At 43.9% G+C, this 283108-nt stretch overlaps 14 protein-coding genes and 1 long non-coding RNA gene across 25 annotated transcripts; 6 read left to right on the top strand and 9 right to left on the bottom strand.

Annotated features, from left to right (window-relative positions):
- Positions 1-126466: 126466 nt before the first annotated feature.
- PTS (6-pyruvoyltetrahydropterin synthase) lies at positions 126467-130948 on the bottom strand. The gene is made up of 6 exons (XM_065697012.1): positions 130546-130948; positions 129585-129664; positions 128493-128515; positions 127760-127816; positions 127373-127443; positions 126467-126883 (listed from the first exon to the last, which is right to left on the bottom strand). The coding sequence occupies exons 1-6, from the start codon at positions 130896-130898 to the stop codon at positions 126742-126744; spliced, it is 726 nt and encodes a 241-aa protein (XP_065553084.1). The 5' UTR covers positions 130899-130948; the 3' UTR covers positions 126467-126741.
- Positions 130949-132046: 1098 nt separating this feature from the next.
- Positions 132047-169296, bottom strand: BCO2 (beta-carotene oxygenase 2). 3 transcript variants are annotated; one of them, XM_065697208.1, is made up of 13 exons: positions 149267-149468; positions 148103-148240; positions 143805-144009; positions 142517-142728; positions 140938-141053; positions 139160-139262; positions 138120-138248; positions 137836-137996; positions 137125-137292; positions 135110-135247; positions 133580-133762; positions 133049-133159; positions 132047-132724 (listed from the first exon to the last, which is right to left on the bottom strand). In XM_065697208.1, exons 1-13 carry the CDS (start codon positions 149466-149468, stop codon positions 132611-132613), a joined length of 1980 nt encoding a protein of 659 aa, XP_065553280.1. In that variant the 3' UTR covers positions 132047-132610. The 3 variants fall into 3 exon arrangements, with proteins under 3 accessions (XP_065553280.1, XP_065553282.1, XP_065553281.1); XM_065697210.1 differs by lacking the exons at positions 148103-148240; positions 149267-149468 and adding an exon at positions 169287-169296; XM_065697209.1 differs by lacking the exon at positions 148103-148240 and having other exon boundaries at positions 149267-149419.
- On the bottom strand, positions 153561-155073 carry TEX12 (testis expressed 12). The gene is made up of 5 exons (XM_065697218.1): positions 154890-155073; positions 154729-154794; positions 154138-154249; positions 153980-154031; positions 153561-153705 (listed from the first exon to the last, which is right to left on the bottom strand). Exons 2-5 carry the CDS (start codon positions 154786-154788, stop codon positions 153561-153563), a joined length of 369 nt encoding a protein of 122 aa, XP_065553290.1. The 5' UTR covers positions 154789-154794; positions 154890-155073.
- On the top strand, positions 158016-163230 carry IL18 (interleukin 18). Its single transcript, XM_065697219.1, has 6 exons — positions 158016-158395; positions 160569-160634; positions 161262-161270; positions 161779-161916; positions 162644-162789; positions 162916-163230. The coding sequence occupies exons 2-6, from the start codon at positions 160574-160576 to the stop codon at positions 163129-163131; spliced, it is 570 nt and encodes a 189-aa protein (XP_065553291.1). The 5' UTR covers positions 158016-158395; positions 160569-160573; the 3' UTR covers positions 163132-163230.
- SDHD (succinate dehydrogenase complex subunit D) lies at positions 164770-169745 on the bottom strand. Its single transcript, XM_065697216.1, has 4 exons — positions 169636-169745; positions 169454-169558; positions 167295-167439; positions 164770-165456 (listed from the first exon to the last, which is right to left on the bottom strand). Exons 1-4 carry the CDS (start codon positions 169691-169693, stop codon positions 165291-165293), a joined length of 474 nt encoding a protein of 157 aa, XP_065553288.1. The 5' UTR covers positions 169694-169745; the 3' UTR covers positions 164770-165290.
- A 1359-nt stretch (positions 169746-171104) lies between these two features.
- Positions 171105-176305, bottom strand: NKAPD1 (NKAP domain containing 1). 3 transcript variants are annotated; one of them, XM_065697215.1, is made up of 5 exons: positions 176037-176305; positions 174306-174406; positions 173175-173330; positions 172571-172624; positions 171105-171727 (listed from the first exon to the last, which is right to left on the bottom strand). In XM_065697215.1, exons 2-5 carry the CDS (start codon positions 174386-174388, stop codon positions 171205-171207), a joined length of 816 nt encoding a protein of 271 aa, XP_065553287.1. In that variant the 5' UTR covers positions 174389-174406; positions 176037-176305; the 3' UTR covers positions 171105-171204. The 3 variants fall into 3 exon arrangements, with proteins under 3 accessions (XP_065553287.1, XP_065553285.1, XP_065553286.1); XM_065697213.1 differs by lacking the exon at positions 176037-176305 and adding an exon at positions 175480-175831; XM_065697214.1 differs by lacking the exon at positions 176037-176305 and adding an exon at positions 175609-175831.
- On the top strand, positions 175864-178196 carry PIH1D2 (PIH1 domain containing 2). The gene is made up of 5 exons (XM_065697212.1): positions 175864-176060; positions 176143-176263; positions 176528-176773; positions 177307-177572; positions 177689-178196. Exons 1-5 carry the CDS (start codon positions 175893-175895, stop codon positions 177833-177835), a joined length of 948 nt encoding a protein of 315 aa, XP_065553284.1. The 5' UTR covers positions 175864-175892; the 3' UTR covers positions 177836-178196.
- DLAT (dihydrolipoamide S-acetyltransferase) lies at positions 176502-189069 on the bottom strand. 2 transcript variants are annotated; one of them, XR_010616466.1, is made up of 15 exons: positions 188567-189069; positions 187922-188023; positions 187456-187580; positions 187183-187339; positions 185905-186031; positions 185347-185534; positions 184665-184827; positions 184366-184433; positions 183173-183265; positions 182974-183081; positions 182303-182418; positions 181872-182034; positions 181574-181710; positions 180665-180857; positions 176502-177993 (listed from the first exon to the last, which is right to left on the bottom strand). XR_010616466.1 is itself a non-coding variant. In XM_065697211.1 (14 exons), exons 1-14 carry the CDS (start codon positions 188798-188800, stop codon positions 180728-180730), a joined length of 1911 nt encoding a protein of 636 aa, XP_065553283.1. In that variant the 5' UTR covers positions 188801-189069; the 3' UTR covers positions 177643-180727. The 2 variants fall into 2 exon arrangements, 1 of the variants encoding a protein (XP_065553283.1); XM_065697211.1 differs by having other exon boundaries at positions 177643-180857.
- Positions 189070-192831: 3762 nt separating this feature from the next.
- On the bottom strand, positions 192832-222253 carry DIXDC1 (DIX domain containing 1). 3 transcript variants are annotated; one of them, XM_065697058.1, is made up of 20 exons: positions 222162-222253; positions 210999-211128; positions 210231-210356; positions 209201-209450; positions 207861-207968; positions 203826-203938; positions 202475-202623; positions 199963-200052; positions 199803-199856; positions 199263-199313; positions 198144-198248; positions 197562-197615; positions 196719-196811; positions 196556-196627; positions 195790-195876; positions 195488-195649; positions 195298-195364; positions 194544-194652; positions 193901-194009; positions 192832-192984 (listed from the first exon to the last, which is right to left on the bottom strand). In XM_065697058.1, the coding sequence occupies exons 1-20, from the start codon at positions 222216-222218 to the stop codon at positions 192904-192906; spliced, it is 2067 nt and encodes a 688-aa protein (XP_065553130.1). In that variant the 5' UTR covers positions 222219-222253; the 3' UTR covers positions 192832-192903. The 3 variants fall into 3 exon arrangements, with proteins under 3 accessions (XP_065553130.1, XP_065553129.1, XP_065553131.1); XM_065697057.1 differs by lacking the exon at positions 222162-222253 and adding an exon at positions 218468-218700; XM_065697059.1 differs by lacking the exons at positions 207861-207968; positions 209201-209450; positions 210231-210356; positions 210999-211128; positions 222162-222253 and adding an exon at positions 205632-206290.
- Positions 222254-223581: 1328 nt separating this feature from the next.
- Positions 223582-231115, bottom strand: C17H11orf52 (chromosome 17 C11orf52 homolog). The gene is made up of 4 exons (XM_065697256.1): positions 230915-231115; positions 227493-227533; positions 226882-226928; positions 223582-226519 (listed from the first exon to the last, which is right to left on the bottom strand). The coding sequence occupies exons 1-4, from the start codon at positions 230944-230946 to the stop codon at positions 226283-226285; spliced, it is 357 nt and encodes a 118-aa protein (XP_065553328.1). The 5' UTR covers positions 230947-231115; the 3' UTR covers positions 223582-226282.
- CRYAB (crystallin alpha B) lies at positions 230578-241862 on the top strand. 2 transcript variants are annotated; one of them, XM_065697255.1, is made up of 3 exons: positions 230578-230646; positions 240261-240383; positions 241530-241862. In XM_065697255.1, exons 2-3 carry the CDS (start codon positions 240261-240263, stop codon positions 241731-241733), a joined length of 327 nt encoding a protein of 108 aa, XP_065553327.1. In that variant the 5' UTR covers positions 230578-230646; the 3' UTR covers positions 241734-241862. The 2 variants fall into 2 exon arrangements, with proteins under 2 accessions (XP_065553327.1, XP_065553325.1); XM_065697253.1 differs by lacking the exon at positions 230578-230646 and adding an exon at positions 238174-238705.
- On the bottom strand, positions 234264-236179 carry HSPB2 (heat shock protein family B (small) member 2). The gene is made up of 2 exons (XM_065697169.1): positions 236069-236179; positions 234264-235205 (listed from the first exon to the last, which is right to left on the bottom strand). Exons 1-2 carry the CDS (start codon positions 236160-236162, stop codon positions 234754-234756), a joined length of 546 nt encoding a protein of 181 aa, XP_065553241.1. The 5' UTR covers positions 236163-236179; the 3' UTR covers positions 234264-234753.
- Positions 241863-243859: 1997 nt separating the features above from the next.
- On the top strand, positions 243860-248170 carry FDXACB1 (ferredoxin-fold anticodon binding domain containing 1). The gene is made up of 5 exons (XM_065697052.1): positions 243860-244056; positions 244575-244731; positions 244873-245076; positions 245712-245870; positions 246979-248170. The coding sequence occupies exons 1-5, from the start codon at positions 243888-243890 to the stop codon at positions 248168-248170; spliced, it is 1881 nt and encodes a 626-aa protein (XP_065553124.1). The 5' UTR covers positions 243860-243887.
- A 4089-nt stretch (positions 248171-252259) lies between these two features.
- Positions 252260-252837, top strand: LOC136023019 (uncharacterized). The gene is made up of 2 exons (XR_010616440.1): positions 252260-252524; positions 252672-252837. It is a non-coding gene; the product is annotated as an uncharacterized LOC136023019 (long non-coding RNA).
- Positions 252838-253011: 174 nt separating this feature from the next.
- Positions 253012-282798, top strand: ALG9 (ALG9 alpha-1,2-mannosyltransferase). Of its 3 annotated transcripts, none has more exons than XM_065697049.1 (15): positions 253012-253275; positions 253880-254018; positions 254205-254339; positions 255123-255193; positions 256053-256141; positions 257048-257183; positions 257544-257631; positions 257774-257879; positions 262828-262950; positions 264816-264970; positions 267166-267295; positions 268070-268217; positions 268541-268670; positions 272293-272423; positions 280992-282798. In XM_065697049.1, exons 1-15 carry the CDS (start codon positions 253175-253177, stop codon positions 281113-281115), a joined length of 1806 nt encoding a protein of 601 aa, XP_065553121.1. In that variant the 5' UTR covers positions 253012-253174; the 3' UTR covers positions 281116-282798. The 3 variants fall into 3 exon arrangements, with proteins under 3 accessions (XP_065553121.1, XP_065553123.1, XP_065553122.1); XM_065697051.1 differs by lacking the exon at positions 280992-282798 and adding an exon at positions 279801-280985; XM_065697050.1 differs by lacking the exon at positions 253012-253275 and adding an exon at positions 253665-253767.
- Positions 282799-283108: the final 310 nt, after the last annotated feature.

Raw genomic sequence — 283108 nt, 5'->3', positions numbered from 1 at the left:
TTATGTTTTCTCTATTGAGGGGTAGCATAAGAGTGAAGGGGAGAGCACATCCTAAACAAAACATCAAGCAAAAGAACATTAAATGATCTGTGTAATTCCCAAATTACTTCCTACAAGAAAACATGTTATCTTCAGAAAACCAGGATAAGCATTGCCTGTATGTCCTTACACAGCCATATTTGAACGGCTGTAAAGACAAGACACATTTGTTTATCTCTGGTCTTTAGGAAGAGGACATCAGCATCCTTGAGTAGTCATATATTGGAGCACAGGATTTTGATATAGAAGAAATAGGAGCTAATGTTATCCTGACAGGTACAAAGCCAGCTGAAAAGACTGGAGTAATACTGAATAGAAATTGGATTAAAACAAGAAATATTCTTATCAGGATCTGAACCTGGCTAGGTGGGATAAAACATAATATCTGTTCCTGTTGATGATCTCTGAACCATCTGAAAGATAGACTCATTTGGGCATTGACAGTGGAATGCTGGCAGACAGCAGATAAATCTGCAGCGGACGTGTCCGTGCATAATGAACACTGTCTTTATGTACTGCCTCTGCTGTGTAATCATCTATTAGTGCTAATTGCTAGAGCCTAGGGCCTTTGACATTAACTAATATGATAATAAATAATATATATAAAAGATCTAAAAGGGCAGCTGTAAGAGAAAGCTTCTCCCTAGCTTAAAATATTGCTCTTCCTCCCAAGAGTACTCTGCTGTATCTTCAGTGCAAACAGACATTTGGTGTGAAGAGAAAGGTGGAGGTCAGGAAGGCCACCTGAAAGGTAGCGCAGCCTGACACTTCAGCATTTACCTATCTTCCCTCCCTCTGATGTCAGCTATGTGTCTAGTCCCTCAGCCCACCAAGCCTTCTTGACAGTTGTGCTTTTTTTTTCACTGTAATAAAAGAGTGCAGGAAACACCAACATAAATTGGTGCTGTACCACTTACAAGCAGTCAGTTTTCAGTCAAATTCATGTTCCCTACCATCAGAACAGCGGCCCCATTTTGGAAGGGTCTCATAATTTTAAACCTCTTATAGATATATGCATTCATTTTGTTTCTGAAGTTCCAGTGACTCTTTACCAGTCCTTCACTGGCACTATTTTTTCTTTCCTCCTTTCAAACACTCTGAAGCCCTTTCTCTCATGCACAGTGGGCTCACTTCTAATCACCACATTTCAGCAAAGGGATTTGTTTGCAGAGTTCTTTGGAGTGGTTTTTGATGACAGCGTCAAAAAAACCTGACCCTCCTCTCCCTTACTGGAAGTATTTAGCCTTCAGCTCCTGTCTGCACGACACCCTGCCACACGGTAAGAGGGACACACAAAAAGCAGCTCATCTGTTGCTGAGTCCATTTCCTCTCACAAAAGCCCTTTCACGAACAGGGCAAAAGAGGATGAGTCTTGTAAGCTGGTGTTCTATGAAAGCCTTGGGGATAGAAATGAAAGCTATGCTGAATTCTTGCCAGGCTAGACAAGGTAAGATGCTGCTCTCAGGTTTGACCTCATTCATTTCTCCTGGATAGACTTAGTACTTTCCTTTTTTGGTTTGGGTTTTTTTTTTTTGGTTGTTGTTTGTTTGTTTGTTTTTGTCTGTGTGGGTTTTTTTTAGGGTTTGTTCGTTTGTTTTCCCCCTCCACCCAGCTTTTTGGCAAGATGAACAGAGAAAGGGTTGCATGGCTGACAGAGGATTATGTTGCTCACCTCCAATTAAAAGCTCCAGAGCTAAAGATCTGGGAATATGCGTAGAGAGCAGCTTTTACAGCCACGACAGTGCAAGCCTGGCACAAACCACAAATTACTGACACCATCCTTGGACTCATTCCTGATATGGAAACAAGTGGTGATTGTAATTTAAGATGCTCACAAAAGCCAATAGGAGAAGGAAAAGGAAATGCCCTGTGTAGATTTGTCTGGGGTGTCAGAATTCATCTCAATTCCTCCAGCAAAAATCTTCTGCCATTGCAGAGACATCTGATCTTGTAAAGGATATTGTAGCTCTGCCAGCCCTCATGATTAAACCATGAGATACCTGATTTATGCTTTTAATTTGACTTTTTCATTATCTCAATACTCTGTATGCAGATTGCTGAGTTTCTGCCTACCCTTCACCACCTTGTTAAAATAACTTGTCAATTGTATGGTTTTTCTGTATGCCTGGTGGGAGCAGAGCAGGATGTTAACGGCAGCTGGTTCCCCACATCTGTTTACAGCTCTCTCTGAGTCACTCACAAAACTGGGACTGGATGCTGCCTTGCTTCTCAGCTTTCCCTAAGACACTTCAGCTAGACAGGGCAACTGCAGTCATTTTATTCTGATCTCTTAACCTGCGGTAGCTCAAGCCACAAAATTTTACCCAATGAATTTTCCAGATGGAATTCAGCTACATGCAGTTAAATGGAGATATGAAGTTACTTCTCAGCAGGGACTCTTTCTAATACAGAAGTGTGCAATATCTCCCTTGCCTTCTGCTGACTTTCTCTTGCAAAGATTTGCTTCGTCAGATTCCACACACACCCCCCTTCCCAAGTGCAAGAATTCACGAAGGTATCAAGGGCAACCTGCATCATAGAATAGCCTCAAGTAATGACAGCAAGGCTACGCCCAGGGCACTCTCCCTCTCTGGATGTTCTTAAAGCATTTACTACCAGAGTTCTGCCAACTCAACCCACTTTGACCTGCACAGCTTTGGGAGCACCCACACTGTTGGTAGCTAGACAGAGGGACAGGAGATAAGCAACAGGTCAGTGCTTTGGAGTACATTTAATTGCTGCAATTTTCTGCAGATTGCCTAGTTACCTATGTCCTGACTATAGCCATGTAAAGCATGAATGTACACTTTCAGTTTGCATCAATTTAGCTGTGTTGCTACAAAGCCCACACACAGACTCTAGCCGGGACCTGGAGATTGAGACAGAAAAGATCCTGATTCAGTGGCAGAGCTCTAAGGCACAGCTACTACTATAATAATTAAGAGCTACACTAATAGACATGACAAAAGTACTAGAGATATAAAAAATTACTCTGTTCCCTTTTGCTCTTGGCTGTTGTGCTTAAGAGCTACTCCTCTGCCTGTTCCTAGCTTCATATGTCATTAGAGATTAGAGTAAAGCTTTAGAGCCATGTTTGTGTCTTGTCCTTCCCTGTTAAGGACTAAATGGGGAAAGGGAATTTTATTTACCAGGCTGATTTTAGTTTTTCACCATTGCATGTGCACGTTTTCAGAGAAGTGGAAACCTTGTAAGTCGACCCAGAGTAAAAAGGTGTACACTGGAACTAAGAGGTCTCTTGTCCCCTGGGTCATCCAGTCTATCCACTGACAGAAGAAATTAAATGGCTTTGAAAGGGCTTTTCATTGAGACTCTGGGAAAGGCCAGTGTCTTGCTGCCCCACACTAATTCCTCTACACATTGTTTTCTTAACCCACTGAAGCCTCTCCGTAGCTTAGCCTTAGCGTTGTCCCATATACGAGCCAGCTCCCATTCATATTATCCCCCCCATAGTATCCCAGGAACAGAAGGGGAGGTGGCACTGTAACTAATAAGAGGTGACCTAAAAAAAAAAAGGAGGAAAAAGCAGGAGTGGACCAAGTGGCGGAAGTTAAGGGGATAAATAAACTGTCCAAAAGGCAGTGGGAGAGAGATGCTGGCCTTAGAGTGTGCTTTACGCAGCTGTGACTAGATCAAGCTATATGCTAATTATATTTGAATAAAGCCCTGTCACCAAAGGAAGCAACTCTTGTGTTAAACAACAAAGTGTAAGGACATGGGGTTAAGACAGTCTCCATTTGTTCTTGCGGAGAAGCAAAACAAGTTGTTGAGCCACATAAAAATGAGTTGTTACCAATGTTTTCCTTTAATTCTAGGGAGGAGTTGGGGGAGAGAGGAGCTGGACATCTACTGAAAGTGCCTAGAAGCAAGAACAGAGATGAGGGAGGACTGGAAATGGGAAAATGAGGATGTATATTCACATCAGAGCACAAGCAACCTTTATACTCAGTATCACCTGTAACCAAAAGGGTTAAAATCCAGGTTTGCTCTTCAAATGACAGTGCTTCATACCTCTGCTGTCAGACTCCTGGTTTTATGGGTTCTGGCTTATAGATGTTTATCACATTTATATATAGCTTTTCCTCTAAATTTAAAGACAAGGGTATTTTTCACAGCCGCCAGACTCCCATTTCTTGAATTTTTGCAGGAATAGCAAGGAAGGAGAATCTCTAAATCACTAGGAAGCTCTGACAATGCAGACCCTACTGCGCAAAACTGCTTTTAAAAAGCACTTACTTTTTATGGTCTAATTTAGGACGACATTGAATGTTCTCAAGAATGCCTTCCAGTTCCTTCAAGTGTTCTGCCCTGTTAAAATGTCTAAAAGTCCTTTCCTGCATTAATTCCAAGCCAAATGTACTGTGTGCCTCTTGGAACTATACCAAATGGCCAAACTTTAAGTCATCATTTCTCGGATAAATTACCTATCTGTCAGTCTGGGTATGAAATGCATTCTGTTGGGACATGGGGACCAGGACTGCTTTTATTTCACATACATTAATGCAGCACGTATTGTTTGACCTGTAACTGCTACAGGAAGAGTTGTTGGGGTGGGGCAATGACGAGGAACTAAATGCTTTTAAGATCCAAAGTTCAGACACAACAGACAGTGTCACTGGCTGACAATGTTTTCAGCAGCACATTTACACAGAAGACGCTTACACAAACAGATTATCATAGAATCATTTAGGTTGGAAAAATCCCTGAACTCCAACCATAACCCTAACACTGTCAAGTCTCTCACTATTTTCAAGCTACTCAGTTCACAGATCAGCTTGTTTGTCATAGGGACATGCAGATTTGCAAGGCTCTGGAAACAGAACTTCTCCTTTGTGCTTGGGCTCTCTCCTGAAATGTAGCGATATTACCGGTACCTGCAGTGGCTTCAGTGCAGCAGCTGGGAAGTCAACTTTTATGGAATTGAGGCCAGAATCTGCCCTGCACTCAATACTATTGGTGCTCAGGGCGTTGTCCTGTAAGCCTCTCAGTGGCCTTAGCATGGGTCTACAGAGTATACAGACTTCCTTGTAGGAAGTCTTTGGAGCAGCTTTCCTCTCTTTCCTCCCTCTCTCCCCTATAACAAATATATGCACTCTTAAAGTCTCAGCTTAGGTTGACACCTCATTCTTGTGTGTATAAGAAAGATTTCTCACCCACCAGCCTGGCAGAGCAACCTGCATATCACCTATAAAGCACTGCAACAATTGACAGCGTTTAAAGAGCAGAACTAGACTTTCCTCGCAGCACTGCTTGTGCACTATTCTCCTGCAATAGTTCAAGTACATTAAATCCTCCTTTTTCCTTTCTCAAATAAACTCCCTTCCTCCAATTTATTTCTCTGGCAATCCACTTAGCAGTGGAGACCGATATGGGATTTGGGAGCTGACAGCCTCTATTTACTGACTGGCCAAAGCACCACATCTTTGGCATCTCTCCAGCAACACTGTTCAGCTCCTGCCAGCAGAGCTGCCCTTGCAGGCCATCAGCTGGGAGATCCCAAGTCTGTTTGAGGGCAAGAAGCCTTACAGTCATATAAACCAGAATCCCTTTCCTTTTAGCAAGTCCTTTTTTATTTTCCAAGTTCTGTCCCATTCCTCAGCAATAATCATACATCAAATAAGAAACAGAGTCCTCCTCCCTTCTTGATAGCGTGCACACACACCTTTGATACTTAGAAGAAAAAAAAATTCCTGATAAATAAGAAGTTTCCAGACTGTGATCAGTTTTAATAGAAATTCATGGAGGCTTTCAAACAAGACTTCATGTTTGAGGTGCAAGGTTATTTCTGAGTCTGTTATTTTTAATTTTTTATTATTTTTTTTTCTGATGATAAAATAAGGACAATGTGTATTTGGGGGTAAAAGGTCTCTTCGTTCCCAGCTTGCTCCAGCCATCTTAGATGGAGCTTGAACTGGAACACTGAAGGCCTAGATTCATTATAAAGTATAGAGGGAAGGGAAATGAGGAGTTAATCACCTTGCTACTCTGTGCTTAATTTCACCATTGGGAAAGAACTACTCAACCCTTTCATAAAGTGCTTTGAAATGTGTGACACATAGAACAGACAACATTATCCTTCACCAGCTTTGCAAAAAGAAGAAAAGTTGCATCTGGGGGAAAGTGAAATTGAGATGTTGTGCAGTACCAAAACATATTGGCTGAGAAAGCAAACTCTCAAATTCCTTTGTGGAAAACTCTCATGATTTCCCTAGAACATAAAAACCAACACAGAGCGGAGCTGATAAAGAAGTCTCCTTAACATCTCAGAGACAAGGTATGGTTTAACTCCGTAATCATCATCAGAACAAGAGAAAACAGGTATTGCCCTGGAAAGAGCACAGAGGCAGCAGCACAGCCCTCCCCAGCAGCAACTTGCAGAGAATTCTCAGCTAACCAGAGCAAGCATTTACAGGGCAGGAAGATAGCGTGCTTGAGATACCATCAGTCACAAAAGATTAAATACATCAAATCTTCACCAGCAAAAAGCAGGTCCTAAAACTGTTGGAGTTTGAAAATTGAGGGCAAAATGTGCTATGCTTCCCTATCCTTCCTACCAAGAGAAAAAGGGAAAAACAAGTAATAATGCACATTTCCAAGTGATCTCAAGCACCTAAAAGCAAACGCTTCTTTTCCAAGGCCAAACCACTGCCACATCTAAACATCCCTGGTGATTTCCAGTCCCTTAAAAATAAAGGGAATTTCGAATATAAGACAGATTTTCTCCTTACCTGATGCATCTTGTGTTCCGGGGTCAAATTACTGCCATATCTGAGCATCAGTAGTGATTTACAGTACCTACAAAATAAAGGAAATCTCAAATGTAAGACAGATTTTCTCTTGGGAAAGAGAAGCCACTTATACTGATTCCAAGAACATGAGGAAAGAAAAAAATGAGAGCTAGCTACTGTTTCACACCTGGACTGTGATAACACCAGCATTACAGAACACTGTCTTGACTGCTGTATGAATGCAGAACAGGAAGTTTTAGAGCAAAAAGGAAACAAAATAGCAGAAAGAAAGTATTACAGCAAGCTACTTATGAAACAGAGCCACTAAGGCCCCTAAGGCCTCCTCTGTGGTCATTATCAGTGGTCAGCTGGGAGGAAAACCTTCATTGGTGAAAAACCTGATAATAAAACCTGCTAGAGGAACCTGGGTGGGGATATGGTAGGGTGATTGGGAGCCCTACTAACGCTGACCTTAGCTTACTTGTGTTGGAACTGTAATGACAAGTAATGAAAGCAGCAACAGCCCTTAATAGTATTTCTAATCAGTAGGACTGCTGCAAGGAAATTAGACATGGCAACAGGTAGTTTTCTGTAGGGCCTGTTCCCTCTGACTTGTGTTCCTGGCGGGTAGCCAGTATCTTATATGGTTTACTTGTAGGGAGTATAGCAAAGTACTAAGACATGTATGAACTCAATGTGAGTTGAGCTGTATGTGTGAGGTTTAAAAAATGGTCTGTATTAATAACCAAGGATGCTGTTTCAATTCAGAAAGCCCCAAAGACCTTTACCCTGCTAAAGCAACAGCACAAGCGACTGCCCACAACAGGCTCTGCACTCTGACAACAGAAGGAGGGCAGCCTGCATCCCAGCCTCTGTGCTGCATGCAAGTGATCCTGTCCAGACCACTTGGACAAATGTATTTTGCTTTACAAGTATGGGGTTGTGAAGGTGAGTGAATCAACATATTCAGAGATTTTGTATAAAAATTAAATCACCTTCCCCTTCCACAGCGTCTTGAACTGAGTTTTCTTACACTATTTTCCAACATAGAGTGGCACACTGTCTGCAACTTTCACCCTCTTAGCTCTGCTTTGGGAGCAGAGACAGAGAACACAATACTTGAACACAGCTGTGAATTGAAGGCAATATATAAGGCAGGCAGGGGCACCTTCAGAGGCTCACAGGCATGGTTGTGAGCCAATGCCCTCGATGAAGCCACTGACTGCTCATTTGGATGCCAGAGTTTCTAGCAGCAACTGGCAGAGGCTCTTAGTGCTCTGTGAGCTGTATTTAGCTATTTTTAGGCACCAGGCAAAGAGAAAGGGAGGTTCCTGGCATCTAAAAGACAGAAATGCAGGGGAAAAAAAAATCCCCTCTAGGAAAGCAGGCCAGCCTGCTGTTATCAGAGCATGCGGGTTAAACTCTCCCCAGGGGGATAAAGGTGGGAATTTCATATAAATGGAAAAGTAATGATATTACAGAAACACACCGATGTGGAAAGAAACGTGTTAACTATAAAATCTCCCAGTGAGTTGAAGGGAAGCAAGAGGTCTTTATCCATGTTAATTTGGAGAGGTTCTCCAGCTTCAGAGAAGTGCAATTTGTTTTTATTATTCATACTCCTTTTCTACCACTAACAAAATTTCTCAGTGCTTCGTTCTTGAGCACCATTTGTCCACCAAGAGACCTAAGTCCATGCTGGTTTCTCAGGATGGCCAGTGCAGTACATATTCATACTAAGAAGGTATCTCCATCTGAATTACCAGAAGCTGTAGCTGTAACAAGATGAGCTGGGGTGTATAGGGAGGCTGCACCACACAATGAGCCTGACAAAGGAGCTACTGCTACCTCTTGGTTGCAGCCCTGGATGAGAACTTGGGTGGCTTGGTCTGCCTGATCTCAGTTATGATATGTTACCCTTACATGACATGCAAGTTATTAGACTGTCCTGGGAGCTTCCTTACCTTGTAACAAGAATAAGAATATATCACCATTCCAGTTTTCCTTCTCCCACAGAGATGCAATCAATTCCAGTACCTCAGACTTTGTGTGCAACCCTACAATAGCAAACTAGCAATACCAGGACAAGCACTTGCATGGTGAAGAGTAAGAGGAAGTGAGGATAAACTAGATTTATTTTTTTTAGTTTTATAAACTGTAGTTAGGAATAAATAGTTTGAAGAGGCATTAAGAGTCCCTAGCTAGTGCCCCAGCAAACCTGGAGTAATGTTTTGCCTCCAAAGCACTCAGAAATGTAGGAAAAGTGTTTGTTATTCAAATGAATAAATAATAGCTCTCAGTTTTGCCTGAAGAACTGCATACACTTTGCATAAGCCCTTGAATTCACAGCCCAGTGTTCCAAGCCCCTCCTCAGCAAGCAAGAGACAGAAGAACAGGAGGGAAAGGACTCATTAGCAATGCTTCTAGCCAGAATTCCAGATGGGATCTGAAGCTAAGCAATGTGGGAGACATAGCTTAAGGTTCTGTCTGCACGAAGGGTGCATCTGTTTTTATCTTGAAAGTGTACCTTGACTTCACCTGCTGACTATATGCATCTCAAATTAAATGAGCATCCCCTTATTAAAGTGTAATGTATCCCAGTTTTCAATCCAAGTAAGGCTTCACGCAGGGAAGGAGACATCTGCTGAGCATTTGCACATGTGTTAAAAAGGGAAAACAACACTTTTCTGCCCCCCAAAAGCAAATTCAGTACTGTTGAAGGGTAAAGCACACAGTGAAACAGGAAGCAAGCAGCAACACTAGGCCATGCTAAACAGGGATATGCATGTTTGTCATTAATACTGTTGCAGCTAAGAAAGAAGCTGCACCTTTCTATCATTGATAGCAACAAAACAGCTTAAGAAGGGAGGCAGCAGAAGCTTTGTCCCTTTCAGCCCTGTAAATAAACCTGCTTTGGTTCAACCTGATGCAGAACTCTCCAAGGCACAAAATCCTTTTGTATTTACCCTAGGCTGGGTTGCCCTGAGACAAGGAAATCTCACTGAGATATACTTTGTGGGGGAGAAAGAGCTGAGTAGTCATGTGCATCAATGTAGCACGATTCACTACAATTAGTCTAAGGAGGAACCAGGAATACCAAATGCAGACCATAATATACAATAGTTTGCTGCCTCCCATCAAGCTTGGAAAAGTGTCTGGGATGTTATGGTGGACACTAGAATTGCTGTTTTCATTTTTCCATGATTAGCTATGAAATTATGTTTGCAACCTGTTAAAATGTCCACTTAGACTGGTGGGTAGCAAACATTTGCCCATCTGCCAAGAGGTTTTCCAGCTGACATTTATCTAAATAGAGATATCAGACTGCTATTCACATCTGATTAACAAACACAGACTCTAATTAGCCAATGTGATTAAGATCCATTTGAGAAGTCACTTAAACACACACATCAAACCATCACTCATTTACTCAGTGATGATGATGGTGAGAAAGAAGTTCTGTCTCATTTCAGCTCTGCAAAAGAAAAACATAAATGAGGGCATATTCAGAGCAAAGGGTCAAGCCACTGTTAGGGCAATTCCATTGATAAGCTGTGTGATTTTTCCCATGAAGGAATTTGTTGCAGAAGGGCCATAGTACAGACAGCCAGGGTTGGGTGAGAAAAGTCACCATTTCTTACCAGCCCACCAGAACTGTCTGGCTGTGAAATTCTCCATGATATAGGAAAAAGTTTCACACTCAAAGCTGCTTGAATTTCACTGTAATACTACCTACTTATAGCAGTACACTATGAACCACTTCAATCCTCCCAAGAGACTTGAGTGCCGGGGGAAGTCATTGCTTCAGTGTTGCTAAACGACACATTGCCTATTGTTCATGTAGTTTGATGCAACAATCACCAAGATCAATTTGATTTATAATGTGTCCCTTTTCATGAATTACAGAGTTATTAACTTTGACAAAGTCAATGAGCTGCTAGTGTAATGGAGTCTCAGCAAATTAAGGTTTGCACTAATCATTACGACCTGCTTTGTACACAGGAATATATTAATATGTTATTGATGCCAAGTGATAATACTTTTTCAATGTGAGAAGAATTCAGAGTGACTATAGCAAAAGTTATAAACCCAGTCTGAGCAGCCTCAAATGACAGTAGGTATATGTTGGCATATTGATTACCATTTCTTTCTATTTCCCTCGTCATATTTATATAGCACTGCACAATTTTCCATGGTGATGTAGAACTCCCATTTACTGGTCTGTTTTCCTCCCAGATAACAGGCTTTGACAACCGAAGTTTCTCTGTGAGGATAGCTTTCAATCCCAGTCTATCCCAAGGGCGTGAATGCCAGCTGAAAGGCAGCACTGAGGAAACAAAATGTGAAAACACCACATGCAACATATTTTAGTGTAAAGGCACAACCTGCAACCCGATGCACATTCTTTCTTTAGGTAAACCACCAGGGTAGATATTGCTATTGTTTGTATGAATACTGGTATGCCATTAACATTTTTATTATAATTAAAACCAAATTGAAGCTCAAAACAAAAATTTTGAAATGGCTAAAAACCATTAAAAAACCCAAAAAACCAAAACATTTGAAAGAAGAGAAGAACTGAAGCCCCAAAAATATGTAATATGAGTGACAAATTTCTTAACAGTTCCTTCAAGAAACACAATTATCCAGAAGGATTTCTGAACTATTCCTGTATCAACAGGACAATCTGCTCTTGAGTTGCACATAAAATAAAAGTACTAAAAAAGACTATAATTTCTTTTGTCTGCAAAGAATCACCTGCAATCATCTAAGTTGTTTTCAATGGATTCAAACTGAGTTAATGGAAAAGAAATATAGAGTGCAGCATATTCTGGGGAAAATTACATTATTAGAGTTTGTTGTGTTAGTTGCTTCTGCTTAGTATTAATCTGAATTTACTATGCTGTATTGCACTCCTCTTACATATGAGCTACCTGTCCTTCTAGGCCTGGTATTTAAGGCACTGTCATACTTTTCTGATGAGAGATTATTTTTCTGTACAAACCTACTCCCCCTGTTTAAGGATTGCGATAGTGAAACTGGCTATAGGAAAGTGAGAGGCTATTTTTCACCTGCCGAATATGATCTTGCTATCTCCATTTAGAGCAGAAAATCTCCCATTACCTTAGTTGTGCATAGCATGCAAAAAGGCTCTTTTCATTTCCCAGGCAGGGCTGGATTTAGAGAGATGTGATACCAGGCAGAAGTAAAATGTTTATGCAAATATTTCTTCCCAGGGCAATCTGTATTTTTAAAGCTCTCTCTTCTCCACAGATATAATGTCTGACTGTCAGCGCTTAATCTACTGCCAGTCTTCCTAGAGGAATCATCCTTTGCTAATGGTAAAGATTGTTAGTGTCATTTTCAGGTACTAAAGATTCTTTTATATCTGTTTGGTCTGTTGATGATGATTATTCCTTTCCGCAGTCTGGGTCCATAGGAACAGTAAAATTGGCTGTATTGTCCTGGGGGTCTATGGCACAAGCAGAAAAAGAAAAGACATAAAGGGAAGGGAAAGAAAACCAGGTATCTCAGTGACAGCTGTCTTTTGATAGCATAAACATTTTCCAGCTGCTTCTTTGCTCAGGTTCTCAGCAGCCTTTACTGATCCTGATAATCATTATTGTCTCTGTGGTCTCTGAGCAGCTAAGAACAGAGAGGAGCAAGAGGCTTGCAAGGACTCCTGCACATTCATGCCTTATGGCAATCATCCCAGCTCTCCACTTTTCTCCCTTGTCCTCAGACTACTGTCCTATTGCCGTTAGCAGAACTTCTGATTCTTTTCAAGTTAAAATTACAGTTAAAATTCCCTGTTAAAGTTGATGGGATAAGGGTGGCAAAGAATATCCTATCACAAGGCTGCCAAACAAGCACCTTGTCCCTAGTACTGAGAAAGACCTTCCCTAGACAGGTAGAGGCAGCACTTGCTCCCCATCCAGGCTCCCTCTCCTCCCACTACAAACCTTGCACAAATCCCTTCCTTCAAGCACACCTAAGGGTGACCAGCATGTCCAGTGTGCAAGTGTGGCCACAGCCAGCCCTACCATGCGCACTTTGCTCAAGGGATTAGGATGAGCAGTCAATTAGATTATTTTGTTTTCATCTGTCACAGAACCTGATTCCTGATTTCTGGCAAAAATATTTGCAAGTGAAGTAAGTGGTCCATGGGAACCATGAAAACCGGGATGAACAGAAAATTCTGAAAATGCCCCTTTCCCTCTCTTTTGACCCCAGTGGCATTCTTCATCAGCTCTATTATATGCCATCATTAGGATGCTCTGTAATAGTGTTAAACTGATTTTTAAGATCGATGGGCATTTGCAATGAAATTCAGCGGAAGGGACATTCACTTTACCTCCCTGTGCAACAGGAACTGTGGAAGAGTTACCTGGATGTTCAAGCACATAGCTGAGTTAAGACTGCTTACAGTCAGTTTGGATGACAGACGCTTTCCCTTTCAGAAATGATTACACATATTAACCTTCCTACAGGATCCCAGGGAACAATTTAAGTAAATAAAGTAACCAAACCTGCCAAAATAGACTTCTGTTCTGTGAGTAATCAGTGTTCCAAGCTGCCTATGGTACTAGTCAGGTGGAATGTTAGCATATTGTTATGGGAACGCTTCCTAGGCCTAATTGAGATGCGGACTTCAATGCGCTATTTGCCCCCCTGCTACCCTATCACCAAAGTTCTTCCTGTCTAATAGAGAAAAGAGATAGTTTGTGGCATCATTAGAAGTATGAGATAATGGAAGGGGATAGTGGTGGGTGCACTGGACCTGATCAACAGACAGATGGTGCCCACACAGTCACTCAAAGAGAGTAGCAGAGGCTGCAACTGAAGCTAGCTTACTCCTGCTGTGTCTCAAAAAGCAGGACTTTGGTAAGGGGCTTTGCAAGAGCCAGCAAGTATTTTTGAACAGAGCTAGAGAGATGTCTAGTTGAGCTGAGAGATGGTGATACTTTCTAATTAGGAAGAAAAGGAATTGTTTTCTATGAGTTCCCTCTGTGATCTCATCCCTTGTGAATCAGCCAAAAATATCAAGGCATCCTCACTTACAAAAGGAGCACATTGTTTCTTGTCTCTTGGCAAAGAAAGAGGTGAAAAACAGGTCAAGCATAAAACATACTGTAATAGCCCACATGCCCCAACAGACTCCCCTAGGTGCAGAGCATATCTGTCCAAACGTCCACTATCCAGCCGAGGGCCACCAGCTCCAGGTGAATCCCAGCTTCTCTGGTTGTTGGTTGGGACCTTCTCAGGCTCAGGCTCAGCCCTCTGGAGCAGTGAGGAAACATGCTGTCCCTAATAAGTGGTGACATGGCAATTTTCTCCATCATGTCAGTTGTCAAGGGGGCCAACAGATTCCCCTCACAACCTAGGGCTTCACTGTGAGCCTCCATGAGACGTGCTGAGGAGAAATAAATCAATTATGGAGCCCAGCATCTGTGGTCTGCTTCACAGCAGCTGCCCAAAATGGATGATGGGCTCTTATCTGTACACTGAGCTGTAGGTCAGGGCTGGGAGAGCTGCAAAGGGCAAGGGAAAGGTCTTGTGGAGCAATGTTGGTGATTACAAGGCCTTACTAATGCTCCTAGCTCAGTGTTGACAGCCTCCCTCAGAATAAAAAGCTCCACTGATGCATGGCTAAGCAATGTGGTGGTGTCATTCTGCTACAAATGGCATTTGGTCCCCCTGCTGCATTTCTCCCTGCTGAGGCTGGCAGCCAATGGAGGTTATTTGGGCTGGACTGCTGAACAAAGCCTGCAGCTTAGGGGGTTTTCACCGTCAAAATTCCTAGATTTTACCCAGGCCAAGTACCTGGTTTCTAGCATAACAGCATGGACATACAGCATATGTTACTGTTTAATGAAAGAAGAAAAGACAAAGCTGATAGAAAGTGTAAGAGAAAGAGTCTTCTGGGGTGTATGATCAGCTCAGGCATTGAGTGATGCTCTGTTCTGAGCACATGGATCAAGCAATCCCACTCAGAATTAATTCTCTGAGGCCTACTCATCAAAACATCTTCTCCCCCCACCATGTATTCTTCACTTGCATCTGTCATTTTCAGAAGAAAAAATACTTGTACAAAAATTTCACAGTTTAGAAATCCCTCCTGAAATTAACCATCTAAAGGATCTGAATCTCTGGTTTCTGGGGACATGTGTTTTGGCCACACGCAGGGGCGTCTGGTGTTAATGTCATAAGAATTAGTGGCTGTCACTGGAATTATGGGCTTTAATTTTCTCTATCCTTCTTAACATTCCTTTACTGACACCACTAGCTGCTTGCTACCTTTATTAGTGCAGTTAGTGGGCAACTCTCCGAATCAATTAATGTTATTGTTTCATTTCTTAGGGTTGTAAAAGCACAAAATTTAAAATAAATATGTCAGGTTGTAATTTATGCCATAGAAGATGGTAAAGAGACAGAGAATAACTAGGTCAACTACAGCCACTGAAACCCCATCTGCTGAGCATGTTCCATGAAAATACCTTTCTCTTCGCTTCAAGAAATATTATTAGCTTAAATATCATGGGAAGAGGGGAGGAAAACATATTGATTCCTCTCAGGTACATCTGACGGAGAAACTGCAAACAGCTTTTCTGTATAAGGATAGCTTTTCTCTGTTAGATCTTGTATCCTAAGTGGGGCTTGGTATTGAGGTGGGGAAAGCAAACCTGTGGCATGAAGTGCTCCTGACATTGGTTTGATGTTCTACCCCTTTAAAGAACAGCTCGAAGCACGCTTCGGAGGGCACCAGCCAAGCAAGGTCATAAGAGGTTTGAATGGGTCCATGGAAGTTGGATCTCTTATGACCTGACTGCAAAGAGAAATCTGCAGGGACCTGGAGGACCTCCTGCTTGTGGGAGGATGTAGGAGTTGAGCTTGTATCTGAGACCACAAGAATGGTATGGGCCTTATGCAGATATTAAAGGGAAGGCTTTCTCTGGCCTGGAGTTTCCGTAGGCTTGTGATCCCTAGGATCATAGAACAATTTTGGCTGGATGGGATCTCTGGAGGTCTTGAATCCAAGCCCCTGCTCAAAGCAGAACCAACTATAGCTTAAGATAAGTTTTTTAAGCTGACATGATGGATAAAGAGCAGGTAACATAAAAGGGCAGCAGCAAAACGGACCATGCCCATTCTCACATCAGTTGGACTACCCTGCACCCTGTCTTGGTACAGTCTCAAAAGCTAGAGCAGCCTTTAACTTTGTTATACAGCAGCAAGACAGTAGGGAGTGTTCACGAGCTGTTACAGCTCCAGCACATGTTGCTTCCATTCATCTTTTATCCTCAAAGGATAAATAGCCTGAAGGGCCTATAGTAATGGTTAAATTTTGCAATATAAATTAAAAGCAAAAAGAAAGAGCAAAAGCCACTGAGACAATAGAAAACATCTCTCTGCAGGCAGGATTGAAATCAGTTATCCCAGAATTCTCCAGCTGAGCCTGCCACTGCATTGGCTTTTATAGATCCTTTTGCATCAGAACACCTTATTTTCTCATTGGTAAATTGAGGAAATGAGAAACTCTTTCTCTGACATTTGGTCTTGCCTATCTAGATAATATCTTACAGTAAATGTCTGATAAATCACATTCCAAGTCTCATCTTGTGTTTGTATAACCATTTAATACTTTACCACTCAGTCAACCCAGGTACACTCTCTGTGTCCATGCAGCTCTGTGTATTAATTGAAGAGCCAACATGCTTTTCCTTACCAACAAATTTGATTTGCCTAGCACTTCCGTTAGATTAGAAGTTGCAAAAATCTGTTCTGCTCTTCTGAAACTCTCTTTAATGGTTCCATTCGAAAAATACTTTTCTGTACATGCCATGTACTTCACATCTGATATAGCTGCATGCTCTTGTACAGCAGCAACACCTTGTTTCTGGTGGTTGCTTGTGCTGATGTCCTCTCTTTGCAAGCTGTGTATCTGACTACTATTTTCTCAGTCCTGGATCTTTCTCCCCATGACCACAAAAAAGTGAACCACTCAGGATTTTTTCACTTGTCATCTTTAAAATCTAATTTTGACCTCAGAAGCAAATAGCATTCCAGGATTATCAGAAGAAACAAAAAGGAGGCGTGGTGGATTTAGTGGTTTATCTTTTGTCTTCCTTCAGTAACATTTTCTTTGCCTTTCTTTCCTGAATCAACTCCAGCAGTGGATAATTGGACCAAACACTAAAAACTCCAGTTGCGGAGTTCATGGCATCATTAAGCTTCAGGATAGGGGGATTATTACTAGGAGGCAATTCTGATTTTCCGCAGCAGTCAGCAAAGGTAAAAATGATATCAATATATTTGTAATCTTGTGTTGCTGTCTCAGTTATCTAATGTGTGGAAAGAATAAACTGTGGAACAGAGTCTTACAGTGTTAAAGGACGAAGATTAAGCAAAAGAAATGGCTGAGATTTTTAAGTATATTTGTATCTAGATTAATATTTATATTTAACAACAAAATGATGCTTGAAGGAGTTAACGTGCCAATTTGTGACAGGAACATTAGGTTTATCTGAGCTGAAGTGTTGGAACTTAGCAGTGATTCAAAGACATCTTTGTGCTGTATTGCTAAGCAACCCCATCCTCAGCTTTGTGGCTTGTTAATATCACTTAGCCCCATCTCAGAAGTAAGCTGCAAAAATGAACCTCCTGCTTTAGGGAAGAGGATCAAGGATGCATAAATTTCACTTTCGTAGCCTGTTGTCTGCTTTTAAAGGGTGGTTACAAGTGGCAGCTGGTGGGATGGATCAGAAGTAACAGCCTTTTGCAGTCAGCAAGTTTTCTTCCTCATGTTCAATGCTTGAAGCTTTTGAGATGATCAGATTCCAGTAAGAAAAGAAAAGATTGATTTTACTAAGCCTGCTCTTTCTGCTGGAGTTGAAACCCAGTCTCTGAGCAGAGAGGAATCTTCTCTGCAACAGCTCTGCTCAGGAACTTCAGTCTGTGTGGGCCTCTATCCCTGCATTGCTTCTCCTATGCTTCTTTCCATACCACTTGTGAGGTCTGATGAGGAGACTGAATTTCAGACTAACTCGGAGTCAGATGGTACCTTTGGGCTTTGCACCAGAAACAGAGCTAAGGGGGAGCTTATCACCGGAGGTGAGGCTCTGGCTTTTGGAAAATTTCAGACCATGAAGACAGAAGCAAGGGGGTGAGACAGTGCGGAAGAAGGAAACCAGGGCACACAAAGTAGGAGAAATGCTAAACACAGCAAGAAAGGAGATAAGTGGGATCTGAGGGTGAAGAACACACACATGGTGTCACTGGCTACACACAAACAACAGTATACTGAATTTCCTTTTAAGATATCCAGGCCCACCAGTTGTCTGTTGCTGGCAGGCACCACCACAACTTGGTACTATCAGGACAAAAGCAATCAGCCTACCATGCTCCAAAGACAGCAATAGTGGTACCAATGTCTCACGTAGCTGAGGAGGTTTGTACCAGTTTAGTTTGAATCAGTTTTCATGCTAATTCAAATAACATCAGTGACAAAGGCCAGGTGGACCCACAGGTTGGAAGAGTAACTAAAAAGATAGGATACTCTTTGTTTGGTCCATAAGAGGCATGACTAAGTGTTACATTATCAAGGTCAGAAAGGGTAAGCTCCATTTACTATGGTAATGCTTGTCTTCACAACAGAGCAACACAGCTTAACACTTTTCTTAAATTGATTCCCAGCTGACTTGGTTTGAATTGGAGAAATAAAATTAAATCAGAGCACCCACACTCCTTTGAGCATCAATGAGGCAACACTGATTCAAAATTTTACCTTTCAACAAATCATGTTGACTTTCTAGTACACAAAAAAACCACTCATTCACTTGGATAAACTTTCTTCCCCTACACCTCCCATGATTCTTACGGAATACACAGGAGCCAAAGCGTTAAGGAGAGAGGAGCAGTTCAGAATTGGGAATATAGGGTAAATCTTTGGACTGCCTAAGTCCAAAGAGATATAACACATCAGCGTATATGTGCATACCAGAAACCAAACTGCAGTTATACCAGGGATTCATTTAGTTCTCAGGTATTTTATTTCAGAAGAAAAACAAGTAGGGGGGCAGAGGGAAGTGATGTGAACATTTTCCTCCCAGTATTGTCAGACAACTACAGTAACCATGGCAACAGGAGGAGCAAAATGTCAGAGATTGTATGTCTGATAAACAGGTTCTCTAAACTTCCATTTATTATGGTATTAAGCAGCATGTTTGCGCTGAGTCCTAGCACAGTATATTATTACATTGTTATTATCACTGAGGGCCAAATCTACCAGTTGAGCATTCAGCAGTTAGTGGTCCTAAATGCAGAAATAATAGCTAATGGTCCAAAAACTCCTTATGGGAAAACAAACATAGATTCCATGAATATTCCTGTCTCCCTGGGAGGCTGGATTGGTGAGGTCTGTTCTTCCTCTAGTGTCCCGATGACTGGGGTAAGAGCCTACCATTGCTGTCAGCTGCCATTGCTGCTCCTCTAGGTCCAGCTAGAAAAGCCAAGGTCCCTTTACAGGCAAGATTTAGGTTCAGTCCTTGTCCACATATAGCTGTGATAGGTTTTGTTTAAGCTTTTCTCCAGAGGGCTGGACTGTATCTGACTTCTAAGGTAGAAAACCATTTTGACCCCTGCTATTCATCTGCACACAGACAGAATGTTCCTAACTGCTCCATGCCTGCTACCCAGACGTGCTGCAAACCATTAGCAGAAAAAAACAAGAGAGTTCACACTTCTGTGAAGTATTGGCTCCAGCTGTTATAACATAGTTCTTTGCATATTTTCTCAGTATAGATTCTGAAAACTACTCTCCACCTCTCCTCACCCTGGTCTTATTGCCAAAGATAAAACCAGAAATGTGGCAAATCTGATGCCTTGCGTAGAGTAGAAAAAAAGCTCGGCAGTTCAGGAGCACGAGGTTGAATGCTAGTAACTGTTGTTCAGTGCTGAAAGTACTTGAGTAGATGAAATGAAATCTCTTCGGTATGGCCCCAATATGTGTGTTTTCCTAAGGAACATGTAAGTCTATGCTGCTTCCATCCTACTGGACTTCATGTGAATGGACAGTCTCACCAGACAGCAGTCAGAAAGTCTGTCAAGTTTCATGGTGGGGTCAAGGGAGGAATGAAGAAGAAATTCAAGCAGCATGTAGTCTGCCTGAAAATCCAAATTGAACATGAAAGGTTCACATAGCAGGGAGATCTAACAATAATTTTTGTTTTCTGAGGTTTTTCTGAACCAATCCTCCTTTTCTCCCTCTTTCATTCTCTTCCCCACCTAGAAACAAAAGTTTGTTTCTCATTCCTTGGATTTTTCCCAAGTCTTTCCCATTCCCATCTGATTCTAAATTGGGACCACACCAAAATGCTTTACACGGTGAGCATTGACTCAGCTTTCAATAGCAAACATGTTCTGATTTTCTCCCCTTGATTAATTTTGTTAGGGAGGTGATGAACTCCACCTCTGACCTTCCCTCCCTGCCTGTCAGTTGGCTTTCACTGATGCAGGCAGCTTTTAAGCAACTCTAGTAGCTTAATCATCCCTGCAGAGCCTTTTTGTGGCTGGGAATTGCACATCTTTTATCCACAATGGGGAAGTGAGATTAATGACTCCGAGTAGCCCCAGTGATTTCAATATTCATGTTGTGGGTAGATCTGCTAATACTGATAGAAAGGCCTACTGTATCACACTGCAACACTGCTAATTAACTTCACCTATGGTCCTTGAGCCTATGCTGGGTAATCTTGATCACATGAGAAGGGTAAAATTGCTCTTTTTTTTGTCCCCTCCATTTCTCATATTAACACTCTACTGCTCCAGCATCCACAGCAATGCTTTTCAATACTGCTGCATTTTTGCAGTCTAGAGCCTGGAAGCATCACACTGCCAGCTTGCTTGAAACCCAGCCCTCCTTTTTGGCCCTCAAGCTTCACCTCCTTTTGAAGCTTAGTCCAATGAGCAAGAATGTCTCAGTCATGCCTCAAAGCTCAAGCTTTTAGTGCTCCAAGGACAACACATATGACTATATAATCTCTCAAGAAGCACTGCCTACTGCCCTGCAGGTCAGATGAGAGGGCCTTGCAGAGGGCAAACTATAGGGGAACACCTCTCAAGTAGCAGGCAGAGCACACTTTTCAAACCAGGCATATCCTCATGGATCAAAGTATAGGTGTCACCAAGGAATAGGGGCTGTGGCTGGCCCTGAAGCAGACACATGCAAAGCTCTGACCAGGTGGTGTAGGCACAGACCTCGTCTCCTAGTACTTAAGGGCCAGCTTTCTGAGATGCTGAGGGCCAGAGGTACCTGAGTGAGCAAAGCCACATGTAAGCTCAATAGGATTTTTCTCACATATTCTGAGGGCCTGTTGCTCACGTGTGGGGAGCAGCAGGCCTTCCCCACACACTCATTCCATCTATTCCCATCCATGTATGTCTATTATAGTCAGTGTGGGCAGAGCTGAGCATTTCTCTAGCTTTTAGTAATTTTGCTGCCAAGGCTGCAAACCCTCCAGGCACCAGTAACTGAATAGGGCTCCCCTCCCACATTATCTAATCCACATCCTTCCTACTCAGTCACCTGCCAGTACTTTTACCTTTCCTCTAGCTCCCTGTTGATGATTCTGTAATGCTTTCCCAAGCATATTAGCTCTTTGCTATATGAACACTGGAATTAATGTGTCCAGTGGCAGCACCTGGAAGCCCTCAATGGGCCTAGAACCTCCTCTGTCAAGCAATATGCAAATAAAAACTAAAAAGGGCAGGTTTTGTTCAAAGAGCTGGCAAAGAACTCAACTCTGTCCAGAGCTTGGTAAAATAAGTGGAAACTTCAAAGAGGCTACCAGGCAAAGTTTTGATTTAGCTTATAATTTGTAAAAGTCCTAGGGTTTAAATGACAGGAATAAACAAAATTGTGAAGAAATTTACCTTTTTTTTTTTTCTTCTATTAATAGTAGAGGGTATTTACGTAGAGAAACAGAAAGAGTCCTAGACAGATGCTGGGCAAGCTGGCAGTCATATAGTTTATTTGACCAGGGAAGCTATTCAACAGAAGGGACTGCTATTAAAGAGATCAGTGTTTGGAAGAGCAGACTTTACTCTGCAAACCCTTACTCCTGCAAGGAGGTCCACTGGCACTGGCATGTTAGCAGGTCAAGAGGAATGGAGCTAAAGGAAACCTCAGCCCCTGGTGTGTTCTGACAACCTGCCTGCCAGCAGGATGATCTCTTGCACCTTCCGGCTGAGTGCTGGAGCAGCTTGTCCTTCACATCACTTTGGCTCCTGGAGGTCTCATCTGAGACCATGTAATCCAGCCTTCCCAACCCAGTTTATGAGAGCTGCTTTACAAATTTAACAAATGAGATGCACTGGGGCCACCTGGCACCCTCTGTATGCTGCCTGCATCATGGCCCATTTACTTACACCTCCAAGCAGAGCTGACAACATTTGAACTCAAAGTAAATTACAAGACAACTCCTTGCTCAAGCAGACTTGGTAGTGTGTGTGTTTCATGATAAAGATTCATTCCCACTGGGCTGACTGCTTGAGTAGGCTTGGGCAGAACAGGTTTGCACATAAAGAGCATAGGGGCAAGCATTATTTTTTGTTCCACTAGATGCCCAAGTTACAGGCTATAAACCTTGTCTTTTCTTTCCGTCTCTGCTGTTCGAAATCACTGGCAGGCCCTTTAGCTCCTAAGTTATTAACTTTGCATAAACATATTCTAATAAAGAACAGCTCCATAAAATTAACTCCTTTTATGGGATCCAATGTCACTGAGTAATTACCCTCACTTAGCTCTCAGACATGCCAATAACAGATTTCTTCCCAATCTTGGAAGAGAAATACACAGTTTAACATGCCCTTTGGAGTTCCATAAGGCTAGCTGTATCCTTGGGAAGGGAGCCGCCCTGGCTGCATTCGGTTTTGTGCAGAAGGGAAAGAAGAACAAACTCACTACACTTTGTTGCTGAGATATTTTGCCTTTGTCCTCCTGGTTGCTGTGGAGAACTGAAAGCGAAACAAATCTCTGCTTTGCACATTCTCTATACTCTCCTCTTTATTCCCAGCAGTTATGCAGGAAAGTTGGGGAGCAGCTGAGCCAGAGCATAGCACATTGCAGTTCTAAGGGTTATCACTAACTGCCTGTAATACATTGCTGAAATATTTAGCAGCATGTTCAAGAGCAAGTGTGTATGGGGGATGCTCTGGGGAAGATGAGAGGTGGGGACAGGTAAAATGTAAATGCCCTATCAGACAAATAATGAGGGCATTGCTATCAGTGAGGACTGTCACTCTTGCAAGAAACTGATTCTGCTGAATCCATGTTGCTGAGAGGAGGAGGGAAAATAATAATAATAATAAAAAGCTATACCAGCTTTATAGACCTGTGTTCTTGTGTACTTGCACATACGCAAATCAAGCAAGGAGTTTACTCATGATACAAACTCCAAAGGGAGCACAGCATATCTGACCCGGACAGTGAAGAAGACAGAAGCTGAGGGCTATATGTGGGAAACGGAGAAGGATCTGAGCCTGTGAAGGGATGCATCAAAGTAAAACTGGAGAAAGTGAGAAAGATAGTTGAGTAGAAAGTAGGTCAAACTACCAAGCACAGAGAAGGATCCAGCAATCAGCAGATGTCACAGGGCAAAATCAAAGGTCCCTTGACATGACAGTCTTTTTCTGTAGGATAATCTTCCAGCAATCACCTATCGAAAGCCACCCAAAATCTTCACTGCTTTTCTCAATAATTAACACTTCCCCGGCTCATCTGCTGCATTAAAATTAAAATATTAAAATTAAAATGGACAATCTGTCAGCAGGAGCTAAAAAAGAAGTAAAATAAAAAATAAGGGCGTTACATCCAGAACAACCTGGCGAGATGGCAATGCAATCAATAGACAATCAGTTAACAGATGAAAGTGACAGTTCATTACAGCAAGTAGGTGTACTGAGCTAGAGTCCACTAACTGCAGGGTATATCACTGCTGTGCCCCATTGGTATGGGTACACCAGGGGCTACAGACATGGTCATATAACTGGGTTGAACTACATGGACAAAAGCAGAAAGCCTGTATCTTTGACTCCAAGGATTACTGCTTGGAACACAGATATAACAGGGAAGAAAAATCTGATGTTTACAGTATCAAAAACCTCAGTAGTGGTTATTAATAGGACCAGTCAGGGTACTCTGGGAGCAGCTCTTGCAGAGATTATGCCTCTGACTTTAGTTGATTTTTAGTACATCCTTAAGGCCTCAGATTTTCTCCTGACAAGTGCTTCCCAGTCGTTTGCCTCCCTGAGCAGCACAATTCCACTTCAGCCTTGTGTCCTCACTGGAGCACATGGGGGGACTTGGCAGAGTACTATCCGAAAGACACCATATAACTTCTGCAGAGAAAATTCCCCAAATATTGCAAAGTCCAATCCTTCCAGATGCCTGTGCCTCGGCTGCCTTCACTGCAGTTGTCTCATACCTACCAAGAGCATTAAATGGATCTGGGAACAAATGCCATTCTCCTAGGAAGGTCAAGGGGCACTAGGTGCTTCTGTTAGGAATCCCAGGCCTTACAGAGCTCTCCACTGGAGCAGCGTTTCACTCTGAAATAATGGACTCAGAAAAAGATATTGGTAAGGATGATGAACTGGGAATTCCCACCTAGTTTTACAAAATCTTGTAGTACTTATCCCTAAAGACAGTGTCCTCTCTGTGTTAATATTTGAAGAAGTCTTACAAATCAGACACAAGCCCTATCAATTTATCATCATTCTGATTTAATCAGGACAGCTCTAGAGAAACTACTGCCTGATCAAAGCAAAAGAAAGGCAGAGTGTACTGTCCTAATTTGAGTTTTTATACATACATATATGAGCAGAGAAAAACAACCTTGCAATAACAGCAGGAAAGCAAAGAAACAAGAAAAATAGCATAGTACCCAATGCTGACAACCTGCTAAAATCCACAGTTTCTCTCTGTGTGTACACTCCTCTTTTGTACTGGAAAGGGGTAACCAGAACTGGCGTGGTACTGGAGAGCATCCCCCTTCCAGGAAGCAGCAGCTGCCAGCATTAAGAGTTTTGCTCACCTCTGGCACCACAGCTTATTTCTCACTCAGCTGAAATAGTTTCATTCATCACAAGGGTTTGAACATTTCCTCAGATCTATTGAGGAGGCAGCAGAAAACTGACTTTGCATGGTTGTGGGACTTAGATGCAAATCCTTTCCAGGCAGAAATCAGGGCTTGATTTTATTTTCACAGTGGTCTTAGGTTTTAGATCTTTAGATCCATCAACAGTAATACTCTCTTCTTTACAAACCAGATCAAGCTGTTTCACAGCTGCATTAGCAGTCATTGCCTGTCTGGCACATGGGAACCAACAAAAGCAGCTAACCTCACATTTTGGAATCTGAATTTCAGAAAGCAAAGAATAAGCATCAAAGATTTTGCAGCAAGATTTTACGCAGTAGGAGCAGCCAACAGCAATAAAGGATTTCACCCAACCCAATTACCAGACTTTTCAAAGGAAAATAAAAAAATCTGTCCAAATACACCTCCTGCCTCTATGCACCTGAATTTGCTGTCACCACAGAAATCAGGAACTTCAGAATTTAAATTAGAAGTATTGCAACCAGCGAAAATAGCTGAGACTTACTAAAGTCAAATATATATAACCAGGAGATTGGTGTTCCTGAGCTACAGTGCTTACGCAAAGCAGGGGAAGTTTTAAACATTAACTTATTAACCTAAACATATTTTCAAAGTTCATGTTAATTTTACATATACCATTTAAATAACTGGCTTAATCTCCATCTGTCTTGAGGACTGATCACGGTCACCTTTTCTCTGAAAACTATTCTATCAGCTGAGACATTCTCAAAATCCTTCTCTTCTTACTCACGCTCCTAGGAGTTGTAACTGGATATGGGAAGATGTTTAGAGGGGCTAAGAGGCGGAAGGTATTGTTTCCACCAAGTTAATCTGAAGCATTTAAAAAAATCAGAATGTTTCACTTGATTTTGACTGGTTATAGAATGTGACTATATTTTGTCACTATCTAGACAGTTTAGCTTAAATTTGGCTTAGGATTGCACAGAATCAGAAAAAACTCAGAGTATTGGATGTAGAATTAAAGGATGGATGAGACTAGTTTTGTGAGTAAGGAACCCCCAGACTGAATAAGCATTCTCACTGCCTGGCTGCACAAACAGCTGGCACTAAATTTATCTCTGCCTGTACAGAACTCTGGCTGAAGATAGCCTCTGGAGATCAAGCACAAGATAAGCAGTTAGTTGCAAAGCAGAAGAAGACAGCTGAAACTGAGGTTTGAGGAGGCTTACATTAAGCAAACTGTGTGTAGGGATTACATCTACCACACCTGGGAAAAAATGATCTGCTCTCCAGCAGCTTGAATCCTACAGTATGCATAAAACACACGCATGGACAATCTCTGACTCCAGAAGCCAGTGGTGGATTTGTTCCCCAACAGCTCAGGCTGGTTATTCTGGTGGCTTTGCAATAGGTGTGGGCATGTTCACAGGGATGCATGGATCACCCTTGCCTCATCTAACCTGACAGACCCACTTAAGTTAATATCTGGCTAACAACAGACAAAGACACAATAACCTTTGGGTAGAAATTGTGGCTTTGGGCATGGTCATCATCTGATATTCAAAAAAAGGTAATTCCTAGTCTCAGCATAGAAGATGTCAACACAACTGCTTTAAAGTGGTCATAAAACACAGACATGATTTGAAGGCTCATAATTCTTTCATAGAGATATTGTTTAAATATTTAATTCCCACATTAATGATATTCTAATCCTTTTGGAATATGCAAATTTGCACTCATTTGCATTAATTCTGACGTGCTGGCAGTTTTGTTAAATCTCATTATAAAGATGCCATAGACAATGGCTTGTTGTCAGTGGGAGTGTTTGCTAATTCTCACCACAATGCCTATGCCAACAACACTGCCACTTGAAAAGCAGCCTTTAGTGCAGTGAGATAGAGTGAGATAGAGTGCTCCTTCTATTTCAAGAGCAGGGGCTGGACATTTGAACTCTGCGAGCTGTGCTCCAGGATGCCCGAGAGCGGGCACCAGAGAGGGGAGGCAGTACCAGAGGAGAACACTATTGTTACTGTGGCAGATCAGTGGTTTTCACACATTGGAATCATCCAGAAAGAAATGCCACTGAAGTCAGGATGTAGCTGGCTGAGCACTAATCTGTGGTATGAGACATCTAACATTGAACAAAGTTGGCCATAAAATGTAGCTGTTCAGTGAATCTCTTACAAAGGAAAGCTGTTCAGAGAATCTCTTACTGATTCACCAATAGACTCCCAAGCACTGCATACAAGCAAAGAAATCAAGTCCAGCTTTGATACCCGACTGCCACAAGGCAGCCAGGACAAAGACTTTCCCACAGCAGCAATCAAACATTTCTTGTTTCCAAACACAACAGAGTCTGTGCTACATTAGAGAGCTTTAAGTGTTTTTCTTTTAATAAATGCAATATACATAAAGCCGCCAAACTTTCTGCAAGTTCAGGAAAAAAGAATATGCACCTAAAGATGTTTCTGGTTATTAGAATTTTTTCTGTGACTTTTAGCTTAAATATTAATATTTCTTTTTGCATAAAGTGCTTTACATTTCCTGCTCTACTGGAAGGCACAAAGCCTGTGATAGAATGTACTGGCTTCAGCACAACTATTGTCTAATCAATGTCAGACAGCATGTCTGGGAGACAGCTTGTTTCACCACTGTAAAAATAAACCCCTTCAGCTAAGGTCCTTTAGCTAACCACCAAAAGCTGCAGTCCTAGGTTTCTGTAGCGCACTAAGAGACAAGATCTTCAGCTGACGGAAGTTAATAGGTCCTCTCCCAGCCTTGCATCAAACTACTAAGTTATATACTCACTTGGCTCTTATTTGAAAGGGTGGGACATTTTCCACTTCTGTTCGGTATCTAGAATGAGGCCATATCTGGAAGCCATAGGCTTAGATCGGGACAACTCAAAGCAATCTTTCCTCATGGGGGAAAAAAAAAAAAAAAGAGAGAGAGAGCTTTTAACTCTTTCTTGTGGAAGAGGATTTTGTTGGTTTGGGTGTTTTTTTTACTACTGGTTTTCCAAAGATGGCTGTTTATATACAAGTAATATGCCAAAGTCCTAACTAAAAGAGTAGGCTTGTTCAGAGATAAAATGACTTTCCTATGATAATACAGTGTTTCTGATACTGTCAAGAATTAGAACTTTTACTGCAATTCCAGCATCAGTGCCATGATTACAGATGGAAGGAAAACACCTGTTTTGGGCAGTAGGTTTCCATGTAATAATTTCACATAACTAAAAATCATTCTCATATGGGATGAGTTTAGAGTTTGTCTAGGTTACACTACAGCCTATTCACTCCATTTTCACTTTGCAAGCAGTGAAGCCCTCACTAATAACAAAAATCTCCTTCCATGAATATTTATGGACCACTTCTTCATAAGCCCATTACTCCCCAGAACAAGCTGACCTTCAGCCATAGTCACAGTGTGTTAGGGTCTGTCCAGATGTGCAGCCAGGCTATAAGGGTTTTCTCCTTTAAAAGATCTGCTTCAGAAATCATCTCTTAAAGGAGAGGCAAATGCAGCAGGAAACAGAAAATCAATTACTAGTACAGGATTGGGATTAATGCAATGAATGCTGAAATATGTGCAAATTCAGAACATCACATTGGCAACAGGACACATGACAGAAAAAAAAGCAGAAGCCTGAAGCAGTGTAGGTAGTTATGACTTTGGAGATCCAGCTCAAACTCCAGCTTGGCAAAAGCCACACAAATGTATTTCATGTACCAGAGATTGAACAGATGCCTAGTATCAAGGTCACAGCCAAAGATGGAGAGAGGAACGACATGACAGATGTAGGCCTATAAGGACTTCAGAGGGTGGGCAAATAAGGCTCACAGAGCCAAGGGAATAAAAATTTTTCATATTTTTTGAACTGTCTATGCCTTTTAATTGTTCAATCCATCACATTCGTTTGAAGGGCAAGAGAACAACTTAAAAAACGAAATAAAACCCACAAAAAAATCCCCAAACAAAGACCAAAAAATTCCCAAACAAAAAATATATAAAACTATCTAGAATCCTTCCTTTCTTCCAAGTTTTATCCTTTTTAGATTTCTACTACCACATTTTGTCTTGGTCACGAATTTATTGTAACAGTAACTAACCCATAGAGTAACATGAATTTTGGTCCTTTTTTCCAGACTATGCAATTATACAATCAGACACAATATTTATGTCATGCAGAACAGGGTCTTCAACCCAAGCATCTCATATTTCAGCTGAGTGTCCTACGTATACACCACTGGATACCTCAGGGTCTCCCCTATTTCTTCCACCTCATCACCTTTTCCCTCACAACTGGGACTTTTCATATGAAAAGACTGAAAGTGCTGAAAAACTGATGGCAACACCAAATCTTTGTGATTTTTGTCTTGTCTGGGAAATGTATTATGGAGTAAAGCATCATCTAGAGCTACCCTTGTGTTCAGCACACTACTGGAGTTTCAAAGCTGAGTGTTACTTAGTAAGTGTCAGCAATCAGTGAGTTAATGCAAATAGGAAGAGTTCTCTGTAGACTCACTCACAACTGCATTGGAGAAAAGCACTCCAGGAACTACAGACTGAGCTGCATGAATTATGTCTGATTACCAAAATAACTCAAGTATTCTTGGCAGGCAGAGAGCTAGGGTAAGGGTTCAAAACGATGCTCTAATACCATTAACTAGAAGCCAGCAGACTTCCCTTGAGGATCTTTGACTGCTGGATCTTTCTGCTTTTATCCTTTCTTTCCTGGCAATATTAACAATCCAGGCTGTGGAGGATGTCAATCAGGAGGTAAGGAGTTACACAGCCCAGGAAAACCTCTGAATTTATGCTGCAGGTCAAACACATTTCCTCAGGACAATGAGGGAGCTAAGCACATTTACACAGTTGGGTTTGTTTAATGCTTTTTAGAGGAATCATAACCAGTTAAATACCCAGAGTATTAATGCTTTAAAACTGATTGAATATAAATATAACAGAAGATAAAATCCAGTTGGCTTCCAGGACTATGAAGTTGGAGGCTATAGAAACTCATTTGAACAGAACAGGTCTATACAGATGTTCACTTTGACAGCACATTTGGGGGAGATTAAAAAGTGTCATATAATGGAATTTCATGGACCAGATCCTGAAGAGCTGTATAGTGACCCAGATACACTAAAGGCTTTAGTATTATATTCATTTACAGTCATTCAGACATTTGAATGTCTGATTAATTTTAAGTTCCTGGTTAGCTTCAGAGCTGGTACCCTTTTTACTAGGTCTCTTCAGGAGGTTTCTTCTTTTGCTCTGAATTATTGTATAATTTAAGGACACATGATGGCAATTCACACAGCCCTCAGGTCCTCCAATTGCAAAGGCAGCATTATTCAGCTATGCCCTCACAGTAGAAACACACTTGTTTAATCCACTGCTAGACCTACTTGAAAGATCAAAGGGGTTTTCTTGCTTTCTAGCTACTTTGTTGAACTGTAGCATTGCATGATTTCAGCTTCACCAAGTGCTTCAGGTCTCACTGCAACAGCAGTAGGGTAAAATCCCACTCAGATTTCAGTTCATTTACTTGATGTGATTCAAATTGTCTAAAAAGAAACATTCACCAGAACTCCACTCTGTTGCTGCTCCATGACATACACCAAGTTTAATTAATTTTCATTGTGACAGGGACATTCTGAATGTACTTACGCTTAACCAATAGATGCAGTGGTTACATCATGACTATGATGTAAGTCTTGAAAGAGAAGTGGCCTGTTCCCCTGGCATATGGTGCTTCTAAATGGACGCTGGTCCTCTGCTTACATGTCATATTTCACCACATCTTTACACATAATGTGATCTCCTTGATTCTTTGCTTACAATCAGTAGATGTCCATTATCTGCCTTCTCACTGGGAAGTAGCAGCACCGAATATCTGTGTGGGTTTCTGTGATGGGGACTATGTGACTGACAGTTTCCAAGATAGTTAACTGAAAGATGCCTTTCTGCTCAACAGTACACATGACTGTGTTTTGTTAAAACTGAAACAAGTCACTATGATAATGGAGAATGCATCCAGTTACCATAGGAACTACAGGATGTTACTAAGCCCGATTCAGAGAGTGTTTTCTGTTATGACAAGTGGTATTTCAAAAGAACTGTAGATCAAAGCCTTAGTAACATGAGCCAAGGCTAGCAGAAGCCTCAAACAAACTCACATGCATATTACAGTATGTCATGTTGCTGTGCTAGCACATCTTTCAAGGATCTCTTCCAGACGTTTCCAAGTGTTTTCTCCATTTTGCCTTTGAATAAGTCCAACACATCATCACAGTGTTCAGTGGATGCAGGGGGAGCCTGCTTGTATCCAGATATGTTTATATAACTGGATGATGAGAGTGCACTCCAGACCTCACTGGAGCCAGACTAGACTTAAAACGTTAGGAACAACAAAGTATAGCAAGCTAGCACATTTGCAGGTGGCCTAGCATTTTCCTGAGGGGTGAGAGCACATTTTGAAAACAGAATGGAGTTGATGAGAAAAGCACCACCCTGCAGAAGCAACTCTGTGCCCTTTATAACAACATGCCACTGCTTCCCACGGGGCTTTAAAATATGCATCAAAGCTAGCAGATGCTTAAATAGCAATGGGCAACTCAGCAAAACACGACAGCTTGGGCTTTGAAAGGGAGCGCAGGCATCATTTCTCCTTTCACAAATACCTACTGATGAAGTAACACGTTTAGAAATACACATAAGCTTGGGTTTAGTGTATCTATGTGACCTCATTTGAACCAGCTTGGGTCTAATATTTAGGGAAAAAAAATCTGGTTTCATTTGCAGGCAAAGCATCCTACCTGCTTTTGAAATTCAGTGTCTGGCTGTGATCTCCACAGAGGGTTCTCCTTGCTGAATAGGAAGAAAGCCAGGCCTTGGCATAATCACAAGTCCCACTTACAACAGCTATCAGCATACAAAGCCTTATTTAGTGCTGCAAATCCACCTAACGTGCTGAAGGAATGGTGGCATTTGGACTAATTAAATGGATCCTTAGCACTGCTTCATTGTGGATATTAAATATTTATGTGCAGGGACTGCACAAGAAGAAGCCACATGCTTAAATGCTGTATGGAGATAAGGTGACACCAGAGTTTAAATACATGTTTGTAACCTCTGCTATAGCAGTATGGTGGAATCCAGCACTGCTTAGACAAGACAAGAGAAATGCTGCTGCAGCGCATAGAGAAGTGTGCACGTAGCACAGTACTGCAGTAGCTCTACAGTAGCTTAACTGGAGACCAAAAGGAACAGCCAACAGAAAAGGGATTTTCTTCCTTGTCCCTAATTCACCCCGAAAAAAAAATTACTGAGTCAAGATAACAGACTCCGCATAGGAATATCCACGCCATCTGTTCAGTCTGGGGACAGAATTCACCCCACCTGCTGCTCACAAGCAGCACAGCAAGATAGACTGCGCGAGTGTGTGGGAGGGTGCTTTGGCCTAATTACCTCAGCCCCTGTACACTGCTGAAAAAGGATGACCAAATATGCTGAATAGCTGTGAACAAATCTCATATGATCAATTTTACATCCTGTTAGCTGTCACTGGAAAAGTGACAAAGCATCATTTACATAGCTGGAGACTACTTGACTGAGCTTATTGCTAAATCCTCAGCTGAGGATGTGTTTTGTTGCATAATTCTCACACCATTCAAAGGACAGGGTTTCTCTGCACTGGCCTTTGCACTATAATTATTATTAATACCAATATAGATTCGCAATTCTTTAAAGTGTTTATCACTCAAGCCAAAATAAATGCAAGAGGTCCTAATGAGCCGCTAAACTTGCTAAATGGAACAGAAGCTCAAAGAAGGTACCACATAGCAAGTTAATTTTTAAAATGCAGATTTTAGGTTAAGTCTTAAAGGAAAAAAAGAGGTCCACAGGTTTGGAAGCTCCTAGCTGCTGTGATTTCTTCCAAATATCTAAATTTCCAATTCCTATCTGATTAAAGCATTTATGTATATTTATATTTATTACTAAGCACTAATACTGTAGAAGCACAAACATCTATTTGGTCAGAGACCAAAGCAGAGGGTGTTTCGATGAGCAGAATATTCCACAGGTTTCAAGAGATGCCCAGCTCTATACTCTTACTCTGGATTCTTTCTTTGAGTCCTCCCTAATTCGCTTTGCCAGGGCAAATGTCTGCCAAACACTGATCTCTCCAAATGCCTTACATAGGAAAAGAAATCCCGCCCCCCCCCCCCCCCCCCCTTGAGTTTGGGAGGTATTCCCATCAATCTGCTTTTGTGCCTACAAAAAAAGACATCCCACCATCCAGCCACGTGGCAGTCTATTTCAGAAATGCCCCAGCTCTGGAGGAGCAGCTGGTACCTTGGGTGAGGAACCAGGCCATCCACACTGTGCTTAGCTCAGCAACCGCACAGCCCAGGGAGCCTGTAGCAGAACCAACACAGCCAGAGGCACAAGCAGGGGGACTGGCTCACTGATGAAATGCTCTGACAAGAAATGAAGGGCACCGCACACACAGTGTCACACGGTGGTTAGATCTAGCCAATCAGTCCTGCATGTATTCATACCGTGCTAACTCCTCTGACTAATTTAAGCATCCTGAACATTCAAAAGTTACAAACAACATCCACCTCTCTTCTCCTCATCTCCCGCACCACAATTATATTAGAAGGAATCTGCAAAACCAGAACACAACAATAGTAGGATTACTGAAACAACTCCCCATTTCCTTATAATTAACAGACAACACTGGGATTTATATTGTTTCTAGGTTAATACACCATTCCAAAACACAGCTAGAATATGGGAAGAGAAGACTGGATTGGCATGCCTAGAGCAAAGTTGAATTTAATATGCTAGGGTAAAGGGAAAGAATAGATATAATATGAAAAATATAATTTAGCTCCCTTTTATTTTCCTAGAAATTTCACACTAAGTGGTCGGCTGGCCCCCTGCCAAAGCTTTATGCATCAAGGGTCATGGTGGCTTCAGAATGGCCATAATTTCTTATGCTGAGCTTGCATAGTTTGATTATTAAAGTCTGTAGAAATACTTCACATCAGAGCAAGGAATTCTAAGCTAATGACTCTCAATTTATAGGACACAATGTTTCTATATGCAGAGAGAGACTTCGAAGTGCAGCCTTGGAAATACCAAAGGATTGCTTTTCCTTCTGAACCAACAGATCTTATGGATAGCAAGATACAGAGCAAACAAATAGAGACGCCTGTGTGAGATGTGACATTTTGGAAGGGGAGAAAATGAGGGATTGAGAGGTTAAGACTTCAGGGGGCTCTGGAAAGCCCCCATGTCTGGCAGCTACAGTGCAAACACAGTGCTTGCCTCAAAAAGGGAAGAAACAATTCCTCTCTGACCACCCTAATAGATTCTCAGACCTTTCACAGCTTGTCTCTTTCCTCTGAAGCAGCAGGGATTCTCCTTCTCAGAGCCACTCTTTCATAGTCTTTGTCATCCACACTTAAAATAGCATGTCTGCACATCCAAGTGTAGGTAGCCAGAGCAGCAGAGAGCCAGACGCACACCAGTTTCACAGGTGAAAGATGCTGCATCATCTCTCTGTTACAAACACCACTGATTAGGTTTACAGGAGGGTGCTAGGCTTTGCTATCCTTCTGCCCCCATTTTTCTGTGCGCAGACTGTTCATGCCACAAAACTAACCCTTTTCTGGTCTGAAATAGTGCAGAATTAAGAGGCCTTCTGCAGGCTGCAAGACACAGAGGCTTTGAAGGACGTGAATAAGGTGCTAGATATGTCAGCAGGAGGCCACCTCAGTACTTCCATGTTCAAATGGGTCTTCTGTAGAATCTGAGTCTTTGTGATGTTCCCAGTGAGAAACAATACCCCCATCTTGATATGGGTGTTATTTTTTCCTACCATTTAGATCAGAAATGCATCTTGCTTGCTTTCTTACAAATCTTCTTGGTAATTTTAACAAGCAACAAAAAGCAGCTGAACAAATAGGGATGTGTGCATATAAGAGAGTATGCCAGGTTATGAATGAGACCGGAGCAGGTCTGCACATACACTGACAGACAGCCATCATTATGGCCTCTTTTCCTCCCTCCCATGTGCTGTCCTGGTTCTGAATCTGCAAAAGGCCACTGCTGCTAATGACTCATATTCTGCATTCTGCACTATCCTTATCGTGATTTAATTTCCTCAATTACTGCTCCTAACAGGTAGCTAGAAAAGTTCGCGACTTACATGACTCTTTGGTTAAAATGGAAATGATACCATCACATGTGCTAATTGACATTTGGGCACCCTTCATGAGGGCTCCACATGAATTCCGAGTTTGGATCTCCAGAATCATTAGAAAGAGCATCAGCAACTCAGTGCTAGCTGCTTCCGTGCTGGTTTTGTCATTTGATGCAGGATATTTTCCTGTAGAGTAGTTGTTAGCATGTTGTGTTTAGCTATAAAAATTTCTCCTTTCCACCCCCCTTTATTTAACAATTGCACAGTCTTAGAAGCAATTGGCACTTTGTGCATATGGACATATGAAGGGTACATGTGATTCTGACTGAAGATACTCAAAATCAGATTTAGAAGCACCAGGAAGGTTGGGAAAGAGCTTGGGAAGTCAGCTAATTCCTTGCTTCTTTTTTTAACCAAATGGGCACAAAACTCTTGGGGGTAAGGGGGAAGGGTCAACTCATCTCATATGCATCTCATATGCAAGATGTACCTGTGACAAGAAGGTACGATCAAAAAGGCACTCACTTTCCACTAGCTAGCCAATTGGAATGTCACCACCAGTGCTGACACTCTTTGAATATAGATGTTAATTTCCCTAAGCTTTACTCCTATATTAAGTAGAAGTATTAATACTTTCTTATCTGGATACTTCTTATAGATGAGCTATTAATGAGCTATGAGGCTACACCCACAATGCCTGAAATAACAGCGGCTGAACATTACCCCATCCTGCTAGCCCTGGAATTCCCCTCAGTCTCATGACTTCACCCCTCAGAGAAGGGTCGGACAGGGCTAAATCAGATAAAAGGTAGTCTGAACTGAACTAGGCAGAATTAACATGGAAAATGAGGTGACCTGAAACAAGGGAGGAAGCCACAAAGAAAAAACTTGGCGGGGGGGGGGGAACCCCAACCCACCCTGCAGGTGTGCAGTCCTACCTACATCTGACCATTCTGCTGCTTTGGTCTATTGAGGGCTTCCTAAAGGTGGGAGTACTCCCTACTGAGACCTGACTTTCTACAACTTTAAGCTGAATTACATTAAAAACAGATAAAGCCTAAACTTTGTTTTCTTTCAATTTCAGTGTTCAGAGAAGTAGAAAGAATTGATACATCAGTTGTAGCAGAGCAGCAAGAGAAGAATTTATGACTGTAGAAATGCTGAGGCACTGCAATAGATAGAAACATTTAAGTTTTCCAAGTAAAGTTCCTCATATTAAAAAGTAATAGAAGTTCTAAGTTCTTCCGAGCTTTACTTATTTCATCAGAATAATACCAATAAGTAGCAATTTGTCAGAACTGGAGTGCTGAAACAATCATCCTTCATCTTCAATGAGCAACCCTCTGAAACAGCATGGAAATAAAGGTGGGGAGATCTGCATCTGCTTTATTCAGAAGGACACAGTGCTACCTTTTGGTAGTTTTTCTTTTCCCTCCATTTCTCAACTGGTACAAAAAGGTTGGGCTGAGCTCTTTTAAGATTGCATGAGTGGGATGAATCCAGGTGGAAGTCTGTGTGCTGGCATACTATGGCCACAAATACATGATGAGCTTTCTAGTTATCCTTTAAAAGTCACATTTATGCTTACAGAAGCACTTCAGAAAGGCTTCTGTAGATGTCAAATTAGGAATTACAGAGCCTGGACCTGGCCATGTCAGTGGGGTTGAAACTACACGATCTTTAAAGTTCCTTCCAGCCAAAGCCATTCTGTGATTGTATGACTTGGAAGGATTTCATAAATCTGGTTAGGGCAAGTCATGATCTGCTTTACACAAACCCTTCACTACAGGATGTCTGTCAAACCTCTGGTAAAACTAATGCAAACCCATTAGTAAAAAGGCCAATTCATACAAGAATTGCAGAGCTCATCAGTTAGGTACTGTGCTTCAAGACTGATGAGCTCTGGTGCAGGGCTTTTGTGGACTCAGTCCCTATAATATTCACCATACTCACTGGAAAATAGCTTATAAAATTCTGCTTTTAGTGTCTGTACAAGTAGGACAGCTCTCCAGAGAAAATGATGCTCTCAGGTAACCCCTGCAAACACCCATCAATGCCATGAAAACTGCGTATCCATTCTGTCTTGTCAAATGTTAATTGCTTTTGTAAAGCATTGCTTTTTTTCCACCCCCACGCATTTATACACTAAAAGCTCTTTTATGTAAAAATAAAATCCGGTTTTGCTTTTGGGTGGATTTTAATTGAGGGGTGTGGACTTGATATTACATGCTCAGCTCATCTTTCCCCACCCAGGTAAGAATAGGATGGAGTCTTCTGTGATCACACAGGAAGTACCACACAAGTGACTGATGAAAACAGGCCCAGCAGTTTTAAGATTACAATCTGCAGGATAGCAAGGGGAATGACACACATATAGAGAGGTCTGAAAATGCACCTCCCCTACTCAACATCAACCTTTTCTCCCATCACATAAAAATATCTCAGTCCTGTTTCCTTCTGCAAATACTCAGCTTTTCCTCATGTAACCCTACCACTACAGATCTAACTTGCAGCCTTCTCTTCCATCACATTGCTGTCCATAGCACTGTTGATCAGTTTATACTAGCTGAAATGGAGCTTACACCATTGTCGTGGTTGGTTCTTTGGAGGAGAGCTGTTGATAAGCTTTGCTTTACAAATACCCTGGTTTAAAGTGATAACATTCAATCTGGAAACATCTTTCTTGACTCACAGCTCTTAAACCTTAGAATATTTTATTTATAATTATTCTGGGCTGAGGGAACAATGCATTGTTGGTTTTTACAGTGAGTCAGCAACACTTCTTCAAGGCAACATACTTTAATCTTTCCTAATCAGACACATTAAATACTGCATTTATATCTGCCTCTGTTGCATTCAGGGAATTTGTTCCTTTGAATAAAGCCCTCTGTCTGGAACTGTTTGTTTGAAAGACCAGGGCTCAATAATGATGCAGGAGCAGTTTGCGTTCTTTTCATCAGTGCAGTTAATGACAAAGACTGTAAGAACAGTCAGAACTGGGACCCTTTGTTTTCAAACAGATTTTTTCCCTTGTGTGCGTGAGAAGATCTAAATTAATCTTTCCTCTTTAAGAATTGAAAATAGCTGTGATAGCCTTTCCCAGTTCTTGCCTCCTCCAAGTCTTCTAGTTACCCTTTTCTTACATGACCTGATTACAGCCTGCCTCCATCTGTTTCTTTGGCAGGGGACAGAAGGTGTTGGTTCTGCTGGTAGGGTAATCTTTACTCATTAGCTCTTCTCAGAGGCCAAAGAGGGTAGTTTACTTTGGGAAAATTATCCATGCAGCAGTGGTCCTAACTGAAGCAACTGATATTTGAAAAAGCGAGGAAAAGAAAATGAAGTTTCCTCATCAGATCTAGATTTGAAAAATCAAACTGAATTTGCTTTTGATAGCTTACTTGAAAAGAAGCACAAGAAAATAGTTTCACAGCTTTCAAACTGCCTTCTCCCTGCATCAGCCTTGTTGCCAGCTCACCTTATCTCTCGGGCTCTATGCTTTCTAGTCAGCTTATTGCCTGTGGAGCCCACTACACCTGTATTGGCACAAGACAGCAAGACACTGTTAGTAGGCACAAAAAGGAAGAATAGCCCTTGCTCAGGGAAATTTCTATTATCTGATGTCTCCTAATTGTTAGTGGGCAAGGTTGGAATGTCCAAAAAATAATGATTTCTGTTGCTATCTATGTCAGCCCATTTCTGAACAGAAAGTTACTCCCAGCAAGAGAAGTGGGTTCATATCTTTTTGCTGCTAACCATCAGTTCCCCTCTCTTCTGAGCACAAGAGCAAGAATAAGGCCCCTCTAAGTATTTCAACTACTGATTTCTTTTACCAAGAAATGAGAGACAGATCCTCAAAGTTCTGCCTCAGAGCTCAGCCACAGCAGAGGGCTGAGAGAGGAACATACTCTTCTACATTCTCAGGGTGGTCACACCGTGTCTAAGTCACACCTTTCATGAGACTGGAGAGAGATGAGCACATACTCAAGCCGGTATGACACTGCAGTCTTACATGCTACTGGTGGGGTCAGTCCCTCTGCTTTGCACTACAAATGTTTATATTGAACTTGAAGATTCAATGGAATTTTGAGCCTGGAAAGTTAGAACATTAATAAGGCTGCAAAAATCAATAAACAAACCAGAGAAACAGGATGCCAAAAATGGAACGAGTTTCAGGGACCAGGAGAAACAAACCCCACATTTAACATTTCACTCTAACAGCTGATGAACCTAATCTCTCTGCCTTTGAGGAATGTTTATATCCCTGAGTTACAGAATTGTTTGTTCTGGAAGCAGCACCAGAATGTTTTGAAGTGAGGAAATGAAAGGACAATAAATAAGTCCATTTGATTACAAAGCAAGACATGCCCGAGATGCTACAGAGACAAAAAAAATTTTTAAAGGCACAGGAATGGTTGCCTGCCAAGAGCTGAAGCCATCACTTAGTTAAGAGCACTGTAAGGAGCAGTATTTAAACCACACAAACATGCTTTGACACGTGGCCACAGTGTGTGGGAACATGTGAGCATGCAGTATAACCTACCCACCTGACAAACTGCTCTCCCCCAGAAAAATAGGGGCAAAGATAGACAACTGGATCTACCACAAATCTGCTCACATCATCCTTAGCACGGGGGCAGAGGTAGCACAGGAAGCATTTGCCTCAATTACAGTGCAAGAACAAGGAAGAAAGTCTAGAGCAAGCAGCGATGTTTGGAACAGCCATCTCCATGAACTGCTCCTACGCTGCATGACATGCACCATCCATGAGCTTTTGCCGAGGCACTGCAGCTTAGCCCTAAACGTCTCTAACTTCATTTAGGTTCATGAGGAAAGACAGGTCCCAGCTCAGTTTCTTTCTTTGGCAGCTTCTGCGCTATTTCAGAGATGCACAAAAATGAAAAATATGGTTTTGGTATTGCAAAAAATATTTGTCTCTTTTAGATGTGCTGTCTTTGTTATGTTAATTGCTTCCCTCTCTATGCTTTATTTTAAAGGTGAGCATTAATTGATTCCTAACTGTAGTCACAATTATAGTGTGCTATCCTGATTAATGGAGGGCTTGATTAACACTAAGAAGGTGTTACTGTTTTCATTTTGGGAAGAAGAGATGAAATATGTTTTTATGCCATGGCTGAAGTGATAATTTCACTGGAGAATGCAGTGCTAATGCAAGGCAATTAATCAGTTATTTTGGTAATTTACAGTAATAAATTAGTACCATAGCACAAAATGCACTTCTCTAGATTAAATTTAAGGCTGTAGGACATGCTTTGCTTGAATATAGTTTAGCGTTAGTGTACTTTACACTGCACTTCGAATCTCTGAGTTGCAAAACATCTCCATATTCCAGCAAAACAGAGGCAGCAAGAAGTATTACTCATCCAAGGCAACAAACTGAATGAGGAATACAGAAACAGACACCTCTGTTCCCTCTCTGAAGGCCCAGATACTGTGCTAAAGGAGATAAATTCTTAATAGAACCATATTACTTGGAGATTCACCATCAGTTTTATTTATATGTACTGCTGCCCTTAACTAAAGTCAAGGTAGGGCCTTTGAAAGAGCTTCAGGACCACAGTCATTTTAAACCCAGCATTTTCTAAGGATAAAAATTTAGAGACAATCTTGGGAGAGTTATTTATTTTCCTTGTGGTAAATAGGACCTCAGAGAAAGAAGGCAAAGAAAAAACAGCTTAAAGCCTTAATTATAAGGCAGCTGAATATCAGAAGGCTAAAATTAGCACAGCTCTACACACCATAAAGCCATGAAACAATGCCTGCTTTCCTCTGACACATGGTTATTTTGTCACCTAAAGTAGGGGTGAGAGAGAAAATAACAAAGAGCATGCTTAGAGCCTGGTGTCCACTGACATTAATGAGTAAACAAGTTCCATCAATCTGCTCTAATTGTTGGCATAGTCATGAAAGAGAGATAAAGCTTTGTCTTTTAGGCTAAATGTTACAAGATAAGCATAAAAATCCCAACCTGGAGTTCCTATGGATCCTGCTGTGCTCCAGCCATAGCGGTTACCACTGGAGTGGTCCAACTTACTATGATGAGTGGATGGCAGCATTACTGAAAGCGCCTTGCTTGCTCAGTACAGCTACCTGGGAGTCCACTGTCAGCACTGTGCACAGTGCAGGCTTTGTCCTAGCAGGCCTGAAAAACTACCCTTACTGTCAGCAGCCACATTCCTAAGCCAACAACAGAAGAGCCTTTTTGACAAACTGCCAGATGGAGAACAGAACAATAATGAGGATAAATTATCTTCTCCCTGCTGCTATCATTTCATAGACAGCTTCATTAGCTCAGCTCCCCCGTGCACCCTTAACAGAGGAACTTAATATCAACTAGTGATTTTTAGGTTTTCCACTACAATAGTATTTCACAGTCCAATTTGTTGTTCAGGCCTGCATGTTATGTATTGCTAGGTAACTCCTTTCCCTTTAACAAGTGGTACTTCTGCCAAATAACAGAGTTTTAGGAAGATCAAAAGTATTTGTGAATTTAGCTCTATTTCATAAATAAATTAGGAAAAGAGTGACATCATTTACCACCATGTCTGTCCCATAAATGGCAAAACTACTTTATTGTCCCTTATTTCACTTAGAGATTAAAACCACAGAGACACCAGAGTAAAAACAGGTAGCGTAAATCACCACAGCTTGTGAACTAAGTGGAACCATGTCAGTTTTTACCAAAGGAAAATACAGTCTTTTGTGTTTGAACTGGTTTTCTTATTTATACCTATCTGTGCAAAACTGTACAGAGACTAAGAAAAGGAATGCCTTCCACCCGGGATTTTTGTGATAACTAAATCATGACATTCTGAGCCAGGACAACAATTGCTGGAAAAGAGCTGATAAGGACGTGCACAATTGCCATATATAATCAGAGACTTTTTATTACTAGTGCTCCACGCAGAGGAATCGTATATATTTAGAGAAGAATGGCAGCTAAGCACAACACTGGGCAGCCACAGAGTACCAGAACAGCAGATAGAATTGTTCTGGCTCCATTCTCTACCATAAGAAATGCCTAATCAATTCTTCCTAGGTGTTTGTAGTATGTCTGCTGTGCCATGCGCATGTTTGCATTGTGGTGATGGGCAATGGATGTGCTTGAAAGAAAATGACAGGCACTGAATAAACAGGGGAGATCTAATTTTACAATGTGCACATCTGCTGAATAGCAGCTTTGAAGCCAGACTTTCTAATCACGCTCTTATGGATTGGTACTAGAGCAAAATAAAACTTTAGTTCTGCCTCAACAGAGGAGGTAGGACAGGGCCAAAGTAGTTTCTTTTCAGCTGTAATGCCTATTATTACATGTAATCCTGTCTTTTTTGAGCTAGCATCTTTCCTCAACCACACTCTTTCCAAAAACAAAATAGGGGATTGTTGAAATAGAAACATTTGGTCCATTGCAAATTTTGACAGAAAAATCTGGAAACCATTCAAATAAAAAGTTGGATTTGGCTTTGATACAGACCTGGTTTTCAATTTAGTTCCCCTCTTCCCACTTTGTTTAAAGATTTTTGATTTTAAAATACTTTAAAGTATATTAATAGCTATTAAATAATACCTCCATGTTTGCCCCTTAAGACATAAAGCTTCAGCATTTCAGTGAAGTTTGTCAGATGGGAAGCAAGCTCAGTACTGCAGAACAATTCGAACCGTTTTCTTTCTCTGTGGGCTTGGAATGCAATTTTTTCTATTCTATTTCTGTTTCCCTTGGGAAACATTCTTCAGCTTTGTGCATCAGTAGTACCTCAGTAGCCTCAGAGAAGCTGGGAAGTCAGTGCTGCAGGGGAATGTGAAATCAGAATGCTAGATATATTGCTTATTATCACATCAAGCTGGACACAACAGAGAGCCTCCAGCACAGCAGCAGGGTCATGAGTTTTATAATGTGTTGCTGAAGCTCCATAATAAGGGTGGGTTTTTTCACCCCTCTTTCTGAAGGGGTGAATTTGTGGATAGAGGGAAATCCCTGCGCAGAAAAATACAGAAGGGCAGTACTAAAACAGGTGGGCTGCAAAAGCAGCAATTAGGGCAGCTGAAGGTTATTATTTGTATTTTGGAGCTACCTAGACAGACAGCTGCAAAGCACAACCACATCCTTGACATGCTGTACAAACACCAGAGTTTCTCTGAGGCTTTTACAGTCTTATCTTTGATTTCTTCACCTGTAGCTATCTAGCTCCTGAAGGCCTGGGCTACGAAAACACCAAGCACTAAAACATTAGAAGAAATCCCTTGAAAAAAAAAGGAGATTTGACTTCATCAAGGTCTTTTTAAAAAACAGTAGCTAAGTGAATGGTTCTGGGTTTCTGTAGTTCCCAAATTACACTTTTGAGTCTTTTTCTTCAGCATCTTGTGTCTTTGAAATATCTTCCCTGAAATACTTAAAACGTAATTTGCTGCTTTTTAATGAAAACTAAGAATTTCAATTATTCAAAGGAGTCTGGAAGCCTGAGCTCAGGCACTGTTCACATCCCCCAGAAGTAAATCAAAATTAAAACCAGTCTGAAACAGAAGGTATTTTTAGTGCCACCTTGACATCTTCAATGGGTTGGGTAGGAACATCTGTTTGTCCCCAGTCACAACTACAGCCATTAAAAGTATATTGGGGTTTTTGTCTCCTCCTCCCCAGGAAATTATAATTGTTCAGCCTTTGTATCATGGCCAGCTGGGACTCTGTCGCTAGCAGACTCAGCCTCCAACTTGTATTAGTATCTTGGCACTGTTTGTTCGCTTAAACTTGTGCAAACGCTGAAGAACTGGCCTAAGATAGCACAGCAGATTTTAATCAGAGAGTTTGGAAAGTATCTGGAACACTGCCCAAAATTAGTAGTACTGATAATGAGAGATAGCTGTTATAAGAAACAGGCATGTTGCTTACTCAAGCAAGCAAAAGATATCTTATCACAACATTGCCCAGTAGAACATAAGAAGTTACAGCTTTAGACTTACAGGTTCACGGGACAATAAATACGATTATGAGAACCTCATCCTTTATCCTTTCTTACGGTTCTAAGTGAAATGGCATTTACTGTGTCCCTCAAAACACATTAAGAACGCTGTGTAGGCCCATAACCTGTCCAGATGAAACTCTTCCATCAGAGCTATAAACATGCCATTGGACTTTATTTATTTGATTATTGGAACCAAAGTGATAAACAGCTCTCAGGTCCCTCATTTCTGTGCTTTCTTGTTTAGTTGCATATATTTTCCCCTGCATTCCAATGTGAGTCATTTCTGAAAACCTACTAGGATATCCAAGAGAAGGACCACTGCTTTTGTTTAAACAATTTGCACTCTGCAGCCCCAGTTCTCTGTTGTTTTCCTCATGATAATCAAATCAGCAAGTTACAGAAGCCAGTGGTAGCGAAAGACATCTCTCAAGTGCATTGGAAGCTGCACTGTCAATGCCTGTGTCTGATGGGCACTGGTGGTTGGAATCGTAGGAAATTATTATCAGTCAGTCTTGAAGATAGCACCCTAGAATACACGGTATTGTGAATTCACTACCAATATCACAGCATAAGCATGTTTAACTGAATCCTGATTATGCAGCTGTAAAGAGAAAGAGAATTGCTCCAAAAAGAAAAGCTTCCAAGGCAATGCAGAAAGTTAACACCACACAGAAGTGCTTTCCCTTTCATCTTCTTCCTTTCAAATTAGTTTGCTTTCTCTGTAGCAACATGTAGCAGCTTCACATTTCTGGCCTCTTCTCAAAGACAACTGAGATGGAGGAAGAACAATACTACAGAGCTTGCTATTCTGATTCCTCAGTCTTTCAGGAAAATGTCACTGGTTGGATCTGCTTTTTCATTGCCAGTTGTTACACCTATGCTTCTCAGCCAGAATTAAAGCAGGCTATCTCATGGCATGCCATCAGGCTGGGAGACAGATGTCTGTTCAGACTAATTCAAAGTGGAATCCCTGCTCAGCTCTTTTTCATTGTCCTCCCAGCACTACACAAAGCAGAGTACACAATAAAGTGCTACGCTGCTGAGAGTACCATCACAGCGAGAAGTGTTCTATTGGTCATCTTGGTACCCTGAAACTAGAGAGAAAAGCACTTCACCTGCCAAGTATAGATCAACTGACTTCTTGTCTCTTGATAGGTTTTGAAGTAGAAACACCCCTTGTATGTTGTATACTTACATCACGAGCAATTTTCTGCTCTTGAGGCTGTCGAATTGAATTTACCCTTCAACTCTGCACTTGCACAGCTAGAAATTGTAACTGCATTAGGCAGCAAACAGACTTCTGTGTCACTACGTTAAATGTCAATCCAACTGGTGGACCAGCATACATAGCTTGTAGCTGTACTTGTAAGTGCATGCACTGGGAAGCCCAAGTTAGAATTTTACCACCTAGTAAGTGCCTTGATCAGTCTCTCTGTTATCTTGCCTTGCAATATAAACCATTGAGGCAGACCCTCAAACTGAGTTTTTGCTACAAGACTAGTGCTCCCTTCAGTGCACACTTCTCCTCTCTCCCATGTCTCCTAAGTTACAGCAGATTTGGTTACAGACTGCATAAGGTAGGAAGAAATGCATCTTGGGAATTGCCTCTATTGTAAAGATAGTATCTTGCAGAATAGAAAGTTCTATTCAAAATGCTGAATCTTTTCTCAAGGAAACAAAGCTTCCGTTCCTTCCGCTAGTTTTCAGAACTCAGAATCACAGAATAGTTGAGGCTGGAGGCACCTCTGGAGATCATCTTGTTCAACCCCTCTGCTCAAACAGGGCCACCTAGACACAGTTGGCCAGGAACATATCCAGACAGCTTTTGAATATTTTTGGGGATGAAGACTGCATGTCTCTAGGCAACCTGTTCCAGTGCTCACTCACCCTCACAGTAAAAAAGCACTTCCTTATGTTTAGACATAACCCCTCGTGTTTCAGTTTATGTCCACTGCCTCTTGTCCTGCCACTGGACACCACTGAAATGGTCCCTCTTTGCTTTTATTGCTCAGCAGGGAAGGAAACATATAGACGAAGGCACAGCTAAACTGAGCGGCAGATGAGATTGCCAGAGATTCCTCTCAGCCATTTGCCTGGCACTTTGATCTGCTATCCTACCTGGTTTTATCCAACCTGTCTGTTACTATACCTACTATGAAATACATATAATTATATACAATATATGCTGCTGTACCACGACACACACATAGATGACACACAACATCCAGCACAGTAGGAAGTTGGTCTCAGAATTTCTATACAGCACGGGAAATATCCTAATTATTACTAAAACTGTTTTCTGTCTTAAGTATGTAATACATGTGGAACACAAATAGATTTTCTTCTCATTTTAACTGGCAATTATGGAAATATTATAAGGCTGTCCTAAAAGACAAAGGAAATGGATTTTAAATTATATTGATCCTTAAAAGCATCTACCATCTGTGCTCTGAGAGTTGCTCCCTCTCTCTCTCATGTTTAGCAGGGCAGAGCTCAACTGGTCACATCCCAACAGCCTCTAAGGTGCCCATGCTAGCATATGAAAAATTGGTGTTATAAACCTGCCACTTCCCAGCACAACAGCCAAGTGTCCCAGTGAAAGAGGAAGCACAAGCCCAATGCTTAGGCCCACGACATTCCTACCCTTATCAAAAGATAAATATAAGCCCACCAAAGAAACCTGAAACGACTATACTCCCATCTTAAATACCTCATTCAAGTGTCTGAAATTAGGCAGGTTGAGTGAGTTCAGGCACAAGTGCCCGAAACAGATTCCTTAACCCTCTAAATTTTGCTAGTTCCTTTTCAAAACACATTCTAACGGGGCCTGTATCACACACACTCTGCTTTACTGATTCTCCTACCACACCCCCTAATGAAGAGAATTTTAATATGCTATTTGCTTATAAACACTATTGATTTGCCTGATGATATGTGTACAGCTGTTGCATACTGTTAATTTTCAAAGATGTATTCTTGAACCATCTGTCCATTCTGAGAGACTAAAGACTTCAAAGATCTGACTTTCATTACAGTTTATTATTGTCTTTCATTTCATATGTACAGTGCAAATTAGGAAACCTTCTAAGATTTCTCATCGCTAAAATAATTATTGCCTGGTAGCCTTGAAAGTAACAAGTGATTTGTGCTACTTGAAACTAAAATATCTGCTTCTCAGAATCAGCTTGTTTAATATCTTGAATGAAACACACAGCCCCTTCAATTCAGCTCCTGTGCTCTGGATTATAAATTCTCCTCCTTTTCTGTCTTTCATAGCACTTGAAAACTGAAAGCGCTGGTATTAATTATTTTAAGGTTATTCTTTCTTGACTGTCATTTCCTCTAATAAAATGATATTCCCTTTGGGAATTATGTATCAATCAATTCAACTTTTCTTGTGTCTTCCATGAAATATACATTTCAGCCTGTACTCAAGCCTCAAATTCCTTCTCTTCTTTTTAAGGTCACACAGCAGGCAACAATCTTTCTCCCAAACTCACTCATACAAACCTCTATGAAAAATGTTCCAGAAGAAGCCCCTTGCAAGTTTCTCACAGAAACACTGAGAGGATGTAGTCCAGACTAAGTGGTTCTCATTTGTAGATTCACAGAACTCTCGCAAAGCTTATTATAATTATAATCCAATATAATTTTATTCATTTAAAAAAAAAAAAAAAATCGGGTTTTGGGGCTGGAAGGGGCACCACAGATAATATTCTTGAGCATTGTGCCAACGGGGTTTTTCTTCTCTCTTTGCTGAGGAGACTCAAGCTACCTACCTAAATGCTTACCTCTCATTTTCCAATATGACAGAGCTGAGCTGCAACCTGGAAAATACCTAACTGATTTAAAGTGAAAGCAAGCAAATGGTGCTTGCTTGAAGAAAGAGCTTATTAGCTTGGTACACCACTTTCCAGTAATCACAAGAGCCAATACATTTCAAGTGCTTAAGAGAAGTAGAAAACACAGTCTGGATGTGTTCAAACAAAATACCATATCTGGGGGGTCTAGGCAAGTGGAAACTATCTTGTTTTCAGAAACTGAGGACCAGAACTTTCTTGCTGTGATGAAATCCATGTAGAGTCAGAAGGAAAAAGTGTAGCACAGCTGTCGCTAGAACAAGGGATTCAGACTCATGAACTCAAAACTCCCTCTTGCCACCTCCCTTCCTTAAGGCCTCAGTCAACTTACCCCTTCCTCTCACTACAGTACAAGGTGCTAATGGCTTTGGGAACAGCCTATTCCCATTTCTGTTCCTGCAGTGTCTTACATGACAGGTTGTAGCAGCTACTGTAATCCAGCTTCTCAGTAACATTTAAAAGCAGTGCCCCAAACTTGAACTTTTGGAGTCATCACCCAGGCATCCTCAGAGGGTTATGGAATTTGCCAGGACTGATGCCTAGAACCACATGAGCAACCACTTTGGCAGCTGGGTCTTTTTTTTTGTGAATGTTAGGAGACCTATACTAACCCTGAGCATATGCTGCAGAAAAGTCTCTCAATTGCCAATTTGAACTAAAACGCAAAATACTTGTTGCTGTACCAGTCTCATACAAAGGCAGCAAAGGAGGAAGCTCTGAGTTCTCATCCCAAATATTTACTTTTATATAAATATATCTTTAATTATAGTATCAACTTCAAAGTCCAAAGGCTTCTATCTCCTCAGAATGCTCTGAAACCATCTAGCTTTAAAAACAGACACATTCCATCTGAAAAGCCAAAGCCATAAAGCATCATTCACATCTCTGGGTGGCTTTTGTTTAAAAAAAAACTGTGTGGAGATGCTTGCATTGTTCTTCTGGAGATGGCAGGGCACGGTTTATTTACAGCATAAGGCTCTCCAACTTTTCCACAAATACTGTTCTTTTCATGGGATTGAAAGTATTTCCGGCTTCACAAAATTGTTTATATTTGGCTCAGTCTTGCCTTTACACTATCTAAAAGGAGGTACATAAACTACCAAGCAGTCTCTTGTTTGTTCTCAGTCTCAGCTACACAACTAATTTCACTTTTCACACATCCCTCAACTCTGCATCATGAGATGGTATCTTACATGTAGAGCTCCAAATCTTTGCATACAAAAGGCTTAGTCTAGAATCAGTGATGTTGGTGGTCTCCTTAAGCTCTGACAAGGTAATCGGTAAAGCACAAGTTGGGAAAGCAGACTCAGTTTTCATAGGTCCTGAGTTTAAATTAATAGAAACTGGATTCTCAATAGCTCAGGTTTCAGAAGGATGGGTATGCCTTAATATGGAATTAATTAGGCATTAAAATAGTCCCATCAGAATAGGAAAATATCATCCATAAATCTCTCTATTGCCTCATTAGTTTTAGGGCAGCAGCTCTGAATAAATCAGAGGAAGATTCCAGATCATTCAGAAAAATGTATTCATAGCTTTGATCACTAGAGAATGTTAGTTTATTTTTCTCTTTCTCAAAATCCCCATTCCAAAGAAACATACGTAACTAAGGGGCCAAGCATCTGTTTCGCCTTGTTCTATGAAGTCCAAGGCCTGGGCTCTGTTCTCTAAATCTGACGAGTTTCCAATATTCTTCCAGTCTGCTCAGAGATAACTCACACTTTACTTTGAGAGACTTCAAACTTCAGTCTAAATGGCTCACTAGAAGAGAACCATTAGAATCAGAGAAGAAAACAGAAGTGCAATGACTGAAGGTTCCTGCAGCTAAGAAAAGGTATCAAAGCATAACTTAATGGAAAAAAGATGATGCTCTATATAGAGTCAGATTGGAAAAACTAAAGCTGAAATGTGTAATTATGAAAAGCAGAAGAGAGAAAGTGCTAGAGAAAAGAATCTAAGTCATAGCTTTTGAACTAACTTCTAACCAGGTTGCATCAAGCATATTGTACACCCACAGGCCCTGCTTCAGCTTCTCCATACTGTCTTAGGGCAAGTCAGTGAATCTGTGCTAATCTTAATCAGCTGTGAATCTTCTTCACATGCAGTGAACCTATTGGTCTTATTTGCCTGGGTGTGCTGTTTTTCCTACCTTGTCTGAATAACCTGCTGTGTTAACATATGGCTTTCATTTGAGCATCGATAAAGTAGCGATTGGGTCAACACAGCTGCCTGAGTGGGCTGACAGACAGTGAATCATACACCCCAGCTTTCTCTTAAATGTATCTCTTCTGAAAGGAAACACAATAAACACCTCTTGGCCTTACTCACAGTGTTTCTTTCAATGTTGTATTTGCATTTTTATTTCTAATTTCCCATTAGCTGGTCCACAAGGCCATTACAGCCTTGAATATTGAAATAGAATTCTTTGACTCTAAGCCAGGGCAAAGAGATCCTCAATTAAAGTGCAGTTAAATGCATTAGGAATGTCTCCTCCCTGCATTAACAGCTTTTGCATGAAAAACATGGTGCTTTAAGCAAGACCAGTGACTGTCACAGCACAAGATCCCTTATTTACACCCTCATTACCAAGTAGGAAGTACTGCACTGCTCACATGCATATTTTGCCACTTTCAGTATTTAAAAGCAAGCTGGTAATGCTTTAAATAGTTAGAATGCTCATTCAGTCTCTCTTCAGGAGCTCTTGCTGAGTCCACTGGAGACCCAGATGCTCAGTGTTTGCAAATCAGATGCAGAGAACTCCTGTTCCTCAGTTTCCTGAGACAGGTGATTGCCCTGGCACAGCTGACCACTATACTGGCGATAAGAGGTGTTGCTTCACTTCCAAAGGATTCTACTGTTGCTTCACTTCCAAAGGATTCTACTGATACTGATGTGAAAGAATTTTTATTCCAGAATGAAGCACCATTTCCCTAACATTTAGTTCTGGAAGTCTTGAGACTCCAGCGAATAATGCTACAACAATGAGAACTGTTAACATGTCTGCATTGTTGAAAAGTGTGTTTCTCTCCCTCTCATGCAAACATATGTCCAAGTGTCTGGTTTTCTCCTTGCTTGCCTTGAACTCCCCAACCAAAGAGACCCGAATTAGAGACCACCTTAATTTTTCCATTTGTTAGACTGTCCTTTGTGCACTAGGTCAGTGAAGCAAGAATCCTGGTATGTCTGAATACATACAGCAAGTCTTCCCTTAAAGTTTAAGCTTTGGCTTAACTAATTTGGTCTTCCAATTTATGAATGCTTATTGGCATCAGCATCCCAGACAGGACTAAGACGTCCTTGGTTCACTAAAGAACAAAGGACACTAGTTTCACTATCATAAAAGTGTTTACAGATGTGAATGTATTGGATGGGAATTTTTCAATTAATTCCAATAAGCTCAAGTAGGTCCGCAAAATTTATGCATTCTCACTTATTTCAAGGCAGAAACAGCTCTTGAAGACATCTTATGTTATTCTTGTCCTGTGTTACCCTTCATCAGAACGGACCTACACCACACATCTGGGAAGCATTTGAGGCATGGTGATTTTAGAGGCTTGTTTCCTTTCCCCCTCTCCCTTCTCAAGGGTCATAGTGACATGGGGCTCTTTGGCCCAGTCATCACACAGGAGCCTGTGCAAACTCACAGCCCGATTCTCTCCCTTATCTCTGACTTGCACAAACAACTCCTCAGATGACCTTTCAGAAAGAATAAACCTATGACAAGCAAGAATGACATAACTAATGTAATCCTCTGGAAAGAGTATTTGCTTGGCTTCAGCTTGCCAGGCAGTTTTGATATGATGCAGGAGGAAGGGCGGAGATGCGGAGGGGAGGGAAGAATGCTGTCAAGCAAAGAACAGTGCAATCTCCTCCTAGGGGCAACCTTTTCATCAAGGCAGCAGAACAATGAACCCCAAGAAGGAAAAGTATTCAGCCCATTTCTGTTTCTTTTACTTCCTTTCTTAAAACCAAAATAAATAAATGGCAAGCCAAAAGCTACATTTCTGCAAAATTAAGACACACGCAGGGCAGAGAGGGTGTTGCATGCTCTCATAGGATAATTCTTAACACACTTTAAGCTTGATAGCTAGGAATAACTTCGAATTAGAAGCTCCTCTAGACAGCAATACAGAGCAGGAACCTAACACTGATGCTCTCCACACGACTCCTTAAAGAGTACCTCTTTCCCTACATCTCTTGCTTTATTTTCTCTACCAGTTAAGTGCAAGAACTTGGAAAGGTGCCAAACCTACTCTAGAAAGTATTTGTACCATTGAAGTCACTGAGAAATCTGGTATCTGTGGAACAGGATATCATCCGAGGAGTAATATGGACTCTGCCTTGGCTTGAACAACAATTTCTCAATCTCGTTCATAGAGAATAAACAGGCCTAGTTTTCTGGAGGGAAAGACCAGTCACAGCTATTTCTACTTCAAGTAAAAACAAACTGCAAAGGCAAGAGAGAAGAAAGAAGTGGGGAAAGGGGAGAAGGGAGCAGAGAAAACAATAAAACAACCCCCAAGCCACAGAAAAAGGAACTCAAACTTCTACCAGCAGCAAATACAGGTAGATAAATGTTGCAGCCAGACTGAATTTGTCAGCCCAGAGCACTCCATTTCAGGCACTGCAGAAGGGCAAATCGGCTGCCAAGAATTTAACTGTGCAGAGAACCAGCTCCCACAAATACTGTTTTTTTCCCCTGTGCTGGGCAGATGTCTTGTGGAAAATATATGTCTTACTGCTATGGCTGCTGTGTTGGGAGCCATAAACTCCAGTAGGTTGAGCTTTACATGGGTTCTTGGGAGTGGCCTGCAAACTTCTCTTGAAAGAAAGAAGAGACAATGTGCTTGAAAAGGAAAGGACTCCGCTTCTCCTCCGATAAGCGGTGCCCCCTTCCCTTAAAAGACTTAATTTTTTTAGCCATGAGACCGTGAAGGGCAACTTACTCCTGCTAAGGCACAAAGCAGGAATACTTAATACCAAAAGAAACACAACAGTTTTATCTGCAGAGATTGCCCCTAGAGGCTGACAGAGCCAGAGATGGCATCAAGCCAACCACAATAAAATTTTCTAATCAAATTTAACATTTGAAAAGTTCTAAGCTGGAGCCACAGTCACCTTCCTAGCAACAAAATCTTTGTTTGGGTTTCTTGCCTGGTTAATTGCATAAATAGTGTTGAAAAGCTGCATTTTCTTCAGTAAATACTGCAGCTCAGGGTCTGATTTGTATGGCCAGCACCATATGCGTTCCATCCTTCCTTCCAGGCACATTGGCACAAACCCATCAGCTATGCAAATGGCCTGACATACCCTAAAGCCCATGTCCACAGCAGACCACCATCCACTCTTGCAGACAAAGCTTGCCAGGACCTCTTCCTATTTGCATACTTTATCCCCTCAATGAGCTTTGTAAGAGTCACAGGGAAAACAAGATTCACTCCCCCGCACCGCCCTCACCCCCACCCCCCCAAATCTCATTTAACATCAATAAATATTTAATCAATACTAAATGCAAAGGCAAAATAAACAAAAAAATCCCTGGCCACTGCATAGTACCAGAATCAGGAAGAGTAAAGCTGAGGCAGTAGCACAGACTCAGAGACAAGGAGGACAGATGCTATTCACATTAAAGCTACTTCTTGCTTTTTTTGACTCAATGCAGGAAAGTTAAATACAAAAAACTTTTAAAGGACAAATAATGTTTAGGATGACCTGAACTGAGTATCTCAAAATAGCATTTAAATCCTCATTTCTAGCTTCTGACCAGAGTATAATGAGATAGGAAGATGAAATGGAAAGGGAAGATAGATCCTCTGGTTCAGATTGCTCTTAGCTCTTCCTGCACAAACTACAGTCTTTTTGTACAAAATCACGTTCACTGCCTTCTTTGCTATTCCTTTGCAGGTACATGTTGAATATGTAGCAAATGTTCTTTGTATGTGTTATCATTTTAAGTTACTAAGTACAAAAGGAATATATTTCATAGATAAGGAAGCTTTTTAGACTGAAATAGAACCTTTCTGAAGGGTCCCATTATCATGAATTCAGACAGCTTTTTATGGGAACACTGCTTACTAGCTGTTGAGCTACACAGAAAACACCCATATAGCATATGCCTTGAAAATCGAGGATATAAATTCTTTCTCCCTTTCTGGGATCAACTCCCACATGTCCCTTTCATGTCATAGCCAGGACAATGGGAAACATTGTACAGCATTGTCCATTTTTTTAACATGCTGGACTGGGGTGAGAATTTCTTCTTTTCTTCTTTCTTGTGAGGAATAATTAAAACTGAGTGACCTAGTTTGTGAATCATTCCATTACTCCAGCTGTATGAATTGTGTCCAGCTGGCTGACCTTGATTGGTAGATGATTTTTGAGGCTAAGCAAAGAAACCCAACTCTTTAATGTGCTTATGATAACAAGCATGTTAACAGTGATATGTAGACACATAAAACTCCATTCCTGGAGCTGGTTGGAGAAAGTTTAAAAGCACAATAGTCAATGCCAACATTTGTTGGAAAAGCATTTTATTTTTTCCCCATCATAATGCTTGACTCAGGGGTATCAAGTCTGAACCTTATTGCCTCATACAGGCTGCAAAAGAGATGCAAGCTTATCAAAAGAAGCTAGGTTAAAAGTGGTTTCTTCTCTCTCTTGATTACATGCAAAGCCCAAATAGTACCTCAGAAATAACCCCTGCATTATATGAAAGCCCACATGACAGTCAAACACTCATTCAGCTAAGCAAATTAGCATGCCTTAAGTAAACCTCAGTACTGTTTATGTGAAGCTTGCTAGTCCATGGCAAAGGAAAGATAATTGAGCATAATGAATCTTTCTTCTTACAAGCCTAATCCAGTCAGACTTGCATATATTTATTCAGGGTTACAACCCATAAAAATCACTGCATCTTGTCTGACACAGATACTCATGTAAGTGGCGATAACTTGATCATGCACCTACAGCCTTAACTCTCACACCTTTGTTACTGTTCAACCCAGCATAAACAATAAAACCTAACAAAGGAAAACATCTTTTGTTGCTAGTAGGCATGAGAAGAGAGAATCAAAACTTGGCAGTTTGCTAAACTGTAGAATTAAAAAGTAGGATTCCATGAACAGCTGCCTTTTTTCATCTCTCCCCTTGTTCCCCCAAGGAAAAAAAAAAAATCATTAATTCTGCAAGAGCCATGACTTAATTGCAGATAAATTGATAGAGTTTGCATAGGAACTGGAGTTCAAGATAAATTCAATTTGAATCATCTGGCTGAATAAACTAAAGCTGGTTTTGCATTTCTGCAGATGGGAGGGTGCAGAGCATTCCACATCCCCCTTCTACAGGAACCCCTAAAACATGCCATGCTATGCACAGCAGCCGCTGAATATGTGATCTGCTGAACACCTGGACTGCAGACACTCCAGGAAGAGAAGCTGCCACAGTACTGTTAGTAGCCAACACCTTTTTAGAGAGAAGTCTCCTGGACTCATATCCTGCCTGGCCTGTGGCAATCCCATCCCGAAGCATCTTCATCACCTGATCTGACTCCTCATCTCAATGGCTTTTCCACTGCAATTTAGAAGGTGCAGGGTAGGCCTGCCCTTTGGCCAAGAAAAACCATCTGGGGCCATTGCAGGTTCTGTTTGTGTTTTTATTTCACCAGCGGAGGTCAGAAGATGTTATGAGCAAAGATTTTATACAAACAAACCAGTGTTTTGAGTGGATGTGTGAAATCACGCTGAGTGTTTGCCCACAGCTCCAGCCAACTGCAGAACAGATCAGAAAGCGATCCTGGCAGGTGAACTTTATTGAAAGGAGCTGAGTGATGAGGAAAGACAACTAATGGATAGATGGAACAAACACCTATGTTGGGAGATACAGATGCAGCAACAGATCAAGCCTTGGAGAGCCATGCCTAGCAGCCAGGGCTTCTGGCCCAAGGGAAAATATTAAATAAATAAATAAAAATAGGATGTGAAAATCAGATACAGAAACAAAGGGGAAGTTTTCCTCTCTTCAACATCACACTCTAGCCAGCAGACAAAAGGGTTGGAAAAGGAGCAGTCAGCCATGCCTATCTCATTGATACATTTGTAAATATGGAATCACATTCCAGCTCAGTCTTCATTTTGCAATGATAAGCAAACCACACATTTTAGTCCCTGATTTTAAGACACAGCCTGTTCCCTCAGCCAAACTCACTTGCTTTCATTGTGCCTGCCAGGGAGGCAGAGCTGACTGGAGGAAGATGCTACTAGGAAGGCACAGCTTTTAGCCTGCTGCAATGGCTAGCAAACTGAAGCACTATGAATGCTTCCCCTTAAATTCAAAGCTTTCACATAATTTATGTAAGAGCTAAGTGCCTCTGTCAGCAATGCAGAGCTGAAGTGGCTCCTTACAAACTGTATTTCGTTATTTAATTATGGAGTGAACAAACATCTTATTATAACATAATAAGTTTATAACCTTTATTTAAAAAGCCTCTCTTCCCTGGGGATAATGTAAAAGCCTGTCTGTAAGGAAGCAAGTTTCCAAGATGTTTGTGATCTCATGTGTGTGTGTGTGTGTGTGTGTGTGTGTGTTTCTGCTCGTATTAGAGTTAGTTAACATCTCTGCCAAACACAAATCACCAAGCAGTATCAACAGGCAAAGGTCTGGCAAGTCCACTCTACAGTTCCCCTCTCTGATCTCATCTTCCTTTCCTCCTACCTCCCTTCTGAGCAGCATACTCCAAATAAAAGAGTAAATATACACATAAATAAGGTATCACAAGACAGAGACATTATACAGGTTCAACATGGGACAACAATTTGTAAAAATGCAATACTAGAGCTGCCAAACATACTTAATATTTCCAAATGATGTTCTGAACAAATGCTTTTAATCTTTAAACGTCATGTTGAAAAGTAATGTTCCCTACACCCCTTCACATTCCTTTTTCACCCCACCTCAGACCTCCTGGAGATGTTTGCTGTAACACAGTTGAGCTAGATACAGGTGTGGAACAGGGGAGGTGGCTTGTTTTGATTTTTCTTTAAATATTTGGACAACATTTATACATATATTTTTATACATATGATAATTTGCATCTAATTAACATGCTCATCAGTTTGTTACAAAAACACGCACTCAGAGCCTATAGTAGCTTTGTTAAAATAGCATATCCAAGACAATGCTGGTGTGCTGTGACAGCTTACCTCCTCTCACCTTAAAATTCGCAACAGTTCTGCTAAAAGCAGAATGTTTTTACCCAATATGCTGATAATCATCCCTGTCTCTCAGGAAGAAAGAAAAGATCCTCAGAAAATCCTCAAAGGGACAAAAATGCTGAGATGGAAATTCTAACATCTTAAGACCACACCAAAGAAGTGCTAGATGGCATAAGCACACTGATAAACATCGTTGACACAGATACATGGATTTAAAACATTTTGCCAGTGTTGCCTATAACATTTCCACATGTGAAATGGTCCATACACTTTTATCCTATTATAACTGTATGACACTAACATCATTGCCAGATGGAAGAGTCTTCAAACAGAAAAGCTCACCGATCAGTGCTTCTTGTCTAGGTACCCCAGCATATGAGCAGAGTTGTACAGCTAGAAGTTCTACACGATAACAATTGTAGAACATCATGGCAAATCTGGCCTGAAAAAATCCAATTAACTTCATCCTCTTGGGACCACTGTACCTGGACAAGAAAATAATCCTCTCTCACATACAGAAATAAAGGAATTCAGCATCTCTGGACTATCATTTTATGACTTACTCTTTCTTTTTCCCCTCACTTCTGCCCCCAAATACCCGTCAAACCACAGAGATGCAGATGAAGGAATATATTTCAGGTGAATTTAGCATCAAATCCAGAAGGGGGTGGGGAGAAGGGGGGGAGTGTCAATAAGAAGTATAAATAGCATAAAAAAGTGACTTCCTGTGTTGATAATACACTTTCTATGCCTCTGATTGCACCGTGTGAAGCCAGCATCAGTCTTTACAGCTCCACAGAATTAATTGCTCATACTACAAGGAGGGAAGAGCTGCAACTGAATTTTCTGGAAGGCTCACATCCTTTCTAGCTCATCTTTCTCTCTGGTGATCCATCATTCTCTCTCTGCAGCCATAGTCATCTGTCCAGTTGACTTCAGGTGCAAACTGGGCCAGCTAGCAAACTCTGACAATATCGATATATGCATTTCAAAAAGCAAGAGACAAATGAACTTATCTTCAAAGCTATCTTTAAGGCTTGAAAAGGAAGAAAACCAACATGTACAAAAGGCCTATGGACAGGAAAAAAAAAAAAAAAGGTTAAAAAGTGCCCATTGAAGTGTGTGCAAATCAGAGAACAATCTCTTAAGCATCAGGAAGAGAGTAGAGGCCATGGTTCATCCCAGATACAAAACATTCCTTCTTCCTGACTGTCACAAAGGGCCTGAGAAGTAATAAGGCATTTTCTCCGTTTGCAGAATGGTTTCCAAGACAATACACTTCTATAATAGATCGAAAACGTAAAGCTAATCAGATGGGACACATTCATAGAAATCAAACCTGAGGAAGTTGCCACCTTGACAGATTTTTCTATTGATAAGTTCTTGACCTCTGTTCTTGCAGAGGATTCTGCTCACTCACATTAACTTTCAACAGACCATGCTCTTGTTTCTAAGCATTTCACTTAGCTCCTGTATGGTTTCAGTGAGCTAAAAAAACCAAAAAGGAGTGGGGAATGCCTGCAGCCCAGGGAGAAGCTTTGTTATGAAGCTGAAATCATGAGTCTGGGGAACAGTAGAAGGTAAAACGTCTTCGGCAAGGTTTATGTAGTGAGCTATTTTTCTGAATTTCTGTAGAAAGCCTATTCCAATATAGTTATTCTAGCCCCTCAAACTAGAAAAGAACTGCTCCAGAGGAGTGGTTGGCCAAATCTGGTCTCACTTTGGCTTTCAGTGAGCTCCCCAGAAATCCTCCTCCGATTTGATAAGCAGCTGGAGAGGGAGTCACATCCTCTTGATGGAGGGGGGAGCAAGTCCAGAAAGCATAGATAGAGTCACATCCCAAAGCACAAGGACCTGCTAGACACACAGACAATGGACGCATTAGGAGGAGGCAGAGCAGGCTGAAGAACATGCTTTGCGCCATTGTTTTATTACAACTCCATGTAGAGCAAAACAAATCTAGGTTACCTGTGTCACACTGATGAAGACTGGATTAATTTTTGGCCTAACCACAGTGCAAAACTTCAAGGAATTAAGCTTGACATTGAAAGCTGCTCAAACACGTGTTATCCAGCATCTGGATTTTTAAATGTTTGGGTTTTCTCGTGTCCTTTGAATCAAGGACTCTTACACCAAGTGTTTGCCACAGAGTGAAGTGCAAGAAAACAGCAGATGTCTCAGCAGCTAAAGCTGCAGTGGTGTCAGTGCTGATATTGTTCCAAGAAGTTTGGAGAGAGCCAGCTCTTTGTCACATCACAAGTACCAGAGTGATAGACACTAGGAATATAAAGTCCATACTTCGCCTTGGGTTGCCTGTCTGCAATACCTAATTTCACTTTTTTGGTGCTCTTCAATTTGGTTCAATGAGCTTAACTCACTTTTAATGGCATAGCTAATTGCCCAATTGCGAAAATGACTGCATCTATCTATTAAGCAACATCCTTTATGGAAAAAAGGATCTGTCTGTCAGAATTAATGCCCCTACACTTCACACAGCAGGTGTTAATTTGGTTTGTGTGAATAGGTAGATACCTCCTTAAGTATCTGGGTATGCAGTAGTATCTCACACTTTAATATTACTGTTAGCTTTGGGTGTTGAAGATGACAGATGTTCATTAGTCAAGGCATATACAGCCCTCCCCTCCCTTGGAATATTAGTTTGCCTCATGTATATTAATTTGATTCTCCTTGCAACACTTCCACAGACTAAGGCAGAGTTTTACCCTCTGCAAGGAAGAGGCACTAGAACTTGAATAATTCACATGAGATCCCACAAAAGGCCTGTGGCAGAACACAAGACCTTCATAAACTCTGGGCACTGGTCTGACTGACTGGCATGCCCTTCCTCTGAGAATGACATCAGAAGGATGCTGTACTGAGAGTAGCAAACCCTGATCTCTGCAAGGGAAGGACACAAGCACTGAAGTTTGATCCCCTGCACCAACCCCTCCATCTCTAGCTACATCCCTTGATTGCTTCTGACCCTCTGCAGTGAAGCCCCTCTTTTCTCAGCTTTGCAGACTGTAGTTCAGTGTTATCATGCATGCCCAGTGTTATCGTCTCAGAAGGACTGGTGCTTTGGTCTTTACTAAAGGAACTGGAGTACTACCTCATCCTCTTTCTTAAGTCTTAAGCAGACTATTTGCCTGCAGACATCTTAGAGCACTTAGCAGTGCAGTAAGAAATCAGTACAGTCTCTCCCCCTGCTCCAGCAAGCAGCCCATTCCCTCCTTCCTTAAAGAGTTTTCACCAGAAGTACTGTAATGCCTCCCTAATTGGAAAGGAGAGAAAAGGTCTTGTCAGTCCTTGCTCTAAAGCTACTAATCCTGGAACCCATCCTAGCAGCCAAAGCTAATGTAAAGTAAATGCCTTATAAATAATCAAAGGGGAAGAATCATTAGCCAGCCATCTTGTAATAATAATTCTAAATGAATGTGTAATTTATGAAGACGATAATTATGAAACAAGGCCCTTTAACTATAATGAATGAGCTCATATAATAACTCCTGCAGGTTCAGTCCAGCCTTGGGGAAGCCTGTGTTTTTTCTCTTGCTATGACAAGCTTTCTGGTAAAGAACACAAATGCAATAGGACTGACTTCAAAGCCTTCAGGGCTGCATAGGTAGGAAATAGCTGCCTGTTCAGACCATAGGCTTGCTATGAATAGCTAGTTCTTGCCCTCATGTACTCTGGTGTCAGTTGTGACTGTCAAATGGGGAGCTGCAAGGACAAGGCCAGCCTTTTACAGAGGAAAGCTTCTGAGCTCTGAACACTGAAGCAAGGTGAGGGCCTTCATCTAACAGAGTGAACTGAGCAGAATCTGGCATTTAACCAAAGCCCCCAGAGGCCAGCCTCCAAGATAAGTGGGAATTTCACCTTGCAGGCCACTCAGCTAAGCACTATATATCAGTCCCAGCACCTACACTGCTGCTGCAATGCCACATGGCCCACACAGGCAATGCTGTGGGGCACATCCAGGATAAGAGAGAAGTCAAATCCCAACCACAGATGATGGTATTTGGAGAAGAGAAAGCAGCAAGGGTCCAGGAGCCTATAGCATACTTAAGCAGCTTTTACTAATGTAGTTCAGAGGCAGAAGATTAAAAACCTCCCCATGTGAAATTCCTTTGCCTGTCTGTGCTGTACTCCTGATAGCTTCTAGCTACAACCAGACTGATTTATCCAGGTACAGCAGCAGCTCTTGCATCAAACTCTATCCCAGAGGGAGACTACCTAATGCAATCTAATTGAGCAGGTAAAATAGAAGCAGACAACCTCTTCTTTCCATGCAGCAGCTGTTATGTTGCTGTTTATTGTGGCAACCAGTCTGTAAGGTTTGCCTTAATACTAGCAAGAAGGAAAAACTAGTCTTGACTTATTCTTCCATCTTTTAAGTGACTTCTGTAAAATCAGGCTAATAATTACCCAAGTCCCAGCTTTGCCAGGTTGGAGAAGGAGGCTGCTACTCTGTACCACAGCAAACCCAGAAGAAAGTGCCAGCCAGAACTGGATAACTTGGGCAGATCTTCAGCATCTAATCTGCCAGGAAGTTGGCCCTTCCCACCCCACATCCCATCTTCAGTTGCACATTTCTTCCCTTTTTCTCCCAATGGAGAACTAAAGATAGCAAGGCTGAGGCCAAACACAACACCAGGCTTTCCCAGATAATAAATAGGTCTGCTAAGTCTCAAAGCAGCAGGGATCAACTCATCCCACAGATCTTTGGGAAATGAATGTGTCGGATAGAATTCAGCAGAGTTGTAATAACAACACAAAGTGCTTTCAGACCTCGTGTAACAGGGATGCTATGAAATAAGAATTGATTCCTGCTTGTCTTACAGCTATAGGCAACATGGAAACAAAACTTCCCTTCTCCTGTCACCACTGTCCCAGCAGCCATAAGATAGGGGCTGGGAAGTTAGCTTGCCTGGAAAGAGATAGACTTTTTGAGGAAATGTAACTGTTCTTGAATTTAGGGCCACTGTGACCTGGCATTAAGTCATAGGATAGGCTCCAGCTCAATTAAGACAAACAGCCCATTGTAATGGAAATGGTTATGTGACCAACAGGACCAACCTGAGTTATAGCCTCAATTTTCTCCATGCCCAATGGATTTGAAATAAGTTCAAAGAAGGTCAAGTGGTTGACTTTTCATTTGCTGGTCTCACACGAAGTTTTTCCATCCATTTCTCTCTCCTTCTGAACTCTCCCTGGACTTGTCATCATTGTTCTGTCTTCCAGGGGCAAAGTGCCCCCCAGCTGTATATATGTTATGAAGAAAGTCTAAAACTGAATCCAAAGGAGGGTGACCTGCAAACTTCTCAAGTGCAGTCCAAGCAAGTGTCATTTCCCATTCTCCCTGCAGGTTATCTTCTGCCTAGTGCTTTTCAGACTTTCCTCTTTCACATTTATCAGCTCAGACTTGAAAAGGCGAACAAAAAGCAAAGTCCAGGCCTTGATGATAGTCTGCAACTGACTTCTTTCTACCCAGCAAAATGGACCACAAGCAGGGTCTGAAGCTATCTCAGTGCATCTAAGAACACCAAGGAGGTTTGGGAAGCATCTGCCTTCTGCTATTAAGCCTTCCTCTGTAACCTTGAGGGCTGCCTGATCACACTATTATCCAGTGAAGGAAAATGGGGCAGAAGGCTTCATGTGCTATTCCTTGCTGGAGAACAGTCACGGTTACATGCAACTCCTTTTCTCATTAATGACAAGAACCACAACGATAAGAGGAAGCCAGCACGAATGCCCTTTCCAAACCCCTGTCTCTGCAATCACTCGTTCCCTTTTTACCTCCCGGATCAGTGCCGCGCCTTCGGTATTTGTGCAGGGCAACAGCGCCACCCAGCGGCTGCCCTCCCCAGCCCGCCCCTCACCGCTGGGACAGGTCAGTTTCACGCCCCCCCTGCTCCGAGTCGGGAATTCGGCATCATATTGGCTGTCCATTCCTGCAGGGCCGAGAGCGAAACATTGGGTATGAGCACAGACAGCTCATAGTGCACTAACATTGCTTTCTCCATCAGCGCTTAATGTTGGTGCCTGAAATTGAATTTGGGGAAGCATTACAAGGCAGCAATGCAAGGGGATTTCTTGCCATACACAGTAGCATGGCAAGGCATAGTTTTGCAAATGCATGTTTCAGCCATCCAGACTGCACTTGCCAAGTGTCACAAGCAATTAATTTCAACTATCCAATTACAGCTTGTGATGTTTTGTGCAGTGACACTCTTAGGGACGCATTCAGGACTTGTCTTAGACTTGACAAACTCCTTTACCTTAGGATGATGCACATGTTCCTGGTTTGTGAAACCCTGAAGCTCAAGGAAAGATTCACCTCTTATATTCCCCTCACTACCTCCAGTTCACTCTTCTGACTTTAATCTCTTCCCAAGCATCTTGCAATAAAGAACTAGGGAGAGTCAGAGAAGCTGGCTTTCCCACAGCTTGCAATAATCTAGCCAACTCCAAGTGCCTAGCAAACAGCAAGAAAAGGAAAGGTTTTCCAACAATTGTGTAATGCCTGTTCTGGTACGTAACAGTAGCAGCTAGCAGCAGAGGCAGGTGTTCTTGGCTCCTCCACAGCTTCAATTTGTAGCTATTTCAAAAGACTTCCCTCCTTTCCTCTCCCCTATTTGGTCACCTCATGCAACCATCACAAAACCTTGTCTCACACCAAGCAGCAGAATCATAGGGTCTCCAGTTCTATAGTATATCCACAGCTGATGAGGCTGGACCAGGCAGAGGCTACCACAGACACAGGTGAGACCTTTCCTCACACTTACTGCTCTGCAGGGAGGCATCAAAGGAACACAGGGAAATACGTGTGGCATGGGCTTTGCCAAACACAGCATAGATGTGCTGCTGTGGGCATTTAGCTAAAAGCCAGCTGTCAACTGCTATCTCTGGCCTGGACTCACTTGTTATCCCCTAGTATGAATGCTGCATTTATTGGGGCAGAGCTGCCTCTTTGTCCTTAGCACAACAGGGTCTTTGTACACAAGTGCAGGCTCTTGGGTGCTGCTGCTCTAAAATAGCAATAGAGCATGCTGAAAACCAGTCCAGATTACCACAAACTCTTGATGTCTCCCTTCATCAAGGAAGTCTGCTCCTCACAGGTGCTGATACTCTCCTATGGAGGTTTCTCCCCTTCCTTTGTGCAGGGAGGATGTGCACTCAGTGGACTGCATGCTGCTCCTCCCATATACTCCATGCAAAGCATAAGACAACCATTTCACCTACCCTGGTTTCTTTAGTTGCAAAACATATTGTCCCATAAGGCTTTAAAAATAAAGGAAATAGTTAAGTGTCCTACCCCTGAGAGCTGTCTGCTGAACCTGAGCAGCAGCAGCCCCCCCAAGCAGGTAAAAAGCGATTCACTCTGACACACAAAGCATCTTCACTTACAGGTGGGAAGGGTTTGTGGATTGTTTTGATTTTCTGATCCAGACAGTTTTCCTGATGCTGTTGAATTACATTATAAAAATCAGGCACATTAGGCTAAAAGTCTCATAAGTCATTAATTCTTATGAAAAGGATAAGAAATACAATAAAGTTTTCCTACTCCCAGAAGGCCACTGTGACTTATAGACAAAGGATAGACCGCCATGGTCCTATTTAATTGTATCATGTAGTCCTGGGGATCATAGTGAGTAGCTTGTCCTGGGGTTTACATGTGGAAAATGTTTTATCTGCTCATACATTGTTTTTAACTAGCCTCAGAGCAAGCACTTGTAATGGTGAGGCAATCACAAAAAGTGCTTCACCTCATAGTCCCTCAGACTAAGACTTACCTTGAAATCAGAGTGAATTCAACCATTTACAGACTCTGCTTCAACTCATCTGTCTTCTCTCAAGGCATTTGGAAACTACATGGGCATGCCTAGTGCTGACAAGCATGTGAAAAACAACACAGGAAGACTCCCATGCTGCAGCCCTGCTCAGGGGTACAAGCAGTAACACTAGCATTGAGGACCAGGTAGTAGGCAGAGATAGAGAGACTTAAGCTCTCTCCAGAGCTGTGGGAGCTGAACCAACATCATGTCCTTCTTGACTGTTTATTGTCCTGCCTATCTTAGGGAACAAAACTGAGACAAGAGCCAGGAAGAAGGAATCTCCTGAGCCTCTTCCAGTTCCTGTCACTCTTGGCCTCAGATCAAAGTGAATTTCATTTGTCCCCACCTGCACGGACTGCAAAGGCCTGAAAGTCTGAGAAGTGCAATCTGAAAAGCGCACTGAATTCTGCAGCTGGGAGAGACAGGAGCACTGTCCAGATGTTTAATTCTTCACACATTGCTGTTTGTTCTGTCCTCAGCTCAGGCATCAAAGCTCCCTTTTCCTCTGCGGAGGAAGAGGAAAAGCCCTGCCTGAGAATTTCAATTCGGGAACTACTCTTCTAAGAGTTTCTTTCCAAAAACCTTCTACCTGATGGATTTCACAATGTCACAGGCAGTGCTGCTTACTGAGTTCCCAAGGCTTTATCTGTGAACCACTAAATATTTGTTTGAAAAATGAAAACAGTGATGTGCCCCACTTATAAAAATCAATTCAGTGGATGTCAGCATAGGATGCTGTCTTATCTCTCCTGGAGGAGATCTCCTCCTCTGCTGGACTTCCTCCAGTCTTCTGTAGCCCTAAGGGTCATTTCCTATTTATATTAGGGCACTTTCTTGATGGAAAGACAGGCTTCTATCAGCTATCTGCTCATCCACTGAGATTGGTAGGCTTGGATAGAAATGACCATGGATGACAGGAGGCAGGATGAACCTATTTCTGACCCCTGAGAAGCAACAGAAAATGAGTCATTCTAATCTTTCTGCCCATGGAATGGCTGCTGCCAAGGTGGAATCCTGTAGACTTTTACAGCCCAGACTATGTGCTGATCCTATGCAGACAATGGGATAAAATGTTTCCACTTTCCAAAGCTGTGGAAATCTGAGACTTAGTTGTAATTACAGTCTCCAAGACTGAGGTTCTGCTGATAACAATTTTAATACATTACATTAAAAAAAAAAAAAAAGAAAAGGAAGAAACCCTTCAAATAATTTCATTTTCCTCCAGAAGACAGTTTTGAACATATATTCATAAAATGCCTTTTACCATCCCAGGGAGAGAAAGCTTCTGCATCTTCCCCGCTTTGCAACTTGGCTCTTTAAACACTATCTAGTCCTAGACATTGTTTCCTATACGCTATAAACAAATGCTCTCCTGAAGGCTCAAGAAATCGTTCTGGGGACAGATTTTCCTTCAAGTAAGAGGACTGAGGTACCAGTTCCACTCCTGTTTACCTCCTTACACTACATAAAGCACACACAGCGGTGCCATGTGAATGTGCAGTCTGCAAGGTGTGCCCTCATGCTCTCCAGGCTCACCCATTGCTGATAGTCTGCAAAGTGGCTGACAAGGGTGCTGTTAATATCAAACGGAAACCCATCTGCTAAGCTGATTCACAGTGCTGTCAGAGGAAAGCTGAGTCAACAAGGACTGGTGCCAGAAGATTTTCCTCTTAGTAACAATATGAGTGACTAATTAACAATCAATAATACGAATAAAAATTGACATTAAAGTCCACACAGGGTACTGTGCCAATAGCTGATCATTTGTGCTAATGAAGGAAGTAAGTCTCGTTGGATGCCAACAGAAGCGTGTGCCAGTTCAGACTGAGAAGATGCATCTTGAACAGTGATCCAAAGACCAGATGGAAACTAACCTCCGGCTTCCTCTACTACTGTTTCTAAACATTTGGGGTTTCACACATAGGTTTGACTCTTTGCAGCCTTCACAAGTGAAAATACAGGTTGCAACCTGAAACTTCAGCCTACACTTAATATTTAGCCCAAGCTCACAGTCCCTTCTGGAGTTGAAAACAGAAGAGCAGTAAGCCATCTGTCCAACCATAAGAGGTTCAGAAGCCACAGAAACAATCATGTCCTGGGTTACCTCCACTGTCACTGATAACACAAGCAGCTCACAGAACTGTTCCAGCCTCAGCATGTTCACACAGCCTCTAAGAGACCACCCAAGTCCCCAGAAAGGCCTAGGTACAAAACTGAACAGATAGTGGCAAGGAACTACACCATTCCCTGCTACATCTCAAAACTAATTAAACTGTCTGTCCACTGCTAAATGAAGCTCCTTGAAGTTCAGTTACCAGCCCTCCTTTATGAGCCAGCCTGCTTGCATGTGAAGTAGAAGCCTAGGAAACACTTAATGAGCCTGCCTCAAAGATGCACATAGAGGAAGCAAAGGTATAACAGACAATAGTTAAAGGCACAGTCAGTGCCAGTTCCTTGCTCTCTATCCTGAGACAGGAACATGCAAGAGCCATGATGCAGCAAGCAGAGGGACCTGACAGAATACTGACCATAAGTTCCTGGAGACTGTTATTGTCTTTTGGCTCAGTGTAACATTTGGTGCATCAGACCCTAGGAATGCTCCTGCACTAAAAATAGTAGCCATTAGGTAAGCAGATCACTGTCTTACCGATCTCAGAAATGCAGCAGTTACAGCAATTACAACAACGGCTCCCTTGGCTCCATTTTAGCCTACCCACTAATCTCTTTTCATCAAAGTGATGGACAGCTCAGCTCCTCACAGCCAGAACAACCTGTTATTTCTCATAGCCTTTATTCAGAGGCAGACATCAGATATCACACAAACTGAACAGACACCTTTCAGCACTGCCTTCTCTGCAGCAAACTCAGAACCACATTCCTTCCTTAGCTGTATCAGGAGAGAGGGCATTTTTCCTGCCTGCCAACACAGCACTGTGAAGTTCATGTTGAGATACCATCCATTACAGACAACCCACAGCCAGGTATAAAGCAGGTGAGTTGGGGCTCTGGGTCAGGCTATTCAGATAAGAGCAAGGCACTCATTTGAAACCCTGCACTACTGAACTCTTCAGTATGGTCAGCTGTGTAAAATAGACTATTACATGTCTAGTGGAAGAAAATAGCAAAGGGAAAAACAATGCTCATGCCTCTGTAACCAAAGCCTCTAACACACCCAAGATAACTTTGCAGTTTGAAGCAACAATCAAGTTTGAAGTCTTTTTTCTCCCCTCAGAGGTCTGTTAATACCATACATGGCATCTATGTCAGGGAAACTAGTAGTTATGGGATAGTAACTTGTGCCAGAACAAAGTTGATCAGAATGAGAAAACCGATGGATATGGTGAACAGCTGGCTCCAGTTAGAGCCTTATTTTTAGAATGCATTTGACAAGGGACTCAAAATGGAATGGCAAGGTCCCTTGAGCACAGATGAGCCCAACTGCACACCATAGTTTGTATTATTTAGAGTTGTGGGATTTGCCATTAGGGAACTGTAAACACATGCAGGGTACAGCTTGCCCCTTACAGATGCTGCAGGCACAGAGAGCCTGTGGAACCTCTCCCTCATAGGGGAGAGGTACTGTGCTGGCGGGATCTCACATCCCCAGGAGACAGGACTGGGAGGGCTTACAGAGGTCAGTTAGACCACCATCATACCCCCAGACTGGAGAAAGAGCATCTGTGAATATTTTCACATCTGGTTTACCCATCTGCCCCTTTTCTCCCGCTTGAGGTGGAGGAGAAGGGCAAGAAGGACAAAGGCATCACAAAGGAAAGTGACTCAGTACGTACCAGGACTTATTTACCTCCAGCAGTGTAAAAACAGCACAGCACTAAGGACTGTATTTAACTTCACACCCCAGCTGGCCTCTATGGGACTCCTGAGGTTAATGCCTCCATTTAAATGGAAATTGAATACAAAATTATTAGCACCTGTTGGAAAAAAACACCTGCCCCAACAAATTACAAAGAATCTTTGTCAGTACAGCTCCCAGTAAGTGTTACAGTTACTGCATCTCCATAGGCTAGACACAAGGTCACTACCAGCCAGCAGAAGGACTGATGTCCAAGAAGCTGAACATCTCTGCATGAGCAGCATCCCCAGAAGATTTCTACTGGGCCTAGAGGATAAACTCTGGAGGAAGAAGCCAATTCAGAGAGATGAGGTCAAGCCCCTGAGCCAGGCAGACAGTAAGTCAGGAGAAATGGGTTATATGCAAGTAGGGACAAGCCTAACTGAAAAGGCTCAAACTGTCTCAGAGCCACTGACTATAGCCAGGCTGGATCCAACCAACACTGCTCATATTAATCCAGCTGGCAAGGTCTGACTGCAGCCTGTCAAACTCAGTGGGACTCTGGTACTTTTCCACGTTGCAGCAAACAGAATAACCACAGATAATATTGACCCAAAGCTTTTTCTCAAATTCCTTTCAAATAAGTCTGGTTAGGAAGTGGGAAGAATCGTAACCCCACATAGCACAAACTTTGTACCAAAATAATGCAGAAGAAATAGGCGGGTTTGCTGCTTTAACCCAGAATTCAGTAGCTAAATAAGATGAAAATTCAAAAGTCAACAATAGGACGCAAGTAATTCTCACACAACACAGCCAATGGAAAATCCTTCATTAAAAACTCCAACAAGAAATTTAATTTGGCAATCATTCTGTTTATAAAGGAGTTGTTTTTGCAGAGAGGAAACAAATAGCTCAATATGTATATAGCCATGTTTCATCTCCCATTTTAAAAACTCCCCACAGTCTTCAATAGGTAAATCCAGAGGGATTGTTATCCTATCTTAACCCATAATGAAGCAAAGAAAATTTTTTAGGGAATCGTGCAGAGGGTTGTAAGAATCATGTCTATAACACTAACTCACAGTCTTTTTATAATGAATGGTATAAGAACTTGAAAGTTTGCTCTTAACATTCATCTAAAAATGAGGCTTCTAAAGCCTTCTTTAAAAGAACACCCTAAGGACACATAATTAATAGCTAATAAGTTCAAAGAAAACATTTTTCTCAAGTACAAGCCAGAAATATTAAGAAAGGAGTGGGTCTAGTGTTCTTTCTTTTTGTTAGGCACTGCTAAAAACCACACTTCATCTGTTCCATTAGGCAAGAGCTTTAGCCACCAATAATTAAGTTCGTCATTGGAAGCAAATGTCATCCCAGAATTAGTCATTTGTCTTTGTCAAAATTGCTCTTAACACCTGTGAGATCCTGCAAATGTGGTTCCTAATTAATTTTGTTCCACATAATAAGACATCTTTGCATATTGCTTTGGACTTCTGTTGTTTCTCACTGTTCTGAAGGAGCATCCCTGCTACTCAGAGCCACAGTGGGCACTTCAGCCTTGTGGCCGGGTTACTCTTTAGACAACCTAAACTCTTATTGACTAGAGCTGACACTTGAGGCAATTACTGGCACGTTGGACCTTTCAGCAGGAGGGACAGAGCACAAAAGCAATTTTTTCCCAGCCGTCTCACGTTCATTCTTGTACATCGTATTTAACCACATACACAGACCCCAAATGTGCAATCAGCTGTGAGCCTTCCTAACGTGGAGTAGAAATAAAAACCAAACTTCTAAGCCCCTTAGCTGGCTAACATCCATCTTGCCTTACATTAACCCTCCCAGCAAATCACTAGTTTGTGGTACAAACTTATTCTCTAAGTTTAGAACTAGAGCAGTCTGAAATAGGGACAAAAGGAAAGCTTTAAACCACAGTTTACTGACAAGAAACTGAGGCACAGATCAATTTAAGCGATTTGCCTAAGCTTGATTAGGCATCCCTGGTGATTATACACACTATAACAAGGTCAGGGCTGGTACTCAGCCTCCTGCCATAGCATCTTCATCACGTCCTCTCCTGAGCACACCAGGGTAAGCCTGGAACCCAGGCAGCCTAAAGATATGCTACCTTCAAGGAACTGTGGCCTTGGGGCAGAACATCAGGGAACTTGATCCTCCACAACCTTAAATCCTGGCTGCAGCCCAGCCAGCAGAGAAACAAATAGAAAGCATGCAAAAAACAGCAACACTGTTCCTTGTCCAGAATATGCCTGCAGTGACTTTTTTATGTATGAGCAAAATTTCAGGCTGGATCAGCCAACATGTCCCTAAAGCCATCATGCAACTCCTTTCTCAGCTCTGGCCTCAAGCTTCCATCTTAACCTGTTTTTGTCAAAGTGCTGAGTGCAGGAGAAACACCCTGAGTTTTGCCAACAGAGAGAACCAAAACCACACCAATGACTGCAGGGAAGAGGTATTTGGGTGGAGAAAGAGCCTTAAAAGGGAAACACTTGGAAGTGCTACTGCCTGGAAAAAAGCATAAAAGAATTAGATCATTTGTGAAATATTTACAGCTTCACTGCATTGCTGCAGAAAAAGCCCATGCTGCCATGTTTAATTTATTTCAGACTTGGAAGAGTAAATCTCATTAAGGTCTAGTGCTTTCTTTTCACAAGGAGAAAGCATGTGTTCACACTTAAGATAATTGCAAACATCCGTCACTTTAAAAATAAACCCTTGCACATCAGCATGAGCTCTGAAGCCATGCCTGTAAGTGGCTCCAGTTCAAGCAACCCTACAAGGATGCTGTTAAAGGCAGCAAGAGGGGCCCAAACTGAGCACCAAGTTGGGCTGGGGGAAAGCAATCCTCTTAAAGGACGAAATTGCTCCCTATAAGCATGGGCACTACTCTGAAGTGTAAGCTACAGACCATACCAGCCCCCAGTTTGACACCAACTGATAAAAGCATTGTTCATTGCCTGGTTGTCACCCTCTCACGTTCAGCTCCCACTGCATCAAGCCCTTAGAGAGTATTAAACCCCTGGTATATATACATCCCCCACATCCTAGAAACACAAGCACTGCATAATCTTTTTAATGATACTGCTTTCCTGAAACTAGTGTTAATCCTCTATGGCTGGTATAAATAGAGCAGCAGATCAGGCCTGAAATTATTAGACTGTCAGCTCTAAAGAGAAGGAAATCAATACATGTTCAAAACCAGGGTGTCACACACTGTGTCAGCAGCCCAAGAATAACCTGTACAGGAATCCCACTTGCGCAGTTTTACTGCTCACTCGAGCCTAGCCCTGTGCTGTTGCATCTGCACTGCCAGTATTACCTGTGCCGGCTCCATTAAACCATATTGTTCTACAACTGCTTTCTTCTTCTGAACTAACCGATCCATAGCAATCCCATCTCTGCCCTAAATTATGCTGGTAAAGTGGAGGGCAATACTAAGCACAAAGCATTCTTAAATATGCTGACAACTTCAGAAGGAGAGAAAACACATTTAAGTGACCTCAGACTGCCTTTTTTTTTTTTACTGCACATTCACCTCTAAGTTATATATTTTACTTTTAAAATGTGCAGTTCAAGCCATGGAAATATTTTTCTATGGCTGGAGCCAAGAAGCCATGCCCATTTCATGGCTCTGTTCATGATTTTTACTGCAGAGAAAGTCCCTGTCTACTCATATAAAGGCCTCAGACCAAGAGTCTAAGGCACAGATGTCTTTACCAACAGAACTGAGGTGAGAGAGAACGAAGGGGAAGTTTATATGCAAGCACAGAAGATATCATCTGAGGAAACCTGACTCAGAAGCTGATATCTGCCTTCCTTTGAGGAAGGCTACCAAAATATTCACTGTGGCTTACAATGCCTACAAAATTACTGTGTAAACCACATCATAATGGAGAGCCTTGCTATGAGGAGAAATCACCCATGCAGTAATGGACTCTGCAACAAAGCTCTGGCAGCAGGAAAGTTCATTAGGAATGCAAATCTGCTGTGCTAGGAGCAGGAGGGGGATAGGTTTCTTTTAAATGCCTTCACTGCAAACCATTTCAAATGGAAAACAGTAACAGGAACCTGAATCATCCAGACACATCTGTCTTGGGCTATCCTCGCAAAATGAAGAGTTTAGAAATGCTTTTTTCCTGGTTTTATTTTGATTTTTGTGGTTATTTCCATTTGAGAGGAGCTGAAGGGACAAGAATTTCCTGCCTCGGCAAGAGGCTGAGGAGCCACTGCTTGAAACATCCTGTCCCAACGTGGCATAAGAGGGCACTGCATCAAGACAACACAACCCCAGACACTTAAATGTGGTTCATTATTGCTATCACTGACAGATAAACCAAGTCACTCATGTAAATTGCTCCATGCACGTGGCCTGTAAATGTTAGATGGGACAGAATACAAAGAGGAAACGTTTCTGTTACATGACTTGGAGCAGCCTCATCCCTCTCTCCAAATACCCCTGACAAACTTGTGACTGATAATTCTTCTGGCCATTTCTGTTTATTGCTGCTTTAACTGTGCCTGCATTTGAACACCAAAGACAAACCTATATTCTCTTTAACCTGACATTGAGAGTTAAGTTGGTTTTCTATTGCTATTCTAAACTTGATAGACACCAAAAAATACAGGAGCTTTGCTCATCTTGATTTTGAAGTCTATTCCCAACTTCATGAAGACAGTTGCAAGCTGGTTTTGTCCCCTTCCTACCTGGCAGCTAGTTCATCTCTGATGGAAACACCAAAAGCATGACTGAAAGCTGTTCTCTGTCTGTGTTAAGTGCTCCTCCAGCAATTCAAGTGCTTGCAAAAGAGAAATAATTACAAGCAAGGAGCATTACAGGGAGTAAAAAGTGAAGCGTTCAGGGTTTTGCTTTGTCTCCTTACCAGATCATCAAAACCAAGTAATTGCTAAGGAGAGAAATCTCCACATGATGCCACATTTCTGCTTCAGTGAGAGCTACTTGTATTTTGCTCCATTAAAGCAACCGAATATATTTGGTTTTTAATGCTGCAGAACTCGCATCTCCTGGAATCACAGCTAGCCATACTACAGACTCAATCTCCTGATCACTCCTGGTGCCTCAGTGTAGATTGGACATACTATTGCAACATCATTGGAGAGGGGAGAGCCACAGAAGCCTCAGTTTAAGGGGTGCAGCAAGAAGCTCAGCTGCACCACATCGGGTTAGAATTAAGCGATATACCCTGCAGTGGCAAGCTGATGCCTCATTGCCTACCAAACCAAAGGAACCTTTTACTTCAAGGCCACTGTTGTATCTACCTCTTGATTTCTGCACCCATGCATAAGCCATGAATAATTTCACAACAAGCAACACAGTTTCACCAGTGGGAAAGCCACTTGAACCATTAATTTGTTCCTTGGAAGTGGCAGCAGTGACTAAGTTATCTGCATTTCTCAAGGTGCAGAACAAGTCTGATGCATAGTCTGTACCACTGATCTCTGAAAAGTGCTTGTATACAGCTATTTCCTCATTCCAACAACTAGAAGCTCGGCTGCTTTGGCAAAGAAAGGTACCTCTACAGGCACAAATTTAAATACAAATGGAAAGCATGAGCAATTCCACATCATGGAAAAAACTCAGTGTGCTCAAACAGATGGAATTTACATCTTGAATTATTGCATTTCATTGTCTTGTGCTGGCAAAGTCCAAGCTTCATTATGATACAAAAACAACCATTGGCTGCTGACAGGCTGTTATTTTGCAAGAGAAAAGCAAGTGGGCAACCACAGTGTGGGGCATTTTGTTCAACCCAGAGGACAAGGTCAGCCTGGGGCCCAGACTAGTCAAAATACTGCATTTTGCCCATGAAATGCTTTCAGTGGAAAAACTTAACATTTCCCACAGGAAAAGAAAAGTGAGAAGAAACCAATCAAAATTCAAATAGAAGGCATTATGACACTTTCATTTCAACTTCAGGTATTAGCTCTTTCACATTTTAGCACCTTGCTTCCTTTTCAGTTCTTCCATGCAGGGTTTTGGAGGACCTAGAACCCATCTTCTGTATTTTACTCCCTCTCTCCACGTTAAAGTGGAAAACCAAATTCCAAACAGTTCAGACTATGCCTCCAGCCTTGCTCTTGTTTATTTACCCTTTGTTCTTCAGGGCAGAGGTTGCCTCATCTTTCTGCCACTTGCCCTGCACCGGAGAACCAAAGCGTGTGAGCCTGGAAGCAATGCAATAACCATTTTCTCTGCTGGACTACCCAAGAAACAGAGAACACTTGTCAAGGGTGACCTGGGGAAAAGCTGTCTAGACCAGCAGGAGGGTCTCAAAGATCTCACAATATCAGACCCATTCGTATCATACCGTCAGGCAAAAATCAACAAGAGACCCTCAAAATAGAAAAGGGCTGAGAGGGATATAAAAGCAACTAGCTTGTAATAGCTTTGGTACAAACTCTGGGTGGCCTATGTCCTGATCCTAGCTGATTTTCCAAAGTTTTGACAGCCAGGGTAGAGGCAGCCTGCAAGCAGCTTTTTCTGCCCTCTATTCTCTCTCCCTCCCACCTGGTCCCAAACAGACATATGAAATCTCCAGTATACAACCAAGTGCCAGTACTTGGGAGCTGCTGTTTGCCCCTTCTTCTTACCTTTTGGCCATGAGCAGGCTTCCTCCAGCAGACATGCTCCCAATCCATGAACTAACAGACATAAATATTGCTGCTCTGTGGCTGAGCAGCAGAGCCATGCTTTGGGACAGTGCCAGCACTTGACATACTCCTTTTATTTATAGCTTCTGCAACAATTCACCTTCCTAAGAACTGCCACTATATTATATCTACTATTTACTGTTTTGTCTCAATGATACTCTGTAATTTATACCAGGCCTTAATAATACATTAAAGCCTTATGCTGCTATTTTCTTTGCCATTGTGCTTTTCAAGAGCACAAGCAGAAAATTTAGCTACAGCTTCAGAGCATCTCCAGTAAATCTAGCTTGGAGTATTAACTCTGACAGTTAAAAGCACTGGTGCTCTGCAGTGGAAGAAATCCTACTCTCTCATGACTGGAGGAAGAGAAATAGATCCATTTCTCCTTCTTATAAATGAAGTTAATGGCACAGGCAGTGAGCAGGCCCTCAATGGCAGTGGGGTTAGGGGAGTAAGACTATGCAGGTAACATGAACATTTCAGTCTCAGTAGCAACAGAACCTATTACTATCCTTAAGTGTCAAGTCTTCCTACATCAACACTGGATACACCACTGACTTTAGGATTTAAAAGCATTCAGATTTCAGAGGCATTTAAAACTTAAAATTATTATTACTTTTCCATATTAGGAAAACTTACTGAGAAATAACAGCTTTTTTCATGAATGATGCCTCTTAGAAGCATTTGTTACTATTAATATAAAATAAAAATGACAGTATTCCTCTAAAACTTGAGAGCTTGAAAGCTTTTTAAACATGCATCAAGATTACATACACACACATAACACTTTGGATACACAATACCTCATGTTTAACCCCCACACTATCGCATTTTCAAGCATAGCTGTGCTTCAACCAACCTGCTCAAACAGCACAGATACAAAAGATACTACAGTAACAAAAACAAAAGCAGCACTCGAGCTCTACCTTGTGCAGATCTTCTGTTCTCATAGGAAAGAGATCAAGGCCCGGACAAATAGCCTATTTACACACCTTGGGAGTGGCTCTTTATAAAGGTCTCGGGAGGGCTAAAGTGAATTATTTATAGCTCTCCCACCTGCAGCTCCCACTAGCCTTCAGTTCTCCTGAAATGGTTAAAGTGCTTGACATAATTAGCACTTAATTGTTAGCAGCTGTATCCATTATCAGTTTAATTCCTAATTAATTGTTACAATTAATGCTACCTTGCCTACCCTGTCTTAAGAAATGTTTGTTAGGGAAGGAATGTTATGTGTTAATTAAATTGCTACCAAATTTAATTGTTTATTCTAGATGTGCTGCTATTTCCCCCTGTAAAAAATTAATGAGCCAGGGGTCAATTAAACCTGTGTTAACCTGTGTCCTAGTCTGCCCACATAACAAAGCAGAGACCTTTATTGTATCAGAAGGAAATATGGAATCACCTCTCATCCTCAAAAAGATGAGGGCAACAAAAATCTATAAATACATTTTTGACTAGTAGTAGCTGACCATCCTTTCCCTTATAGCATGGGACTATAAACAGGCTAGGGCTTATGCAGATCTGCTGCTGAGGGCTCTCATTGTGCCAACAGAAATACAACTCACTACAGCCATGAGGGTGGCATGTAGGACAGCATTAGGCAAACCAAGAATTAGAGCAACAAGAGAAAAAAGGTGGATCAGGTGGCCTGTGGGTTTGGTTTGGTTTATTAACATTCTCATGCCCCAGTTTTCTCGTGGAATTCTGATTTTTTAAAAAACATACCATTGTTTGCTCTAAACTTCTGTAGGAAAGTAAAATGCATTTCTTAGGATATCCATCTCCCTACAGAGCTGCCTGTGCATCTCAGAGCAGGATAAGAAATGAGCTATCACTGCAGCAGGCAAGAATTAACACATTGTCTCACAGAATCACCCAATTACACCCACTGTAAGGCAGGTATGTTCAAAGAAAAGAATTGCCTGAGCACATGTAAAATGCTGGGGACACTGCACCAGGCACTCACAGCCCTTCCTTCTCTGGCATTCATGCCCATGTCACATGCCAGACTTGGTGACCCACTTGCCTTCTCTCCACTAACTCCTGCTGCTTGCTGCAGTTGCAATCAGTTCATCCCTGGAAAGGATACCTGCTCACCATACAGATGACTTGACTTTATTTCTCTGAATATTACTGTCTTCATCAAGAACTTGTTTCTCTGCTGCCTCTCCATCCTCCCACCAGCTCAGCCCCCAGAAGCAATGAGCTGCTGCTGCTGTGCTTTTTCATTGTTGCCACCAGCCAAAGCACTCTGTTCCTCCCATCTATCCCTGGTTGTTAGTTCCCAAAAGACCATTTGCTGTCACAGCACGGGACAACTCAAATACCAGACCAGGTCACCAGCTCTGTGTGGTATCTTAAGCAAGCTTAAGAAATTTGTTCTCAGATCTTGGTTTGAACTGCGAAAGTAAATCAGTGGGTGATATGCTTGGCAGAATCACATGGAAGCACAAGATTTAACCCTCAGATGTGTCTGTTTTCTCGTGCACAGCAGCACCTCTCACCCGCTTGCTGTGCAAAAGAAAGCCCTTCTTTTCAGGGATGCAGCCCCCACATGTGCACATAGGCAAGTGTGTGAATGCTCTCACATTCAGACATGCCTCTTTATAGAGGCATGTGCACCCTCGTTTTCAGAATAGCATGATTTCATCTCTTCAAGTCTGCCCCTATACCAGGGATGCTTTTTCTGAGCAGGGGGCTTCTCTTCCAATGCAGGAAGACATTGGTGATGAATATTAATTGCTTTAACATCTTGTTGTGATAAGGCCAAGCACATTTCGGTGCTTTGGCTCGTTGCTAGGGAACTGAGAATGGCAAGTCATGGATTTCATTTGCTTCAGGGCCCACTTGGGTTGCAAAACAACATTAAGCCACAGAGCAGGATTTGCCTGTTAATTATTTAGAGTCTAATAAAAGAAAGGGGAGAGAAAATTCAGTGTTTTTTCACTCTCCTCCCAATTTGGCTTTCATACTACATGGGGTCATTAATCCCCAGGGCCAGACAGCTTTTTTGTCACACATGTTACCTTCCCCTGGAGCAAGACAAGAACGCCCCTACTTGTTTAACGGAGCTCTGCTGAACTGCACCTTGCAGAACACCACAGCAAATGACTATATTTAAATTTAATTGTCCGGAAATTGTAAGCATAATATTCTCTGATTTCACTTCTAATTTTAGATGTAAACAAGCTGGCAAAGTCAAGCTCTTCCTGTCGCCTCCACCTGCAAGCAGCACCGCTGGCAGAGCTGCTTCCCTGAGCAGGGATTGTGCCTGCTGCCATGTGCCTCCTCCTGCCACCAGTCTTGCTGGAGGTCAGCTGGAGATCACTTCAAAGGGATCCTACTGGGTCTGTGTTTACTGCTTTTCCTCTGCCACTGCAAATGGCATTTGGGCTACTATAGCTCTAAAGCTTTAGGATTGCTGTTCTGGCAGTAGGGATGTGCCAAGAGGAATCTGAGCATATTCACAGTGAGTGCAATGCTAAGAGGTATTGCCAGGTTTAGTCTCTATAAGAAAATTGGTCTGCATACGAGAAGGAACTGAAGAGGAATCGAGGTACGGGTACCTCTAGGTGTGCATGCATGCTACACTTCTGCAATGACAACAGAAGAGCAGAGCTTTGCACAGGACTGCTGTGTGCTCTGCATGGAGATGCTCACTCTCAGCCCAGCTGTCCCTTTCTCCTCTATCTTTGCACCCAGGGAAGATGTTTAGCAGATCACTGGTAATTGCATTATGTTTAGTTGGGCACACGCTAGTGACTGACTGCCCCTCAAGGAGTGCACGAAGTAGGAACTGCCCCAAGATGGCTGCCTTGCCTGGGGAGCACCAGCAAGAAATGGCAGGCAAGCAATTAAAAGAAACATCAGAGACAGGAATGATTCATTTATGAGCAGGAACCCAGGCAGCGTAGTTACCCATAGGGTGTGTTCCAAGGGATCATGCTGATGTATCTGTATACCTCCCAAACATAAAAGCTCTCCCAGCACCACACCATGTTGAAGTGTCTCCTTCCTGCCTTCTATTTGTCCTGCAGCATTCACAGATTTTATGTATTTGCTTCTTACTGGAGCTGAGCGAGTGATGAAGATAATTTATTCATTAGATTGTTTCTTTTAAACCTCCTGTGGAATCTATCTGATTAACTGTTTCCCAAATGCCATCCCATCAGAATCCACATCTTTTGGGGACATCAGAGTGATCCATTTGCCCCACAGCCACCCTCCTTCTTCAGAGTACTAGAATCCGTCTGTTTTACATGACTGTAAATCTATAGCAACTCCCATTGCTACAGCATTCTTGGAAATCAAGATATCAGAGGTTCATTGTCCTTGCAATTGATTCTCACCTATTTGATCAGTTTTATTTGGCTAAGGCTAGGTAGGGTCTGAAAATCTGAAACACACACCTCACCCTCAGCCAGGTTCATAGCTTGCCATTAAGGTCTCTCATTTTATCAGAGAGCATTTCTACTTATGCATTTGCATACTCCTTTTTTCTTACATCCAGACTGAAAACCCCCAACCAACTTCTTAACCAGGCTTCTCCAGAGACTAGTTTTTCCAGGGGTTGGTTAGTTACCAGGAGACAATCAGAGATAATGGATCAAGATTGCTGTGTCACAGCCCCTCTTGGAAACGAATGCATCTCTCCTTCACATGAGTTCCTATGCGGTGTGAAGGTGACTCTCGCAAAACCCAAAAGAAATAAAATGCAAAGCTCCCCAAAATGGGCTGCAAGTTCACAGTGAAACAGATTCTTACCTTCTCACACTGAAGGCAAAAAGATCTGCAGCATAGAAGAGATAATAGTTCATTTAGCTATGCAAGGAGCATAGTTTGAATAAGGACAATTATTTCTGAGAAGAAATGGTAATACATGGGAATGGGAGTCAAGGGAAGTGAATTCAGTTTCCTGCCTCCCACTAAGGGGTTAGCGTATGAGGCTGTTTGTCTTGTTCCCTCTGTCTAGGTAATGATAAAATGGCTCCACCTCTGCAAAACACGATGATCTCTGCAGCTGGAAATGTCTATGCAAATGCTAATTACTAATATGTTTTTTGTACTATTGGGTATTCCTTTTATAGCTAAGAATCTGGTTTATAGCTATGAAGCTGTTTTAAATGTGCTTTCCAAGCTTCCACAGGTGAGGGAGAATAATAATCAACCGCAGTAATTTATGTAGTGCTCTATGAGCTGTTGCACCAATGTGGGTCTAATCTGACAAATCACAGCATATGATGGTCATCTTTATATAAGTAGCAGCTGCTTGAGATGCAGTTACATACGCAGGAATTAAGTGCTGCTGCCTTTCTGGGAGAAAAGCAAGGAGAAACAGCAGACCTGATCTCTTGGGGGTTTTTGCCATATAGGCGTCTATAGTAACAATATCTGATCGTCACAACAAAGAAAGCCCAGACAAGTAAAGAAGACGAGTGAGCATAAATGCATTTGAAACTCACAAAGGCACTTACATAAAGCCTTTAAAGGTTAACTGTCTTCCACAGTGTGCCATAAATATCAGCCAGATATCAGAGGAATCCAGGATTGCTCTACATATTCCCACAGCTTCACCAACTGGAGTACTTCTGACACTACCTTTCCGTTTGCATGCCAGTCATCAATCAGTGTCTTAGCTGGAGCAGGAGGTAACAGCGCTTGCCTTTGGGAAAGCCTGCTGCAACTAGCTGCGCAACAGAGGGGAAGCACAGGGCTGCCCTTGGGAACAGATGGCTGCAAGAACAGTTTAATACTCAGTTTCATCTCTGGATCTTTGAAACAGAAGATCCATCCCAACCAAGATGGCAATGCATATTGTATTATGCATCTATGTACTTCTCAATGACAAAGGCATGGGGACGTTGGGCCTCACTTAAGCTTGCATCTTGGTCTGCTTCTCAGCCCTAGAAGATTCAGGTTACATCTGGGTCCTGCTCTAGGCTACACTACACCAAATCCATTCCCATGCTACAGAGGCACTCCAGCAATGTCTGTTGATGCCATGGTCCACACCTCAGGCTTTAAAGGAGGGCAAATGGGCAAGTGTGGGGCTCTTTCTCTCCCTCCCTCATCATGCTGAAAGGGCAAAGGAATGAGAGCAGGAATTCCTGCTAACAGCTGGTTGAATGTTGTGTTGACAGGCGCAGGTGGGTAAGCAGCACCATGGATCCCACGCACAGCCAGTGTCACCAACGAGAGCATTTTGTCAGTGAGGCGGCCAGCCGCTGCCAGCAGGAGACTCAGAAATGCCACTTGTAATTACAGCTTTTATTTTGAAATACAGTCCAGACCTCATTCCCAATGAGATGCATCATGCCACTAACCATGTGAGCCTTGCCTGGGCCAAGTGCAAACACGCTTGCCTCGGAGAATCACAGGGTAGCCTATACCTTCATCTCCAAGTGACCACTTGCATCCACCGCCACAGTACAGATTATACACATGCTATGCTGCAGACTCTGAATCAAGATTGGGAAGGGCTCAGAAATCTCACTAATATTCAAAGAGCACATGAAGAAATAGGCTATTTCCAAAGAATCAATTGCCTCTCTTCTGCTTCTATTAGTTCAGACACGGAATGAGTCTCAGCAGAAAATCACAACCCTAGCAAGAGTTCCAGCTGACTGAAGAAAATGAAGTACCAGCTCACTCCCAGCAATAAGTAAACTCTCAGTTTATGTACGCACTGGGTAGATGCATCTGTTCACCTATATCTTTTGGTTTTAGCTTCTGCAGGCACAAGTGCACCTGACATGAATGGTTAAGTCCACACCAGTAAAGCTCACCCAGCTAGGGGAATCCAGAAATCAAAGCAAAACCAGCACAAATGAAGCCTAAGAGCGATACTTTCAGAGCCACTTAGCCCCTGTTCCAGGGTTCAGGATGGAGTTTCATGAGACAGAGCCTAAGCCGGCATCACCTACCACTGGCTCACCAAGAAGCTGCTCTGCTGTTGTAAATCAGGACACTGGTGACTCCAAAAGAGGTGAGCTGATTTGCTTCAGCACAGACCTGCCTTCAAGTGACTTTCATAGCATGCATTGTGGGAGCTATGTCCAGTCAGCATATATAAATTCATCTATGGATCTACCTAAATATTCCAAGATTAGGGAATAGGCAAGATAAGTTGCGAACTGACCCATTACTGACAAAACAGAGAAATCTCTTGCGTTGTTTGTCTCAGTTTATTACACACTGGAGCTGAACTCTGCTTGCAGAATATGTTGTGGTGCCAGTTCAATGCGCTGCAAGAAGCAAGTGCCGAGGCATGCCAGGAAGCTTCCTGCCACCCAGCACCAAATGGAGAATCTGTGCAAAACAGCCTGGAGGGGAAAGTTTGCTTTGAACTTTTATGGGTTTCGGGAAATTGTTTTTACGACTGAAAATCTTATAAGATGTATTCTCAGCCCAGAATGTTCTCATTTCGCTTGGCTCTTAGCAGCCATGCATTACCCTGTGTAGTAAGAAACACAAAGTAATAAGCAAAGAGGAGCAGCAGACAGAAATAATGGCTTACATGACCCCAACCTCCTGTGCTACCTATTGCAAAACACACAACCAAACATTATTAACACAGCCAAATCTCACTGCAAGGTGATCTCATCACCTTGAAATCAAATTCTCTTGAAAATGGAATGGCTGACCCAAAATTGCCAGAACATTGGACAAGCCCGCATGATAAAGAACTTTCAATGGCTCTGCTGGCACCACTAGGTCTGTTAAATATCACTGATTTTCTAAATACCTTTTGGCAGAATTACTGTATTATCTGTATACTGCATTTTCCCCTTACTATCAGTGTCTGCAAAGCTGCCATCCTGGAAGCATTGTGTAGGGACTGCAGATTGCTTTACATTCATTTTCCTCTCTATTCACATCAGCTATTCCTCAGTATCCAAATAGAATTTTTGCTTGGGAAAATTTTAAAGCAAGCTGCCTGTTGCACTGCAGGCTGAGCTGGCACAGGCACTACATTCCTCCTCTGGAAGGACAAGGCACATCCTAGTGGAGATGCATCTGCTGACAAGCCTGATTAACATCAACCCTAATCCAGATTTTTTTTATAGTAAAATACAAGTCATCAGCACCAACAGCTTCTCCTTGCTTCCCTTTTAGGACTACTTCTTGCTTTCTTTTAAGTCAACAGAATATTTGCGCTACCATCATGTCTTTATTACACAGGTCTGTATTTGAGGTGGCGAAAATAACTTGCATTGTTAGTAAAAACAACAAAAATAATGCCAGTCTCATTGCTTTGATAAACCACATGAGCAGCATCAAGCAGATAACCCAGCCCAGCAGTATATTCACCATGACATAGCAAACCCTGCATTGTTCTCTCTGAATGTCGCTGAAGTATGTAGAAACAGGTCTAAATACAATTAGGGAGCATTGAAAGTTAAATGATTGGGGCATTTGCATCCAGCTATTAGCCTGAGATTTGGGGATGCACAGACAGCTGGTTCGCCAGGGTCTGGAGGCTTCCAACTACTCTCCTGAACCCTCACTACTCCTCATGAACACCCAATATTCCTTGCAAGTCTTTCACAGGAGCTGGTCAAACACTTGCCGGTGTTAAATCCCTTCCAGCACCTGCCTTTGCAGGGATGGACCATGTGCTGAACGGACTCCCTGCAGCCCCATAGCACACACACTGTTCTCGCTTATCGGTAGGTATTGCAGCTTAAATTCCCTCTGGGAATCCTCTGTTGTCACTTTGATGTTGCAAGTTTACATTGTGTCCTTGTCACAGATAATACGGTTTCTTCTGTTTCTTTCTCTGTCATCATCTTCCCCTGTGGCTCTTTGGTTTCTTCTTCACAGTTTTCCTTCTGCTCTCTATTGTGTGGATACAATAGCCCCTCTCAGTTCTCCACAGACTACATTGTCCTGTAATTGCTCTCCTATCTCTAAGGAAGGGAAAATTCATTCTGATTTGATCACCTTATTTTTCTTTATGTAAATGATAAATACTTCCATTAATCCACCTGTTTTCAGTGGTGTATCCTGGTGAAGCATGAATAAAACTTCTTACATAACAACATGTCAAATTACAAAATTCCCTGTAACCCAATCTCTTGGACACTGCCACTGTTAACACACCTACAGCCTTTAGCAACTTAAAATAATTCTGATATTAAGCCTTTAGAACCACTTCAAGAGCAGGTCCATCAGCTGGAAATAGGAGCAGAAAACACAGAAGCAGCTGCCTAGAGGGCTGTTCTTTCCTCAGAGAAAAACTCCTTTGAAGTCAGGAGTTAAAAGTTTCCTAAAGCTTTCTGAGAATGTGAGTTTTCAGTCCAAGTGAAGACAACATGATGGCAGCCAAAGAACGCTATTCCTGAGTACCATAGAAGCATCTGTCAGGTGCTCCTGCAGCTGAACACCTGCCTCTTGTAGAAAGGGTATCAGACTAGAGCCAAAACCGAGTGAGACTTGGCCCAGGGCCCAGCAGCTGACCTCCTTTACTCGCTCCCTTTCAGGCAGTATCTTTGTCTTGTACAGGTGAAGGGATTAACAAGTCCAAAAATGATTAGACCTTGATGGGTTTTCCTCCCATTAGTTAGTCTAAGCACTCTTTACACTCACAGAAGCAGCCTTCAAGGACGACAACAAGGATGGTTTAGACATCAGAAAAGTACATGCCAAGGGATGGTTTGGGATCCTGGAGAGAGACTGAACAGCAGGCACCTGTAAGCAACGCAGACTTACTGGGCCATGCTGGCCCTTCAGGCTGGTGCCTGCCTCTACCAGTTCCCATATAAAGCTAAAAGAGAAGGACAATTTCCGTATCACAGATAAAACACTCTCAAGTTTTACAAGCAGAGAAAGTATTTTATTGGCACAGACTCTTTTTTTACTAACCTGACATAAAAGCTATCAAACTGTATAAATAAACCTGGGGAATTATCTCTTCCCTCAGCCAAGACCCTCACTGTGCCCTGAATTGATTCATTTAAAATAGGTTATAAATTTCTGATAAAGGATATTTCAACTCCAAATTGCATCTTGAATAACGCTTTCACTGCAGTGCTCCTCCACCTCTACAGAGCAAGTCTTAGCAAAGTTAAACCAGTTGCGCTTTGGCCTGGGCCATGCCATGTTAACCACCCTGCACCTCTACTATCCCTTTCTGCACTACAGTAAGGTGCTGGGGAGCCTCAGCACTCTGCTAGAGCTGTACAGGACTTGCACTTACCTGGCACAGATGCTTACGTCTTGGCTCTGCTGTGGTGCTGCTCTGTGAGCTTCCAGGGACCCTTTCCTTGCCCTCCTCAGCTTTTTGCATTGCTCACCTGCCTCCACCAGATACAGAACTGATTTGCAAGGACATACACAAGCCACAGGATGGGTTCTGCTTTTATTCTCCTATCCTTGGGATTGCCCCAACCTAGGTGCAGGAACTTGCACTTGGCCTCATTAAACTTCATGACTGTGGGAATCAGAGCTTGTAGTCAAGCTTCTAATACCAATAGATGAAAATAAAATAACCCTAAGCAATCACTACTTATATGCTAAGATATTGCAACAGTGAGGAACAAAGACAAGTCTATAAACAAATCAATCCAGAGGTTTTCATCTTCAGAGTTCCGCAAGTGCCTCGATACAAATGCTTTTAACTTCAGGATTAGTAGCACGTGGTTTGGATTCAGATCCATGCTTCTTGTACTTTATACTGATTTTTAATTAGTCCATGCTTCATGGGGAAGCACAGCAGCCTCCCTGTGAAAACAAAGTTGCCACATTTCCCTGTCATCGTCATTCAGGATTTTGTTTGCATATAAACAACCACGGTCCAGGATGAAGCCTGGAGTGAGTTTAGTAAATGATGCCTTGCTGTTGACTGTCTGTGTCTTGAAGAGCAAATTTCTCAGACACCAGAAGAGCTGTACCAGAGACTACAAGACCCCCAAACAAAAAACACAGGGAAAGAAAAACAAACGAAACAAACAAAAACCCCAAAACCAAACCAAACACACGGGTAAACTGCTTTTCTTTCAAATTCCAGGTGAAGTCTATTGCCCAGTATATCCCTCAGTTCAGACATGAAATGCCTGGGAATGTGAAGTCTTTTAATGGGCAGCATTCATTATCACACCAGTTCATTAATTCCCCAATTCCTGGGAGCTCCCACCCCTTATTAAAAGGTCTTCAAATGCTCCCTTACTCCCATTCAACAGTCCTTTCCCCAGAGGCTGGAGCTAAAACACCCCTGGGCCTCCCTAACCACCAAAAGCAGCTCTGCCTTGCCTGAGAAATCAAAACCACAAAAGCTGGTGGTTGGACAGAGAACTTGCTTGAAATCAAACCAGGTTTTGCAGCTAGGAATTAATGTTTTGGAACACAATATTATTGGATTGATTTTAAATAGATGTTTCCCTTCTCATTGGTAACAAAGTGAATGGTGCTAAGGAAGCCAGAGAAAATTATATAAACCCAGCCTGCCTATTGCTTTGAAAATGTCTTCAAATATTTCCCTCCCACAGTCACTGCTAGAATGCCAGTAGCAAATGACAGACAGAATAGAGTAGATTAATATCTGTTTATGCAGGAAAATGAAATGTATGAATAGTTATTTTGAGGACAAGTGTATTTTGACAGGTATCTAATTTCATGTTGATAAAATGCACTTTCTTGCATTCTGGAGATGAAGGCTGGTTTGTTGGGTTGGTTTTTTTTCTTGAGTTTTTTTGTAGTTTGTAATCTTTGTGGGTAAAAAGAAGAAAAATGAAAAATTAAGTGTCAAACATCACAATTTAATTTAGGAATTTTTGTCATCACAAATGTTTTTAAAACAAAAAATATATCGAATTCCCAGGCCCTGTTTATTCAGCACAAACCCCAAAATTAACAGGGAGTTATGATAAGGCACAAACATATAGGGAAGAACCCAACTGTAACCTGGTAATGAACAAAAGCCCACACTAATCTCTTCACAGCTTTGCATTCAAAACAAGGGAGAGAAAAAATAACCTTCAGCAAGAGCAGAAAGAGCAGCTTCTGACCTCACTAACAGCGAATAGAACAGTGGAGCAACCATGCTGCAGTCTTCTCCCCTGTGAGAATTGGAGATGGAAGGAAGGCGAAATTCTTCTGTTGTTCAATGCAGTGCTGGTGGGCACTTAGATAAGCTGCTAACATGTCTCAAGTAGAGCCCTAGATGTGGCAGACCCTGCTGGTCTATATGATACTATGCAACATTCACCAGATTAGGCCACAAGCACAGTGTCTGGGTGCTGCTATCCTCCACAGCTAAGTCTGGAGCACTGGTGAATAAGAGATTATTTCCTGCCACTCTCCCTGAACTTTGAAGACACTTGGGAATGTTACAGTTAGAGGCCAAACACCAAAGGAAAAAAATCCCTTCTTTACTACCTTGTTCTTTGTAAGATTTAAGCTAGTAACTGTTTGTTTACCAAGTGTTGCAAACTTCTTACTCCTCCGGTATCAATAACTATCTCCATCTAAGCAGCACAAATACCTCAGACTGAATTTCTATCTCTGTTTAATACATCTCTTTACTGTGGTCATTTCACTGACAATGCATGGGAATTCCGTAGCTTTTTGAAAGCAGGACAAGGTAGCGTAGATAAATTTACTGCCAGAGAACTACTGGTGTAAGGAAGTTTAATTTACTGAGCGAGGCTGTGGGCTACTGGTCTGGAGCTCTGTGGAAGAATGATCACTTGGGAAACAGTTTTCCCTCAAAAGGAAAGAAGAGTAAAACAGAATTTGCTTGCAGGCAGGTAAGCAGAACCAGCAGGAGCAGCAATCCTCTGACTTGGTCCTGCCACATAACCTCACATCTGTCCGAAGCTGGCTTTTGTCTTTAGAACTCTATTCTTATGACATAAAAAGAGTCGGATATTTTGCTGAAGTTCATCCTTCACAACTTTGGGGCATTGTGGGCAGAGGATAATGCCTTTGATCATAGAATCATAGAGTAGTTAGGGCTGCTTTGTGGGAACTGCATGAGTGTCCACAACAGCAATGCAACTCACTGGCTTCTTCCTGCTCAGGAGCTGGGAAGCTTCATTCGCACAGCTGCCAGGACCATGGATTTCACTGAACAGAAAAAGCAACAAAATGCAAGTAATATGCTGCTAGCTCAACCCTTTCAGGTGACAAAGTGAAGGATGCCATAGGAAGACAATACCTGGGTGATGCTGCAGAGCAATGCATTTGGGGCACAGGCCTTACTTTCCCTCCCTGTCCCCAGAAGCCCCTAGAGAGAGACGGCTTCTCAGCTGCCGCTGCTCTCTAATGCTTGGTGACGAACTGCAAGTGTCCTACTAACAGGTTTTACGGATTAGATGGTATTTAAAGAACTATGAGTGCAGATCACAGAGAAAGACAAAGGGGAGCGTTTCCCAGATGCTGTCTGAGCTCATTCTAGCTTTCACACAAGAAAGTCAATGTGCGTATTTCCGAGGCTTACCTCTACCCAGCATCTTGCACCCAAGCTCGTGTTTATCGTGACTCCCCCTTGCACCTCAGCTGCTTTTGCTTACCTCCCAGCCCCACACTGTGCTTGCCTGTTTACTTCTTAAGCACTTACAAACTACCCCAGCCTCAGAGCAGCTTTCCTGCTTGAGGTTTCTCAAGGAGGCAGATGCTAACAGGGCTCAGCCCCCTTACAGCAGCAGCAGCTCCTGCTTCAAACCTGACCCTGCACATTTCAAACAGGTGACAACCAAGTGGATGGGGAGAACTTTGCCCAGGGAGAGAGGGAAGATAGCTCCAGCAGGTGAGAGCATGGGATGCCTGCTGCATGATAATGGCGTTGCTTAGCAACCTCTGCACCTGCAGTTCATGTAATTAGGATGTTTCTGAGCCTCTGACTTTGCTGCTGGCAGCAGGGTGTGACCACACAGTAGTCCTACACAGGCACCAGCTCTACCGCATCAGCTTCAGGCTCCACAGTCAGAGGTGAAACAGCACAGGGACCAGTACACTGCTCCACTGCCCAAATCTGAGCTCACACAGGAGCAAAGTACCATGCCCCTACAGCTAGACAGCAGCCAAGGCTGTTCATCACTGTCTCTCGTTCAGCTCCACATCTGGAGAACTGCTCCACGCTTTTTCTTTACCCTGGAGGGCAATTACTGCTCTCACCTACAGAGCTAACTTCCCACAATGACTTTCAAAGCAAAGCAGACTAAAATCTATGAGCTACAATAAACCTAGCCAGCAAATCTGGGTTGTTAAACAAGCCCTATCAACCACTGCTCCTAACTTTCAACAGGTTTTGGGGTGTCCTTAGAGGCTAACAGCTAACAGATGTACATCCTTACTTCAGCATGCTATCAGCACATCTTCACTACCGACAGAAACATGCTCACTTCACCCACATACCCATGAAACACTCCAGATGGATATTCAGTCACTCCTACTCTGCAGGAATGATCCAGATTACTCTTCCCTTCTGGGTTTAATGCTTAATCCCAAATATTTATCATGTTCTACCGCAAGCCTCCTACTTCTGTGCATGATCATTCTTCCTGAAAGCTGCTTTTTCTTTAAAATCTCTTTAATTATCTCTTCTGCAGTAGCATCTCCAGCTGGTACCTTCTGCTATGTTATCCTGTGGATTGTGCATTCCTCAAGCAAAAACGTTAGGCCTCTGGAGCAAGAACTCTCCCCTTCCTGGTGCAGTGATAAAGGATAATTATGACATCCTCTAAAACACAATGTGCCTCAAGCTACATTCTGGCAGGTACCACATTTCAAAAAGATGCAAAAGAGACTCATGTATTCTGAGTATGCAAGGGATTTATCATGTGAAGAGCTGACTTAGCAACCTACCTTCCACCCCAGCCAAGTTTACAGACCGGAGAAAAGGAAAGACCTACTGGAACAGCCATCCCTGGCTTCACATTTTGTGCTGGTTCAGTGGGACCTCATTTTAACCTCATTCCAATTTCTGATTTTCCACTATTTTCCTTGCCTTTTTTTTTTTTTTTTTTTGTTTGTTTGGAGTTTGCCTTTGGGGCCACTTCCCCAGGAGAAGCAATAAGAATCTGATACTGATAAAGGCATTTATTTCTGACAGTTTCAATTGCTCTGACCCTGCAGGATCAGCTACAATCTCAGACAAGGATATGCTTCTCTTTTCCTTTACAAAGAATAGAAACATGGAACAGAATTGCCTTTTTGCCTACAGGACAACATAGCTCCATGTAGCTACTGCCTGTTTGGGTTTCCAGCAGTTTTATTACTGCTCTGTCCAGGGACCCTTAATGCAGAGACTTCTGGTATGAAAAGCAGTGAAACCTCACCCTTCTGTGAAGCAGTAATTGCAGAAAATAACCGATCTCAGGAACATAAGCAGCAAAAGTGAGCTTACAGGACACTGGAACAGATTTGGGCTACTGAGCCCATTCTTGCCCTAGTGTGGAGAAGCACCCAGCATTTCTATTGCAGTTTCTTTCCAACCCATATCAGAAGAAAAGGTCTGTACAAGGTGCTTCTCTGGGAGTTGCTATGGTTACAGCAGGATGTTGCATAGCAACAAGCTAAGCTGAATATCACCAAGGCACTTTTCCTTTCTAAATTCCTTCCCCTTGTGTATTCATCCAAGTGAGTTAGATTTATCTCCAGCCCCAGCATAAACACACAACAGGGAACATCTACGTATTGATTTTGTAGAAAGACTATCTCCGAGTAGCATGACAGAATGAGGTACGTGCTCCAGACACCAGGAAAAGCACCAGCACTGCCTGGCTGCTTCTGCTTAGGTACAGCCCATGAGGCTGAGTGGGAGAAGCTGGCACAGCCATGAGTGATTTCATGGGTATGGCCATGCTTACGCAAATACAGATTGGAGATCCTGCATGAAATGCCAGTCTGTAACAGAGCCAGGTCTCAGCTCAAGAGAGACCTCACATTTACACCTCCAAACAAATATTTAGGTGTCAGTTTTTGCTGCACTTCAAGGCAAGGCTCAGGGGCTTTCTCAGCTTCAGCAGCAGGGGCCATGGAGAAGCACCCTGTGTAGAGCCAAGGAGGGAGTGCTAAGAGCCCTAGCACAAAAAGGCATCTAATACCTCCAAAGCAGTTTGTTTCAAACCTGGAAATTTTTTCGATATGCCTTTTAGGTTGCAGAGCTTTTCAAAATTCATTTCTGGCAAAGAAAACATCCGTTCTCTTGCTGGTCCAGGAGGTAACTGGCAAGTGTGGCTGACATTCAGGAACGCAATCCAGACTTCACTGTGCCAGGGGAGAAATCTCTTTTCTCACTAAGGCTTGTGCCCACTGTTGCTTGCTCTGACATCTGTACACATTCACACAGCCAGCGACACATGTTCAAGCCCCCGCCCCCATGTATGCATCACCCAGTTCCACGTATTCTTGCTGCTTCATACATCCTCAAACACTCCCAGTACATCCATCAGTGTAACAGTACGCACCATTGCACTTCTGCAATTGCATGCACAAGCACGTATGCGCTCCTGCCAGCATTTATTCATCTGGGTACACACCTCCTGTAGCCTTTCACTGCAAGGCTGCTGCAACCACAAACCCCTGCCATTCCCAGGATGACATAAGCACTTCGGAAGCATGCTACAGAGATATATCCCAGCTCTGTCACTTATTATCTTAGTTGAGAAAGTAGCATGGGAGGGATTTTTATTCCATTCTGTTATTTCAGCTTCTATGAGGGGCTGTCTACCCAGATAGAACTCAAGAATAATACCGAGCCTAGCATTTATAGAGATTATTTCCTTTCCCATCCAAGAGTTCACCTCTGTTGACCTCCAGCCCTCTACCCTCCGCCAGCATTATACTCCAGTTTCCCTGTATTGTCTGTTTATTATATAGACTCCTTCTATCTGCCTTACATCCCTGAAAAAAATAAAACAAAATAAATTTATTTCTTCTGAAAAACTTTCTTCTGAAAGCCTGATATAGAAAATCAGTTGTTTTTTTATGTGCTGTTGGTGTCAGAGGTCCATGTTGAGGCTGTAGTTCCGTGCCCTTGTCTTTTACATGTTTCATGTCCAGATAGAAACCAAACCCTTCCCCAAGATGGTACATGGTGGGCTGCAGGTGTACTGGTTGTGCATGGTACTGAAAGACTGTCAGCACAAATCTATGTGACCTTACAAGGCCCCCGAATAAGTCAGGCATGAGGGGTGATGAGGGAACCCACAACAAAAAAAAAACCACCACAATGTCATTCAGGAAAGAAAAGTCCCCTTGCAGATTTACCTTCAGCTGTGGAGCAGAAGCTTTTTTCCTCTTTCTTTTCCTACCAAATATAGAGTTAAGGCACAAAACCACTTAGCTAGAAGTTCCTAAAGGAGCTTGTGAACTTCGGATAGTTCACACTCCTCTCTGTATCTATCTCCAAAGGATGTTCATATACTGAGATCCTGGGGCTTTCAGCACAGTGATCCAAGACTCCTGGTCTTTACTAACACCATAAAGGCTGCTGCATAGGACCTTGGGTTCAGCTGACCAAAAGTGACAAAAAACAGTTTTGAAAGAGTGAAAGCATCAAAAAGAAATGAGATAAAATAGGCTGGAGGAGGAGGGCTGAGGGATCCCACTGAGACGGGTGAAAGTTAGATGTTAGTTTTTCATAAGCATTCATGGAATTAGAAGTAAAACATTTGGGTCTTGTGTGAGGTCACATCTTTCACCCTGAAACAGGACACCCAGACTTCACAGCCAAATGTAGGATAACACACCAAGAACCAAAAAAGGGTCAATTGCTTTTCAGCAATGGTGAACATTCACACAGACACCTTTCTCCATCCACTACTGCCAACCCAGTCAGGCTGCTCAAAAGCCCACATACAACACTGACAGTTGCTATCAACAGTTTCTCTGTGTCCAGAATTATTCAAATACCCAGACAAGTTTTGTTATTTCTCAATATTACTCCACTGCTGTGCCTACAGTGTGCCTCAGAGATCAGAATCTCTGTACAAGATACTGTACAAACACGGTGCCAAACAATCCCTGTGGAAGAGATAAGCAGAGTAAGGGCATCCTGGGTGACACTGTAGCAATTACAAACCACAGAATAAACTCACACTACAAGCCTATATGTGTATTTCACCAGCATTTCTGCAACAGGGAACATGCAATTTGAAAAATCCAGACTGATTTTCTTTGCAAAGCCCAAGGGGATCCATGGCAGCACTGATACAATTATTACAGTATGAGCTGTGCTAATGCAGCAGGCATGGCTGCACTGGACCCAACATTTATTGCTTCTGGTGTTATTTTTAATATATATTCACTATGCTTGCCTTTGTTGTGTGACAACTCCTGACACATCTGGTTTCTGTTGCACTGACCTAGTAGACAGGAAAGGAATCGCATCTCAGTGCAGGCTGGCTGGTGAAACAGCCTAATGAATACAGTTACCAGGCTTTGACCCAGTTAAGTGGTGAGCCAGCACCAGTAGCAGCATCTGCTCCCAGTCTGTTTCAGTGCACTGTCACTAGCATGTTTGAATGCTTCCCATAGAGAGAAGGAATTTGTTGAGAGAGTTTAATAACACAGGGCTGCATCAATGTCAGCTAAATCTGTGCAGTGCACTTCCCATGTCTGCAGCTGCCACTCAAAGTGTTTCACCATCAGAGGACTGGAGATCATTTTGTCCCTATCTGGGAGCTGTTGTAAGGCCAGCTACTTACTAGCCCCTAGGACTGTAGGAGTCCAATAGCTTTTTTTTGTGTCCCTGATGGCTGACACAGGATTAGGCTGATTGCCATGAGATGAGTAGAGAAGGGAGGCTGGCACCTCCTGTGCCATACCATCCTCTTGCCTTGTATCCTGCTTCCTTTTACTTTGCCATTGCTGAAACCGGATGAAGACTCCAGGAAATCCCACTATACTAGCTTAGAAGGTGTGACCACTGAGACTAGAAGCCAGTATATTTCTAATTACTGGAGGTGAGTAATTTGCAAAAACCTTTATTTTGTTATCACAAATCCATTTGAGCAAGGAGTGGGCTATGTGACTCCCAGGTCCCCATCCCAAGCCCAGAGCTCATTCCAGAGAGCAGGCCACCTGGTGCCTCAAGTATATCCCACTGCATTTTGGCACAGAAGCTGAGAACAGGCATGTCACAGAAGGGCACCTGTTCTTACCCCAAGGTAGGATGCAGCCCCATTACACGTGATCACAAAATCTGTCAGACTAATCCATTTCTGCCAGGAGTAGACAGGGTCCTCCTCAACGATAACTAGGACATATACCCAGACAAAGCAGGCTCATCTGCATCATCTCCAAAAGCTGATCTCAGCTCTACTTTTGATGATGCATAGGCACAGGCCCAAACTGGAAAAACAAGGCTCAGAAGTTCACAAAGAAACCCTTGCTAGGGCAGTGAGCCCTCAGCTATGTCGTGTCTCCTCTTCTGGCAGTGGCGATGTTATCTGGTTTTGATTGATGCTGCTCATTTTAAAGCAGTGAAAGGACATAGGGACTAACCAAGGGTGGAATGAAAATATCTGAACTTTAGCGAGTTCTTATCTTGCTTGGAGGGTCATTTAAACAATAAGCAAAGACCAGTGATAACAATTCTGATATGTTCAAAACAATATGAAGCTGACCTTCCCCTTAGCAGGTGAGTCTTTGATACCCTAAATTCCCTTCTTAGTGAAGGAATTCAGTTGCTTCTGGTAGCCCTGGGGCTCTGTGAAAGGATCACTCAAAGCACCAGCCTCTTAGCTATGCCAATGGCACCTCCATTGCTGGACAAATAGAACCATCCTGAACCTCAAGCCACAATTTAGCACCCGAGACAAGAGTGTTTGCATTGTGCTTTCTCTGACAGATTGCTTTCCACATTTTAAAAAACCCAAAAAGGACAAATTGTCACAATCCAACAAACAGGTGGCAAGGGAACAGCCTGCATTAAATACTTATTTGTAAGAAAGTAAATCTCCTGGGATTAAGGCTATCCTTACCAATAAGAGAAATTTATCTGTAATTTTCCATTCTTACATAGAGTGAGCTGCATTAAGACAAAACTATAGCTATTGTTCAGAGCTTCCAGTCCCCCATCTTCACATTAAATCCTAGCCTTTATAAGTCAGTTGTGCCTATCTCTCATGATGACACGGATTAGTTGAGATTTTGAGCAAACAACAAAGATCTGTGATTATATTGGAGCCCTTGGATGTGCTTAGATTCAGTGGGCTATCACAAGGCTCCAGCCAAGCAAAGCCACTTGAGCAAAGCAAACAAACCACCATGCAATTCAGTTATAGTAGATTGCATGAACAGCAGCAAAGGGCAAGCAAAAGAAGAGCAAAACCTAAGATGCGTTTTTGTGAGGTCTGTGGTAAAACTTCAGTCTGATTAGCCCAGCATAGTCATTGCTTAAGTCACAATTAGTGGGACTTCAGGGAAATGCTCAGAGAGTTCATTTTTAAGGGACTGCCTTGGATGCTTACAGCAGGGGAGCAAATCTCTAGCTCAAAGCGTAAGATACTGCCACTAGCAGAGTAAGCCTTCCCTAGGGAAGTGGTGGAAATGAGTCTTGGTTTGGAAGCTGTCACATCACGCTCCTGAAAACAAAGGCCTAGGGAAGAAGGGAGAAAGAGGAGAAAGCAAGAATCATCCCTATCTGCTAACCTCCTCCCAGTGAGTGCTGCCCAGAGTCAACCACTTTTCCTCCAATGCTGGCTACCTTCTCTTTTGATAAGATCTATGGTCCAAATCAAAGGTGATCTCTTCGCATCAGGTCTGCCAAACACATTCCCTCCCTGAGCCCCATATAGTGGTGTGGACATTTCAAATGAGAATGTAAGGGCAGAGGCATCCTGAAGTTTATTTCCTTGAGCAGAGCAGCTCTCTGCATTGATCTCTAATAATAAGCTTGTGTGCTTCAGTGTTTTTCTCCAAAAAGGACTAATTTGGGAAAAGTAAATATGTCAGCTTAGTTGCTAAACATGTTAAACATCCATTGTCTTTTTAAGTTCAGGTTCCACAACTGAAGATAAAACACGATGTATAATCCCCAGAGCCAAGGGGGATTTGTGAGACTACAGAATGCCTCATTAAACTCAAAGCTCCTGGGCCAATGATTGCAAGTCCATTTTGCAATAATGAATTGTTTGTTACAGAACACGTCATACAGCAGATGTCTCATCAGTCACTGCGCCAGAGACTACAGCACTTCGAGAGACTCAAAAATCATTCCTGGATTACGGTACAAAACTGTGAGATGAGCGATATGTGAGGGCTCAGTCTCAACAAGATCAACATTTCTGTTCTGTTCCACGTTAACAGACAATGCTTATTCAGAAAGAAACCGTCCCAGTTTTCACAGCCTCATGTATTACAGTATAAACACTTCAGACAAAAGCTGGGCTAAATTAGACCTCTGAGAACCAGCCCCAGGGCTCAGAAAGAGAAGAGAGGTGTTTGTCTGCAGCAAACAGGGTGTTTGCCGGAGACCATGCCCCTAATTACAAGCTGTCACGGAATGCTGTCTAACATTGCCAGAAACATTTTAGTTCTCACAGCTCTTTACTTTATCACATTAATAGGATATTGTGCAAGTATTTAGTTGGTCAGTTTTCATTGTTGATTACTGGTGGTGAACAGCAAAGCAATGAAGTATATCCATGATACGTTCCACTACCAGGCAACATTACAACTGGAGAAAACCAGGTTGTTCTAAGTATCTAAAGTCAGGTCTGTGGCAGAATCACTGACAGCATTGTAGATTTCTTATTTTTGCCTTTTTGCTACTACCAGTTCCTGCTGTAGACACTTGCCTGCATCCTCGTCTTCCAGAGAACTTGAATGAGAGCTCAGTACCTTTGCTATTCTTCTGTCACCTGTTAGAAAAGATCTCACTTCTTCAACTCTTCCAGGCAGATGGAACAAAGTCTGACTCAAGTATCTGGCACAAGTCATAATAATACCCCAGGAAATGTTATCATAAAACAGAGGGACCAAGGTACAAAACGCTACTGAAAATGTTTTGTAAGAGAAATTCGGCAAAAGAAGAATCCTATCGTGCTATCCCAAACCTGGATAGACGAGCATTTAAAGGGTTCTTGTCAGAAGGAGGTTAACCAAGACATTTCCAATTATACAATATCTGCTTGCTTTTTAATTATAAATGGTTGATCTACAGCCCAAACATTCTCTGGAAAATGTTCTTAATGTAATGAGACAATAAATGTTTCAAGATGTTAGTGTAAAATTCATGAGGTTTTCTGAGGCAAAAATAAAATATTCTGAATGGCTTTTAAATAAATTTGAAAATATATTGCTTTCTATAGCAAGAAAAAAGCTCCTGGCATGGAAGCTGCTGTGAAGCCTCACTCTGTGTGATGGAGGACATTTTAAACAGGATCATAGAAACCCAGATAAGCCAGAACTGAAAATATTCATATTCTAATTCATCTCTCTGCCGAAGCTAAAGAAACACAAACCATTGGACCCAATTAGATTTTTATGCCTTGCTCCCATCTGTAAAAATGCTGCTTAAAAACCAAACTGCAGTTAATGCTGTTTCCCTTGCACCTGAAGGGGAACCTCCAGAGATCCCAAACTCCTGCTGAGCACATGAGCACACACAGTGTGTGCATAGCTGGGCTCCTGAGCTCAGCTGTGTGCCAGCAGATTTGGAGTGGCTGCCACTCTGCTTCAGGTAAGACCTTCAGAGACACAATAATTGCAAGACTTAGGACCTTGTACCTCTTGCAACATATGTCATGGGAAAATGCATGTGCACGCTAGTCATTGGAAAAATTCACGCTCAGCTGCAAAGAGTTCATCAAAAGCCACTGAAGCAACTGCTCCTTGATTTGTTGTCCTATGTTTTCATTTAGCTTTCCCAACAATGGATATCAAAGTCACTGGCCCGTGAAGAAATACCAAATAGTAAGGAAGAGAAGCAGAATATATTGCCCCAGCTAGTGGAGCTACTGAACTGAGAAACCCATGATGTGGAAGGTAAATGAGGGACAGTGTAAGTGATTGTATGGTCTAATCACTACCGTCTCTGTGCAGCTCCATCCTTGCATTTTCGTATCCCACCTAAAATGCCACTTCAAAAGCATTCCTGCTTTTAGCCACAGTTGCTGTTCATACGGAAACCACAGCAGGAACCCACACAGCACCCCTTAACCTCTGAGCGGGCAGGGGCTGTGCCCCTGCCCTGCAGCCACGAAATAGATGCCGATGAAGGCACTGCTTGATCAAGGATTGCCATCTGCTGGCACTGAGGGGAAAGCCCATTGCTCGGCCACCGCCCTCTGCTTGAGCCGCAGGAGACACCCTGCTCTGGAAGCAGAGCTGTGGATGAGGAGAGATCATAGAGTCACCAAATGGTTTGAGTTAGAAGTGACCTTCCCAGATCACCTAGTCTAACCTCCAAAGATGAAGGCCTCAGCAAAGCCTTGGGATGGCAGTGACCTCAATCGCTAGGCTCCCATCGGGTGCCTGCACCCAAGCCCATGGCCAGCCTCCTGTTATCTCACGGCACCTGGCTTGTTACTACTATTTCATTTACTCATTGCTAGTCCTTCGGCAGGACGATTGGTGCAGGCAGTCATTAATAGTGCACACTCCAAAGAAGAAAGATCAAAGTACTGACCAAGTACAGCTGTAATTGAAGTGGAAACAGAGAAGATTGCAAGTCACGGAGGAAATGGGCACTCCAAAGCCTTTCAGCCACAGTCCAGGTTTAGGTTTTTAACCATTTCTTTGATGTAGCCTGCCTAAGAAGTATAAATGCTGTAGCTGTTCATCCCTTTCCCCCAGGCCAGGTGGGATGCTTTCTCTTCAGCTGAAGGCTATGCTGCTCCTTCCCTTCCAGAAGCTCTGTCCCCAGCCTGCACATAGCAGCTCATCACAGAGCTAGGTTCATCTCTACCTTACAAAAGGGGAAACTGAGGTCCCAAGTGAGGCATTGCTCAGCTGGCAAGTCAGGGTGGACCTTGGAGCTGGTCCCTGCTTGTATTGCAACACCAAGAACGCCTCATACCCTACTGCTCTGAGCTCCTCACCCTGCAGACTATCAGCCAGTGAACAGCCTGTGCTGTCTCCAGCCCCAGAGCAATTTGTGAACCGTCAGGCCCAAGGAAACACTGAATGTGCATGTTCACCCTGGTGAGCAAGTTGCCATGGTGATCCCTTGGCAATGCAGCATCAGTACAGAGGGGCAGTGAAAATTACTTTAATTAATTTAAGGCATTAAGAATAATTAGCGTTTATTAGATGAAGTTTATTGAAAGAAGCATAAAGCAAACAAATCAGATTCTTAGCCCATGAAATAATGAAATCTGTTCTTTCTAATGCAGATAATACTCAGTGGAGAAAATAGTCCAAAGGAAGGATAAACTGTGTTCCCAACCACATACAAGCAGCAAATCACATTCCTCAGCATAACAATTTATCACCTGTTCATCTGAAAAGAAAACTATGGCCCGTTAATCCATTTCATATAGAACAAGCTTTTCTGAAGATTAAGAGGTTGAGAGGAGTAAGTCAGTTGCAGATAAAATATCTTGGTTCATGGCCATAAGCAAAGATAACTGTGGCCAGGATTGATAAAGTGTTACCAAAGAGCAGGAAATCCATCTATCATTCTATCAGTCATCCATAACTATTAAAGGCAGCGGTCTCCATGTGCCCTCCAGCATAGGAAGTCCTTAAGACACTAACAGTCTGACAGCAGCACTACACATACTCTGTGCTTTTGCACTGATCTCTAAATATGTGCTACTGCTATTGCCCAAAACAGGGTGTCAGACCCAGCACAATAACTCTAAGCATTGCCTATCCATCCTCCTGTCTTTACTCAGGGTTTAACAGCATCATTTCTTTGCGGAAGTTGTGACAATGATGTGTGTGTCATGCTCACTTTTAGCAGGTCACCTCGAAGAGATTAACAGCCTCCTTATGCTCCCAGCACTTGGAATGGCTCCTGCTTAAACACACTATTGATCTGTGCGAAGAAGGTCCAGCAGTGATCCCTCCTCTGCAGAGATCATTACATGACCATCAAATCTAACACAGTTATTCAAACCAAAACCAGAGCCGGAATGGCTTATCTTCATTGGACTACGTAAATGCGCCGGCTATAAAAACCACAGCCCCTGATGAGCAGAGGGATAGACATTTTGCAGGAAAGGGCTGTACCTCACACTGCAGTATAAGGATGAGCTCAGCTGAATAGCAGCTCTTCATTGGAGCGCTTTCTAGTGGACATGTTTTTGCAGCAGTTTAGAAATCCAAGGGCCTTGAATGTACAGAGCACAGCAAACCACCTCTGCAACACTTATTTGTCCTGCTTGATTCCCCAAATCCTCTTTTTGAAGCCTCCCTGTGCTTCACGAAGGTCACTGACGAACATGGGGATATTTCCCCACTAATGCTGCAAAAAGCAGAATTCCAAGTGTCCATTCCCACTGTGGGATGGCATAAACTGGAATTTAATTAGGTCACTCCCTGGATACATTAAACACAGATGTCCAGGTTCAGGAGATTACAGATTTATCGGGCATTGATTAAATGAAAAATCAGATAAGAGCTAGGGGAGTCACAGATGACTGCTGCAGCCATTTGCCAGCTCTCCCTGAGGGCATGTGATGCAGGCTATAATTAATATTACACAGTCCTGACAAGCAAGATAAAAGTTCTGGCCAGGCCAGGATGTAATTTAGCATCTATTTGTTCTCCAGCATAATTTATTAACTTGAACAAACACAGTGCAGGCAGATTTGTAGTTAACATGTTATGATTTCTCTGTAAAGCGTGTCAGAAGCACACTACACACACTGTCATTCTCTCTCCCCAGACATGGCAGAAAGCTTCCCTGCAAACAAACAGAGCCTCCAGCTGAAAATCCAGATCCAGAGATAACTTCACAAATAGTACTGCCAACTGCCCTTCTGTGGACAGGGAACACTGTCTCATGCCATTGCCATCCCATTAATCCCTGGGAAGTTACACCAGCACCAAGTGCATTCCTGCAGCAGCAAATCTAGGCCATGCAGCTAAAATGAAAGCTTTAGCGAACCCCTGCATTCATGTCCTTGGACTAGTGCCTGCTTTTAACACTGTTAATGACAGGAAATTCTGGCTCAAATTAAATAAATGGCAAAAGTCCCATTGGCTGTAGCGAGCTAGAATTTCAGCCTGGTTCCCATAACCTTGTGCTGCAGCATATATAGCTCTGTCCAAAACAAGTTCTGTTGATCTCGGTACAGCCTTTGTGAAGCACTATCTATAATGAGTATGGGCTTCAGAGACTGGCCTTTCAGGGAGCTGGTATAAATAACTAGAAATACCTAGGCATAGCTGTGCAGGAAGAAGGCAGCAATTCCCAGTGAGCTTTCAGGTTCCAGCATTCAGTTTTCCTGCACATGTGAGACAGATACTGTTTTTCCTGTGATACTTGATCAGCCTGTAAATTTACAGAGGCATGAACTAGGCTGGGTCCTGCACTGACTGTCAAGTGCTTTTAAAAAAAAAAATGAGAAGTTAGTAAAGCACATCCCTTGGGATTCACAGCTGCATGCTTCCATTTAGACAATATTTTCTCTGAAGGAAGACAGGCGCACCTTTACCAAACAGGATGAAGTTTTTGCCCTTTAAAGCAGGAGTAGTGCCTTTACCTCACTCTGAAGACTACCAAAAGTGGAGATAGCTGTGGAGGAGATTAATTTAATGAAAAGCATGAAAAAATGAAGACTGGCATTGCCCATGCCCATGACGATCCCATACTCCATCTCCTGCAGCCAAAAAGCATTTCAGTAGCAGTATCCACAATAAAGCAGGGCTGTACTAATGTGGTTAATGGAGATGAAACACCTTGAGGCTAGCTAGAGGCCAAAGAGCTTTGTTTCTGATGGATTGGTGTTATATGAGCAAGCCGTAAGTCACAGGGCACTGAAAGCCTGTGGTTGGCAGCAGCTGTCTTGTCCCAGATGAAGCAGATTGAAAAAACATAAATTAATTCCACCAAAAAGGGGGAGGGCAGTTTCTTGGGTGAAAATCATCCACTATGAAGTAGAAAACAGTAACCTGAGAGTTAGGTGTCATTTCTGAAAGAAAAACTCTCCCTTCTTTACAACAAAAAGGTAAGGCACAAAAACCAGATCCTTCTGCAAGAGACATATGGGGGGAAACAACCAAAAAGAAATAAATACCCAAACCACCACCACCACCACCACCCCCCCCAATAAGCCAAAGTCTGCTTTGCTTTGCTTTTCGTAATGCAATCCCTTCTCCCTTCCTCCACCTCTACAAAAATACCCCCTCCTTTCAGAGTCTTGAATCTTGACAGAACCCCAGATTGCAAGCGGCCCCTGCCCCGGGTTTATCAGGTGGCTTGTTCCCATTGTCATTGACAGGACTGCTTATAATCCTATTAATCAGGCTGCGGGCCATGCCAGGAGACACAGCAATTCTATTTGTTACTGTGGCTGTGAAAAGGTAATACCAGCTACACACAGAATACTGATTCTGAGCAGCTTCTAATCTCCGAGTTGAAATGATTGCTTAAAGTTAAGCCTGTCTATTGAGTATAGTGAAGCCAGGTTTCAGAGCACTGGGCACTGCTGAAGCAATAGTCTGACAGTTTAGCTTCCAAAATGTCTGGATCAGTTATTAAAGCTAGAGCCTGAAACTTACTGTGGTTTGTGTGAGAGATAAGCAGCAAGAAAAAGAGAAAACGTATGTGGCCATGTCCATCCCTCACCTATCTCTGTCTGAAATCAGGCACTCTGTGAAGAGCTGGGAGTCAGGACATGGAAGGTTTTGTCACACAGAGTTTATGCAAGGCTATCTGTCTCTTCCAGGTTGCAGGCAGGAACAGCCACAGAGTTAGAAACCACCTTTCTTTTTCCAAGATGAAACCCTGACTCCTGCAGTTTAGGACTGTCTTGAAAATTTACATGAGACTGGAGCTGGAAACCCAGGTCCTGTCTCCAGGAATGAATACCAATAAAACCATCAGGGTGTTTACCGCACAGTTCTGGGGAACTTCTTTGTCAAAAGCAAAAGCTCTCTTTGTGTAGCATAATTTCCATCAGAAAACAGCTTGAACTAAGAAGAAGGAGCATTAGCACAGGTGCTGTCAGGAAAAGGCTGTAATTCTGATAATCAAAAATAATTGCCTGCCACCCAAGCCACAAACAGTGCACTTCCAGATGTCTCTCACACAGATAAGGCTTGAAAGGCAAGTTCATGTGATGCTCACCCATCAGTCATTTCTGAAGGACACGCTTTTCTGCACTGAAGGTACATGGAAGCCAGTGCAGATACATGCTCCTTTGTGTAGTCTTCTCTTTATCTTCCCCTTTCCCTGTCTCTGCACCAAACACACTTTCCACGAGGTGGACATGAATCTGCCCTTAAAGAAACCCTGTCAGGTATCTTAAAATCTAATTCATCACGGCTGGTACAAGCCAAGACCTATGTCTCAGTTCCAGTCTCTCAGGTCAGTCAGCTTCAGGTGAACACCCCTCTAGCATCTTAGGGACTACAGCGCAATACAACCCCATAAAAGGCTTTGAGTTTACTATCAGACGCAGAGCTGTATATCACAGTTCAACAATTACTGGCTTTGCACTTTCTGCTGTTGTTGCCATTTATCCAGTTTATTAACCATTTTCCTGAAAATACCATCCCCTGTCAGTAAAGAACAGCATCTCACGAGATGCAATCACTCATACAACTATTGGTCCAGGGTAGAAGACACTGCAATGCATTTAACTCAAGAGTATGTCACTGGCCCAATATGAATACAGCATGACACAGCCCAGATCCTGAATTTGGATGTGTATGCACAACCGTTTTCTGATTTTCTACAGGGAACTTGAGAAACCTTCTTGATGGAAGTTATTACAACAGATATATTTAGAGGAAACGCTTTTAGAACATCAAATTGATAGTTACCAACAGAAAAGCCAATTAGAGCTGAAAAACCCCCATGTTTCTGGCTCATCTCTGCTCTTTTTAAGTATAGGTCTTCCTGTCTCACTTATCTCATGATAAATAGTTACTGTATAAAGTTACCACAGAGAAAACTTGGTTGAAGAAGAGATGTTTGTTTTGTCTTTGGAACAAAAAGGCTATGTTTGACAGGTGTGATGAAAACATTTATCAGCAACCTACTTACCTGAGAACACAGTAAATTTGTCTTCACATCACAGTAATATGTGAACATGCAGGCTGTGCCTTGGGTTTGGCAGCATTACAAGGCACACAATTAGTCAGCCCAGCCAAAGATTGTCCCCTGTGCCGTTAAGTCCTTTGTGAGCTGATAAGAAATGCATGCCAAGGAGCAACACAAAAGCTCATTGAGACAGGACTAAATTTGAGGTCTCTAATGAAATGGGCTTTTGCCAACATCCACTCCCTCGAGTTCTCAGTCAGACATACACTGCATAAAGCTGCATCTGGGCAGATGAATGAGGCTGCATGGCTTGGTAGGAACAGTGGTTACCAGCAATGTGCTCATTTTTAAATGATGGAGTTTATTTCAATGACAAATGCCTGATAATTTGCGGCAGCTGAAGCTCATTCTACCATCCCCTACAACAGAAACAGCCAAGCATCCCTGCACTGGGCACTAGCAGTCAACTGGCATGAGGAGAAACTCATCACAGCAGCCCAGAAAAAAAGGCAGATAGGCTCACTGATAGACACATGGGCAGCTGACTCAAGATGAAGCTTTTTGACAGTCCCAATGTGTCCAAGGGACTCACAGAGGATGTTTGCTCCTGGGTTTGTCTCTAGGAGGCGATGTTCAGGCTGCTCTTCATTACGGCATCTGGGTTCTCATCTACTCATCTTTTCTACTGAGACTGCAAGGTCTTATGAAGAGTTTATGCACGAATCAAAAAAAACACAAACCCAACCTGATGCCTTTCTTGACCTGGTCGATAAAAAGAGGTATCTTAACTAATAACAGGAAAGCTCATGTTCTTTAATAAAGAAGATGATGGCACTCAAGAGCATGAGGACTGGCCCAAGGTACCAAAGGGACCTAATTAGAGCATCAATGTTTTGACATCCCAGTGCTTCAACCTTTCCACTGTTCCGACAATCTGAACTGATCCTGATTATACGACTTAATGGTAGGAGCAGTGTTGTGCCTTTGGATTAGTCTGTGTCTAGGGAGCTTAACCACCAATTATATGTGCTTCACTGCTGTAGATGTGATAATAACAATAATAATTATCATTTACAGGGGTCTTTGCATTTTCAGAGCTCTTTGCAACCATTAACTAATTAACACCGTTAAAACCTTTGTTTAATTTAGAGCATCTTTAGATGGAAGTCATTCCTCCCACGCACAACTGCTAACATGAGATGTCTCAAAGCAGCTCTTTCATTTGATTTATATGCATGTGTTCCCAGCTTCTCATTTTGGAAGAAAAAGAAGAAAGGTGACAAACAGATTCAAACACAGCTGAGACAAGACATTAAACTGTCTTTTGATGTTTTTCTGTGGGCTTCTCTAGTGCTCCATGCTCACTGACTAATTATTGAGGTTCTTTTAGAGGAAATCAATGCCTTGCAATTCATTTAGCTGAAGAAACCTCCAAACAATTCCTCTTGAAGCTGTTCCAAGAAACAGGAGCTAAGTCAGGCTGTTTTATGGGAATGTGGGTTGATTCTCATTGCAGTACAAGTGGAGGAACATGCCAATTTCAGCCCTTTCCTTCACTAGGGTAGATTTGAGCCAATCAATAAATTATCTGCATTCAAGCAACATCTTCCTCTGAGCACAGGCACTCCATGCACAAGCTCTTCCATACTCCTATACTTACCACAAAGAGGCTATCGACAGTATCATGCTGTCTTCATAGCCTTCTGCACACAATAAAAACCCCACTTCTCTGCTAGCTCCTGAGAATCCTCAGGCTGCCATTGAATCTGCAGCAGCATCTCATAGCCAGAGCATGTGGCAGGAGCCTACCTCTGCTTTCAGCCTGTCTGGATGTGCAAGAAGCGTGAAGGAAAGAATCACTGGGTTTGCAAAGGACTTGAGAGGATGAAGCTTGCCTTAGAAATCTGACATAATACAAGTAAATTTAGCATCTGTTCTTGTCGAACACCATTAGGATAGTCTTCCAACCATTGCAAATAATGGGAGCTGTGTGGCAGTTAGTCCAGGACAGTATGTAGGTATAAGAAATCACCGGCATAGTACAGAAAGCTACATGGACAACCATTGAGGGAGCATGGCAGGAGAAATGGGATGGATGAGCAAATCGAATGGCTTGAAATATCACAAAATTTGTTCAAGAAAGAGAAAGATCCACAAATACAACACACAGTCTATACTGAAAACCCCTAAAAAAGGAGGAGCAAGAGGCCTGGAGTTGGGTTACATGTAATGTATCATCTCCATTTCAGCCCAGATGGCCAACTGACAAGCATTTGAGAGGGACCACCCATGTGTGTACAAATCCCAGAGTACTTTATCACACATGCACCACTGTGACTTCATGCCTTGTTTTGCTCCTGGGCAGGCATCACGCCAAATATCCCTTCCACACACATCTTCCCCTTTCTTTGTCCTGCATGATTTATGCAATATTTAAATAATAAATTGCATGGATGTTATGGAACTTATAGCACTCAGAGTAGGTCATTAAATAAATCACTGTAAAATTCATTCAAATGAGTCTGGATCTTGCAGTGGGAGGATTTCATCTGGGAAAAAAATTAAAATCAATCCATGCAGTTTATAAAATTGAAGGGTTGTCAGGGATTTGCAATATTTAAGTACTGTGTATATTTAGAATACGAATATGCAAGTGATTTATATAGACTGACACCTTGGTTTCCCCTCAGCTGGACATCTCTGCGTCTGCTGCACTAGCTAGAAGGGAAGACTGACACTCACTTTGTAAAGAGCCTGAAAGTCTACAGATGAAGAGTATCACTGTAGTGCTAGACAATATTATTACACCAATTAAGCAAATTAAATTAGAATTAAACTTATTTTAGTGGTCCTAACAAAGACCAGCACTGAGGTGAGTGCAGCATCTTTCGCAGTTGCAGCAGCATCCCCATATTTCTGTTTCCTCAGCTTGATTGCCCATGCTGGGGTCACCTAAGACATCCACCTCACTGAGCTCCAGCTCCTTATCATCTCAGGGTGGGGGGTCTCAAGGTCACGGTAGCCCTTTGGGAAAGATGACTCAAACAGGGAAGTGCCCTTGAGACCCCCCCAGAGCCCACCCCACTAAACACAGAGACTCAGGCTGCTTGTGCCACCCTGCACAGACCATGGCTCCTCCTTACACTAAGTGTTTCACTACTTTTGCTAAACTAAATTAGCAGCAACTGTGTTTCCTCTTACAGCCAGTCCTGAGCTTGATGCTTGCCAGTATCTGGGCAGATGTGTGTAGCAGTACACGTGTGTAAGCATAATCCGCATCCACATACGCCTTCACCCACCTCTGGATCACTTCTATTGTTGGAACATATTTATACCTAAATACAAAGATCTCCAAGGCCAGGCAGGACTGTGGGAAGGAAGGATGGAGGAGAAGGGGAAGCTAAGACTGAATAGTGATCTTTTAAATGGGCTTTTGATGTATATTCTCAGGTCAAGCATGGTAAGCCTGGGAGCCAAGGAACCCTGGCACGCTGCAGATATCTGGGTGCCTTTACTCCAACTCATTTTATAAAACATTTGATTTGTGATGCCAGCTTGCATTCATGGCTGTGCTGCCTTCTCTGGGACTGAGGTCCTTGTCACTTTGAAGATCCCAGCTATTTGACTGCTTTGAATTAATTTGTTTAATGAACCTCAGGGGGCCACTGCACTAAAGCATTCCCAAACATGTTCAGAGCTTTGCAGCTTCTTCACTAATTAGGGACTCCTCTGGGGCTAAACACAAGAGGTTCTGCTGCTGTGTTTGAAGATGGCAGGAAGCCAAGACAGTGCTGAATCTCCAGCTTAGGTGAAGCATCTCTAATATTTTTCCTCCTCTATTTTTTCTTCCCCCCAGTGAGGGCAAAGTTGCCAACCACAAACACAAATTACTCAAGGTGCTAAGAGAGGGAAACATTTTATCAAAGCACAAATAAAACAGCAAAGCTCTGCAGGGTGCTTTTTTGCACATGTGCACTTTTCTCAGGAGACACTACACAGCTCTCTTCCACAAGTCCTTTCCTCAGTGCCTGTTAACCTACTTACTATTAAAGGCTCCTAGTAGCTAAAACTGCAGCTCAGGTTGCTCCTTAGTCACTGTCCAGGAACACACTAACCTCACTACTTGCGTAGCCCAGCTAGCCAGCCTCATAAAGCCCAGCACAGGCCGCACAGTGCATTGCTTAAAGCAGCTTAGGGTGGGAAAACATGGGGACTGTCTCCTCAAGTGCCTCAAGGATGTGGGAGTGTCATGGCTGAGAGATGCGAGACAAAATCCACTCATAACAGCTTTTCTTAATGCAAGAGCTTTTCCTTTGCCTTCCCTTGCAGTGCCCAGCCCTTTATAGCTTCCCTACCAAAAAGTGAAACACACATGACCTGGTTAAAAAAGAGAGAATACATTCATAATTGTCAGAATGAACCAGAAAAGAAATTGATAACTTTTAGTGGTATCTTTTGCAATACATTACAGCAATTTTGTTACTCCTCAGAATTTCCCAAAACTAAGAAAGGGCTGCTCAGAATCCACTCCACAGTGGTCAGGGTATTAAGGGTGCTGCAAAATCAATTGCCAGGCACATTCATTACTGATTAAATAGGAAATCCACAAATACCATCAGAAAGTGAGGATTAAACATGTACCACGGATTGGAAACATCCTTTCTCCCTCCAGTCTCACTGTAATCACCTTCCTGTTGATAAATTCATAAGGACAAATGTATGATAGGAGGCAAGCAGTAGTAAATAAACATAGCATCACCATAAAACGGGAAACTACCTTCCTGGAATGAAGTTGCAGATGCCGTGCTAGCAAGCGTGGATTTCCACAGGCTGCAACCTGTTTTCCAGCCTGGCAAAGCCTTTGGCAGCTAGCAGTCAAGGAGCACCAGCCACTGGAAGAAGGATCTCCATCCAGCCACCATCTCCTTGGCTGGAGAGAGCAAGCCCAAACTACCAGAACTGATTGTAATCCTCACAGCTCTCACACGGGGTCACTGCTGTTTTGTTAACACCACCAATGCGACCGTACTGCTAAATCCAAGACTCAAAGTAACCTTCAGGCAGAGGCTGCATGCCCTGTGGCCAATCTTCAGTCCTGCCAGCTCCTGAGACCTAGAACACCTCCGCAGCTGGCCACTGTGGCCTGAGCCATCTCCAGCACGTTATGACACTTCCTACCACCTCCAGAAATAGCCTCTTTCTACATAAAAATGCCAGGTGAAGACAGCTGCTCACACCATCCTGTTTCCCTGCATATACCTTCTTTGCCCCCTCCACAGGAAGTGTAAGCATCAGAGATGTTAATAATTTGTGGATACACCCCTGTGAGACAGAAAAAGACCACAGTGACTAGCAAAGACACTCTCTTGCCCAGCCCTAAAGGCAAAGCTGGCTATGGCAGTAACAGGGGAATTAAACCAAGCAAATTCTAGCCCATTACAGCAGTTCCCAGACCGCCCCTCTTGCTTCTTCCCATTTCCTTCAGACTAGATTTTATCCATACCTTTACCATGATAACATATGAAGCAGTACCTCCAGCGCTCCCACTGTCACAACGGTAGGAACAGCACAGCTCTGCCCCAGCCCCACTTACACTCTCAGCTGCACTCACAACTGTGAAGCTCAGCCTCAGCCCTCTTAACCCTTTCAGCCCCCCACCCAAACACAGCACCCTTCAGAATGTGCAATGAGTATGAAATAGAAATCCCCTTTCCCAGCTACACCCTGTGACCCACTCAGCACCCGAGGCATTTGACCACTGTTGGAAATGTGGATAGGGACGGTGTGAGCACTGTGGATGCCCACATGAGGAGGATAGCACACAAGAAGCAGCTCTGGCTGAAGAGACATCGTCTCTTTCTCCTTTGCTCCTTCCTGAGGGTTGTTTGTGTGCTGTCACGGCTTAGCTCATCAGAATCCCTGCCTCCTCCCACCTGATGCTGCCTGCTCCTGCCTCTGCATGACAGGGTGTATGTAAAATGTAAACCAGGTGGAAATGACTTTCAAGGAGGCCAGAGGCAGTGAGCGAGCTTGGATCTGAGCCATGGTGCAACCTGGCACCAGGTTCCCTGCACCTTGCCCTGCTCCCTACTCCCTGCCAGCACCCCAGCTCCCTCTGCCAGGGTACAGAGAGGAAGCAGACTGCGTGTGTGGGGAAACACGGGGGCTGATGGGGTTTCCCACACCTCCTCTCACTGAGCTGCACCGAAGACTCACTGTTGGGGTTAGCGTTTAACTTAACAAATGGTGTGGGGTCCCACACAGACACCAAGGAAAGGAAGATGCTTTCTAGGGACAGCAGTCACCTGATTCTGCACAGGACAGCGGCACACATTCACAGGCATGCTAGACCTGTGTGGGGCAGGTGCTGAGCCCCTCTGCAGTGGGACAGCAGAGAGAGGTTTTTACCTTCTTGGCCCCGTGCTGGCACACACCAGAGCCAGGACAGCGAACCCAGGTACAGGCGGTGGAAAGCTGCTGCCATCTCCTGGGCAGCTGTCCCTCTCTAACCCCTATCCCATCAGCTGTTTTAACTCAGGGCTATTGCTCTCTCCTGCACGAAACCCTTATCCCCGGAGCTGCCTGCCTTCCCCTAAAGCAGCCCCGGCAGAGGAGGAGCCTCTGGCAGCTGCCTGTCCCTGTGGCACCAGGGCAGGAGCCATCACCCATGCAAACAGGGGTGTACCCTCTGCATTGCATGATAATGCTTCTGTACAAACAGGTTTCCTTACGAAGGCAAATACACCATGTGATACAGTGACAGGATGCCCGCTGAGCTCCTGCTGTGCTGTTTGGACCTGCAGGGCTTGGATCCTACCAAGCCGAACTCCATTCCTCAAGAAGGTGTCACAAGTACTTGCAGCCCAGTGCTGATGTCTGTCCTCACAGCCAGACCTGCTTAGAGATGGCACGGAAACACGTGCACTGCTCTGGACAGATTCCTTTCCCATGGACAGGTTTAGGGACAGAAGGGGCTGTAATGGAAACAAATGGAAACCAGGAAAGAGGGCAGCAGCAGCACCAGGACAGCAAGCAGGGCTTTCTTTCCAGACAGGCTCAGCAGACACAGAAAGAGGTCAATAATAATTATGGTCCAAGGAGGAGGATTGCAGGTGACAGCAGAGACCTCATCTCCCCTTTGGGAAAGAGGAAGTAGAGGAAGCAAGTAAATCCAGACACTATTCTGTACACCTCCAAGTTGCAGAGAGAGCAAGCTCCTGGCTGCTATTTCTCCGACTTCTTGTAATGAAGGATCATTTGGGGACCAAACTGATTGGGCTTTTCACAGTGCATAAATGAGATTTGCAGTGGCCTCTGTGTATCTGGCAGGAGAGCTCCTGCACCTGAGCTGTCTCACCTTTCTTCCTTTGGCAGGTTTGCATGAGCAAACAGTGCTCGTTTGCATAAGGATATGTCAAGCCTGTTGCTCAGAATGACCAGCTCCATTTACCCAGGTGATACACATACCCTTCAGCAACAGGCCCTGCCTTCCAGCACGATGGGTTATAACTTTATGTGTGTTTTGTCAAGATGTACTAAAGTCTGCCTACTTTTCCCTGCCTCCCCAGGTAATCCCACCCTGTATCATCTCCCAAAGGAAGCACGCTGTGGGTTCAGGGCACAAGCAAGGGGAAGTGGCCAGGCTGGCAGAAGGTCAACATGATGGGAAGTTGTACCTGTAAAACCCACTGGAAGAAGAGGAAAATTACTAGGAGTTTCACAATAAAGTACAAAGAAGCAATGGATGGCAAACAGGAAAATTCCCTTGTTAAACTGCTCACTTTAGCGAAGTGCCCTTTAGCAAAATATTTGTCTTTCAAACCAGATTCCTCCCCTTGCAAACTGCCAGAGCACGCCTGTCCTCACTCTCCCTGCGGCTGACGGCCCTTCTGATGTAGATAACAATGAGACTTTTTATCCCTCAGAGGCAAAAGCAGAGTACAATACACCTTTTCTTATTCAAGCCTGGATGAAGCCCTTTCAGGCCTAACAGACTAGGATAAACAGCCTTAAAACTGAAGATTCCTTCTACTGGTGTCTGTGGGAAAACCCATGGCAGGGACATGCTGACAGCTGAGCTGGCAGAGGACCAGGACTGAGGTGTTTCCCTGCAGCAAACCTGTGACACGTGGGGGACTGGCAGCCTCCCAGATCCCTCCTGATGCAAAATGCATTCCTCATCCAATCTGCAACTCCGGCAAGCCACAACGCCCTGTCTGCCCTATTCTGTCCTCTCTTTGCTTCTTCTCTCCTCTCCTGAATAGAGGCAGAGGATGGTGTGTGGCGGGGCCCTCCATCTGCCTTCTAGAAGCTGCAGGGAACAGCTGTGACACTGGTAGCTCCAAAGCCCCTGGACAAGAGGTGCAAAGTCCATCCCAGCAGTAGTAACGCACCCCATACCAAGAGCGAGACAAGGCATCTTTTAAAGCCAGCTCAGCAGTGCAAGCAGTGAAAAATATCCTACATTTACAAAACACACTGTTTGCAAAACAGGACAGTAAATCTCAACCGCCCCGAGTTCTTTACCCAGAGCAAATATCCAATAAATCCATGTAGAGAGCAAACATACTTCTTGCCTGAGCTGGGCATAGTCCCCTTCTGCCATGTAGGACCAGCAGCCTGGTGAAGAGGATGCCTGGAGTCATGGCCCAGAGTGTTGTGCTGGGCCCAAGGCTGTGCTGTCCTTCTACAGTGTAATTGCAGCACAGACCAGGCTCTCCCATCCAGCACTAGAACAGGGAATATAGAGAATTCTCTCTCTCTGTTTTTTGGCTGCTGTCCCTTTCTTTCTCCAGCACCCTGCCCTGGCCCTGGCTTAGCCTCTGCTTGACCCAATGGTTTTGCTTGTTGCAACCACAGTGACAGAGAGACAGCCTCATCCAGTTTAGCTGTGACTCACATTTCCGTACTGCGAAGCAGGTGGTTACATGCAATTGTTGCCAAATTGCTGCATTTTTGCCAAAAGACACCCCCTCACTTGCCATCTCCTCCTACTGGGTTGTAAGTTGTAGGAGGTTTCGCTTTGCTGGCTTCTCATTGACTCTCAGCTAATATGCTCCATTCCTGAAGCAGAGCTCTGAACTCAAAGTGCTGCTGTATGCCTGGGGATTCCAGTCCTCTACCCACAAAAAGGAAGATGCATTTAACTTTGGGGAAGACAAAAAGGAGAGGATTTACTGCAGGAAAAGGAAGCAGGGACCAGACACCCTCTGCACCAGTGAGTACAGAAGGCTCTTTGATGACCCACAGTGCAATACCTTCATTGTCATGCCCAGTGATGCTCAGTGAGGCCCCACTGTTTGAATGAGATAGGATCAGGTTTCCAGGAGCTCCAGATGTGCAGAGATGAAGCCTGTTGAGAAGCTCAGAGAGCTGTGTGGATATCCCCCAGTGACCAGTAGTCCCAGAAGTGTGGTTGTACACAGCAAGGGAACTGCTGAGACACCTCCATTCCAACTCCTACAAGCCAGATCGCCTTCAGGAAGCTCCTGGAAGACATGAGCCATGGGGACCGCAGCTTCCGAGTGACTCCCAGGGTCACTCCCTTGGGGAACAGAGAGCAAAGCAGAGTCTGAGTCACCTGTGCTCATACTTGCTCCCTCAGCACAGGAGTGGTGGTGGGGAGTACTGTAGCCTGAGGTCTCCTTGCTGCTTCCGTCCACTTCCCTGTGTTGTATCAACCACACACAGGGCAGAGTGGAGCCTCCCCACAAAAACAAGGCAAAAGGCCCTGCTCCATATAGCTGTCCCTGCCAGTTCTGGGTGGCAGAAACCACCTAGTGCAAGGAAGCAGAGAATGACACAAGATTTCTCAGAAACGGCAGTGACTTGACCTTGAAAGTAGTTTGTGGAAATCGGAGTTTTAAGTTCCGCCCAAAAGTACAGGAAAAGACAGGATAAAAAAGGAACCAAACTACTTGTGCTAGCAGGGAGAAATACAGCCAAGAGGCTAACTCCTATCTGCTTGCCAAGGGGAAATAAACCCTATGTCATTCATATTGTGTTAGACTTCTAGTATGGGTGGGAGACGGGGAAACGTGCCTAAATGATTTCCAAACCATCCCTGAATTTACTGAGGAACTCCCTGCCCTTCCTCCACTGGACTTCACACCCATTTGATTTGCTTTAGTACATGGGCTTATCCCTGGCTAAATTAATGACTATGAAGTCACCTTTGGGGCTAAGAATATATATTTTCTTGCTTCCTGGAGCTCTCTTCTTGACAGAGCTTTCTGGCTATATCCCTTCCTAGAGATAGGCCTCAGCTCCCACTGTCCCCGCCAAGTTCAACCTCTTCAAGAACCGATGAGGAACAAAGCTGAAGAGCCCCACTGAGTGTGCATTATGTAATAAACATTGTTGCTTCCATCACCAGTTACAAAGATCTCTTTTGCCCTGGATAAGCTTCTGTAGCAGCATGTTCCTGGTTATGTATGTGACATGATCCCATCCTGCCTTTGCTTTCAAAAATAATTATCTCAGAGAGACAAACATATCTATTATTATCAACTGTTTGTTCCAGTGACGTGATACTGAGTCATCCTCACAGAATGAAAGATGGCACAGAGATTTTGCAAGGAGACATCAGATGAAACTGCCGAGGGCAAATGGCGTCACAAGTGAAGTTGTGCTTGCAAAATCCCCCGTTTCCATTTTTATCTGCTTTTTCCCCCATTTGATTTTGCTGACTTACTGATCATGGTCCTTCAGGTGCTTGCAGAAAGATTGTGCAATATGGGGGGGAGAACAGTTCCTATTTCCAGAGGACTTGCAGCCGTTTGGTGCACTCTCTCCTGGCTTCTCTGCATTGAGGGGAACATGCAGAGCCTTTCTGAACTCAGCACTGCGCTGCCCACTGATGCTGGGTATCAATGCAGCTACAGATGCTGCTCAGAGAAGCTCCAAGTAGGACAGAACACAAGGAGAAAACCACAAGGAAATGGGTCTCTGGGAGAATTTGATTCTGTGAACTTAACAAGCCAGAAAAACTCAGTTTATCGTTTCCTTCACACTCTGCATTAAGGCCAAGTTTACCTCTGACCCATGTTAGCACCGCTGAACACAGATCAACTCTTCCAACACACCCGCTCTTTCTCTGGCCTCTTTCCTGCTGCTCTCCTTTTGCTCTGCTTGTTGTGAACTCACCTGTTCTTTTGCTTGTACTTCCCCTTTTTCTCCCACTTCTGCTCAACTTTTATTTTAAACATTTAACACAACAGGCTCCTTCTAAAGCTGCGGGCCACTGGCAGGGTGGTGAAGCCTCCCTGGGTGAGGCACTTTGGGGTTGGAAAAAAGGAAGATGAGCACAGGGAGGGAAATCCAGACCTCCCACTCTCCCAGCCTCTTGGGTGATTCAGCAGAGACTGGGACAAAGTGGAGGAGGTAGATCTGCCAAAACTACAGCATAAACACTCTCCAGGAGCTTCCTGTGAGCTGCCAATTATATGTCTGCAAGTGTAAGGCAGACAGGGGGAAAGAAAGGGCATAGCCTTTTCCTTTGTAAGGATCCAGCCCATCTGAAGTACCTATGCATTCAGTATATTGCTTATTTTGACAGCTGGAAATAACTGCCCTCAGTGGAATTAGCACTGGAAACAGGTTCTGGAGTGATCTGTTTCAGTGGAACCAATTCAGGATCATCACCAGCTCTAATTACTGGGTGTCACACATTCTGGGTTTCACTTGGGACTGTACCTGCTGCTCCTTTCCCAACAAGGTGGAAGGCATGCGGGAGGAGCCCTTCCTGCTCACAGAAATGAGGCAGTGCTCCCGTTCTCACCAACACTTTCTTACTGCACACCAGCACCACCCCAGTAGTTCAAAGAGCACTTGCAAAATCAGCTTCTAAAAACCCCAGGGAATGGTCTGCAGGGGACAATGGAGAAATCCAGGCAAGAGGAAAGGAAAGAGAAACTTATCCAGTATTACTTGAAGGGTACAGCCAACATGATTTGTCAAGTAATCATGTAAGTGATCAGCCCCCTAACAAGAACATGGTGCGTTCACCAGTGAAGTGCTCCAAAAGAGGGTTATGGTCCAAAGTCAGAGAGACCATCCTTTCAATAGCATCTTGGCCCTTTATGACCCAGCTTTCTCCAAGGAGAAATAGAGGCTGTATTTGATCATCTCAACAAGGATGAACCCCGATGTGTTTCCTACAGTTTCTAGAACAGCTTGGCCTTTATGAAAAGCCTGGACCCAAGCTAAAACAGGACTGCAGATATTCCTCCATATTTCCAGAATGTGGGTTTCTGCAAGAGGTTGCAAGGACTATGCACAAAACACAGTGTACACCACACAAAGGCAGCTCAAGGGATATACACATACAGAGACTTAATTTTCAGCCCACGGGTTCCTCAGTGACATGCACACCGTCCATTTTGATCCCTCTCAGCTGCTCACCCCTTTATTTTAATCAGTTCACTCAGAGGCTAAGCAGGTAGAATGAAGTCATCTCAAAAAGCATGAGTGAAACCTCCCACTGGGGGTGTGTACATGTGAGCTGCATAGGCAGGAGGAAACATTTGCATTTACCTCATCAAAACCAGAGTATATATAAGCTGGAAAGTGTGAGGCTTTCTCAGTTCCCAGGTGCAGGTGCACGAAGCAGAGACATTAAAGTGGATCATGGCAACTTTCCTCTTCTTGGTGCAACTCCTCTTCATTGGGGCACTAATTGTCCCAGCATATACACAAAGATGCGATTTGCTCCCGAATGCAACTGCAAGCAATTTCACTGTAACCGTGACACCTGAGGTTTACCACGCAAACACAAGCTACCTAGGTAAGTCACCTCTGTCTGGATCTCAGAGTTCCCACATTGTCTTTCCTTCCTTAGGGCGCTTTATTTCTCCCTTAATCTTTTTGCCTAAACTCGCATAGAAGGACATGAAGGCTCTTGAAAACACAGAATTGGCGGGGAAGTTGTTTAATGGTTTTGTTCCCTTTCCTTCTTCCTGAGAATTTGCCCTTCTCAATGGCAATGCCTGTAAAGATAAAGGTGAAGAGGATACTTTGATGCTGACAGGCACGGTCAATCCTAGAAAATGGCTTTTAATACTACAGAGAATGTAGCTGCAGAGTAAATAGCAGCCTGACCTTTGATTCTGGCTACTGTCTCACATCAGCTCCTGTAGCTTCTGACAATATGGGCAGATTTAATTTGACCAGAAGGGTGCTAAAGGCCAAGAGGGCCATGGAAGTACAGCATGCAGAACCGGGGCTGGGAGGCACAGCTATGGAGTCGCTTGTTCCTGGCAAGCAGGTCCCCTTTGCTTCATTTACTTGTTGTCCAGCTTCTGCTTGCAACAAAAGCATGATACACAGCAACCACAGCTGTGAAACAGCAACCCGGAGCAGAGACATGGCAAAGAAAGGGTGGGGTCTGGCACACTCATAGCTATGGGGTGAAGGGAGGAACTGACAGACCAAAATCTTGTCCCCGTTCGCTTTTCCATCCCTGCCATTTGTATGGGATCCAGAAGAGATTTACTCACAAGGAGCACTGCTTTCACTTACAGATACAGTACCCACAACTGCAGGGGCTGAATCTGGTGACTGAGGAGTTCCCCCTAGTCTATTGCCTAACTGGGGAGGGAGCAGATAAGGGGTTCCTGTCATTCAGGGAGGACTACAATACATCACCTTCTCTTTGTACGCTTCTGGTGCACTCATGTTACATAGTGAGCACTGTGCAAGCAAACACTTCCTTGGCTGAAAACCCTGAAGGCATGAAGTCTGAAGATGGCTGTCTTTCAGAGCAGACAACTTAAGTCTAACTTGCTCTGTTTCCAGTTACGATTAGCGACAACACAAACCTCACTGACAGCAAGAATGTGAGAGAGTATTTACTGCAAGCCTTCTCCCCACAAAATCACTCCGTGGGAACATGGAATGCGGCAGACACAGACAACTGCAGTTCCATTGAGACGGCGGTATTAAATGCCACTCAGAAAACAGCAAACTGGACATCTCCAGACAGTAACATTTCTTCTGTGGAAATAAGGTAAGACTATACTCCCCTTTCAGGTAGTCGGTTAGGACAGTACTTGTCTGTATAAGCTCTTGGCAATACCCAGAATCAAGAACCCACCTCTAGAGCAGGGGCTGAGAGAAACCTCTTGAGTCTTCTCCAGATTTTCCCTTGAAAATACCAAGGAAACATTTTCTGAAAAGCCCTATCTAGAGGTCACCCCACAGATGGTCTCATAGTTAAAGACTTGCTCATATTAGCAGGGATGTAGATTAGTCCTATGGCTATGAGTTGACTGAACACCCCTCTTGCTTCCATTAACACTAATGGAGTTGCACCAGTGGGAAATATTTGTCAAAGGAAACCATAGCCATTAGCCTGATTGGCCTTATCTGCAGGAAGGAAGAATGCAACAGTTCACAACAATAGTGGTTCTAATTAGAAGGAACAGATGGTCACAGTAAATTGCCACCCTTTTACAAGGCATTCCTATCCCATCCACAGCCAAAGTGTAATGAGAAAACTGTTTCAGATGTTAAATAAAAAAGGGCAGAACAGTTGGAAGGAAACATAAGCGACCCAGGATGACTTCATAGTTCCTGTCTCTTCCTCTGCTTTTAATGTCTACATTAATGAGGCTACATGAGACAGTCAGCTGCTCCTCTTTGAAAGTATTTTCTTCTCCCTTCCTTTCTTCACAGGGCATATATCATCTTCACTGATAAATCTGTCGAGTTCAAGACTGTGACACTGAACAGAGGTAAATAAACTTCAGCTGGGCAATTCAAACAGCAGGGTGAATGACACACCCAGCAACGGCTTCACTTGTACTCTGGTGTTTTGAGAAAGGGGAAGGTCAGACTCAGTGTACCACCAGCTGAAGAATAGCTCATGTTTCCAATAGTCAGGAGAAGGCAAAGACATTAGAGTGCTAGAGCTACCTAGAGGTTTTCAGGTTATAATGTTGGACTGAAAACCTTTTCAAGTTTCCTTTTTGCTTTAAAGAACATTAAACAGCTACAAATGAGAGGACAGGCTTACTTATTTCTGAAGGTATTGACAGAGGCTTCATCCCCCTGCTCACTCTGTCATGCAGATACGAAGTGGAAATTGTGACTTTGCCATCACAGATAATGTTTCTGATAATCTAGAGAATCCCCTACCACCCAGGAGCATTGAGCCTATGCTGATGATGGTCCATTGATAAGAGTTTGACACCCCATTCCCCACCATTGACCCCTCATTTCTAAGAAACCCATTGCAGTGAAATCAGTTACATGCAGCCTCTTGGAGTAGATCTGCAGATCAGCTGGTCCTCTGTACTTCTAATCAGCCCTGGGGCTTCCTTTCCATTTCAGAATCAGAAACAACCACAGCACAACCAATCACCAACTCCACCATCAACTCTGTCTCCATGGTTCAGAGCAGCTCATTCTTCATAGCTGTCATCCAGTTGCCACTGCTCCTTGTCACAAGCAAACTGCTCTCCTAGGAGACAGGAAGAGAAGATGACCTAACTGTGGTACACCTTTCCTCCTTGCTTGTGGTACGCAGGGGAGGGCAGACAGCTGATCTACTCAGGAAAACTATTCACTTCTGTGTATTAGGATGATAACTGCACTTCTACATTAAATTATAAAGGTCTATTTGACCAGAGAGCTGATCGTCCTCTTAACCCCCTCACCCAGGGCCAGCAATCTCAACAACATGAAATGTTTCATAGGAAGTCAGAGATCACTCTGTTACAGCTTTTCAGCTAGAAAAGCATAGCATGGTCAAGAGCAGACCCTGTCTAACAACAGAACTATACCGGAATCAATTCCTTCCTCATCACCTGGGGTTCTGTGAAGCATACAAAAGGTACAAAAATGCTTGAAGAGGGTAAAGGCCCTCATCAAGGTACCAGAGTCTGCTGAGAAGCTCAAGGAGAGGTCTGCTTTTGCCTGTGCGGCGTGGGACCTGCTCTCACAGCATGCGTGTGTGTGCATGTATGTGCCTCAGTGACACAGTCCCCCCCCAGTATATTCACCAAAACTGCTGGAAGCAGAATTGATCCTGGGAAGGGAAATTATGGAATTAGGATTCACGTGATTCAGCCAGTTCAAAACCTCCAGTGCAAGCACAGAGAAAATAAGTGTGCTCTCCACTTGGACAAGCTCGGCAGCAACAAACTGGAGATCCTGCTGGCAGGGTATCCTCCATAAAGGCCCAGGCCTTGGGAATTTATGCTCCGCATTATTATTATTGATTCAGCATCCCCTAAATTTTGTTGTTTCAGCCTTATAAGGTTTCTCTGGTTTTCCTCTGGCTTTCTGGAATGGCAGAGTGGGTATTTTTTATCCTCATTTTTTGATCAACAACTGATTTTGCTGTAAGGCAAGACTGTAGGGGCCACTGAACGTCTTGCTTTTATTGTTATTACTGTTGTTTGTATTTTTATATGCATGGTGTTTATTTAGAAAATTTCAAAACTTCTGGAAAGTAATTTTTTCTTAAACTAATCTAAATAAATTAAGGAATAAAAGTTGGCTCTTGTACATAACATTACTTCCTGGCTTCATTGTTATGTGGGGGGGGGGGGATGAAATGATCCTGAATCGTGTGAAATATTTGGCTTTGACCCCACAGCTGAGCACATAAAGACACAAATATAGGTGAGCCCTGTAACTGCAGGCCTTTATGGGATGAGCCAGAAGGATTTTTTGGAAGGCAGTTAGAAAGGCAAGCCCTGCCCCACTAATCCTCTTGCTGTTTCCTCTTCAGAAGACTGAGCCCCAGATCGTAACAGTCCTTCAATGGTCATGGATCAGAGAACTGGCCTTAACCTGGCCTTACTAGTCCAGAGTTTGTGGTGTCCTTACAATTAGCTCTTATGGGTGGTGGCCCTGCCAAGACCTCTCCTGGTCTCAGCTCCAGGCCAACAAATTATCTATCTTTTAAAGCTTATGGGAATAACAAGAAGCTTTAAAACGAAAGCTCCTGCTTTATGACCACATGCAGACTCTCTGGGCCCAGATTAAGCATATGTATCCAGCAGGGATGACAAGGACGAACTCAGCATACAAACAAGCCGATGGGGTTTGCATTCAGAATCCTCCCCCAAGGACAATTTGCCCATGCATTTCTTCATACTGGGAAACGCATCCCCCTCCCACACACAATTCAAAGGGAAGAAGGAGAAAGGACTCAAAGCTGTGTTATCTTTCATGCTTATCAGAAATTACTTGGAAATACTAAATGCAACCACTGCAAGACCTAGTTTCTCCTGCCTTGTTTGGGAATCTGATCCTTTCTTCAGCACTGTCCCATTTTCTCAGCACTCTGCAGATGCCAGGGCAGCTGCCAGGACAAGGACTGTACTCAGACCTGCATGGAGGCAACAGGTGCCCTAGTCTGACACTTGTACCTGAAGTGATGCGCTAATGGAATGCTTCTGCAGAATTTAGGAAGAATACATTTTTAGGGTCCAGCTATTCTAGCTGACATCTCTTTCACAGGCAGGCTAATTAGCAGAGATCTGAATGTGTTTTATCTTCTGCTACTGAAGTTCACAACACACAATAAAATTCTAATTAATGCTGTAAACTACTGTACAATTTTAATCTCACTGTTGATATCCCCATCTCATAAGATTACAGCTCTAGCCTAGGATAATAGATACAAAATTCCTTTTAAATATCCTTGTGGCAACTCCCATGTACTGTATTCTCTACAGGTGCAGGGCATTCACAGCAATGCAGTTTACCTCCAGAGGTGAACTCCTGATGGCTTTGTCCCACTGATACGCCTCACCAGTGCCGTTCTCATTACCTTTTACACTATTCTGTAGCAAATACTAGCACTTCCTTTTATATAATTGTCTAATTTCCCTGGTACAAAAGTCATGACACAGCATCTGACAGGGACGTCACTGTCTACACAGCCAGAGAAATAGCTCTGAGGGTATATCAGATAAGCCCTGAAGCCCAATCTGCTACTGGAAGTACTAAGATTTAAAACATTGATTAATAATTAACAGAGTGATTACAGCAAATAGATTACCGCAAATGGATAAAGCTCCATTAAAACTTTTCCCACACTTCCACTGACTTCCCGTAGTTCCTGAACTTTTAACAGCTTTAAAAGCTATTAAACCTAGGTGCTAACTCGGGTGATGCACCCTGCCTCAAAAAAATCAGTAGAACAAACTCAACTTTGTAGACCACAGATTTCATTAATATATGTTACCCTACATATACCCTACAGGAGGAAGGGCATCACTCATTCTGGAGTAACCCAACAATCAGGATCACATATTACTTTCTTAATTTACATCATTCCAAAATCCCACTGCTGCAGAACAAGATGTAGGTTTAACCCTGCGTCTCTTGTGGGCTGCACCCATCCCTTTCTGGTGGAAATATGGCAATGTTCACTCTCTCAGCAGCCCACTGGGGAGGGATAGGGATAACAGGAGATAGTCAGGCAACACCTACCCCCCTGAAGCAGAAACATTTGGCTCAGGGGTGCCTTGTCTTGTTTAGTCCTTTGCCACGTCCACAGATACTTCTACATAACTTTTAGAGCAACCATTGATTTTTCCAAACCAGCACTTCCGCAATGTCTGAATTAACAAATCCTATCCCTGGTACAGCAAAAGCTTGCTTTCCCTCCCATCTTAATGACTCTATTGTACTTACGGACACCCACACCCACACCAATAAAAAAAACACTGGTGTGGGCCAAGCACGCAAGCATCTGAGAATGCCCAAACCATAGCTTTGCCATAAAACAGCTCCCCTCGTATATATGCAGTTATGATCACACCTGCTTTTCCTCAAGCCCTGGCCTCATTGAGTTTACTCTGGGGCAGAGACAGGGAGGGGCCCTTCTCTCTTGGCAAGTCAGCAGCTCTGTTCAGTGACCTTCCCAACACTTTTGCAGAACTGAGATGTTGCTTCATTGAACCTCTCACTCCCTCCCAAGGTATTGCTAGTCTTGGGCACCAATGCAGGCAGAAGTCCTATGAATGCACCCGCAGCCTTCACTGCCTTCCAGGCACTGCGCACATACAAAGAAACCATATTACAGGGGAAACTTCAATTCAGGAAGTGTACAATGCTCCAAGATGTCTGAACTTGGATGAAAAGCTCCTGGTACGGACTCCGTGTCCCACACATAACCCCTTATCAGAAGTGATGCCTGGATTATTTATTAACTTGTCATTGTTGGGGTGACAATGAACTATAAATAACAGCCCAGGGAGTGGCACTTCAGGTTGAGTGACAGGACTCAGCTCAGTCCTAGCTGCTGTTTTTTGCTTGGATCCTTTCGTAACGGTGCCCCTTTTGCTCTGTGCTGTTTCATAATGCCCAACATCATGGGAAAACAATCAATTCCCTCTCCCCACACTGCACAGGACTTGGCTGAAGACACAATCCTTCTGTGGTCACTGTCTTTCAGTTACAGAAAAGAGAGTAAGACTTTTCATCCTTGCAGTAAGGCAGAACAAATAACTGTTTCCTGGAAGCAAATAATAAAAAAGAGCTGCTGCTGAACAGTTTTCCTTTGAAACTGGGCAGCCTCAAACTTTCCTTCTAGTTGGCAATTCCCCATTCACTCAGTTTCTGCCATGGCACTATTCCTCTTCTATATAACCTGCTGATTCATCTTTCCATGTGACATGAAGGCAGAACTGGGTCTTCCTCTTCAGTCCCTAATCACAGCTCGGCGTATTTCTGATCATGCTGTCATTATACTGCTATTTACATTTACGTGCATGAAAGCTGGGAGTCTTAGTCCTACAGTAGCTCTCCTGGGATCAGCTTTGACATTTGAATTGCTGTCTCAGACCCTACCATCACCCAAACAGCTCTCTTTCAACAATGTAATCACTCAGTAACTAAGTTAACAACAGAAAGATGCTTAACGTTTAATTATGATAGTTAATCCTCTCCTTATATAACCCTCCTTCCCTAACCTGTGAATTTGGAGGCTGATTCCTACAGGGACTTCCGTACATGGAGCTCATACAGGGCTGCAAAGATCAAGGCCCCTCTAAGCAGAATAAAGGACAGAATTCACTGTAATTTCTTGTGACCTAGGCAATCACAGTTCCAGCTCTGATACTGCTGACCCCCTTCACACAAGGCACTAACAAACCAACCAGTTTATTTCCACCTCTCCAGATCTGCTGCCATTTAAACCGGAAAGATCACAGTAAAGGATATGAGTAGATCTCTGTCATGCAACACTGCAATAAATATAAAAACTCGAGCTATTGTGGGACTTTATCAAGGCTATATTGCACTGAAGTAAAAGAACAGGAATTGGGCTAGTTTTTCCTGGCCTAGCACCTGACTTCTAGCCAATAATAGTAATGGGCTGTGCTCTATACACATAACCATTTGTTTGCTTGTGGTTTTGTTTTTGTTAACAATGTCAACACCTAAATTACTCTTCTGATAAATAGATCAAATGATACATCTTAGTCTCCATGACTCACTGAAGATACCAAATGCTTTGTGAATCATTATCAGAGGCAGCTATCATCCAGCATGACTTAAATGGTTTTAGTAAACCAGAATGACATAGCACACTGGTGAACTACAGACCAGAAGGAACACTCAGTAAAGCTGCAAAACCTCCCTGGCCGAGCCCACATTGAAACCACCTGACTGGTTCCTACATGGGGAAAAGAAAAAGGAAGAAGGGGCAACAGTCTGCCAACTGTTCCCTTCTTCTGACGCACGGAGCACTCTGTACTTGAGTGACACCGGAATGAGCCTTCAGCCAACAATTCACCAAAGCAATGCCGCTAAGAGAGGAGAAAAAAAAAACAACCCAAAACAGCCAAAACCACAACAACGTTGGGGCTCCCATGACAAAGATTTTGCTCTGCAAAGCAGGCAGGATGGAATATCCCTCTTCTCCACCCTTTTCTTACCGTTCCACTTCAGAGGCTCATCCAGGAAGTTTGAGCGAAGATGGATCATGGCAGGAGACAGCACAGAACTGTCCTCACATAAAGCTGTCACAGTTTAAAAGAAAGCAGTCGAAAGTGTTTTTTGGAACTGTAAAAACTACTTTCTAGCACAACTGGTAGCTACAGAAGGCTACTTTACCCTCAGCCTCTAGCAGAGTGCAGCATTAAGCCTTTCTAAATGGTGCTGTTTGCTACCATTATTCAGATGAGCAATTTCCTTGTAAAGCAAGAGAATTAATACCCTGGAAATCACTTTTTAAGCTATATGCATGAAGTTATTCTTCATGGCCGTACCTAATTACTCTTCAGGATGTTGCTCATGTGATAAACATAACCACACACTCCCCTATTACTACTCCACAGAGTGGAAGTACTATTATTTCCACCTCTAGAGAGACACATTGATCCTATGGCTTTTAACCATAGGAATTCTACAGTAACTGTTCCCTAACTGGTTTTTACATGCATTCCTCTTCCAGCACTTAGTTTTCAGAGTATATCTACAAATTCAGTAATCTTCAGAATAATTTGGCTAATGCTCTTTAAACTCATTGCACAGCTTCATCCTTTTGTAACAACCTATGCTGAACAGTGTTGCATCTTCTGATCAGAAGTGACAGCAGGAACCTGCAGCCCTGATGACTAATACCAAGTGCTTCTTCCAGTTAGACCTTCCCAACATGGGATTCTGATAATAAAAATAACCAACTAACTGTGGATTATTGCAGGAGGCGTATGAGCTGAGTGCTTTCTTCAGAGATTAAAGGAGAACGTTTGATCCTGTTCCCACAGAACTTATAAAAACCTCCCTAAGAAAACCATGCTTGATCTGGCTGCTTGTGCCAACAAGCATTCAGGGGTCTTCAGTGGATATGGACTCAAGGTATTCCATACTATTTCAGCTGTCCATGATCAGATGCAGAATGAAAAGTGTCCTGTAGCAGGGATGACCCATCAGCTTTATTTAACATGGCACAACTGTAAATTTTCTATTAGCTTGGTCATTTGGATTTGCAAAACAGTAATGTCTTGAGATAAAACAGACATATCAATACCGAGAACCCAAATCGTTAGGGTTGCTGCAAGAATTCTTGTGAAACATCTGTATTTGTCCTTAGGTAATACGTAATCATTGTCCAGGTGTAGGAAATACAGTGAGCAGGGCTGAAGTAATCCATTGTGCAGCAGAGTTTCTGATCAATTGAACTTCAGGTCACTTCTCAGACATTATTTCTTCTCCTTTATAAACGACAATGTTCTGGTCCGTTTCATACACTTTGACTTTATACAGAGTTCCCACGGGCAGGAGCTTCTTGAGGTTTTCCCAGATGAATACAGCAAGGTTCTCTGTGGTGCTAAAAATGAAATATGAGCAGATTCAGAACTGACAGCAAAGGTATTTGAGGAGGCTGTACCCAGAATGGAACAGGGAGGATGCTAACAGCCACAGGGAGCCATGCAGGCACCTTTCACATGATGACACCTTGAACTTAAGTGGGGCTAGAACCATTGACAGTAAACACGGATGAAAGGAGGTCTAATTAACAGGTCATATCTGTTTCCCAAGCTGTCCACAGACAGTCTAATGTGAGGAGTGCTAGTTTGTAAAAGGCTCCCTAGGTATAAGCAAGTGGTGCCTATCTTGGTATGTATGCAGGCCTCCACCCAGCCCAGCACAGTAAGGGCATAGCAGCAGGGCTCAAAGGCAGGCAGGGCACCCAGCACCTCAGATACACAGGCCTGTGTAACAAGTGTGCAACACACACAGCTATCAAGGCTGCTCTTTCAGATGTAGGACTAAGCCTTGAAGACTGTTCCTTGTAAGCAAAGTCCCCATCACCCACCTCACAACCTCAGCAAAGTATGGCACATCCTTATCCAGGTTTTTGTGGTCAAGGGGTTCCATGATCGCTTCCTACAGAAAGAAGTGACAATCTTGTCCCAGTTTATCAGTGGACTTGAGGTTTAAATTACCATGCACATGGAACTACAGCAAGGCAACAGTATGCAAAAAAAGCATAAAAGCCCCACACCTACCTGTTAACTTCCTAGCTGGAGACATTGTACTGTCTCGTATCACAGAGCTAAAGCACTTTAGTCTTAAATCGTTCCTCAATTTCTTCTTTATTTCCTACCATCATCAACTCACCATGTCTCCACCCCGGTACTACACAAATTGCTAAGATCTAACCAATTCTCCTAAGGGATGTGTAGGAAAATAGTGCCATTACCTGCATGTATTTTTTCAGGTCTGTCAGGTTTATAACCATTCCTGAGACTGGGTCAATCTGCAGGTAAAACAAAAGGGAAATTAACAGCCTAGCTACACCAACGTCCTTATTACCAAGGCTGCCATGAGTCCGTACAAATCAGAGTATCTGTGTGCACCTCTTTCCACCTTCACACACTGAGTTCCAATTCTACTCCTGTGATATTCCCAAAGGACATACAGCCTACAAAAAACCCCCAGTGGTTCCACTCTCTTAAAAGCTGACACCAGGGAGGAAAAACTCACTGAAATAATCTTCAAGCAATGCTCCAGCAAGAGCGTAAGCAGAAAAATTGGCATTAAACTTCTGTGTTGAACATGCAGGGACAAAAGAGACGAGCCTGAGTTCAGGACATCCTCCCATCTGGAGCAGGCACAGCTCCAGGGCCAAAATCAGCTGTGCAATTTACAGCATATGTGGGGAATGTAGAAGGAAGAGGTTTTAAAATTTTAGTTTCAGTTCAGTTTAGTTTCAGTTCCTAGGAACTGGAAATCCTCGTAAAGTTGTTTGGAAAACATACACCAAAGTAATATCTAAACAACACTGCAGAATACATAGAACAATTTGGGATGAGGGGTGAAAAACTACCCAGTAACTCTACCAATTAAGCTAGAACTTCAGTACTGTGGAAGACGGGGACCCATCTGTCCTGCCGCCCTAAGGAATGGAAAAAAGAAATGCTCATCACACTTACCTCTCCATGCACAGTGACTATAACTGGAAAAAAGAAAAAAGAAAGTATCCAGTCACGGTAACACCAGGAGACCATGAACCTAACAACAAATACACTACTGATAGGGACAGAAAACCCATTCATCACTTATCCACAAGGACTGGTGCATTGCTTCCCAGCATTTAAAAGTGGGACTGTTTTTACAATCCATTCCATAAAGAATAATGACTCAGAATCACCCAGCTCATCAAAAAAGTCATTCACCAAGGTCTAATGCCCAGAGACACACCACTATCCCCAAAGTGCCCACTGCAGGCAGAGATAAGACTATGTGACTCCCAAAGTACCTACTCCCTATGACAGCCCGTGCCCGGCACACTCAAGATCACAGTCTTTGGATCAACAAGGCTTTCTGGACAACGCAGATGTAGAGCCCATACAATCACCAGCTTTAAGAGGGACAAATCTGCAGTCCAGCAATTTGTCAACTTGTCCTCCCTGGCAAAGCTAGTAGCTCTGTAGCAGAGGTTTCAGGGTACTTACACTACACAGTGCTAACAGGGAGCCAGCCTTATAACTGGAGAGATGTGGTTCTATGGGCACAGGTTGCACATAGATGGTAAAAGAACTTGTGAAAACAACGTTCAAATAAAGTTCACGGGCTGTGTAAATTGCATGTCTTTTGCTTAGAAAAATCTTAATTCAAAACTCAGTGATTTTACAGATTATAAATAAGCAGATTTCACTAATGAAGGGAGTTTCAAGGCCAGGTTGGGTAGGGCTTTGAGTAACCTGGTCTAGAGGAAGGGGTGGTGGCAGGGGTGATGGAACTAGGTGATCTTTGAGGTCCCTTCCAACCCAAAGTATTCTGTGATTCTACAATTTTGAGCTATTTATTATCTATTTCACTTAATAGCTTACAAATCCATGCCATGGTTCAACCTTCCTCTGCTGAAGATTCCTTCTAATTATAAATAGATAAAACCCAAATCAGCCACTAAAAGCAATATCAGACTGTTGAGACACATCACTGGCCCACTTCTTCCATGGGTTATTCTGCATTCAACCCAGCCTGCATGAGCAGGCTCTGTCCATGACTACACGTGTAATTACCTTTATAGTTGTGTCCATGGCCATTTGGATTGTTGCATTTCCCAAACAGCTTCTGGTTTTCTTCATTACTCAGTGATTTACTGTGAGAAATACAGACATGGCATTTCAAGATGCATCACGAATGATCTTGGCTTCACTTCAGCTGTGATTGCTTTCTAGCTCTTCTATCTATTCACTCTCTCAGATTTAACCCACTACGTTTTTCTACTTTGGAGGCACAAACAGAACCTGAGAAGCATTTGGCCTGTAAAAAAAGACGCTGCTGAGAATGGAGCTTCTTTCGATGTAGTTTTGTATTTACATATGCAAGTTTCATAATACCTGCCTAACACTGCTGCTGGATAAACAGCTATTCACACATGAATATGGCAAAACCACGTGGGCTCCTAGGAGGAAGCCCCTGGAGCAAACAGCACTTATTATTAATTTACAAAGCTTGAGGAACTTCTCCAGGAAGTACAGAAGATGACTTCCCTCTCCAAGTCTTTCCTTTGAAGGATTTCGAGTACCTATTTGCAGGCATATTTCACATCAGGGCATTCTTTAGGAATATTGGTATATTCCTATTGGTATATACGTATTGGTGTATTTCCTAAATATGGAACATTTAGGAAAAGGCGGCAGATGAGGGGCGTAATTTGCCCCATTTAGAAACAAAACTCCAGTTCTCGTTAGGCCTAGTTTAACAGTACGGATGTCCGAACCCGAACTGACTACTGCAGGCTGCAGGAAATGGACGGCACGGAGGGGAACCGGGAAGCACGGGGCAGCAGGCACGCATACACACCCGGGCTGAGCTGGCGCCCGGCTCCGCCGAAGTTGCGTGCATTGCGCGAACGCAAACTCCGCGCAGCTCGGCGAGACCTTTGTGCCTTTCCGCCGCGGTCGGTCCCCGGGCCGGGCGGCGCGGGAGGGAACCGCGGTGACCCCGCGGGTGTTTCCGCGTCCCGGGGCCGCTCACCTGTGCAGCCGGTGGCAGGCGCTGAAGGTGACGGCGCGGGAGATCCGCGCCAGCCGCGCTGCGGGCGGCGCCATGGCTGCACCGCGGAGGGCGGTGCGCGCGCGCTGGCGCAGGCGGCTCCATCCGGGCCCCGGCGCGTACCGGGGCCGGGCCTCGGCAGCACCGCCCGCGGGAGGTGCCCGCCGGCAGTGCTGGAGCCTGGGCGAGCGGCCTCGTTGCGCTTGCCCATCGCCGGGGCGCAGGAGGCGGCCGTCGCACTTCCCCTGATGCGCTGGTGGGCGGAACGCCGGCTTTGCTCGTGGCCGCAGCTCGGCTGCTTGTCCTTGTCCCCAGCTAATGTCTCCTGCACACATCCTGCGATCGTGTATGAGCCAGGGATACGGCAAGAAAGTAAAAAAGGCTGTTAAGAGCCCCCGTGTCAACCCTGCAAATGCAGGAGTATGACAACAGCGCCAACGGAAGGACCATCGGTGTGATTTGCTGTAGCAAATGCATTCCTACACTAGCTGTTTACTAGCTCACTTTTCAGTAAATCAGTGAGTGATGCAGAAAACTGGAAGCTCTCTGCGAACAGCAATCGAAATTATGGGAATCAGTAAGAGGACAAGAAGGGGCTGTTTGAAACAGTTCTCAGTGGGCTTCCAGGGGAAGGAAGGATCAACTCTGAAGGAAGAAACGTGAAGCTGAAGAACATGTATTGTATTTTCCAGTCCGTTTTTCAGAGTAGTAAAACTCCAAGCCTCAGGGCAGGATCTGTGTATAACAAGAACAGGAGAAAAAACAGCTCTTAAGGTAGCGGAGTACAGCCTATGCACAGTGCAGGCAGAGGCTAGGATTACATGCTGTTGCAGGAAGCAGTCGGCTGGCAGGGCTGGAGAAGCATCAACGGGAGGCGTTTGCCATCTAGTGGCTTTGTGAGATCAGCTTTGACGGGCGTCCGCCCGCTCACAGTGCCGCAGCCTGGTGTACAATCCTGGTTTCTCTCCCTTGTTTTTTCCCCAAGGCCTGTAAGGAAGGTGAAGAAAGGCCAGAGGGGAGACAAAGCTGGGTTGTTTGGGTAGAGCGACTCAGCTCTGATTTGATTCTATTCCGTCTGGGCTGGCCTCCAGAATATCAGGAGTGAACTGCTAGAGAGGGCTTCCTTCAACACACCTACCCACCTACACCTTAGAGTTCAACAACTATAGGAGCCTGGATGGGGAAGCAAGCTTATGAGAGTGTGTTTGAGTTTGATCTGCTCAACTTAAGAGCAAAGGGATATCAAAGCCACAGTGGAGTTCTACGTGTTTCATACTGGTTGTATTAGGAGGAGGGCAGCAAATGTTAGACATCAGAGCTGTATCCAGGTATATTGTTTAAGCAGGGGCATGGTGAAGGCGTGTTGTGCATATCTGCAAGACCATACAACATAATAAGATCTGTGTCATGGCTGCAGCTGTTGCCTCTTGTGACACAGCACAAAGCTGGCCATGGGTCTGTTGAGGGCAGGGAAAGAAAGGAAGAAACTTCACAAGGTTTTATTTGAGGGCACCATCAGTGTACAGAGAAAGCACTACAAGTACAGCTTCTGTGAGGGTTTGCACCTGCCTTCTGGAGTTCACAGAAGGCAATCTTTATACAACAGGGTGAAATTACATGCCTTCCTTGGGCCTACCTGTTACTAGTTGGGTTTACTCCTCTCTTCTGCTTTACACATTTCAGCCAAAGTCACAGCCCTAAGCACCAATATTCTCTTCCCTTCAGAGCACATTGCTACCAAGGGAAGGTACGGTCATCTTAGTTTCCATTTTCTCCATTGCAAGCCTTACGCATGGCAGCTTTTGCAAACTGCTGCTAACTGGTCTATCAAGAAAAAGCATTGGGCTGTTTGAGTGAAGAGGCTTCCGCCTTCCTCTGACCCTTTGATGTTTATTGTTAGGAACGTAGCAGTAACTCAGAGGTTATGATAAAGAAAAAGCAGTTACTTCATCCAGCGTATAATGCAACAATGGGAGATAAAAGAAAGTAGAAGTTTCTTTGTGAGCCTGATGTGGTCCTGAGTTGCAGGAGATGACAAGATCTTCAGTCAGTGAGAAGTAAAGACACCATGGAATCCATAAGGCATTGGCACTGCAACTTCTGCTCGCCCCAGTTCTCTAAAGGTTTCTGCATCCAAGATAAGCAGGAAAGCACTATGGTTCTGCAGGGTGAAAAGAAAGCCAGAATGAATACCCAGGCTGAGCTTCATTCCACTGTCCAACACACTATATCTGTCACACACAAAGGAGCTCAAATGTACAACCAGGCCATACAGATACTTGGCCAGGAGTACTGATAGTCACAGATGTCACTTAAGAAACACTGACATTCCAAGGTACACTCCTACTTGAAGTTTGCTGCGCAGTTGCAGAGGCACCTTGGGCAGCATGGAACTATCTGCCAGAGAGATTCAAATTCAGTTTTGTGGTATAGAAAGTAAGCCTAATACTATGTGACTTTGATGAACTAGTAGCAGTAAAATTACCTCAGCTGGGGAGACCACAACAGACAAGATGACTCCACTGTCTTCTGCCTCGGCATTAGGCACTGGCACAAACACAGGCTCTGATGGGTAGGATCCATCCTCCTGCCAAATCTAGCAAACACAGTAACATATGGATTTGTTTCATATCATTAATACTTGTCTACTGCAGTTAGCAGAGTTGCAAGTTGGAGTGCTCCCCACAGAGATGCCCAGGCACCCTCTGTGCTTCAAGAAACCTGCAGTTCAACCTTTTAATTAATTCTTTTGATTCTACAGTGTGATGATGCCATTGTTGTGACAGCCTGCCTGTTGTGCCAGGCATCATGCAAACAGGCAGTGAAAAGGGTTTCTATAACTCATTTCATCCAACAGCTTGCACTGGCACAGATATAAGATGCAAGCTCAGAAAGCACCACCATCCTAGCTGGCACAGCCACCTTCACACCAACCTAGTGCAGACCATGTTGTTCCCAGGTCAGTTCAGTGGAATGAATCCCTTTGCTGAAAAAAGATAATCTCGCTTCGCCTCACCTTGAAATCCTTGGTCTCCACATCAACCTTGATCAAGGAATCTCCAACCAAATGCCCAAAACCACATCCATAGAAGTAACGGTACTTCCTACCATTGTACTTAGAGTAGTTGATCTGGGGGAACTCCAAGCCTCCAACCTTTTCAAAGCCCTCAGGGTGGAGATTTTCATGTGTGCACCAGACCTAGAAGTATGCATTACGCAGCTGTCAGTTTAGCTTTGACTGGGCAGAAGACCTGACTGATCCCACCTACCCACTGCACAACCACTGTGGAGAAGAAATGTTTAAACATGAGCCTGACACTGAACTTAGGCAGGTAGATGCACCAATTCCCTCTCTTATCTGTTTCACCCAAAGAACCAACTCATCATCACAGATGTTGGAAACTTCAAGAATCAGTCTGATGTGAAAAATAGAAGCAAGTCTACATACTCCTGCACTACTAGCTGTACTCATTTTGGCTAGGGTAGAGTTAATTTTCTTCATCGTAGCTAGCATGGGGCTATGTTTTGGATTTGTGCTGAAAACAGTGTTGATAATTCATGGCTCTTTTCATTACTGCTGAGCAGTGCTTGTACAGTGTCAAGGCCTTTTCTGCTTCTCACACCATCTCAACATCAAGTAGGCTGGAGGTGCACAAGAAATTTGGAGGGGACAAGCTGGGACAAGTAATCCCAGCTGGCCAAAATGCCATATGACATCATGCTCAGTGTATAAAGGTGGAGAAAGAAGAAAGAAGAAGGACCATTCCGAGAGATGTAATTTTGCCTTCCCAAGTAACTATTACACGTGAGCCCTGCTTTTCTGGAGATGGCTAAACAACTGCGTAACTATAGGAAGTAGTTAATTAATTCCTTGGTTTGCTTTGCTTGCATGCATGGCTTTTGCTTTATCTATTAAATTGTCTTTATCTTAACCCACAGGTTTTTTCACTTTTACTCTTCTGATTCTCTTCCCCATCCCACTGGGGCAGGAGTGAGCAAGCAGCTGAGTAGTGTATAGTTGCTAGCTGGGGTTAAACCATGACACTAACTCAAAAAATCCCACATCCAACACTCAACAGTCTGATGTACAAAGTACACACAGAGATGACTCTGCTCATAGTGAACAACACGTGTTCTACACCACCAATGCCACTCTGTAGGGTTGTTCAGAGCTGGAAGCAGAGAGCAGGTCTGTACCCAGGTGAAAGCATACACTATTTTGTCAATGAAGTTTGGCTAATTATCATAAAGGCTCATGATACTCTTGGGCATTTTCGGAAAGTCACAATCTGTCGTTGCTCTCTCATTTATATATATATATATATATATATATATATATATATATATATATATATATATATATATATATATATATATAAAGCAGTTTGGTAGCCTTGGTACAAAAACATTAAGTCCCACATTAGTAATGACCAAACTTTGCTTGCTGGGTGGGTAACAACTGGGAAGACAATAGTACAGATTGGTAACTGTTGCAGGCAACCTCACCACTGCCATAAATGCAGTTATGTAAGTCTTTAATACATACCTTGCCATCTGCATCTTTCACAGCTCTTGCTAATGTATAAGACAGTGGGTTCAGATTCTTCCCCACAGGTGTGTCTGAATTCACATTCAGTGGGAGAACAAAACGACGAGGGAAAGCTCGGGATATTGAGTCATAAATCTATTACAGAGACAGAAACAGTGATGGAAATAGGAGAGTGGCATTGCAGGCTACGTGCCTTCTTTTTGAGAACAATTCTGAAGTTTTAGACATTCCTCCCACCCCTGAAAACTTCTTTCTATTATGTGTTTTACCAAGTTCTGATTAGGGCCGTTTTTGTTCCAGTACTTTACAGTAGAAAACAAAATCAATTAAATGGTTCAGCATTGCTTTCACAGTAATTAATGCTGAGTTGTGTAGGAATATCACTCAGCCTCCAAATCCAGCTTAGGGACATGTGCTGCACTATATTTTATTCAGTTGGAGCAGACTTGCATTGATCCTTTTTAAAGCTTGTCCACATATGTCCCACTGACTGTGTGACTTTAGTCCTTCTTGACCAACCAAGATCATGAACTAATAGGGGGAGCAAACTAGCAGCCTCAGTGTGGGAGACATCCTGTGGGTTGCATGAGAGGAATAATTCCACTCTTCAAGCCAAGTTTAGAACCCATAATACTTTCAAATATTAAGCCTTCCAAATAAAATAGGTGGCAAGGACCCTGTTCTGGTGGTTTTCAGTTACTTCAATCTCTAACTCACCAGTTCAGCTTCACTTTAAACATATGTGTTAATCTTGAAACCCTATTTTCAAACCTTTTAGGTTTTGTGTAACCACAGTAAACTGGTTGAGGAACTCTGCCAAACAACATATGGTTAGTCAGCAAGCAAAAGCACTAAGCATGAGTCAGGGAAACCAGAGAAATCATGTTTAGGCATGCCCTGAGTCTGTCAGTGCAGTGTCAGTTTAAGATTCCATTCTGAAATGACTTGCACTGATGTGTATGTGTCCTGGATGCAGTGTAATGGCTATGCTGTTTGTCAGTTAAAGAATGTGGGTGTTGGAAACACATGCCTCATAAGGACATATGGACACTTTCAGACAGATCAAATTATAGCTTTTGTGCTCAAAGAAGGCTGAACAAGAGCGGGAATCAGTTTGTAAAACAAATAGTCATATTATACTATACTTGAATTAATGTTCACCACAGCAAAGGAAAGCAGAACAAAATGACCCTATGGGGACACAACTGTACTTTTCAGATTAGAACTGACTTGCTTCTAAACAGGTCAGAACATAGACAGAGGAAGTTCAGATTTGTCTGAACATGTTGTACAAATGCCGGCCCTTCACCCACAATATGATGGGCTTCCAATAAACACACCTGCAGTACAAGAAATTGAAAGCACCCCCACTTTTCCATTGTCTGACCTATGCAAAATAATGCCTCTTACATGGCATTAAATGGTGCTTTTGACAGAGTTTGACAAAACCATTTATTACATGCTGATGTGTGGTGAATGTGAGGAACAAAGTAAGGATTCCTGTGATGATTGTCTTTCTGTGAACGACATAATAAAGGCAGGTTTTCTGAAGCAATGCCTTTAAACAGGGTTTGTCTTTCTTTTGCATGAAAAGTAATGCAAAAACTTACTTAAAAGTCATGCATAAACTTATTTTGCATACTTTCTTGGGGGAAACATTTTATTACACATGGCTATGGAAAATGAGTATCATTAAAAATGAGATTTTAAAACGGAAGTACATTCTGCCAGGCTGATGGAGTTCTGTCATACACCAGTTTTAAACATTTCAAGAAAATGCTCCATGGAGATTATCTTTAGTAGACTTAAAAGGAAAGAAAAACACCAACAGATCAATAGACCATTATTTTAGATTTTCCTTGTAGTTTTCTTTCCCAGTCCACATCCTTCTTCCTGTGGTCTCCCAAACATAGTGTTCTCCATTCTACTAACTTGTCCCTTGCTTCAGAAAAGTAACTCAACCAGCATGGGGCCCCATCGGATCTTATACAACACAAAAGCAGAGATCTTACCTGATCTAGACCTCCTCCACTCCTCCGCAGATTCTGAAGTTTGTAAGTACTCAGAGTTGTTCCATCATCCTGGCAGCACAGATCAAGGACCACACAGCCATGATCTTCAAAGGCATTGATTTGATGAAAAGAAGCAAAGGGCTTACTGTACCACTGCCCTGGCAGCACCTACAGTGACCATAAGTGAGGTTAAATTTCTTCTCGAAAGATCCTAGCACCTCAAAGAGTTTTCTTTTTTCTCTCCCATTTCGTTCGCCACTCATTCCTTGGTATTTGACTTGTGTCTGTGTTACTACCGAATGGCTACTTTAAGCCAGTAAGTAGGCAAAACCAGATGAAGAAAAGCAAAAATGTAAAGCAGCCCAGGATAGGCCCCTTGCTTTCATGACTCCATCCCTATAGCACCATTCCCTTGACTGGCTTGTTTATACTCTGTAGCACTTGTGAACTGCATTTCCATCCCTGAGCTGGAATCCCAGGAAACCCAAATTGCTTATTTCTGCCTGTTCTTTTAGGGCTGGCAAAGTGAATCAATAGAGAGGAAAATGCATAAGCTAATCCCACTTCTAATAAAACTACACATACTCATATAAAGCCTATATTACAGTAACTTCTGGATTGATTCATACAACTACCCAGCACTATTCTGTTGGGATCTAACATTCCAGCTACAGCTGCATAGCCTGCTGGAGAAGGCAAAGATCCATGTACCTCCCCAGTGTACTTATTCACCACATGGAAGCAAGTATTGTACTGAGGCTCCCAACTTATCCCTTCAGAAATGGCTTTCCCACGGAGCTTGGAAGTGATAATCTGCAACAGATTCAGCTTGATGGGTTGCTCAATGAAAATGATGTAGTTTTCACTCATCCCTGAAAAGAGAAAGAAGGAGATATCATCTGAGCATTAAGCAATGCAGGGGCAGAGGGCAGAACAGCCCTATCCACCTCACAGTAGGCTAGATCTGGAAAGTTTGAGATAGAAAGTATTCTTACCAAAGCTGTGATAGTAAGAGGGTTTCATCCTATCCATTGGAGCAATGGAGCACAGTACTTTGGCTCCTTCTAACGTGTCACTGCAGTTTGACTTCTGTGGAGGGACCTGAATGATGTTATACCTAGACCCTGGGAAGGAGAAAGGTTCTTCAACTCCACTGAGACAATAGACTGCCCACATTCATGAAACCAAAGTCAGGCTCTGTTCCTTTGTTTCCCTAGGATACTAGGAACCACGGTCATAGCTAAACTGAGCAGAAAACAAAAAGCCAGTTGTTAAGTCAATAAAACAATCTCTGGAGGATTACCTAGCAAATAAAAAAAGCAACATGAAAGGAAGTAGAAGGATCTTCTCAGTCTGATAGAACTGCCACCTAACTTTATTGTCTGCAGTGCATTCCTCATGTTAATTTAGATGATTCTGTAAGAACAGGATCAGAAGAAAACCAAGTTCATAGCTTGTGCATCAAAGGAAATGAATACTTGAGCCTTGGTGATTACTTATACTCATTTAATAAATCTGACCACATGGGCAGGAAAGAATGGCATATTTGGAATATTAATCTATAGTTTGGTCTCTCCAGCTGAAAGCAGCATGTGCTGCAAAGATAGATATTGCTAAAGCCAAAAGGAAATGAAAACAGCACAAATGAAAAATGATCAAAACTGGGCAACTCTTCAGTGAACTGGAACCAGCCTGAGGTACCACAATGAAGAGCAGTGGCTGTTTGCACAGGCCTCAGGCATGTGAAAAAAGAAAAGGCATTCATGTAACTAATAGGGAATGCTAGCTCTGGGCAGTTGGGAACCTGTTGAATATACACAGGTCAAAGTTAGAAGCAAACTAACTGCTGACAGAAGCCATTTTTATGGGACTGCCTGACATTCTGAAATAAGAACTAATCTGGTTCACCATGATTTTGGCACAAAGAGAAACAGCATCTTCAAGGTCTCTTTAGACACTGAAGTTTCTTCAAGAACTGCAAGAAGCAGCCTGTATACCCTGTCCACAAGCCAGGCCTGTTCATGGCCAGTCTTACCATGTTTCCCATACGAATTTCCCATGTTGTATGTTGTGCCATCAGACTCATAATGAGGATGAGCAGTGGCCCCATTCACTGCAACAAATTTGCTCCAGTCCACCTGCAAATGCCAAAGAATGTCAGTCAGTACAGAAGCTTCCTGTTGCTGAGCCACAGCCTTTCTAAATGTCAGTTTCATGAACATCTGAGGAAAAACAGCTTAATGATTATGGCTCTAGCGTGGGATCTGGACTTCAGCCTTCATTTTACCTGAAATCTTCCTAAAATCCTTGAAAATTAACAATGTTTCTCTCTGTGTTAGTCCTACCAGGAAAATGTGACTAATAGCACTAGCCATTTCTCTGGGAGACACGAAGGCAGGAAGAGTTGACACAGTGGGAATGTTGCCTTTACAAGCATTGCAGCTAGGACCCCATGGGATAACCACAGAGATACGCATGAAGAGACAGCCACTGCCCCCAGAAATCACCAAGTTTTTGAAAGTACCTATAGCTAATTGACAGTTTACTCTCCTCACAGAAAAATCAGTTTAGCTTCGATGTGTACAGCTAGAAGGGAAAGTTAGGACAAAGGTACAGGTGTGAGTACTGTTAACAAGCTCCTGGGTTAGGGTATCGTTTTGGCTCAAACAATGCAGGGGCTGTGTTGGGAAGAAAGACTGAAGGAAAAGGCTGGAGGAAGATCAATCAATGCATCTAAGAAGCAGCTTAAAAGGGATTTTATTTTAATGAGAAGATGGCTCAGAGCTGAACATTCAAACTGAAAGTACCCACACATCTTTTCATCACTGCATTATGGTTTACAAAACAGATAAAACAGGAGATTGTCAAACTCAAGTATAGAGCATGCTATACTTCATAAACAGAGTTTCTTCATGACTCATAACTGATCCTGTATGAAGGGAAAGACTCGTGGAATGTCTCCCTCGAGGTCTGAAGGTGTGCTAAGCCTGGTATTTTGTGGTATTAAACAGCCTGTCATAACATACAGGCACAGTAGTTAAAACTGATTCAGGAATGACAGAATCCTTCCTCAGACCTTCTCACATTCCTCTAGCCCATCTAATACCCAAATTCACTATAAGGGTGCAGGCAGGGGGACATATAGCTTATGATTACATTTCACAAGTCATTCTTCCCTCAAATACAGCCACGCTCCTGTGAGATGATGCACAGAACCTATGAGAAGACTTCTGCTCTGACTTTTCAATTCACTTGCTAACATGGGAGAAAATAAAGTGGCAAAAATGAACTCTGACTTGACTTTATATTGACTTCACCACCTGTTCACAACAGAGGGTTTAGTCGAGACTCTGAAGGGCAGTTTTGGAGTGTTTAAAACTGGGAGTCTAAGAAGGAGGTAGAAGGAATAGGAAGAATGAAGAGACAGGGCAAGAATACCAATCTGAGATCAGTGATGTGAACTTCTTCCTGTATGCACTTTTATCCTTCACACATTGGTAGATACAGGCAAGTCCAGACAAGTATCGATTGCACTGTAAGAATACCAGCTGTACTCAAAAGGAAATTAGTCTATATCTGTCTCCCCCTTGCTTGCTACAGTGGGCAGTGACTGAATCTTCACTCGTGAAAGCCGCCTTATTGCTAAGAGATTTTTCAGGGACTCAAACACATCATGAAGAGATGCTTATTGCTATGGCTCAGAGCTGCACTGGTAATTTCTTTTGGAATCTGGCTTCCACCTTGCTGCTCCTAGAAACAGTAAGGAATACCTCCTGTATCATAAGCTAATCCCCTTATCCCAGCTGCCCACACCTTTTCCTTCGTTTCAAGCGTTTCCGGGTCCACTTTGTACATGAAGATGTTCTCACTGCTGGCATAATAGTCTCCTTTATACACAACGTAGTTCACACTGGCATTGTCACTTGGCTCTGAAACAAAATCCTGTATTTGTACACAGCTCTGTTTAAGCATACATCATATTACAGCAAGTTAGACATGTTTAACCAAATAAACGCATTTGCAATGAACTAATCCTGGTGGCTGATACCTCACTAATCTACAAAAGCACTCAGGAAACTTTCTGCACAACTGAGCTCAGAAGAAAAGGACAAGGACTGGTTCTGGAGGAAGTCACTGCAGCAAAGCCAAGATAATCTTCATACTGCCACACACTCTTTGTTTCTGACCTCTTATTGCTCTCCCTTTCCTCCTTAGCCAAAGCTCTCTCTTCTGACAGCCATATGAAGAGTGCCTTCTTTCATTTACAGCATTGGAAACAAAAGAGGCAAGACTTCAAGCTACAACTTGGGGTGAGGAGAAGGCAGGGACTCTATTTCTGTGACACCGCTTGGACAGGGAATGCTTCTTCTTCCCTCTTCTCTTTCTCTATAATACTGAGTCAGGTAGGTGCCTTTCAAGAGCTATACACACACAACAGCCAGAGGTGTTCTTGCTACACGCAGGGGAGCTGAGACTCAATAGACAGGTAGCTGAGAAGAGCTGCGGAAAAAGCAAATCCCCCAGTTGAACACTGGGGGGAGGAACACAGAACCTGAAGTTGCTACACAGAAAACCTGGAGGACAGACATACCCTACAAGTGTGTAAAGGGCCAAATAGGCACAGGTGTGCAGTAACAGCCTGTTGGACTTTGGAAAAGAAGATGGGAGATGTAGATAGCTTTGAAATTTATTGAAAGATTTATTGCTAGGGTGGGGAGTTGGGGAACTAGGCTGACCAATGAGTGAAGGTATGAGCAGCTCTGAAGAGAAAAGCAGCATGACAGAACAGGATTCACCTCCTCAGGGAAAATAAGAAGCAGAAGATAGTCACTCATGTGAGCAACAAGTTGGAAACTTCAGGTCTGTTCTGCTTTTAGTGGAAAGTACTTTGTTTGCATTTAAGACTATTTCTTTCCTGACATACATAGAATCCTATAGGTAATGCTTCTTCCATTCCTGTGCAATATTGTCTCTTACCCTACTAATATTATCTCCTGCACCTTAGTACAGGAAGGGATTAGCCCACTTACCCTACAAGCTTAGCAAGGCAAGGTGTTTAAAGGGCAAAGCTGTATCTCAGGTAGAACAGCACATTGTAATGCTCATAATCAGGACTGCACAGGGTGTCCTTTGTGGAATGATTTCTGTTGGAAATTTGCAACAAATCTGGAATCGAGGTGAGCCAAAGCGGCATTAAAACATAAAACTGAATGTGCCTGTTGCAGCTAAGCCTGGCACCAACTTGCAGTTTTGTTGGTTTTGTTCTAAGGGGTAATCTTCAAAGAACATGGGCTCACAATAGGTCTACCAGACATCCTTACATCTCCCTTTAAACCTAACTACAAGTTCCCCAAATCTCAGAATATCTTTTATTTCTTAGAATCCCTCTTACGTGGCATCTCAAAGCGTGACATGAAGCGCCCAAAGACACTCTTGCATGGGTCTGGCATTGCCAGCGTCCCAAACTCTGAGACCATGATGCGGTTATGCTGGCTGTTAGTCAGGTAGGAACTGCTCTGCAGAAACTTGCTCCGATATGTCACTGTGCCATTTTCCAACTGGAATTGATGCAACAGGGCCATGCCATCAAACCAATGGTTAAATCTTCAAGAAGAGATAAATAAGAGAACAAGAGTTGGGCACAATATGTTGTTCTACCATACTGTTCCCTCCTGCCTTTAGGTTTAGTATTGTTTGTAAAAAGCTAATGCCCAGATCCCGTGAACACGTGAGCATGCATAGCCTCATCTGGGAGAACATTTGAATTGAGTGAAACCATGTGTAATTGCAGCTGTGGGACCTGAAGTCAGATACTGACTTTCAGTGAGATTTAGGCTCCCTGTATTACTTTTGAAAGTGGACCTTAGGGACTTCTGAAAGTGGTATGTATAAGCTTTTGGGGCAAATGATTTCTACTGGTAAACTCTGCAGACTCCCACACAGGGAATAGAAATTGTACTGTACAACAGGAATAGAAATTACTACTGGAAGTCCAAGCACACAAGAAGGAGCCTGTAGCTCTCAGCTGGTTTCAGGATTGTATTCCCTCTGAAATGAGATATCTCTGAGACTTTGAGAAAACCTTATGGTTTATCTCTACAAGTATACTGAGAAGATCACCTTTTGGCCAGTTGCTGCCATCAGATTCAGTGGAGGAAGAGCTATGTTTGTCAGTTAGCTAGAATGGCAGATTCCAAGTCAAAGGCAGTAGTTGCCTTCTTGAAATATTTTAAGACATTATTTTTAAAATGAGAGGCATTTGTTTCTAAAGCAAGTCACACAATTTAGCATAATCAATTTTACAAATTCTGTCCCGGATTTCAGAGTGTTCATAGGATGGACTTTGTTAATGACAAAGGACTAAGAGTGTGAATGTTTTAATCCCCAGATCTGTCCCCTCATTATACCATTCTGAGTAGGTCACAGCCTCTCTGTGACTCAGCTTCTCTAACCTTAATAAGTTAACCATGCTCCTATTTTCAGAGAGCTCACTGGGACATTCCAGATGAGGCAAAAAATGTTCTTAAAAATATGGTAACGCAAGCATTTCTTCCTTGTCTTACGCAAAAGGAAACTATAATGTGCTCCTAACAATGGTGAGACATTTGAGCGGGTCCCCTTTAGTTTTAGGCAGAGCTCAGGCCAGAATCATTTGACAAATTCACCAAACCTGGACTTACGTCTCCTCGCCAAACTCAAACTTTCCAGGACCATTCCTCAGAAGATTGCCATTTATCCATTTGGGAATATGTCCTTTAATCTTTGCTGGGATGGGTTGAGGAGTCTCCTCTACCGTCTGCATTAAGGGTGAGATGCATTGCAAACCCTTGGGGCTGTGGAAGGTGATTTCCTCTTTTGGTAGGTTGGGCAGGAAATTCTTTAAACCTGCAAAGCAAGCAGTGAGAACAAAACGCAGGTGACTAAGATTTTCACTTGAATAAACAGTCAGCTGCTAGAGCTTAAGTTTGGATGTCTAGAAGAATAGCATTCAGCTATTCTTGGCTGCAAGCAGCCAAGCTGCAGCTGATATCCAAACTAAAGCTGTGTTCCCATAATACCCCACAGCATCCCACAGGGAGCTGAAAATCCAGTGGATTTATCTTTACTGTAATTAATCCATTAGAAACACCTGTTCTGTAGTCCAGAGGAGGTAATAAAACACATGGCAATGATAGGAAAGAGAACTTTTCTTTTAAAGAAGCTTCTATTCTGAAATTATTTTAATAAGTAACTGAGAGGAGGTAACATATGAAGACTTATCATAAGAACCTGTGAGGTTTCAAAAAGAAATCTGTTTCAAGCTAGGATAATACACAGAGCAATATTGAGGGGGAGCCCTAAAAATAATCTCCCAATGATTTTTGACAAGCAATCTGCTGAAAGAAGTGACAGAAAGGAGCAGACCAAAGCCACAAGAGGACTGGTGTAATTTGCCATCCTGTAAAGCAGTGCACGTTCACAATGCTGCCAAAAGCAAGGCAGAGCTGCACACACCTAAGATAAAAAAAAACTGCATTCTAAAACACCTTCTAACTACACCTTGGTATTACAAAGGAGGTCAGGAAGAACCCAAATGAAACTGAGCTGAAATACATTTATAGGACAGGAGAAAACAGATTAAACAGTTTTCCTTGGTAAGTAAAAGCTGTCATGAGAAAAGGATAACTTCTGATGGAGCCTTTTGTTTGAATGCAATATCCCCCTTATTAGTCATAGTTACAGGACAAAAGCATCAAGAAAGCATGAACTGATTGGAATGCTGTGTGCTAACAGCACACAGTTAGTTATTGGCTCCAGTAGCCTGGCTTGCAAAGCCTCATCAACACAAGGATTGTTTTAGCAATCCATTTAGCTGCAGAGGTGGATTTACCTAGAAAATACACAGGTTGTTGACTTCCCTCCCAATGCTATCACCTCCTCGCCTAACACAGGCTTCATGTCCACAGGTCAATGGTGTGTCTTTGCTACACCGCTCTATCCTCACTGTAAGACTGGTGAGCCCTGAACTAACCTAGAACTTATGAAGATACAGGTGTAAGTGAAACACTGATAAAAAAAGACAGCATGGCGTAAAGAAATCCATTCCTGAACCAGGTCTAGTACGGACAACACCACATGCTAAACAGAGTCCAGACTGATACTAAACTTCATTCTGATTTTTTGATGTAGCAATTTCTTTTGGTTACAGTAGTCACTTTCACCACTACTTCTTCTAGCCTACATTCTTTAATCCACATGATTAAGTGAAGCTGCTGTACAATTTACCTGCGAGCCTCTAAACGATACTTTCGGATGTACAGAGGAAAACTGTTATTTCAGACAGGAGAATATCTGCAAAAGAACTGAGTTGGCAGACAGCATTTTTCTAAGTGTGCTTCTTTAGAACAGCCACAGACAGAATGGGGTGTTAGGCATGCAGGAGGGTAAATTGCAAGATCCCTTCAATGTAGTTCTCTGGCTTGCCAATCCTCAAATCCTTCTTTAGGTCTCTAATATTGTAAGTCAGCTAGATAAGGAATTCAGGCTGCAGGGCTTAACGCAATTAACCTCAAACCACCAACATCCTCTCCCTCTTAAAATTCAATTAAGTTCTGATTAAATCCTATATGAGGCACTCAATCTGATCCCACCATTAGTACTTCAGAGTTTTTCCTTAGGCATAAGGAAGCTTTTCATAGCAACAAGCACCTGGCAGGTTTAGTGACTGCCATCAGTATTTGCAGAAATGCAGCTTTACTATTCCAAGTTCCAGTTTGTAAGGATGTAAAATATTCAGGGGGAAAAAAGAGAGCAATGTGTCCCTAAGGAGGTGTTTTTGCACCCAAGCAGAAACAAAGGTGGCATGAGCAAGGACAGCACTGCACTGAAACTTCTGGAGAGCAGTGTGATTATACGTGGGAATTTAGAAAGACACACTTCAGAGAAGAGCCTGAACAGGAATGGGTTGCTGTCCCAGAAAGCCATATATATGAATTCTATCTTAAAAGTTACTATGTTTCCTCACACTTATCCTCTCTTGGGAAGGCTGTTTATTGCCCAGATTACTAGGAAAATCCTTTGATTTTACATGTGGACTTTATTTATACGACAGTTTGTCCCCCTTGTTCTTCTGTCAGCACTGTTATATGGCTGTGGCAGTAGTTCTCCCTCTCATGTGGTGTTTACCACATGTACTTAGAGTAAGGAATCATATCACTTCCTAAGCTAAGCAAGCTAAGTTCTTTTCATTTTCTTCTCCTTTGATCACCTTGCCATTCACATGATCAACTTAGTAATCCTTCCTGAAATCTAATCTAGTTAGAATTTACCTACTTAGAATTCCTTTCAAGACATAGTCAAGAAAATGTCTGAGAACAGGCTATATACGACAAGATGTGTAAGTTAATACCCTGTCCTGTCAGACCAGAGAGAAAGAAACAAGCATATCTTTCTAGCTTTCCTTCTGGGAACCACTCAAATGAGCTGAAGATCCTGACAGTAACACATACAAAATGTAATTAAATCATGATTTGATTTGACTCACATGAGTCAAACCAATTTTTCCAGGACAATTTTGAAAAGCCAGGAGGGGAGGGGTGCAAGGGGGGAGAAAAAAAACACGTTTGCTCTGGTGAGTTTGTTCTGAAGAGATTCAGGACAAGAAACAGAAGGCAAAAATAAGCAATGACCTCTAAACCTGACACAACACAAAAAATGTGTCTTTTACTTGCATTACATAAAAAATGCCTCAGTATTGTAGATCCCTTTATCCGATCTGGAAACAAGGTATTGTCTGGAAGTTCCCTAGTGACCATCACCTACAATTAAAGTGACTACAAGGCTGGTTGGGCAGATGTGGTCAGACAAGTCCTTTGCAGGGACTTTATGCAACCTGGTCTTTTTGTCTTTGAGGAATCATTATTTCTGCAACATACTGAGATTTCATCACTAGCAGCAGCAGCAAACAACTCAGGCTAATTAGCACATGGAGCCAGGAGCAGAAGGGCTGTGCAACACATATTCCCTTACAGCACAGGAAAGTCTTGCGTTCATTTCAAAAAATCAAGCTGGTGCAATACATGTGCAGGATTATACAATACAGAATAAGCACATCAAAGGAAAGAATTTTGGTGCTAGTCTGTGAGGCATCATAGCTGTGTTTAAAATAAAAGAAAAAAACCCACCCAAACATCACAGCTGCACATCCTACATTTCTTCCCTATCAAAAAAAAAAAAAAAACTGAACAAAGTCTACACTCGAAATTCAATCATATATTAATACTAAAACCTGCTACATTTAACTGCATCTACTTCAAAATGCACTGAGCAGATGGAACACAAACACTTCCTACTGGAATGCACTGTTCATGAGCAATTTTAATACATGTACCACCTTCAGATAAGAGCTCAGCCGTAAAGCTTAGCTTATTTTAACATCCAGCTACCCAAAAATCATAGGATCATACAATGGTTTGTGTTGGAAGGGACCTGAAAGTTCTTCCAGTTCCAACCTGCCTGACATGGGCAGGGACACATTCCACTAGAGCAGCTTGCTCCAAGCCCCTGTGTCCAACCTGGCCTTGAACACTGCCAGGGATGGGGCAGCCACAGCTTTTCTGGGCAGCCTGTGCCAGGGCCCCACCACCCTCACAGGGAAGAGCTTCTTCCTGATGTCTAATCTAAACCTACACTCTTTAAAGCTATTACCCCATATCTGATCGGTAGAAGAAGACACAAGTCTCTTCAAAAGACAGAAGACAGGCTGATTTTTCATCTTGAGCTGCATTTAAATTAACATTTAATTAGACATAATAAAATACTGACTCTGTTCTGGCTGCACTCCAAAAGAGAAGAATAAATCAAAGGCACTACAGTCCCAATGGGGCTTACTGTATTTGCTTGAACATAATACCTGAAAATCAGCACAATATTACAACCTGCCATCTCAGACTCTAGCCTTCACCCTCTGCCTTCACCAAACTTGAACCCCTCAGCTTACCTGAGTGTCCCACATTGATTTCTGAACTGAAGTTACTGCACTTGCCTTGCGTCTGCTGGGAAGTCCCCGTACCTGACTCCTCGTTCCATGTAGCTTGTTGATTTCCCATTGTCAGAGACTCAGCCACCCAGTTCCTTGCTAACAGGCAAAGCAGCATATGAGAGAAGTGACAGAAAACACAGGGGGAAGAAATGGAGAAAAGGAATGGAGAAAGACTTGTCAAAGGGAGCGAAGGGAGAAAAGCAACTGTGAACTGTGCATACTCTTGCATATGAAATATCTGTTGATTTCCCAGGGACACCTATAAAAATAGGTTCTACACTTCCGGGGTGTTGGTTTTGGTTTTTTTTCTGATATGAAGAAGTGTAGCTTCTTTGTTAAATATTGATTTACACCATCAAGTTCTTGGGACAATTGTCCTAGAAAGGTACTGTGAACCTTTTTTGGGGGTTATTTGGGTTGTGGTTTTGTTTTTGTATCTATGGATGTATTCTGGTGGCAGAACAAGGCAGATTTGAAACCCTTTCAACTCTTTGGATACCCCAGAGCAATCCTTTTGATTCTTTAGGGGTGGAAAACAATATGCCCACCATCAAAAAGCAGAGATTCTGGTGAATTAAGTCATGTTCTTTATTGATTTCTATTTTATGATAGTAGATCTCACTATTAGACAAACAGAGAAAAAGGAAAAAAGACTGCTCAATTTGTTCAATGATACAATGATGGCAGAAATTTCAGAGTTTAATGATGATACAAAATTCCTTGGAGAAGTTTTCCACTTGTATATTCAGATCAAAGCTACAGTAATGCTGCTGCTCTAAACAATCTTCTCCCTTTCACAGTCCGCCTACATGTCTCACAGCAGGCTCCCTTGCAGAGAGAATCTGCTGCTTACTGGTTTTCCAGCTCTAAACCATCAATATCTGCTAGTAATCCGAGAAAATCTGTACAACATACTTGCTCCTCCTCTCCTGCTTATCTTTTCAACAAATAACAGAGAAATCATAGTTCCTACCTAATGCTTCAAATTGCTTCCTTTACATTTCTGATTAATAGAAATTAAATTGCTCTAAACAACCTGTGTCAGCAGCAGCTCTCAACAGCATCAGAAACCCCCTTCACAAGATGATGGAATAGAACGATTTGTTTGTTAATGCATTTTACCTGGAATGAATTGCATCAAAGAGCAGAGGAAATGCCGCAATATAGCAAGCAGGAGGCTGGTGGCAGACAAAAGGATTTTGGAAAACATATTCCGCTCAGAAGACAGCATCAATCGGAGATGGTCATGCAAAGGTACCGTGCCAGGATGATAGTGTGCAGCCAGCACTGATGGATCGGTTGAAGAGCTTCCTGACATCATCATTTCAGAATAAAAGCCAGGAATAGCTTCCCTAGCAGGGCAGGATGAACAAGCCTGACCGCACTGCACCGCTACAGCTCGGCGAGACAGCCGCAGGGCATGGGGGAGACCTGCCTCCAGTCGAAGCAGCTCAGCAACCCTAGACCCTCTCAGCAGCTGGGGCAGGTGTGTTGATGAAGTGTAAAGACATTACCACTGCTGGAAAAATAATGCTATTTGCCAGTTGTAACTTGAAAAATTGGAAAAAAGGTGAGAAGAGTTGATGTATTTTTGTACTGAGGTAACAAGGCTACAGGCAGGTGATTATAAAGTCATCGTTAAGAAATTCACTTCAGAGCCTCTACTGGGAGATAGGCTGATTGACCCATGATTCTTTGCCCTCCTTTTTTCTGGTTATTCACCGTCATGGTGTAAAATACCCACTCTGCCCTTTTCAAATGCTTCCTTCATCATCAGGTTTTCAAATACCATTGAGAAAGATGCTACAAGTAGCAAAATTGAACTCTCCTGAGTTCTAGACAGAAGATCATGAGCCTTAAACACATCTATTACCTACTCAATGTGGTCTTTTTCTATTATGATCCACATTCCTACATCTATGCTTAAAGGCAGTCTTAAGTAAAAAAGTCACAATTAGCATTTTCCCATGGAAGAATTCTATTTGCTGCACACCTAAGCAGTCTCTGCATTATCTGTTATTTTCAATTTCTAGCTTTTAAATAATGCAAGAGCAATGAGAGGAACTGAGTATTGGGTTTTCATAATTTACACTTTCCACACTGTGGAAGTATTGACAGCAAGGTCAGACATGCAGAAGACTCAGTGCCAAAAGTTCCCTTGACTTCAAGAGGGTCAGAACTTTGTTTAAGGTGTTTCCACATTTTTTTAGAAAAATCCGTTTATATTCTGCTACTGATCTGTCATCTTAGACGTTCTTGTTAACTTACTAAGGCACTGCAGCTTAAAGACCAGGAGGAAAGGCTTAAAGAAAACATAGTGACCAGCTGAGCTTTGCTGATCAGATTTGGCAGCTTTAAAGCCAATTAATTTTCTGTTCAAACCTCCTTCAGTAAAACTGGAAAGCAGATACTGATGGCATTGGTGACAGTTTGATTTCATGTGTACTCATTCCTCAGAGACAGAACGAACTTCTAGTTTCACATAAGGAGAGAGTACAAGATTTGGTTTGTTTCTCCCAAGACATATCAAAATACCCAAGAGAAGCAATCAGTGCAGAAACATCATTAGCAGGGCAGACAAATTGTCAACAAATAGGAAAATAGTAACATTTTATTTTCTAATTGTTTAGAAGAAAAACACTGCATAATGGCTATTCCCATATATACTGATGTTGAGAGGAACACTGAAAGGCTGTCAACAGAAAAAAAACACGTACACAAACCAACCCCACACTGCATTTTTTTACAGCAAAGTAATTATGGAAGGTTCTCTTTTAAAAAGGAAGGGGCTTATGTATGAAAGCAACCAGTAAGGGGTATTTCCATATCTGAAGTATTTTTTAACTTCAAAAGAGACTGGTTTATTTTAAAAAGATGTTTTAAACTTTCTAAACTTACACATCAAGCTGGTGCTTTATAAAACTACATATTTTATTCATTTTAGTTGGTCAATGTTTATTTTTATGTATATGTCCTCACAAAGCTTTGTGCAGCAAAACCAGGAGCTTTGGTGCTCTTAGCAATTTTAAAACAATTTCTTAATACACCTATTTCAGAATCTTACAAAGCTTTGAATGACTTCCCTTTAATAAGCATAACGACACTGTTCATAATCTCAGCCAGGTTACTGTGACCATGCTTACTGACTTGACTTTCAGTGCCTCTTCAAAATCTAAAATCTTCTTGCTACCACAGAGATCCCACTCTAAATTATAACATCTAATGACAACCAACTGTATAAGAAATCCCGGTAAAAAAACAAGAGTCATCATTTAGAGAGGTATGTCTTGAATTTAACTGCACTTGAATGCCAGACTAAGCAGTTCTTCATTCTTCTAGGAAGTATAGTTTTAGTAAGTTTTATTGGATTTTATCAAGTTTTCAAAGGGAGCAAACTGCTGCAACAGTACCTGTACATCTGTACCCTCTTGATGCCCTAAGGGAAAAAACTTAGTTTATGTGATCCACTAGTTTTCTAAGTTCTGCTTCTTAATAATACTTCATACTAGAACAGGTGGTTTTCTACTCAGATATATTAGCTAATAAACTAAATCTAAGTTATCTAAATACTGGTGATATAAAAAGATTGCATAATTTTCACAAGCACAAACAGATAAAATGTATCCAGCTTCTGACTCTGACAACAGGCAGACATATAACAGTCATGAAATTTATGTATTTTTTCTTTAAAGACTTACATAAATAATTATAGGTAAATTTCTAAATTGAGACACTTCATAGATGACAATTTAAAATGGCTTTTTGTCATCACTATAGATGATCACAGATTTTAGAAAAACTTAGCAAAATATCCTAGAAAATTTAACTTCCAAAATATTTTTCTCCCACTTTCTTCTTTTAAACAGCGCTACCAAGACTGATTACAAGACGAGATGTGATTATTAGGAAAAAGGAAGAGACTGGAAAATATGGTGTAGATTAGTGAGGTGATTTTTCTGAATGTCTTTAGATGCTAAAGATGCAGATAGGCACCTTACGGGATTTTCAAAAATTCCTAAGCATCTAAGGCGCTTACATGCTTAGGCACTTTGAAAATCCTACTAAGTACATATCTGCATCTTTAGGCATCTAAATACCTAGGAAAATCTCACCCTAGATGTCAGTTTCTCTCCTTAATTGCTTTAAATACTATCCATTTGTTAGGTAGCACATTTGCTTGTGGCTTTTATCTAATAAAAAGGGGGAAAGAGGGATTAAGTCTGAAAGAATTTAAACAGAAAATTAATACACAGTACTGGGGTAAAGATATAAATATATCTTATGCTAGCAACAGGACTATCCAGCACTTTTCTTTATTACATTAGCCTCGCAATTTGTACTAATTATGCTTTGTACATTTTATGTTTCATCTTTATTAACAGAGTCAAATGACAAGAAAGAAAAAGTGCTCACAAAAACTCCAGAAGCCTCCTTAAATAAACTAGATATACTGCAAACAATACTGATGTATCTAAATAACAAAATAAAAGGGCAGCATAATTCGAGATTATTTTAAGATTATCTAGTTATTTATTGACATTACCAGCAAAGTTTTGATGATATGCTTTGATGTTTATATCAAAAGGGGTTTGGTTTCATTTGAAATCTCTATAAGTATTAAAATATATTTTCAAGTTAAGACTTTACACTTCTTTATACATTTCCTAGAGTAGTATTCTTAATAGTTTCCCTATTTCTAAGAAAATTTTTTTAATTCATTTATATTCTGAGACAAAATGGAAATAAGGTTGCAAGTACATTCTGCTAAGATTTTAGCACCAAAACAGTTTCTAAAAGGGAAAGAAAAAAACAAACAAAAACAAAGCAAACTGAAAAACCCACAGAAAATTGCTAATATAAAATAATCTGAAGTCCTGTTCTGCTTATGTCACAAAATTCTATGTTTTATAGAAGTGTTTCTACACTATATTCTAGAGCAAAAGAGTGGTTGTGACAATAAAAGAAGAAAACATCCTTAGCGGTGACATTAGAAATACCATGGCTGCTCCTGAATTCAAGTGTATTGAAATTCCACAGCCTTAAAGCCAAGCCATTCGAAATTTATCCTGCTTTCTTTTTCAAATGCTTCCACTATTGTCTAGTAATGGAATCATAGGGACAGCCTAAGCAAAGGATCAACAAGTAAGGAAAGATGGTTTAATATGTAGAATCCCTTGGAGCAATAGGATTTAAAATGGGTATTTAGTATTGTCCTATACTCATTGCCATTACCCTATGTGTTGAATCTACTTATTTAAATTGCTGCTCAAGTTGTCGAAAGTTTCCTGAACTGCTGGAAATATTTACATAGGACATTTATGAAACACACATCATAGCACTCATCATAGTTTATATTTTAATACATAAAATATACTACAAATTTTGCTCTGCATATCTGCAGTCTGACAAACTCCATTTAGCTTTGCAGAGTATTTGCAATCACAGTGAATCTCTGTTTCAGACTCTCCCGTTTTTGTTTTAAGTGGTTTTCTATGGTCCTTGCTTCTTTCAAGATTCCATCAAGTTCCTGGACATAAGAAGCATCCATCGCTGCTCTCTCACTTAATTGAAAAAATCTGTAGTTAAAATCAGTTAATGCCATTAACATTCTCAATTCCTAGAACTGCTTTTATGCTTTTCTTAAAAATGCGTTGCCTATCAACACTTGGTTTCTGTCCAAATTAGTTCCCTGTTGTAACAGAAACCAGCATTTTTCTGTCAAAATCTGTGTGTTGATGGTTTTCAGTGCTAATTTCTCTAAACTGCAGCCACAGTTATCAGTCTTATCTAGAGAAATTAGAAAAGTGCTGTACAAATAGGACAAAGTCAACTTGCCTTAAAATGTGAGCATATTTTGATAACAAGTTTGTAATTTCCTTGTTCATCTCTGTTAAAAGAAAAAAAGTAATTTTATTTAAACCTTTGCATGAATTTTCATTTCAGCATTAAATAAGGTAACCACATAATTACTTTCAGTATATTTTATACATCACCATTTAAAACTTCTTCCAGTTGTTCAGGTTTGCAAAGGGACTGTGAGCCCTCCGAAAGAGCCAAATCTGTTTTGTCAAGGGAGGACAACTCCAGATTTTCTGAAGCTTCATTCTAATAAATAGAGCACACAAAAAAAAAAAATACAGGTTCTAGGATTTAAAACAAGATCAGCACAGGTAGAGTTTAACTGAGGAAAAAAAAAAGTATCTTAAAAGGCTGTTTTCAGACACCATCCATCACGAAGAGGCACAGTGTCTATGGGAGTGGGTGGGAAGTGCCAGCTTGGTCAGTAAAAGCTGGTGTACTTCAGCAGCTTGTTCTCCAGAAGTCCTGCGTAACAGTGTTGCAGTGCATACCCTATTTCATTGCTCTTCAAACACTAAGAGAAATTAATTGCACAGCTTACATGCACGAAAGTCGCATGTGTTTCTGCTAACCTACATAAACCGACATGGAGCTCTTTGCCCTCTCTCAGGGTGAGAGGAACCCGTTGTAATGCCAGTGAAGGCCATGGGACTGGGGGTGTTGTACTGCTGCCCCGGGTCCAGAAGGTGGTCCAGGTCCTCCCTCCCTCACACAGCACGGCTCACCTCCATCGCTTTTTTACGTTTACTTCTACTCTCATCAGGCTTTTGAGTGTTGCTTGTCATCGTTGCCTGGTAAGAAGTACAACGTTGCATTTGGTAAGTGGTTATCTTGTGCATCTGGAAATCATATCTACATAAAAATGCATAAAGCCTGTAACCAGCACCTCTGTAAGCTCCTCTGCAAAGGAGCTCTCCTCCTCACTGCAGGCAGGTAGAGCCTCCAAGCATGGCGAGAGACCCGATCAGAGCTGAAGACAAGCAGGTCCGAGTGCCAGGCTGGCCCGGGCCGAGGTTCTCCCAAGGGTGCCGAAGGGTGCCTAAGGTCGGCCTCAGGCTGCTAAGGCCGATTCTGCCTTGTCCAAAAGCGGTCTGTCCCTCTCCCCCTGTTCTCCCTATGCTTCCCCAGTACCCCCCACCCTTAAGTACATGGGGGCACCCCCTCCGCCCCGGAAGCCTCCCCCCGTCCCGGGACCTCTCTCCTCACGGTTAACGGTCCTCGCGGCCGTTAAACGCCGGCGCGCGAGAGGGCGGCCGCAGCGGGCCAGTCGCGGGCACTGCCCCTGCCGCTGAGGCAACGGGAGCCCGCCCTGGCGCCGGGCCCCGGCAGCCGCCGAGGTGGGTGGGTGCAGGCCGCATAGCCTGCTCCGGCAGGGCCTGGGGCAGCCGGGCCCACCGGGGGAAGGCCAGCGGAGGAGAACAAGGCTCCCCGCTAAAACGTTTCCTGCTGCAGAGGTCCCAGGAAGAAGCTTTCCATCCGAGCTACAGTTAAAGCATGAGGACACTACCTGTCCTAAAGTGTTGCCCTGCCCACTCAGTTCTGGTCATGTATCATCTTCTAAGCATCTGTGACTGGTTCACAATGTGTATCACTGGAACGTTTCGGGATGACAGTAAATGGATCCGTTTCAAAAGGCAGCCCATCAATTAGCAAAATATGAGAGACTACTGTCACTAAAATAAATAAGGTCACTAGAAGTAGACAACTGTCAAGATCAACTTTTTTTTCTCTAAACAATGGAAAATAAGACTTAATTTTCCTTATGCTGTGCTTCACTTCTGTAAGTAAACTGTATTTGGTTTCCCCAAGAAATGACTGAGCTTACACGATGAGGTGGCTTGCTTACAACAGGAAGAAACTGAACACAATGATTCCGGTGAGCTCTTCCAGTATTACACTTCATGTTGTCAGCCAAAAATAGTAAATGCTGTGTCAAGTTAGTACTTTCCAAAATCCTCTTGTTTGTTTTTGGTTTTCAACTTTAATTTCTGGTGTTAAGAGCAGAAAGGGTCTTAACGTTACATATGCTACCCAAATAGGTTCTGAAAGTCAAAACTCAGGACAAGAAATTAAACCAGTAAAAGAACACAAACTAAATACTTCCCCAAAGTAGAAACAGTATGCTGCCATGGCCAAGTTCATTTCATTCTCAACAATTGTATAGATATTTATGTTACTACCATATGTTACGTTAGGTCTGAGGCTGCTTATTTTAGTTCAAAAAGACCAAGAGGCAATTTGATTGTACTTCACAGGAAGGAACTATTTGTTACGAAACAGCTATCAAGAAAAAGCACAGAAACGGGAGACCAGAGCCAGAAGCCAGTTAAATTTAGAAAGATTTTCCCCCACACTTCCCCATAAGAGCTAACCATTAAAATAAAGTACCAAAAGGAATGGTAGGTTACAGTTGTTGCATATTGAAATGAGCTAGATCTAGGTGTTTAAATCAGATTTTTATATCTCTCTGGTATACAGGTTTAAGTAAACACAACTCCACATGTGTACTGAATGCCATGTAACAAAACAGGAAGTTGAAAGGGGATGATGTAATATTGCTGGCTGGAATTCAATCAGTGTAAGTGGGTGTCTGTAAACAGCAATATAGATTTCTTATCTGAAATAGCGGCCATAAATGTACTGCTCTTTGCTTCTCTCTCATAAACAGGTTTTACTCTGTTACTGGATTTCTCTGGGGTGTTTTGGTTTTTTGTTTTTCATTCTTCTGAATCATTTCTGTTACTTTCTCTCAGGAGCTTTAAAGAAAAAAGATAAATTTCTGCAGCACACAGTTTTTGTCTGAACATGTCAGTGAAATACAATGCTCCTTGTGGGTAGAGCAGCCTTAAATCCACAGTTATTAGTACAATGGACAGTACTTTTAAGATTATTAGTTCAGGTGAGCTTGAAAGACATACCTTAGATCTCAAAATTACTTCCCTGGATTTATCATACTGACAGTAATACATTCCCTACAGATATGTATTACACCTCCCCTCTATCCCTAGCAACAGTAATAGTTGTGCAGACAGGTGAGAAAAGATCTTATGGTCTTAGGTTTTATCTTGGTTGAGCAGTTTGAGATGGGTTGGTTTTTTGTTTTTTGTTTTTTTTTTTTTTGATTTGGTTTTTCCCACAGCGCAGTATTAAAACCTGAGACTTCAATTTACCCATTGAGCTACACAGTTGAATACCCCAGTGCCTTGCTAATCAACATTATAAACAGAAAATAGATGCACGGACCTTCTAGTTAACACTGCCAAGTTTTACAAACAATACAAAACATTGGTTGATTGCTCATTCCCGAGTTGATCTACCTGGTACTTCATCACTAGTTATCCCATCACTACACAGTTTGCCATTACAGCAATATTTACTGCATTAAGCACTCCACAAACACCAACGGCAGTACTTCCAAAAAGCATCACAGAGCTGCAGCAATCGAGAGCAACACCTATTGCCATTTTATTTATTTTCAATTGATACATGCCTGGGAAACAACTTACAGCTGGTGAAATAGGACCTATCTATTAATGGTGTTTCGACTGTGGCACAGATTTTGGTTGTCTGTTTCCCTGAGAGGAACCTAAATTCCTCCCTTGAAGCTACTTACATATAAAGGGATGGAAAACAATTTGAGGGTCTTCCAGCAGATACCAATGGTATATTCTTCGGTGGTGTTCTTATGGAGAGCTAGATACATGCAATGTGTTTTCAATGCTAAACGGGTTTTCCCCAACGGGACCCAATGTTTACGGGCAGTTTGCAAGTGTGGGGAAAAGAGGAAGTCTCTGTCCTGACGGCTAGTACCCGGTTCTCCGGCTCCCAGAGACTTTATGGACCAAGCAAGCCGGCTGCAATCCGCCGGTGTAGAAACGTGTCCTCTGTCGACATCTGTGTGAGCTAAGGGAGTCGCAAAAAGCTTCCTTTGTAACCTCAAGATGTGCATGATTTGCTTTCTCCACCCAGGAGGGGAAGTGCTGCAGAATAACTGCAGACGTAGACAGATATCTGTGGAAAGAGTCCAAAATTTTCCCTGCAGTTTGTTCGGTCGGCTTGTTTTGTCGCACCGTGTTGCAAGCCGCTACAAAATCCCCCTCGCTAGACCGCTCTAACAGAGCAGAGATCCCTTTCCTCCCCGTTCGTATGAACGCATGAAGGTGACACGGCAGTGACGCTTGCCTGGGAAAAGCCTTAGTGTCCCGACCAGGAGGGACACGCAGCCGAGTGGCTTTTGGCTCCGTCGCCCGAGGGAACGAGAGCGGGAACGGGCCGGGTCCCCAAAAGGGTGGCTCCGGCTGCAGGAGCAGACGCCGGCGGTCCCCGCCCCTCCTCCGGCAGCGCTCGCCCTTCCGTCTCGCATCGTTCAGCCGCAGCCCGCCGAGGAGCGAGGTAAGGATCGCCGCTGCCCCTCTGCCTTTGCCTCCAGGGTGCAGCGGCAGGAAGAGGAAGGGGGAACTCTGGGAGCCAGCTCCTAGCCCTCAGCTCGAAACTCTGGGAGCATCCCGCGATTAATCGCATCGGGCGGAGGGCCGTGCACCGCTGCCTCCCTGTGCAGGGTGCGCTGCTTCGCGAGGGCGGAGATAATCCTAAATCATTTGCTACTAATGAACACTACTGTGTGGGATCGGCAACTGTTCCTTTCTTGTGGCTGCAGCAAGCGGCAGAGCCTTGCCCCCGCCTTGGGCTGGCATCCCTAATGGGCTCCGCTCCAACATAGACGCCGAGCGGAGGACGACCCGCCGGGACGCGTCCCGGCTCTTTTTCTTCTCTGTGGGGCAAGTTATTACACAGTACCTTGAACAGTCAGCTAAAAACTCCTTTTTAGCTTACAAACGTGCTTGGTAAAAGATGTAACCGGCTTTTACTACACATCGGGGGAAGAAGTTTGGTCTATGTTTCCCGCACTAAACTAAGGGCCACCTACTCCTTTAATCATGTATTGGTAAGTCCTGCCTATGTCTTCTCTGTGGTCTAGGAGAAAGTAATCCTACACTTCTTGGTTTACTTCACTAGATATGAGGCATGCACTGTTATGATAATGCTGTATTTAATTTCAAAGGCTGCAGTATGCATATTTGGAAGCAAAGATGCAGTCCTCTGCTATGAAACTGTCTGTTCTGCACAGACCATCTAGAACTATAGACCATATAAAAATAGGATGAGAAAAAAACACTCTCAATACATTCTTCAAAGTGCTCTACTAGAGGGACAAAGAAACAAATCACTGTGATTCCCCTACCCCAATCCCTATAGTTGAAGAGTGCTTTTTTACTTAAGTTGGTGTTGTTCTGTACAGTAAGTCTTTTCCAAATGGTGAAAAAGAGCCTTGGAAGTAAGCTTTGCACAGTAATATCCCAGTGCTAGACACGGGTCTTCCCATTGTTTAGCTAGCTTGAACAGTTTAACAGTTATTACATTTATTATTTCTGTGGCTAGTGCAAGGGGAAAGAATATCTTGACAGTTGGTAGGATTGAATGAAGCACTTCCTCGACTAGACTACTTACAAAAATGCCTTTCTTTCTAAAAACATAAATAAACCAGGGAAGAACACCCGTACACAGAAAGCATTTTAGGAAAATGAACAAAAAACTTACTAAGTTACAGACCTAAAGGAAACAGGAAGTGCAACCTGCATTTCACAAAATCAGTGGCATAGGACATTTTAGAACTGTTTACCACCAGAGAAGAACTAAATTCTTTGCTACATCTTTCTTTTTCATGTTATAATTCCTTTTGTTCCTATTCTCATTTTTCTTTACAGGTAGGAAATGCTATTTTTAATGTTGAAGATTACATCATCATAACCACTATCAGTTTTAAAATAAAACTAATTGAGTGCTTATTTCTTAGAATTATTCTTTCCAGTGGCAACCATCCCAACGGCAATAGAGTTGCTGAAATACCAGACTTTACTGTTCAATTCTAGTCAATACAGGTATTCTTCTATAGGAACTTCTATAGGAACAAATTCCAGCTCCACATACAAAAAACAGGCCTTTCCAAGGGGCAGTCTGTGGTGGACTAAGTTAGGGTTTTTTTGGAAGTTCTGTCTTTTATGGAGGGAACCCGTAAAGATGAGTCTGTATAAGTTTAATACAACTTTTATTGCTTAATGGTTAGTAACAGGGTGCTTAATCCAGTTTTAGTTACTTTCCCTTTTGAAAATTAGAAACAGAAAATCAAATGACTATGCAATAGTAAGACAACTCCAGACGCAAGAGAAAATAACTGATTTGATAAAGTATGTTCATGGAGCTACACATTAATCATTCTTATAGAAAGAGAAAATGGTAGTGAGTTGTTATTTACTCCTGTGTAAGATCATGTAAGAATTAAAAGTGTTATAAAATAACATAACCTGAAGGATGCTCTAGGTTATTCTGAATAATGATAAAGGCAACAGGAGACCAATTATTTGAAAAAGCAATTTAACAGGTAGTGAAACATGCCAGCTTTATTATAGTATTGTGCACTAGAAGAGAACTAGCTCAAGAAGTCCCTTGCTTTATAGATTAAGAAGCATTGTTCTTAACTGAATCCTCTGCATATTTTTTTGTACAGTGAAGATGAACGAAGAGACTGTGTGTGCAGTACAACTTGGAGAAAATTTCTGCCTCTATTTTGCAGGTAATTACTACCCACAGCTGAGAGAGACACACTGTGTCTTCTTTCTGCATGGAAGATTAAAACCTGGTACACAATTCAGTCCTTTCCTTGGGCTGGCATCCCTGTTTTTGTGGAATCCTCTTTTTTCCCCCTTGTTACCCAAGCCATCTTCAAAGCACTTTCAATCCCCACCCACTTAGAAGAACAAATCTTAAATTATGGAGCCAGATTGTTTACTTCAAAAAGAATTTGAGTTTGAGACAGTTGTCCCAGTGTGTTAACAAGTCAGTCTGAAATACTGCTAGCCAAGTACCTGTTATTCCTTGATTATAGGCTTAAACTGACCTGAGCTGCTCACCCTTAAGTAACCCTAAAACATTCTGCATACCTCTTGGTTTGGTGGTAACTCCAGTTCTCAAATGACTGGCGGTTTCATCATTCTGTTGTTACGATCACAAATAAAATGCACTCTGTAGTTAGAACAGCTCAGCTGGGTGAGTTAGTGATACTGGGGAGTACAACTGGAAATATGTAGGTGGCTGGCTGCTAGTCTTGCAGAACAAAACCGGGTAGAATGGTTTCTTTTGTGGGGGCAGAAGTTAATGGTGTTGTTTCTTTCCTTTTTCTCATTGCTCACTTGGAACCAAGATGATGATGGTAAGATGAAAGCTCGTAACTTATTAACTTCATTATCAATTTTATGTGAACTAACCTGCTTACACTTACTAACCCATAAATGTTCACTGTGCCCAAAAGAGCAAGTTTTCAAACTGATAATGGCTACTGTAAAAGTGAGCACTACAGCTCACAGTCTCCTTTTGAAGCCAAAGTTGCTCTATTTCTTCCTAAGGTACAGAAGGACCTTTTAATGCAATTCTAATCATGGGGTGAGAGAACTGTTGCTTCTGAACTCTCATTAACAGATATGGTAGCTTCTCTTGCTCATATATATATATATATACAGTCTGCTGTATTTTGGGAAATTCTTCTGAAAAGCCAGAGGTAGGAAGAATGACATGGCCTCAGTTTTGTTTGAGATTGCCATTCTAAGAACTTGTTTCACCTCGTATTTTAATGACAAGATTAAGCCTGTAGCAAACTGTTAAGAACTGAGGTAGTCTCCTCTGATAAAATATTTGACCCTCTTCCCTTAACATTTCTACAGGGCTGGAGTGTGATGCCCTCTGTAAGGAAAAAACTCTCCACCGAGTCCTTCGAAATGTAAATAGCCAGTTGCTTGTGGTTCGACCAGATTTAAACATGGCAGCTTTTGAGGATGTGACAGATCAGGAGATGAAATCTGGTAGACCATTTTTCAAATATTTACTAAACCCGTTCACTGTGGCTTTATTCTAGATGTGCTTTTGATCTTAGTGCTCACTAATTCAATGGTGAGAGAAGACTTAAAACTCATTTCGAAGAATAAAGCTAAGAGAGCTGAATTTTTTTGGTTAAATGTGATCACAAACTAAGCTTTTAATGTCTTTTTTTTTTTGGGGGGGGGGGGGGGGGGGCGTGTATGTTGGATTGCAAAAAAAAAAAATCCAGAAAAATTTTTAGGTTTAAACAGACTAAACAGAGCACTGACAGCTCTTACTTTCTTCTAACAGTAGTAAACACAATACTTGTGGTTTTGGCTTTGACTTTGGGGTGGGGAGGTGAGGAAGCTCATCAATTCATTCAGAACTGTATTTGCTGAACATACATACACAGGTATAATCTGATTTACAGATGACTATTTACAAATCTAATTCTCACTTTATGCATGCACATAAAAGGGTGTGAACATCCTAGCCGTGCTAACTGGCAAGTTCACATGCCTTCTTACAAATTCAAAATCTCGGTTATTGAATGACTACAGAAACTCAAATATATGCTACCAGCAGTGTAAAAAATTCAGTCTTGGCTCTCCTGACAGAAAAGTATCCTGAGAAGATACCAGTTGACAGTGAAATGGTAAGATATAACATAGTTAAGTTGTTGCCACTCTCTCCTGAGCAAACTGTTAATAATAAACAATTTCTATTTAGGCAAGGGAATGCACTTCAACATTCACTATTACAAAACTACTACACCTTCAGCAGGGATGCCTGTTGCATTCAGCATCCAGGTAGAAGATAAAAGTTATTACATGTGTTGTGAGAAGGAATGTGGAAAAATGACAGTTCGGTTTAGGGTAAGTATCATTTTCCATACATTCTGTATGTGTATAGGCAAAATGAAGAATTCAAACATCGGTGAGCTGAAACAAAACTGCTCAGGTCTTGTGCTGGGACTAACCCATTCCCTTTTTCTTCCTCAGGAAGGAGAAGTTCCCAAAGAAATTCCTGGTGAAAGTAACATAATCTTTTTCAAAAAGACATTTACATCTTGTAGCTCCAGAGCATTTAAGTTTGAGTACTCACTAGAACAAGGAATGTTCTTGGCCTTTGAGAAAGAAGGCTACTTAAGAAAATTAATTCTGAAGAAGCTGTCAAGAGAAGATGAAGTGGACGAAACCATGAAGATAAGTTTCTAACTTCAGTCAGAATGAAAGCCACAACCTATGACATACTGCAACAGTTTCAAAATATATTCCGTTTTTTTATTAAAGAAATCTTATTATTTCCTTATCTGAGGCAAGGCAGTTTTATGTTTTTCCCTACCATAAATCAGTACAAAACCAAGTATCTTTCAAAGGAAAACATTCAAATCCTTGGCAAAAAGCAGCAGAATGTTTTCCAGTCAGAAGAGTATTACACATGGAGGAAACAAGAATGTGCATGCCTGTATAGTCCCATAGGGTTTGATCCCTCAACCCTTAACCACCTGTTGATCAAACAGGTTTTTAATTAGGTGACTCATAGGTGAGGTAAACCTATTTTGGGGAGGGAGAGAAAACCACTTAAAATAACAGATTTCATAAGCAGACCATGCACCTGGCCAATGAACGCTCTCTTACATCCAGATTATTTCCTGAGCATCTTCATCAATCCCAGTTACACGGTGACATTCTGACCTTCAACTGAAGCAGAAACAACAACTTTTAACTTACTGCAAGTCTTTGCTTAAAAAAACTTACCTGAACAATTAAAATTCTAATAAAGATGTTTGTCCTCTGAGGGGCCAAGGAAAAAATGCGTTTATGTAAGGGGGCTTACATAAAAGTTAACAATAAATTATAGGTTAGTGATGAAATGACATGAAACAGACATTTGTCCACAATACCAGGTACAGATGCATCTTGTGTTTGGTCTCAAAAGAGTAAATGTCAAACACTTTCTAGGATACATGCTCAGACTGTACAGAGCTACTTACCCATGACTCATACATGGGCATCTTCCTCACTATGATAGAAGAGTTACCATTGCTATCTAAATCAGACCACATCAAACAGAAGCAAGCGCCTCAATTCTGATCACAAGATTAGCAAAAGTGGCCAGCTGCATGCTGTTTCCCGTGATTACCTAAGAAAACACATAAATAACAATTCCAAACCAAATTAAACAAAAACAAACAAAAACCCCCTCAAATCAGAAAGTCTTGTAGAATCCAAACAGTAATTCATTCTGTTTATTGCATAACCAGACTGACAGTAACACCACATTTCCTCTTACTATTCATAGAACCACAGAAGTCCCATGAAAATGTGGAAACATTTAATTACTACTATTAAAGTCAAAAAAGTTAAAACCCAGAATACCATTTCCTCCCCCCCCCTTAAATTCTCTAAAACATAAAGACATAGAAAAGAACACTTTGTCAGTTTCACGTCAAGCAGAAAGGGTACGTTTGGTGTCTTTTCAGTCACACAGGAAAACGTGTACCAGTGTTTATTTAGAAAATAAACCTCCCCCAACTGCTGCAGATGAACACACATGTTCCTGGGAAACTGTGAAAGCCTCAAGCTGTTTATGGCTCATAAAATTAATCTGCAAAAGCATTTTTTTCTAAGTCAATTTTGTATTTTCTAATGGACATTAACTCTGTACTAAGTCACCTGTAAGTATTTTGTTTTATAACATCAAAATGAAGTAATGCAGAGTGGCATTATGAACGGTAATGTAACAATATGAATTAGTATTTGAAATTGATTTTAGAAAAAGCAGTAACTATCTGCAGAGAAAACATTTTAAGTAACCCAAAAGTAGTAAAAAATGTTCAGAAGCACACGCAATTTCTGTAAATTTTTTATTGTATGGATTAAGAAAAAAATATTCCCTTTTCTGTATGAACTCTCAGGGTCCAAAGAGTTACAGTGTGCCTTACATACAGTTCAGTTGCTGTGATGTCAGAAATAACAGTTTAATTTTCCATAAGTCAAGTTAATTTTACAAAGTAGGAAACCAAACAAGAGTTGTTTTAGAAAAACACTCATTAAAGCTGCCATTACAAGGAAAGTTACCTTTAGCTATGTAAGTCTGCCATCGATGTAACTAATCCCTCCCAATCTACAGAGCAGCTTAAATTAACTCACTCTCACCTGGAGTTCATCCACTTTAAATTTACTTTTTCTTTTCTAACATTTTTACTGTTGTTGGATATTTATTTCTAAAAGTTTAGTTCTGAACTTGCTGCAGTATGTACATACTATGGATCCCTGGTTATCCATTTGTTTCGCTTTAAACATGGTGATAGAAATATGATGAAGCAGAGGCAGCAGTGAACAATCATGTTTGTCAGGGACTTCATCACTTCTTAGAGGCTCCACAGCATAGCAACAGCCTTGCAGATACCAACATCATGATAGTTAAAGTAGCAGAGGCCAGCAAAGGTAACGGCCGACAGTACATACAGACCCGTATTGGCCAGTTTAATAGGTGTATCTCCATGGACGTAGTCAGTTATAACCTGTCCAAGACCCCTACAGAACAATAAGAAGAAAAAAGATGAAATCAGGAAAGCACATTCCTTAATGAAATTCACTCCATTATTCTATTTTTAAAAAATACACATGTTGACTCAGAGGTTTCTTAATGATACTGAGGAAACACAGCTCTTTCAGACAACAGAATCTGTAGAATTTGCCTCCAAGAAACACTGGGAAGCTTATCAGACTTCCAAGGACTGAAGAAAAGAAACCAAAGGAAATATCCCTCTTGCTTCATCAGCAAGATGTTGTTCTGGGACCAGCCATTGTCACAAGTACACAGAAGACTCCAGGATGTGTATTTACACTAAAAAATAGTTGCAACCAAAAAATTAGGATACTTTGATTTTTTTTCTACATCTGACAGACTGCGAGTGAATCTTGTTCAGGTTTAGGCTATCTAGCAATAGGAAGACAGAGGATGCTATTAAACTAACATGGTAGTTCTCTCGTACATTTTTGTACAAGTTCTGTTGTACAAAAGGACAATAGTATTTGCTTTGTGCAATGACAGATGTCAACCTGGTTAAAAAGAGATCCATATTTAACGTAACAATTTTTTTCCCAAGATTTTGCCTTGGTCTGACCTGAAGCTGAAGGACTTGTCCCATAGATAAAGAAAACACACTAGTGATGTAGTAAAATTCAAAGTCCTGCTGCAGCAGATGTCACTGCAAGTGAACACTGAGCTCAGTTTCACTTAGATGGGGTTCTAATACCAAAAAGAGTCAAAAGCAAGAAAAGAGGTACAAGGAACCCCTAGATACACAGAACAGAAGCCTGATGTGATAGCAGTAGAAAGGCAACTACTCTCAAACTACTACAGCTATTTTTATAACTGGACAGTAGAATAAGGTCATGAGTGAAACCAGCCCTTACCCACACTTCAAAAGGGTGGATAAATAAATCATAGTCAACTTAGGATTCACAAGCTGCCCTTCAACTGTACTGTTGATAAGGGATTCTCATAAGATCTTTATATGGCAGAATAAGACTGAGCCATGCTAAGACTTTTCAGAAAAAGTGGCGTGTGACTTTACAACACACTCATTAATTCACAAAAGCCCTCATGGGAAAAGACCAGTGTCCCTAAGAACAAAGAAGAGAATTAGTGAGAAACAGCTGATGTGCAGCAGACACACAACAGTGAGGCTTTACCAAAAATGCTACAAGATAAACATGGCTCAGGTATCTTGAGTAAGTCTACTCATAGGTTAGTATTTGGAATGATAACCACCTAAATACCTAAAGCACTATTTCCAACCCAGGACAATACTTTAGGACAAGATTTCCTAAACAAAAAGGTATCAACAGGTGAAAGAAGACACCTCAGAAATATACACAATACTCCTCTGCAGTTTCTGTTCAGCTGTAAGGATTATCTGATGTGTAAGGCAATAAAATTAACATTCATGGCAAGCATTACCTTTTAAAGATATTCTAGCCCTATGAAAGTAGAAGAGAATTTTCCTACATAGTAACACCTTTAGGTGTAACTTTTACAAGATAAAAACGTCAAGATTCTACATAGCCAGCGGCAAGGAAGCCCTCTTAAGTAAGACGCTGTGTAGAGCACTAAAGAATGTTTATGGATTTCTTTTTAGTAATATCTATCCTGCCTTCTGACTGAGAGGAAGAGTAGCAAAGGAAGACCAGAGTATGACTACTCTTGCCAAAGACCATGACTGTCACAGAACTTCGGAGAGTAAGGTATTTTACACTAGATCAGGAAATGAGCCAATAGACTTACTGTCATATACAGATTTAAGACTTAAGGAGTCATCCTGACTACCAGACTTTACTCTTAATTCTGAAGAACCTACTGTGCTTACCAGTGGCCATGGAGAGTAAGGGCTGCAGCCAGTGAATAGTCCATGGCTGGTCCAGGATACAGGTAGGCTGCAGGAAGGAGACCCAGCAAGAGGACACTGACAGCTCGCTCACCTGTCCAGTGCAAAGACGCAGCCCTGGAACTGCCTGCAAGAAGAGGTATTTTTCAGTGCAGAGCTCCTGTTCAAAGTGCTGTAACCTTAAAACCAGATTCCACATCCTGATCAGCACCACACAACTAGGAATCTTCTCTCATCTGATTACTAACTTTCCATCCAAGCAACACCTAGGTGACTTTGAATTACTGCTATAGGATATATATAATCTTTTACCATGTCAAAAAGGTCAAACACTCCTCTCTTGGATGCTGTTAAAAACCAGAAGCTTCTTTTAGTACAAAAGAATAGAAGCTCAACATGGAAAGTCAAAACAAGTGCCAGTCCTACTTTCACAACCTGCAGCTCAGGACTAAGGTCCAAGTCTACCACCACAGGAAAGAAGCATCTCTGAAGGCAAAGCCTTTTTGTCTAGTGAATTTCCTTACTGTTATACACTATTTACTGCTCCCACCCTCTGAGAAACAGCTTCCAGAACCAGACAGACACAACTGCAAATTCCAGTGAAAGGTACATCATGATAGCTCTGTGCACAGGTCCGCCCTGGAACCAACAGTGCTATTTTAAACTGTAAACAGCAGATTAAACTTCTGGGACCATCACAGTGATATATGGCCTAGAAGAAGCCTGAAGGATTTCAGTCCTCCACTGACACTAGCTACAATTCAAACCATGTAATAGATGATTCCAGAAATAGAAATGCCAGTTAGGGAGCTCTGTGATCAACTCTTATTTTTCAGAAGCATGCAGATACTACTGGGGGTGGGGGGGTGTGTTTAAATAAAAATCAAAACATCTACAAGTTTCTGGGGCAAACCAAAACCCCAGCATCATAAACGATACTTTGAACCAGAATGAACCATCAGCCCAGGCTAAAAACATCAAGAACTGACTCTGTGAAATTACCTTTGTAATGCAATACCCCCCCAAGTGCTTACCTAACACACAGATATTGCCCATCCATCTAAACTAAAATGCAAATGGTTTTCTTTGGTTTTGCAAGGACAGAGAATGTAGAAAAGTGACAACAGAAGGAAAGCAAAGGACCTGAAACAAAACATGAAACGGACCTAGGCAGACTGCAAGCTTTCAGCCAAGAACACTTCACAGCACATGAAGGAAGTCTGTGGTTAATATGAAGTCCAAAATAGAAATAAAGGAAATGGCTTAGTTCTGTTCAAGCCAATTACAAGCGTTTCCACTTCCAAGTTGCATTATAAAGGCTACAAAACATCCTTAACCTCTGCTCACATTTCTCATGTTTAACTGCGCAGCTGACGGACCAGAAGCTAGTCTTGGAACAGCTATCTTTCACCATCTCTGTGTTGTCTTAACACATGGAGAGAGAAAAAAACAATCTAAGAACTACTCTCTGCCTGCACATTATACTTCTCAGCATTAACCTCAGTGGATCAGAAGCTCTGCTGTTCAAAAGAGAAGTCACAACTGCAGTGTTTACATATTATTGCTGCTAATGAACAGTAAGAAATGTAAGAGTAACAGTAAGAAACCTTCTGTTTTCTTTTAAAATCTTTCAATCTTTTTTTTCCACACTAAAAAAAAAAACCCCATCATCTTTGTTATAAGCAGAGATTTACTTTTAACATTCAGTTAGTATCCCCTACCTAAGGACTTGCAGCATTCACATGCCTGACACTGACATTGCATAGGTCAGTTTCAAATCCAAGCAGTATAGCGTCACACATCCCTTGTTTTAAACCAGACCTGGGCAGAGAGCAAATCAACAGCCGCACCATCAGACTGAAAACAGTACTGTCGAAGCCGATGGCAACACATTCTGGTAACACCAGTAACCCTACCTCACCCGAGGAAAACTCCTACGCCATGGGTCGGGTTTTTCTGCCCTTGGTTACTCACACTTGCCATTTAAAATCTCCGACCTGGCTCGAAGAACCGGCAAGCCCAGACATGGGTGTAACGGGCCCATGAAACACGCGCCGTTCGGCCGAATTGGAGGACTGGTGAATAACGGCCACGGAGAAGACGAGACCCCGCGGGCGGACAAACCCGCGCACGGGACGTACCGTGGCCCTGCTGGGGGGAACCGTGGCTCTGTCGGGCCGGAACGCTCCGATCGGCGACGGCCGCTAGGACGGCGGGGCTGCGGCCAAGGGTCCTCCCGAGGAGAGCTGCGGAGACAATGGGGACGGGGAGGGTCAGGTGGGGCGCAGGGGCGGCAGGCGCGGGGCCGCGGGCCGGCACTCACCCATCTGGGCGCCGCGGGGCCGCAGCAGCCCCGCCTGAAGCAGCACCAGCGCCGCCATCGTCCCCAGCCAGCCCAAGGGCACCGCGCTCCGGAGACGGAAGCCGCTCCGCGGCCGCAACGCTTCCGCTTCCGGGCTGGCGGATGGTGGCAGCGCCGGTCCGCAGGTGGGGAAACGGGGTCCGTCCGCAAGCCCGGAGGGGAGTCGCGCCTGCGGCCTTCGGGCATCCGCGGCCCGGACAGCGGGCGCGCCGCGGAGATGCTTGGTTGTACCCAAACCCGCAGCAGTGGCCCCAGCGAACCGAGGCGCTCCTCACCGGCACGCTGGCGAATGGAAAATACTTGTACGAGGGAAGCTACACAAAATGAACACCTCCTGGGACATCGCCCATGATGTACAGAAAGCTCCTGCATTGTTATTGCGTAGCTGACCAGGAAGTGACTACGATGAAAGAGTTGAAAGCAAAGTGACTCTGCAGTACTGCTTTCTCCAAGTCTTCGGTGTTAGCTAGTGGACAACGGCATGCAGAGAATGTCTCGTCACGTGGCAGTGAAAAAGGGGGACAGCAAGCAGGACCCAGGGATACTGACACTGTTTTGTACTTGTTTAGGTGCAGACTAAAGCTGGAGCTGTGCCTGCTCGCTGACACAACAATCACATGAGTGCAGTACATTTCCCAGATGGCTAATTCCCATTCCAGCCTTCTTTACCTCCTCTAAGTTTTCCACAACCATTTGGTCTGCTGAAGCAGAAACATGGCACAGGGAAGACACAACAACCACTTACCCTTCTCAGACTTGTGCTCGGTCCCCAGGCTTTACTCCAAAACAATGACAAAAGCATCAGACGTGTCTAGATTTGTTTATTTTGTTAAAAGGCTTGGCTGTTCAGCTGCAGGGAGAACGGCCCAGTACCGGTTTCTCCAGTAATACATTGGGCAGACCAGAAACAGAACACAACACCCACCAAGGCTCCTCTGTCAGCACGAATAGTTTCAGCAGAAGTCACTGCACCTTCAGGTGGAATGTCCCTTCTGTACCCACCTGACCATGTACATGCCAACATAAAGATCTGCTTTTGTTGGAAGATGGGAAAACAAAGCTACTGTAGGGTTAAACCCAGTGACAATTCCTCTGTTATCAGACTTTTTGTCTCAACCCTTCTCCTATTGCAAGTCTTGGTCATTGATTTGGTAACCCAAAAAAGCAATCTGTTAAAACTTAAGAAAAAAAAAAACCCACAAAAAGACCTTGGTGCAAATGTGCCTGTTTTTCCCCTGCAGACAGCCTGTAACATTTTCTTGCATCAGAGGTCACACAAAAAGAATCCAAAGTTGTCAGGACTAGCCAACATGTGAGGCACGCAACTGCTCCCCTGGTTTTCTGAAGGTCAAGTCAATGAAAAGCAAGGGGGCACCTACTGCAGGCTGCCAAGGCTCATTTTCTCCCCCGTGGGCTGGCAGGATGTATATAAACCACACTGTTGAAACGACTTGTACCATGGGGCAGTGCTGAAAGACAAACACCTGCCTCTGTCCTCTACCTTATTGTTTGATCTGCAGCCTAGACTCATCAGTCCTCATCTGAGCTATCCTCTGATTTTTCATCAGCAGCCACTTTCCAGTTCTTCCTCTTGCTCCTCTTCTCCGGTACTTCACTGTGCCTCTCTGACACAGAATTGTGATGTTTCTTTCTCTTTTTTGGGGGCCGTTTCTCTTTTTTCTCCTCAGATTCACTGTCCTCAGAGCTGCTGGTGGTTGAGCTGCTTGCATGAGAAAAGTCACTTTCCTGCCCAGAAGAGGAGGTAGGTTCCCTGGCAGGCACTTTCCTGGTCTTTTTCTTGCGCTTGTGTTTCCCTTTTCGAGTGCTTGAAGTCTCCTCTTCTGAGCACTCACTCTCCTGGGAACAATCTGATGATGTTCTCCCCTGCTCCTTTTTCTTTTTCTTTCGCTTTTTGTGCGATCGCTTTTTTTGCTTTTTCTTGTGCGATTTCTTTGTTTTTTTCCGTTTGTGTGATTCCCGGGCAGTTTGCTTTTCTAGATGAGATTTCTTCTTCCCATTGATAGCACTTTGGTCATCCCCTTCTCGCTGATCACTGTAGAAAGAGCACAGGATCGTCAAAAGGAAGCAGACAGGCAGCCACATAGCAGTTAAACCTCTTCTGTCTCAAAGCTTTAAACAAGTCCATCATTTGGCTAGAGCAGGAAAGCAGCTGCTTTGACAGACAAGGTAGCTGCACTTTAGTTTCAAGTACTTAGTAACAGCTTGGGTTCACACCTTATTAATATTAGTATTTGAGCCAGAACCAAGGAGAGTATGTACTGAAAGCCACTGAGTGATGAAAGCTTATTTACAGCAGGTTACTTCAAATCTGTAAGCCTAACAAATATTGTATGTGATGATTCTGTTAAGTATAGTTTAAAAATAATTAATTCTGATTTATTTAGATCTTATTTTACAGTTAAGTCTCCACTCCTCGGGATGCTGCTTTTATATTTTATATTCTTCAAAGAATTTATATTCCTCAAAGATTTTATATTCTTCAAGTAAGGAGAAACACAGAAAATACAGGTACATTACACAGGAAAGGGGAACCTGGAGCGTTTTGAGAGGGAATATACTGAGCTGATTAGGATTAGGCCTCCTACTATGGGTCCCTGTTGGCCCAGACAGACCTTCCAGATTCATAGCATTTTAGTAACTCGAGCTCAAGCTGCAAGTCTAATTACTATAAAAGATGCAAATACCTCCTAAGACTCAGACAAGGGGGAACCACATTAATGGCCTAGATTCTTTTCAGCAGGTATCTGTAACTAAACAGTGTTGCTTTACAGTCAAGGCTGATCTATACTCAGAACTTAAAATTTAGTTTAACAAATTTCCTGCATAACCTGACAGAGCAAGATTTCAGACACATTAGTACATCTAGTTGCCTTACCTATCCGTATCAAATTCTTCAGGATATAACTCTTTATAGCCACTGTGACCCCATCTGTAAGAAAGCAGAACCAGATATTGGAAATTGATAATGTATTTAAGGAAAAAATATAACTCTGAAAAGATGGAGCCACAGAATTAACAAGAGCTTCGATAGCAAAGAAGGCTATCAGAACCTTCCCAACCAAAAAAAAAAGGAAGGAAATATAACTGATTTGGTTTGTACTATTTAAATATACCCGATGTTCTCAGCCTCCTTTCCATTTCTAATCAGGAATAATTTCAATCCAAGTTGCTTTAAAATAACCCTGGAGAGCACTAACTTTTTAAGTTCCTTGGGCAAAGTAATAAATACTAAGCTTAGCTGCTAAGCTTAAGGCTGAGCTTTTGCTGCTAACTGTGACTTAGGGACTCTATAATTCAACTTGTATCACTTATCCTGTGACACTGTGTAAGTTTGTACATGTTACTTATTCTCAAAATAAAACCAAGCATTATTTTATAGGAATATGTACTGGAAATACAAATGTACTAACGTCTTGGTACATGACCCCCAAAAGATGTTTTAATTAATTATAATCACAGAACGTAATTCCGCCACAGACCTGTCTGGCATGTTGGCTTCGCATTCATACAGCTTTTTATTCCAGGATCGGGCCCTAAGGAGATCATCTTCAACTAGGTCCAGAAACTGTGAGTTCTTCGCTTTCCAGTCAGGCCTGTGGCCGTCCTCATCAAAGCCATCACTGCGCATCCGGCTGCTGTGAAAAGAGAACAGTTGCTCTTCAGCTGTCAGCTCTGATGCAGAAAATTTCTGAACAAGGGGTTAGTCCAGTGAGAGGAACAAAAATGCAGCAAGCCTTCAATGTCCATCTATGCAAGAAGACCAGCTACTATTTTTACAGAGTCATCACTAACAGCTCTCACAAAACCTTACTGTCATGGTTTAAGCCCAGCCATTAACTCAGAACCAAGCAGCTGCCTGCTCACTCCCCCTCTCTTCTCCCCTCCCCAGCTCCTGGAGGGATGGGGAGGAGAACTGAAATAATGTAAATCCTATGGGTTGAGATAAGAACAGTCCAGTAACTAAGGTATAATACAAAACCACTACTGCTACCACCAATAATAATAATAATAATAATAATAATAATAATAATAATAATAATAATAATGGAAATAACAGGGGGAGAGAATATAAAACTAAAAGGGGAAAGGAAAAGAAAACAATAAACACAAGTGATGTACACCTACTGCTGACAGATACCCAGCTTGACCTGAGCAGCAATCTGGGCCTTCTGGGTAACTCATTCCCCCAGTTTCTATACTGGGCATGATGTGCTGTGGTATGGAATACCCTTTTGGGTCAGGTGTCCTGCCTCTGCTTCCTCCCATCTTCCCATGCTCCTCCTCACTTGGCAGACCATGAGACTGAATATGTCCTTGGTCAGATTAAGCATTACTTAGCAACAACTAAAAACATCGGTGTGTTATCAGCATTGTTCTCAGACTAAAGTTGAAAACACAGCACTGCACAAGCTACTAAGGAGAAAAATTACTGCTGCTGAACCCAGGACACTTACTCATTAAGGAGAAAATAAATGTATCTGTAATCTGACTTCATACACTGTAAACACATATTCATCATAGGATGCTCCTGAAGTGTTGTAACAAACAGGAGTTCATCAACTTAGCAATTAAGTCAAGACAATTAACTCCTCTAAACAACTAAAACCCACCTGGAGGTGTCTGACAGCATTCTGCTCTGCCTTTTCCAGTAAGTCTCTTCGGTTTGCTTCTCCCACTCCCTTATTTTCCACATTTCTGTTTCTTCCTGAATCTGAAAGTTGCAGAAGGAAAAGAAGAGTAACATTACGGAAACTTTACAGACACCTAGCATGTAACATCAGCTCAACACTCCTGCTAACAAAATTCACAACAAGCTTTCCTACCATACTGAAACAGATTATTTTCTACTAGCGGTAACCAAAAGGAGAACCTCTTGATGGTAATATCGTAACAAAGCACATGAGGCTAACTGCATCAGAAAGGTGGGTTTGCCTGATTTTGCTATCTCATCTGTTCTGGCTACCCTGCCTTGTTATTCATTACCACCCTAAACATGCATACTGTTAGAGAATGCAGTATATAAATATCATCTGGAAGGACCAAGATGAAATGAGAAGTTACATGACAAGCTAATAAAACACAGCATGCAGATACTGTGTGGTTTAACACACACTTATGTTTATGGACACTGACAGTAAATAAGTAATTTTATAAGCATATGAAACAAACGAGTTAGACCTGCTGAATTATGTCAGGAATTCATTAAGGAGTTTGCTAAAGTTAATGGAGTTTCTTAACCTGGCACTAAAATACTGCCTATGCACATTAACACAGAGTTGAAATTCTTCGATGCAATTCACGATACATACACAGTGCAAGAAAAAAGACAGAGATTTACTACTTTTAAAAAAGCAAACCACAGTTTTCATTAAAGTCCTGAGAAAATATGTTCCCTGGCACAAATTTTACAGGTGAACATATATATATATACACATCTGTCTATCTAAATATGCACGTTCCCAGAATAAGGACTCAAAACCAGGTTAAACTGAAATCGAGACTAACGGTGTTTACGCGGCTGATTTCAACAAGCTCCTTTCCTCTCTGCTCTCCCCATCTCCCGGGCATTCCGCCTGCCCCACTGCCCGCTCCGCACGGGGAAGTACCAGCGGTCCCGAGCCTCGGAGCAGCCCCCAGGTGATGCCCAGGGCACCTGCACTCGCACCCGCGGACAGAAGCCGCCCGCAGAAGCGGCCACGGGGCAGAGCCAGGCGGAAGAGTCACCGCAGACAGGGGGGACAAGGGGCCGCCGAGGCCGGCAGCCCCCACCGGCCCCGGCCGTACCTTGTTGTGCGCGCCCGTGTGCCGGATGACGTTCCTCAACAGCACCTTCCCCACCGGCACCCGGGACATCCTCTCGCCCTACACGGCCCCGCAGACGCCGGCCCCACCGGCACCCCCGGGCCCGCTCACCGGGGCACCCCCGCAGCCGGGGAGCGGCAGGGCCTGCTCTCGGCTCCCGACCGGACGTGTTCCCCGCACAGTGCCTCCTCCTGGTAGCACACGCCGGGGCGCAGCGGTCCCACGGCGGCTCCGGGGGAAGCAGGCAGCTTTCAGCCCCGCCGCGGGGGCAGCGGGCTCAGGGCGAGAGCGGCCGAGGGGCCAGAACGCGCGGAAGCAGCGGGCGGACGGGGAAAGCGACGGACCCGCGGAGCCCCGCCCTTCCGGCGGCCGTTGCTAGGCGACCGGGGGCAGCCATGGCGGGCGCGGCGCTGGCTCGGGCCGCGCAGCTCTGGTCGCTGCTGGACGAGATGGCAGAGAACGAGCCCCGGGCCTACCGCCGGCTCCTGCAGCAGCAGCGCGCCGAGGCCGAGCTGCTCTGCGCTCCCCCGGAGCCTCACCTGTGCCTGCGGGCGAGCCCCGCGGTGCGTGCGCGGGGTCGGGGTCGCGGCCTCCCGCCCGGGTGCTGCGGGGCGGCGAGCTCAGCCGCAGGTCGGTCTCTTGCAGGGTGGTGTCGGGAGGCCGCTGTTCATCAATGTCTGCAGCTGGAAAAGGGTCCCGGCCCCTAAAGGCCCCGCTGACCCCACACCTGTCAGTGCGGGGCCGCTAGAAGTATGTGGCGAAGGAGGTACGTCCCGAAAGAGTTGCGCCTCGCCCCGGATGCGTTTCTTCCTGCACTACTGCATTGCGTGGCGATCACACGCAGATTGTCGCTGTAACAGGGGGTGGTGCTGTGCCGTCCCCAGCTCTTGGCTCGGGGTGCTTCTGTAGATGAGGTTGGGTAAGAGCCAGCTCTGCCCAGAAGCCACGAATTAGTTTCCTTTGCTCTTAAAATGAAGTGACTATAAAGAACACTGGCACAATAATTCTGACACATAACTTACTTTTATAGACCTTTACAGCATTATAGATATTGCATATAACCCAGATGTTCTTCAGAGGGGACAAGAAAACCTAGAGAAAATGGAGCACTTGATCCATTTGACACTTAAATTTGTTGAGGAACGATGCAACCTTACTCTTTCTCATTTGTACACCATTGAATCATACAAATTGAAGGGAAGCCTGGAAATGATGCAGCAACGTCTGAGAGGAAGGCAGAGGCCAACTCCACATCTCAGTCAGAACACAAAGAAGGGTATGTAGAGATATGCAGTTGCTTTTCTTTGACCTATGAGATTCTCCAACAAATTTACTCAGGCCTCATCTGTAACCCAATTTTTGCCTTAAGCATAAACCAAACGCTTCCAAGTCAGAAGTATTCATACCAGGCAGTAGTTTAACCCTGCTGGCCTATTTGCATTTATCTTTGGTGTTTTACAACTGAGAAAACATAGTAACACTGGAACAGCATATTCCGTTTTTCTTTTATATCCACTAAGCATGGGAACTCTCTTAGCATTGAATCCTTTGAGGTGCTCAAGTTTCTTTTGCCCTAAACTGAGTAACAGGGACTGCTGTAACTAGGAGTCTGAAAATAATAACTTTTAACCCACCGGCAGTATAACATAATTGTGGGCAAAGGAAAACTGCCAGTAACAGCCTTCAGCTGACAAAACTGTTAATGCCAATTAGTTACAGTTAAAACTTTTGTGATGTATTTGTCAAGTATCATAACATTACACTTCTGTAACTGAGTGGTAGGTGTGAAAAATTTCCTTTTCTTGAAAGAACTAACACTTGATGAGCTGCTACACACTATGGAAGCTGAGGACTGCAGCAATGCTTCGGTCCTGCTGAAGGAAGAACATGTGATGCAGTCTAAAGGGCATCTGATAGAGGAAATTCCTAGCACTGAAACACCGGAGAAGCTCAGTACCCCTGTCTATGAAATGATCACTGTAAATGATGCAAACAAGAAACCACTCAAAATTCAACTCAGAATTGAATTGCCTAAGGTTAGCTCTGTTTCTGAGTGCGATCTGAGAATTTCAAAGGTAAGCTAGCAGAAATAACAATCCTGTGTTTTCAGTCTAGTATCCAATTCCTAGAAATGCTCACTGCTAATTCACTGTCCAATAGTTAATCAAGTATTTTAATTTTCTTGGTTCAGGATGACATAGTCATTGAAGTCCCTGGAAAATACAAATTACAACTAGAGCTTCCAGAACTGGTGGATGAAGAAACAACTACAGCAGTATTTAACAAAGGAAAACGGATGTTGTTTATCACAGTGCTGGTTGCCAAGCCAGATCCTTAAAGACTGCATTCTGTCCAGTTCATGTTCACAGATGCCAGAACAAGAAAAAAAGCTCAGAATGAGAATCCTAACTTTTAGATGGTGATGGGTTGGATTTCTTTAAATTGACCTTCTGATCTTCAGGGGTGAATACCTCGAATGCATGTAGAAAAGGAAGTCTGAAGAAACATTAATACCACACAAGTTAGGACAAAAATAAGTTTAAAGATTGCAAATATTCAAGAAGTAACTTGAATATGTTAACAGCTGTAGTAAAAGACCATAAATGCATACATGCTTTACTACGTCATTCATTTTGCCTTAAGGTACAGCAGTAACAGTTGTGAAGTGTTCTTGCGGAATAAATTCATTACTGGTTAAACACGGTTCTTGCAAGTCTCACGTGTTTAATACTGGAACAGCCAGCAGAGGTGTGTCATACACAGTTCAACAAGTTGCCCTGCATGGTGTTCTCAGTCTCTTTAGGACAATCCCTGCTGATTTTAAAGGAATAGGCTTTGTAGTCACTGAATATGCTTGACCTCAGTTCCTACTGGTTTCATAATCTCTGAATGAGACCACAAAAACCAGACCTATTCTGTACCATCCAAAACAACATCTACAGATTCAAAGCTCAGGAATGATTGGAGTGAAGCTAGCAACCAAAAACAACCTTGCAGCACTTCAACTAGGAAAAACCACCTGCATTACTTTACAGAAATACACAAAATACAAAGTAATACAAAGCAACAAAAAGCAACACAGAACAGCTTCAAGGATTACTAAGCATGACTAGAATTGGCACAGGGACAAACAAAAGCTTAACTGATCTTATTTTCATGATTGATTTGGTAGCATGTCATTCTTATGGCTTACAACACATGCATTACAACCATGCTTCTGTACTGATACTCATCAGATCAGAAATGGAAACAGACAAATTGGTTTTGTGCTGCAACTTTAAAATACAGACTGATGAAAGTGCAGTTAACTCCTAGCTTTCCCCATTCTCTGTTTCAAAGAGACTTCTGGCTGCACTGAGACACTCTTCAGTGGTTATAATTGCAAGTTCAAGGTGAAATTCCACCATTGCATGAGCTGAGCTGGCCTGTTGAAGGATGCAAGCAGGACCAGAAGTCACTATCAGCACTCAGTGCACAAGCACTGGGCAGGATTTTCTGAGTTGCAAGTGTTCCAGAGTGAAAGGTCTCTGTAACCAGAATTTGAGGTGCGCTGCAGCAAGGAAGCCAGGAAGATTCAAGTTCACTGCTACATGATACTAATAAAGCATGTATTGTTTTGGAACATTTGTAATTACAATTTAAGGTTAATAGGGTGAGTTTAATGATCAGACTGATAGGCTAAACAGCTCTGATTCTGCTATAGCAGTACAGTAAGCCACACACAACTGAATACAAAAGCACTGGAAGATGTTTTAGTAGTTGTCAATTCCAAACATTTAATAGAACATAGGTTCACTAGAGCAAGTCTGGAACCAAGATATTTTAGAATATTAAAGAAAAACTAAAGCTTTAATGCACCTTTTTGCTTAAGCCAGGCATGAAAACCAGCTATCACAGCAACCAGACATTAAACAGTTCCCACAAAAATATTTAATTTCCATAGTATTTTCTTCCAGTATCTTTAGTGGACGTTGTAGACCTTTACAGGAGACAGTACTTAATGCAATATACAGAATAACAGAACAGCTGAAACTTTTTCTTTCCTTTTTTAGACTTCTACCCCCTTGTAATTCTCCTGGACACTTTGTAATTGCTACACAGCCATCCTTTTCACATTACGATTTCATGTGGAAAATGGAGCTTAAGAATGTTCAGCACTGCACCCCTTTCAGGATACAATGACTGGGGTAACTGGACACAAGTCCAACAAACTATCGAAGCATTTTACATACAATATACATATGGTAGCACATTTTGCAGCCAACTGAGGCTGGAACAACATAGACAATTCAGGGCAGAACCACAGTACCAGTGACTAATTCAGAGATTCCTATGTCAGAATGCCTGGAAAAAAATTCCAAACATTTGAGTCATCACAGGACTAATATCGACTGATGGGATTATTAGAGTGTATGATTTGCCTATACTGGGTTCCAGCACACAGTTTCTCTTAAACATTCTGCAAAATGGTTACTTTCCATGGCATCCTAGTCTGATATTAACAAGAGGAACAGCAATTAGAGTTTTCATACAGAAAGCACATGTAAGTATAAGTCCACAAGGAGATAAGCACTCCCTGTGGTATCTGAGCGCTGTGACCCCACAGATATCAGTGCTCTTTCACCTTAAAGTGCTCAAAAGGGATCACATAGCTGAGAAGGTCCAGACCAGTGCCAAATTCCAAAGAGAGATTTGGAATGCTAGCACTTGGCCTTTGAGAAACTATTCCCGGGCGCTTCAGTCCCTTAGTGCATGTCATACTACCCATCCCAGCAGAATAGGACAGTAAGGGAATCCACCTTTTACTAACTTGTATGTTTCAGTTACCATCTCACCTGAACTCCTGTGAAGAGATGTTTATAATTCAAATTAATAAGAACAGAGGTGATGAAATTGCTTGGTGTGCACTCCCCACCTCCCCGTTCACCCTAGTTTAGAAGCAGATGGCAGTATGCGTACTGCCTGGGTAACTTTTAAATCTGGGATGCTTAACTCTGTTTTGGAAGAGTTTGCAAGTTAACTGTATAAAAATACAGTATAGCTGTAATATTGCTCTGAAAAGCACTTTTGCAAACTTTTTCTGTACAGACTGGTAATAACATTACCAGATAATATAATACATATTTAAAATAAAAAAGGAACTCTTTTAATAAGTCTGAACACTCACGTCTAAATAGCTTGTTTAAAACAAAACAGTGTGATCCAGAAAAACTTCGCTTGCATGGTTAAATTATAGCAGCATGGTTACTGGCTTTTCAAGAAAATTCTTGAATTCAGCAAGCCACTGTGCTCCAACTGCTCCGTCTACAACACGATGGTCACAACTAAGTGTAACGGACATCATACTGGCCACATCAAATCTGAAAGGGGGAAGAAAAAAAAGGTTAATACAATCCTCTGCAAGTCAGTGCCAGTAACAAAGCAAAAATAGCTTTTATCAGGGAACCAGCAACAACAGTTGGTGCTTGGCAGCAGATGTTTCTCCCTTTGAACTTCTGCAAAAGATTACATCATACAGCAGAATCATATTAATTCCTTTTCTACCATTAAGAAACACATTTGTATGTTCCCTTTAGGACAGGAAGCTCATCTATCCTTGAATCACAAGAACAGCCTCACACAATCGAAGACAAACAGCCATTTTACCAAATAACCTTGAGCTTCCCCATGTGTCAGTGACAGACTGTTAAAACGTTTAAATAATCCAAAACATTCTCCTGGATCTACACAAGTTCAATCTTCAGCCAAGGCAACGTTATATACAAAATACTTGAATTATAATCCCTCCCTTAGGCTTTCCTTAAACGCAAATTTTAACAATTTGTTAAAGAGGAACGGGTGCCTAAACTGTTGTGGATCCCAGACTAGGCCTGAAAGAAAGAAACAGACTCTCCTTAACTTGCAAAGAAGTTGCAAGAAAAATGTATGGCAGGTCATTCATCAGTCACTGCATTTCTCTTTAACCTGTGTGACCCCTTTATAGAAGATCTCACTGTACTTCAGAAAGTCATGAAAGCAGTATATCAACTTCTTGAAATCAGAAGCTCACTATATGCAGAATCAGATGCACACCTACCCTTTCTCATTATCAGCTGGCACTAGCCTTTTCTCTGAGGAGCCAACTGCAAGGATGCAGGCTTGAGGTGGATTGATTATAGCAGAGAAATTCTTAATCCCATACATTCCTAAATTGGAAATTGTGAAAGTCCCACCCTACAAGAAAAACACATTCAAAGTCACTCACAAAAGCTATTTCACGTGGCATATTAACAAACATGGCTAAAACATCACAGAATAGGTTTTGCTCATTCTAAACAGGACTTCTGAACAGAAGTCAAGGGCAGTAATGTTTAACAGCAATTTGAGTTTCTCACCTGGAATTCATGAGGTTGAAGTTTACCTTCTCGGGCTTTAGCTGCCAAAGAAACTACATCCTTACTAATGGAAGCCAGGCCTTTTATATGCGCATTGAACACAATAGGGGTTATAAGCCCTGCAGGAGTATTAACTGCAACGCTAACATCCACCACATGATTTCTGCAAGACACAAAGGAGATGCTAGTTACTCTAGCATGGTAACAAGGACAGTAATTTTCAGAACTGTTTGGATAACTCTAAATTAATATTAACTTTGCAACAATTATTTCACCTTGCACACTGGCCTTGGATGCAAAGTTCTTAGCACTTCAACAAAAGCCCCTCAACCTTTGCATTATATCTGTTCCTCTCTCTCTAAATCCCAGCAGAAGGTTTGCCATGAGCCTACCGAACAAAGTTTCTGGCTTTGACTGTACCATTAACTTACTGCCTGATAACTGTGTCCATCCATGAAGAATTTGCCTCAGGCACCTTCAAGCAAGCCAGAGCAGAAGCTTTAATTATGAAGTCATTGACAGAAAGCTTAGTGTTACCTGAGACCATCTGTAAATAAAGAGATACAGAAGTGTCAGTTTGTCTCTTACACATTACCTCAGTTAACTTGGATAGTCACTGCCATGCAGGCGTGTTTAAAGAAACTGTTAGAAAACAAACATGCTACTTGTAAACATTAATATTTGAAGTGCCAAGATAGTTTAGGAGGTACCTCTTATAATTTAAGAAGGTACAACCTTTTTTAATATCTGTTTTTTCCCCAAACTTGACTTAGAATTATTATTCCATTTAAATTTTCTACCCTTTTTATTCTTAAAACCTTTGTACCCTTTTGTCCAACTTCCCAGATGGAAGAATTGAACAACACTAAGCAGAGTAAAGTGGCCCTGTTGGGGAAGACAGAAATCAATGCACAGTGCCTGGATAAAAAGTCTTATTCTATCACAGACAGTCCAGAACTGAGGCACAACAGGTAGAAAAGGCACTGAAAAGACTATTTTTTCCAAGACAAAATAGCATATCACCAAAATGCCAGGTGGGTAAACCTGTGAAAGAATACAACTTTCCCCATGCACACAATCTCACCATGCCTAAATGCTTTACCTCATTGAGTTCTTTCCTTAGCACCAGTACTTCTCCCATATTTATATCAATAGAAAGGTAATAGTGAGGTATTGTTTGTTTAGACTGCATCAACCGCTGAGCAATGACCTGAGGGTATACAACAGAAGCAATCAAAATAAATTTATTTGGAAAATTCTATACTGCAAAGAATTCTCAGAAAGGAATAAAATCTTCTTACCTTCCGAATGTTGCTGATAGGGATATCTGTGAAGGTCCCCACTGGTGCTGCTGCAACTGCAGCAGCTGCAGGAACTGCCCCTACTGCTGGAGCCTGCAATCAGAGAAAGACAGCATAATTCATAGTACTATCCAAATATCAATTCTGCAGAGTAATTCACTATGTGGGACAAGTGCTGAGTCTAAGCTGCCTCTTGCTTTAGAGCAGCAGATATTTCTACTCTCTAGCCTCACCTCTCCAGTATCCACTAGGTTCTTTCTAAGTCCTATATTTGATTATTAAATGTAGAACTTCAATCATTTAAAAATGCAACACTGATATACACTGCTATGAAGCTCCCAGAATAGTAAGTCCTGCTAGATGGTTGTTCTGTGTACAGTGGGTGTACCCTAGAAGGCACTCACAAACTGCACTCAGCCACATCCCCTCCAGCAGCACACAAACCAACACTTCCATCATCTCATATAAAAGACAAGCAATTGAGTAACAAAAGATTTGTGGCAACAATGACAGCAGGTTCTTCATTTACAAGTATGGCTTTCATTCTAATTGCCACTTCCAGCAATCTGTTGGGACTGGATTTACCTCAATCCATAACAACGTAGCAATGAGATGAAGGGTTGGGAGTACAGGAGTACAGAATCACAGAATCCCAAGGGTTGGAAGGGTCCTCAAAAGATTATCTAGTCCAACCCCCCTGCAAAAGCAGGGTAATCTAGAGTACATCACACAGGAACTTGTCCAGGCGGGCCTTGAATATCTCCAACATAGGAGACTCCACAACCCCCCTGGGCAACCTGTTCCAGTGCTCTGTCACTCTCACAGTAAAAAACCTTTTCCTGATGTTCACGTGGAACCTCCTATGCTCCAGTTTACACCCAATGCCCCTTGTCCTATCAGTGGACATCACTAAAAAAAAGCCTAGCTCCATCATCCTGACACCCACCCTTTACATATTTGTAAACATTGATGAGGTCACCCCTCAGTGAAATACCAGAGGATAAACAAAGGAAGAAAACTTCATCCATGTATCTGACAGATTAAACTTTACAACCTAACAGTCACCATAGCCCACACAGCATCACAGTCAAACCAATCCAGCGATAACATCCTCAGAAAGTAATTGCATTTCTATAGAGCATTTCCATCACTATAATCAAGTATCTGCTCTTACAGATCTCATGCCTACTCACTGGAGCAACCTTCGATGGCACAAATGACTCCACATCTTTCTTTGTAATTCTACCATCTGGTCCAGTACCTAAAAGAGTCAAAGAAAAACGTAAGAGGATTTCAAGTATTTGCAACAGGGTGTTATTTCTAAAGGTACCAGTTTTATTCAACAGAGAGAAGTTGCTTAACGCAACCTCTGGTGAGGACAGCTGCATAGTCAGGATGTTCCTGACAGGGAGGAAAGAAAAGAATAGGCAAGTGTATATGGAGAAAGACAGACACTAGACAGTGAAAGTAAGGAAGCAGAAAGACAACCTACCTTTCACTTGGGCAAGGTCAATTCCTTTTTCTGCTGCAATTTTCTTTGCCAGAGGACTAGCCGTGATCCTTCCTTTCTGGGGAGGCAGCCCAGCTGTAGGGACTGCTGGAGCAGAAGGAACAGAAGGCTGAGGAGGAGGAGCAGCAGCAGGAGTTGCCACCACCTTAACAGAAGAATCAAAACCATTAGCTTCGGGATCATTCAGCAAAGGCTTTGAAGGTACAGTAAGAGAACAGGACCATCTAATTACCAGTCTAGAGAATAACGAAAATAGTCACTAATTTGAAAGAATTTTCAGATTCAGAGAAGTTTCTCAGGGCCAGAAATTAAATCAGACACTTCCTGGGAAGGAGGCCAACTAAGCTGCTGAAGTACACACCCAAAAAAAAGGGTCAATCAAGTAACTTATGCTGCTGGTTTTCACGGATAAGGCGTCAGAAGCGGCACTAGCAACAGGCTGGAGAATACTGTAATGAGTAACTATCTGCTCCAGTTTTTGGACGCTAAATTAGAAATTACTTCTTAGGTCACCTATCACCAACACAAGTTGGCCTTACATTCATACAATCATATATAATATTGTGGGAGCCAGGGCCTCACACTGTCAAACCAGCAGAGCAAGTCAGATCAGACAACTCTGGGGTCCCCATAACTTCTCTCACATTCTAAGAATTGTCCTTACTGGAGGAGGAGGGGGAGGAGGAGCTTGTGCCTTGATGTCCGTTACTGCAGTGGGTTGGTAGTCAGCAAAGGCTGGAATATCAGACTCTTTCTCCACAATTATGCAGAGAGCTGCTCCTAATGGCACATCTCTTGTTCCTTCAGGCACTAAGATTTTCGCCAAGTAGCCCTCCTCCTGCACTTCAAAGCCTTAAGGGAAAGAAACAAAACTGGTTAAGTGCCTGATGCTCCTGAGGAGTGCCTCTAAATGCTGCTTCTAAAGACTTTGGTAACTAAAACCATGTCCTATATTTAGTAGGCAAGAGAATCCTTTTCAGTGCAACTACTAGGGAAAAATCTCCATGCACTGCACATTGCTAAGAAGGATTGATGAAGAAATAGGAAGTGGTTTTAGGAGCTCTGTTAGCTCTCCAATGGCATGAGAGGTTAACAAAACTTGTTTTAGTTGCCTCACAGCTTCATGCCCTGAGCAGCTAGGAGAACAGTTAGCACACAGTGTACTCTAGATTCTCCTCTTTAAAGGACACCTCATCCATTCTTGGCTTTGGAGTTGACTCACCTATTGTGGCTTTATCTGTCTCTATTTCTGCCAGTAAGTCTCCCTCACTCAACTTCTCCCCGACCTTCTTCTCCCATCTCTGTACTGTGCCCATTGTCATGGTAGGTGACAGGGCAGGGAGAGTGATCTGTGAAGTCAGAGAATACAAGAGGATCAGATTCTGGTCATAGAGAAGGAACAGGAACACAGTTTTAACTCCTGACTAAATGATGCCAACCTAAAGAAGTAGCCAGCCTTTAATGCATCTGGCTCCATTACAGCAAAGAAAAGTGCTATCTTATATTGCTAGCTGGCTCCTTTCATCAAAGCCTAAGCAAGAAAGCAAGCAAAAGCAAAGAGCAAGTAACCTGTATGTCAAATTACCGCCATCACATTGGGAATGTCTTGTGGCTGCTATACGCAAAGCAAAAAGGAAGACTGAAGCAAGTCACTTTGTGACAAACAGGTTTGGCCCCTTTAAAAGTTATACAGCCTGATCTTCCAATAAGCACTCAAAGATGTTGTAAGTTTGCACATACATATTGCTGTGCAACAAATACAGCACAGGTGAGTACAGGTTCAGAGCAAAATTGGACAGATAAGGCAAGCAGTGTGAAATAAGCACATTTAGTAGCTAAAACACAAGTCAGATTAGAAGCCTTTAATTAATTCTTTGTTCAATTACTGATTTTGCATAACATCTCAAATCAGTTCCCACATGTATCATCTGTGGAATGAGGTTTACTGTTTCAAATGTTCTTTTTCAAACGAATGTCACAGAAATACCCCGCTACAAAGTGCTCGAATACAACAATGGTAGGTGTACACTTCAATATCTAAGCAAAGTAAATAGATTATCCACAAATACAACTCATTATTAGTCACCCACAAACCCATCTGGTGTGTTCTCATCAGAGTATCAGAGACTGGAGTTCTGCCCCAACATATAAAACAGGGTCTTCTGAGCTTATTCACACTTAGCACAGGGTCTTTTTATACCAGCACTATCCAAATACTGCAAGTAGAGCAGGTATTTTTTCTAGACTGCAAAACAATCCTGGAGAGACAAGAATCTCCTCTACTAGCAGCTGGGATGCTAACATTCCTGAAAAAGCTCACTGGGACCTCCCCTAACACCTGCTTTAAGCACGCAGCAATTCAAATGGCACATACTCCTGCAACTGTAGCTAATAACTTCCCACTCCAAATAGTAGTTATGATAAAATGCCGTGGAGCTAGCAATGCCAAAGACAGAAAATGAGTGCAGCAAGCCTTAAATCACAAGCAATGCTCTCTTACCTGCATATGAGGAGGGTAAGAGCTGCCAGGAGCCTGAGGAGAAGGCTGAGGTGGTGGTGAGGGAGCTGCAGCTTGAGGGGGAGGCACTGAGGCTGGAGGAGGGGCAGATGCTGCAGAATCTAGAGTATAATTTTTAAAGGCATCAACATGTTCAGGCCTAGAAGAAAATAAAACCGCAAAAGCAGTCAGATGACTGTCTCTTAAACCTTTCACACAGACACCCAAGAAGCCCTGAGAGAGAAAATTCAACTCAAAGGTTAGCGAAATACATACTTTTCTACGGTGATACATATTATGGCCCCAATAGGAACATCTCTTGTTCCTTCCGGCACCAGGATCTTGGCCAAGTAGCATTCATCTAAGCTCTCAAAGCCAACTGTTGCTTTGTCTGTCTCCACCTTTGAGAGAGAACAGGATATCATTATGGCAGCAGAAAAGGCCAGTGTGCTCAAAGCTTTCCAGTCTGATAGCATATGGTCATAACACACACAGTTCTGGAAAAAAACCACCGTGTGGCAGCAATCCTAAGCAAGTTTGTTCTCAAACAGGTTAAGTGCTGCTCCTGCTCAGAAAGAAGCAAAGCAGCAACCAGTTTTTAAAGGCTGTCAGTCACTTGCTCCCAACAGCATCTGTGATCTTGAACCCAAGAGATCTGTTCAAATGAGTGCAACCAGGGACGGAACCCAGGATGCACACATAGCTCATTAGAAATGCAGCACAGCCTGTGCCCCCAGAATACCTCTGCTATGAGGTCTCCTTCATTGATCTTGTCACCCTCCTTCTTTTCCCAGCGTGCAATGGTGCCCATCTGCATTGTGGGGGACAGAGCTGGCAAGGCCACCTGTGAGGAATAGGGCAGTGTTACAACCCAGACAGTCCCGATAATAGGAACCCCAAGCATAGAGCAGAGATAGATCCTCAGCACAGGCTGGAACAGGGGGCACAAAGGAGACTCTCTGCAAATTCCCAGCAGCTCATGACTGTCTCCAACTTCCTGGTGAGACCCCAGGGCAAACCAATACTGGGGTGCTGAGATTGGGTTGACCAAGAAAAGGAGAAGCTATGCCAGGGGACAAAGAACGGTACAGGGAAAAAGAACTAGTGGCAATGAAGGTGGCACCCATTGACGGCAGAAGGACTCAAGGTAGTGGCAAGGGTATGAGAACCACAGGAGTGGGGAAGAAAACTGCAGTTGCCCCGCGGCAAACTGCGCTGCCCAGTGACAGGAACCGAGACACAGAAAACGAAAGGGCTGCCCCAGAAGCAGAGATCATACGAGTCTCTGAGGGGACCCAACGACTATCTGGACACAGACGCTATGGGGTGGGAGGGAGGAGAGGGGACTGCCAGGCTGCCTGGGACGGGGGGGAGAGGAGCCTCTTACCTTCTGGTGTGCCGGGAGGCTGCAGCGGCGGCACGGGATGAGCCGAGGCCAGGCAAGAGGCAGCAGGAGCCCGCCGGGCCGCTGCACGGGGCCGCCCCACACCGGGCCGCGGCTCAGCGGTCCAGCCCCAGCCGCTGGCCCGCGACCGGCGCCAGCACCACTGAGAGCCCGGCAGTGTCCCCGAGGAGCCCCCGCCGCGCCCCGGGCCACCCGTCGTGCCAACACCCGCCACATGCTGCAGCTGGAGCCGGAACCGCGGCACCGCCGCCGCCGCTCGGTGACCTCCGTCCGGGCACGGCGCCGTACAGCCCAGCGCGACGCTGCCGTAAAGCGTGGCGGGGAGGGTTAACTGTGTAATGGCCGTGGTGGGGCTGGCGGACTCGCGCAGTGGCCGGGGGGCGGTTACACGGCGGCTGCAGCGGCCGGTGGGCGAAGGGAGAGCGTCATGGCCCGGGTGAGTGGCAGGAGCCTGCCCAGCAGTGAGAAAGCGGGGCTGTAAGCGAACCTGAACCCCGTATCTTTGCGCAACGCACACCCACAATTGCAACAGCCCCTGCTGGATTGTCCTGGTCGCTATCACATGGGCTCGAGTTCAGCCAGAGCCCAGGTCTGCCTGGAGCCACGTGAAGCCAGAACGTGTTCCGTGCCCGGCATCCAGCAGCACAGGTCCCCCCAACCAAAGACTGCCCCTTTGAAAGCAAAGAGTGTTGTACAAGGGGGTGGAACGCGCAAGGGCGAAGTGCTTAGCTGGCTAGCACCATACACGGTAAAATCCCATCACATACGTTACTGCTGTCTTAACATGTTACACGATCAGGAGTGGCTGCTCCTAAGTGCATAGGACTTGTCTTAGCTGAGCTCAGCCAGTTCCAGCAGTTTACACGACCTTAGGTGTAGAAGCAGTGAAATTTGCTATCGCGAAGGCAGCCGAGCAAAGCTTGCGCATTCCGTGTTCATGACAGTTTTAAAAGTAATGTAAATGCAATTGTAAGTCTGTTCACCTCCCGTGTCTCAGAAAGAATATATGCTTTCCTAAAACATTGTGAAAAAGTGATTACAAACTTTTCCTCCCGTACCAAGGGGATGCTAACCTTAAGCACACTCTGATTTATGCACTGATTTTATTCCCTACCTGTGCCTTCTAATTTCAAAGCCAGCTTCCCCTTCACAAGCACTGAACAGCCTCAGTTTGCAAACCCTGTTTTATTGAGATAACTGGTTCATTAATCCAAGGATTACTCAGGCAGGTATGTCTGGTTCAGATGTACAGATAAAACTTCACTTTCCTAGAGAACAGGCTTTAGAATAGCTGCCATAAGTGATGAATACAAACATCCGAGTTTCAATGAGAACATAATCTTACACAGAGCATGTATGTTAAATAAGCAAGGAAAGTAAATTTGAAGGAAGTTTGGACAAAAAACAGATTTAAACCAGTAAAAATAAATGAGTCCTGGGTATGATATTAAAAAGGCAACCCCAGAAACAAACCCATTGAAGTCAGTGTTATAGTGAACTGATTTAGTGCCAGACTGACTTAAAACACAACATCTTTTGCCTTTATCAGAGAGAAATACATAGCCAACAGTTTTTCCACCTGATACTTCTTATCCCTATGCCTAATATTTCTTACCTCCTCCAGACCCCTTTCACTCAATCAATGCAAGGTAAAATGTCTGAAGGAGGCTGCGGCATCAATACAGAAATAAAGGTGAATCCAGACTGTGTATGGGATATAGCATTTCAGAGAAGCAGTCTTCCAGCTTCAGTGACAGCAATTCCATCTTCACTATCACAGAGGGGAGCTGCATATAGGAACCCAGGAACAGAGCACTGCTATCAGTTCTGTCTCAGCAGATACTGGTAGCATCTTCTTATCTTCTTCTGTCCTAGCTTACATGTGGCCTTAGCATGGATGAAAGGCACCTGACTGCCACACTTAAAAAGCAAGCCTTTTGCCCAGTCTTGCTCTTTCTCAAATAGAGACCATTGTTGCTCTGGAGAACATGTGTTTCCAGGTAAGATTCAGTCCTTGGCTCGCTAGTGGCAGTGAGTGTATTAAATGTGACCATGGTTAGTTATCTGAGCTGATCTAAGAACAAGAACAGGTTGTCTGCTGTATCAGATAACAACTTTTTTCTTCATGGGAAAACTGAGTAGCTAGGGGCAAAGATTGAAGACTTATCCATTAGAAGCTCTGATCATATTAACAGCCTCCTGTGTCTTCAGTGCTCTAAAACCAAACTGCTCATCTTTGAGCAGCGGAGAGATACGGAACAGGCAACTACAAGCCCTTGAAAATGGTCTTTATTTTCTCCATAAAATTGTAGCCTGGGTGTATGGCTCTTGCCCAAATAAGATTGGTGTGTAAAACCTGAAGCAACAAACACTTGAGAAAAATTTGCTGTTCAAATACAATTCATTTCAGTATAGCAATCCCATGCTCTCTTTATGAACACACTAAAGATCATGCAACAAAGAAACTGTATCCAGGGAGGAAGAAATCTTTGTTTCTTTTCCAAACAGATGTATTTGATGTATTTTGTATGGAACAGATGTATTCCCCCCTGCAGACCATTGATGAACTTGTTAATTGATGAACTTTCCTACTGCTGTCTGTAAGGAGAATGTCACCATAACAAATTGTCCAGAACAGGAGGCATGTTGTGTTGTGCCAATGTGGCACAGAGCCACATAACAGCCTTGAAGTACTTCCTGAACAGTGAAGCAGTGAGAAAATAAATAGTATTGTTGATGCCTATTAAAGCTGTCAAAAATATAAAACCCAGCAGGAACTGGTTGGATTTCAATAGTGAAATAAAAGTTATGAGCCCAGTGTTGTGTTAACAGAAGACAATAAGAAACAGGTCAGCAACCATGAGAAAATGAGCAAAACACAGTATAATGCGTGCAGAAATATACAGAATGCACTTGCACTAGTATAAAAATATCCACAGTCCTCAGACAAATGTAAACTGGTACAAAATAATTCCAGGAACAGGAACATGTTTACAAAAGGAGATGTTAATATAAAACCAGGATCAGCTTCTCCCAGACTCATGCGCAGCACAGACACACAGGTAGTCCACGGAAGGGCCACATGTACCGAGAATGAGCAGAACCTTGACTTGCTGTAAGTCAACAGTATCTGTAGTACATCGCAGCCAGCACTCTGGAAATTCAACTGACTGCCAGCAGAGGGTCAGAGACAGGCAATGCAAGAGCAAATAAAACCAAACTCCACAAAACCAAAAAAACCCCATCCTCAGGGATTTTAGGGCTTGTCCTTTCCCAAGTAGTCATTTATTTCCTGATCATTCAGGCACCCCAGGAGCAGGCGTACCAGGGAACTGGTGGTGTAAGCGATGGGGTTTATCCTGCTGGTGTGGGTAAGTATTTGGTGGCTCTGGCAATGAGTGGACAGCAGCACACAGTGATGCCTGTGCACAGGTGGTGACAAACTGTCTGCCTTGCTGAAAGAAGAGAGGGCAGGAAAGCAGGGAAAGAGGCTCAACAAGGAGAGGGGCTGGAGTACCTCAGGGAAGCAGCTGATTCCAGCTCCCCCACAAATTAAATCCTTCAGCAAATAAGCAAGCATCAAGATCCCACAGTCCCCATGGCAACAAGACAAACCCAGAATGCCTCAGAGGTGGGTACAGCTTTGGAGAGCAAGTGGGAAAAGCAGGGCTAGGAAATGGAAGCCTGAGTTTGGGAGAAAGGGAGCTTTGCCAAGCTGGTGATCTTTGCTTTAGACCTTGCATAAAACTTCCTGAAGACTCTCTTCCCTCCTCAGATCGCTTTTCTAGATTGTTAGTCCAGAATGTCCAGTAAGTTCAGTCTGCTACTGCAGCACATGCAAGTCTAGAACTAAAGCTGGTAAAACCTTCAGATCGCGCAATCTAGAGGCTGCTTCTGACTCTTGAGGGCAAAGGTTCATATTTTTGCCAACGATGCAGATCTGTGTAATCGCATGTACAAGAAACAGACTTGTAATGCTCTGATCACAGTCTGCAGCATGTATTGCAGGAATGGAGAAGCAGAGGAAGGGAGAAATGCATCATTAAGGCCTTCAGGGTTTAGTTGACAAGACAAAGCAAGGTGTTTCTTTCCCATGGACCTGTCATTTCAGTCTCAGAACGCTGCATTTGGGCACTGAAAATCAGATGCCAGGTGTCCATGCACACAGCATGCATTGCCTGTTGTTTGCAGAGAAGCCCTCTCTTTTTGGCAGCTTGATTTGGACTCTTTCCAGCACACAGAGCACACAGGCTGTTGGCCATTCTTTGAGTTCAGCAGCCAGTTATGGGTTTCCATAGTGACAAGACTTAAAAGCTTGATTAATTCTCTCCATGGTCTTCTTCCACCCAGGCCACAATTTTCCCCTCCCAACCAGGAATGATGTCATCATCGTGGAATACCTACAGAAGATAAAAAAGGGAGTTCAGCCATGTCTGGAGTCTGGAAACCACACTTGTACAGTGTGTGTAGATGCATTAAGTCAGAAATCCTAGCTCAGATTTGACTGCACATCCCAAAGAACATGTACTTCATCCATCATTCACAGGTCTGAGTAATCTTTTGGGGGTTTAGGTAAAAAAAAAAGTCAAGCCAAACCAAACCAACAGATTAGGCCCCTTTTTTCACCAGCAACCCTCAAGATTATTATTGGCATGTATTTGACAAGAAAGGTAAAATGAAGAGAGGAAACATGACTTTTCTGATCCAGACTGCAATCTTGCAGAATGGCTACGTAATCAGCTGACTGCTTCCAGAGAGGATAACCCTGTGCACTTTGTGAAACAGGAACTATTGCAGTAACTTTTAATGAATCCAATCTGCACTGACACCAGCCTGAGCATCAAGGGGGCTGTAATGAAGTACATGAAGGAAAAGATGTCACAAATGGAGTTATTGCTGGGAAACCTTTAAAAGGATGTATGAGAATGTTTTTGGGTTGGTTTTTTTTTAATAAACCACATTTGCCTTAAGTGTCTCTCACTGCAACAGGTTTTATAAAGCCACTTAAAGGGCTAGAAGTGCAGCCTGGGTTTTTGCCCAGTGGCCCCTGAGCAATGGTGTGCCACAGACTGCCTTTGCCAATAGCCAGCTCTGCCCAAGAGGCTCTGCAATCCCCAGGCAACTGCAATTGCGTTCACGCAATTGCTCTGTCTGGGGATGAAAACATCCCACTTTAGCACCTTAATCTGCAGAAATACACAGTTTCTTTGGGGGCAAAATCAAAGATTTCATTAATTTAGAAGTGAGGTGACCACAGACCCCAGGATTGTGCGGTAACACTGAACCCAAAGTGGCTGATAGCTGAATTTCACTTACCTCCTCCTTGACTGTGCCAAACTCTGGATCCAGGGCTTTGAAATGGTACCGGTGAGTTCCTTCACGATCAATAGCTACCTTAAAATCCTTCAGAGTCACTTCCCCTAACCTGCAAGGGAAGAGTTTGGCACTATCCTATGGCACACTGTTACTAGATTTAGCTCAAGTGTAGTAACATGGCATGCAGAGCCACAGCACAAGTCTAGCTAGGCATGTGGAACCCTGGCCACAGGGATGTGAAAAGTGTGTCCCCTCCAGGAACACAGCTATCAACCCCAAGGTTGTCTTCAGAGGAACAATTGCCTCCTGATTCACAAAGAACAGCCTTTTTCACTTTCTCTTTTCAACTGACAACCATACTTGTCCTGTACTACATGCCACAGTAGAACTGCTTGTCTGCTTTCTCCTGCTCTTGGAAGTTATTAAAAAGAGAGGTGGATCTCTTACAGCTCTAAAACAATTGCATTATCTAGGGGACTGCTTTAGGCAGTTTTCCCCAGACAATGGTATGAAATCCAATGGCCAGGTTAACACACAGCAAATTTGTGCTAGCTGTGACCGTACCCAGAAGAGATCAGACTAATGCATTAAGGGAAACAAGCACCTCCCACATCAGTGTCAGCAAGGCGAAGCCAGACCTCACCTCTTTGGTATGTTGACCATGAAAGGTGTGAGGGAGCGGTCAGTGAAGTATAACACTTTGGTGCAGGCACTGGTGCTCATCACGGGTGTGCTGTGCGAATGAGGCAGTTCTGCAAAGAAAAGAGCACAGTCATGGGGGAACAACTTGTCTCCTACAACAGGAAACAAAAGGGGTGGCTCTGTCTTTTCGCAGGACCTACAGTCTCCTACAGCCTCACAGACTTTCAAGGTAACGTTTACAACCCATATTGGAAAATACAACATTCATAATGATGAAAAGCGAATGTGAAACGTAGCGTCAGAAAGGGCTGTGCTGTTATGCTTGTATGAAATGAGAATGTATCAGTGCTAGACACTGATAGCAGAAGAGGGGAAGAGGCAACTGTAGTTATCTGTGTCCACTAGATGGTGCAAACCAGCAGGAAAGCTGAAATAGCATCGCATTTCCCACTCATCCCAAGGAAAATTGTTTGTCATAGCTATTTATACTGCAGTACTACTGAAGTGGCCCAAACAGACTCCCACTGTGATGGTGCTTTACTAACAAGCAGCCATAAATTGCCTCTGCCCCACTTCCTTTGCAGCAAAGTCTAATCTGTACAGCAAATGACTAAAAGAAGGGAAGTCAGCTCTGGTAAAGGGAACAAGAAGCTGGAGGTGGCAGATTCCCAAAGAGATACTACACCTTGGACTTTGGCCAGCAAACCTAAGCAGTGAATTTGGCAGTCAGAAGGCTGGAGGTCAAAGACACTTACTGGATTTGGGAGGCCAGGAGTCTCTACACTCATTTGTTGCTTGGCTTGCTGGCGATTTCCCCCGGGTCTAGGATGCAAAGCCAAAAGAAAGAGAACAAGGTGTCACTGGTTGGAGCTCCCATTGCTGCTTAGCTCTGGGTTGTGTGTGAAGGGAGGAAGTTAAGAGCAAAGTGCCCTAGGAAGCCTTTACCCTTCTCTCTTGCCTCTTCTGTGTTTCCACACGGTACAGGCGTTCCATTAGGCTGGAGATGCCTTGCTCCAGGCTGTCAATCGTGTGATGCTGTGGATCGTGGCCACTGAAACTGTTCCTGAGGCTGCGAAGAGCATCACGAACCAGTTGCAAGTCATTTGTCTGCCCAAGAGACCACAAGTCAGTCAGACTAACTCCAAGCTGCTCTCTTCCCATCTAAAGCCACAGATCTTAGAAAGGGGAACTATCTCTGGAGCCTTCATCTGCATCTGGCTGGGAAAACTGCCCATAGGTACACTTACCCCTCGGTGTGCTGTGGGAGCAGCTCCTTTCCCTGCTGTCTGGAGGAAGCCATTGCTCTGAGCACTGTGACCGCTGCAAGCCATCACCTGTTCAGGGGAAGATGTGTGTGCCACTAGGAATGCAAGTGTTAGGACCTCCCCAAAGATTCCAGTTCGTGAACATCAAGATGATAAGAGAGCATGAAACCTTCCACATTAGTGATATCCCATCTTCTACCAGGTAAATACACTCATTAAGGAGAGTGCAGGCTGTCCTGTAGGTCATGATTCCTCTCACACAGGTGGAGAAGAAGAGGCAGTTTCAGGAAGGAGCTTGCTGCTACATCAGAGGGCTCTACAAGTTCTAGTGAGTGTTCAAGTGGCACTGATACTCGGGCTGGCACTCTTTCAACAAGACAGTTCCAAGTGCTCAATAGCAGGGTCAGTAGGAAAAGGAGGAGATAAGAAGCTTAACCATTAGCTATGGTTTGAGCTGAAGCTAGAAGCCAAGAACCTCTGGCTTCCATTCCTGTGCTCCCCTCCCTGTTGCATCTCTTAGGATTTTGACACAAGATACTAAGCCACAGTGCTCATGCTGAGAGCCTTGCTAAGATGGATGCTTTATGTAGTCTGGCTGCCTTGGTTATGGCACTGACAATGATACAGCAGAGCCAGGCCATTCTGGGATGAAGTGGATGATTTCTGGAGATAGGTAGCTAAATGGACAGCACTGTTAGAAAGAAACATCATTCCAACAGTCTGATCTGTAGACCAAGTCTTCCCATACCTCTTCAGCCTCTCTCTTCATGCAGTGAACTAGCAGTGCCTCTTTCTGCTCCAGCTCCCTCTCCAAATCCACCTGAGGGGAGTAGAAAAGTCAGCACAAACTGAGCCACCAAAGTAAGTGCCAGCTCTCAGGGCATCACCTTAGGGCATAACCTGCTCCATACCTGTTGGTAGTTGGCCTCAGAAAGCTGCCTAAGCATTTCATCCAGTTTGGTCTGATGCTGCTGTAAATGCCGGTCCTTCTGGCACAGTTCTTTCTGCAACACAGTGATCAAGAGAAACATCAGAGAAGCTGTGGATGGCCCATCCTTGGCAGTTTTCAAGGCCAGGTTGGATGGGGCTTTGAGAAACTTGGTCTAGTGGAAGGTGTCCCTACCCATGGTAGGGGTTTTGGAACTAGATGAGCTTTAAGGTTGCTTCCAACCAAAACCACTCTATGAAACCATTCCATGATTCTATAATCAGGACAGCAAGTAGGGCTCACAATCATCTTACCGTGGCAGGGAAGGTTATGCCAACTGCCAGGATCAGGTTCCTCTATATGCTGACTTACATAATGTGTGTACTTCCACCTACATGTTAGAACTGTCAAAGCTTGCTTTGAAAAGATCAGTCAGGTAGTAGTAGCCCAGAGTCCCCTTGCCCAGCAAAGATCCACAACTGAGGTCAGACAACTGTCCCAGAGAAAACAGATTCCCGAGGGATCAGTGGACAATCAGGTGGCCCAACCAACCTGTAGGCTTCTGCACAAGTGTTAGATACTCAGCAAGCCAGCACAGCAAAACCATGACAATAAGAGATCTATAAAAAGCTGTGGGCAGAACACAAAGAACATCTGATCCCTCCCTCTCATGACAAACACCCAGGCTATCGCAACTTATTAATTATCCAGGGTGCCATTCCCAGAGGTGACTGAGTGCCAGGGAGACAGCAGTCACATTCACAAAACTGAAGAACCACCAGATGCTGCCCCCAGCAAAGCCTCCAGTGACGAGAGGTTCCATTACCTTGTATTCTGCCAGTAGCCGGTTTCGCTCGTCAACCTTCCTCTGAAGGTCAACCTGCAGAAATAACACAGACTTTTGAGGTCGGTACTCCTAAAGAGTTAGTGACAACCTCTTTTGCTCTAAGGGGTGACCTGGGACCAAGTATCTGCAGAGTTCAAGGGAGCTGGTGGCTCAGGATGCAGCCTTTCAGACAGGACACTTCCTTCCTTGCCCTTCTCTCTCCAGAGGGAGACTGTACATGGTGGCTCCACCTGCCAAAGTGCCACTTGCTAATCCAGGGAGCACAGTGAGGAAGGAAGACTGCAGCTGTACTGAAAACATCATGGAAAGCACCATCCTGTTTCAGCTGAAGGTCTTCGGGGACAGGAAATGAAAGTGAAGAATAAGCAACTGCAGCAAGTCCCACAGCTGGCAAATAGACTGTGTGCGGTTTTGACTCTGCAGAGACCTTTGACTGGCCGTTCACTATCCCACGACCCCACCAGCTATGCTGCAACCACCAACTCTACACCCTGTGACTGCTGCAGTCCTCAGGGCCACCAGCCTCCTGAAATAATCTAACCCTCAGCAGCAGTGACTCACGTTCTGGTTGTGCAATTCCTCCTTGTCCATGTTTGCTCTCAGCAGTTCCTGCTTTAGCTGAAGAACTGACGCATCCTGTTGAATCAGCCTTTGCTGTAATGCATCCTAGGAAAATATGTTATCTGTAGGTAGGTGCAAGACAGAGGCAGAAACCCTTTCCTGGGAAGCAAGTGACCTAGATGAGTGGCTGTAACACAGTGGGGCCACTCACAGGGGTCCAGAGAGCTTGCCCAATGGGCCCTCAGTCCTTCTGCCTTTGTCTTAGGTAAAAGTAATTTCCCTGCCAACATTCTAGCCATAGGAGACAGAGGGATTTCTGCGCTTCTACCTGGATTTTCAGCTTCAGAAGTGGCCTGATAATTTACTCTTATGAAAGAAAACAGCAGTGTCCTTAGAGGGTCTTTTCAGTGGCCTACAGCTAGTGTCTGCAGCCATACAACTGCAACATCTAGGGAGCAAAAAAAGGCCAATGTCAGTTAAGGACACAAGGAAACTCAGTGTGACCTAGTCTCTCTTAAGAGGCCAATGTCAGGACTAATTCTGTACCTTTCACTCATTGTTATTCAGAAGCCAAGAGCTCTACCTTGGATAGCTACTGCTGTTTGCTTCCTTCACAGGAGCCTGATAGGCAGCTCTAAAAATACCTCTGCTCAGGAATACACTATTAGTGTGCAGAACTCCAGGGGGAAGAACTGAGCAAACAGGAGCCAGAATTGTGAACAATGCTGCAGCTGAAGAGGACAAAGATTCCCCTGTGCTCTTTTTCCTCTACTATCAAGAATAAGTTCACTGGGCCAGTTCTACTGTGCATACCACAAGATGGGGTGGGGGGGGGGAGGTTGTGAGAACCATGCAAACATCCTACACCTCATGTTTTCTTTAAGGGAAACAAATAAAAGAGAGGACATTTGACCACAGTCCTACAGACACAAACACAACTCAGGAGACCTAACTCCTTGGGCCTGCCTTAACTGTAGTCTCTTCCTAGAGCTTGAAACAGACCATAAGATCCCGCACCTCAAAGTCCCCTAAATACACCTCCCTCAGAAGTGTATCGGTGCTTCTGGCCCTACTTGTGCACTGCAGACACTAGTATTTAGGAAGGGCCCCTTTCCTCACCTTTATTCCCTGTAGGTTTCGAGCTTCTTGTTTGTATTTCAGTAGCTCCTTCTGTAAATGCAATGTAATTTGATTAAATGGCATCTTGTCACCCCTTCAGAATCAACCAAAGTCAGTGTTCTCTGTCCCCAGGCACCTGCTCCAGAAGAAAGCACATCCCACCTTTTCCCACAGATCAAAAAGTGTGTCAGGCCCTGAGTCATTTTAATGAGTAATACTCAATACATTTTAATAAGTAATACATTTAATGGGTGCTATCCCACAAACTTATTAGCTGCTAATATGAATACAATAAATGCTTCACAGCTATCTATTGTGAGAGCTCTCTGGGTCAATGAATTATGGTCTCGGGGAAGCAGGAGCCTGCACTCCTGGAGGGATGTAGTTCCCATGCAGGAGAATATGAGAACAGAATTAGAGCCCTAACACAATACATCCCCCATGTCATCTGTTCTGTGGTCCACCAACCCCCTGCTACAAATCAAGCAGGGTAGAGTCTGCAAAGATCTCTTGACCCAAAACCTCTCTTTCCCCTCTAACCTTTAAGTCTTGGTTTTCTTCCACACTCTGGTCCAGGCGACTTCGGATTATGATCTGAATGTAAAATACCATGGTTGTTATTGTGCATGATACTTGCCTGTGGCAGAAAAGTGCAAAGGGCAGTTTAATCAGAGAAATGGAGGCACAGCAATGTGCTTACCAGCTGCTCTTCAGGGCAGGCTCCACGTTCACAAAGTTCAAAGGACCCTTCCTGCTCATCCTCAGGTAAAGACCCATTGAGCAGCAAAGCCTGGGAAGATGAAGGAAAAAATCTCCTTCTCAGGGGTTTCAAAGGAAAATAGGTAACCTGCAGCTCTGCAACAGTCATGGATAGCAACAGACTCACAAGAGTTTCATTTCCTATTTCTGCTTATTCCCTTCAAAAACCAGCACCTTGTTCAGGAATGAACAAGAAGATTTATCTCCTGAGAAAGCTCTCTCAGTGATCTCTGTCAGCCAATAATCTTGCCCATGGAAAGACACCAGACAGGGACAACTACTAAGATTTTTGGAAGAGTGATGTCTGTTTCAGGGTAGCATTCACTACAGTAACAGATTTGAAGTCTAAAGCCCACTGAACCATCTTTACATTGTAAGGCTTCTTTTCTGGAATGAGACTCAAGTATCCCCTGCTGAAAGAAGCCATTCTCTCATCACATGTCTATAAAAGACTCTAGAAACAGGCTGTTCAGGGAAGCCTAATTCTGTTCTACACTAGACAAGGCTGAGATGCAAGTTCAGCCCCAAATGACTTCAAGGCTGACAGTTCAGGCTCTGCATGCTGATACAAACAGCTACAACTGCTGCCAAACAGCAAACAGCAATCTGCGCCCAGTTAATGCAGAAGTTTTTGGAAAACTGTTTCCTGAGTGCCTCCCAAACTCTTCCCAGTGGGACACTAAAGCAGGAATCACACAGGAACATAAAAAGTTACCACAGTTTTAGTGCCCTATGTGGTATACATACATCAGATCCTTGATATTTCGATCAAACTATCATGAACTGGAAGCTCTTAAGTATTGAGTAAGAGCAGGAAAATCAATTAATCAAATCCAATTTCTTGGCTAGCAGCCTCAGCTGCCTCTTCTTACTCCCAGGGGATGAGGGGGCAGCAAATGCCAGCTGCTCACCCTCACTCATGAAACGCAGGGCTAGGGTTGGAGGAACAGAACATGCCAGTCCCTCCATTGCTGCCTCTCCCTGCTCCCAGTGGGCACATAACGCAACTGGATTTTACTGGTGAACCAAGCCAGGGTTGTTTGGGGCTTTTTTTTGTGTTGAGTCTTTTGTTTCCTGCCTATTGTCCAAAGGGAAAACGGCCTCTGATCTGCACCCCACCCTCTGTCCCCGCTGCCTGTGCTTCTCACACAATCTCTGCTTTGTTTACTGACACATAAATATTTACAATTCAAAGCCAGTATGGTTCCCAGCACAAACAGAAAGGAATATCCCTGAGAGAGTTCAGGGTCTTTACCATATGGATCAGGGGCTCTACTCCCCATGCAGAGTCAAACACATTGGGCTGAGGGTCATTCATCGGGGCGGGGGGGACTGGAACCGGGCAGCAAGGAAAAGGTCCCACAAATAAATAGTTTCGTAGAGAATGTGCCTAGCTCACTGAAAGACTGATGCAAGCCTCTGTGATCCCTCATCAGCTCTGTGAATTTTGATTGATTTCCTGACATTCCTTGTCTCTCTGCATTACTTCCGATCACAAATCACAGAAAGGCTACTCTATTCTCCCAGGCTGCTAACAAAACCTGCAGGCTGGTAAGTGCCCTGGTGAAGAAGGGGAGTCCCTGCCCCAACACATGGGAAAACACTGCTGCATCTTTACATTTGTCATAGTAACAAACGTGCTTTGCATAGTGCCAGCACACAGAGGAGTTAGCCTAGCATCACAGGCATCAAGCCAATGAACCTACCTTAGGATCTGGACTCCAACCAAAAGACAACACAGACATAATCACCTTCTCAACACAAGGTTTGTTTTAGATTCCCTACAGTTGTTCCATTCTTACCTTCATTCGGTGTGCCCTTTGCCCTCTCACAGTCCACTTAAATTACTATCAGTTAATATCACTGACTGTCAGTCCTTATACCAACATATTTTTCCTCTCTCCACACCCTTCTCTCTCCCTACCAAATAAGAGCCTGAAATCATGTCAAGTTCAAGTTCTGGACAAGTCTGAGCCAAAAAAAAAAGAAAAGGTTGTGTCTGACTGGTGTTAAACATTCTTTCTTTGAGACCTTGGTAAATATACTGAGGCTGGGGAAGTCGCAGCTGTATTTCTTCCTTCCCTGGGCTCTTTTGGTTAAGCATGCTACACAGTGATAGGGGACAAGCATACCCTGCCTCAAGCAAGACTGTGGCTGGATCCACCTGTCTTCTAAAATATATCTGGGACATTGGAAAGGGCAGTTTTGGTATTCTCCATTCTGGAAAATGTGACCAGCACCAAATCACAGTGCAGGAGCCAAGAGGGCCTAAACAATGCAAGAAAGATGTGAAAGTGCTAGGTCGGCAGCATTCTGTTGCTGCGTAAGCTTTCCACTGGCTGCAGCTAATATACCCAATACACACTATCCACACTATCAGAAATACCTCCTCATTCTGATGGGAAAAGAAATGTATGTGGGAGGGAATGCTGGCTGAGAAGAAAATCTATTACCTGCAAGCCTGAAATCATCTTCTTTGCTTCCTCCATTTCCTTTTCCAAATGGTCCTGTTGTTCCAAAAGCTGCTCCTCCCATGAATTCTCCAAATATGACCCAGGGTTCCCGGCTTGCCACTCAGGCTGGAAATGAGATTCTGTCTCTTCTGGAAGAGAGAACAGCTGAATGTAGTCATGGCAGACAGAGGAGTCCAGAAAAGACTTGCAGCACACAGCAATTGCCAGCTGTCTGCACTATAACTAGCAAACCAGCATGTCTTCTAGCCTGTACCAAGGAAGTTGCTACAGGTATGACATCTTGTCTAATCTAAAGGATTTGTGTCTCATTCTACATGCAAAGGATGCTTTCCTAAATACACACGTATCAAAGATAAGCATCCTTCCCCTTTGTTAACTTTGCTGCATCTGATTCCCCAGTACTGGAGATTTCTGCAGAAATTACCTAAGGAGAGAAAAACAACTGTGGGATTTTAAGAGCATATCCTAGCTTTAGAGGGTGCATCAAGGACCCACTGAAGGCAACATAAACAGTATTTCTACTTGTCAAATAACATGGCTTTCCCAAGGTGGACAACACACCTAAATCTAAACCAGACTTTCCTCTTAATAGCAAAGTTTAATAGCCTTGCATGGCTTTCCTGCTCCCTACAGCATAAGCTGGATCACTGGTTTGCTACCATCCACTGGCTAGGCCAAGCATTTCCTGGGAGAGCTTCTCTGTCACTTGCTCTTGGATGCTAACCAGAAAGAGTTATTATTAGACTGCATTTCTGAGAAGGAAAAGAAACAAACAACCAACAAAAATGGATTCGAAAACTTCTTTGAAAACCTCTTTCAATATGCCTGAAAATTTTAAGTGCAAATTGACCATATCACAGGGCATTTGTGGCAATTCAGCAATGGACTTCTCAACGCAAACACCACGACAATACTAAACAGTTTCGGTCTTTGCAAAGAGCCACTTGACCTATGTACAGATGTGCTGTAAACACAGACACACAAAGACAAGTTACACATCATGGGCTTGACAAGCTCACATGGACTCTTTAAGGGAATTTTGAAGGCTTATTCAACATGGCCTAATGAGGCTGTGCTGAAAACATTCACCCTACAGTGACAGTTATATATGAACCTGTCTCCAGCACTTCTTATTTCCCAAACATTATTTGCAAGCCTCACAGACACTGCCATATTATGGCATGATTGGAGGGTTAAAAGTTTCGGGATTCAGTTTTACGTGAACAGATTCTCTACATTCATTTCAGTCACGAGGGAACTTTTCAGCAAGTTTGCAACACAAACAAATGCTCATGAAAATGTGAGCTGTAAAGCATTATCTGCAAGGTACCTATTTTAGTTTCTGTTTCTTCAGTGTGGATGATCACAAGTCTTTCCTTCTCCTCTGATGGGGCTACAGTGGACTCACTCTTCACACTGTGGGTAGGACTAGGTGATGTAAGACTGCAGAGGAATGGAGAAACAGTTACTTTAGTGCTGATCAGCATCGTCCTCATCTAAGATAAAAGTGAACATGCAGGCAGGCTTCTTGAAACTAAGAATTATCTGCATGCTAAAGAAGCCATTAACAAACCAAACTGGGCATGTAACTTTTCCATCACTCCACATCAGTGTTATAGTACTCTGATAATTAGCACAACGTGCCTCTTCATTTTCCTTAACCGAATGCAAGCTTGAGACTGTCACCAGAGAATTCACATACACTCATACAGGGGTGAGACCACACTCTACTGAAGGTTAGCTCAGAAATTACTTAGTGTGAGCCTTATATTCATACTGGAAGCTGAATGAAAAGCCACCCTGGCTTGTCGCATCTCTTGCTGCAGCTTTCAGAAGCACCACTTAACTAACTTGAAATCCCAAGGGGAAAATATTTTATAAGTCAGATACCAGTCACTCATGTTCTTGGGTTAAAACTTCTTGAAAGTACCCACATCTTGTCACTGAAGCCATCTCAGCTGACTGAGGTTCAAGCAATCTTTTTCAGACATTCTTCCTAAATGCATCACCCAGACAACATCAAAAGCTAGCTGAAGCTCACTGACCCATTCAGTGTACCTCTAAAGTCGCAGGAACTAATCCTTGCAAGTGTGAGCAGGAGTTAATTTTTCATTCTCCCCAACACAGAAACAAAGGACAGAGAACAAAAAGAAAACAGTGTGGAAATAATAGAATAGGTTCAGAAAAATGAGAGGCTTCAACAGCTCAGTCTTCCACATCTTCCCAGCACTGCTGCTACATATTCCACAGCTCTCACAGAATCAGAAAAGGCCTGCAATAGAGATGGAAATGACTTGCTAGCAGCTCCTGTCTGGTCTACTCCCACAGCCAGTGCTGGCCTACTTCTCATTTATATTACAGCCCTTCAAGCAGTCTAGTGTTAATGGTCCAGACTAAATGGACTTTCACCATGTTAAAGGAAGAGATAAATGGAACTTACTAAGTGAAAGAGTAACCATCTTCTAATGGGGATTTCTAACAGCTACAGTGCTGCTCTTTCCTGCTCAAACAGGGTGCACATGACTGTTAAAAGGGTCCAGGAGGGTGGGGTTAAGTGGTCCTTACAGGTCTCCACAACATAGAGAGTTCTACCGATAATTGCTTAGGGATTCCTTTGTCCACAGTCTCCTTTCCAGGCAGGTTCCCTATTTTAAAAGGCCAATGGGTTCACATCAGAGACAACCTCTCAAACCATGCCAAACAGTCCAAGAGCTACGGAGATGCACTCAGATGAAGGAGTAGCACCAATCAGGTTGCCTCTTACATTATACCTTCAAGTTAATGCTGGAAACATTTCTACAGTTTCTTTATTGATCACCAAATCAACAGATTATGAAATATCCACTGATGTAATTTGTTCTTTAAAGTACATACAATCCATGATTAAAGCATGCAGAAGGAAGTGCTGGGAATTAAAGCTATTCAAGACAGATTTGTGAATGTAAACTGTTCCACTTTATTCCTTTTACCAATTGGTTTCCTAACCCATATCCTTTCTCCACTGATTCCCAGAGCTGCCAGTGCCTGCACAGTCAAGGCTTTAGGGCAACATCCCCAATGATAAGTCTGAATCCTCATCATTTTAATTAACACCCCATCCCTGCCGTTTCAAGTGACAATGGCAACAATCGCTCACCATTTGACCTGCTTCCCTCCCATGATCCCACTTTAACCTTTCGCCTCACAGAATCCGTTTCCCGGGGAGCCTCAGGATTCTGGCTACAGACATGCCTTGTCCCTTCACATGCTCGGAATTCAGTGCAGAAGACGCTAGGTCCTGTCAAACTACTGGAGAAATATTTTCAAGCCACTCCACGTTAGCCGAAAGATTCACAGCAGAAAGGAAAAAACAACCAAAACCCTCAGGGTCTTTGCAAGAAGCCGTGAGATGGCAGATCAGCAGCCCACACACATGGATTTGATTCCAGAGTCAGGGATTCTGAAGCCCAGGTTTTGTTTTTGCTGGTTTTCCTCTCGGGTTATTCGTTTCTTGCTGCTGCATTTTGGGCACCTGGAAACCAGTTGTTCTCATCACAAGAACCGCGATCGGAATTGCCAGTGGTGTTTCTCATCCCATTCTGCCCTCTTCAGACTCCAAGCACCTGCTGCAGATGCCAATGAACAGCCGAGAAAAGGTGCTCCTGCAAGCAGTAGGTTCCCTCTCCTCCAGGCTCAGATGCAGTGTCGGAAGACGGCATGCAGTACTTCCCAACCCTGTGCACGGCTTCCTCTTCCTCGGTGTCTCCAGCTCCCTCTCCCTCCTGCTGTCACACAGGCTGTGCAAGGCAGAGCCTTTTCCCTGAGATGCCTGGCTCAGAGTGGGGGAGGGAAGGCTGGTGGAAGGGGAGGGGAAAGGGAGACGGGTGGGTGAGGGGCTCAGTGGCCTGGGAATCCATCTGATTTTGGCAATTTTTCCATGAATCATTTCAACTGCCTTTGCTTATTAGAGCTTTTGTCTCTGGGAATTCTCTTATTCGGGCTGTGAGCCCTCTTACTGAGGAGTTAATGCAGAAATGAGCTGATGCTAGGCAGGGGATGCTGCCCTGGGACAGACACAACAGCAGCACAATTAGATGGAGGGGGCTGGCTGCAGTTAATAACCGTATCACTCAAATTAAAGAATAACAATAATAAAAGAAATGGCTTGTTTCTCCCAGCCAATTCCCATAACTAAACTGGTACATTTCCCTCTGAAAGGAAAGAGAAGCAAGTATTTTGTTCTCATCATGAAGCCTGCTATCAGCAGAAGACACCTCCAGGAGCTGGAGATCAGATTGCTCCAAATTTATTTGGATAGATCACTGATTGCTTATGTGAAGATTCTCACCATAGTTTGTCCTGTCAGTAATATCACCATTAAATATGGTAAAAGAACTCATGATACGATGGGGAAAACCAGAAAACACAACAGAGTGATTAGGATGTGCAGATAAATTTTCACTCACCCCCAAAATACAGCCACATAAGATCAAACAGCAGCTGTCTGACAATCCCTTATAGGGTAGAAGGGTACACACAAAATATGAGAGACCTTAAACTGAAGAATGAGTGGAGGGAGCAGCACGTTTCACTCTCTGTCTTACTGAGATTACGTTTGAACAGTCAACACCAAAGTCCTCTGATATTAGCCATGAAATCTTGTTGCAGAGACCAGAATATTTACATCTCCCCTGCAGTGACAGCTTCGAAAGTATACTCTCTACTGCCATCATGTGGAGGCAGTGGTCCTGGCACACATGGAGCTCCCACACTCCTCTAAACGTGTATGTCTGGATTTACAAATACGAGATCACAATACACAGTAAATTTGGGGGAATAAATTAAAAGTATATTTCTTTTCTTCTCTGTTCGGCCAAGCAACCTTAATTCTCAGGTACGCAGATGCCTTTTGTACTGTGGAGCATCAAAAGAGGGCTGAGAAATCATGTGGAGTTGTCCTGTCTGCTGAGAAATTGTCAGTGGCTATCTGTCCGGGGAGAATGAACCTCCTCACTTCCTTCCAAAGGCTTCACCTGTGCATTCAGGTTGCCAGTAAAATCTTCAGCTGCACCCTTCCTAATCCTATTCCTCTGGTGTCCTTGAGGAACACTCCAGAGCTTTAGAAAATTGGAACTCAGAAGTTCTTAGCACTTAGCTATGCAATCATATAATGAATGAGATAAATTTTGACTGTGGGAGAAACAGCAGTAAGCCACTGCTTCATGTTGTTTCCTGGGGCTTCATTCTCCAGATCAGGCAGAAGACTACATGCTGGGAATCCTCTTTTCTATCAGAGCTAACTAGATCACAGTGATGAGAAAGGGCACTTCAGGCAACGTCAGACAAAGGTCCATGAGGGACACATCACGGCAACAAAGGTCCTTACCTGGAAGAGTGGGACTCCAATGGCATGTTCTGCTGCCCTTCATACTGCTGCACCAGTGCCCGGACACTCCAGTAAGGGTTTTCAATCTCCTCATCCATGTTGCTATTTCTGGAGATAATAAGCATAGAATGAGGGAAGCCTCACCTGATGGGAGCAGAAATTCTTGTCTTCAAGAAGGAGAGTAGGAAAGCTGATGAAAGGAAGGTAAGGAGGGGACAGCTAGAAAACTGCTGATCAAGAAAATTCTCCTATCAGGGAGCTCCATTCCATCTTCTTGGTGTGAGGGAAACGCAGGCAAACAGGCCCTCCCCTTTTAAACTCATCCCTAATTCTGTGATTAGAAAATTACAAAAGCTCTGGGAAGACAAAGAAAAGAACAGAATTTGCAAATAGCATGACGACTTGCTTTTCTGAGAAACTCTCCTGGCCCAAGGCGTTTGCAATAGAAACCTTTAACATTTAATTTTTCAACAAGATATAGCATTTCAACCTGATTTCCAAACTGCTTCCCCTGGGCCAAGATAATATGGGCAAATGACCTTCAGCTGTGTAAATTAAACCCTCAGTAGACCACCATCTGGCTGCCATTTAAATGTCATTACTATTATTATTATTATAATCCACATGGCACCTTTTGCAAGTGTTAAATGTCCTTTTCAGAATTACTTCCATTTTATACAGAAGCATGGCTTCTGTATATGGATCACCTCCTTTCATTATCACCAGAACTCCCATGCTTATATGGTAGGCTGCATCAGCTGATTAACAGTACACAACATACTGCCTATATAGCAGCAAGTGTAACATTGGGATGAACAGCAATGTAGAAGACAGAATGGACTTGTACAACAGGCTCAGTACCTCAGTTCTGGAAGCAGCTGCTCCCAGATCTGTAACCAGTACCTATAGTTAAAACCTTACTGCTGTTTCACTTGAAATGAGAATGTCTCCAAGTAGACAGCACGAAAAAGGGCAGTGTGCTCAGCATGAAATGAGGAAAATGAGGCAGCAGAGTTCCCTCTGGCTTAGCCGTAACAAACTGTTCTCTTTTCCAGTGAGATAACAGAGATGAAGCAGTTATTTTGCTGTAAAACCTGAAATGAACCTGGGATACCTGCAGTCTTCATCAAGAGGCAGCCAGGCTAGGTCAGTACTCCCCTTTGTTAGGCCACTATCTATTTATGTTTTAGTGAGCCTGCAGTGGTTTGCCTCTACTTCTTTGCACAATAACAGAGATACCTTACACCAGGACCTGTCAGGATAAAGATGGATCTATTTTAGATGAAGTTGTGTTCATCTGCTGGCATGATCCGACCTCACAACCAGGGAAGACTCATTACCTCTGTCTGCGCCGGAAAACATCCCGGCCGGATTGCAAGACATCCTGACGAACATCTGCCAGAGCAGCCACTGCTCCTTGGGCCACTGCAGCAGCTGAACGAGGCCTGTGACCCGCAGACGATGCTGACAAGTTTTTCCCCATCGTGCCAGCAGGGCTGTGATTCATTGCTCTGCCGGAGCCTGGTTTGAAATGAGCAGCTAAGGCCAGGATCAACCTCATGATAGATTTCAAGTTCCCATCAACAATATCTGCAAAATGCAAATAAAGCCAAGGACAATGCCATTAACATGAAGTCCCACCAGAGCTGTAACTGACCAAGAAGCATGAAAATAATTAAACCCAATGGGACCATGCCAGTAAATGAGGACTGTGCAAGAAAGACTGCATTACAGCATTGATGCTTAGCTCTGACTGCTTTGTACAGAGCAGCAAACTGACTGCCACCTATAGATCGCATGTTCAAATACTCAGAACACATCTGAATCTTACCTCTATGCCCATTTCCAGCTCACAATCCAGTGGGTTATGTGACAGCACATGATAATTACTGAATGCTCACTGGAAAAGTACAGCAGTTACTGAAGACTACCATTGTGCCAGCAGTCACTTCAATCTGCACATGGAATTTGCATTTTTTTAATACTAAAGACCAGAGAATAGCAGTATTTTCTTCAGCAATAGTGTCTCGTACCATAATCTGTAGCATGCTGCAAATGTTAAATAATCAGTTTTAATGATATCACACTAGGCATTTTCCCCAGCATACAAACTAGCTCAAACATGTTGATCTCAAGTTCACTGCAAAAATCTCTGCTAAAAACAAGGGTCACGCACTCCATGTAGTCTGTCACAGAATTTTTTCCCTCTTTCTCATCTGAAGGACCACAATCAGAACTGTTACTAAACCACAGGAGGGATGAAAACCCAAAGCCTCCCCCACAAACCAATACATTATCTGTTTGATATGAAATGACAGAAACAGACCTTCACAAGACAGAATCATCTGTGTTGACCACCAGGGCACATACCTTTTGCTGATGTCTGATGCATGCGGATTTTTTTTGATGCCACAAACTGTAATACTTTCTCCACATTTTCCCTCATCTGCTGCTGGCTGGTGGGGTTGGCCTGAATGCCATTCAACTTCTCACCAGCTAAAGAAGTGAAAGAACTTTATTAGAGAAGAACCGAACCACTTGGTGTTGTCACAGGAACTGCTATAGGTGTAGGGCCTGGTGAAAAACTGTAGCCCACGGGAATGACTCACATTGGAGAATGTCCATGCTGCAGCACAGGACCCCCACTTCAGCAGGGTACGAGTGTGAAGAGGAAGAGGCAGCAGAGAATGTGCAATGAACTGACCACAACCCCCATTCCCCATTCCCCTGCACTGCTCATGGGGAGGAGGTAGAGAATGCAGGAGCAAAGTTGAACCCAGGAAGAAGGGAGGATGCCAGCCAGCAGGTCACTCTTCCAAACATGCCACACACTAACACTGTTCCTCTACAAGGTAAATCCTTTCATAACTCCATTCCAGCCTTGTGGGAGTTAACATGGTCCCTGACAGATTTAGCACTTCGGCTGTAACTGCTAAAAATAAGTACTTTGATAGAATTGCATTTATGATTTGCTTTACGACTGTTTTCTTCCAAAGTCACTCCTTCCCCCTCTGCAAGCTCTGACATTGTCATTAACATCTGCCAGTATGCCTGACAGATGTCAGAGCCAAGGCCAACCCTTTCTACACAAGCTCTAAAACTGCAAGATGAAAAATAGTGGCATATGGTGTTACTGACCTACAATCTCAATGAGCAAAGCAAGAATGACTCCATCTCGGAGATCCTGTCTGAGGTCTTGGACTGGCTTTATTGCTGGCTTCTTCTTCAGCTGGGAATTCACCCAGGCCACATATGCCTGTAGTTGTTGCTGAAAATAGAAAATAACATGTTTGCACGTCATTGCCATTTCAGGGGGAAGCTGCATAGCTCTCTCTTTTTCATGTTCACAGATCTCATTGTCTTTTGCCCATGAAAACAAACACCAGTGGTATCATTCCACAGCCTGCTGAGCACTAACTGACATCACTGCATATTATGGTGCAGCTCACTGCATATCAAGCCAGGAAGCACAAGTAGGCAGTAGGACAGGGCTCATGATCTAAGCACAGCAAGAAGAGAGATTTAGATTACATTTAATCCAGGTAGGTGCCAAACAAGTGCTGTCATCCCTTCAGTTTTGGTGCCAGAACTGGTTCACTCACAGTATTATGTGGAAGAAAACAGTGTGGATACGACACTAATGAAGAAAGTAGAAAACCCACAATGCAGAAGCAAGAAACCCTGTGCTATTTCCCATATGCCATCTACCAAAAGAAACAACCAGGACAGATTTCCTGGAAGAGACAACAGCCTCTCTCCTTAACACTCCCAGCATGGCTCATTTCTACTGCTGTAGAGTCCCCTTCCTCCATTTCCTTGGGGCTGTGCTAACATTTCTAATGGAACTATTTCTACTTCTGTACATATGGAAAGTGGCATGCCACAGCACTGCAAGCTGTACCTGCAAGACCTGAGAGCAAGGAGCACTGTCTTTCCAGCCGGTCATGCTGGGTACTGCATCATACAGCTGTGCATGTTGCGACAAGAGGAAGACCGAGAAAACCTCAGGCTTCTGGTCAACGTTAGGATCCATCCAGTATAAGGCAAAGAACAGATTCACACGACCTTTTCCTTTCCATCCCCCTCTCAGTAACACTTCCATGGCTAGTAGAAGCACTGGTAAAACCGAAATCCATTTGGGCTGGGCTGGTGTGGTACACGGAGGGTAAACAAACTGATTCATTCCCATAGGATTACCTCCCTTTTCACTAATCTTCCCCTTATTCGGCTGATGCAGCACGTTTTAAGGCTCCATTCTGTATTATCTCAGCAATGTCAGTCAGAGTTTATGCTTTTACAGCCCATCAAAGTCACAATCTGATCACAGCTTCGCTCTTAATTATCCTGGCACAGGAAATCCAACTTTAATCACACTATGGTTCGGTCTGCTGGTTCAGAAAGGCGACTGGACCTGCATTCAATCAGTTCTGCTCACTCAGCAGAGAACTGGAGAGCAGAACAGGAGATGAGCTTGGGGGACTGCCCAATAGCTTCTGGAAAAAAAAAGGAAGCAGAGGGGCAGATCTGATGCATGCTTCCTGGAGCAGACCTGGCCTGTCACATGAATTGGATCTGCATGCTCTTCTTTGCAGTAATAGCAATGATGTGTGTCAGTTTTGCCTATCCAAAATTAATTTATTCAAGCAAGTACCAGAGAAAAGAGGTAAGTTTGTCTATAGTAATACAGCATCATTATAGGAATATATAGATTAAAGATGTACCAAATATGGTTGCAGCGTGAAAACTGCATCTGAAGTCTGCGTGATTTAGGGGAATAATCTTATCACAACTGTGTTTACCACCTTGCTGTCATTTTCCAAGTAACTTCACAAAGTTCTAAACTGTTGTGATTGTCCTAATCCCACAAGGGCACAGCCCCTTCCAGCCTATAGAACATTTGCAATTCTTAAAGCAATCCATATGGTTCTTCCTTTCAGACACTTCTTTTTTCACTCAAGGGAGAAACAGCCCCTTCACTAAGCAGCTTGTTTTCTATTTCTTTTCGCTGAACATTCTTCATGTATTCGTACTAATAGGTGCTGTGATGCTGCAGACTCACATTTCATTAGAAGATTCACTTTGTTGTTTGGTTGGTTTGGCTTCTTTTTCCCCCCAGTAAAGCATAAGATTTTCCTGCAGAAGTTCAGACAGCTTGGACTGCTCAGTATTTCCTGATTTGGTATCCAAAAACTAGAAGATCTAATGACTTTAGCAAGAGACTGCTGCAAAGTCCAGGGAATAAGCTGTCACTTCTGGCAAAGGTGAGTGGGTGACTGATCTTGCCAAGAAAATATGATAGAAAAGTTTAGTGACCTAAAAACGGCAAAGTGGTGTTAAATGTATGCAGGGACAAAGCCCACTGACCACTCAGGAGTTTCTGCTTCTCCTTGCATTTTGGTTTGAGCTTCCGATCAGACAAATCTTAGACCTGATTGGGTTCACACTCCTGCACCAGTATTTCTTTCAAAACAAGGATTTTTCAGAAGAAAAACATACCAGCCTAGTCTAAGATCTACTATGCAGAGCACATGTTACTAGGATTATGGTGGAGTTAAGCTTAATCCTGTTTATGTTAACGCAGCTTTGCATTCCAAAAAAAGGCCAGGTTTACCTGTACTTTGCAATAGCCAAAGGAGCTCCCTTACCTGAAGGAAGTTGGAGTCCTGATTGTTCAGCTCCTAGGCACATCACTGTAGGGTGTTTATACCCAAGTCACTCTGGAAGACTTAAAAGACCTTATAGGGCAGGAGAACATCTTTAAAGCAAGGTACTAGGGGCTAACCACAGCTGTAAGGAGTTTCCCCAACTTGCAGGCACTTCTGCTGGGAAATTCTAGGTTAGCACAACACATCTCAGAGTAGGATTTTACTTTGGAATGTATATTCAGCACATACCCCAAAAAAGTGCCTCAGACCTACTGCCTATAGGAAGACAACGATGGAGATCAGCAGCATGTATCTTTGTGCTTCCAATTTACAGCCAATGATATGAAGGAGGAAAATGCTCTCCCAAGGTCAGCACATTTTTCTCAGTATTCTCTTACTGTTAATTACAATTAAGTGTCATTATCTAGTATTTTCCACAGGTGGAAGAAAAGCAGCAGCACTACTGCAAATCTCCTGTCACTTATAGATGTCCTGGCTATTCTCATTTAACCAGTGCAATTCACCACCTGCTGCTTAGGGCTCATGTTTCTCCCTCTCAACCATCAATGAGTCCAGTCTGCCTGACAGTAAATATACATAGATCACAATGCCTTGATATGCTACTCCATCCTTTATTATCAGTGCTATCTGCATTACACTGTATAAGGTAAATTTTTACCTCCTCTGAGATTAGGGTATTGCACGTTTTGAAGATGGAGACGCGCTCAGAGGGCCTGACCTCCTGCCTACCATGTAACAGTAGATTCCCATATCAGTCTCTGCTAGGAAGAGATTACTTTTCTACGTTCATTTGATGAATGTTTTCTGTAACTTCAAAGATTCAAGCAGCAAAAACCTTTGGGATTTCTGTGGACCCTTTCTATGTTCAGAAATCTGAAGATGGTACCCATTCCTTAAAAAAATTCCCTATCACTGCAGGCAGCAACTACTCCAGGAGTCTAGTAGATAGAAAGTCATGTAAAATCAATCTTGTTAGTTAGTATTCCTTTGAATCAACAATCCACACCCCAAAATGTTGCTGCCATTCAAAGCTAGACTGCTTTAGGGATAATCTCTGGCACTTTTGCAAGATGTTTTAGTGCCTCTGCATTTTCCCCAGTCTGGCTTTTTGAAGCCATTTTCTCACACAAGCCGAGTTTCTATGTGAGCATACAGGCAAAAAGCTGAGCCACAAGAGATCTTTTACTGTAAACTGCAAGTATTTTGGAGCACATGATTCACCCTAAACTGTCAAATGGTTCCACTACACCCAAACAAAGTCCAAGGTCTGTCAAAACAAGTTGTACTGAGACATTCCCTGATGCTTCAGGAAAGAAAAGGAGCATTGTTCCTTATTTAGCAGAATGCAGTCACTCAGTCACTACCCTTGAACAGACAGGGAAAAAAAGCTTTGTGAAGAGACTTAGCACACAGTATGACTGAGCAGTGCTTTTTGCAGGCAAGAACCTTTCATATGAAGAAAAAGGCAAGTGACGTTGCCTGGTCCAGGATGAAGGGCATTGAAGGCACATTTAGGACACAGGCTCTGTTCCTCACTCTGACAATGACTTGCTGTAAATTTGGCAGCCCACTTTACCTCTATGTGCCTCCAATTTCTACCTATAAGCAGCTGTACTAATTTTAATGTTCCCTGTAAAATGCTTTGATAACAATAAATCTTTTACTGTTACTGTGCAAACACACTGTAATATACCCTGCCAAAGGGCAGTCACTGCTATGCAACCAAGTAATAGCCTGGGTTAGACATACAGTGAACCTCACGCAGGGACTGAATCCTAACTGCTCAGCCCCTAATCCTATATAACGACAAATACATCCTTCCCTTGCTGATAGTCCTATTGCTGGCCAGGGACAAGAGCTTTGGGAAAAACTGATACGAATTCCCACTAGAGCAAGCAATTGTCTGCTGAAGTACACTGCCATGTAAATCCAGGTGTGGGAAGGCCAAGCTGTGTTTTCTGATGGCTGTACTTGAGGTTTAACAGAATAACAACACAGCAGCTGCGCATCTCTTGCGGACCAGACAGGTAACCTGGCAAGGCTCATGTGGTTCTTCAGATCCCAGCCTTTCCCACTTTGGCCAAGCCTTAAACAAGTGTGCCTGACCATCCCCTGGCTCTAACAGTGTAGAGCGCATGTAAAATACAACACCAAAGACCCACAGCAAAACAAATCTGATGTGAAATGACACTTGGCTCTACTATGTGGAAAACAGCAGCACCTCTAAAGAGATGCTGTATTTAGTATGTATTCATGCCATATTCATGTATTTAGTGAAACCCAGTCTCTGAGGAATTCACTACTACAGGGAGCTTTTAGTTATGGGCTGGTCCTAATGGACTGAATTGGACAAGGAGTCAGAACAGCTCTCTTCAGAGTGAATCCTATTAGCTATAAATAGCACTCATTGTAAGCAGAGGGTGGGTGCAAGTTTCTCCTGCTAAGACTGCAGTTGCAAAGACATTTTAATCTTAGATCATGCATGTTACACCAAGGGAAACAGAAGAGTACCAGAACAAGACAATAGCAAGTCTATACTGCCAGAAAATTACTTACACCAGAAAAGCAAACCAAAATGAAACCCAGGTCATTTCCCACAGTAAGGATTTCAGATCTCATGGATCAGATGCCATCTAATCACGTCAAGTCCACTAACAGACAGAGAAAACCTTGAAGATTGAGAGAGACTGTATGGGTAGAAAATCCAGGAAATAGCTACTTCATATGCCATTCAGCTAAGAACCCACTACTCGGGGGAGAATATTACATGAAGCACGTGGTGAGGGGGCAGGCAATGAGCAGCCTATTAGGGAGAGAACACGGAACAAACCTGCACTGCACTTCTTGCATGCGTACTGCTGGGAGTAGCAGTTCTCACATAGAAGGATGTGTGGGTATTTCTCCACGCAGACAGAGCCTTGTGTGGTAACTGTGCATTTCACTTTGATGCTGTTGGGACACACTGGTTTCAAAACAACTTGTGCCTGGGCTCTTAAAAAATCACTGCCACTTCAGTCTCCGGAGAGGTGCCAATCCCAGGCCTGTTGTTCTACATAATCTCAGAGGGAAAACGTAACTATTTCAGATGATTCATTTTACAAAGGATAGCAACAGAAAAGAATGCAAAGGAACAAAAGAAACTTGCTTGTGGCTGTGTCAGGTAACTTTTCAGGGATGGATTGTTGACCAAGATGCTGAGTTAGTGAGGCAATTCCTGCAGAACCCCAACTCATTGCTTGTGTTAATTTAAGCCTGACTTTTAATCTTGACATTAACCTGCTAAAGTCACTACACTAGAGACTACTAAACCTGAACATTAGTTTAGGAGCCACTCACTTCCAGCTTTCTAACGTCAGAGTGGTGTGTTGTGATCAGATACCTTGGGACACTCTTTCACATTCAGGAGCCTGTATAAATAAGCACCTAAGTTACAAGGAGAAGGGGGGGAAGTACAGTTGGTGGATCTAAGCAGAAGGCACAGAATTCCACATTTCCAACTGTATCTGTGATGTGTTGCATGTCCTTGCCAAGTCACTTAACCTCTCTGTACCATGGGTTCTGCACTTGCAAAGTTGATTTCAGTTTTACTTCAGCTACAATGTGAAGCGTGTGATGTGGCAGAGAGATCCCAGTGAATCTGCTTTTATGGTGAGAGAGGAGGAACTCTTTTCCCATAGCTGAGAAGTGTGTGGGTAAAACCTGACAGTTAGGGTGGGGCTAGCACTGAATGTAAATAATAATGCTCCCATTATTAATTATATTATTAATATACAGGTTACTATTAGCTTATGACAGAGAGCGATCTGCTGCCCTATAGCACAGGTAGTGTAAGCTTGAGCTAAAGCAGTACCTTTAATAGCTAAAAATGAGAGTGAGATATTCTGTGGAGGAGGGGATGGAGTATTTACACAGTTACACAGAGCAATCAAAGGAGGCCTGTGGCTGGCGTGAAGCTGTGAGGCTCAAGTTTCATACCCAGTTTATTTTCCCTCTGATGGCTTAAGCCCAGAAGGGATGTTCATGTATGGAATATGGGGCAGAACAGGCGGGTGGGTGCTGAGCTTGGCAACGATGAGGAATGACCAATCACAAACAAAAACAAGGAAGAATAAAACACACCATAAGACTATCTGTGCCACCAGGTGAGAAAGCAGACAGCAGGAACTGCTTGGTTTTAGCACAAGCCCCCACAATTTTCCTTCCTTTTCAGCAGACAGGAAATCACACTCCAGCATGGTCTGCACAATGCACAGCCAGGCAGCGTCCATAGAGAGACCAAAATAATGATTTTATGTGCACCCTAAAGAGGGCAACTGACAAAAATCTGCGTTCCCCATGCAGCTACAGGATGCCCGTCTCTGGGACTGCCTGGTGCTTCTCACTCCTTATTTTATGATTTATTAGTCTCAGTAACAGCAGAATAAGCAAATAAAAACCCCGTTAAATTACCCTTTCCTGACTAAGATGAATTTCAGTCCCTGAAAGATTAAACCTAGAGAACAAGATGGGCAAAAACCAGCCAGCCTTTTCTTTGTCAGCCTCTCCCAAGAAACAAAGCAGATTTACAGGCTTCCAACAGCCTTCAGACATGGAGATTTCATACGCTCATGAGAAGAGTTAATTCTTTAAAACAAACTGTGCTCCATAACCTAGCTGCAGTTTGTATGATTTACTGGTACAACAGTAAAGCAGTGAGAAGAGAATAAAAACACCAGCTGCAAACCAGCCACAAACTCTTCAGAAAACTATTGCTTACTTACAGAGCCCGCCGGAGCTCCCCAGTATGTCCTCCTGTTAGTAAGTAACCCTCCCACCCTGAAACCTTGCTCATATTTCTCCTTCTCTGCTCCTCAAAAACACTGGGAGACACAACAGTTCCTGCACAAAAGCAAGCTGCCTTCCCCCAGCAAGGTCTGTGTGAGACCTGGGACATGCATTTACCTCCGTGAAGCCCTCCTGAAGAATATCCAGTAAATTCCCCCTGGCCAAACAAGCGAGCATTCTCCAAGAGCCCACTGACAGGCGAGGGTCTCGGAGCACACAGGACAGATCTTCCAGCTCTGGTCACAACCTCTTCTTCCTCCTCCCAAAGACAAAGAGTTGGAGCTCATCAGGAACCGCATTCATAGTCCCATATGTGCAGCCCGTTACTGCACGCAGATAGTTGAGCCAAAGTCAAGGCTCGCACTGGGCATGCTCGAGAGGGAGCTGCTGGGGGAGTAGCAGGAGAGATGTCACACGGTTCCTATAGAAACGCTTCATCTTACAAGATGCAGGCCCAGGACTGAGTTGGGGAGAACATCTGAAACCCATTTCCAGCAGTCGTGCTCACGCAAAACCTGCTGTGCAAAAGAGATTTTCAAACCCACCAAACACAGAGAGCCCTGTATGGCACGGGGGCAGGGAGAGAGTCAGAGAATAGCAAATAGCAGATGCCTTGCTTAACTAGGAAAGCAAAAGGAAAGGCTATAAGAGCTTCCAGTTTTAACTCCCAGCAGTCATTCTACAGCACCAAAGAAACAGCAGCGGTGTCAGCAACCTGGTAGAGACAGAGAGCTGCAAACCAGGTCACAACACAGCTGGTAACATTTGCACAGTACCCAGCCCTGCTTTAGCTGCCCTGGCAACGAAGTCAGAAGAAGAAAAAAAGGCAGAAAACTATCAAACTAGAATTTATTACAATCCCAGCAAATTTTCTAAACCATAACTGCATTCATTCCAGAAACAAGCATCAACTATCTCCAGGCAGTCTAGGAAAATGGAGAACGTATGGAAAACCTCTTAGAAAGGATGAAGACCCCTTCTGCCAGGGGCTCTGGCTGTCAGTTCACAAAGCACCACTGCAAGTACTGCCCAGTGGTATCAGACTGTGCCTTCAGATTGTAGAAAATCTGGCCAAGCATTTCTAAGTGGGAGGCACATTTAAAACAAACGTGGTTTTCTGCCTAAGTATTGAAGCACCTGGAGGAAAAAGCAATTGCATAGTTTTACCTTTTTTACCCTGTCATGTATGAAGATGCAGCTAAAATACAGCAAGTCGAGCAACAGGTAATTTCTCTGTGTAATGAACCCAAAGCACTCACGGAATCAGCCCCCACACCTCCTTCACTTAAATTTTAAATTATTTATTAATGTTTGCATTCCCCGCTTTTCATAATTCAGTGGGATTCGAGATTTTCATGTTTTCATTAATTGTAATATCATGTGTTAAACAAAGCACTAGGTTACTGTGAGGCTTCGCATAAGGCCTTGTAATTGGCAGTGCTGGTGGTTAGTGGCTTGATCCAGTTTACTTCAGAGTATCAAAATGCCATTAAGTGACAGCAATAAATATTTACCCCCATTTTTTGTGATGCAGTGAAGTAGTTTGTGCCTTTGCAATGTCAGTAAAATTAACTCCAGATCTATTGAACTAAAATCACTTTGCACGGAGAGGTTGCAGATGGCTGCTAGGTGTTCTCTGATTGGTTTTATAATTCACTTTATGAATTTGATAGCAGACTAAATGCTTACAATCCCTGCAAGATTTAGATATTTACCCTTGTCCTTTGAGGAGCAGAGAAGCCAAAGGTAGGCTGTCCCTAGCCACAGACTTTACATTGGAGACATAACTCAAAATTACAGGGTTAAAAGATAAATAAGAATAAAGAGACATTCTATTCAAACAGCATAGAAATGAAAAGCACAAACACAATGTAAATGTAAAATCTACTGTTTAAATCATGACAAAATGATACACTGAGAACACCAGTTCATTTATCATGGTCCACCTCAGTGACGGTTAGTAGGTGTCTTTTTGCATTAATGATAGAATCATAGAATCATCGAATAGTTAGATAGGCAGCAATGGAGCACTTCTAACACTTATGCTCCACCCTATAAGGACTACAATGCATCTGAGCAACAGCCGGATATAGAGATACTGCCATTAAGTCAGGGCTTGCATTGCAACCTCCATTTGTCCATAGAGCTTGTATGTTAAGTCTTGGCAGGCATCTAGTTTGTCAGGGATGCAGCCTGGCTTTGTTCAGAACTGGGACACAGCTATTTTACCATCTAAACTCAAACCAGTTCCAAGGTACAAGCTGTCTATGCACTACCCTCAATTACAGCAATGATATGAGATACATAACACATCCTTCAATCATAGTGCTCCCCATGCCATTGCATTGCAGGACACATTACACAGCATGACGCTGAGGGGGCTGTCAGCCATATGGATTGAGCAGCTGGCTTTGCATATAAACCACACAAAGAGTCCTGGGCTTCCTTTTAGAAATATAGTGCTGGATGTATATAACAGATAAAAGTCAAACACGGTACAGAGGAGGGCATTTTCTCCTAGGCCAACCAAACACAGCAAGTGACAAAAACTCCCATGCAGTTATTCGTTATTAGTACTGAGAAACATTTTGGTCACCCCTATTCCCTGTACTCCTATTTTCTGGCACAAAGCAGGGGACCTAAAGTCAATTGTGTCACCCATAGTACAGTAGTGCTATCACTAAGAAATACAGAATTATTATCTCAGGTGAACATATTAGGGGAACTGTGAAGAAGTTGACTTGGATTGGAGAGGCTATTCAAGCCAGAAGCCCTATCCTGCGTGCCCTTTTGGATCAACCAAGAAAAGTTGTGACTGAAGTCTGAAATTCAGGTGAACACTTTCAGTCCCATATCCCTATTACAGAGCTTCTACATACTAGAACACCAACACAGCAGAAGGCAAAGTGTTCTTATTATATGTGCCAGGCTCAGTACACACTTGCTCACAGTATGTTTTCCACCACAGATTTTGCCATCAAAGATTTGCTTCTACATGGGGTTTCTTATCTTTGAAGCAGAGCTCCCTTGCTTGAACAATATGAATGTCAGAGAACAGAAACAAGGCTATTCCTGATGGTTAGACCGAGAGCATGCTGAGCCATTCTTCTGTTTATTGTGGTAACACAGATGCATCTCGGGTGTATGTGTGTTGTGAAAATACCTTTTAAAAATTAAATGCTAGCTGTCCCATTTTTGTGTTTCACTCTAACTTTTCAAGCTTCTTGTAGCAGGAATCATCTTTTTCTTTCAGTTTTATAACACCATGATAGATGCCTTTGAATGTTACCTTTGCAAGAAGCAGACAAGTATGTAGGATGGCGGTTTGGTTGGTGTCATTGCCCTCTCCTGGCCAGTTTCAGCATAACCCTTGTACTTGCCCCTGTTTAATTCCAGGCAAGGAGCATTACAAAGCACTGTTGCTGCTCCATTTCCTGTTGCTGTGATGAGACTGTGGTCGCGTCACAGCAGCACCATCAGCATCAACACATAAGCCTTCTTTCAGGGCTTTCATCCAAGGATTTTAAGATACTTTATCAACATCATCTGATTGTTTCTCTCATCTGCCCTTGAGAAAGAAAGATCAATGCCCACAGTCCAGCTTTTGAGAATAAAATTTGATCTGGAGAAATAAAAGCAAGTGAAGATGATTCAGAAGCAAAGGCTGTGAGGCTTGTGAGGCCAGGACTACAGCAATAGCTAAAAGAGCTGCCTAATGCAGCTAATGCCTGTGTGTCACCAAGTGTCCCCTCCCAATGTCTCCATCAAGCATCCAAAACAAAAGTCAAAAAAAGGACTCCTGTAAACTCACAGAGGATGCAGCAGGCTGTGGTGTGTATTGAGGCACCATGTCCATCAGAGTTCCCATGCTGAATGCTACAGCTCAGCTCAGTGAAAACGTATCAGCACTCCTTTCCCCTTGAAGCCTGTGGGTGAAAAGCAAATGTATTAAATACAACAATTGCACATACTGACATTTATATTCAGAGATTTTCTGGTAATTTGGTTTTTTTTTCGCTTAGTCTTCCTTTAGAAGTCTATAGAGAGGTCTGGTGAAGGGAAAAGTATGGGAGTTTGGAAGAGTCAACAGAATGGCTTAAGGATTCCTTGAGAAAGACTGAATAACAGTAGGAATAGCTTTTTAACAATAATTAAAAGGTGGGCAGAAGTATAACCCTTAGGCAGATGATCACTTTCACCTTGGTTGTGTCATCCGGATACATTTCTAGAGACCAAAGGTCAGGGGTAGGAGAGGATGGGTAACACAGGTGAGGGTGCTGAATCTGTTCAGAGTGGAGGTATTTCAGAGCCCATTCTGCAAAGTGAGGCTCATAGTGAGTGAGCAGGGAGGCCATAGAATCAGAATCATAGCATCAGCTAGGTTGAAAAAGACCTTTAAGATCATCAGTTCCTACCTTTACCCCAGGACTGTCAAGCCCACACTAAACCATGTCACTAAGGGCCTTGTCTACATGGTTTTTGAACATTTCCAGGGGCAGTGATTCCACCATTGCCCTGGAAAGCCTGCTCCAAGAAGAAACTTTTCCTAATATTCAATCTAAACCTCCCCTGGTGCAGCTTGAGGCTGTTACCTCTTGTCCTATCATTTGTTACTTGGGAAAAGAGACCAACCCCTACCGCCTTTCATTAGGTTTGGGGCAAGGATCTGAGGCCTCAGAAGGGCTGTGTGGCTGGAAACAGAATCGACCCAGAGGGACTGGAGCATAGGGGTCCCCAGGAGCAGGGCTAGGTGGCAGAGAACAGGGTATGGGGAGTGATAGGACCAGGATGGGGGGCGGGGGTCCTGGGCGGTGGGGAGCCCCCGGGGAGGGGTTGGCACAGGGAAAACCAGGGTCCCCTTGATGTGTGGTGGGGGTGCTGGGAGATGCTGAACCCGCCCCACGAGAGCCCCGCGTCCTGCCCCCCTACCTTTACCCGGGCCGGCCGCGGCGCGTCGCCGCTTGCCATGGGAACGGAGGCGGGACGGGGCGGACCCACGCAGACCACGCCCGGCCGGGACGGGCCCGCCTGCAGCCGGGGTGGGACGGAACGGGACGGAATGGCGCTGTTCTGCGCTATAGCGTTCGTCGGCAGCAGCATCGGGTCCCCTCGCATCGGGCGGGGTAAGAGTCAGGAAGCCTCAGGCTGGGGGGGTCCAGGCGCTCTGCAGGCGCTCAGCCGGGGCCGCGTGCGCGCTCCTAGAGTCCCAGTGCATCAAGTGGGCAACAGCCTCCCCCCAAAGTGCACATTTATTAATTAAAACTAAAAATTACATCTTTAATGTTCAAGGAACATTTGATACATTAACACTCATTTAACACCTAAACATAACAACCTCTGGAAACACAGGAGATACGCTGTTGGAAGCTTTTAATATTCAGTGCAAGACCAAGTCCTTTAGAAAAAAATCCTTACTGCAGAACATGTGACTTTCACATTTATCTATTTAAGGCCTGGTAAACAGGCAAAATTAGTGCTCCTGTTCCTGTGTAGAGCATCTGATTATCTCTAAGACATGCTGTACTTCCAGAAACAGCAAGTGCTAGCTACATGTGGAAGATGGAGCTCCTTAAGGAATAGATGAACTATCACTCCAGGCTCTGAGGCATTCATTAAAAGATACTACTGTAGCTCCCAATTAATTCAGAATACCAAAGGGCTGATCTAGATCAACAGAACTAAGTGACATGACTAAGTAAAAGCAAGTTCCTCTGAGTCAAACCCAGTCCTACTTAGTGTAGTGCAAAACTGGTTTAACCTGATGGACGTGCAAATTTGCATCACTCTGGGCTCAGGAACTTGACCTTATTGTCTGCGCAGCTTGCTGTCCCTGGCCCCAGCTCTTCTGCTGGGTGAGGAAAAACTTCAGTACCACATGCTGTGTGTGCCACTGCAATAGCAGACTGTTTCACTTAACTGTGTTTAAAAATAACCCGTTGGAGTCTGTACCTTCTAGAAAACCTCCCATTTCCTGAAAACTATAGTCCATCCTTAATAATGTGTCTAAAAAATCCAATTTCTTCCTATGACAGGGAGGGCTTGAAAGGAATTGAAGCCAGTGTCCCTTTCTAGTTCTTGTACCAGCGATTCAGGGCAAGGAGGTATACAATTGGTGCCCAGCATGAACCAGAGCTAGCAGCACTGAGTGCTAAAGTGTCTTATGACTCCCTGACATACTCTCGTAAGTAAATCCTGTGCCCATTCAATCCTCCTCAGTCCAAAGGCCAAGTTTTCATGCTGGGCATGGAGTACAGAAAGGGACATGGAGGAGAAGAAAGAGGAATCCTTGGCACTCAAAAGAACCAGCCCTTAAAAGAATATAATCCTGTACCTACTGTAAATGAAGGGCTTTCTATTGCAGACTTTACAATAGCCCCCCTGAGGTCAGATAGATAGCATGGGCAAAAAACCCTTTTCAGGTAGAAAAATATACTGTATCTGTTATAAAAAAGGTGCCTTCTCCTTCAAATGTTCCTCTGGCTTTACAATGGCCCTGCTGAGATGGGTGAAAAGGTAGAAAAGATTGGTCCTCTAAACACTTCCACCTTAGCAAACGCTGCCCTTAACAGCTTATTTTTGTAATGGGCAGGAATTCCTTCATGCCTTTTGCATTTAGCTGAGCCATAATATGCAAAATTATGTCTGGTTAGACATTGTACCAAGGTGTCCATTTTTAAACACTGGCAATAAACAGGTTGTCACATGATCTGCATTTAGCTATGTAAACCATTATTTAGGAACAGAATGTGGCAAGCATTGATTTAGTGCCTGAAGATACCGCTTGGGAGGCCTGATCAACTGACAGTGCTGCAACTGCCAAATGCAGTCCAGTGGCAGAAGCCTTTCTGATGATTGCTATACTGGATTACTAACACTATTTTAAATCCATAAACAACTTCTCGAAGGTGTATCTGGGAGGGTCAGCAGAAAACACCACATGGTGTGTGCTCTATGTTACTGGGGTTACCTAAGGTAGACAGTACAAAATAAGGAAAATGGAGGAAAAAGTCCAAAGCCCTCTTTAAAGTTGACCAGGATCCATCCCTAATATCTCAGGCATGCAGACAGCTGCTGTTCTCTAAGGACTGCATAAGTGCCCTAAATATAGGCGGTGGCTTTTAAATGCCTGCCTTGCAGTTAAATTGTGAATTTTCCTTGTTTCATTTCCAGTCAGAGCCAAGAGCTCACTGCTCACTTCTGGGCATGTTGGGATAAGGATGCGTATCTGTACAGCCCTTCAGTGAAAGAAATTGTTCTGTACCCCTCAGTTAATTTTGCATTTCTGGCCTTGGTTTTAGCATGCTCTGCATGGTTATAGAACACTACTCTTTCTTTGAGAAAACAAGGATTTACATAGGACATGACTTCAGTTACAGTGGCAGGTGTTGGGAGAAGACGTTGCAGTAGATACTGTTAGAAGTTTCATGCCATTTCTTCACAGTATCATCCACATGTCATTCTGCACACTGCAGAATTTTCTTAACGTTGACATAAAATCCTATGACATCTCCCTTGCCCCAGTATTGAATCCTGTATGCCATATTCCCAAATCCATCTGCAGAGCAGCACTCAGCTCGTCCTGTGCCACAGCAAGAACTTTCTCACTGCAGCTCTGAGCTGTGAGTTTTAGCCTTCATCAGCCAAGAACAGCTCTGTCTTCTCACAGTGCTGAGAGGAGATGGGTTGCCAGTTTCAGAGGCAACTCTTCCAAGGAGAAGAGGTGATTTTTGCCAGCAGAATCAGATAGGAAGCTACTCATCATATGAGAATAAACATGTCTGTATCCTCCAAAGAGAAATGCAGGTGGAAGACACAGCCTCTCCACACTTTCTCAAGGACAGTTGACATGTCTGTGAGGTTAGCTTGTGTCTACAGCATCCTTAAGTCTGTGAAATCCTTTTGCTGCTGAAGGAGAAGAGGACCATCAAGCCATTATACCAGGGTCCCATTCTTACTATCATATTTCAGCCTGGGCCGGGGGAAGTTGAGGGTGGCATACTCTGTGGCATTCTGCATTTGTAAGTTTTTCACCTCTGCTGCAGAGCGCTCACGGACCTTGGTGAACACTTGGATGTCTGCGTAATGAATGCTGTCATCCTGCTTCATGCTCCTGGGTTTACTCACAGTGGCGTAGACAGGAAACTCAATGACATCTTCATACGTTGGAGCCTTTGAGGAAAAAGAGCTCTGGAAGGTCAGCTCCCTGGGCTACTGCTAGACACACCATCCCCAGACCAAGCAAAGACACCCTTCACACCTTCCCCAGCATCATCCAGGCCTTTGACACCTCAGGAGCAGAAAGAGATTTCATCTTACTGCTTCCACTGCACTTTAGGGGGGAAAAATGGGCCCCCATCACTGTGCAGCAGTGCACGTTGCTCCCACAGCCATTAAAGCCTATACAGAATGAGACAATTCATGGCTCTGAACAAGCTGCCCCATGTCCTCCCAACCCATGTTGCCTAGGGTGTGGTGGTCAGCTCTGTCTCTTCTCAATAGAGTTAGGAAAACAACGCTGGGAAGCTGTTTACCTTCCTGTCAGGCTGATGCTGTTGGCTCTCATGTCTCACATTTGTTCCTGAAAAAGAAATACCAGAGGTTCAGATTAACAAAACTGTTTATTGTTCCACCTTTGAATGCAGAAATGCAGTGTCTGTCCCATGGACTCTCCTCACTGGACAAAAATCAAATTTCCATCTCATCTGACACCCTTCTAATGCTGTCTCTGGGACCCGCCTCCAAGAAGAAAGCCTGGGCTTATTTCCTTGGAAAAAATAAGGTTTTCTGGGATGACAACATGCTGTGGACCGCAATGTTCTTGGCAGAACCTAGGAGGACAGACACAGCACAGAGAGATTCCTTGTTAGGCCCTTGGAGATGATAGATCCAGTTTTATTTCCTTTGCTGCCTGGCAAACATATTTTGCCCAGCATGGTCCAAAGTCCACTGAATACAACTGGGATATTAAGGTAATGCACTTTATTCTGAGGGACTGATGTCAGACAGATGTTTACAGCCCTTACAGTACGGGAGGGGCCTCAGCCTCAGAGATCCAATTCGTGGCACTGACTAATGTTACCTAACCAGGGGCTCAGTGACTATACCCTTTCTTGACCTCTAAAGCATTTCCACAAATCCTTACCTTGCTTTTCTTTCTTTCTTTTAAAAGGCGAAGGACAATTCCTGAAATCAGAGAAAGATGTCAGCACTGAGAAGCCCCAGCCTCTGCTGCCATAACATGCAAACCCAAATGTACCACCCCAGGGTACCATATCTGTGGGTAATGAGAAAGGCCCAAGTGTCTCACAGAACTTCTGAGCCAAACCAGAACATGAGTGACTCTTGCAAGGAGAAGGTCCAAACGGGAGTTGTGGGGATGTGTTTCCTTCTCCTTTGACACAGCTACCATGACCCACAGAGACCCCCAAATCTCCTTGCCTTTCAGCCCTGCCTGGCTGTCTGATGACAAACAGATGATGATGAGAACAGATTTCACTGTGAGTTTGCAACTACATTTCCACAGCTGTATGATCAAAGATGCAGTATATATGCATGAATATAGAGCATGCCCTCAGTTGGAACAAAACCCTTCTCCTAGGGCTGGATGCTCTGATAGCCCCACACACTCCACTTTGCCCCCCTTGCCGAAGGAGCAGCCATGTGCAGATCTTGTGCTAATTTAGTGTTTCAGACAGTTTTCCTGTTGTCAGTTTTCCACTTAAAACACAACCAAACCAACCAAGCACTTAGTATAATCCAAGCCAAACCCTAATCTTGGCTGTACCAGTGTGATCAGAAAGATACCAGCCAAATACAGCTACGTTCCAGCCACAGAATGAACAGGAGGTGAATTCGTTTCAGCTGTAACAACAGAGCCAGGAGCTGAGCCCACTGGTCCTGGCAGGAGCACAGGCTGCCTGGCAGCGCAGAGACGTGTCCCATTCTGGGTCAGATGCATGAAGGCAATGTTATCGTTGCATCGCACCCAGAGGGCTGGCTGGAGCAGAGCAGGAGCCAGCCCTTGTGTGGCTCCTCCTGCGTATGCATATCCATCTGGTGCTGGCTGCTGACCAACACAGCATGCAGCTGAGGGTCTCACACAGGTCTGTGTCTCTCCTGCAGCACTTATAATGGGGCTACAGAGCTACCAGATGGTTCCCAAGAAACACTTTATGTCCCACATTGTGTGCATTTGCCAGACAGTTCTGCCACAGGCAGGAACAATGCCATGCCTAAGGCAGAGCTCTGCCTTTCCCAGCTTCTAGAGGCAGTTCCTGTGGGCGGGCAAGCAGGACAGTGTGTGCTGTAATATCTTTGGCACTAATGGCAAAACAAAAATAACCATGAATGCAGGCAAAGCACTTTGAGACCTTCAAAATGGTCAGTAATGATTAACCAGGCTTGCTAGATCAGGGAAGTCAAAGGCAGCTTTGGGGAAAGCAGGCTGGCCATGGGCCGATGCAAAAGGATCCAATGCTCCTTCTCATGCCTTAGCTGTGTGCAGCCCCACAGAGGCACCAATGGCCCTCCAGTCCTCAACAGGCACAATCTGGGGGGCTGTCCCCACGAGTCAGGGCCCCAGCTCAAGGCAGTGTTGCTTTTTCTTGTGGTATTTCTCACTTGGCTCTTGCAGCTTCCTTCTCCACTGTCTCTGCGAGCTTGCAGAGACTCCAGGGACTTCCTTGCCAAGGCTTGTGTACTAAAGCACTTCGCTTCTCTACAGCATTCAGCCACTCAGTATTCAAGCTGCTTTTGCTTGTTTTGGTTGCTTTCCTTTGTGGAGAGCACATTAACAGCCAGTGTGTAGGCTGGAACTATTCTGAGGCTGTCTGCAGGCTAATCACAGCCAGGCAGGAGACAGCATCCCTCAGCCTTAGATCTATGGTATTTAGAACGGATATGGCAAGGGAAACTAGAGCAGGGCAAACCTCTCACCTCTTCTCGAAACCAGGTCAAACATGTTGTAACTAACTCACAGCCAGCTAAAAGCACATTGTACATTCTACATGACAACACATATGTCCCTGCTCCTGTATTACTTCTTCCCCTTTCCCCATGTCAGTGACAGCTTGATTTCTGTCCTACACAAGCCTGCTTTGCAGTTGGTCCCGAATTTTGGCATCTTTTACTCTGCATGCACACCAGAGGCCCTGAGTACTAAACAAAATGGTGAGAATACCCGGGCCTGCCCTCCACAGGGCCATACTTGCAGAGGTCCCCCGACCTGAGGGCAAACTTCCCTTCATTGATATCTTTCTTGTGTGAATAAATTTGTTGTAATGACTTTTCTTTCAAGGCAACTCAGTCTGTTGCTCCTTGCTCTGTCTCCCTTAGGGCCTGTGCTTTGGTAGTAATCAAGACAAGGATTTCCATACAAAAGAAGGTGATTACCTATCTCCCCTTAGCCCTTTTTTAAGTTTCACCTTCATTTAGAAAGCTCAGTTCTTTGCTGACACAGCTGTGGTGCTGAGAAAATACACAGAAATAAAAGCAGTAAAGGAGTCTGGAAACACCTGAACTAAAATTAAGTACCATTTTTTCCCTCTGTCACCAAGGTAAAGCTATGAATCATGCAGACTTCTGCAGTGGGGCTTCAAAGCACCAGTCTTCTCTTAATTGTGGACCTCTGGAGGTGTCTTCCAAGCCCATTCCTATTTACCTTGGAAGGACCTCGGTGCCCTGAACCTCCTCCTTTGCTTCAGCCACTAGGTGATGCTGTGCCTCTTGTCATTATTAAAAAGCCCTGATGAATTTCTAATACTTTTAACAGATGCAGTGTTGGAGAGAATGCCCTCGGAGCTTCATCTGTATTCATGGCTCTCCCCTTGTACCATGCTCAGAGCTGAAAATATTTCCACTTGGCACCGAGTGATGCTCCACTGTGCCCTTTTTCTCTAAGCAGGAGGTCCAGGGCACAACATGAGCCAGGAGGGATTAAACTGTCATCCTGCTCCCAGGGAGAAAGAGCAACATCATCTGAAAAACGTGGCCCGGATTTCCCAAGTGCAAATAAAGCCCAGACAGAGGCAGGCAGGGAGAAGGGCTGGAGGAGCTGAGAGCAGGATGGCATAGCTGACCCTATCAGCCTTTAATGCCAGCACTGCCCCAAAGGCCCCTCCCTGCACTATGCCAAAGGGACACATATGGTGTCTACCTGCCTGGAAACCCCCTGGGGCAAGGACAGGGATTTTAATCAGATCCTTCCTAGAACTGAGCTATTCTCAGCTGCTGGCATGGCTGTGGGAACCCAAGCTACCAATCCCAGGAGGTGCCACAGCCCGTGACGGCTGAGGGATGTGAGTAACAAAGCCCCTTAGCCTTTCCCTTCGGCAGCAGGGGCTGCCCCAGCCTGCCATCCCCGCCCCGGCACCTGCAGTGACCCAGGGTCCGTGCTGACTTGCTCTCGGTTTCGGTGTGAGCTGGCATGGTGCAGTGCCGAGAGCCGGGCAGCAGCCTTGTCAAACCCAGCACCAAGAAGCAAAGCTTGCAAGTCCACCCAAACTTCAGCTCAGGCTGCCCGGAGCTTGCGCTGCCATCCCCGTATCTGGCGGATGCCGGACTCACCATGGTCGCCCGCAGCTGCAGCGATTGCCCATGTCGCTCCCTCCTCCATGAAACAGAAGTGTTTTCTGGACAGGGAGAGCTTGTATTTCCTGGTTCCTGATCGGCCCCTGGCTATTCCAAGGGAGTGTCTGGCAGTGTCGGATTTCTCTCCATGCTGTACTGACGCTTTGCTATAGGCCCGTGCGTGCCATCTACCGGAGCGCTTGCCCTGGGCTCTCCGTGCCCTAGGGACAGCGCTCACCTCTTGCTACCCAGATAGGAAAGGGCAAGGTAGCAGCATCCCTCTGCCCTGGGGCTAAAATGCTGCTTTGTGATTTGCACAGTGAATGTCCCTCCGCTATCCCGCTCTCCCATCAGCGCAACCCGCTGATACAAGCAGTGATGCAAAAGAGAATGAAGGAGGGACTTCAAATGTTCCTGATAGAAAGGACAAACACCAGGGTGGGAGCTCTCAGTGTGTTCCTGCTGTTCATCATTGCAACTCCAGCAGGATGTCAGAAAAATGTGTAGCACAGGCTGGCATCGTCTGGGAAAGGAAGTGTATTTTCTTGGGAGGGAAGGTGGTAACCCAGTGGAGGTGAGAGCAGGCTTGCAGGTTTACTCTCAGCTGAACTGTAGTGCTGCTGCTTCTGCCACTGGCAGAAAGGTATATGAAAACTCAGGGACATTACTGGGAATCTTTTTTCTTACCTAGCTAGATGTAAGTGTATAGAATTTTGCTTTTGAGAATGACAGAATCCCATGAGGGACCTCACATCATTAAGAACCTGCAATACAGCTGTTAGGCTTACCCCTTAGCACCTTAAACAAGAGCATTAATGTGCATTTTACCTTTTTACCCCTGTTGAGAGCCCTACAGACTGTGGTGGGTCATTGCTGGACTGAATGACAGATAGCTGATCTCTGGCATCTCTAAGAGAGCTGATGCTCAATACTGAAAAATACCTTGTCAATGTAGTCCTTGAGCAGAAACTGTGCTCCACAGCTTTGATCTGGGAGACAACCCCAGTTCTGTGCAAATCTGAATATCTCATGGGATGTGCTGACAAGCGGATAAGTTTTAATTTATGCTTCTGGCAGGCTATCTCAGGAACCAGTGCTAGTCCCCTATTCCAGCTGTACCCATGCTCTCAGCCAGGCTCACAAGCATAATTTATCATCTGCCCAAGTGCAGAGCAGAGCCTGTATCTGTCCAGAAGTGGCAGGAGATGAGTTCTGAACCACAGGGCACAGCTGCTCTCTTAGCTGAACCCTGGATGAGCTCACTGTGACCTTCAGAGCCTGAGTCTTGCTCAGAAACTGCTTGTCAGCATGTGGCTGAAGAAACTGTTTGGTTCAGTCTGCACCACAGTGGCCCAGGGAGAATTTAAGATCAGATTTATGTGGGTAAATGGGATTTAGTCCTAGTCCCAACAGTACCATGTTCTCAGGGTTCTGCAAAGATCTGGTCATCTCAGGAGTCTGTCCCTGCTTGGGAAGTTGCAGACTGTCTGTGGGTTTGCCACAGACACTGTTGATTTAGAGAGCCAGTATCTGTTTTGATTTCTGGGATAACTTGGGCTTTGCTGTTCTGTGGACAAGAAAGAAGAAAAGGCTGGGAGACTGTTCCCATCAGCCCCTTTCACAAATAGTGGAGCTGCTGGTTTGAGCTCCACCAGAGAAACAGAAAGGCATCGAAAACATTGGCAGAGCTGGAGATCACTTGGCTGCCACTTTGCATTCCCTCCTCAGTCTGTGTCTGCAAGGATGAAAGAGAGCATGGCTTCCAGCGCTCCTGCTCAGCAAACCAATCAGGATATTTTCTGCAAAGCCTTACAGGGTGCAGAGGAACAGCCCAGTGGCTGACACCAGGCAGTGCCAGCCCCTCTCACTGCATCACTGCTGGGGCATCTGTCTTCATGCTCTCAGGGATATCGTCTGGGTAACAAGCTGTGCAACTGGCACAGCATCAGCCTGCAAGTGCCCAGCAATAGAGAATGAACTCATTGGAGAGCAAAGGGAGGGCTAATAAAAGTCAGAGGGGAAACAGAACTGTGTAATGACTACTAATGCTGTGCATTTCTATTGCCATGTCAAGGTACCTCAGCCATAGAGGAACTGAAGCCACACTGTGATAGGTGTGGTTCAAGCACAGGACAAGCTGACATTGCCTATACAAAATGAAGGGCATCCCTCAGTAGTAGAGACTGTGAGTGTGGGGTACCTGATCTGCACTGCAGGGAAGGAGTCTTAGCGATCTTCCTGCTTGCTCTCATAAAGCCTGCAGGCAGGGCTGCACTTAAGTTGGCTCTGATCCTCACTAATGGTAGGGGCCCTGAGAAGTTGAAAATAGCTGCAAAGTGGTTTGCTCTGGTCTGGATCTCACTTTGCCTGGCAAGTGTGAAAGAGCAGCCTTGTATCACTGTTTCAGCAACCAAGGAGGTATGCTGCATGGGACAGACTCCTGAGCAGAACATTTCTGGCCCAATTTGTTCATGGAGGAAGAGTGCAGAAGTCTGCAAGTCACATCCCAGCAGGGAGAGGGAGAAGCTCTATTCATGGGGACCTTGCTACCTCCTCTTTCTGTGAGAAGGCTGCACTGAGGCATGCCAGGGACCCCCATATTTGGCCAGTGACACAGCATTTTGGCTGCTTTAATTGGCTCTGACAACACAAGGATTGCAACTGGCACCTGCTGAGCCCTTGGGGCCATCCCAAGGCAGCAGCTGCCACTGACAGCAGCACACACGAACCCTGGCCCAAAATCACAAGACTACTGAGACATTTCTCATGTAGCTGGTAGCATCACACTGTCTGCAAAAGGGACCAAATTCATCCCACCTGTAACTCTACAGAGAGTGCTAGCATGTAAGCAAGGCACTTGGGATCTGAGCAGAGCCTTTCTTTTCAGCAGTTTGGGGTTCATTTCTCTCATAAGGGCTGAAAAGGGCATGAAATGCATGTGTGAACAAGCATTATGTCCCATAAACCAGAGGGCTGAAGCAAGCAGAGGGCATGGGTTGGCATTGTTTAATTGGGCTAACTTCAGCTGCAGGCCTAGAAATGCACAGTGAGCTTCCAAGAGCTCATCACTACATCTTTTCTCCTTGAGGATGTTGCCTACTGTGGGCTCCCTACAACAGCAAGCAGCTCCAGCTGCACCTGAGCCAGGAGAGTCAATCACAGAGGTCCCCCTGGTGCCCCATGGCCAGAGGTCCTCCAAGTCTCCACTGATGCCATTTCCACAGATGAGCTCAGTGTGAATAATCTACTGCTCTGCTCCCCACATCTGGAGCAGCTAAAGATCTGTCCATCCTTCCTGCTGCAGAGTACTTTAGCTAGAAGGAACATGAATCCAATGGAAACAAGCGAAGATCAGAGGCAGATTTATTCCTCTTTCCTCCTGAGAGCTGCAGGCACTTTTACAGACCAACAAGCACCTTACATCTCCATAAGGTCAGAAGCAAGATACTGGGATTATCTCTTCCCTCTTCCCAGTACCCTCCTGGGCTAGAGGAAAGCAGCTGTTTAACAGTCCACTGTGACACAGCTTCACAGTTTAGGGCAAGAGTGACCCTTGCCATTTGGGATGAGAGGAGAGCACCTTGCACGGTGCTCAATGAGCACTTGACCTAGGATAAAACTTGCATTACAGTCCCTCACACCAACACTTTAGTCCCCCTCTTTTTTGGTTCCAAGTCCCTTTTTCCAGCCATCAGCCTTAAGAAGCAAAAATCTGGCATACGTATGGCTGCTCACAGCCCTGCTAAACACTGATGATGGGAAATAGGGGTCTGTCACCATGGATTCCCCATCCCTGTCCCACCCACCTTCCCTATGAAAGCCCAGATTCGGGGCCTTTAGGACTCTTTCTTCTCTTTTCCTTCCCCAGACTGTTCTTCTTTCCCCACTGGCTGCTCCTGTTGAGTTATCTTCACCTCATTGACTCTGGCCTTTATCTCCTTCCCTGTCCGGGGAGCCACAATGCTTAAAATGCCATCATGGGACAACGTGGCTCTCACCAGCAAGGGGTCAACATCCAGAGGAAGGATATAGGTCCTGGTGAACTCTCGGGAGATGAAGCCATGGCGGTCAGCCTTCTGTGGGTGCTGCCCCATCACCTCCAGGAGGTTGTCCACAGTGCGGACAGTGAGCTCATCCGGCAGAAAGTGACAGACATCCAGGAATACTTCGAATTTGTGCTCATTGAGGCTGATCTCAGAGGTGCCTCTATCCAGCTGCTTATTGATCCGAGGCCTGATGTAGTAGCCATGGTACAGAGCAGGTGCTAAGATCTCACATGGGGACACACCTGAAAATGAGACACAGTGAGGAGTGTGGGGTTTCCAGGGGAAGGGGTTGCTGAAGGATGGTTGGCAGCAGATAGGGGAGGCTGACAGGAGGAAGCTAAGGCCTGGCAAACACCTTGGTTTTGCCACCACATCAGCACAATATGGATGAAGTCTCTTTCAGTTCCTACCTTTGTGTCCCTAAAGCACATACACAGCCAGATGCCTGCCAGACACGGCCTCCCACCACAAAGCCAGCAGCTGCCAGCAAGACAAGGGCTGGTTCCAGCTTTTGCATGTCTGCTGGATGAACAGAGAGGGATTGGTAGGTGCACTGGGTGCCCTGCAGTGCAAAGCACACAGCCAGGGATGGGCATGGAAAATGCTGATGGTGAAGAAACTGCCCTGAAGAACTAAAGGCCTTTTGTGTGCCATTGTCCAGGAGGCTTTTCTTGGAGCTTTTTGCATTTTCACGCTGTTGTGCTGGTGCTGAATGGTTCTGCTGCTGCCCACATTCCTTCCCCTCTGCCAGCCACTGCCCAGCTTTGTGCTGAACACCACAGCTCAGCTTTTCTCGACAGCCTCCGGCTGCAAAACCACCCCCCCCTCTGCCCCCAGAGCATTTTGCTCCATGTTTGCACAGCATATGCATGAATGCCAGACCACTGGGGGCATGAGGGAGAACAGGAGAGACAGCAGTAAGCATGGATGGAGGAAGTGGACCTGAAGAGAGAGACCCTGGCTATTCCCTGGATAACCCCCACCTCCGTTTGGGTTCTTGCACTTAAAATTCCTTGGCTCTACCTTACCTAGCCTGCTCTGGAGCTCAATATCCCCAGGGAGACTCCACCAGCCCTCTTGCACCAGAGAAGAGAAAGCTGCTTACCTTCTCCAAAATTCTGGTCATAGATCTTGCTAGGGTTGGCAAACTCATACTCCGAACTCATGGGGTAGGCATGGGGGACAGTCCTTGCAGCCATGGTGTGTCTTTCCAAGCACTCACTGCCTCTGAGAGTGAAGGCTGCAGATTGCAAGGTTTTAATTGGGTGAATTCCACAGGGAGGAGTGTGTGATAAAAAGATGGACCAAAATAACCACAAGCACAGGCCCCGGGATGCCTTGCCAGGGTGACGACGGAAGCTTCTCACTGCATTCCAGCAGGGAGTGCAGGCACTGTCTGCAGTCAGGGACCTCTCAGGAAAACGCCTTACCTCGTCCCACCCTGTGAGATCCCCTCCTTGAGCAAGGGGTGCAGGAGGCAAACGGGCAGCCAAGTACAGCAGGGAGGCACAGATGTGAGCTAAGGGAGGCTAAAGCAGAACAGACCCCAGGCTCTGCTGCCTGTGGTGCTCCCAAAGGCAAGGGCAAGCAGGAAAGTTCATTGTAAGCAGGCTCAAATAGTCCCTAACACTGGTCCTGCTGGCCCTGCAGCACCCAATGGTGATAGGGCAGTAGCTAATGATGGCTGGTGCCTGATCAGGTCATGCACAGTCACATGAAGTCACTATCACACCCATTTCCCCACTGTTAGCTTAGGACCCAAATCAGCCCTTCCTGTGCCCTACACAAGGGAGGTTCATTTTCCCAGCAGCTGAGCATATGGCTCAAGCCTTTTGCTCCTATGAGTGGTGAAGTGGTGCAGGTAGTTAACAGGATTCAGGTACTGACTCCTCTGCATCCTGAATGGTGCTGCTGCAAGCTGCCTGTCCAGACTGTTCCCTGTCCAGAGCTTTGGCACAATGTAATGAGACCCAGGGAAATGCTTGTGCCAGAGATCACGAGTTAACAGGGATCTGAAGCTGGCATAGATCCAGTTTTATTGAACTGGGGGTGGTCAGGGGGAGGGAGGAATGGGACACGGATGGGGGGAAGTAGTGTACCCTGAAACCAGAGATTTCCCTGAGTCCATGTCCCTGCAGTTTGAGAGCAGGTGCACTACTGCTGATGTAATGGGGAATTGGAGAAGGTATTTATAGCCTGAGCTGTTGCACAGAGCAAACCCTGCTCCCTGTTCTTGCAGCCACGCTGAGACAAAGAGGGTCAGAACCTTTTGCAAAAGACTGGTGGTGCTAGCAGTAAGAATGATGTGCCTCTGGGCCAGTAATTGTGTTTAAGTTGCAAGCAAACATAGGCAGAGACTAACTCTTGCCCTTTAAGGACAGTTGCTGGGCTGATGCTATTGCAACGATTTAGGTTCACAGATGAGGCAGGAATTAAAATAAATGTGTGAAGACATATTAGAAGCATAATTATTGAAAATCACTTACTGCGAGGGCACAGACAGATAGAGGCAGCTTGCATCCCCGAGAAGTCATGTCGCAGTGTAGCATCATGGAGGCTATTGGCACAGAATCACAGAGTGGTTTGGTTTGGAAGCGACCTTAAAACTCATCCAGTTCCAACCCCCTCCTGCCACATGCAGGGACAGCTTCCACTAGACCAAATTGCTCCAAGCCCCATCCAATCTGGCCTTGAACACTCCCAGGGATGGGGCATGAGATGGACTAAGCAACTATGATAGTCAATGAAGACATGCCCTGGGAAACTCCCCATCATGCCTGGTTTATCTCTGCTGACAGCCCTCTGGAGTACTCTGAGGTCACAGTGCTGGGCTTTTCTGCTCACTCCAGCCAAGTGGTTTCTGTAGTGGGCAAAAGATGAGAGGTGTTGGGCTGAAGCACTGTGAGGAAAGCCATCCTTCATTCACACACACACACCAATGGGTATCCACTAAGGCTCACTGGGCTGCAGAGAACTGCATTGCCAAGGGTATCTCAGCAAAGACCTCCTGGAGTCTTTCCTGCCCTCCAACTAAAGCAGGCCTGTGCCCTCCTTTGCCTTAAGAAGGCGCAGATCTCTCCCTAGGCTGGTGGGTGATGTATGACTGAAGTCTCAGTGCTGGCAGTGGGAACAATGGTCCCTTGTCATTTTCCCTGTAAGCCAAAGATAGGAGTTGCATTGATCCTGCTGGCATCCAAAGCAGCTGGGAACATCCGCCAAGCCTGCCTGGGTCTCTGCAGATAAACAGCACGTGGGGAGCAGGGCGGGTGGCTGGGCAGTTTGGCTTCTTGCTGCCCCATTAGGCTCCTTTTCTTCTTCTCCCCTTCCCCCTCCTCCTCAGCAATGTGTTCAAATCCCTCAGACAACTACTGGGCACCACTGAAGGGAACAGCCCAGGAGTGGGACAATAAAATCCCTGACACCACTGTTCAAGAGGCCTGGCGGGGGGAGAAGATCAGGCCAGCTGCACGGATATAAAGCTGTCGTGCGCTCCCGGCACAGCACTGCAGCACAGTTGTTTGCCAGGCACCTCCAGCGCACTCCAATGGATATCACCATTCATAACCCCCTGATCCGCAGACCCTTCTTGTCTTGGTTGGCACCGAGTCGTATCTTTGACCAGATATTCGGAGAGCACCTGCAGGAGTCAGAGCTACTCCCTGCTTCCCCCAGCCTCAGTCCCTTCTTGATGAGATCCCCCATTCTTCGGATGCCCAGTTGGCTAGAGACAGGACTCTCTGAGGTAATCTTCCCTTCTTTATGCTCTTTGTTATTGCTGTGTGCACATCCTGATGGGCCTGGAGCTGGAGACCCATGAAAGCTGAGATCTTGGAAGCTTCTTATAGGTGGTTATTAGGAAAAGGCTGAGGAAAAGGGTGCTGTGTTTGTGCCTCTGTTCTTCTGCATTAAGCAAGAACCTCTGTGTGCTTTTCTAATCATTTGTAACTGAGTGCAAGTATTGCCCTGTCGTTCAGAACAGAAGCAAACTGGCAAACAAGAGCTGACAGAATAAAGGAGGAACCTTTATCTCCCTGTCTGCTGTGCAAAACTTTCAATCCCACTCCCTCCTGAGAAGCAAACAGCACAGGGGTAGTTGGCAGGTGTAATGGGATACTGATGTCAGGCAGTGTGGGAGCTCACGCTGAGGAAAAAGGGGCCTATTTTAGAGAATCACTGCTGAGAAGAGAAGCATTTTAAGATACAGGACCCAAAGAATCATGAAGCAGCCGGCTGCTTACTTCAGGGGCTGAGCCAAGAAGCACGTAGCTCAAACAACCCTACCTGTTCTGTGAGTCAACTGTCTTATTTTCAAGTAACTTTTAGAGTTATTCTAAGCCAAAGGATTGAAAGTATTGTTTTAATCTTTGCATAATGTTTCCCTTGATTTAGTGACCTGAGTCTGGCTGTCCCCTGAAGCAGCCATAAAAAGCGCCACAGGTAACAACATCTCACTCAGTAAAGAAGTCTTCTGGAAGGAGAAGGAAGAAGCACTTAGCCTCCCAGGTCAAACTGTAGAAACCAGTAAGCATAGAGCTGGCACAGAGTCTGCCTCCGCATCCCAGAGCAGAGCTCCTGGAGGCTTGCATGTTCCTAACCATGAATGCAGCAGGAAGGCTGAAAGAGCCAGCTCATATAGCTAAGTTCCACACACGTGTCCAAGACAGGCAGAACTTGAAAATGCAACCTCAGAAGGCAGCAAAAAGCAGTGTTTAATAGAGGTGATAAAGTGCAAAATGGAAGGGAAATAGGTGAGATTAGCAACAGGTGATTTTGAGTTTTGGCAAAAGTCCTGCTGCTCAGCTTATGGAGGTGAGCAATGAGGCTGCGCTTCTCACCAGTGACACATTATTTGGGTTATTAAAGAGCAGTGATACAGGGGAAAGCCTGCAAGCCTTCAGATGAGCTTCAGTCAGCTGTACAGGCAGGGTTTCTTTTGCTTTTAAGACTTGGCAAAATCCAGCCACAGCAACTGGAAACCCCCAGACATTCTGTAAAAATAATTGGATGCAAAACCCGTATGCCAATGTAAGAGTCAGTTTTAATAAATTCAGATTGAGAATCTCTTCCTTGCTTCCAAGGAAAACATCTATCAAGAGAAAGCATTCACATTTTAGATACCGCAGTGATGGGCATTAATGTAACAGGACAGCAAAGGGCAAAGCCACCCAGATCAGAATGCCAAGTCAGATACTGCATGTGTAGATACCACACTGAGTCTTGAACTGCTGTATTCTGAGAGTCTTTTTAAGCTGAAACCCTCACCCGCTCTTTTCTGAAGCCACCTACTTGTTTTGCAGATGCGATTGGAGAAGGACAAATTTTCTGTAAATCTTGATGTGAAGCATTTCTCCCCTGAAGAGCTAAAAGTGAAGGTGCAGGGGGACATGATAGAAATTCACGGGAAGCATGAGGAGCGCCAGGTACTTCTACTTTAATTGTATGACTGATAGAGTCAATGTGAACTTCATCTATGGTTAAACAAGGAGACTGCAAAATAATCCTCTGTGCTCATCTCAAATAGTTTTGGTTTCTGTATTAACCAATCCTAATGGAAGATGCTCTGTGCAACACCCCACCCTGCCCAGATGATCCTAGACTGGGCAGCAACAGGGTGAAGATTTATTGCTGATGTTACATGAACTGTGAACTGAACTGGAAAATCACCTTTGAAATGGGCATTTTTGGGCCTCCCTCATTCTGTGAAGAGGCCAGGAATGCAGGGAGGCATTCCATAAGTTAACAACAAACTGTAATAGCTAAACCACATAATGAATCAGTGCATTACCCTGTTCTGTTACCATGAGGCTACCTCTTCCTGAAAAAGGCCCATCTACCAGTTTGTAATCTTTAAAGACTGTGTTCTGCTGTCAGCATTGCTTGCTGGCTTGGAGACCTGTGTGGCAACTGGACAGCCAGAAGTCAAAAGCCATGTCCAAAGCTGTATGCAGCAGGGTTTGCCAGTCTCCACCTCCCTCCACCACTGCCTCCTTGCCAGAAGGAAACGAATACATGTAATAAAATAGCTATGTGACTGGAATTGTCAGCTTTAAGAGCTTCTGGGATCACACAGGTCTGTCAGTCAGGAAATACAGCATTACTTGTAGCTGGTGGAAGCCTATAATCCTGACATAGCTTCTGCAAACTTTTTTTTGGCTAAGAAAATAATCAAGTACTATAGCAGAGATCAGCTCACTAGAAAGCTGTGTATTTCTAATGTTCTGGGGACCCTCAGGAACGGGGGTAGGTGGCACTGCATATGAGTCTAGCTGCTGCATGTTAGGAATGACAGCACACCCCTGTGCAACGAGACCAGTCTCTGGCACATACAGCTCCTTTAAAAAGTGTACCTGCAGGCATCTACAGCCTAGGCAGGGCAGTGCCTCACTTCTGCGTGTCTTGTCTCTTTAAAAAGAGCATCTCATAATAAAAATTCTTCTAATTTTCTGAAGTTTTCCTGTGAGAGCTGGAGCCTCCCAGTCTCGGACTTTATGCAAAGAGCCCGTGGTTTAGGTGGAACTGAGTGAACATTTCTAACCAGGGCTGTTCCTTCTCTTCTCCTTTTGAAGGATGAGCATGGCTTTATTGCCAGGGAGTTCAGCAGGAAATACAGGATTCCAGATGATGTGGACCCTCTGACCATAACTTCATCACTCTCTCTGGATGGTGTCCTGACTGTGAGCGCACCAAGGAAACAAAGTGATGTCCCAGAGCGCACTATCCCCATCACCCGTGAAGAGAAGCCTGCCATTGCAGGAGCGCAAAGGAAGTAGGCTGCTCCTCCAAGTCACCCTGAGAGAGCCACTTGAGAGCACTTTTCATCAGATACCAGCTATGCTGAATGGCTACTCTTATTATTTATGCTGAGAAAGTTTACTAACAAATAAAACATGAATAAGCAGCTTGTACTTTGTTGTTTTAGCACTGAGCACAAGGGAAATGACGAGTCAAAAAACCTTTGTGAGGTTGCTGTGCAGGGAAACATCATTCTTGCTTACAGCTTGAGTGGCAGGTGTGTCAAGAAGAGTTTGTCTTTGTGTTCACAAACACTTTGCTAGTTTCACTTGGTGTACTCTGATGTTTTGCAAACATCTAATTGCATGAACCTTTTCCTTCAATATTGCCAGAGGATTTCAGAGTGTTTCACAAGCAACAGAAAGTTTTTCCAGTGGAGACTAGACTGGTAAAACAACTTCATGATAGTCAAACCCCTTTGAAGTGTGGGTATTCGATAACAACTGACTGGAAGACAACTGTATCTTAAATCTCTAGAATGACTCATGCTATGGACAAGCATCCAATTCCTGCCACCAATTCAGAGCAGTTGCAGTTTAAAACTGCAGAGCTGCAGTAAACACAGGTATATCTAGAGAGGAGAACATTCTGCTCTTATGATGCAAATCACATCACTTTGAAACCATGTTGTCAGTGCCCTTCAAGCAGCTAACAGGATCTGACATCTACAGTATTAATCTGATTTATGCAAACATTGTTGAGCGGTACAAAACACAAATATTTTCTATAGAGTAGGCTTTTGTTAGCCTCAGATTTGGGAGCAAGAAATAGGAATTTTGAGCGAAAGATCACTGGGGATAAAGGTGATGAGGTTAGCTAGACAAGAATACTTGAAATGCAAATACCACTCCCTGAATGACTTGAAATACCTGTTCTGTGGTGGCACAGGAGTGCAACTCAACAATGAGAAAACGACAGAAAACAACCCTGTCATCTCCAAGTACAAACATCATTCAGAAGCTCTTCTTTAGCTACACTACAGATCCAACAGACTGCATTTCAGTTCTGTGCATGTACTTTTTATTCTCCAGTACTTTGCCTTGTGGTAATCTGAAAAGGATGTTGTTTCAGTGAATATACTGAAAACCTCACCCCATAGGGGTTCTGTTGATAAATCATTTCATTGGTGGTGCATCTCCAGCCATACTGGGAAAGTTTAGAAGTGCTGCCCAAGTCCATCCACAGTTCCCCAAGGCCAGTATCATACATTAAGGACCATGGAGGGATTTGTACATAGAGATCTTGGGCATGATCTGACAAGAGAAATCAACAAGTCCCTAGGATCATCTTGGATCTCAACACCAGTTAACATGACATAGAATATTGTCCTTTCTACTCCCACAGTCACTGGAGAGGGACTTCCTATACTTGTGTGTGTGACAGAGGGCACCAGAGAAGAGCTGTGCTCCTCCTTGAGGACAAAAAGCTTTTTTGGTTGGCTGTTTTTGTTTGGGTGTTGGGGTTTTTTTGTTTGTTTTTGTTTGTTTGCTTGTGGTTTGGTGGTTTGTTTGTTGGTTTTTTTTTTTTTTTGGGGGGGGGGGGGTAGGGGATAGTATGGTGTCTATTTCCCTAAGCTTTGATCCTGCATTTCTCAGTACGAAATACGTCTCAGAATAACTTACCCACCCTTTGAAACAAGGTGATTTAGCCAAGGCCACAGGGACCTAATGGGCAAACTGGACTCAGACCTCATTGCAGGCGGTAGCTCTCCGTTGGAGCTTGCTTTTTGAACAATTTTAAGCTTTCCACTGTCAGTGACTCCTGAAACACTGTCCTTGGCCTCTGCAGCAGCTGCGGGCCCACAAATAGAACAGGCGCCAGTGAAGCACTGCTATTCTCTCTCAAGCCATAACCCGCAGTCCTGAGGCTACACCGGTTTGTCAGTTATAGCTGCTGGCTTCCCCTGGGGCGCCGGCAGCTATGCGAGCTCTGTGCAGAGGGTCCGTGTCGGGGAGCGGCTGCCGACAAAGCAAACGGAGATGGCCGCAGGTGCCCAGGCTGCGTTCGAGAAGCGAAGCCCCCTTCGCAGCGGAGCCAGCTGAGCCCAGCCGGGGCCAGCGGCGGGGCGGCCTGATGCCACCAGCAGGCGACCGATGGAAACGTCATGAGGCAGCGCCGGGTGGAGTGTGGGTATGGAGCCGGTGCGCCGCGTCCTGCTCATCGGGGAGGGCAACTTCTCCTTCGCGGCCTCGCTGTGCGAAGCCGAGGGAACCCACGTCGTGGCCACTTGCTACGAGAGCGAAGAGGAGGTGTCCGGGTGCGGGGGAGCAGAGGATAACATCCAGCGTCTGCGGGAGAAAGGTGGGTTCGCACCCCCGTCGTTGGGGAGGGAGGGTGGTGGCGGTGGTCCTTGCTCACAGCGTCCTAGGAGGTCGGGGCGGGGAGAGGAACGGTGTCGGTAGTGCTCAGCCCTTAGCTCTAACCGCTGTTGTCATGACAAGGCTCTGGAGCGGCCGCATGCCTTCGTTAGATCAGGGGTCCGCAGCTGCCATTCCCTCCGCAGGAGCTGTGCCGTCACTTTATAGCCCTTCACCACTCCACGCACCTAAGACGACTGCTTTTGCCAAGAGGAATTTGAATCAATTTGCCCTAAGGTCTAATCAGGCTGAAAGAGAACTGAAACAAGTAGCCAGCAGAAGACTCCGCAAGTGAGCAAAGGAAACCTAGGCTTTTTGGTTTTCCTAATGCACGGGTGGGAAGATGCCTGGTAGCTGTTGCTCTGATATGCTTTAAAAGTGGACTAGAGGGCTAACTGCTACCTTCCTTTAACATTTTCCATACTGATTAACATCAGTCTTGTTTTTCAATTGCTGTTGAAGGAGCTGAAGTTATGTTCTCAGTGGATTGCACCAAGCTGAAGGACTATTTTTTACCAGGAAAAAGAGAATTTGACTGTATTTATTTCAACTTCCCTCACTGTGGGAGAAAGTCTGGGGTAGTGAAGAACAGAGAACTTCTTGCACACTTCTTTCATAGGTGAGTAAGCCAGACATAGTTCTATGCTAATTGAATGCTGTGATACAGATTTCTAGCTGTGTTATGTGTGTTTTTCTGACACTGTAAGATTTCTGAGTGTGATAGCAGGATTTTTTTTTTGTTTCCTGGCTTTCCTTCCAGCTCTGCAGAAGTGCTATCCGAGGAGGGAGAGGTCCATGTGGCTCTTTGTAATGGACAGGGTGGGACACCTGCTGATCAACCAAGGAGAGAATGGCACAACAGCTGGCAAATAGTGGCTGTGGCAGCCGGAGCTGGATTTATCTTGAGTAATGTTCATCCTTTTAAAGCAGAGACTATCCATGGATATAAGTGTACTGGCTACAGGTAAATGTGGCAAAACTGAAAAGTTGATATTCGTGCTCTTATAATACCTCGCACTAGTATGGTCTTTTAGTATCTTGTTTGTTGGAGAGAGGAACTTCCTTTAATTTTCTTTGAAATAGCTACAGTTCTTTTTCGCCTCTGAATAGAATAGCCAAGATAAAATGCAAGCTTCTTGCCAAAGTACCCTTTAAAAAATAAGATTATTTTAGGATTTTAAAGGTCAAAATGGCCCATTTGAGAACAAATGTCAATCTCAGCCTAAAGATGGGAGGAGGACTGTGGAACGTGTAACTGCTTAGCAGACAATCACAGAATCACAGCATGGTTGATGTTGGCAGGGACCTCCAGCCATCATCTAGTCCTACCCCACAGCTGAAAGCAGAGCCAGCTACAGCAAATCACTGAGAGCCACATTCAGTCTCCAAGGATGGTGAATGCACAACCTTTCTGTGCAGCTTGTTTCAGTGTTGGACCACTCTCCCAGGCAATGTCGCATTTTAGCACCTTTTAATAAGACCTAGGATTCAACAAGAAGCATGTTAGTGTTGCACAGAGTTAGCTGTGTGATTCTTACTTACGACACATTAAGCATGGGAAGTGATCAATGACTGTGCTCTGCTTTTGTGTATTGTCAGGAGTCAAGATAAATCTTTTTGTGTAGAGGGTGCTTTAAACCACGTTTTCACACGAAGCATGCCACTTTCATATTTCAAACCTATGAGCTGCGAAATAGAACTGGAAAACAGAAAAGTTTCTTTTCAAGTACCACAGGTACTCGTGGATAAAATCAATAGGTAAGTTTTATAATTAGTTTCTGTTTGGCAGTAACACACACTCCTGCTCTCAGTGGGAATGACAAGGATAGGTGTCAGATAAAATGGAGTTGCTTCACCTTCCCTTTTTACAGAATTTCCTGTTCCATTTCTTCTTTAAGTCTGCTTCCTGTTGGCTTGTGGTTATGGCCTACTTAAAAACAAGTCTACTGTGGAGAAGTGGCTAACAGAGAAAGGTCACATTCCCATCAACGAGCTGAAATAGAACATTTGTTTAGAGAATGGTGCAGACTTACTAGCACCAGATACTGAGGAACTGAGGGACATCTGGAGGGAAGCGCCATGCTCTGGCCAATTACAGACAAGGACACTAACTAATAAACAAGATAAGCACATAAAAATAGAGAATATAAGAGTACAGAGTTTAACTGTAAAAATAATGAGCTTACGCAATGCCTTATTTGTGCCAGAACCAATCAAGTGCCTAGTATTTGCATATTCATTGTTATATTAACCGAAGGTAGCAGCCCAATAAACGAATCGTGCTTATTGATCACAATGGTCGTGTTGATTCCTCCCTGCTGCAACAGTCTACAAAACAAATAAAAACTTTGTGAATGAGACCGAGCTGCTGCGTACTTGAATGCACAAATAAAGATGAAAACGTTAATCTTTTTTCTATATTATGGAAGACATTCAGGAGCTGACTTGGTGTCGGCTAATACCGCAATACTAAGGCTAGGAGGATTAAAAAATACCAACTTCTTAGGTGAATTACTGTGTACTTCAGAGACTATCTAAGTCTAACAGAATTTGATTCACTGCTGTAGTTTGGTAATGCATGTGCTGGGTGGCAGTGGTGATCCTGACTGTTAAGTCTCATTCCTTTTTTACCAGTGAAAGTGCAATTAATTCTTGATTGTAACATGGAGACAAATACCACTGTCCTGAAAACATGTTAGCCATTTCAACACTTTTGATGAAAGACTTGGCTTGTTCGGGTAATTATTAGAAACCTTAACATCTCAGGCTGTTTTGGGTAAATTGCTGGGCTCAAATGATGATCACAAGAAGGTGTCTCAGGGAAATCTGTTTAGTGGTGTGCATAATTCACTTTTATTTTTCACAGGGGTTTCCTAGAGCCAAATTCAAATCATCCAGTACGGACACTAAAGGAGAAGCTCACTGCAGAGCTTAGCCAAGCCTTTCCATTACAAAACATTGACTCCTGCCTTCCTCTGCTCCACCAAGGTCAACTCAATGGTGCTTGTCACTCAAATGTCTTTTGGATCATTCTGAACCCAGAGGAGACTCCAAGCACTGAAGAAATGTCTAATGGACTGGGAAATGCAGTTTCACTTCACCATGTTGATTTTTGCAAGGATGCAGATAAGAATGGCTGGGTGGATGTACAAGAGGGATGCCACATTTCAAAGCAGTATTATTATCTTAGACCTTCCCTTCTACCTTATGCTCAGGCAGTAATACAAAGAGGAGCTTTTCTCCCAGAGACATTTTATGTTATTTCTGGGCTGGTTTTCAGGAAGTGTTTTATCACTCCTTACTCCATGCCTGTTTTTCATGAGATGGTTTTTGTAAGTGCCATTAAGAGAGGTACAGAGAAAAGCTATATCCAGATGCTGGTGAATAACATTAAAACCAGCATACATTCTCTTCACCAGACTGTTTCCAGCTTTAAACTGAGTATCAACCTGCAGGAAGCAATGAGCTTTGAAACAACTGAGCTAAATGACTTTGCTGCTTTTGAATCTCAGCTTAGTAAAATTCAGTACTTAATCTGTGTGGAGGCAGATACTTCAGGCTCCCATGACAAGGACTCCTGTGTGGGAGTTATAAGAACAGCTCATTATGAACTAGTAAGCAGTGAACTGGTTATTGTCTTTGCTTCATTGAATCTTGACCTCCTAGTCATGCTGATCTGTGGAATATGTGATTGGCGAATGCTCTGGACATCAGACAATCGGTTCCTCCATCAATTTCCTAGAGGGGAATTAAGGCTATTCAAGAGTTTTTCTCTCTATCCACCTTCCTATGTGCATGATGTCAGCTTTTGGATTCCTGATGGGGAACAGCTCGATGAAGTTGCTTTTCACACCATTGCCAGGCAGGTGTCGTGTGAAATGGTCACATCCATCCAGTTAATAGACAGTTTCCAGCAGTCAGAGACAGGGCGGAGGAGCTTCTGCTACAGGCTGACTTTTCAGTCCTGTGACAAGGCCCTGAGCCGTCAGGTGGTGGCAGAGATGCAGCTGCGTTTCCGGAAGGAGATAAACCAGCACTTGCGTGTAACTGTTCGATAGAACGGTGTCTGTTGTCTTCGAGTGCTTGAGCAGTGCCTGTGCTTTCCGCTGGGCTGGAAAACCCGTCCTGCCTCTCCCTTGCCCTTGCCACCAGGTGCTCTGCAGCGCCCGTCGCTCACAGCTGCGGGGCTGGAGGGGGTTAAAAGGACCCCCCCCCCTTGTGGCCTAAGGTGGGGGAGTGGCGGCGTCGAGGTCCTTGTACGTGCGGCGGGGCACGAGCCGAGCGCGTGCTGCAGCCCCGGGCGGGAAGCTCGGGGGATGCTGCACGCGCTGGGCGCGCGCCCCTCGCCTCAGGGGCGCCTCGCGGGTGGGCGGGAAGCGCGGGCGCGTGCGGGGTTACCTCAGCGGTGTGAGGGGGGCGCCTGAGGCAGAAGGGAGCGGGACCCGCCGGGGGACGGGGCGGGGAGCCGGTGCCGCCGGGGAAAGGGCCGCGATCGCCTCGGGACGGGAGGGAATCGGTGCCGTCGTCTTGGTGGGGAAGGGTTTGTAATTGTCTCAAGCGGGGGGGGGATGTGTGTCCGTAATTGTCTCAAGCCGGGTGGGAGCCGGTGCCGTCGCCTCGATGGGGAAGGGTCTGTAATTGCCTCAAGCCGGGGGGGAATTGGTGCCGTCGCCTTGGTGGGGAAGGGTCTGCAATGGACTCATGCTGGGGGGCGGATCGCTGATGTCTCCTTGAAGGGGGGGGTGGCTCAGTAATTGCCTCAGGGCGTGGGACAGTCTGTGCCTTCGGGGAAGGGGCCGTAATCGCTTGGGAAGGAATCGGTGCCGTCGAGGAAGGGTCTGTAACTGCCTCAGGCTGGGAGGGAGCCAGTGCCGTCGCCTTAGTGGAGAAGGGTCTGCACTTGCCTCAGGGAGGGGGAGAGTCTGTGCCTTTGGGGAAGGGTCGGTAATTGCCTCGGGGCGGGAAGGGGTCGGTGCCGTCGCCTCGGTGGGGAAGGGTCGGTAATTGCCTCAGGATGGGGGGAACCGGTGCCGTCGCCTCGGTGGGGAAGGGCCGTAATTGCCTCAGGCAGGGTGAGAGCGGTGCCGTCACGGAAGGGTCCGCGTCCGCCGCGGCGCGGGCTGGCTGGGGTCGGTCACCGCCGTCGGGGGTGGGCGAGTGCCGCTGGCCGGGCTGGGCTCTGCGGCTTCCCGGGAGGCACGGTCAGGCATCGCCGAAGGGGAGCAGCAGGAGCACGGAGGATCCAGTCTCCGCCTGGAGCGGCCCGGAGCAGCAGAGAACTCTTCGCCCTCGTCCCTGCAGAGAGCCCCGGAGCACCCGTCCCTTGAGAGAAGTCGATGAGTGAGCTTTTACCGGGTGGGAGGGGGGCCGGGAGTAGGTGCGGGAGGACGGCGGGGCCGGTGGTGCTGGGGACAGCTCCCACGGCGGTCGGGCGGGTCTGTGGGGAGCTCCCGGTCCCTCTCGTCCCTGACCGCGCCCTCCTGCCTTCGCACCCGCCTGCGGAGCAGACAGAGGAGGCGCCCGTCGTGCGGCACTGCGAGGCGAGAGCGAGCGGGGGAAGCCCAGGAGACTGAAGAGGAGCGCAGCGGGGAGCGGCGTGAGGGAAAGCCCGGGAGGCTGAAGAGGAGGAAAGAGAAAGGCACTCTGGGCACAGGGACCTCCCTATCAGCGGGGCTGGGGTCACACAAGGGCGTCACCGGCACCTTTGGGGTGCCCTGGCTGGCTTCCCGGAGAGAGGGGCAACCTTGTAAGCAGGGTGAGAGCCACCATCTCCACAGCCTGGGGTGGGGGGAAGTGGAGCCCCTGAATATGGGGCGTTGTGCTGCAGCCAGGATGGCCGGCCTGTAACTAGGGCTCTGTGGGGCTTGTTGGGGGTGCTGAGCTGAGGGGGACCGCCCTGTAAGAAGGGCTGTGCGTGGCCCCTCTGCTGGGCAGGAGGTGGTGGGAGGGACCCCCTGTAATCAAATGGGTGTCTCTGGCCCTGGCCTTTCAGAGGTATGGGGCTGAGATATGTGGTTGGGCATGCCCTGCCCTAGGTCTCTTTCTCTCTGCTCTCAGCACCTGGGGCAGTTTAGGAGGGAGGACACTACTAGGGAAGGTGGGAGGCTGGGGTGAACCTGTCTGGGACCTTCCTCTGAGGTTGATGTCCCTCACTCCCCCGGGCGGAGGACCTGGTTTTTGACTGAGCCCTCACTTCCTTGGCAGCCGTTCCTGGACAAGAAGAACATTGTGTGGAACGGTGCCAGCGAGCACCACGGGTGAGCTAGACAAGGGGCAGCGGGCTGAACACGAGCACTGCCAACACCTTTAACTGGTGGTGCACTGGGTGATCTCCCTGTAAACATGGCTGGAGTCTTTGGCCTTTTGCCACAATGCCCCACAGTTCTGCTGCCCAGAGAGCGTGGCAACCCTGTAAGGAGGGTGAGAGCCACCGTCCCCACACCTGAGGGGAAAATGGAGCTCTCTGGAGCCCCAGGCCACCCTGTAAGCAGGGGAGGGCCATTTCCCTGCCCAAGTCCTCTGCCCCAGCAGCTTTCTCCCTGCTGGTGGCCTACCCAGCGTGACCCCCTGTTGTCAGGGCGTGTCGCAGCATTTGCCCCTTGGCGTGTTGAAGCTCTCCGGCTTCCACGCACCCCAGGGGCCTGGTCTGGGGCTCTCCTCTCCTGCTCGCGAGTAGGGTGACTCCCCAGACACTGGCTGCATGGAGCCCATGCTCTCTTTGTGGAACTTCTGTTTTTCCCTGTTTGTGTCTGTGGTTGTGTGTGTGTCTTTGTGTGTGTGTGTGAGCAGGTGAATGAGTTTGTTTAGGCCCTTGTTAAAATAACTGCAGCGTACTTAGCCGGAACTTCCCGGGAGAGCAGGGCTCTGTGCAGTAACAGGGGGGCCCCCTCTGAGTCCACGAGCGGAGGGATGGTCTGGGCTCGCCCCTTCTTTCCAAGGACGGCGCCAAGCCACTTAGTCGTGGTGCAGGCAATGCGACCTGCCTGTAGTCGGGACCTGGGTCTCTGCCTGCACGGCTGCCTGTCCTGCTGGTGACCTGCCAGCGTGACCCCCTGTTGTCAGGGCGTGTCGCAGCATTTGCCCCTTGGCGTGTTGAAGCTCTCCGGCTTCCACGCGCAGTCGCAATCCATGGAGCCCTCTCTTCCCTGGAGCAGCCCCAGCTCGCTTTAAGCAGGGCTTGGGAGGCTGTTTTAGCCAGCCCACAGGAACGAGTCCTCCCTCGCCTTTTAGATGGTGCGGGCCCATCTTTGGCTGGGCTGACCTCCCCCTGGCTGGGGTCGAGGTTGCCCGCTGGGTTCCTGGAGAAGTACGTGACGATGATGATGATGATGGTGGTGGTGGTGATGTGAGCAGCCAGGACGGCCAGCCCGTAACTCGGGCACAGGTCGGAGCCTCAGGCTCTGTGGGGCTTGTTGGGAGCGCTGAGGTGAGGGGAGCCACCCTGTAAGGAGGGCTGTGTGTCCCCTGCTCCCCTGGGTGCTCCCTGAGTGCTGGGAGGGCCCCCCTGTAAGCAGGTGGGTGTCCCTGACTCCAGCCTTGCAGGGGCAACAATTCAGCAGATGTGTCTTCTCATGGCAGAACTGGAATGGCTTCTAAACCAGCAGGGAACGGCACTGAGCCAAGTACCTCCCCAGACCCATAAAGACCCTCCCAAAAGCACTAAGGATGCTGTAGCGTGACTGCAGCCCCGGTGACAGGGACGTCCCTTTGCCCAGAGAGCCTTTCTCTGGGCCCTCCTTCAGCCCGCTGCTTCTCCTCTGGCTCGCTCTTGCCTTGCAGTTCCACACCCGAGGGATGCCTCTGTTTAACCTTCTCCTCCGGGGGCTGCTGCCAAGGAACAGGGGAGCCTTCGCCAACTCCTCCGCCCGGCGGACCGGGGGGCGCCCGCCCCGGAGGAACATCCCTGCTTTTCTTTGTCCGGAGCCCCGGGACTGAGAGCAGAGACCGAGCGGACCAGGGCACGGCGAGGCGGGCGGGATGGGAGCAGGTTGAGGGTGGCCAGCGGCGCTTGCCCGCCTCAAACACCACCCCGTGTGCAACCAGCTGCTCGGCGTTAAAGCGACAGCTTCTCCCGAGGGGAGGGACCCCCCTCAGGAGGTCCTGCCCAAGCCCCCGAACCCTCCCGGGAGCTGCCCTTGCCAGAGCTGCCGGCGATTGCGCTGCCCCTAGGGCAGGAGCTGCCCCGCACTCTCCGGAGCGCGCAGCCGGCAGCCTGCGTGGGGTGACGGCCCCGCCAGCGGGGTGCGGGTCAGGGTGCCCCTGAATGGGACAGAGGGAGCCCCGAGGGCTGGGGACCAGGGCCGCCCCCTCCAGCCGCTGCTTTGCACGCCCAGCAGCGTGTGCCCAGGGTGCCGCCTCCGAGCGCGCCTCCAGCGCCGGCGGAGCCCCGGAACCGCGCTCCGGTGAGACAAGGCGAGTGCCGAGGTGTTTGCGGGGGGAAACGGGGAGGGTAGGGAGTGTGGTGGGGAGTGCGTGCTGCGGGGCGGGCCCGCGTCTCTCTGTCCGCCCGGCGCGCAGCGGGGACTGCTCGGCCCTGACCGCGTCCTCCGGTCCCTGCAGCGGCTGCCGGCGGAGGAGTCCGTCGAGTGGGGAAGGAGCAGCTGGGGAAGAGCGAGCGAGACAACGCGGTCATGGACAGGAAATGTGCTGTAACAGCTGCTGTCGCTGTCCTTTTCCCAGCTATTCATTGCGGCGGGTACCCAATAAAGCGCGTTCTCCAACCGTCTCTTGTCTGTTTGGCTGCTTTCCTGCCCAAGTCTGCCCGGGCAGGGAAGCGGACGTAGGCCCTCAGAAGCATCCGCCGCCGCGGGGCTGCTGCCGTCTCGCAGTCGTGGGACAGGGCGAGCGGCGGCTACGGTAGCCCTGTGCCGCCTCCGCTGCTTCTGCCGCGGGGCGCGCTCCGCGCTCCGCACTCCGGCGGAGCGAGCTGACGGCGGCCCGCGCAGGCGGCGTGGAGGCGCGCGCCCGTGCCCACACCCGGCATGGCGGCCGGCGGCTTCGGCACTGCTGTCGTTCCGTTCGCTTGTGGCAGGTAGCGCGGTTCTCGGCTTCCCGTTCTCGGCATGGCCGCCAAGGGGGCTCGGCAGCGGCTGCGAGCTGGAGGTGGCGGGGAGGCGGCGCGGCCGCGGTCGGAGGCCGCGGTCACGGAGGAAGCCCGCTTGGAGTAGGTGCCGGGGCCGCCGTCGGGAGGGGGAGACCGCGGCGAGGCGGGGCTGGGACGCGGTGGGCGCCGGGCGCGTGCCCCCGCAGCCGGGCGGTGCGCGCGGCCGCCTGTCGTGGGCGGGCTCTCGGCGGCATCCCCAGGCGCCGGCGGGGCCGGGTCTGCTGCGAGCTCCCGCCCAGGTGTTTCCTGGTCCTTGCGTCCTGGAAGTGCTCACAGCCCGGAGCGAGCCCCCTGCAGGGGCCGCTGGGTGCCCAGCCGGCTCCGTGCGTGCGGTGCGAACGGGATCTCCCGACCTCCTGTCGGTGGAGTCCCTCCCCGGCCTGTGGGAGCTCTGCGTGGCCTTGGTGGTGGGAGGAGGACAGGTCCTGGGGGCTGGTCTGGTGGGTTAAGCACCCTGTTCTATTGTGGTGGGGGGTGGAAGATGGTGCTTTCTTGGGAGGGGACCGGCATCCCCCAAAGAAAGGAGCGAATGAAAGACTCATTCATATTTAGGTGACAGAGATGCAGATACGCTTGTCCGTTCTTTGCATAGTGTCGCATTGTTAGTCTTGAGCTGGTTACCGAGTCTTCTGGGTGTGTATCTGTACTTTTCTCTTTGGACTAGATCATCTGCGAGCAAAGCAGGACAAGTTTGGGCTCCTGAAGGATCAACGGCTTTTAAGTGTCTCATTTCAGCCAGGTTCTGTGCAGCTCTCTTAAGCAACATCTCTGACTGCGATGAGACCTTTAACTATTGGGAACCGGTAAGTGGCTTTCTCTCCTCCGAGATACTTGGGAATTTGTAGCTGGCTGTGCAACTGCAGGCTTATCTTGAGCCCTGTGCTTATCTCTGTGTTTCAAAGAGAAATTTTCTTACTCAGGGATCCAGAGATGAGAAACGCAAACCTGTCTGCTCTGTGTAATGCGTACTTATTTAATCTGAATTGTAGACACACTACCTCGTTTATGGAAGGGGATTTCAGACATGGGAATATTCTCCTGCCTATGCCATCCGCTCCTATGCTTACCTGTGGCTTCATGCCTTACCAGCCTTGTTCCATGCTAGAGTTCTACAAACGAATAAGGTAAATCAGCCAGCTGTGTGAAAGTTTCTTTTCTGATGGATAAACATGCCTTCAGTCTGTGTTAAACAGGTGCTTTGTTGTTGGAGTGAAAAGGACTGGTATTTACAAAACACCCCTTTGTTTACAAACACCTCCCTTCCCCTAATAATGTGCAAGGCTTTGTAAGCTGACTGAACGGGATCCAAGGAAAAGTCATTGGGAAGCTGCAGGAAAATCCCTTTAGGCTAGAATTTGATTGAGAGGCTGTCTCGGAGGGGCTGGTTGCTGGCCTTTTGAGTGTGTGCAAATCTGGGAACAGTTAGCTGGCAGCCGTTTGCTCTCATCCACTCTTGTGAGTTTCACCCTGATGTTTTAGAAGCCCAAATTTTTATGCCAGTTATCAATGACTGATTGTTTGTTTGCTTGTTTTTCCAATAAGTTAGAATAATAAGTTACTATTTTGCAAGGAATATTGCAAACTGAACTCACTGAAATGTAAAAAAGCACCAAATGCTTTCTGTTTGGGTATCCATTGCCATACTTGACATATTTTTGCACAACAGAAAACAAAAGGGGGTAGTTCTGTATATTCGGTGGACTGTGTGCACTTTCTGTGTTGTAAAGGACTTCAGTGTTAGAGAGTTAGGCCTTGAGCTGGAAGGACTTTGAACATCTCTTGGGTTTGGGATTTAGGTTTCCCAAGAACAGGCTCTTTGACAACTGCCACACTTGCTAAAAGTTTGTTAAAATCAGGTGCATGAGCTTTATTGCAAACCTTGTTCAGACTCTGAGTATGTCTCCTAGGTTCTTGTTTTCTACTTTCTCCGATGCTTCCTGGCCTTCCTGAGCTGTGTTTGTGAACTCTACTTCTACAAGTGAGTGTTAAAAGCTGTCTATAGGGAATGCTTTGGAGTCATGTATCACATTCAGTTATTGCAACAGGAAATACACTGTGAAGCTCATGTGTCTGGTAAATCGGGCTACTTCACAGTGAACTTTTGAAATGTATTCTCACAATAACTTAATGAAATATTGTCCTAACAGTGGAATTCAGACCAAAATTATATTCTCAGATCTGCCACTCACATCTCCGTTCTAGTATTTTGTTGACTTCCTTTTCCCACTGATACCAGCAAGCAGGGTGGGTGTGTTGTAAACTGAGCTGTGCTGGAGGAGGCACTGGTACTGTGTTTACTTATCATAGTGAATTTTAGTTTTGATTGTTGCTGTCTGTAATGTATTTTCTAATGGTGTTTACATCCACTAAAAGCAGTAGCCTGAGCATATAATTATCTTGTCTAAGCTGTATTTTTAGTTTTACCTGCTGCTTCTTCATTTTGGGCTTTCAAACTCTTGGCTTACATGATTTTTCCGTTTGCAATAGTCTGGTTTTTAGAATGTGAGCTGTGGCTTTTTGCACATTGGGATTTTGTGAGGAGTGAGAATGTTAGACTGATGCTGTTACAGCAATGCAGGCTCTCTAAGTTCTGGTATAAGCCTGACACTGGTATAAGCCAAGTGTTTTGCACTAGTGTAATTGATGGGGATCTGAAATTCCAGGCCAGAGGCAGCCATACTGCTCTTCAGGTTGCCGTCAGTGGCTGTCTGAGACTCACCCACCATAAAGGTGTCAGGATCCTCCATGGATTGTTTGTGGATTTACATATATTGGATACTGTTCGTTTGTGTACTGAGGATATTTTTGGCCTGTCTAATTCTCTCTTGCTTCCTTAGGGCTGTGTGCAAGAAGTTTGGGCTACATGTGAGCCGGCTGATGTTGGCCTTCTTAGTACTCAGCACTGGGATGTTTTGCTCATCTGCAGGTAAGATTGCTTAGCAATAACAATAACCATTACTTTGTCCATAGAAACCAAAGCCAGGTCCAGAGAGAAGATCCACAGCACTAAAATATCTCTTTAGCAATTGTTTGCTAAAGAGATATTTTGCTGCCTATTTCTTTGGCAGGTGTGATGACGGAATAGGTGTTGATTCAAATTATGTTCCCCGCATCATGCTCTTGTACCTTTCAGTTTCCATGGCATGTTTGTTTTTATTACTGCCACCAGTTTCTCTGGGATGGGGCTTGCCTTTTAAAGAGGTTCTTGGAGGGTCATGTTTTAGCATTGTTGTTTGCTTATGTGTCTTGTCTCCATGGCTGGTTGTACACATTTGCCTAGCCAACCACTATAAGACTTATAAAACACCTGCTGAAGGTATTGAGGAAGGTGCAAAATGAGACTCTGAGCAAAGTTTTTTTGTGTTGTGTGCACACAGAAACTTAAAGGGAAGTACCACAGGTTATGAATGCTGAGATTTCGAAAGGACTTTACCTTTGTTTTTGAAGTGTCATGGGTCTCATTCTTCACTTCTCACCAATGTCTGCTCAGTTGTTTCAGAGACTGTATCCAGTCAGCTCACATCTGCTGCCACTTGAGCAGATTCATTTCATTCTGTTTTTAACCTAGCAGAATATGGAGGGTACAGCAAGTGTTACAGGTGGTAACTGTGGATGCTGTCAGTTACCCCTGCTGAGTGCAACCAAGGAAAGAGGCCTTCATACTTAAAGGAAGTATTTCTTGTCTTGGCAGAACAAGAAACAGAATCCTCTTTTAGTTTTGCTTTCACTTAGATGAACATGTCCATGAGAGATTATTAGGCTTATTTTGGCCTTGTGCAGTTCTCCCACTGCGGGAAAGCTGTGCTAACCCTATTTTTCCCTTGTGCTGCAGCTTTTCTCCCCAGCAGTTTCTGCATGTACACCACGGTGATTGCCATGACTGGCTGGTATATGGACAAGACCTCTGTAGCTGTGCTGGGGGTGGCTGCTGGAGCCCTTCTGGGCTGGCCCTTCAGTGCAGCTCTTGGGTAAGGAGAGGAGGGTTCAGAAGTTTTATGATTTGCAAACGTTTCTTGCCTGGTTGGGGAGAAGGTAGGGGCCAGAGGAAGAAACTTGCAGGGACCAAGCTGTCAGCCTAGTCCAGAATCATTGCTACAGGCTTCCATAGCCTGATTTCTTTGCTTTTGAAGGACCTAGGTTGGGGTGATTTCCTTACCGTAATATACTGAGGTTGAAACCTTAGCTGGATGACTGGAATATGGAGTAGAGGCAGAGACCAGTGAAGTTATGGTTATTTTCCAGCCACTGTAACACTTGCTTTGAAGGGGTAGAAGAACCTGCAGTGGGGGAAGACAATGTCTCCAGTTGATAGCTTGTCTCTCTTTCAGGCTTCCTATTGCATTTGACTTGTTGATACTAAAGCAGAGGTGGAAAAGTTTCCTCAACTGGTGTGTGGTGTCATTGATCCTGTTTTTGGTAGGTGCCTGCAACAATGCAGAGAGGGAGTGGATTTGGCTTGCAATAGAAAGGGTGGGTTCTGTTAAGAAAATCACATGGAGTTTTTGGGCAGTCTGGCCAAAAGCTTTTGGCACTTGAAGTAATAGATGCTTTCTTTCAGGTGCCCTTGATAGTTGTGGACAGCTATTACTATGGGAAGCTAGTAGTTGCACCTCTCAACATCGTTTTATACAATGTCTTCACCTCTCACGGACCTGATCTCTATGGTGAGTTTAAGACAAGACAGGAAGGGAGTCGGTGGTTTTCTTTACTGTCTTGCTTCCGTGACCCATCAGGTCTTGATTGCCAATCCTTTTTCTGGTGTACTCTAAAGCAAAAGCAGCCGCCAAGCTCCAAGGGGATGCAGTTCCAGCTTTTTACCACAGGACGTCTCTCTCGAGCTGGGAATCCGCAGGCCATTGTCGAATTTCTGCACGCTGTTTAGATGCTTTTGTTTGCTTTCAAGTTCTGTAACCCGTCGTGAGATGTCTTAAGGTCACAGCAGAGAACTGTAGTAGCAAACGTGTCTGGATGCTACGCCAGTGCTGTGGGCGCAAGCAATACGTGTGTGTGTTTGTCAGCTTTGAGTTCTTTTCTGTTCCTCACAGTCATGGTGCAGACCTTGGGAAAGTGGATAACAGTGCAGAGTCCTTAACTCTTTAGGTGCCAGTATCCTAAATGGCCAGTACCTTCTAAACCTTGATGGCAATGCTGTGTTGTTTGTCTGGGAGCTGCTACTGCACTAAGTTGTTCATCTTATTTCTGGAGCTGATAAGTAGAAAAGTATTACATTTCTGGCAGGGCTTCAGAGAGGCTAGCAGAGACCTCAGGGAGCTTAGGGTGTAGGGTCCTTGCTTCGTCTGTCATCTCTTTCAGCCTTGTTGAGATATTCTAGGAGGGATTCAACAGTGGTTAGCAGCAAGGCTGCAGTGCCCTCCAGGCCATATTTGCTGGTTCATTTGCAGGGCTGCTTTGGGTGGTGCTGAGTGGTGATTTGTTACTTGTGCTGTGACACAGCAGGGCAGCAGCTGCTTTGCCATGTTTCTTCATCTCTGCAGGAAGGCTCTGAAGTCAGTTGCTGTGAATTTTCTATAAGTAAACTCCAGGCTTTGTCTCTGATAGGTTTTGGCATGGGCTTCTGCTTGACCTTTTCCGCAGTGGTGCATGAGTTGCTTCCAGAAGCCTCCAGGGACCAATCTATTCTGAAGTGTTTTATTCATAGTGACATTCATATAACATCCTCAGGCTAGTAAAAGAGCTTGCTTGAAATTGCTCTTTAATGCAATGTGGCCAGGACAATGCTGTGTGTTTAGAGAGCTTCAAGACACTTGGGAAAAATAACACTACCAGGGGAGATGAGAGTCTGGCCAGTCCCTTTTGGCTCTGGAGCTGGGATTTCCCAACTTTCACATGATGAGAGCAGGAGCTGCTCGAGGCTGTAGAGTCATCAACCCATATCATGTTCAGTGTAAGCACCACAGTATTTTTCCTTTTGCCTGCGATCTGGAGTTCTGGAGGCAAGATTTTTTTGTTTGTTTGTGTTTTGTTTTTTCTTTAGCAACACACTTCTGGATAAATACATTCTGTGCAATAAGTATTTCCCTAGGGTGATTAGATTTCTCCAGCTAAGGGAAAGTAGCTTCTAAGCCTATATCCCTAAGCCTGATTCTAAGGCTTTGGGGTGTTTCAGTGTACATTTCTTCTAAGAATGCATAATTTATGACAAAAGTTTGGTCCCACTTCCTGTAATCAGCCTTGGCTGTGACTTGCAGTGTGATGGAACTTTGGAAAGCTTTGTTCAGCTTGGGTGGGAAGGTGCTGGAGCTTATTTATATGACGTCTCACTCTGTTGAGTCCTGATTCTTAAACAGAGTGAAAATAAGTGAAATGCATTAAGCAGACTATTTATTATACTTGCACTGAATCAGGCTTGCTTAGAATGAGGGTTGTGACTCATGATCAAATTATTGTGGTTTAGTTCCTGCTCAACAGCTGAGCTACAGTTCCTGCCTGCATGCAGGTTTTTAGCCTGTGACAAACACAGGGTGGGGCACCATAGTTTAAGCCTATTCTACAACTCTGCTTTGTCCTGAGTGCCCTCACCATTGCTGTGGTCAAGCTGCAGCATGGTGGTTTGTTAAGTTCTATGAACTTGTGTGTGAGTTTGATTTCTAGAATTGTTCCCAGAGCCTGTCACAGAGCACAAAGTTCAAATTGGTTTCTGGCTCAGAGTCTGACAGTTGGTTACCCCCATGGAACCATAGTGCCATGAACTGACTGGGCCACAGTGTGCTTCCCACTGCTTTCATCAGTGTTGCCTACAGCCCAGATCTGCTCAGCTCTAGCATGTGGCGTACTTGCAAGAAGTTAAATCTTCTGTCATGGTCTGAAGGTGATGCTGTGGAAGCATGTTCCCAACAGTACTGTGCATGGAGAGTTCTTCAGTGTCCCTCCCCGCTTGAAGGACATTGTTCTGGGCCAGGATTTCTTGCACTGGGGTTGCTCTTTTTTTTACATTGCATTCTTTCTCAGATCACTCTGGGTCCTTGTGGATAACAAGAATAAAAGCATTTTGCCCTGTGAGGCATTGAGACTGAATGCCTCTGAATGGGTGAGTCATCACAGTGACCAAGCTTACTGCTTTCTGCCTGGTGTCTGTGAATTATTTAATTTGCCTGTGTGCACTGTTCTTCTCTTTGTTTGTTTGTTTGTTTTCCTCATCCAGAGAAGAAAATCCCTCATTGGAGAAGGAGGTTCCAGTGCTTAATTCTTAAAGGCAGTTCAGTCACGCTGAAAAAAGAACCCTGAGAAAGTGGGAAAGTAGCCTTTTTGTTAAAGCTGTGCTTCAGACCAGCTGACCTCTTTATTAGCAGAGCCCCTCAGAACACCTCAGGGCCTTTAAGGCTGTATCTGGATTGCGGAGGTGGTGTGCTTCATGAAGTATCCGTCATTGCTGAGCCCCAGGCTACCAAATCAGGGAGCAGACTAGAGAAAGCCATAGTTACTTTCCTTTACTTGCCATAGCAGCCAGGGCAGGTGGAAGGGTGACAGTATGGTCCTTGATACTATCCTGTAGAGATCTGGGACTTGGCTGTGCAGCTTAACTGTAGCCAGTAAACACCAGAGGGTTAACAGTTTGTATCCGTTTAAGAAGCTTTCTATCTCATTCTGGCATCTTTTATGATGAAGTGGCTGTGGTTCATAGCAGTGGGAGTGAGGAAGCAGGCTACAGAACCCAAATCTAGTCCTTTTTTTTTCCATATAGGGAGTGGCCTTGGCGTTCCACTGAAATAGTTACTAGAGTGGCCGAACTGTGTTAACCTGCTGTAAGTCTTTGAAAACCTGCACTATTGTCTCAGAAGAGAATCTGTGGAGGCAGCAGGGCTGGGAAGAAAACAAAGCCTCCTTTGCACACACGTTTTCTAAATGTGCACTGAGAGATTTACAGTGTGATAGCCCAGACTGTCTCGGGTTTTCCCTCACAGACATATCACAGTTAGCAGCCCTCATCTCTAGGAAGGGTAGTATGCTTTAGTCCTACAATGATATGCTTTCTGTATGTGTTCAAGATCTATCACAGTGATTATTTAGAATTACAGTCCTTAAATATGGAGAGTGCCCAACAAAGTCTAGAGAAGGGGGAAGGGTCATTGTTACTATTAGAATGTTGCCATACAGGTAACTGTCATGTCCATCATTTGGCATGATCTTTCAATCTACAGTACCCCATATTCAGCCTTTCACAGGCTGAGGATTTTATTCTTGTAGGACTTGAAAGAATTAAGAGGCAGTTGGAGGGAATACCCCCTAATCCTCAAAATCCAAATCTGTAATTGCTGTTTGCTTTCAGTGCTTATAGTTAAAGGTTTCCTAAATGAACCTCTGTTCCTTGGACTTGGCCTTAGTAACCCCAATGACATGTTTCTGACATTACTAGTGCAGCTTCTAATCATACTTAGATGTAGGAGCTGCAGAGGTTTCAGGTTTTCCTTGCTGCTTTTCAGTTGTCTGATTAATTTCAACATGGACCCTATTTAAGTGGCTCTGATTGCAGGAAATTGCTGTGGCATGTGACGCATGTCACAACAGTGCAGTGATTAAAGCCCCCGCGTGTCATTTGCTGACTGATTGAGCTAATCACACTGAGAGACTGGAAAATGTGTGAGAGGAACTGGCATTCCTTATTGTTCAGGTTTTTAAGCATCCTGAATTAAGAGTCCAAATAAATGACAGTTGGACTGTGGAATTTCTTTCGATTTATATCAGTTGAAGCTTGCAACAGATACTCAAGTGTGTCATGTTAGGAGGCACAGTTGGCTTGCTCCTGTTTGAAACTACACTGTAAGAACTAATTGAAGCAGGGATATTTTAAATAGTGTTGATTCTAAGGAGGCACCAAAACTAGCATCCGAATGAACTTTAGTGGCAGAGTCTTTGCTGGGGTGAAGTGTGAATGTGAACTCTTTTTCTTGTTCATTTTTAGTACATTTTCTGTTCTGCCAGCATGGAGCATACATCATCACTCCAGCATTATAATGATCCCTTATTAACATTGTGGGGTTTTTTTGTATTATTCCTCTGTTACTTCTCTGCAATTAGGAAGAATTAATTTGGAGTAGAATTTCCTAGTATTACAGATTTCTGCCTCCAATTTCTTGCTGTGTAGCCTTTCTTAATGCAAGGGTGACTTCTGTGTCACAGAACTCTGCTGGGCAAGGCTGACTGTTAGAGTGGCCTGTAATTCATAAGCAGCAGGTGTGATAATGACTATGACCCAGTGAAAAAGGAAGGTAAAGAATGGTAATTTCTGAAAGGGAAGACAATGAAGTTTCGTGGGCAGCCATGATCGTGAGATACTCTGGTGCCTTTGTATGGCTATTGACTAACTCTCATGCCACTGTTATGGTAGTTTTATGGGTGAAGGGCAGAACAACGAGACTGCTTTGAGATGGCTCAGGCTTATTCCATGTGGCTGCATCCTCTGTCCAGCTGCAAGATGTTCTGTCCGCACCCTTTCTATTCTTTGGTTCCACTCTGCTTGCAATGGGGAGAATTGATGACTGCTGCTGATTATCTTGGTTTGTGTGAGGCAGAGAAGGAATGAAGCTGCTGTTACAACTAGATCTCATGCATGCTTGTATCTAAAAACTCTTGTTTCCTTTTCTCATCCTTTAGGAACGGAACCCTGGTCCTTCTATTTCATCAATGGCTTCCTGAATTTCAACGTGGCATTTATTTTGGCACTGCTTGTGCTGCCATTGACTTGTCTCATGGAGTGTCTGCTTCAGAAATTTCATGGTGAGTGCAAGACAGCTGTGAGAGCCAAGCACAGACAGCCTAGGTCTCAGCCTTGTTGCTAAAGGGAGAGCTTTACTGCCAAAGAGCAGCTTTGCTTCATTGGAAGTGAAACTAGGTTCACAGAAAGTCTTTGGAATAATAGGAAAGTTCCTAGTGTTTATTATTCAGTCCAATATTGACTCCAGTTGGAGTTGCTCTGTAGAAAGAATGCACAGTGAGATGCATCTACTTACATGTTGTCTGCAAAAGGGCAAAAACGCTGCTCTTCTTATTGATGATTCCCGTGTTTGCTGCTTCCAACTCAGGAGGATAGGCATGTTATCAAGGCTGAACTATCCATACCCAGAGTAAGCTTAGCAAGTTGTATGGTACATAACTGTCAGCCATACATGCAAATGCATTAGAAATAACCCCATCAAAAATCTTAAGGGAGAAGGAAACTAAGTACCCATTGTTGTTTCCATCTTTGCTGCTGAAACTGGTAATCTTTATAGAGTTAATTGGGGAACCTTTTACTGCCTCTTCCATTGCTACTTTTTTATCCCACTGCCATAATGATTTTTAGCGGCAGTTTGGGAGAACAGAGTTGTTATTTCCTTTTTGATTGTTGGGGCAGAGCCTACAAATAGGCATCCTCTGGTCTCTTCTGCTCCTGCCCATGTTGGGAGCAGCACTCTTCAGCTTCTAGGACTTAAGCTCTGGCAGCAGGACAGTCTTGATATTACATGCTTTGGGAAGTCTTCCCCATAGGTGTGGATATACTGAAGTAGAGAAAAGAGGAACCAGAATATTCCCTACTTCATGTTGAGCTTTCTCTTAAATAAAATACCATTAGTTTAAAAACATGACATTTGGCAATTGACTCTAGAGAAGAAAAAGGTGTTGAGGAAGTGTAAATTCTTCTTCACTGTTTTCCTAGGGAAGATTCATTAAGTGTCATCAGCAGCCTCCAGATTCATTGGTCCAATTAGTGCTTCACGCTCATTTTTTTTACTGAATATAAGAAACAAAAGCATCATAATCATTGCTGAAAATGTACGTTAACAGGTTTATTCCTTATATCTGTTCCTTTTATATAAGGGACATACTGTCAGAAACCAGTAAAAGCTCAATAGGAGATCCTGTAAATGCAAGATTTCCTGCTGTTCACTTGGTGTTCTTGTACTTAACAGCAGGAATGATTCTGCCAAGTGCTTTGTTCTTATTGTCTGTGAAATGCTGTTAGCTTAATTGTTTAACTCTTCTGTTGGGAGTACCAAGGGGGCAGAAAAGGGACTGAAAATTGTCAGGCGCTGTAGAACCCTCCTCAGTGTGACTAAAATTCAGGGTAATTGTTGTTATTTTTGAATCGGTTATTTCCTCTGTTAAGCAGAAGGTGCCTCTGAGGCCTCTCATGCTGTTATTTTTGTAATGAAGCAATGAAGGCAATGGAAATTTCAGTCACTGAACAACCATTTGTAAGTGGAAGGGTAGGTTCAGAGGAGATCCTATCTGATCTTTTCATGTGCAGCATAATATACAGCAGGAAATCTAGTATTTCTGTCTACCTGTTTAGACATGTAAATTCTTCATGGGTTGTATCTTTTGCTTGAATTCAGTAACACAGTCCCTTATTTTCTCCTTTTGGTCTTCTAAAGTCTGTTGAAATTGTTAGCATTGTAGCAATCTACGAAAATCCTTAGATCAAATTCTGTGCTGACTCTTTGGACTTGTTACCTGGATTTTAGCACACAGCTGCTCAGAACATGGTCTGTTTGGGTCTGAAGGCAATGGTTTGGGTCTGAAAAAGGGAATTTTCATTATGAGAATAAGGATAAACCCCTTATTCTTACATTACTGCTTTGCTGAGTGTTTGTTTCTTTCAGTTCAGAATCTGGGCCGTCCCTACTGGCTGACACTAGCTCCTATGTACATTTGGATCATGATTTTCTTCAGTCAGCCCCACAAAGAAGAGAGGTTTCTCTTTCCCATCTATCCCCTCATCTGCCTCTGTGGTGCTGTTGCTCTCTCTGCTCTTCAGGTAAGTTTAAGTGGAACATGTTTTTTTTTTTTTTTTTTTAATGAGCTCATACCTTTAGGAAGCATAACTGTTAGCTGACTGCTTTAATGTCACTTCCCAAAGTAAGGGAGCATCTGCAGAATATTTGTGCCTGTGACACAGTCTGTAGTGATTACATAGTTTAGGACTGTCCTAGGCATACCTTTTGATCATTGTCTTTAATATGTTAGCTGGTACAGTTTTATTTTTGAACCATGTGTTATGGATAGGTGTTCAAACTCTGGAAGCAAAAGGCACAGCTGCTCTAACACTGTGTGTGTGTCTTGCTGCTTTTACAAGCTGAACCATAATCTTCCTCTGCAGGTTGATTGAGAGTATGTAGAAAACTATTAGCCCTCTGTAAGATGTGATGTAAAAGCAAAAATGTTTGGGATTTCCCTCCCGAATGTCATACAGAATGAACTCATCTAATAATCTTGGACTTCAGTGCAGACTGCTTAACAGCCCAGCAAAAAAAGATCAGATTTCATGGCTTTATAAGGTGATCAGAAGTGAAGTGATAAATGATTGAGAAGATTTCCTTGGCACTGATTATTTCATGATGACTTCAAGTTGTTTTCTCATCCCAAGTGGGAATTTCTGGTGAGGAAAATTTGTGGTGCTGTAGTGCCGATAAAAAACAACATCCAAGAGATGTCATGAGGATTAGTAACTTATTGTAGCATTTTGCCTCCTTTGTCTGCTGTTAAGCAAGCTTTAAGAGGTAGGAATGTGTATATGTAGGAAATACATTTTGTTGTATTCTAGTAAGAACCCTTTAATTTACAAAAGGAAAAGTGATCTTGTTTAGGCATCGGGAAAATGCTTTGGACACTTGGAAGAGCCAAAAATTGGATGTTTAGTAAATATCACTTGAAACCCTTCACAGAGTAAAGTACTGATGTGGTTTGATATAGATATTTCCAAATCTGAAAATTATTCATTTTCTTCTGTTAAAGTTGTGCAGGAATGCAGTTACTAGTCTGTTTGAGCTTCTTCCAGCTGTTTGGCCTCATTCTGCTATTACTCCTCTGTCCTGCTATACACCACTGATGGCTGTTTTGTCCTGGGCTCCCCACCATCATTTCCTGCATCCCTCAAATCACTCTAACTCTTTCCCTGTTCAGTTGCTATTCTGACATTGATCTTCCATCACTGCTGATGCTTTGCAGTGCTAAGCTGGAGCACCTCAGATGAGTTCAGTCTTTACATTTGCACAGGGTCAAGCTCTGTAATGTCAGCGGCTTCATGCTCTGAGAATTGCTATGTGCTGTCAAAACATTCATCGAGGGCGGTGATTTAGGACCTTTGCCAAATATGGCTTTAGCAAAATCTGTGGTGTATTTCTGTCCTGCATATTTTAACAGTTTGATAACATGTTATCCAGTATTTAGTATCCAGCTGAGAACTTAAAACTGATTGCCCACCAGTACAAGCTTGTCAGAGTCTACTCCTCTAAACCATGTGGATCTGGCTGTTATGAGAAAAATGCAAACAAGACAAGAGGAACAGAAACAAGATTAGGATACGAAGTGAATAATCACTCCTGCAGAAACGCAGAGGAGGAGGGATGGACTAAGCCAAGTATGGATATAGTTCTGGGTATTCCAAGAAAGGCTTTTAAAATAGTAAAACCTAAAGGGCTTTATTTTAATAATTTCAGTGGCTCATGTTTAAAGGTGGATGCAGAACCTGCTGTGTATTTTTATCCACTTCAAAGCTGTACTTTGTGCAGACAGGGTAAACAACCATAGGTCACTCAGTAAATCTGGGTCATGGAACTTCTGTTGGAGAGGAAGTCAGTCCAGCATTGAAAAAGAGGCCTGTCTATGTAGGGAAGTACTACAGAAGTGTCTGAAAGGGGCAGTTGCTGCTGGTTCACCTGGGAACAAGCAAGCTGGAGCCCTGCTAGAGAACAGTTCACAGTTTGACTGCAGGCTTTCCTAGGGAAAATAGCTGAAAATGTCTTTAAATACCCTAGATTATCAGTTAAGAAAAATGCTTGAGCCATGTGAAGTTTTGTGCATTTTTTTATGGGTCTGAGTGAAAAAGTGAAGATCAAAGATGTGGTGGGAGGTGCAGGCACTGCTGAAAGGTCCTATGAAAACCAGAATTTTGCTGAAGATATCACAGTTGAAGTAATTTTGTGCTCTCTCTTTTGTTTAATCCTTCCTCAGAAATGTTACCACTTCATATTCCAGCGCTACCGCCTGGAACACTACACAGTCTCCTCCAACTGGTTGGCTCTGGGGACTGTCTTTCTCTTTGGCCTTTTGTCATTGTCACGCTCTGTTGCCTTATTCAGAGGTTGGTATATTAGATTTGTTCTGTGCTTTCTTGGGTATTGGTCTTGGCAAATCTTAAGGCCTGCCAAAGTTGTGTTGCTTTGACTGTAGCAGCACAGTAGAGATAAGGAACCTTGTAACCTTGGATGTCATTGAGGGAAAGGTGTAAGTTTTAATGGTCACCATTAATGAATGATTGCATGTGTGTCTTTGTATATGCATATTCGTATATATATATTTGTAAATATGTATGAACGTATCTATGTATTATGTGCATATGAATGAATTATTAGAATTTTATTAGTGAAATATCTGCTGTCTTTCACCTTCAGCCAGTGCAACTATACTGGTATAAAACCTGTATCCAAACTGGTATCAGAGCAGATACTGTAATTTTCAAACATGATCCCATTCAAAAAAGCAGTTTTCCATATAAAACTTGTGATTAGGTGCATGCGTCCTTAATGTAGATGGATTAGATAGGGTCCTTAAGTACTTTCTTGAATCAAAGCCATGCAGTGAACCTTCTGATCTCATAAATATTTTTTTGCTTGATGGTAGCCATTGACAGTCAGGACAGGACAGGAGAACGTGAATAAGGGTGGTAGGGTGCAAGCACTGCTAAACTGAGGGGAAGCTTTGGAATTCAGCCACTTCTTAGCATAGAGCAATTAATTTATTCAAGAAATTATCAGTTAAAAAGTTACTTATAAGCAATTTATTGTAGTCTTTCAAAAATAGTCATGTAAATATCACCTATTTCTTTACCTTTCTTTAAACTTTCTGCCTTCCATAGGCTACCATGGGCCCCTGGATCTCTACCCGGAATTTCATAGGATTGCTTCTGACCCAAGCATTCACACTGTGCCAGAGGGGAGACCGGTTAATGTCTGTGTGGGAAAGGAGTGGCACAGATTTCCAAGCAGCTTTCTCCTGCCGGAGAAGTAAGTCATTTAATGTAAAAGGTACAATTGGGTGAGATTCATAAGAAGGGGCATTTCTCGTAAGAATTATTTATGGAAGTAACCTTCAAGACCTTGTATATCTGATGACACCAGTCTGTCCAAAACAAAGGGTTCTCAAGTTTGTTGTCATCAGACTATGTTGGCCACGAGCTCCTGAAAATCTGTAGTGTGACTGCTCCTCTAGCAGATCTGCCTGCCTTCAGGAATGAAATGTCCTTTGTTAATGCTTTTGGTTTTCTTAATACAAAATGTTACTAGCTCCTGCATTTTCCTGCTGGGCTTTCTGACACTGTTCTCTGCAGTTGGCAGCTCCAGTTTATTCTCTCAGAATTCAGAGGCCAGTTACCAAAGCCATTTGCCCAGGGACCAATGGCCACACGGATCATTCCCACTGATATGAATGACCAAAACAAGGAAGAGCCATCTCGATATGTAAGGATTATATTCCTGTTTTCTTTACCTTACTGTATAATCTGTATTAATATAATGCATGTGATTTGGTCTCCCCATTTTATTTCTGTGGGACTATACAAGTTACAGAAAAAGATGGGCTCTTTGCAGCACTTGGAAATTTCACCATTTATGTGAGTGGTTTCTGTTTGCATTTCATCTGCTTATTTTTCATTTAAAGACATAATAAAAAAGAAGTGGAAGTAATAATTCTTACTGCAATTTTGGGTTTAGTATAATGTGTTACTGTGATCACAGCAAAGTGAACTGAATGAGTAATTTGAAATCCCCTCAGAAAGTGTTTGTCACTAAGCAGGGATTTAATTTTTCCTTTGTATTTTGCTTTCTTTTTAAATATAAATGTTTACACCATAATTGCAACTAAGAAGGAGGACTTAATTTGGAACTTTACTGGAACAATTCCATCAGTGATTTCAATGGGAATCTGTAAATGTATACTGGTGCTATGAATTTGTTACTTTGCTAGCCTGTATTGTGTTACCTAAACAAAACCAGTGCACACATGAATGTTAAAGTTATTGTCAACTGACTTCTTTAAAATTATTGAGCAGGTTAAATCTTAGCAGTGCACTAAATATTCTTTGCAGTGCAGTAGGTGTTTAGTCATCCTTTCTTTTTTTGTCCAGAGGGCTGAATGAGAGGAACTGCCAAGAAATGCATAATATTTTCTTCATTCTCTCTTAGCACCTTGGAGGGTACCTTTGATATGTCTGTCTGTATATAGGAAGCACCCACATATAACGGACCAGGTCTCTGGTTTACGTGAATGATCTGACTGAAGATGGTAAACATATACTTCATTATGTGGCGCCTGTCCTTGGCCTGTTAAGACATTGTACAAGCACTTTGTGAGCTGCTCATAAAAGTGGATACTGTACTGTCACACAGGAGCAAAGCTTGTGGGTAAAAGCAGGGATCAGTCTTCTGGGTTAAAACACTCTTATTTTGAGCCTCATTATGTAGTTACTGGAAATGGGAAGGAGGCGTGTTCCCACCTGAGAGAAGCTGTCTGCTGCAGTGTATTCAATTTACCAAATCTTTAACTGTGGCATATTTTTAGCACAGACAGCTGGCTGGTGTGCAGCCTGTGACTAATGGAGCAAAACACACTTTTGTTTCATGGTTGTTTCTTAATGTCACCCTACAGTTTTATTATTCCTTATGCAAGCAAAAGGGCCTAGGACATTAGAAATTAGCTACAAAATGTGAATTTTAAATGGAGCCCTAAAACTTTTCCTTCTGGCCTGCTAATAACACCAAGAGAACAAGATCTTTTTTCCAAGCTTAGAGAGCTTATAAGTGCAACCATACCCAGATTGCTTTAAAAAATAAGAAGTTACCAAGCACTGGAAAGGACCATCATAGTAAATAAATCTAAACAGCATGAGTCTATTGGTCATTTAAAGGGGAGAAAACAAATAATTTAAAAGGATTATTTGAGCCACGGAGCTTAAAACCAATTAATGGCTGCAGAAACAGGACTGATCTCTCAGTTTCAGGTGTAAGTATCTATTACTACTCGGCTTGAAAATTGAAGAGTAAATCTAGGTGTTTCTGTTGCTATGAGACACTGGGGAAAAGAGTGATTTGATCTTCTTGTTTTGCAATTCTTCCTTCTTTAATCATGTTGAACACCACTTTACTTGTACTTGTCCTACTTGGGAGATGCATTTGTCTCTGAAACTGCTAAGAAAGAGATAAAGAGTATTGTTTCTTACAAGGATGTATCCAAGCAGGAATAGTAGATAAGGCCTAAAAGCTGAAACTGTTAAAAACTCCTCCCTTCAGAGCTGTTGCTTGTTGAGCCACTATTTTCACTTCTTTTCCAATTGCCTTTAGCACTGTTTTGAATGGTAGAAACCACCTGAAGCTTGGTCCTATTTTTGAAATATGTTTGATCAGTAAAAAGTCTCCAGTTTTGCTCAAAACAGTTGAACTTTAGCTGTGTTAAACGAGAGAAGCTCCAGTTATACTCAGACTGGCCAGGGTAGCATCCATCCAGACACCACTGAGACACATTTGGCTACAGCAGTACAGCAGCAGGCTATGCCCTTAGCTTCATCTCTGTGCCCACTCCTGTTATCCAGGATGTGATCAAATTCAGTTCTCCACCACTTAGCATAAGAGTTGCACTGAATAAAGGAAGAATGAGAGGAGGAAAAGGAAAGGAGAACAGAAGAGGACAGGATGTAATTCCTTACAGTTCTGTTCAGTAAAGCTGACTTCTTTCTACAAAGAAACATTTCAAGGTCTGTACACCACTGAAGTCTTGTGTAAATCCCCAAATAAATGCATATGTGCTCTGTTTGCTCTCTGACCAGGATGAATATAATCCTTAGCTTAAACATAACTTGAAAGAATGCTCTACTGGCAGTGGTAGAAGGGAAATCTTTCTTCACCTGGCAGAAAATCCCTATGCATTGGAAGTACCAGCCCTTTAGGGAGCATTTAGAATGACAGAAGGGAGATCAGCCTTAGAGCTTGAGGCAGTAACTTGTCTTTCTCTGAATGATTCTACATCACTTAGAGAAAAACTTCATTAATGGTTTGTGAGTCTTTTTGCTAATGAGCCAGAACCTCTCTCAGAGCCTGGAATGTTCTCTTGTATAGTGCAAGTGGATTCAACATTCTCCTCAGCTGAGTTTCCCATGGTGTGATCTCATTTGCCCCTCAGTTTTGATGCCACAGAGCCATCTGGTATCCACCTGATAGAACTTGCTTTACTCCAGTGGCTGAATATCATTATGCCAGCAAAAGCTCAGCCTTGCTGCTGTCTGCTGCATCCGTGAGGGGCTCATTTTTGCTCCATAGTAATAATATAGCTACCTTGGTGCACTTTAAACATGTGTTAGGCTTGTGATTAGTTCACTTCTGAAAATGTGCCATAGATGACTTACAATTAGATCTTCAGCAGGAGGACTTTAGCCCTTATTTGCAACCTGTTCTCTCCTCTAGATGTCTTACACTCAGTGCAGAGGTTTCTACACAATGTAGCCTCTTGTTGGACTACCTTGTATGAAACTTATCTCTGATGGATATTAATACAGTTTGTCCTGGTAGGAGCTAAAGTTGTCTTTGTAGCTGAAAGGTTGTATTGTCTTGGCAGAGTTATTCCTCAGCAGCTATGGGGTACCTGTGAGGAGGGGGCTGTTTGCCAGAAAGGATACAGGGTATTTGTATAAATGAATAGTACATCCTGTTCATATCCAAGAGCACTCTCTCCAGCAGGAAAGAGAAGGTTGTATAATGTGAGTCTTCTGAGGACATTGCCACCAGCTCATTTACCTGGGCAGTCACACACGTAATTCATTTGTGTTATGCTACTTCCTTGAAGTGGTACTCCTCAGAGAGGAACCTTAGAAATCTCCTCCTGTAACCAGACCAGTAGTGGTAGTCTGTGTTCCCCCAGAAAGGCTTTACTTGAAAACATTCAAAATATTTTACCATGTGTCCTGCATGAAGCATTTCACCCATTGCTGGAAATTTAACTCCTTCTCATTGATAAGTAACAGCCTGTATGAATGAGCATGTACAACCAGAAGCCTACAGGGAATAAAACACACAAATGTCTGTCTTTCTGCAGATTGACATTTCCAAATGCCACTATCTTGTGGACTTGGATACAGCAGCTGAAACTCCAAGGGAGCCAAGGTACTCTGCCAACAAAGAAGACTGGGTAACCATTGCCTACAAGCCATTCCTAGATGCTTCCAGGTATGCTTTACATATTTGAGAGGGAGGGAGAAAGACTGGCAAGTCTGTGAACTAATTCTGTTCAGTTATCCACTTGCAAAAGTAGCTGTGTATAGGGGGGAAAGATAAATTGGCAAATGCTAGCTTGTAATCTAGTTTCCAGTAAAGGCAGCTTGCTGGCGACAGTGGAACCTTTGTCAAACTTCTGCTTGCAAAATTGATGACTTAGGTTGCTTTGAAGGGTGAAGCTTGCTGGGAAGGGTGTTGAGAAGGACTACTTTTGAAAAGAATCCTCCCTGTGCACTTCTTGCTGAAGTAATGTTTTTAGTTTTGCTTTCTAAGGAGATGAGGTGTAGTTTTCTCCAACAGACTTTTGAATCTGCTGACTTGTTTCAGCTAAATTCAAGGCAGGTGTACGTCAGTCTCAAAGAGCGTGAGATATTAAAGTTTTATGAAAGGTGGCAGACAGAGAGAGGAGGCAGTCTCGTCAAGTCAGCAGGGTCACACCTTTATTAGGCTTCAGAGAATCCATGGGAGAGACCTGTGTTAGAATATGTTTTTTATTAGTTCTGCTGCTCACTGAACAACTTGCTTGTGTGTTTGAACAAGAACTTCTGCGAGCAGCAGAGATTGCAATTGCTCTTCTTCAGGCTAATAAGGGGTGGAATCAGGGTCGTCAGAGTAGTAATGCTGTTAATACATTCCTGCAAATACAGAAACTCTCAGCTGTAAGGAGATGGTTATTTCATATAATGTCATTTAAAGCTCTGATCACGTCTGTCACAACAGGACAGCTCTGTAAAAAAAAAAAAAAAAAAAACCAAAAAAAAAAACCTCTTTAAAAAAGCTAACAGAGAGTTCAGTGCCCTCCTATTTTCTATGTGAGACCTTATTACTTCCTAGTAATAGGACCCTCTAGGGAGGGGGGCTGGTAAAAGCAGTTGAACAGTGAGAAAGAGTGATAAGGTTAGAGCAGCTCCCAGGAGTGCTCTAATGTTCCTAGCTTGCTGACACAAACAAGTTTTTTTGGCAAGGTCTTTTATGAACTATGTTTTCCAAGAGACCTGCTGTTACATTTGGGCAGGACTTTAGGGAAGGAGAATGAAATGGCCAATGAGTCTTGTTAATGAGGCAAAAGAAGCATCTGTGTTAAGAGTTTTGCAAGGGACTCTGTGCAAAGCATGTACCCCTGCATGTGCCTTTCTGCTTTTAAGACACATTCATGTGTTTTTAAAGCTGGTTTATCTTGCTATCCTCTGCTAAACAGCCAAGCTTTGATTGTCTGGACCGCATCTAAAGTCCTTTGAAGTCAATAAGAGGTACTGAGTCATGTCTAAGTGGCCCTTTAAGCTACCTTGGCTTAACCATGGGTCTGTAATGCTGACTGGAATCAATGCAAGGAGTTAAGCTGGAGTTAAACACGCAGCTCAGTAATGAGCTGAGTCCTTGTCACTCTCTTCACTGCTTTAATGCTGTTTCTGCAAGTCACTCATGAAATTTTTCTTTCTTCTTTTCCCCTTTCCTTCTTATTAGGGGAAATTGATAGGCCTAAGGAATTTCCCTATTTACAGCTAAACCCCTGCATCCTGCCATGCACAAATAATCTGTCTTGCTTACAAATTTAGCTGAATACATAGGTAGATGTGGTGGTGCAGCTCTGTACTTCTAGGGGAAATGCTGTCAAAGTACTTCCTGCCAGACTGAGGCTGGTAACTTTTCCTGAGCTTGGCACTGCAAACCTGTGCAATCATTTTGATTTGATATATGATACTGTGTGCTGCATTTAGAACTAAACTCCGGCTAGATTCCTAAGCTGTATGCTTCTTGTTGGCTAACTGTCTCTGCAAGCCCGCAGCTAAAATCTGGTAACCCACTCAGTACAGGGATGTTGATTTCTGTGTGTGGTCCTTCATGTCTGGCTTGTGAAGGGAGAGTGCATGTGACTGTTACCACTGGAAGTAATAGCTTGGCTTGTTATAAAGGTAGCATCTCACTATGGAGCAGCAGGGAGTTGCAGGGAGATCCTGAAACTTCAGAGCATTCTGACCCTGTAATGATGAGATGTAAAGGGAGAATACTGAGGGTGGGGAAAGCAGAACATACTCACTGGCTATGCAATTGGCAAGACCTTAGAACAGATCATCTAAAGGTGATGGGGAGGAAAGAGGTTCTTTCTAGCTGCTGTGTCCTCCTTAACAAGAGATGCTGTTGCGCTAGTGGCAGACTGGAATAAAAGAGGGTTTGCAGAACGTGTCCCAGGAGGAGATCAGGCAGTAAGACCCTTAGCCCTGCTGGTGTCGCCTGTCAGCCTCCTCTGCTCCTGTTCTTTTTCTGCATGGAAATTCTACATGCTGTTCCTTATCAACGGCTCACAGCTGGAGTAGAGGGGAGGTGTGGTGCCTTCACCAGTGGAGGAGGCCAGGTTGCCATAGCAGCAGGTCTGATTTCCATTCCTGCTGTTAGTACCTTCAGAGCTCCTGCAGTTTGGAGCGCTGGGCTCTGTCCCTTCAGCAGTCGGCAGGTGGGGCAGCTTGAGTGCGCAGTGCTAGTGAAAGACTAGAAGGGCATGTGCATACCTGGGGGGGTACCACTGGTGCTGAGAGAACCAGCAGTGTCTCCTCATCTTGTCACCCTGCTTGTCTGACAGATTCTCTTCCCCCTGAAGGAAAACAGTAAGCCAGAAACCATGGCCCGCCTGTTTTGGTCATGTATTTTATATTTCTTTTTGTGGTTTGGCCTTTGGAGAAGAGGTGGGTGGATGAGTGATTCAGGTGTTCAGCTAAAACTTGGTGCTCCCTCGACTCTGTCCAGGTCTCTTAAACCTTCCCTGTGTTGCAGTTTCCCACTATACCTAAAAGTTTATTAGCTTCCCACTAATCTCCAGGAGTTTGTTGGCAATGAATGAAAGAGTGAGGAGCTTCAACTCTGTAACAGCGGAAGCAGGTAAATACCTATCCATTGTTTTGCATCTGAGTATTGGCATTTTGCTGCAACATCTATAAAGAGGGCTTGCATTTCTGAGCATGTACCACCCCTCTCCCCAGCTCAGCAGAATGACACATCTCAAATCCGGCACCTGCTTCCACACACTTGTGAAATGTCCCCTGCTATTTATGAAATGAAGTACAAAACAGTATGAAAATGAAGCCTTTTTAACAAAAGGGAAGGTGGAACAGAAGTGCCACTTCAGAACTGGGCTGTGAGGGGTGCTGCCAGTGTAGTTTCCAGGTCTGTAGCTCAGTGGCTGCAGAGAAAGGAGCATTTGGGGGAAAAATTCCCATCACACACCTCCCCCCCAAACCCAAACTCCAGCTCTTGTTCTTTGAAAATAAATGACCCCAGCAGTTCAATTCACGCCTGCTGAACTGGAGGCTTCTGGGACTCACTGCGAGTCTCACACTGACGTCAGCAAGTGCAAATGTAAATCTCAGCTGGCTCTGATAAATGGTGCTGCTAATTGAATTAGAGAGCACTCCAAGCCACCAGCTAATTATGCTCCTCAGGAAGCTGCTTTGCCAAGGTCCATTTAATTCTATATTGGCTGAACACTCCGAATCTGGCACAGAAAAGGGGAAATATATTACAGCTCCCCACTGAGGGGCACATATTTTCCAGCTCTTTAGGCTGAGCCGTCTGCTTACTCCAAACGCTTGGGTTTTCCGTAGAAAAAAATATTCTTAGTGCAAAATTAATGATTCGGTCACATTGTTCTAACATATCATTACCCTTGTTTGATAAAAGGCTTTGTTTCATTCCCTTTAGTGGTGCTTTATTCCATGTTACATGACATGTTTTCCCTACTTTTGTTTTATGAGTGGCTAAATTACTTCTTAGGTACTTTGTTGGTACAAAATTTAATGCATAGAGGAAATACAGACATTAATGGGGTTTCAGAGAGCTTTGAGCATGAGTTTCCTGTGTATGCCTATAGTTAAAGGTACTAGGTCCTGCACATGTGGCAGACATTCAACTTCCTCCTTCCTCTTCTTTTTGCCATTCCGTTCTGTTCTTTCTTCTCATGCTTCTTTCTGATTTCTCTTGTTTCTGGGGTAAGAAGTTCAGACTACAAGATGCAGTTTGGAAAAACCTCCCACCACTGTATTTATCTAACTGCTTCCATTCCATGTTAGTCTGACATACTCACTTAGCAGTACTTGCTTCCATTCCAGACATTACACTGACATTAGTAGAACAGGACTTTGTGTTGCTTTCTCCTGAAGTCTGATAGGTAACTGGCAGAAATACCCTCAGTACCAAATGGCACTGTGGTTCTAGCTCTTCTCAGCCTACTGGTGAATGAGCACCTCTGTCCTAACTGGGAGCTTCTCTGGGTGCTGCATCTGTCACTTCCCTAGAAACAAAAAAGCTGGCAAAGAATTCAGACCTCCCCTAGAATGTGGGATACCTCCCGTGTCTGGAGCACAGCAAGAGCTGGGCAGAATTTGCCTCTTGATTAGCTCCAGCCTAACACCCACCACTGAAGGAGCCTTGCTGCATCTCTGTTCCAGTAGCATGGGACTATACTCTTGGCTACCCAGCTTGGAGTGATTGTGGCCTTGATCTTGGTACCAATATGCTGCTTTGGAGCTCTATGCTGATTAAGGCTACGCACACTCACAGTCTCTGGGGGACAAATTTAGAAGCAAATGCAAATAGAACATTATATATATTCACTGTCATCCGCCATTCCAACCCCTTCCATGTGCCATCTGTTGTTTGAGGTTGTTGAGCCTGACAGAGCAAGGTGACAGGAGGTAAAGGTTTCAATCATGACTTTGTGAGCTATAGGTGCATCAGCAGCCATGGTTCTGATATGGCTGCTGCTGAAAGCAGGCATCCAGGGCTTTGCTACTGTATAGTTACCAGCAGCAGAGAGAGCAGCCTTGTGCTTGTGTCCAGTCTGAATCTCTTTTCAGTGATAAAGTTGCTGCTGAACAAATGCAACGGCTGACCTTATCGCTCTAGGGCAGATATGTTGGTGCTACCATTTACCATGCCATATTCAGGGTTTCATATTTTTCTGTCTGAGATGTGATTCTCTGAGCACATGAATATTACTATTTTTCAGATGCTTCTTTTTACGTTGCCTCTTTTTATCTTGTATCCTTAGTCTGGGTATTTGGAACCAATGTAAACTGTTCCCTTTTCACTTTTGTAAGTCTTGTTAGTGAAGAGTCATTTTTCTATGGCAGCAGCAGCCTGACTAACACCTGGTGGAAACCAAGAACTCCTTGACAGTTTGAGTAATACATCATTTCACTTTTGGGGTCTTCTGGCTAAATGAATTTTACAGCTCTTTGTTCCAGGAGCATGTACTTGTTTTGGGGGAGGAGTACAGGATTGTAGATCAGCTGTGGCCTTTATATACTAATTCACTGGATTGTTATTTGTCGTGAGTACCTTGGCATTATGTATGACATCCACTGGTGGGAAGAGCAGCTATCTTTCTGCTCTATGTTTCTCATCATTTTCCACCCTCAGTATTTTTTCCCATCAGTCATTCCTGCCTCTCCTTTTTTCAAACAGTGTTCTCCCGTTTTACTGCTGATGTAAACTGTGAAGCAGTGAACACTGACATTTAAACTGCTGCTAGTAAGGGCTGAGTTACCAGCAAAGTTAAGAGCATATAGAGAGCTTTTGTTGCTCAGGGCTGTTGTTTCAGGCTGTCTGCAAACTCGGGGTAGTTACACTAACCTGGCTTATATGGGAGGCTAGTTTTGCTACCAGCAGCTCCTGGAATATCCTTTTGTTCTAAAAAGCAAAAGCTGAATCCTGCACATTCTGAACTTATGCCATAAAGACCACATGAGCACAACCATGTGAGCTGCATTGGGCCTGTATTCCAGAATGCTAAAGAAGTAAAAGGTATAAGGAGTGCTTCTCACAAAAAGTAGAAAGAAGAGGAAGTACAGAGAGGATAGTGGTGTTACTGCACAACTATGAGGGGTACCAGCACTGAGGGTAAATACAGGTGCTTAGTTTCATTTCATCCAGCAATTAGACCCACCATTACTGGGTGCCCACTGCACCGTACAGTGCTGGCCTGGGCAAGCAGCCGGTATGTAAATGCATCCAGGTCAAGGGGAGTATGTGAAGTGGGTGCTGTTGTCTGAGTGCTGTCAGCTCTGTGTCTTGACTGAGCAAGTGAAAGCATTTTCAGTGCTATGGACTGTATACTTGGGACCTCAGCCATGGGCTGAAGGTGCTGCCTTCCTCTCTGTCCCTGAGCTGAGTCACACAAGACTATTTCAACAGATTACTTCATTTTAACCCAAACACGCATCCTGAGCTCTGGGGATTTTGGGCTAGTTTCTGTACCATTCTTAGGATGTAGCAGCAAGCTGGTACTCTACCTTATTTTTCATTTTCCTTCATGTAAACAGCATCCCAAGCAGCTTGAACACAATTGCTTTTTCTTGTTTTTCTTCTGCTTTGCTAAAGGGAATTGAACTGAAACCACACCAGTCACAGAGAACAGCCATGGTAGGAATGGTGGGTTGTCAGGCTCAGAGGAGGAGATACCAGAATAAGTTCAGCAATGACATGATGTTCATTAGCCACAAGAGATGGAGGAGGCAAATCAAGCATTTGTTTTCAAAGGGATGCCTTTGCTTCTAGTGACTGGCAGGAGGGCTGACCTCCAATTTCCAGGCACAAGGAAATGACAGCTGCAAAAACTGTTCCTTGTTCAGAATACACCAAAATTACCATCTTCTGCATAGTTATTTGCTACTAAGAGATTCTGCTTTGAACATGTTCTGATTCCAGCACCTCAGGAATTCACAAAGAGCAGCCATTTCCAGTGATTCTTTAATTTAGAAACTTCGATGGGTGCTTTACAATTTGTAAAGAGCCTAAGTATTATCACTGAGCTTTTTGTTCTTCCAAGTGAAGCAATCAGCATTTTCATATCCTAAAGCACAAACCCAGTGTTTGGCAAAAAGCAGGCTTACAAGATGCTGGATGTTGAAAGGAGGCAATCTCACAGTTAGGAGGACTTGTAAATTTTAGGAATTCAGACTTGTTCAGCCTCTCTGAGGATAGATAATACTTTCTGCCTCAGTTTCCCCTCTCCACTGTTTAGTCTGTCACTTTGTTTAAAGAGGGAAGATTTCATCTGACAAAAATGCCTTGCTTTGTGCTTGTGTGGCATCTTATGTAACAGGACCCTGCTGCTGAGTGGCGCTATGCCAAGGCAAGTAGGTATCACCATTCTTTTCCTGGACTGTCTTTTACTCCAGGTTGCAGGAGATGAATTACAGTAAGGCTGTCTAAGAACCCTAGAAGCCTCCAGGGAGATGTAGTTCACAGTGGCAGTTCCTGCCATTGTTTTTTTAGGCTGCATTTTTGAAAGATATCCAGTGCTGTCTTATAATAAGCAAACAAAATGTTTTTCAGCTTTCTTCTGAAAAAGTGACTTGGGTGTCCAGAACGTTGGCTGTGTTACCAGCAAAGCCAAATGAATTGCAGTGACTAGCAAGTATGTGCTGGACCTGTACCATCCCTGACCACTTAGCATGCTGCAAGTCAAATTTGAGTGCTGCTGCTGCTTTTCCAAGCTTTATGTGGATGGACTTAGAGTTATGTCTGTGAAGGGTGGATAGTTTACCAACAAGTTGATCTTGAAGACAGAACCTTCAATGCAGAGTAAGCAAGACTCTGCTCCAGCCCTGTTTTCAATAAGTTGCTCAATTTTTGAAGCCTCTACCAAGGTTCAGTGTTGCTGCTGAAGGACATTTTATTTGTCTGCTTCACATTTAAACCTGGATTGTACTATTAGTTTGCTCAGTAGAGAATACGTGCATTTAAAATGTACTCGGCTAGCACAGCTCCAGCAATTAGCAGCCAAACAAAAAGTACTAATTTGATGGAGCCATTAAACCCTCCATGCTTGAGTACTCCAGTGGTCCAATTGTTGCAAAGTGCTGTGAAATGCCAGCTCCCAGCACCAGCAGGGCATGCAGTGAATGCTGGCAGCCTGCGGCAAACTCCCTTGTAGGCTTTAGAGCAGTCCATCCCTCTTTAATTCAATACCTTCAACACAAGAGCAAAACTTCAAAATGCCAATGCCCATCAAAGCTTCTGTCTGCTCTCCAGACGTGTGGAGGAATAGGCAGCCAGAAAGATTGGCTAGAAAAGAGGAGACGCCAGGAGCTAAATGCAGCCTTGCTATTTTCACCTTCATAGTGTGCCCTGAGGAATGGGAGGCCTGTCTCTCTGTGTGATACCAAAGGCCCCCAGGGCTGTATTGCCTGCTTTTTGGACGGTGACATCTGGGATCTAAGTTTCTTTCAATAATTACACTACCTTCCTGCTCTCTCTCCCTCCTAGCCCTACTGCAATGGACAATCAGCATGATGAAAAACTGGGCTGGCTGCTGCTCTTAAACTGGTGGTGCTGGAACAAACCAGCTTCAGTCCCACTGACAAGGAGAAAATGGAACTAGGCTTTATATGCCTGAACCATTAGCATTCCTCATGTCACTGACTAACCAGCCCAAATCTTTTGCAAAGCCTCATTTGTACCATTTTGACCGTACAAGCAAATGAGCACTTTAAGGATGATTTGTTTTTTCCTTTCTGGTTCCAGGTCCTCAATGCTGCTGCGTGCATTCTACATCCCTCTCCTCTCAGAACAGTACACATGGTATGCAAACTATACTATTCTGAAAGCCCGGAGGTTGAAGCAAACCAGGAAAAAAATAGGAGGCTAGCAACACACCTGGGCATCAAAATCAAGGGCATCTGCTGACACTCTTGGACAGCTGCCTGAACCATCTTCAGTCCCCTTTTTGAAAGACTGTGCTTATAAGATTTATGAACAAAGATTTCCCATGAAGTGATTTCACTCTGCAAGCTTCCAGCTGTAAAAAGGGTGCATCATCTGCTTTCAGTTCTCGGTGTCAGGTCTCTGCTCTGCCTACACGGAACATATTGGTAAGAAACCATTTGAAAATCCAGCAGCCACCTACGAACGTATTATCCCTGCTGCTCCCTGTGTTATTATATATTGCACCAGAGAAGAGAAAGATGGAAAAGAAAAAGGAATGACAGTGTGAGGTTCTACGCCAGGTTGCAATCGGGCACTGGGAAAATCCAGCTCAGCCTCTCTCTCCCACTGCCCCACATCCACTGTCCTCATCTGCTTAAGTAGTGTTCACCTTCTGCTGTGGAATTATTTTCAGGTAACAACATTTAGGTTTTTTTTTTCTTTTTTAACAAAAACAAGGGGAAGAGGAAAACGCCTGAGAGACAATTAACTGCCATACACAACCTCAAGGAATGAAGTAGCATGCACCACAGAAACAGCCTGCAGTTGCTCTGTCCAGGAGATGCTTTCAAGGATGTGCTTTTCGGAGAAAACCCCTCAAACTTAGGAGATGAATCAGTTAACTGTTTTAATGGAATCAAGAGTGAGGGTTTTATGTGTGAAACCAAGGGTTTGTTTGGTATTTGTAATATTTTTGTAAAGATACCTGTAATATCCTCTGAATTCTAGACTACAGCATCTTAAAATTTCTGGAAACATCCAGAGAGGAGAAGGATTAAACCTATTTTTTTTTTTTTTTGCAGTTCTGTTTCCCAGAATAGACAGTATGTGTTAAATGAGTACAATATGCTTCAGAGCAATGCTGTATTTATTATATCTCCATTTTTAAAACATGCAGTATCAGAAGCTAGATGGAGTTGTTTTCACTCGCATCCTTGGAACTCTGTGGGGATGAGATGGCATGAGATGGAGCAGAAAGGAAGTTCCTTTTCCCAAAAGGCTGCACAAGCTCAGTGCCCCACTGTGACTGTGATTAGATTGGTGTGTGTGTGCAGTGACAGAGCAGGTGGATCAAGAAGCAGATCTGTATGTTTGGAAGCTGTTAGGATACAAACAGTAAAGCATGTGCCTCTGAAGATACATGTGTTGGTCCAGGTGCAGAATGCAGTGCTAGGGAGGTTTCTTGGGTAGTCTGCAGGTTAACAGCTGAGCAGGATGTGAAGGGCAGGCTCTACCACTGAGGCTGTGATCTAACATGCTGCTACTGGGACAAAGCAGAAGGAACTGGATGAGGAGCAAGGCATGGGCTGAAAATATCAAATGAAACAAAATACCACCCTTCATAAGAGTCAAATGTGGAGCTTCAAGGATTTCGTTCAAGCAACTGGTGTCTTGGCTGAGCTGGTCTGGAAGCTCAGAGTCACATTGCAGATCAGTGGTGCAGTGTCTGTCTTCATACTATTCCCCCACATACCTCCAGCCAGCTCTACCCCTCATAAAAGTTTACATGTGTTGAACAGGGCTTTATGGTGCCTGTAAATCAAAACCAAAACTCTTGCCCTGCTTGTTGCCTCTCCCTTTGCTAATCCCGACCTTAAATCAAATAAAGAAACAAATGCACCTCTCACTGGTGCTGTTTGTGTGACTGTTCCATGTTGTCATAGCCTGTAACCTCATGTTTAATGTGAAAAGACAGTACAGTAAACAACCATTTCAAATTACGCTGGCAGCTCCACCTTCCTCTCCAGGTTGGGGTGGTGGTGGGAGACTGATAACTTGACAATAATTAGGAGTTATCAGTGTTTTCCAGAGGAGTGCAGCCAATGGTAGAAAACATAGGTGCAGCTACAGGTAGTGGACAGCTGGAGAGCTTTGCATTCCAGACTTTCAAATCAAGGCAGGGACTATGTTTTGCTGCTTACCATGCAGACAGGTGG

Source organism: Lathamus discolor, chromosome 17 (assembly GCF_037157495.1).
Source record: "Lathamus discolor isolate bLatDis1 chromosome 17, bLatDis1.hap1, whole genome shotgun sequence".
Lineage (NCBI taxonomy): Eukaryota > Metazoa > Chordata > Aves > Psittaciformes > Psittacidae > Lathamus > Lathamus discolor.
The sequence above is the reverse complement of the archived record's forward strand: the minus strand, read 5'-3'. Positions and strand labels throughout refer to the sequence as shown.

What these genes read in the sequence shown, in the direction of transcription:
- CRYAB (XM_065697253.1), top strand. Translation starts at nt 238,508, where the DNA reads ATGGATATCACCATTCATAACCCCCTGATCCGCAGACCCTTCTTGTCT. An exon ending in TAGAGACAGGACTCTCTGAG is followed by an intron (nt 238,706 to 240,260) that starts GTAATCTTCCCT and finishes CTTGTTTTGCAG; the next exon opens with ATGCGATTGGAGAAGGACAA. An exon ending in GGAAGCATGAGGAGCGCCAG is followed by an intron (nt 240,384 to 241,529) that starts GTACTTCTACTT and finishes CTCCTTTTGAAG; the next exon opens with GATGAGCATGGCTTTATTGC.
- PTS (XM_065697012.1), bottom strand. Translation starts at nt 130,898, where the DNA reads ATGTGTGCAGGAGACATTAGCTGGGGACAAGGACAAGCAGCCGAGCTG. An exon ending in GCCTGCCACCGGCTGCACAG is followed by an intron (nt 129,665 to 130,545) that starts GTGAGCGGCCCC and finishes TATTTCTCACAG; the next exon opens with TAAATCACTGAGTAATGAAG. An exon ending in CCATGGACACAACTATAAAG is followed by an intron (nt 128,516 to 129,584) that starts GTAATTACACGT and finishes TCTTTTTTCCAG; the next exon opens with TTATAGTCACTGTGCATGGA.
- IL18 (XM_065697219.1), top strand. Translation starts at nt 160,574, where the DNA reads ATGAACGAAGAGACTGTGTGTGCAGTACAACTTGGAGAAAATTTCTGC. An exon ending in AGATCAGGAGATGAAATCTG is followed by an intron (nt 161,917 to 162,643) that starts GTAGACCATTTT and finishes ATTTCTATTTAG; the next exon opens with GCAAGGGAATGCACTTCAAC. An exon ending in AAATGACAGTTCGGTTTAGG is followed by an intron (nt 162,790 to 162,915) that starts GTAAGTATCATT and finishes TTTCTTCCTCAG; the next exon opens with GAAGGAGAAGTTCCCAAAGA.
- NKAPD1 (XM_065697213.1), bottom strand. Translation starts at nt 175,548, where the DNA reads ATGTCCCGGGTGCCGGTGGGGAAGGTGCTGTTGAGGAACGTCATCCGG. An exon ending in ACACGGGCGCGCACAACAAG is followed by an intron (nt 174,407 to 175,479) that starts GTACGGCCGGGG and finishes TGCAACTTTCAG; the next exon opens with ATTCAGGAAGAAACAGAAAT. An exon ending in GAAGCCAACATGCCAGACAG is followed by an intron (nt 172,625 to 173,174) that starts GTCTGTGGCGGA and finishes GCTTTCTTACAG; the next exon opens with ATGGGGTCACAGTGGCTATA.
- PIH1D2 (XM_065697212.1), top strand. Translation starts at nt 175,893, where the DNA reads ATGGCGGGCGCGGCGCTGGCTCGGGCCGCGCAGCTCTGGTCGCTGCTG. An exon ending in GCCTGCGGGCGAGCCCCGCG is followed by an intron (nt 176,061 to 176,142) that starts GTGCGTGCGCGG and finishes GGTCTCTTGCAG; the next exon opens with GGTGGTGTCGGGAGGCCGCT. An exon ending in CAGTCAGAACACAAAGAAGG is followed by an intron (nt 176,774 to 177,306) that starts GTATGTAGAGAT and finishes TTTTCTTGAAAG; the next exon opens with AACTAACACTTGATGAGCTG.
- BCO2 (XM_065697208.1), bottom strand. Translation starts at nt 149,468, where the DNA reads ATGATGATGTCAGGAAGCTCTTCAACCGATCCATCAGTGCTGGCTGCA. An exon ending in TTTGATGCAATTCATTCCAG is followed by an intron (nt 148,241 to 149,266) that starts GTAAAATGCATT and finishes TTTGCCTGTTAG; the next exon opens with CAAGGAACTGGGTGGCTGAG. An exon ending in GTGGAGGAGGTCTAGATCAG is followed by an intron (nt 135,248 to 137,124) that starts GTAAGATCTCTG and finishes TCTCTGTAATAG; the next exon opens with ATTTATGACTCAATATCCCG.
- FDXACB1 (XM_065697052.1), top strand. Translation starts at nt 243,888, where the DNA reads ATGGAGCCGGTGCGCCGCGTCCTGCTCATCGGGGAGGGCAACTTCTCC. An exon ending in CCAGCGTCTGCGGGAGAAAG is followed by an intron (nt 244,057 to 244,574) that starts GTGGGTTCGCAC and finishes TTGCTGTTGAAG; the next exon opens with GAGCTGAAGTTATGTTCTCA. An exon ending in TATAAGTGTACTGGCTACAG is followed by an intron (nt 245,077 to 245,711) that starts GTAAATGTGGCA and finishes GTGTATTGTCAG; the next exon opens with GAGTCAAGATAAATCTTTTT.
- ALG9 (XM_065697049.1), top strand. Translation starts at nt 253,175, where the DNA reads ATGGCCGCCAAGGGGGCTCGGCAGCGGCTGCGAGCTGGAGGTGGCGGG. An exon ending in ACGGAGGAAGCCCGCTTGGA is followed by an intron (nt 253,276 to 253,879) that starts GTAGGTGCCGGG and finishes TCTTTGGACTAG; the next exon opens with ATCATCTGCGAGCAAAGCAG. An exon ending in TCACGGACCTGATCTCTATG is followed by an intron (nt 257,880 to 262,827) that starts GTGAGTTTAAGA and finishes CTCATCCTTTAG; the next exon opens with GAACGGAACCCTGGTCCTTC.
- HSPB2 (XM_065697169.1), bottom strand. Translation starts at nt 236,162, where the DNA reads ATGGCTGCAAGGACTGTCCCCCATGCCTACCCCATGAGTTCGGAGTAT. An exon ending in TGACCAGAATTTTGGAGAAG is followed by an intron (nt 235,206 to 236,068) that starts GTAAGCAGCTTT and finishes TCTCATTTTCAG; the next exon opens with GTGTGTCCCCATGTGAGATC.
- DLAT (XM_065697211.1), bottom strand. Translation starts at nt 188,800, where the DNA reads ATGTGGCGGGTGTTGGCACGACGGGTGGCCCGGGGCGCGGCGGGGGCT. An exon ending in GACAGATAAAGCCACAATAG is followed by an intron (nt 185,535 to 185,904) that starts GTGAGTCAACTC and finishes CTTTCCCTTAAG; the next exon opens with GCTTTGAAGTGCAGGAGGAG. An exon ending in CTATCAGCAACATTCGGAAG is followed by an intron (nt 183,082 to 183,172) that starts GTAAGAAGATTT and finishes GTATACCCTCAG; the next exon opens with GTCATTGCTCAGCGGTTGAT.
- DIXDC1 (XM_065697057.1), bottom strand. Translation starts at nt 218,527, where the DNA reads ATGCTCGCTTGTTTGGCCAGGGGGAATTTACTGGATATTCTTCAGGAG. An exon ending in CCTGCCCTGAAGAGCAGCTG is followed by an intron (nt 199,857 to 199,962) that starts GTAAGCACATTG and finishes TTTTACATTCAG; the next exon opens with ATCATAATCCGAAGTCGCCT. An exon ending in CTCCCACAGCACACCGAGGG is followed by an intron (nt 195,650 to 195,789) that starts GTAAGTGTACCT and finishes TCTCTTGGGCAG; the next exon opens with ACAAATGACTTGCAACTGGT.
- TEX12 (XM_065697218.1), bottom strand. Translation starts at nt 154,788, where the DNA reads ATGACAAGCAACACTCAAAAGCCTGATGAGAGTAGAAGTAAACGTAAA. An exon ending in ACTGGAAGAAGTTTTAAATG is followed by an intron (nt 154,032 to 154,137) that starts GTGATGTATAAA and finishes TTCTTTTAACAG; the next exon opens with AGATGAACAAGGAAATTACA. An exon ending in AAATATGCTCACATTTTAAG is followed by an intron (nt 153,706 to 153,979) that starts GCAAGTTGACTT and finishes TTTTCAATTAAG; the next exon opens with TGAGAGAGCAGCGATGGATG.
- SDHD (XM_065697216.1), bottom strand. Translation starts at nt 169,693, where the DNA reads ATGGCGGCGCTGGTGCTGCTTCAGGCGGGGCTGCTGCGGCCCCGCGGC. An exon ending in GCCCCGCGGCGCCCAGATGG is followed by an intron (nt 169,559 to 169,635) that starts GTGAGTGCCGGC and finishes TTGTCTCCGCAG; the next exon opens with CTCTCCTCGGGAGGACCCTT. An exon ending in CTTACTCTCCATGGCCACTG is followed by an intron (nt 165,457 to 167,294) that starts GTAAGCACAGTA and finishes ATTGTTCTGTAG; the next exon opens with GGGTCTTGGACAGGTTATAA.
- C17H11orf52 (XM_065697256.1), bottom strand. Translation starts at nt 230,946, where the DNA reads ATGGGCAATCGCTGCAGCTGCGGGCGACCATG. An exon ending in TGCAGCTGCGGGCGACCATG is followed by an intron (nt 227,534 to 230,914) that starts GTGAGTCCGGCA and finishes CTCTGATTTCAG; the next exon opens with GAATTGTCCTTCGCCTTTTA. An exon ending in AAGAAAGAAAGAAAAGCAAG is followed by an intron (nt 226,929 to 227,492) that starts GTAAGGATTTGT and finishes TTTCTTTTTCAG; the next exon opens with GAACAAATGTGAGACATGAG.